The sequence below is a fragment of the Scyliorhinus torazame genome, chromosome 4 (assembly GCF_047496885.1).
Source record: "Scyliorhinus torazame isolate Kashiwa2021f chromosome 4, sScyTor2.1, whole genome shotgun sequence".
Lineage (NCBI taxonomy): Eukaryota > Metazoa > Chordata > Chondrichthyes > Carcharhiniformes > Scyliorhinidae > Scyliorhinus > Scyliorhinus torazame.
Genome location: NC_092710.1, coordinates 233,579,012 through 233,867,369, shown reverse-complemented (window position 1 = coordinate 233,867,369; position 288,358 = coordinate 233,579,012). Strand labels below are relative to the sequence as shown.

Here is a 288,358-nt window from a genome sequence, read left to right as displayed (position 1 = left end):
GCCCATCTGGGAGCCGTATATAAGGGGCCGCCTTGTGGGCGGCGTAGCTGTTAGCATACGTTTCGGCACCAGACTAGTTCTTAGTTTATTAAAGCCTTCTTTATCGTTTACACTCTAAACGTCGTACGAAGTCTTACAACACCAGGTTAAAGTCCAACAGGTTTGTTTCGATGTCACTAGCTTTCGGAGCGCTGCTCCTTCCTCAGGTGAATGAAGAGGTCTGTTCCAGAAACACATATATAGACAAATTCAAAGATGCCAGACAATGCTTGGAATGCGAGCATTAGCAGGTGATTAAATCTTTACAGATCCAGAGATGGGGTAACCCCAGGTTAAAGAGGTGTGAATTGTACCAAGCCAGGACAGTTGGTAGGATTTTGCAGGCCAGATGGTGGGGGATGAATGTAATGTGACATGAATCCCAGGTCCCGGTTGAGGCCGCACTCATGTGTGCGGAACTTGGCTATAAGTTTCTGCTCGGCGATTCTGCGTTGTCGCGGGTCCTGAAGGCCGCCTTGGAGAACGCTTACCCGGAGATCAGAGGCTGAATGCCCTTGACTGCTGAAGTGTTCCCCGACTGGAAGGGAACATTCCTGCCTGGTGATTGTTGCGCGATGTCCGTTCTAAACGTCGTTATTGAGGATACCACACCCCACATCCCAAACAATCTCCCTTGCTTCTGGATCACATTCAGTGCAGATCCGGGGGTACTGTGTCGTGAACCTCGCGATACAGGGTGCCGAGTACGCCGATTTTAAACTATATGTCCTCCCCCATCTTTGCGCTCCTCTCCTGTTAGGACTGCATTTCCAATGCAACCTCAGGAGCCTGACCCTGAAGTTTGGCGGTCCCCTAACCCCTCTCACCGTATGTAGCCTCACGACCCTTAAGGTCTCCCCTCCCCCTGCTCTTGGTGAACCTCACCTCCGACTGTAAACCCGTCGCCACCAGGAGCAGGCAGTACAGTGCCCAGGAAAGGACTTTTATCAAGTCAGAGGTCCAGCGGCTCTTGAGGGAGGGGATCATCGAGGCCAGTAATAGCCCCTGGAGAGCCCAAGTGGTGGTCGTCAGGACTGGGGAAAAGAACCGGATGGTTGTAGACTACAGCCAAACCATAAATCGGTACACGCAACTCCCCCTCCCCCCGGATAACGGACATGGTTAATCAGATTGCACACTACCGGGTTTTCCCCACGGTAGATATGAAGTCCGCATACCACCAGCTCCCAATCCGCCCGAGGAACCGCCACTACACGGCCTTCGAGGCAGACAGCCGCCTCTCCCACTTCCTCCGGGTCCCCTTTGGCGTCACCAACGAGGTCTCGGTCTTCCAAAGAACGATGGACCGAATGGTGGGCCAGTATGGGCTGTGGGCCACATTTCCGTACTTGGATAACGTCACCATCTGCGGCCATGATCAGCAGGACCACACGCCAACCTTCAGAAGTTCCTCCAAACCGCCCAAGCCCTTAATATCACCTACAACAAGGAGAAATGCGTTTTCCGCACAACCCGACTGGCCATCCTTGACTATGTTGTGGCAAACGGAGTCCTAGGGCCCTGGCCGGACCGCATGTGCCCCCTCCTGCAACTCCCCCTCCCCCACTGCCCCAAGGCCCTGAAGAGGTGCCTCGGGTTCTTTTCATATTGTGCACAGTGGGTCCCCAACTATGCGGACAAAGCCCGCCCACTAATCAAGGCCACCATCTACCCACTGGCAACTGAGGCCCACCAGGCCTTCAGCTGCATCAAGGCGGACATCGCCAAAGCCGCTCCATCGAAAAAGAAGCTCAAGCCATTGTGGAAGCTGTGCGGCATTGGAGGCACTACCTGGCGGTAGGAGGTTCTCCCTTGTCACTGACCAACGGTCGGTAGCCTTTATGTTCAGCAATACACAGCGGGGCAAGATCAAGAATGATAAAATCTTGAGGTGGATGATCGAACTCTCCACCTATAATTACGATATTGTGTATCTTCCGGGGAAGCTCAACGAGCCCCCAGATGCCCTGTCCCACGGCACATGCGCCAGCGCGCAAGATCACCGACTCCGGGCCATCCACAATGACCTCTGTCACCCGGGGGTCATCCGGCTTCTCCACTTCATCAAGGCCCGCAATCTGCCCTTCTCCACCGAGGAGGTCAGGGCCATGACCAGGGACTGCCAAGTCCGCGCGGAGTGCAAGCCGCACTTCTATCGACCAGACAAGGCCCACTTGGTGAAAGCATCCCGCCGCTTTGAGCGCCTCAGCATCGATTTCAAAGGGCCCCTCCCCTCCACTGACCGCAACTTGTATTTTCTTAACGTCGTTGACGAGTACTCCCGTTTCCCCTTTGCCATCCCATGCCCCGACATGACCTCAGCCACTGTCATTAAGGCCCTGCACAGTGACTGTCCACAGTGACTGGAGCTCCTCGTTTATGAGCAATGAACTGCGTCAGTATCTGCTCGGTAAGGGCATTGCCTCAAGCAGGACTACCAGCTACAACCCCTGGGGAAAAGGACAGGTGGAGAGGGAGAACGCTGGCAGGAAGTCCTCCCCGACGTGCTCCACTCCATTAGGTCACTCCTCTGCACAGCCACGAACGAGACCCCTCACGACCGCCTATTTGTCTTCCCCAGGAAATCAACCTCCGGGGTCTCGCTTCCGTCCTGGCTGACAACGCCGGGGCCTGTCCTCCTCCGAAAGCACGGGAGGAGCCATAGGTATGACCCCCTGGTCGAGAGGGTCCAGCTCCTTCACGCCAACCCTCAGTATGCCTACGTGGCGCACCGCGACGGTCGACAAGATACAGTCTCCCTCTGGGACCTGGCACCCGCCGATTCCCCTGCGACCATCACCTACCCCCCCCCCCCCCACCCTACACTGAACACCGTCCTTGCCCCTACATGCACTACAACCCCCCTACCCCCATAGCCGACCTACAGTCATGAAGCTCCAGAAGACACGCTCCCGGAGTCAACGAGCCCAACACCCGTGCCCGTAGTGACGAGTTCAACACCTGTGCCAGCAGCAAAGACAGAGCTCAGGCGATCGCAGCGAACGATCAAGGTGCCGGACAGACTCGATCTGTGAGCCCACTTCACCCCCGCTGGACTTCAATTTTTAACAGGTGGTGAATGTGGTGAATGTGTTACTGCTACCATTCACCATTGTATTGCATTACATTGTATTGTATTATGTTGATGCCCTTGTGGGCTCCGCCTATGGCTCCGCCCCCTCAGGGGTGGTATATAGATCTGCAGCCTGTAGGCGGCACTCAGTACAGAGCAGTCGCAGGCAGGCACAGTTCTAGCTGATTAAAACCACTGTTCACTTCAACTCTTCGTCTCGTATGAATTGATGGTCGCATCACCTACAAATCCAAGGACTTTTATTTTGGGACGGCAGAAACGACGGAGGAGTTTGCGAAGGCAGAAGGACTGTGGCAGAATTGAGAAATGGGACTGAGAGCGGGTCGTGTACCGATGTAGCCTCATGTAACTTTTATTTTTTCACTGCGTGTTGGTGTATATACTAAATGAGTTGACGCTGTATATATTTGGACAAGAGACGAGTTGGGACTTTCATTTGCAATGATGTTACTTTGGGGCTTGGGTGTGTATGCGGGGGTTGTGTGCTAAAGGGGATTTCTTGGTTTTCCTGGGAACGGGCAAGGTGGAAGGAGACCCGGGTGGGACCTCCACGCTGGCCGGCTTAAGCTGGCCAGTGAACGAGAGTGAGGTGGGGGAAGGGGCTGCGGCCATCGGAGCCTGGTAAGACAGGTTTCGGTGAGTCCAGCTGGGGTGAAAAGTTGGGGGAAGGAACCGAGGTTTGGGGGGAGGAGTTTTCAAGAGGAAGTGGAGGGGAGGAGTCTGGGATTGGGGTGGGGGGGGGGTGTCTACAATTCATGGGTGTCATTCACCGTACTCTTTCGGGGATTGGATGGCATTGAATATTAGAGGGGAGGTTTGGGGGTGGACTATATATGTCAATGGTGACCATAGGCGATTCCTGATTCCTTTTTCTTTTTCCTTTTTTTCCACCATGGGAGGGTTTGTTTTATTTGATGCTTATATTGTCAGGTGGGTAGTTGTTTGGGGGTGGTGGGAGGATGGGATTGTTGATAAGAGGATTGACATTATTCGTTACCGTTTACTGTTTGTTCGTGGGGTGTAAATTCTGAAGAAAATGTGAAAATGGAGAGTAAAAATATTTGTTTTAAAAATGAAAGCCCCACAGGCTTCACGCTGAAAATCATGGCTCGTCAGCTGATTAACCGGGACCGCGCTCTCCAACCGCCCGCTAGCAAGGTAGAGCAGCACTTATACTGCTCTTGCACAGCCAACCCCACTCAGCTCGCACCCATGACACCGAGATGACGGGCCCCAAGATTTGGATACGCAGACCTAGGGAGGCTCTTAGAGGTGGTTGAGGCCAGGAGGGATGTCCTTTTGCCCCGAGAGTCCCAGAGGGTGAGCCACAGGGCAGCCAGTGCCGCTTGGGATGAAGTGGCAGCGGCAGTCAGCTTGGGCAACGTGACGAGGAGGCCTGGCCTCCAGTGCCGAATGAAGGTCAACGACCTACACCGGGCTGCAGGGTGTTGTGTTCTGTGATCTGTCTTACAATGATTCTACCGAACTGCTGGTCACTTAGCCAGAATGCTGATTTATTGATGTACACGTGGTAAGGTAATAATTAGAATGCTTTACAGACCAAGTTATTATCGAGTTACATTAGAATCTCCTGGAACTACCCTTATGTGCGACTGTCCTCGTGTACGCCTTACAACCTTCTGCTGGTAGCCGGATGTCACCTGACTGATGTCTGACGCCTCCTGCTGGTGGGAGGTCACACTACTGAGTATGCAATATTATCTACAGGCATACTACCACATCCTCCTTCCTAGGAGATATTGATATTTATGAACAAACATAATTAACATCTTTACTTTACACATTTGGTTTATGTATAATTTAACTCATGTGTCCATAGACAAGATATGCCCCTTGCGTACAGCGCATTGTACCTCCCTCACGGGAAGGCCCTCACATCACTTGGGCTGTTGCCAGCCTTTTTAAAGACTGGTTTGGGTGCCGGTCGTTTGCTTCATATCCTTTCGACACAATGCTTTTTGAAGGCATGTATCCTTGTTGGCCACACCTGCATCACCAGTTTTTCTTTTTTGTTTGTTCCCACAACGATGTTTGCTGCTTTGTTGGATGTTCTCTGTCTCTGGCTTGTCAGTCACAATAGCACAGAATTCTAGAATTTACAGTGCAGAAGAAGGCCATTCGGCCCATCGGGTCTGCACCGGCCCTTGGAAAGAGCACCCTACTTAAGCCCCACACCTCCACCCTATCCCCGTAACCCAGTAGCCCCATCTAACCTTTTCAGACACTAAGGGCAATTTAGCATGGCCAATCCACCTAACCTGCATATCTTTGGACTGTGGGAGGAAATGGGAGCACCCGGAAGAAACGATTCCTGGCTTGGGCCACTGTCTGTGCAGAGTCTGCACGTTCTCCCCGTGTCTGCGTGGGTTTCCACCTGGTGCTCCGGTTTCCTCCCACAGTCCAAAGATGTGGTTAGGTGGATTGGCATTGATAAATTGCCCTTAGTGTCCAAAAAGGTTAAGTGGCGTTACTGGGTTACGGGGATAGGGTGGAGGTGTGGGCTTGGGTAGGGCGCTCTTTCCAGGGGCCGGTGCAGGCTCAATGGGCCGAGTGGCCTCCTTCAGCACTGTATATTCTAGTAACTCTATGAAACCCACGCAGACACGGGGAGAACGTGCAGTTTCCGCACAGACAGTGACCCAAGCTGGGAATCGAACCTGGGATCCTGGAGCTGTGAAGGAACGGTGCTAACCACTGTGCTACCATGCTGCCCAAACATCGACATCCTCTCTTTTGTTTCAACCAGTGCTAGCTCTCCCACTCTTCTCCTCTTCCTCTTTTCTGTTTTAATGATAATTTGGTGAGTGTTTTTCCTTTTGCGTTTGGGTTTGCAACCCCTGTCTTAGTAGTGGTCTGCAAAACGTGCACAGAAGTGTGCGGATCCTCAGTTGAGACATCTGGCGCCGACATGCTTCCGAGGGATTGTGTAGCCATACCCAATTCTGTGCCCTCAACTGGAGGTTGGAGAGCCTCACTCTCTGGGGCCTGCGTGGAAGTCACATCTATAACTCCAGGTACTGTTCCTCCTTGGCTTGGTGGAACATTGATTAATGGCTCCTCATCACTGGAGATTATGATACAAACGTTCTCTAGCACTGACGATGCAGGCGATGGGTCATCCTGGTCTTGCGCTGCTATGCATTTGTGATCCGTCGAGCTACATAGCGATATAGTCATCAGCTCCTCTAGCTCATCGTCCGCCGGAGGAATCTCGAGCAGCAGGGAGTCGATTACTGGAACCATTTCACAGGCCTGAGACGATTCGCCATGTGCCTCCGGAGCCAGCTTCTCTACCATTGGTTTAATGTATAGTGCTATCACTTCATCACACCCTCAAAACAATCTTATCAGCGTTTTATCATCACCCTCCGCTGACTCACTCTAGGAGTCATCATTTTCGTCATCACATTTGCATTCTTCGCATGTGTCCTCATAGTCCTCATCATCAGAGTTAATATCAGCGTACTCGTCATCAATCCTCGTCCTCATCATCACTATCGTCGCATTCATCATCAATATCCTCGTACTCATCATCATCTTGCGGGAAGTATGTGCTCATGCAGAAATAGACCTATTTTTAAATCAGCAGCGAGTCTTGCTGCAGAGCTTCCATCTAACACTCCATGCTTCGGAACCTCAGGGGAGTGAAGAAATTGAAAAAAGAGTTATTTAGTACAGTTTTTGTGACTGCTTGATGAGTAGGCCGACCCTCATGCGACTGGTTCTGTCCAATAGTTTTCATTTTGACATTCATTCCATTCTTCCAGTGGATGTGGCAGCTTGTGCACTCCGTAATTGTAAATACGAAGAAGCCTGTACCATCAGGCCTCAACTCCATCTGGTATGCGTTAACGAGTACTTCATTCGTGAAGTACTCATTGGACTCAAACTTTAACTCCAGAGTGAAGCCCATTGGCTATCCAGGATCCGAAAATGTTATTGCAACGTCCTGTAGATGCTTTAAAATGGACCCATCATGCTTCTATACCGTGCATTTGAGCATATCCTCATTCTTGAAGACGGATAACCAGAATTCTCCATTTCCGTTCCTGGCTGATCCTCCTCCACTTTCACTATCGCTCATATCCCATCGGATAATTTCACCACTGTATCTTGTTGTGAATCGCTGTGACGTTTTGTCGGCTCGCTGACTGGGACGGAAAGCCGCTCCACCAGGTTCAGGGTCGCGCATACATCTGCTCCTAGGACGGATTCATGTTTCATGTCCACAATGGAGAAAGGTACGGCATGTCTTCTATTGTGTACCCAAGCTTCTAGGACACATTCCCCCAACTTCTCTACTCATTCCCACTAGTCGACCAACGTTCTTGGCCGGGTTATGACTTTTGGCAGCACCCGCAAGCCTTTCAGATCACACAAACTGAGGAGGTTTGCCTTCACTCCCTTGCCAAATTTGAATTTTATCAGTGTGTTGTTTAACATCACTGGAATTGTCCATCTGCTTTCGACAGCATCAACTGGATTGGAACTGTCGTTCCAATTGGTCATCAAAACTTCTTCCTCTTTTGTTTGCAGACTCATCGTGTCCTTGGTTGAGATTAGACCCATGAAAAATAATTCATCAAGGGTCATCTCATTAACTGCATTGATCGATTCCATCTGGTCTGTAGGATGCAAAAAACACTGTTTCACAAAATGGTCAACATGGCCACACCTGGAACAGACTTTTCCAAAGGCCGGACATTGCTGTGGGCCATGTCGATTGCCACATTTCTGGCACAAGATGACGACTCCTGTCAGCCGCTTAAAGTGGCCGCCCAGGTTTCGTTATGACGTGCGTCACAGTCCTAATGGTACTGGCGTCTTCCTCCATGTTGGCGCCAAAATGTTTCAAGCTGAGTGTGCTGATTTGCTGTACAGCTAACTCACTCACATGGCAAATCTTTATTGCTTGTTCCAATATCAAATCTTCTTCCCGCAGCAACCTCTCATGGAGCTTGTAATTTGATAAACCAAACACAATTTGGTCGCGGATCACTGACGATTTCAGACGGCAATTCAGAAATTGCAGGACTGGGCCTTCAGCCTCCAGTCAGTGACAAAACTGGTGAAAGATTCACCAGGTTTCTGGGTATGCGTGCAAAAAATGTTTCATTCTTTTTGGGGAGCAATGCCGATCGAAGTATCCAATGACTTCATCGTATCTCTTGCTCTCCTCTTCACTATCAATAGCAAAAATATTATATATTTCAATTGCTTGTGCATCTGCCACCGTGAGCAGCAACACAATTCGTCTTTCATTAGGCTGTGCCTGGAGGCCAAGGGCTGAGACATAGAGTTTAAACTGCTGTTTGAAGACTCGCCAGTTTTCATCTATGTTACCCGCTACTTGTGACTGGTGGGTGCCGTTAAACCTTCCATCTCAAACTTCAATGTCTTTTACTGAGTCACCAATGGTCGCAGTTCACTAGGTCGGTTCTTCAGTCAGTTTAACTTCGCCTTTCCTGATATTACCCTCACATCTTCAGCACTTCTGGAACCTTGTTGTTAACTGTGATTTAGTCTTGCAATGATTCTACAGAACTGCTGGTGATTTAGCCAGAATAATGATGTATTGATGTACACGTGGTAAGGTAACGATCAGACCAAGTTATTACAGAGTTACATTACACACTTCTGGAACTACTCTTATGTGCGACCGTCCTCACAGACGACTTACAACCTTCTGCTGGTAGCCGTATGCCACCTGACTGATGTCTGGCGACACCTGCTGGTGGGAGGTCACGCTGTTGAGTACATGTAATATTATCTACAGGTATATCATCATGGTGAGTTGGCACAGGAACCCCCCCCCAAAAAAAATCTTCTGTTCTCCCCCCCCCCCCAAGCCCTCTCCCCAGACTCCTCCAAATGCTTCCTTCCTCTCCCCCCCCCCCCCCCCCCCCCCACCCTACGGTGAACCATGCTTGCAGCTAACGATGCCCTCTCTGTGTCTCTGCAGGAGAAGTTGTCCACAACCGTTGAGAGAGGTCCCAGACTCGTGGTGGCGTGCCGGTCATAAACATCCTCACCACCTTTGAGGAACGGGCCCTGGAGGTTATGGGGAGAGGCAGAGGACAGCGCGGCCACCAACGCGGGGAGGTCAGCGCACGCCGATGAGGTGAAGATCCACCGGTCCCACCCAGATGACCTGTCAAATGTTAGTTGTTAATGCCATACTGAATGACCCATCCCTCCCACTGACCACATGTTCATTCCTCCGCAGGACCTGCAGCCAACGGCGCCGGCACCGGCGCCAGCCCATCCGCCGGGCTTCCCTCCCATCCTCCACCAGCCTCCCATGAGGACACCTCAGAGGAGAGCTCTGAGGATGCAACCATTGATGCATCACAACTAGCATCCCCACCTGCCACCAGTGCAGAGACACTCACCTCAGTGGGCAACGTTAGTGGTGAGGCGTCCAGGGCACATTCTGGTGAGCACCACACACCTGCTGATGCACATGAGGTGGAGGCAAGAATGCCCAGATGATTCAGCAGTTGGAATTCTGCCAGATCCCAGAAAACAGCTGGGTCCCAGTCAGATGCTGATCTCTGAACCAGGTTTGCCTGGAGCTGATGCAGACGCTAGGGTGTGATGTGTTGGGTGTTCTGGATCACAAACCGGTCACCAACACTGGAAGTGGCCCATGATGTATTGGGTGTTCTGGATCACAAACAGGTCACCAACACTCTTTTATTATAAGGTTAACTATATTAACATACTTGAACTGTGGATAAATGCAATACCAGCTTTAACTGTTGACCCTTGCCTAGTCCTAACCAGGTGATGCACTCAGCACATGGTGAATGTCTGTGATGCAGGCTGTGAGCTCTGTGCTCCGAGCTGGCTGCTACTAAAATGAGCGGGAACTCTCCTGTCCCCTGTCTTTATAGTTCGTGTGCTCTCACTGGTGATTGGCTGCGGTGTTGTGTATGCTGATTGGTCCCACTGCATGTCCATCAGTGTGTGTGTGTGTCTGCACCATGATATTCTGGTGAATATTATGACAGGGTGCAGCCATGATATGCAGAGGGGGATGTCAGTGAGACTCCAGCAGGTCCTTAGCTGATTGGAGGAGTCCCAGAGGCTACTGGAGGAGGCACCGAGGCCAACACTGCTAGGATGGCGACCGTAGTGGGAGCCTGGTGCACGATGTAGGCAACATGAGTGGAGGTGTCCAATGCGTGGCGCAGTTGGTGACGGCCATGGCTGAGGGCCTTGGTAGACTGTCCGACTCACTGGGGGAACGTGACCCAGTACCAGGAGACCTTGATGAGGCACTACGGGACATGTCCCGGTCTCAGATGGGAACGGCCGAGGTGTTGCAGAGATTTTCCTTGTCGCAGGTGGGCATTACTGAGGCATTGCAGAGCATGGCCCAGTTACTGAGGAGCATCGCAGAGGGCGTTTGCACCAAGGCAAGGCATGGGGGCACAGTGGTTAGCACTGCTGCCTCATGGCGCCAGAGACAGGTTCAATTCCAAACTCAAGTGACTATCTGTGCGGAATCTGAATGTTCTCCCCATGTCTGCATGGGTTTACTCCGGGTGCTCCAGTTTCCTCCCACAGTCCAGAGATGTGCAGGTTAGGTGGATTGGCCATGCTAAATTGCCCTTAGTGTCCAAAAAGGTTAGGTGGGTTACTGGGTTACAGGGATAGGGTCAGACCGTGGGCCTAGATAGGGTGCTCTTTCCAAGGGTTTGTGCAGACTCGATGGGCTGAATGGCCTCCTTCTGCATTGTAGGGATTTTATAGTTCTAAAGTGCAGACATGGGGGAACCGCAAAAGCTGGCAGGGCCAGATGACACTGGGCAGCCGGGGCTTAATCCAGCTGCCCCTCCATCTGAAGTGAGCCCTAGGGCCCTATGGACACTGACCAGTTGGAGGGGGAGCTGGAGAACACCCAAACCCATCCTACGGAGTGGCGACAGCGACCAACAGCTCCCCTGAGTTCCACACTTCTGACGAGGCTGTATCTCACAGTCAGCACTCGGAACTGGTGGCATGGCTGTGCATATACCGCTGGCAAGTGCAGTGGGACCCGCCAGCCTCAGAGCCCCAGAGGACGCCCGCATCGAAGGCCATGGGATGTTGTAAGCAGCTGGCTGCCTCTACTTCTGATGTGCATCCTGGGGAAACACCGAAACACAGCGTTGGAGCAAGGAAGGCTCCATGTTTAGGATCACTGTGAGGGGGGAGGGACGGTGGGGAAAGTGGGAGAATGGGGCAGTGGTGTACACTAGTTAGCGCCAAATTAATAACCTTCACCACAACCAGTATGGCACCTCATAGAATCCCTACAGAGCAGAACGAGGCCATTCAGCCCATCGGGTTTGCATCAGCCATTGGAAATGGCACCCTACTTTAGCCCATGTCTCCACCCTATCCCCGTAACCTAGTAACCCCACCTAACTTCTTTGGACACTAAGGGGCAATTTAATATGGCCAATCTACCTAACCTGCACATCTTTGGACTGTAGGAGGAAACCGGAGCACCCGGAGGAAACTCATGCAGACATGGGAAGAAAGTGCAAATTCCACACAGACAGTCATCCGAGACCGGATTTGAACCCGGGTCCCTGGAGCTGTGAGGCAGCAGTGCTAACCACTGTGCCGCCGTGCCGTCCAGTCTTTGTTCCACGTTACAGGCCAACAACCAATCCCATGCCCCCCCCCCCCCCAGGCTTGGGGGTTCTGGCTCCCCCTTGAAGCTTCCCCCCCTCCACCTGGCACATCCTGCCCATGCACAACCAGCCGCAGCGGGGGGCCCTGCTCACCGGACCCCACATCCTGCATTCCAGACACCCGAACATAACATTGCCATCCTCCGGCTGCAGACTTGTGCCCGGGGCTGGGGCCCATCCCCTGGGTCTTCGGATGTTGGCTGTTGTGTCTATGGTGTTGCCTCCCGCAGTGTTCAAACAAAGAACAAAGAACAAAGAAATGTACAGCACAGGAACAGGCCCTTCGGCCCTCCAAGCCCGTGCCGACCATGCTGCCCGACTAAACTACAATCTTCTACACTTCCTGGGTCCGTATTCCTCTATTCTCATCCTATTCATGTATTTGTCAAGATGCCCTTAAATGTCACTATCGTCCCTGCTTCCACCACCTCCTCCGGTAGCGAGTTCCAGGCACCCACTACCCTCTGCGTAAAAAACTTGCCTCGTACATCTACTCTAAACCTTGCCCCTCTCACCTTAAACCTATGCCCCCTAGTAATTGACCCCTCTATCCTGGGGAAAAGCCTCTGACTATCCACTCTGTCTATGCCCCTCATAATTTTGTAGACCTCTATCAGGTCGCCCCTCAACCTCCGTCGTTCCAGTGAGAACAAACCGAGTTTATTCAACCGCTCCTCATAGCTAATGCCCTCCATACCAGGCAACATTCTGGTGAATCTCTTCTGCACCCTCTCTAAAGCCTCCACATCCTTCTGGTAGTGTGGCGACCAGAATTGAACACTGTGTTCAGTCACAGTGTCCAGGCATCACAGTCTAATTTGGACGGTAGGCAATAAGCCCCACATGCTTCATGGCATGCCTACCCAAGGGGATTTACTTGGGATGCGTGAAGTGCTCACTTAACTACAATTACCAATTCCCTGTTAGCAACAGCCTTCAGCTGTACAGCCAGAGGCATCCGCTGTCAGTGGGAGCTGTGGGTGCTTGGTGAGGAAGACAGGCAGGGATTAGGGTTGTCCTCAGAACAATCCAGGGATTTGCATGGAGGACCCGCGCACAGGTGACCCCCACTCTCCAGCAGGGACCCCGCTCTGATCCCCCCACCCCCCCATGGCCGTCCATCCCAAACGAGGCTGGACCCCCACGATTACCCCCCTCCCCGCCCTCCGGGCACAGGGGCAGTAAGCCCAGTTCCCCCGGGCTCTTTGCCTGTGAGCAAAGATGGGTATTCACCTCCTCAGGTCCCCAGAGCAACCCTTCCACCAGGTTCACGTTTTTCAAAAGGAGTACTAATCGACGCCAGCGAGACCACTTGATGTGGAGGTAATTTGATCATGGGAGGCCGTTGGATATGGGGTTGCTCCCGTTAATGCTCTGTAAATAGGGCTGAAGTGGTGATTATTGCTTTCTTGTCACATTATGGTGGGATCCTGATTTCGCCTATGGGAGTGGGTTGACGTGAACAGTTTAAACAAAGAACAAAGAACAAAGAAAAGTACAGCACAGGAACAGGCCCTTCGGCCCTCCAAGCCCGTGCCGACCATACTGCCCGACTAAACTACAATCTTCTACACTTCCTGGGTCCGTATCCTTCTATTCCCATCCTATTCATATATTTGTCAAGATGCCCCTTAAATGTCCCTATCGTCCCTGCCTCCACTACCTCCTCCGGTAGTGAGTTCCAGGCACCCACTACCCTCTGCTTAAAAAACTTGCCTCGTACATCTACTCTAAACTTTGCCCCTCTCACCTTAAACCTATGCCCCCTAGTAATTGACCCCTCTACCCTGGGGAAAAGCCTCTGACTATCCACTCTGTCTATGCCCCTCATAATTTTGTATACCTCTATCAGGTCGCCCCTCAACCTCCTTCGTTCCAGTGAGAACAAACCGAGTTTATTCAATCGCTCCTCATAGCTTATGCCCTCCATACCAGGCAACATTCTGGTAAATCTCTTCTGCACCCTCTCTAAAGCCTCCACATCCTTCTGGTAGTGTGGCGACCAGAATTGAACACTATACTCCAAGTGTGGCCTAACTAAGGTTCTATACAGCTGCAACATGACTTGCCAATTCTTATACTCAATGCCCCGGCCAATGAAGGCAAGCATGCCGTATGCCTTCTTGACTACCTTCTCCACCTGTGTAGCCCCTTTCAGTGATCTGTGGACCTGTACTCCTAGATCTCTTTGACTTTCAATACTCTTGAGGGTTCTACCATTCACTGTATATTCCCTACCTGCATTAGCCCTTCCAAAATGCATTACCTCACATTTGTCCAGGTTAAACTCCATCTGCCATCTCTCCGCCCAAGTCTCCAGACAATCTAAATCCTGCTGTATCCTCAGACAGTCCTCATCGCTATCCGCAATTCCACCAACCTTTGTGTCGTCTGCAAACTTACTAATCAGACCAGTTAAATTTTCCTCCAAATCATTTATATATACTACAAAGAGCAAAGGTCCCAGCACTGATCCCTGTGGAACACCACTGGTCACAGCCCTCCAATTAGAAAAGCATCCCTCCATTGCTACCCTCTGCCTTCTATGGCCTAGCCAGTTCTGTATCCACCTTGCCAGTTCACCCCTGATCCCGTGTGACTTCACCTTTTGTACTAGTCTACCATGAGGGACCTTGTCAAAGGCCTTACTGAAGTCCATATAGACAACATCTACTGCCCTACCTGCATCAATCATCTTAGTGACCTCCTCGAAAAACTCTATCAAGTTAGTGAGACACGACCTCCCCTTCACAAAACCGTGCTGCCTCTCACTAATACGTCCATTTGCTTCCAAATGGGAGTAGATCCTGTCTCGAAGAATTCTCTCCAGTAATTTCCCTACCACTGAAGTAAGGCTCACCGGCCTGTAGTTCCCGGGATTATCCCTGCCACCCTTCTTAAACAGAGGAACAACATTGGCTATTCTCCAGTCCTCCGGGACATCTCCTGAAGACAGCGAGGATCCAAAGATTTCTGTCAAGGCCTCAGCAATTTCCTCTCCAGCCTCCTTCAGTATTCTGGGGTAGATCCCATCCGGCCCTGGGGACTTATCTACCTTAATATTTTTTAAGACACCCAACACCTCGTCTTTTTGGATCACAATGTGACCCAGGCTATCTACACCCCCTTCTCCAGACTCAACATCTACCAATTCCTTCTCTTTGGTGAATACTGATACAAAGTATTCATTTAGTACCTCGCCCATTTCCTCTGGCTCCACACATAGATTCCCTTGCCTATCCTTCAGTGGGCCAACCCTTTCCCTGGCTACCCTCTTGCTTTTTATGTAAGTGTAAAAAGCCTTGGGATTTTCCTTAACCCTATTTGCCAATGACTTTTCATGACCCCTTCTAGCCCTCCTGACTCCTTGCTTAAGTTCCTTCCTACTTTCCTTATATGCCACACAGGCTTCGTCTGTTCCCAGCCTTTTAGCCCTGACAAATGCCTCCTTTTTCTTTTTGACGAGGCCTACAATATCACTCGTCATCCAAGGTTCCCGAAAATTGCCGTATTTATCTTTCTTCCTCACAGGAACATGCCTGTCCTGTATTCCTTTCAACTGACACTTGAAAGCCTCCCACATGTCAGATGTTGATTTGCCCTCAAACAACCGCCCCCAATCTATGTTCTTCAGTTCCCGCCTAATATTGTTATAATTAGCCTTCCCCCAATTTAGCACATTCATCCTCGGACCACTCTTATCCTTGTCCACCAGTACTTTAAAACTTACTGAATTGTGGTCACTGTTACTGAAATGCTCCCCTACTGAAACATCTACCACCTGGCCGGGCTCATTCCCCAATACCAGGTCCAGTACCGCCCCTTCCCTAGTTGGACTGTTTACATATTGTTTTAAGAAGCCCTCCTGGATGCTCCTTACAAACTCTGCCCCGTCTAAGCCCCTGGCACTAAGTGAGTCCCAGTCAATATTGGGGAAGTTGAAGTCTCCCATCACCACAACCCTGTTGTTTTTACTCTTTTCCAAAATCTGTCTACCTATCTGCTCCTCTATCTCCCGCTGGCTGTTGGGAGGCCTGTAGTATACCCCCAACATTGTGACTGCACCCTTCTTATTCCTGATCTCTACCCATATAGCCTCACTGCCCTCTGAGGTGTCCTCTCGCTGTATAGCTGTGATACTCTCCTGAACAAGTAGCGCAACTCCGCCTCCCCTTTTACATCCCCCTCTATCCCGCCTGAAACATCTAAATCCTGGAACGTTTAGCTGCCAATCCTGCCCTTCCCTCAACCAGGTCTCTGTAATGGCAACAACATCATAGTTCCAAGTAGTAATCCAAGCTCTAAGTTCATCTGCCTTACCCGTAATGCTCCTTGCATTAAAACATATGCACTTCAGGCCACCAGACCCGCTGTGTTCAGCAACTTCTCCCCGTCTGCTCTGCCTCAGAGCCATACTGTCCCTATTCCCTAGTTCACCCTCAATGCTCTCACCTTCTGACCTATTGCTCCCGTGCCCACCCCCCTGCCATACTAGTTTAAACCCTCCCGTGTGACACTAGCAAATCTCGCGGCCAGGATATTTATGCCTCTCTGGCTTAGATGCAACCCGTCCATCTTATACAGGTCACACCTGCCCCGGAAGAGCTCCCAGTGGTCCAGATAACAGAAACCCTCCCTCCTACACCAGCTGTTTAGCCACGTGTTTGTCTGCTCTATCTTCCTATTTCTAGCCTCACTGGCACGTGGCACAGGGAGTAATCCCGAGATTACAACCCTTGAGGTCCTGTCTTTTAACTTTCTGCCTAGCTCCCTGAACTCCTGCTGCAGGACCTCATGCCCCTTCCTGCCTATGTCGTTAGTACCAATATGTACAACGACCTCTGCCTGTTTGCCCTCCCCCTTCAGGATTCCCTCTACCCGTTCGGAGACATCCTGGACCCTGGCACCAGGGAGGCAACATACCATCCTGGAGTCTCTTTCACGTCCACAGAAGCGCCTATCTGTGCCCCTGACTATAGAGTCCCCTATAACTATTACTCTTCTGCGCTTTGACCCTCCCTTCTGAACATCAGAGCCAGCCGTGGTGCCACTGCTCTGGCTGCTGCTGTTTTCCCCAAGTTTGACGCTTGGTGCGGATCTGGGGCGAGATTCTCCGACCCCCCGCCGGGTCGGAGAATCGCCTGGGGCTGGCGTGAATCCCGCCCCCGCCGGTTGCCGAATTCTCCGGCACCTGAGATTCGGCGGGGGCGGGAATCGCGCCGTGCCGGTTGGCGGGCCCCCCCCCCCGCGATTCTCCGGCCCAGATGGGCCGAAGTCCCGCTGCTAGGATGCCTGTCCCGCCGGCGTGGATTGAACCACCTCTCTTACCGGCGGGACATGGCGGCGCGGGCGGGCTCCTGGCGGGGGCGCGGGGAGATCTGGCCCCGGGGGGTGCCCGCACAGTGGCCTGGCCCGCGATTGGGGCCCACCGATCCGCGGGCAGGCCTGTGCCGGGGGGGGGGGCACTCTTTTCCTTCCGCCTTCGCCACGGTCTCCACCATGGCGGAGGCAGAAGAGACTCCCTCCACAGCGCATGCATGGGGATGCCGTCAGCGGCCGCTAACGCTCCTGCGCATGCGCCACCCGGAGATGTTATTTCCGCGCCAGCTGGCGGGGCACCAAAGGCCTTTTCCACCAGCTGGCGGGGTGGAAATTAGTCCGGCGCGGGCCTAGCCCCTCAAGGTTGGGGCTCGGCCCCCCAAGTTGCGGAGGATTCCATACCTTCGGGGCGGCGCGATGCCCGATTGATTTGCGCCGTTTTTGGCGCCGGTCGGCGGACATCGCGCCAATACCGGAGAATTTCGCCCCTCATTTTTGGCCTCACCCACTATTCATTGGTCTCGTCTCGCTCAAGTGCAACGAGGCCACTGGATTGCACCCTTAGTCTCTAAAATGGATAATCCCGCCAATTATACCTGACTGAGGTGAAATAGCCAGCTTTGAGGTCAGCTGTTAATCTGCTATTAAATAGAAGTTGCAGCGTTAGGACATAAACAACCTTTGAATCAGTCTTGTAGCTCAAATATTTGAGTACTTAATTTAATCCAAAGGATTACAAATTTAGGTTTGAAGATTTATCTGTACTTTAAATATATGTGCCTAATTTCAGCCATCTCACCCAGCCACTAGAGAGCAGTATGGTTATTCTACTACAGAATAGAAGGGAAAATAAGTAAAATTAAATTACTCTTCAAATATTGCAAATTAATAGCATAGTGACATTGATTTACAATTAAGCAGAAAACTCAGACACGTGTTACCCTGATCTCTTGAGTGTAGGTTGCTAGAAGGCTAATCATAAACTGAAAAATGGGAAAATGTGATGCAACCTAAATTAACCCACTCAAAAACTGCTAAATTTAGCCTTTCATATTGTTATTAATATTTTGATTGAGCCTAAATTTACTACGACCAAATGGACAACCAAATTGTTTTATTAATATAAATGATTTGCATTTGTATAGACGGTAAACAAAAGAGTTGCCTTTATATAGTACCTTTCATGACCATTGGCACCTTAAAGTGCATTACAACCTAAGCATTGCCATGGGCATATTATAGGAAACACAGCAGTTATTTTGTGGAGAGCAACTTCCCACAAACAGCAATACAACAATGACCAGAAGATCTGTTTTGTGACATTATTGATTTTGGGAAAGAATGTGTATCCCAATGTTGATGGGGCTGAGGTTTAAACATTGGATACCATCTCCCAATGATGACAGTGTGTATTTTTAGGAAACGTGTCTCTAAGAAGTTATCTCAAATGATGATGATACCCTTCATTCTTCCTGTTTGTTTACCCGACAGTGAAACATCGGCAGCTCACCTGCCAATCCCAATGGACCAATGTTGACCTCTGAGGAGGAGGAAGAGGGAGCCTCAGAGGGTGGACTGCACATCCTTGCACAGCACCTAGCACAGGCATAAATACATTCACCTTGGTGGTGATGCATGAGTCGCTTCAATGGGATCCACACATTGGTGTTAGCACATCACAGTTACCAGACCAGCAATTGGAAACTGAGATAGTGCTTGGGGTTGCAATCTTGAAAGCAGGGAGGGTCAAAAGGATCTCATGGTAAGAGTGAGCAGATGCTCCATCATCAGAGGCGGGAGTGTTTTGGGGGGTGGGGGGGGGGGCACCTCTGCCATTGATGCAAATGCCTCAGAGTGCTGCAGAAATCCATGAGTCCCCTGTCACTGTGCTCCCACCATGCTGGGCCCTCGGGGCTTCAGGCATAACAGAGAATATTTGCCAAAGTCATCCCAGCCCAAGGGTCATAAGGGTCAACAGCCTGTCTCCAGCACAGCTGACAGGGAGGGGGAAGCACAAAGCTGCAGTATCTGTAAAGAATCTTAAAAACAACTTTGTTAGTCATCCATGGGTTTAGAAGGGTGATTGCTTAGTTTTGTTAGGTCTGAAATTTCTTGATATATGTTGTCAATAAATAATTGTTCTTTGCATTTGTATCTCCCCTGCATTAGTGTTTAATGGTTATTTTGATTCGGATTGACTACGTGGTCTTAAGGACATTTATGTCCATGTGGGCCCCTGTGATCAGTCTCATTTAGTGCGTCTTCATTGGCTCGCACACAGGTGGCCCTGCAGTTAATGACTGAGAAATACCAAGAGAAGATGAGGATGGCGAAAATGGATCATTAGGTCAAATCATATATTTCTGGTTAAAGCTTTCTATAATCAGCAAAACTTGTCACCCCCCCATCCCCGCACCCAAAGCATCCTGAGCACCAGCTTGCGCAGCTGGCTGGCTTGGCTCAAATTCTTCAGCATCATCCTCCATCCATAGACTCCTCATCGGAGGATGAACCTTGCTCCATTGGACTCTCCTGTTCCAAGACGTCCTCTCTGTGGAGCACAAGATTGTGCAGACCATAACCATGCGTGAGACTCGAGCAGGAGAGTATTGAAGAGTCCCATCTGACAGGTCCAAACATTAAAATCTAAGTTGAGCAGACAAATGGTATGTCCCTTCTCTTCAGCTCAGTGCACAGATTTTGGACTAGGGTCACGAGCAATCTCTTCAGGGGGTTTCCTTTGTCACACGGAAACCAGCCATCCAGGGGATTAAATGAACAGAACATCCCTGGTAGCTGAGAGTGTCTAAGCAAGTACACATCTGCAGGACAGCGTGGACACACCTGCATTATCCTGTGCATGTAGTCACATTGAAGCTGCACATTGATGGCTTGGAAGCCTTTTCTGAATACCCCTTAATGAGCGTCCCTCGCTAAATGAATGGTACCGGCCTCCCCGAACAGGCGCTGGAATGTGGAAACTAGGGGCTTTTCACAGTAACTTCATTGAGGCCTACTTGTGACAATAAGCAATTATTATTATTAATTGCCACATGTGTGTAATCTATCACCCTTGGAAATCCTGCAATGTTGGCAAAGCCTCTGGTTCTGTCTATCCGACTGGCATTGCCATCGCTTATTGTACCAAACTCATGGGTAGGCCTGAATATTGTATCTGTAAAAACCTGTAAAAGACCATTGGCTGAAAAATCCCATAAGGTTTTCCAGGTGATGCCCGGAAGGAGCCTGATGCAAAAAAATTCAGGGACACGATGACCATCAACTCCATCGGCAAAGGGTGTGTCTACGAACATAATTGAGCCAATCTGCCCAGCCGACATGCCACACAGTGATGTGACTGTCTCCCTGGAGAGATACCGCCTTCTCAGACACTGCTGCTCTGATATTTGGAGATATGTCATCTTTGTGTGGTGAATGTATTAAAGCAACCATTCATTGCATTGTACTATGCTGTTGCCCTTGTGGGCTCCACCTATGGACCATTGTATCACATCACATCGCATTGTATCATGTTGGTGCCCTTGTGTGCTCCGCCCCTGGCTCCGCCCCCTCGGGGGAGGTATATAGATCTGCTGCCCTGCAGGCGGCTCTCAGTGCAGAGCAGTCGCAGGCAGGCACAGTTCTAGCTGATTAAAACCACTGTTCACTTCAACTCTCCGTCTCGTGTGAATTGATGGCCGCATCACTTTGCCAGTTTACTCTGTTGGCAGGATAGTGCCTTCACCTACCTCTACATGCCCGATGCTATTATCTCTTCTCCACAGGCCCTTGTTCAGCAGCAGGTTCCACAATTTCCTGGACTAGAGTGCACCTGGGGTGGGATTCTCCGAAAACAGGCGCGATGTCCGGGATCCGGCACCCCCCAACTTCCCTGAGGCCCCAATGTATCTGCCTCCATCACTCCAGCGTCGGGCCACCCCAAACAACGCAAATTCTCCGGCCCCGAATGGGCTAGCAGCGGCGTGATGCCATTCGCGATGGCGTCACCCAACGTGGACAGTGACGGCTCAAAAGACGCGCCCCCCCACCCCAGAAGACCCAACAAAATGGCCGCCCGCCGCACAGCACCGAGGTTCCAGGACCGCGACATCGAGGCACTCCTGGGCGCAGTGGAGGAGAGGAGAGAGTCCGTGTACCCTGGACACAGCCGTAGGGTCGCCCCACGCCTCAGCTGGCGTCTGTGGAGGGAGGTGGCAGAGGTCGTCACCGCTGTGGCCCTGACACCACGGACAGGCACCCAGTGCCACAAGAAGGTGAATGACCTCATCACGGCAGCCAGGGTGAGTCCCCCCCCCCACTCCCTGCCCGATGTGCGGCACACCCCCAGGTGAAACCAACCCTAACCCTAACCTCTGCACTATACGCGCAACCGATGGCGTGCATTCATATACCTGTCTAACACTGTTGCCCTTTACCCCTGCCACCACCACCCCCCCCCCCCCCCCCCCACAGGAGAAGCGCGCACACAATAATAGGGAGCATGAGAGGACTGGAGGGGGCCCAGCTGATGAGAGGCCACTCACCGTACATGAGGAAAGGGCCCTGGAACTGGCTGGCGGACCTGAGGACCGGGAGGTTGCCGATGCAGAGGTCGGGGGCCCACCAGCAAGTGAGCCACCGATAGCCTGTCCCCATATCCCCCCTCCCCATATCCCTCCTCCCCCATATCCCCATATCGCCCCTCCTCCATATCCAACCTCCCCCATATCCCCCTCCCCCATATCCCCATATCGCCCCTCCTCCATATCCCTCCTCCCCCATATCCCCCTCCCCCATATCACCTGATCATCGCCTGCGTGTCTAACCATGCATGCTTCATTGTGTATCGCAGGAGCAAACGTCGAGGCACCCATCCCCGCAGACGCCGACCGTCCACAGGATGCCCCAGGGCAACCACGGGATATGGAGATACCTGGACCCTCTGGCACGCGATGCCCACAGGATGCCCCAGGGCGACCACGGGATATGGAGATACCTGGACCCTCTGGCACGCGATGCCCGCAGGATGCCCCAGGGCGACCACAGGAGATGAAGAGACCTGGAGCAATAGAGAGACGATGCCCCCGTCTCGTGCGGGTGCGGCAATGCAGGCGTGTGCCACCCAACGACGAGGGGGGCAGCCACAGGCCCCCGTCGCAGCCGAATCACGAACCCACTACCCAGGACAGCCCTACCCAGTACAGCCCTACCAACGACACCACTACCCAGGACACCCCTACCCAGGACACCCCTACCCAGGAGACCTCTACCCAGGACACCCCTACCCAGGAGACCCCTACCCAGGAAACGGAACATAGAACATAGAACATAGAAAATACAGCACAGAACAGGCCCTTCGGCCCACGATGTTGTGCCGAACCTTTGTCCGAGATTAATCATAGATTATCATTGAATTTACAGTGCAGAAGGAGGCCACTTGACCCCGAGCCCGCACCGGCCCCTGGAAAGAGAACCACACGCAAACCCAACACCTCCACCCAACACCAAGGGCAATTTGGACATTCAGGGCAATTTATCATTGGCCAGTTCACCTAACCCGCACATCTTTGGACTGTGGGAGGAAACCGGAGCACCCGGAGGAAACCCACGCAGACACGGGGAGGACGTGCAGACTCCGCACAGACAATGACCCAAGCCGGAATCGAACCTGGGACCATGGAGCTGTGAAGCAATTGTGCTAGCCACAATGCTACCGTGCTGCCCTTAAGAACAAATAAATCTACATTATATAATTTTACCGTCATCCATGTACCTATCCAATAGCTGCTTGAAGGTTGCTACTGTTTCCGACTCAACTACTTCCACAGGCAGTGCATTCCATGCCCCCACTACTCTCTGGGTAAAGAACCTACCTCTGATATCCCTCCTATATCTTCCACCTTTCATCTTAAATTTATGTCCCCTTGTAATGGTGTGTTCCACCCGGGGAAAAAGTCTCTGACTGTCTACTCTATCTATTCCCCTGATCATCTTATAAACCTCTATCAAGTCGCCCCTCATCCTTCTCCGCTCTAATGAGAAAAGGCCTAGCACCCTCAATCTTTCCTCGTAAGACCTACTCTCCATTCCAGGCAACATCCTGGTAAATCTTCTTTGCACCTTTTCCAGAGCTTCCACATCCTTCCTAAAATGAGGCGACCAGAACTGTACACAGTACTCCAAATGTGGCCTTACCAAAGTTTTGTACAGCTGCATCATCACCTCACGGCTCTTAAATTCAATCCCTCTGTTAATGTACGCGAGCACACCATAGGCCTTCTTCACAGCTCTATCCACTTGAGTGGCAACTTTCAAAGATGTATGAACATAGACCCCAAGATCTCTCTGCTCCTCCACATTGCCAAGAACTCTACCGTTAACCCTGTATTCCGCATTCATATTTGTCCTTCCAAAATGGACAACCTCACACTTTTCAGGGTTAAACTCCATCTGCCACTTCTCAGCCCAGCTCTGCATCCTATCTATGTCTCTTTGCAGCCGACAACAGCCCTCCTTACTATCCACAACTCCACCAATCTTTGTATCGTCTGCAAATTTACTGACCCACCCTTCAACTCCCTCATCCAAGTCATTAATGAAAATCACAAACAGCAGAGGACCCAGAACTGATCCCTGCGGTACGCCACTGGTAACTGGGATCCAGGCTGAATATTTGCCATCCACCACCACTCTCTGACTTCTATCGGTTAGCCAGTTCGTTATCCAACTGGCCAAATTTCCCACTATCCCATGCCTCCTTACCTACTGCATAAGCCTACCATGGGGAACTTTATCAAATGCCTTACTAAAATCCATGTACACTACATCCACTGCTTTACCTTCATCCACATGCTTGGTCACCTCCTCAAAGAATTCAATAAGATTTGTAAGGCAAGACCTACCCCTCACAAATCCGTGCTGACTATCCCTAATCAAGCAGTGCCTTTCCAGATGCTCAGAAATCCTATCCTTCAGTACCCTTTCCATTACTTTGCCTACCACCGCAGTAAGACTAACTGGCCTGTAATTCCCAGGGTTATCCCTAGTTCCTTTTTTGAACAGGGGCACGACATTCGCCACTCTCCAATCCCCTGGTACCACCCCTGTTGACAGTGAGGACGAAAAGATCATTGCCAATGGCTCTGCAATTTCATCTCTTGCTTCCCATAGAATCCTTGGATATATCCCGTCAGGCCTGGGGGACTTGTCTATCCTCAAGTTTTTCAAAATGCCCAACACATCTTCCTTCCTGACAAGTATTTCCTCGAGCTTACCAATCTGTTTCACACTGTCCTCTCCAACAATATCGCCCCTCTCATTTGTAAATACAGAAGAAAAATACTCATTCAAGACCTCTCCTATCTCTTCCGACTCAATACACAATCTCCCGCTACTGTCCTTGATCGGACCTACCCTCGCTCTAGTCATTCTCATATTTCTCACATATGTGTAAAAGGCCTTGGGGTTTTCCTTGATCCTACCCGCCAAAGATTGTTCATGCCCTCTCTTAGCTCTCCTAATCCCTTTCTTCAGTTCCCTCCTGGCTATCTTGTATCCCTCCAATGCCCTGTCTGAACCTTGTTTCCTCAGCCTTACATAAGTCACCTTTTTCCTCTTAACAAGACATTCAACCTCTATTGTCAACCATGGTTCCCTCACTCGACCATCTCTTCCCTGCCTGACAGGGACATACATATCAAGGACACGTAGCACCTGTTCCTTGAACAAGTTCCACATTTCACTTGTGTCCTTCCCTGCCAGCCTACGTTCCCAACTTATGCACTTCAATTCTTGTCTGACAACATCGTATTTACCCTTCCCCCAATTGTAAACCTTGCCCTGTTGCACGTACCTATCCCTCTCCATTACTAAAGTGAAAGTCACAGAATTGTGGTCACTATCTCCAAAATGCTCCCCCACTAACAAATCTATCACTTGCCCTGGTTCATTACCCAGTACTAAATCCAATATTGCCCCTCCTCTGGTCGGACAATCTACATACTGTGTTAGAAAAGCTTCCTGGACACACTGCACAAACACCACCCCATCCAAACTATTTGATCGAAAGAGTTTCCACTCAATATTTGGGAAGTTAAAGTCGCCCATGACTACTACCGTATGACTTCTGCACCTTTCCAAAATCTGTTTCCCAATCTGTTCCTCCACATCTCTGTTACTATTGGGGGGCCTATAGAAAACTCCTAACAAGGTGACTGCTCCTTTCCTACAGGACAGTGACACAGAGTGGATGGGTGGAGACGAACCGCCACCCCAAAGTACCATGGACTCCGAGTCGGACGATGCGCACGACACAACGCCACTGCTGTCTGCAAAACCCTCCACCATCGCAGAAACATTCACCTTGGTTGGGCACTTTAGTGATGAGGCGTCTGGTACACTCACTGGTGCGCACAACACAGCCGTCCCGGTACAGCAGGTGGAGGGAGGAGCAGCAGAGGGTTCGGGAGGTCGGAGGGCATCCTGGCGCAAACAAACATCTGCGGCCCAGAGGGATCCCGGGTTCCTGGAGTTACCACACCCACCCATAGCCCCGATGCAACCACCGAACCTGGGACGAGCGAAGAGGGTGACGGCCGGCATGCAGCGGGTGCAGTCGCAGGTGGAGGAGTCCAGCCGCGTGCAGGAGCTGGGAGTGGTGCCGATCATGCGTGCCACCCAGGCCGATACCGCACGGGTGGCGTCCGTGGTGGAGGCAATGGGTGCGACGGTGTCAGATATGGGGAGCAGTATGCGAGGCCTGGGGCTTTCCATGCAGGCGGCGTCTGTGGCCCAGGACATGGCTGCCCTCTCACAGGAGGCCATGAGCCAGTGCCAGTGCCAGATGGCAGAGGCGCTCAATGCCATGGCCCAGTCTCAGCAGTCCATAGCCCAGTCTCTGCAGGCCATGGCTCAGTCTCAGCAGGCAATGGCCCAATCCCTGCAGGCCATGGCCCAGTCTCTGCAGGCCATCGCTGAGGGCATCGGCGCCAGTGCCCATGTGCGAGCCGGCGTCGCACAGTCACAGACAGGGATTGCCAACTCCCTGAGCTCCATGGCTGCAAACCTGCAGACCTTGTCGATACCAGCACGGGCCTCCAGGACTGGCAGCGCCAGGTGTCGAAGGGGCGTCGGATGGCCGGTCCGTTCGCACCCCCGACCCATGTAGAGGCCTGGGGGCCATGGGGTACCCCGAGGGAGGAGGAGTTGCTGGCGCCCGTCCCTGGTCCCCCTGTAGGGGAGGTCCAGGAACACTGCAGCACCTCGGACTCCCCCCCTTCCGTCCCAGGTGCATCGAGTGGGCAACGGGCAGGACAGCCTGGCAGTTCGCCATCCCAGTTGCCCGGGCCGCAGCCTGGCCCATTTAGGCCAGGACGCCCCAGGAAACGGCAGCCAAAGGGATCCCGAGTCAGAGGGCAGGAATCACAGGAGTCCACCTCCAGTTCTGCTGTACCGTCTGGGGAAACACCTAGGCGTAGTCAAAGGGCCCGTAAGGCCAAACAATTAGACACTGAGTAAGTTGGCACGGGTGCAGGGCACAGATGAGTTTTAGGGGCTAGGACACGTGGATGCACTGTTTGTTATTAAAACCACTTTAACACCTACAGAATCTGCCTTTGTGCTCTGTCCGAAGCGTGCGGAGGTGTCATGTACGTTGAGCGCCAGTGTGTGTGTGAGGGGTGGTCTTACGTCGTCCCCAGGTGAGTCTGCCCCCTTCCCCCGGGCCTCCCTCACCATCCCCGCGGGCAGAGGACGGGACCGTGCGCTGCAGTGTCACAGCCGCATGCAGGGATGGTCCGGGTGGATGGTGGTACTGTGGCCTTGGGTCAGACATCGTTCAACGATGTGGAGCCAGGAGCTCATTGCAGAGCGGGTTGTCATCATCCTCCATGGCCTGCAATAGACACACTTCCACCGGCGCCCGTGAGTGCCCGGCTGTCGTGCCGCAGGTGGTTCTGCAATGGAGGGGTGGTGTGCATGCGGGTGGGGTGAGTGTGGTTGGGGGTGGGGAGGGTGCTCGGTGGGTGGATGGGGGGGGAGGGGGGGAGTGTTCGGGTGTTGCCATGGTGTGCGATATGTGGCCATACTCGCTGATTCGCAGCACACCACAATGATGCAGCCGACCCTATCTGACCGATACTGGAGGGCGCCCCCAGAGAGGTCCAGGCACCTGAAACGCATCTTCAGCACGCCAAAGCACCTCTCTATCACTCCCCTTGTCACTGCATGGGCATCATTGTAGCGGTTCTCCGCGTAATTCTGTGGCCTCCGTATAGGCGTCATCAGCCACGACCGCAATGGGTAACCCCTGTCACCCAGCAACTAGCCCCTCAGCCGGGGGTGGCGTCCCTCGTACATGCCGGGGATGTAAGACCGCGACAACACGTATGTGTCATGTACACTTCCCGGCTACCGGGCACAGACTTGCAGGATCATCATGCGGTGGTCGCAGACCCCCTGTATGTTCATCCAATAGGTCCCCTTCCTATTGGTGAACACGGCCCTGTTATCTGCAGCTGGCCGCACGGCGACGTGCATCCCATCGATCGCGCCCTGGACCATGGGAAACTGGGCCACGGCAGAGAAGCCCACAGCCCAGGCATCCTGGCTGGCCCGGTCCACAGGGAAGCGGATGCAGCGGTCCGCAATGGCATACAGGGCGTCTGTCACTGTCCGGATGCACCGGTGCACCGATGTCTGCGAGGTGCCAGACAGGTCCCCACCTGGCGTCTGGAATGACCCCGTGTCATAAAAGTTCAGGGCCACCGTAACTTTGACGGACACGGGGAGAGGGTGTCCCCCGCCAGTGCCACGCGGTGACAGGTGCGCCAGCAGGTGGCAGATGTGTGCCACAGTTTCCCGGCTCATCCGGAGTCTCCTCCTGCATTCCCGGTCCATGAGGTCCTGGTACAACAACCGGGGCGGGTACTCACGGGGACTCCTCGGGTGCCTCCGTTGCCATGGCGCCGCGACGTCCTCCTCCTCCTCGTGTTCCTCCTCCACTACGTGCTTCCCCTGCTCCTCCTCCTCGTCCTGTCGGGCGGGTGTCCCTCCAGCCTGGGCGGCTGCCGCCTGCCCCTCTGCGGCATGCTCCTCTGCGGCAGCCTGCACCGTCTCTCTGGCACGCTCCTCCTCCTCCTCCAGGGCAACATGGAGAATAGCGGCTGCTGCCGTGGCGGCCAACATCGCTGGCTGATCAGAAAACATGACGGCCTGCCGTTGGGGGGGGGGGGGGGAAATGACGACATGTCATCATTGACCGTACCCCCCAGCCAAGTGGCATGGGCTGCATGGGCGCGACTGTTGGAGGATGGCACCTGGCCAGGCGGACAAACTCCCTTGCCCTCGCAACCCCCTCCCCGGCAGTCACCCACCCCCTGTCCCCGGCACTCACCACCCCCATCCCCGGCACTCACCCCCCCGTCCCCGGCACTCATCCCCCCCGTCCCCGGCACTCACCCCCCCGTCCCCGGCACTCACACCCCCGTCCCCGGCACTCACCCCCCCGTCCCCGACACTCACTCCCCCATCCCCGACACTCACCCCCTCCATCCCCGACACTCACCCCCCCATCCCCGACACTCACCCCCCCATCCCCGACACTCACCCCCCCCCCCGTACCCGGTACTCATCCCCCCATACCTGGCACACAACCCCCCGTCCCCGGCACTCACCCCCCTTTACCAGGCACTCATCCCCACGTCCCCGGCACTCACCCCCCCCCCCATCCCCGGCACTCCCCCCCCCCGTCCCCGGCACTAGCCCCCCCCCCCCCGTCCCTGGCACTCATCCCCTTGTCCCCGGCATTCACCCCCCTCCATCCCCCTTGCCAGCATTCACCCCCCCTTCCCCGACTCTCCTCCGAAGCCCCCCACCCCCCTCCCCGCCGCACACACCTCTCCCCCACACACACAGACTGCGGCCACGCCATCACCTCTCCTGCGGCCACACCCCAGGCCGTGACCTACCTCCGCGCTAAACGGCGTCAACCATCAGCACTGGTTGACGCCGTTAAAAAGTTGTTTTGATTTACGCCGACGTGACCCTCACGTCGGCGGGACTTCGGCCCATCCCGCCGGGAGAATATGGGCAGTCCCGGAGTCCATTGTCTCACGCCCACCCCTGCCATTCTCCGAGGCGGGCGGCGCGATTGACGCCCCGCTGACTTTTCACCCTTCGGAGAATTCGGCGGGCGGCGGGGGCGGGATTTACGCCGCCCCCCCCAGCGATTCTCCGACCCGCGGAGAAAAGTCGGCGAGGCGTTAATGGCGCCGCTGACGTCGGAGAATGGCACGGGTCTGCGCAAGGCAGCCGATTTTGGGCCTGCCGATATTCTCCCTTCCGGATGGGCCGAAGTCCCGTCGACGTGATGACCGGTCACGTCGACGTAAATCAAACCTCCTTTTCATCGGCGTGACCCGGTGCTCCAGGTTCACGCCGACCAGCGTGGATGTGAGTGACGGCCTGGGGGGTTGGCTCTGGGCAGGCGATGGCGTGGCCGCAGTCTGAATGCGTGAGGAGAGGTGTGTCTCGGGTTGTGTGTGTGTGCGGCGGGGGGGGGGGTGGTTAGAGTGGGCTGGGCTCCGGGGGAGTGCCGGGAGGGGGATCCGTGCCGGGGAGGGGGATGGGGGCGGGGGGTCCGTGCCGGGGAGGGGGATGGGGGGGTCCGTGCCGGGGAGGGGGATGGGGGTTGGTCCATGCCGGGGAGGGGGATGGGGGGTCCGTGCCGGGGAGGGGGATGGGGGGTTGGGGTCCGTGCCGGGGATGGGGGGGGGTCCGTGCAGGGGAGGGGGATGGCGGGTCCGTGCCGGGGAGGGGGATGGGGGTTTGGGGTCCGTGCCGGGGAGGGGGATGGGGGGGTGGTCCTTGCCGGGGAGGGGGATGGGGGGGTCCGTGCCGGGGAGGGGGATGGGGGGTCTGTGCCAGTTAGGGCGATGGGGGGTCCGTGCCGGGGAGGGGGATGGGGGGGGGGGGGTCCGTGCCGGGGAGGGGGTTGGGGGGTCCGTGCCGGGGAGGGGGTTGGGGTCCGTGCCGGGGAGAAGGATGGGGGGGTCCGTTCCGGGGAGGGGGATGGGGTGGGGGGGGGTCCGTGCCGGGGAGGGGGATGGGGGGGGGGGTCCGTGCCGGGGAGGAGGATAGGGGGTCCGTGCCGGGGAGGGGGATGGGGGGTTGGGGTCCGTGCTGGGGAGGAGGATGGGGGGGCAAGTGAGTTGGTCCACCTGGCCAGGTGCCAGCCTCCAACAGTTGGACCCATGCGGTCCATGCCACCTGGCTGGGGGGAAGGAGGGGATATGGGCAATGATGACATGTCGTCGTTCCCCCCCCCCCCACCAGGCCGTCATGTTTTCCGATCATCCAGCGATGTTGGCCGCCGTGGCGGCAGCTGCTAATGTCCATGTTGCCCTGGATGAGGAGGAGGAGGAGGAGCGTGCCAGAGAGGCGGCGCAGCCTGCCGCAGAGGGGCAGGCGGCAGGCGCCCAGGCTGGAGGAATACCTGACCGACAGGACGAGGAGAGGGAGGAGGACGTCGCGGCCCCACGGCAACGGAGGCACCCGAGGGCGCCCCGTGTGTACCGGACCCGGCAGTCATACCAGGACCTCACGGACCGGGAATGCAGGAGGAGACTCTGGATGAGGCGGGAAACCGTGGCACACATCTGCCACCTGCTGGCACACCTGTCACCGCGTGGCACTGGCAGGGGACACCCTCTCCCCGTGTCCGTCAAGGTTACGGTTGCCCTGAACCTTTATGCAACGGGGTCATTCCAGGCACCGAGTGGGGACCTGTCCGGCATATCGCAGACTTCGGTGCACCGGTGCATCCGGGCAGTGACAGATGCCCTATATGCCATGGCGCACCGTTACATCTGCTTCCCTGTGGACCGGGCCAGCCAAGATGCCCGGGCCATGGGCTTCTCTGCCGTGGCCGGGTTCCCCATGGTCCAGGGCGCGATCGATGGGATGCACGTCGCCGTGCGGCCACCTGCAGATAACAGGGCCATGTTCACCAATAGGAAGGGGACCTATTCGATGAACACACAGGTGGTCTGCGACCACCGCATGATGATCCTGCACGTCTGCGCCCGTTACCCAGGCAGTGTACACGACTCATACGTGTTGTCGCGGTCATCCATCCCTGGCATGTACGAGGGACGCCATCCCCGGCTGAGGGGCTGGTTGCTGGGCGACAGGGGCTACCCATTGCGATCGTGGCTGATGACGCCTGTACGGAGGCCACGCAATGAGGCGGAGAACCGCTACAATGATGCCCATGTAGCGACAAGGGGAGTGATAGAGAGGTGCTTTGGCGTGCTGAAGATGCGTTTCAGGTGCCTGGACCTCTCTGGGGACGCCCTCCAGTATCGGTCAGATAGGGTCGGCCGCATCATTGTGGTGTGCTGCGTCCTGCACAACATAGCCCAGCAGAGGGGCGATGTGCCGCAGGCAGAGGAGGGCGGAGTGGAGGAGCAGCAGGAAGAGGCGCAGTCCTCCCCCGATGAGGGGGATGGGGGTAATGGTCAGGGCAGAAGGGCTAGACACAGGCGGGTGGCTGTCCACCGTTACCGGCTGGGCCAGCGGGCACGGGACAGACTGATAGTCGCCCACTTCACTGACTAGATGGGCCTGGGAATCGGGTAGTATGGCCACAGACCGCACACCATGGCAACAGTCGACCACCCACACCCCCCACCCATCCACCCACCCAGCACCCTCACCCCCCCTCCCCAAACCCACCCACCCCACCCGCATGCACACCACCCCCCCCATTGCCGATCCACCTGCGGCACAACAGGCCGGGCTCACACAGTTGCGGGTGGACGCGTGTCTATTGCAGGCCATGGAGGATGATGACAACCCGCCCTGCGGTGAGATCCTGGCTCCACATCGTTGGACTATGTCTGACCCATGGCCACAGTACCACCATCCACCCGGACCATCCCTGCATGCGGCTGTGACACTGCAGCGCACGGTCCCGTCCTCTGCCCGGGGGGATGTTGATGGCGGCCCAGGGGGAAGGGGGCAGACTCACCTGGGGCTGAGGTAAGACCACCCCTCACACACACACTTGCGCTCAACGTACATGACACCCCCGCACGCTTTGGACAGAGCACAAAGGCAGCTTCTGTAGGTGTAACATTGACTTTAATAACCAAACGAGTTCATGCACGTGCCCTAGCCCCTAAAACACATCTGTGCCCTGCACCCGTGCCAACTTACTCAGTGTCTAATTGTTTGACCTTACGGGCCCTTTGACTACGTCTACGTGGTTCCCCAGGCGGTACAGCAGAACTGGAGGTGGACTCCTGTGATTCCTGCCGTCTGACACTGGATCCCTTTGGCGGCTGTTTCCTGGGGCGTCCTGGCCTAGATGGGCCAGGCTGCGGCCCGGGCGACTGGGATGGCGAGCTGCCAGCCTGTCCTGCCCGTTGCCCACCCGATGCACCTGGGACGGAAGGGGGGGAGTCCGAGGTGTCGCGGTGTTCCCGGACCTCCCCTACAGGGGGACCCAGGACGGACCACACCACCACCTCCTCCCTCGGGGTGCCCGATGGCCCCCAAGCCTCTACATGGGTGGGGGATGCGAACGGACTGGCCATCCGATGCCCTGCCGGCATCTGGCGCTGCCAGTCCTGGAGGCCCGTGCTGGTATCGACAGGGGTCTGCAGGTTTGCAGCCATGGAGCCCAGGGGGTTGGCAAACCCTGTCTGTGACATGGCCACTGGCGCCGATGCCCTCAGTGATGGCCTGCTGAAACTGGGCCATGGCCTGCAGAGACTGGGCCATGGCCTGCAGAGACTGGGCCATGGCCTGCTGAGACTGGGCTATGGTGTTGAGTGCCTCTGCCATCTGGCGCTGGCACTGGCTCATGGCCTCCTATGAGAGGGCAGCCATGTCCTGGGCCACAGACGCCGCCTGCACGGAAAGCCCCAGGCCTCGCAAACCGTTCCCCATGTCTGACACCGTCGCACCCATTGCCTCCACCGCGGACGCCACCCGTGCGGTGTCAGCCTGGGTGGCACGCATGACCGGGACCACTTCCAGCTCCTGGACGCGGGTGGACTCCTCCACTTGCGACTGCAGCCGCCGCAAGCCGGCCGTCACCCTCTTCGCTCGTCTCCGGGTCGGTGGTTGCATCGGATTTATGTGTGGCTGTGGAAACTCCAGGAACCCGGGATCCATCTGGGCGGCAGATGTTCGCTTGGGCTGGGCTGCCCTCCGACCTACCGGCCCCTCTGCTGCTCCTACCTCCACCTGCTGTACCGGGACGGCTGTGTTGTGCGCACCAGTGAGTGTACCAGACGCCTCATCACTAAAGTGCCCAACCGAGGTGAGTGTTTCTGCGATGGTGGAGGGTGTTGGTGACAGCAGTGGCGTTGTGTCGTGCTCTTCGTCCCACTCTGAGTCCATGGCACTTTGGGGTGGGGGTTCGTCTCCACCCATCCACTCTGAGTCACTGTCCGGTATTTCGTCTACCTGGGTAGTGCTGTCCCGGGTAGGGGTGTCCTGGGTAGTGCTGTCCCGGGTAGGGGTGTCCTGGGTAGTGCTGTGCCGGGTAGTGGTGTCCTGGCTCGGATGTGACGGGGGCCTGTGGCTGGGTGGCACACGCCTGCGCCGTCGCTCCCGCACGTGACGGGGGTGTCGTCTCCCTGTTGCTCCAGGTCTCTCCGTCTCCCGTGGTGTGCGAGGGACATCCTGCGGGCGTCGCATGCCGGAGGGACCGGGTCTCTCCCAATCCCGTGGTGTGCGAGGGGCATCCTGCGGGCGTCGCATGGCGGAGGGTCCGGGTCTCTCCGTCTCCTGTGGCCTCCGAGGGTCATCCTGCAGACGGTCTGCATCTGCGGGGATGGGTGCCTCGACGTTTGCTCCTGCGATACACAATGAAGCATGCATGGTTAGACACGCAGGCAGTGATCAGGTGATATGGGGGAGGGGGGATATGGGGAGGGGGGATATGGGGACGGGCTGTCGGTGGCTCACTTGCTAGTACGCCCCCGAGCTCTGCATCAGCAACCTCCCGGTCGTCAGGTCCACCAGCCAGTTCCAGGGCACATTCCTCGTGTTCGGTCAGTGGCCTCTCATCAGCGGGGCCTCCTCCAGTCCTCACATGCTCCCTATTGTTGTGTGCAGCTTCTCCTGTGGCGGGGGTGGGTGGGTGGGGTTGGTGGCAGGGGTAAAAGGCAACAGTGTCAGGCAGGTATATGAATGCACGCCATCGGTTGCGCGTGGATTGCAGAGGTTAAGGTTAGGGCTGGATTCACTTGGGATATGGGGGAGGGGGGATATGGGGGAGGGGGGATATGGGGGATATGGGGGTGGGGGGGATATGGGGGATATGGGGAGGGGGGATATGGGGAGGGGGATATGGGGGAGGGGGGATATGGGGGAGGGGGGATATGGGGGAGGGGGGATATGGGGAGGGGGGATATGGGGGAGGGGGGATATGGGGAGGGGGATATGCGGGAGGGGGGATATAGGGGAGGGGGGATATGGGGAGGGGGGATATGGGGAGGGGGGGATATGGGGAGGGGGATATGGGGGAGGGGGGGATATGGGGGAGGGGGGATATGGGGAGAGGGGATATGGGGGAGGGGGGATATGGGGAGGGGGGATATGAGGGAGGGGATATGGGGGAGGGGATATGGGGAGGGGGATTTGGGTGAGGGGGATATGGGGGAGGGGGGATATGGGGAGGGGGGATATGTGGGATATGTGGGAGAGGGGGATATGGGGGAGGGGGGATATGGGGGAGGGGGGATATGGGGGAGGGGGGTTATGGGGGATATGGGGAGGGGGGATATGGGGGAGGGGTGATATGGGGAGGGGGGATATGGGGGGGGAGGGATATGGGGGAGGGGGGATATGGGGGATATGGGGGAGGGGGGATATGGGGGATATGGGGGAGGGGGGGAAATGGGGAGGGGGGATATGGGGGAGGGGGGATATGGGGGAGGAGGGATATGGGGAGGGGGATATGGGGAGGGGGATATAGGGGAGGGGGGATATGGGGGAGGGGGATATGGGGGAGGGGGCTATGGGGGAAGGGGGATATGGGGAGGGGGATATGTGGGAGGGGGATATGGGGTAGGGGGGATATGGGGGAGGGGGGGATATGGGGGATATGGGGAGGGGGATATGGGGGAGGGGGGATATGGGGGAGGGGGAGATATGGGGGAGGGGGTATATGGGGGAGGGGGATATGGGGAGGAGGATATGGGGGAGGGGGGATATGGGGAGGGGGATATGGGGAGGGGGGATATGGGGGAGGGGGGATATGGGGTAGGGGGGATATGGGGGAGCGGGGATATGGGGGAGGCGGGATATGGGGGAGGGGGGGATATGGGGGAGGGTCACCCTGCCTGCTCTGACGAGGTCGTTCACCTTCTTGTGGCACTGGGTGCCTGTCCTTGGTGTCAGGGCCTCAGCGGTGACGGCCTCTGCCACTTCGCTCCACAGACGCCGGCTGTGGCGTGGGGCAACTCTGCGGCCGTGCCCGGGATACAGGGCGTCCCTCCTCTGCTCCACCGCGTCCAGGAGCGCCTCCACATCCCGTGACTGGAACCTTGGGGCTGAGCGGCGGCCAGCCATCCAGTCGGGTGTTCCGGTCGGGTGGGGGGGACAGCGCGGCCTTATGAGCCGTCACGCCGTGCGGCGAGTATGGCGCTGCACGGCGTGAACCACGTGCGCAAGCGCGGATCCCGTCACGTTGCTGCTAGCCCATTTCGTGCCGGAGACTTTTGCACCATTTTTCCGGCGTGACGCAAATCAGATTTGCGCCGGTTTTTGCGCCGATCGGCGGACTTTGCGCCGAAAGCGGAGAATTTCGCCCAATATCTCATACTAAAGGCTCAAAATTATTATTAAAATAACTTATAATACCAGCAAATTCTCCCACCTTCTCCAGCTGACACTTCTGCTGAAGTCAGCCACAGTTTCGCTAGCAGCCTTTTATCGGCCTTTGGATTGCCTCCTCATACCCGGAGTAACTCGCTCAAAACGTTTTTCCCATGCACCCACCGGGAAATGGCATGTTAAATCTTACTTTATGGCCTATTAACAAGTTTAACAGTTTGTTAATTAGTATTATATTAATAGCAGGTAGGCTGCCGATATTAGTGCCCACCCAACTTCCTTATTATTGGAGATGGGTGTGATGATGTTGGGTTGGCATCATCATGCAAAATTCACCCCATGGTTACTTTTGTTATGTTGGCAAAGACAGTAGCCAGTTAGCACACAATGTTCATATGGATAACCGATTAATCTACTATTGTACTGGCTGACATTTTAAATGGTCCTTTTTTAAGGTTCTATTTCCCTCACTTTCAAAACCTCTGCCATCAAACCCTTGCACAAAAGCTCATTCTCAGCACCTCTGTCCTTGCAAATGGCTTCCCCACCTCCAATTTCCCTTTCTTCCCCAAGTCCTTGCATGTGCTGCCGCCTCCCAAATCAATGCCCATCCCTCCTCCTACTCCATTTATGAACCTCTCCCATCCGGTTTCTACATCTGCCAGCGCTTTAAGAAATCATCGGCTGGATTCTTCATTCCTGAAACTAAGTGCTGATGCTGGGGCAGGATTCATGGACTTCCACGACAGCAAAGCTGCCACTGCACCTGGACTGATTCAGCGACGGTGGAGGGGCTAGCACTGGCGCCACGTGGAACACCATCGATTCCAATGAGCGGGATTCGCCGGGTCCGTGATTGACATGATGGAGGCTGGCAAGCTTCAGCCGCATATACACACTGCACTTCCGACACACACTCATCCCAGCCAACAGGATGGCACTGGTAGTGCTGGAGCGTGCCCGTGCAGCTGATGGGTTGGCTGGAGCCAGAGGGCACCTAGGGGGGTGCCCTAGGGGGAGGCCCATGCGACCTGTGGCCCTAGGTTCACAGTGGGTAGTCAGCCACATGGCAGCCTTGCAGGCTGCGGCAATGGTGTTCCGTGCCCGTCCATCCAGACCCACAACCCACCTCCTGACCAGCACTCGCTACTCGCCCTGGCAGAAGCCCCGCAGCTAGTGACACGACTGTCAATGAACTATGGTAATGGACACTTTCCGTACTCCCCTCTCCCCCACAGCAGCCTGTTTCACGATTTTTAAAAGCACAAGTGAACCTCGCCGTCAGGAATTCGCCCCAGTGGAGGTGGAGAATCGCGGAGGCCTTGGAGAATTTCGGGTCGGGCCCGCTAATAATATGACAAGGGCGTTTACTGTACGTGCATTCTGGAACGCATTGACGCTGCTGTTGAGGCGACGGAGAATTGCGATTTGGCGTGAAACCGGCGCCCTCCACGAATTTGGCATCGGAACCAATTCTCCGTCCAATTGCCTTTCCGATTCCGGTGTTGGCCGACGGAGAAACCCGCCCCATGCATTCTTGCGATGATGGCCGTAGTTGCTCACCCTCCTGCTTGGCCTCTCTACGGCATTTGAGATGGTCGATTGCATCATCCTCCTCAAATTTCTCTCAATTGACTAACTGAATAGATTTTCTAAATAGGACCAATCTGTCCCATTCAGCCTGCTGCATTCAAATTTCCTGTTGCATTCAGTACATTGTAACAGTGATTACATTTCAAAATGACTGCATTGTCTGTGAATCCTTTTGGGGCATTCTGAAGTCATTAAAACTAGGCACTACATATGATTTATTTCTTTAGTTTAAAGCATTCTCCAACCCCCCAACCTGCAAAAACGACAAGGAGTGTTCTAGCGTGCACCAATACTAAAGTTGAAGTACTTAAACCCACATATGGAACAAGGCCATCACCTCATTAACACCTTGTGTAAAAATATAATAAATTAACGGATCAAAAAATTGGAGAGGACATTATCAGCGGGATTCTTCGTTCCTGCAAATAAGTGTTGACGCTGGTGCAGGAATCGTTGAGTTGCACGATAGCAAAACTGGCACCACACATGGACCGATTCAGCTACTGTAAAGGGGCTAGCACTGGTGCCACGTGGAACACAATCGAACATAATGATAAATGGTCCCCGATTCGCCAGATTCGCGATTGACACTCAGGAGGCTGACAAGCTGCAGCCGCATTTACACACTTCACTCCCCGCACACACCATCCCAGCCACCAAGATGCACCGAGGAGAGCGGTACCAAACTTCGCAGGCGCCAAGCCGAAGACCCTGCTGGATGCTGTGAAGGAGAGGCAGCTGGCCCTGTACCCCGGCCGGGGGAGGAGGCTGCAAACCGCCTCTATTCGCCGTGCCTGGGCGCGGGTGGCCAAGGCGGTGAGCACGCGAGCAACACTGTCCGGACTGGACTGCAGTGCTGGAAAAAACTGCACGACCTCCTCTGGGTGGCCAGGGTGAGTAGGCAGCACTGTGCCCCTGGCATTAACCCCTGTCCCACACACCAGTAACCCAACCACCCCCACAGCCCGGAAGTCGGCCGAACCCCACACTGCACCACATGCCGGGACCCAAACCGGCCATCATTGCCGCGTGCCCTGACCATTGAGGCCACCAGCTACCTACCGGGGCTCCATGTGTCAGACTGTCTAACACAGTCATTTTCTGTCCACCCCCCCCCCCCCCCCCCCCCGGCCCACCCCCAACGAGAAGGGCGCTCATAACCATGGAAGCAGGAGAGGACTGGAGGGGGACTGCTGGACCTGGGGCCCCTGGCCATGGCAGAGCATGGATGTGATCGGCAGTCCGGAGGAAAGGGTGGTCGCTGGGGTGGAGGACGGCTGCAGGCAAGGAAGTGAGACCCTGCTGAGTTGCGGATCCCTGTGACATGTGTGTAAACACCCCCCTCCGCACCTCCACGACACCCCCCCCCCTTCCCCCCCAGCCCTGGCAGGGCCTCCCCCACCACAGCCAGCCTAGCCAGTGTCTGGCCCGGCAGCCCACAGTCGTGCCTCTTCATGTCCCTACCTTCTCCTCTCTCCCTCATCAGCTACGATTTTTCATGATTCACGATTTTTAAACGCAGAGGTGAACTTTGCCGTTGGGAACTCGGCCCATCGGAGGCGGAGAATCGCAGAGGCTATGGAGAATACTGGGTCAGGCCTGCTAATGATATGCAAATAGTGTTATGGTACATGCGTTCGGGAATGTATTGACGCTTGGGCTGTCGAGATGACAGAGAATTGGAATTTGGCGGCAAACACAGCTAAAATGTCAGATATTGCGTTTGCTGCGATTTCGGGGTCGGAACCTGTTCTCCGCCCAATCGCATTTCGTGATGTCGGCATCAGCCATCAACGAATCCCGCCCTGTGTGTTATGAGCATCACAGTAGAAGACCAGATGATATGAACAAGTAGGCCCACCTTTAATATCACAGTAATAAAGAAATAGCATTTTTACAGTACAATGATGAGCTGCATAGTTCTGTCAGATTAGAGACTGAGAAGAAAAACTGCCCTGACATCAATACGGTGCTCCACTGTCGAGGAAATGATATCTGACATTTTAGCTGTGTTCGAATCAACAATGATCAGCAAAGTTCGACACATGGAAAGCATTTCAAAGAGCTTGCACTGTGTCCAGAAAGTGGTATTGGCTATCAGGTAGCTTCACAGTTGGTCCTGGCAAACCTTGGGATAAAATCAAGTTAAAAATGATATAAAGTTTGACACAGCGTATAGATGTTCATTGAACAATTAATCAGAATCAAAAGGTGTTCAAAGTAGCTCTTGAGTATTGTATATTATAACTTGGGTCATAGGTCATGAGTGTTTGGACTTTGATCTCAAGTCAGTGAAAATATTGAACAGTCCAGGTCACAGATCCACTCAATTTACCTTCTATATTGCAGTATTGATCATTATAAAATGACCTTGCTGCCTGTGGAGACACCTACACTGACAGCTCACCAAAGTCAAGTTTATGAGACCGGAGATCCAATTTCAGTCCAGCTTTCGGCTTCCCACTTGGGACACACCCTCCACATGTGATGCTCATTTCAGGAGCCCTGGAAACTGGCCTAAAGTGTGCGTGTGTTTTTTAAAAAATGAATTCCTTATTTTGTGTTTACCCTGCAGCTTCCTGCAATTATCTTGGCTGGGATTCTCCGATCCCGCGGCCAAGTTCCGATGCCGGCCGACAAAAGCGGCGCGAACAACTCCGGCGTTGAGGCCATCAAAAGTGCTCTAATTCTGCGCCACGGAAGGGGCCAGCACGGGCGTCACGGGAAGCGCGAGGGTGTGATCCGGAACGGGGTCACAGACGCGCGCGGCATAATTGACGCCGCGTGGCGTCGCTGTAAAATGGATGCCATCAGCAGAGAAGCAGTGCAATGTGGGAAGGTGGCCGGCCGCTGCACAGCGCCGAGGTTCCAGACCGGGACACCGAAGCGCCCCTGGATCCACCTGAATTGCGCCCCCTCACCGTTCATGAAGAGAGGGCCCTGGACCTCGCAGGCAGACCCGAGGACCGGGAGGTTGCGGATGCAGAGATCGGGGACGCACCACCAAGTGAGGACCCCCCTGCTTGCCCCCCCCCCACTCCTGCCCCCCTCCTCCCATCCCCCGTTCTCCTCCTCCCATCCCCCTTCCCTCCCTGCCAGCCCCTCCCACTCCTTCCCCCTCCTCTCATCCCTCCTTTCCCCCCTCCTTTCATCCCCTCTTCCCCCTCCTCTCATCCCCCTTCCCCCCCTCTTATCCCCCTTCACCCCTCCTCTCATCCCCCCTTCCACCCCTCCCATCCCCCCTTACCCCGTCCTCCCACCACCCCCTCAGTCCCGTCTGCATATCTAACCATGCATGCCGTATTGTATATTGCAGGACCACACGCCGATCCACCCATCCCTGCGGATGCAGACCATCCCCAGGCTGTGCCAGGGTGACCACAAGCCATGGATCGACCCGGGCCATCAGGCGTACGCTGTCCCTATCCAGTGCTGGGGCGACCACGATGTAGGGACTCATCCAGAGACGGGGAGGGCAGTAACACCGATGACACCGACACCCAGGACACACAAACCCAGGACACACAAACCCAGGACAGTCAGACACAGGGGATGGATGGCAGGACAGTCAGACACAGGGGACGGACGGACAGGACAGTCAGACAGAGGGGATGGACGGACAGGACAGTCAGACACAGGGGACGGACAGGACAGTCAGACACAGGGGACGGACGGACAGGACAGTCAGACACAGGGGATGGACAGACAGGACAGTCAGACAGAGGGGATGGACGGACAGGACAGTCAGACACAGGGGACGGACGGACAGGACAGTCAGACACAGGGGATGGACGGACAGGACAGTCAGACACAGGGGACGGATGGACAGGACAGTCAGATACAGGGGACGGATGGACAGGGCAGTCAGACACAGGGGACGGAAGGACATGACAGTCAGACACAGGGGACGGACGGACATGACTGTCAGATACAGGGGACAGACGGACATGACAGTCAGACACAGGGGATGGATGGACAGGACAGTCAGACACAGGGGATGGACGGACAGGACAGTCAGACACAGGGGATGGATGGACAGGACAGCCAGACACAGAGGATGGATGGACAGGACAGTCAGACACAGGGGACGGACAGACAGGAAAGTCAGACACGGGGAATGGACGGACAGGACAGTGAGACACAGGGGATGGATGGACAGGACAGTCAGACACAGGTGATGGACGGACAGGACAGTCAGACAGAGGGGATGGACGTACAGGACAGTCAGACACAGGGGACGGACGGACAGGACAGTCAGACACAGGGGATGGACGGACAGGACAGTCAGACACAGGGGACGGATGGACAGGACAGTCAGACACAGGGGATGGACGGACAGGACAGTCAGACACAGGGGATGGATGGACAGGACAGTCAGACTCAGGTGACGGACGGGACAGTCAGACACAGGGGACGGACGGACAGGACAGTCAGACACAGGGGATGGACAGACAGGACAGTCAGACAGAGGGGATGGATGGACAGGACAGTCAGACACAGGGGACGGACGGACAGGACAGTCAGACACAGGGGATGGATGGACAGGACCATCAGACACAGGGGACGTTCGGACAGGACAGTCAGACACAGGGGACGTTCGGACAGGACAGTCAGACACAGGGGATGGACGGACAGGACAGTCAGACACAGAGGATGGACGGACAGGACAGTCAGACACAGGGGACGTTCGGACAGGACAGTCAGACACAGGGGACGTTCGGACAGGACAGTCAGACACAGGGGATGGACAGACAGGACAGTCAGACACAAGGGACGGGCAGACAGGACAGTCAGACACAGGGGATGGATGGACAGGACAGTCAGACACAAGGGACGGGCGGACAGGACAGTCAGACACAGGGGATGGACGGACAGGACAGTCAGACACAGAGGATGGACGGACAGGACAGTCAGACACAGGGGACGTTCGGACAGGACAGTCAGACACAGGGGATGGATGGACAGGACAGTCAGACACAAGAGACGTGCGGACAGGACAGTCAGACACAGGGGATGGACGGACAGGACAGTCAGACACAAGGGACGGGCAGACAGGACAGTCAGACACAGGGGATGGATGGACAGGACAGTCAGACACAGGGGACGTTCGGACAGGACAGTCAGACACAGGGGATGGATGGACAGGACAGTCAGACACAAGAGACGTGCGGACAGGACAGTCAGACGCAGGGGATGGACGGACAGGACAGTCAGACACAGGGGATGGACGGACAGGAATGTCAGACACAGGGGATGGACGGACAGGACAGTCAGACACAGGGGATGGACGGACAGGACAGTCAGACACAGGGGACGGACGGACAGGACAGTCAGACACAGGGGATGGACGGACAGGACAGTCAGACACAGGGGATGGACGGACAGGACAGTCAGACACAGGGGACGTTCGGACAGGACAGTCAGACACAGGGGATGGACGGACAGGACAGTCAGACACAGGGGATGGACGGACAGGACAGTCAGACACAGGGGATGGACGGACAGGACAGTCAGACACAGGGGATGGACGGACAGGACAGTCAGACACAGGGGACGTTCGGACAGGACAGTCAGACACAGGGGATGGACGGACAGGACAGTCAGACACAGGGGATGGACGGACAGGACAGTCAGACACAGGGGATGGACGGACAGGACAGTCAGACACAGGGGATGGACGGACAGGACAGTCAGACACAGGGGATGGACGGACAGGACAGTCAGACACGGGGAATGGACGGACAGGTCAGTCAGACACAGGGGATGGACGGACAGGACAGTCAGACACAGGGGACGGATGGACAGGACAGTCAGATACAGGGGACGGATGGACAGGGCAGTCAGACACAGGGGATGGAAGGACATGATAGTCAGACACAGGGGACGGACGGACATGACAGTCAGATACAGGGGACAGACGGACATGACAATCAGACACAGGGGATGGATGGACAGGACAGTCAGACACAGGGGATGGACGGACAGGACAGTCAGACACAGGGGATGGATGGACAGGACCGTCAGACACAGGGGATGGATGGACAGGACAGTCAGACACAGGGGACGGACGGACAGGAAAGTCAGACACGGGGAATGGACGGACAGGACAGTGAGACACAGGGGATGGATGGACAGGACAGTCAGACACAGGTGATGGACGGACAGGACAGTCAGACAGATGGGATGGACGTACAGGACAGTCAGACACAGGGGACGGACGGACAGGACAGTCAGACACAGGGGATGGACGGACAGGACAGTCAGACACAGGGGACGGATGGACAGGACAGTCAGACACAGGGGACGGACGGACAGGACAGTCAGACACAGGGGATGGACGGACAGGACAGTCAGACACAGGGGACGGACGGACAGGACAGTCAGACACAGGGGATGGATGGACAGGACAGTCAGACACAGGGGATGGACGGACAGGACAGTCAGACACAAGGGATGGACGGACAGGACAGTCAGACACGGGGAATGGACGGACAGGACAGTTAGACACAGGGGACGGATGGACAGGACAGTCAGACACAGGGGATGGACGGACAGGACAATCAGACACAAGGGACGGGCGGACAGGACAGTCAGACACAGGGGATGGACGGACAGGACAGTCAGACACAGGGGACGGATGGACAGGACAGTTAGACACAGGGGATGGACGGACAGGACAGTCAGACACAGGGGATGGACGGACTGGACAGTCAGACACAAGGGATGGACGGACAGGACAGTCAGACACAGGGGATGGATGGACAGGACCATCAGACACAGGGGACGTTCGGACAGGACAGTCAGACACAGGGGACGTTCGGACAGGACAGTCAGACACAGGGGATGGACGGACAGGACAGTCAGACACAGAGGATGGACGGACAGGACAGTCAGACACAGGGGACGTTCGGACAGGACAGTCAGACACAGGGGACGTTCGGACAGGACAGTCAGACACAGGGGATGGACAGACAGGACAGTCAGACACAAGGGACGGGCAGACAGGACAGTCAGACACAGGGGATGGATGGACAGGACAGTCAGACACAAGGGACGGGCGGACAGGACAGTCAGACACAGGGGATGGACGGACAGGACAGTCAGACACAGAGGATGGACGGACAGGACAGTCAGACACAGGGGACGTTCGGACAGGACAGTCAGACACAGGGGATGGATGGACAGGACAGTCAGACACAAGAGACGTGCGGACAGGACAGTCAGACACAGGGGATGGACGGACAGGACAGTCAGACACAAGGGACGGGCAGACAGGACAGTCAGACACAGGGGATGGATGGACAGGACAGTCAGACACAGGGGACGTTCGGACAGGACAGTCAGACACAGGGGATGGATGGACAGGACAGTCAGACACAAGAGACGTGCGGACAGGACAGTCAGACGCAGGGGATGGACGGACAGGACAGTCAGACACAGGGGATGGACGGACAGGAATGTCAGACACAGGGGATGGACGGACAGGACAGTCAGACACAGGGGATGGACGGACAGGACAGTCAGACACAGGGGACGGACGGACAGGACAGTCAGACACAGGGGATGGACGGACAGGACAGTCAGACACAGGGGATGGACGGACAGGACAGTCAGACACAGGGGACGTTCGGACAGGACAGTCAGACACAGGGGATGGACGGACAGGACAGTCAGACACAGGGGATGGACGGACAGGACAGTCAGACACAGGGGATGGACGGACAGGACAGTCAGACACAGGGGATGGACGGACAGGACAGTCAGACACAGGGGACGTTCGGACAGGACAGTCAGACACAGGGGATGGACGGACAGGACAGTCAGACACAGGGGATGGACGGACAGGACAGTCAGACACAGGGGATGGACGGACAGGACAGTCAGACACAGGGGATGGACGGACAGGACAGTCAGACACAGGGGATGGACGGACAGGACAGTCAGACACGGGGAATGGACGGACAGGTCAGTCAGACACAGGGGATGGACGGACAGGACAGTCAGACACAGGGGACGGATGGACAGGACAGTCAGATACAGGGGACGGATGGACAGGGCAGTCAGACACAGGGGATGGAAGGACATGATAGTCAGACACAGGGGACGGACGGACATGACAGTCAGATACAGGGGACAGACGGACATGACAATCAGACACAGGGGATGGATGGACAGGACAGTCAGACACAGGGGATGGACGGACAGGACAGTCAGACACAGGGGATGGATGGACAGGACCGTCAGACACAGGGGATGGATGGACAGGACAGTCAGACACAGGGGACGGACGGACAGGAAAGTCAGACACGGGGAATGGACGGACAGGACAGTGAGACACAGGGGATGGATGGACAGGACAGTCAGACACAGGTGATGGACGGACAGGACAGTCAGACAGATGGGATGGACGTACAGGACAGTCAGACACAGGGGACGGACGGACAGGACAGTCAGACACAGGGGATGGACGGACAGGACAGTCAGACACAGGGGACGGATGGACAGGACAGTCAGACACAGGGGACGGACGGACAGGACAGTCAGACACAGGGGATGGACGGACAGGACAGTCAGACACAGGGGACGGACGGACAGGACAGTCAGACACAGGGGATGGATGGACAGGACAGTCAGACACAGGGGATGGACGGACAGGACAGTCAGACACAAGGGATGGACGGACAGGACAGTCAGACACGGGGAATGGACGGACAGGACAGTTAGACACAGGGGACGGATGGACAGGACAGTCAGACACAGGGGATGGACGGACAGGACAATCAGACACAAGGGACGGGCGGACAGGACAGTCAGACACAGGGGATGGACGGACAGGACAGTCAGACACAGGGGACGGATGGACAGGACAGTTAGACACAGGGGATGGACGGACAGGACAGTCAGACACAGGGGATGGACGGACTGGACAGTCAGACACAAGGGATGGACGGGCAGGACAGTCAGACAGAGGGGACGGACGGACAGGACAGTCAAACACAGGGGATGGACAGGCAGGACAGTCAGACACGGGGGACGGATGGACAGGACAGTCAGACACAGGGGACGGACGGACAGGACAGTCAAACACAGGGGACGTTCGGACAGGACAGTCAGACACAGGGGATGGACGGACAGGACAGTCAGACACAAGGGAAGGGCAGACAGGACAGTCAGACACAGGGGATGGATGGACAGGACAGTCAGACACAAGGGACGGGCGGACAGGACAGTCAGACACAGGGGATGGGAAGGACAGGACAGTCAGACACAGAGGATGGACGGACAGGACAGTCAGACACAGGGGACGTTCGGACAGGACAGTCAGACACAGGGGACGTTCGGACAGGACAGTCAGACACAGGGGATGGACAGACAGGACAGTCAGACACAAGGGACGGGCAGACAGGACAGTCAGACACAGGGGATGGATGGACAGGACAGTCAGACACAAGGGACGGGCAGACAGGACAGTCAGACACAGGGGATGGACGGACAGGACAGTCAGACACAGAGGATGGATGGACAGGACAGTCAGACACAGGAGACGTTCGGACAGAACAGTCAGACACAGGGGATGGATGGACAGGACAGTCAGACACAAGAGACGTGCGGACAGGACAGTCAGACACAGGGGATGGACGGACAGGACAGTCAGACACAAGGGACGGGCAGACAGGACAGTCAGACACAGGGGATGGATGGACAGGACAGTCAGACACAGGGGACGTTCGGACAGGACAGTCAGACACAGGGGATGGATGGACAGGACAGTCAGACACAAGAGACGTGCGGACAGGACAGTCAGACACAGGGGATGGACGGACAGGACAGTCAGACACAGGGGATGGACGGACAGGAATGTCAGACACAGGGGATGGACGGACAGGACAGTCAGACACAGGGGATGGACGGACAGGACAGTCAGACACAGGGGACGGACGGACAGGACAGTCAGACACAGGGGATGGACGGACAGGACAGTCAGACACAGGGGATGGACGGACAGGACAGTCAGACACAGGGGACGTTCGGACAGGACAGTCAGACACAGGGGGTGGACGGACAGGACAGTCAGACACAGGGGATGGACGGACAGGACAGTCAGACACAGGGGATGGACGGACAGGACAGTCAGACACAGGGGATGGACGGACAGGACAGTCAGACACAGGGGACGTTCGGACAGGACAGTCAGACACAGGGGATGGACGGACAGGACAGTCAGACACAGGGGATGGACGGACAGGACAGTCAGACACAGGGGATGGACGGACAGGACAGTCAGACACAGGGGATGGACGGACAGGACAGTCAGACACAGGGGATGGACGGACAGGACAGTCAGACACGGGGAATGGACGGACAGGTCAGTCAGACACAGGGGATGGACGGACAGGACAGTCAGACACAGGGGATGGACGGACACGACAGTCAGGCACAGGGGACGGACGGACAGGACAGTCAGACACAGGGGGTGGACGGACACGACAGTCAGACACAGGGGACGGACGGACAGGACAGTCAGACACAGGGGATGGAGGGACAGGACAGTCAGACACAAAGGATGGACGGACAGGTTAGTCAGACACAGGGGATGGATGGACAGGACAGTCAGACACAGGGGATGGACGGACAGGACAGTCAGACACAGGGGATGGACGGACAGGACAGTCAGACACAGGGGACGTTCGGACAGGACAGTCACACACAAGGGACGGACGGACAGGACAGTCAGACACAAGGGACGGGCAGACAGGACAGTCAGACACAGGGGATGGATGGACAGGACAGTCAGACACAGGGGACGTTCGGACAGGATAGTCAGACACAGGGGATGGACGGACTTGACAGTCAGACACAGGGGATGGACGGACAGGACAGTCAGGCACAGGGGATGGACGGACACGACAGTCAGACACAGGGGACGGGCAGACAGGACAGTCAGACACAGGGGATGGATGGACAGGACAGTCAGACACAGGGGATAGACGGACAGGACAGTCAGGCTCAGGGGACGGGCAGACAGGACAGTCAGACACAGGGGACGGGCAGACAGGACAGTCAGACACAGGGGATGGACGGACAGGACAGTCAGACACAGGGGATGGACGGACAGGACAGTCAGACACAGGGGACGTTCGGACAGGACAGTCAGACACAGGGGATGGACGGACAGGACAGTCAGACACAGGGGATGGACGGACAGGACAGTCAGACACAGGGGATGGACGGACAGGACAGTCAGACACAGGGGATGGACGGACAGGACAGTCAGACACAGGGGACGTTCGGAAAGGACAGTCAGACAGAGGGGATGGACGGACAGGACAGTCACACACAGGGGATGGACGGACAGGACAGTCAGACACAGGGGATGGACGGACAGGACAGTCAGACACAGGGGATGGACGGACAGGACAGTCAGACACAGGGGATGGACGGACAGGACAGTCAGGCACAGGGGACGTTCGGACAGGACAGTCAGACACAGGGGATGGACGGACAGGACAGTTAGACACAGGGGACGTTCGGACAGGACAGTCAGACACAGGGGATGGACGGACAGGACAGTCAGACACAGGGGATGGACGGACAGGACAGTCAGACACAGGGGATGGACGGACAGGACAGTCAGACACAGGGGACGTTCGGACAGGACAGTCCGACACAGGGGATGGACGGACAGGACAGTCAGACACAGGGGATGGACGGACAGGACAGTCAGACACAGGGGATGGACGGACAGGACAGTCAGACACAGGGGATGGACGGACAGGACAGTCAGACACAGGGGATGGACGGACAGGACAGTCAGACACAGGGGATGGATGGACAGGACAGTCAGACACAGGGGATGGACGGACAGGACAGTCAGACACAGGGGATGGACGGACAGGACAGTCAGACACAGGGGACGTTCGGACAGGACAGTCACACACAAGGGACGGACGGACAGGACAGTCAGACACAAGGGACGGGCAGACAGGACAGTCAGACACAGGGGATGGATGGACAGGACAGTCAGACACAGGGTACGTTCGGACAGGATAGTCAGACACAGGGGACGTTCGGACAGGATAGTCAGACACAGGGGATGGACGGACAGGACAGTCAGACACAGGGGATGGACGGACAGGACAGTCAGACACAGGGGATGGACGGACACGACAGTCAGACACAGGGGACGGGCAGACAGGACAGTCAGACACAGGGGATGGATGGACAGGACAGTCAGACACAGGGGATGGACGGACAGGACAGTCAGGCTCAGGGGACGGGCAGACAGGACAGTCAGACACAGGGGACGGGCAGACAGGACAGTCAGACACAGGGGATGGACGGACAGGACAGTCAGACACAGGGGATGGACGGACAGGACAGTCAGACACAGGGGACGTTCGGACAGGACAGTCAGACACAGGGGATGGACGGACAGGACAGTCAGACACAGGGGATGGACGGACAGGACAGTCAGACACAGGGGATGGACGGACAGGACAGTCAGACACAGGGGATGGACGGACAGGACAGTCAGACACAGGGGACGTTCGGAAAGGACAGTCAGACAGAGGGGATGGACGGACAGGACAGTCACACACAGGGGATGGACGGACAGGACAGACAGACACAGGGGATGGACGGACAGGACAGTCAGGCACAGGGGACGTTCGGACAGGACAGTCAGACACAGGGGATGGACGGACAGGACAGTTAGACACAGGGGACGTTCGGACAGGACAGTCAGACACAGGGGATGGACGGACAGGACAGTCAGACACAGGGGATGGACGGACAGGACAGTCAGACATAGGGGATGGACGGACAGGACAGTCAGACACAGGGGACGTTCGGACAGGACAGTCCGACACAGGGGATGGACGGACAGGACAGTCAGACACAGGGGATGGACGGGCAGGACAGTCAGACACAGGGGATGGACGGACAGGACAGTCAGACACAGGGGACGTTCGGACAGGACAGTCAGACACAGTGGATGGACGGACAGGACAGTCAGACACAGGGGACATTCGGACAGGACAGTCAGACACAGGGGATGGACGGACAGGACAGTCAGACACAGGGGACGGATGGACAGGACAGTCAGACACAGGGGACGTTCGGACAGGACAGTCAGACAGAGGGGACGTTCGGACAGGACAGTCAGACACAGGGGATGGACGGACAGGACAGTCAGACACAGGGGACGTTCGGACAGGACAGTCAGACACAGGGGACGGACGGACAGGACAGTCAGACACAGGGGATGGACGGACAGGACAGTGAGACACAGGGGATGGACGGACAGGTCAGTCAGACACAGGGGATGGACGGACAGGACAGTCAGACACAGGGGATGGACGGACAGGACAGTCAGACACAAGGGAACGGACGGACAGGACAGTCAGACACAGGGGACGTTCGGACAGGACAGTCAGACACAGGGGATGGATGGACAGGACAGTCAGACACAGGGGATGGACGGACAGGACAGTCAGACACAGGGGATGGACAGGCAGGACAGTCAGACACAGGGGACGTTCGGACAGGACAGTCAGACACAGGGGACGGACGGACAGGACAGTCAGACACAGGGGATGGACGGACAGGACAGTCAGACACAGGGGATGGGCGGACAGGACAGTCAGACACAGGGGATGGACGGACAGGACAGTCAGACACAGGGGATGGACGGACAGGACAGTCAGACACAGGGGACGTTCGGACAGGACAGTCAGACATAGGGGACAGATGGACAGGACAGTCAGACACAGGGGACGGATGGACAGGACAGTCAGACCCTGGGGACGTTCGGACAGGACACACCACCCGAGGTGTACCCGGACTTCGGGTCCGATGAGGACATCCACGGAACGCCACTGCTAACTCCAACACCCTCCACCGCCTCAGAGACTCTCACCTCGGTTGGGCACTTTAGTGATGAGGCATCTGGGACACTCATTAGTGAGCACTACTGTTAGATATACCATGCGGTTTTAGCAGCACTTTGCGATAACTAAAACTCAGTAGAAAATTAAGTTAAACTTTCTCAGGTGCAAATAAGAATCTGTTTTATTTGTCTCTATTGATTACAATCGAGTCATTTAAAGTCTTATTCTCTAATAAGTCCAGCCAGCATAGGACTCACAGAGAGGCAATTTGTAGACAACTGAACTTTCAAACAATCACAGAAATGATTTTGTTGTTTAGGCAAACAGCTCGCAGTAACTTCAAAAGTCAAAGTCAGAAAGTGAAATGTGAAAAACAGGGAGACAGCGATTAGTTAAGTCAAAGTATAAATTGATTCATGAAAGAGAGAGTGAGAAAAAGAAAGAGATAGATGGCCGAAAATCCCTCACGGAATCATATCAGACTTTAGCCATCTATCTACACCCCAATGCAATTCTAATTGGTTTGGATTAATATCAAATGAGTTTGATTTGAGGGTGAGTTGTCACTCATTAGTAGGCAACATTAACTGAAAATGTATTCTTGTATGAGCCATGGAATGCGATTCGGCTTCCTTATCGCAAGCTGCTTGAACTGGATTCTTGCTGAGGACAATAGTGCCTTTAGGTTACTGTGCCATTGCCATGGAGCCTGCCCTGTCCTTGGTCAGTTTATCTTGCAAATGTATTTGTTAGCTGAATAAGAATGCTGTTTTAATCTATCTGTTTCTGTGTTCTGTTGAAGCTATGTTTTGAAATGCTGAACGTGTGTTTTGAAATGACCTGAGGTTATGAGTGAGTTTTAAAATGGTATTTAATAGACTCGGAGCTTAATGCTAAATAGCTATCTTTTACCTATAGAAAATAGCTGGCTTCTACAACTACACAGCTATCCCGGTACAGCAGGTGGAGGTAGGAGCAGCCAAGGGGCTGGATGGTCGGAGGGCAGTCGGCCCCAGCAACCAGCTGCCGCCCAGACGGGCCCGGGTTCCTGGAGTTCCCCACCCATAGACCCGATGCAGTCAGAGACCCTGGGACAAGTGGAGGGGGTGATGGCCTGCTTGCAGCACCTGCAGAAGCAGGTGGAGTCCAGCCGCGTCCAAGAGCAGGGAGTGATGCCGGTCATGCGTGCCATCCAGGCCGACACTGCACGTGTGGCGTCCACGGTGGAGGCAATGGGGGCATTGGTGTCGGACATGGGTATGCAAGGCCTGGGGATTTCTGTGCAGGCGGAGTCCGCGGCCCACGACATGGCTGCCCTCTCACATGCAGCCAGGCGAGAGCCAACTGCAGATCGCAGAGGCACTCAATGCCTTGTCCCAGTCTCAGCAGGCCATGGCCCAGTCTCAGCAGGCCATGGCCCAGTCTCAGCAGGCCTTGTCCCAGTCTCAGCAGGCCATGGCCCAGTCTCAGCAGGCCATGGCCCAGTCTCAGCAGGCCATGGCCCAGTCTCTGCAGGCCATGGCCCAGTCTCAGCAGGCCATGGCCCAGTCTCAGCAGACCATGGCCCAGTCTCAGCAGGCCATGGCCCAGTCTCAGCAGGCCATGGCCCAGTCTCTGCAGGCCATGGCTGAGAGAACGGCGCCATTGGCCAGGTGCTGTCCGGCGTCGCCCAGGCACAGACAGGGATGACCAACTCCCTGAGATCCATGGTTGCAAACTTGCAGACCCTCGTCGATACCAGGGCGGGCCTCCAAGACTGGCAGCGCCAGGTGCTGAGGATCCGCTCGCACCCCCGTCCCATGGAGAGCCCCGGGGCCATCGGGCTCCCCGAGGAAGGAGGAGGGGCTGGGGCCCTTTCTGGGTCCCCCTGTAGGGGAGGTCCCGGAACACCGTGACACCTTGGGCTATCCCCCTTCCGTCCCAGATGCATCTGGTGGGCAACGGGCAGAACAGGCTGGCACCACGCCATCCCGGTCACCTGAGGCACAGCCAGGCCCATCCAGGCCAGGACGCCCCAGGAAACGGCCGCCAAAGGGGACCCTAGTCACATGGCAGGAATTACAGGAGTCCGCCTCCAGTTCTGCTGTACCATCTGGGAAACCACCTAGACATAGTCATAGGGCCCGTAAGGCCAGAAAATTAGACACTGAGTAAGTTGGCACGGGTGCAGGGCACAGACTAGTTATAGGGGCTAGGGCACGTTTATGAACCATCTGTCATTAAAAGCACTTTCACACCTACGGAAGCTGCCTTGTGCTCTGTCCGATGCGTGCGAGGGTGGGGTGGGAAGTGAGCACCGGTGTGTGAGGGGTGATAGGAGGTCAAGCTCAGGCGGGTGTGGTGTGCCCCCCACCCCCTGGGTCACCCTCGCCATCCTGCCCCAGGGCAGACGATGGGACCGTTCGCTGTAGTATCACGGCTGCATGCAGGGACGGTCCAGGTGGAGGGTGTTACTGTGGCCATGAGTCAGACATTGTCTAACAATGTGGAGCCTGGAGCTCATCGCAGAGCGGGTTGTCATCATCCTCCATGGCCTGCTATAGACACGCTTCCACCGGCGACCGTGTGAGCCCTGCCCCTTGTGCCGCAGGTGGATGTGTGATGGAGGGCTGGTGTGCATGTAGGTAGTTGGTGGTGGCGGGGTGAGTGTGGTGGGGTGGTGCAGTACTGTGCTGTCCGTGCCCATGCTCAGTGATCCACCCCCACTAGTCTGTGAACCGTGCGGCTATCAACTCGTCCCGTGCCCGCTGGCCCAGCCGGTATCGGTGGGCAGCTTCCTGTTCCTGTCCAGCCCGCATGTCCCGTGCATTCCCCCCCCTCCACATCCCCCTTGTCTGGGGAGGCATAATGTGGTAAACACCACTGGTCACACACTACGTGTATTACGGTACTGCCACTGTACTACAGTTAACACAGTAAATCCCAGCCTGCTGGCTCCTCCCAGCAGGTGCCGTATAAAAGTGTCTGCTCTCCTGCGCTGCTTCCATTCTGGTTCCAGCTGCAGGAGGCTCAACATCTTGTGCAATAAAGCCTCAATAGTTTCACCATTTCGCCTCGTGGTAATTGATGGTACATCAATTTATTGCACAAGATTTTATGAGATGAACGTCTTAATCAAGCCTGATCGCCAGGAGCCTGAACCCTCACGCAGCCGAAGTCACTGCCACCTTCGAGCACTGGCTAGCCTGCTTCGAAGGATACCTCGGAGCTTCCACAGAAGCACTCTCAGACTCGCAGAAGCTCCACATCCTCTACTCACGGGTGAGCCCACAAGTTTTCCCCCTCATTCGGGACGCGCCCACCTACACGGAAGCGATGGCGCTACTAAAAGGACAGTACATCAGGACTGTGAATCAAGTGTACGCCAGGCACCTCCTGGCCACGAGACGGCAACTCCCGGGGGAGTCTCAGGACGATTTCCTGCGTGCTCTGCGGATACTTGGTAGGAACTGTAATTGCCAGGCAGTGTCGGCAGTCCAACACACAGAACTGCTGATCAGAGACGCCTATGTCACGGGCATTAAGTCTAATTACATTCGCCAGCGGCTATTGGAAGGGGGTACGCTCGACCTTACAGAGACTGTGCAGCTCGCTAACTCCCTAGAAGTGGCCTCCCGCAATCTAGAGTCCTACACCTCCGACCGCGCGGCACCCTCGTGGGCATCGTGGGCCCCACCATCTTCCGACCCGGGTACACCGCAAGCCTGCACCGCGCCGTGGCCAGCCAACTCTGGAGGTCCCAAATGCTATTTTTGTGGCCAGAGCAAGCATCCCAGGCAGCGCTGCCCAGAGCGGAGCGCGACCTGCAACGGGTGTGGCAAGAAGGGCCACTTTGTCTCCGTTTGCCAGGCCCGGTTGGTCGTTGCCGTTTCCAGGCCCAGCATCGCTACACCCCCCACGTGCGATCCAGGGGCACTGCCATCTTCACCGCCGCCCGCCACGTGTGGCCCGTGGGCGCCGCCATCTTGGATGTTGTCCGCCATGGGTGCCGCCAGCTTCGGCGCCATCTTGGACCGCTCCTCCGGATCCCTGCTCGCCTGGCCGTTCGCGGGCCGCCGATACCTCCGCCACCGCTGATCAGCCCAACAACACCCACCATCTTCCGCAGCTCGCCTCCATCACCATCGATCAGTCTCGGCCCCGCAACCTCGCTACGACGATTGTAAGGATCAACGGGCATAAGATGACCTGCCTCTTCAACTCTGGGAGCACAGAGAGTTTCATCCACCCTTCTATGGTAAGGCGCTGCTCCCTCCCGGTACTCCCTGTCACCCAGAAAATCTCCCTGGCCTCCGGATCCCATTCCATACAAATCCGGGGGTACTGCGTCTCGACCCTCTCCGTACAGGGCGTAGAGTACAGCAACTTCAGACTCTATGTCCTCCCCCATCTCTGTGCTGCCCTGTGACGAGGCCTCGATTTTCAGTGCCACCTCCAAAGCCTTACTCTGAAATTCGGCGGACCCCTGCCCCCCCCCCCACCATCTATGGCCTCACGACCTTTAAGATCGATCCGTCCTCACTTTTCACAAACCTCACCCCGGACTGTAAACCTGTCGCCACGAGGAGCAGACAGGACCTTTATCAGGTCGGACGTCCAACGGCTTCTGTGGGAGGGGGTCATTGAGGCCAGTAACAGCCCCTGGAGAGCTCAAGTGGTGGTAGCTAAGACTGGGTAGAAACACCAGATGGTCATCGACTACAGTCAGACCATCAACCGGTACACGCAGCTCGATGCGTATCCCCTCCCACTCAGATCTGACATGGTCAATCAGATTGCGTATTATCGACTTCCGGGTCGCGGCGATGCGGAGCTAAGCCGCGCGAGTCGGCAGCTCCCGCAGAAACGGACTTTTGAGCCCGCTAACGGAGCCCCAACGGACCTTTAAAAAAAAAAAAACCCCGTGGGGAAGAACGGAGGAAGTCCCCTACAGACATGCATGAACCGGACCCGCAGTGAAACGGCGAGGAAAACGGCCCTGGAGCAGCGGGAGAAGAAAGAAGAAAAAAACAAAATGGTGGCACCCACGGACAGAGAGGAGATGAAAGAGTTCATCAAGGGCTGCTTCGAGGAGCTGCGTAAGGAGATAGTGGCATCTATACTGGCAATGGTGGAAAAACTTGGAGAAACCCAGAAAGCCCAAGAGGTGAAGATTCAGGAGATCCAGGAAAATGTGAGTGAGAACGACGACGAGCTCGTGGGCCTGGCGGAGAGAGTGGAGCGGCACGAGGCGCTGCACAGGACGTGGGCGGGAAGACTCGAAGACCTGGAGAACAGATCAAGGAGAAACAACTTGAGGATCCTGGGTCTCCCAGAAGGAATGGAGGAGGCCGATGCCGCGGCATATGCGGGCACGACGATTGGGGCGTTGATGGGCGCGGAGGCCCCCCCGGGGTTGCTGGAGCTGGATGGGGCGCACCGAGTGCTAGCGAGGAAGCCCAAGGCAAAAGAGCCGCCAAGGGCGATGGTGGTGAGATTTCACCGGTTTACGGACAGAGAGAGGGTCCTGAAATGGGCCAAGAAGGAACGGAGCAGCAAGTGGGACAATGCGGAGATCAGAATATACCCGGACTGGAGCGCGTAGGTCGCTAAGCGGAGAGCGGGTTTCAACCGGGCCAAAGCGGTGCTGCATCGGAAAGGAGTGAAATTTGGAATGTTGCAGCCAGCGCGACTGTGGGTTACACATAATGGCCAACACGACTACTTCGAAACGCCCGGAGAGGCGTGGACCTTTATACTAGCTGAAAAATTGGACTCTAATTGAGGGTTTGTGTGGGAGGGGGGTGTTTGAGGGTTGAAGTATGACGGTTGTTGTACATAGGGGGTCAACCACGCGCAGGAAAGGATATATGGGCTGGGGGAGAGGGACAAGGCCATGACAGGAGCTGTGCCATGGGAGGCGGGGCAGGCTTTGGGAAGCGCGGGGTTGTCTTTCCCGCGCGCGGTAAAAAAGGCGGGAAGGGGAACAAAGGAATGTACATTGATTGGGAGATTCCCACATGGGGGGGTTAAAGGGATGGCGGGGGAAGCCGGGGTCAGCAGGTGTCAGCTGACTTACGGGAGGGATATGGGGGGAGCAAAAAGGCTAGACGGGGATCTAGCGGGGGGGGGGAAGGGTTGCTGCTGCACTGGCCGAAAGAGAACGGGACACAGAAGAGGTGGCTGGGGCGGGGGTCCCCCAGCTGGGGGACTGGAGAGTGAGGGAGTCGCGGACAAGGGACTGGCCCAGAAAAGGAGATGGCTAGTCGGCGGGGGGTGTGGAGGGGGGCTGAGAGTCCCTCCAATCCGGCTGATAACGTGGAACGTGAGGGGCCTGAATGGGCCGATGAAGCGGGCTCGAGTGTTCGCGCACTTGAAGGGACTGAAGGCAGATGTGGCCATGCACCAAGAGACACACCTGAAGGTGGCGGACCAGGGCAGGTTAAGAAAGGGATGGGTAGGACAGGTATTTCACTCGGGATTGGACGCAAAAAATAGAGGGGTGGCAATTCTGGTGGGAAAGCATGTGTCATTTGAGGCCAAGACTATCGTAGCGGACAATGGAGGGAGATATGTAATGGTGAGTGGTAGGTTGCAAGGGACGTGGGTGGTGTTGGTAAATGTATACGCCCCGAACTGGGATGATGCAGGATTCATGAAGCACATGTTGGGGTGCATTCCGGACCTGGAGGTAGGAGGACTAATAATGGGAGGGGACTTCAATACGGTGCTGGACCCAGCACTGGACCGCTCCAGATCAAGGACGGGAAGGAGGCCGGCGGCGGCCAAGGTGCTCAGGGGTTTTATGGATCAGATGGGGGGAGTGGACCCATGGAGGTTTGCAAGACCGCAGGCCAGGGAATTTTCTTTTTTCTCCCACGTGCATAAGGCTTACTCCCGGATAGATTTCTTTGTTCTGGGCAGGGCGCTCACCCCGAGAGTGGGGGGGGACGGAGTATTCGGCCATAGCCGTTTCGGACCATGCCCCGCACTGGGTGGAACTGGAGCTGGGAGAGGAGAGGGACCAATGCCCGCTGTGGCGGCTGGATGTGGGACTGCTGGCCGATGAGGTGGTGTGTGGGAGGGTGAGGGGGTGTATTGAAAGGTACTTGGAGGCCAACGACAACGGGGAGGTGCGAGTGGGGGTGGTATGGGAGGCGTTGAAGGCGGTGATCAGGGGAGAGCTGATCTCCATCAGGGCTCATAGGGAGAAGATAGAGGGAATGGAAAGGGAGAGGCTAGTGGGGGAGATCTTGCGGGTGGACAGGAGATAAGCAGAGGCCCCGGAGGATAAATTACTTGGGGAAAGGCGACGGCTCCAGACGGAGTTTGACCTGCTGACCACGGGCAAGGCGGAGGCACAGTGGAGGAAGGTGCAAGGGGCGACTTACGAGTACGGGGAAAAGGCTAGTCGGATGCTGGCGCACCAGCTCCGTAAGAGGGCGGCAGCGAGGGAAATAGGGGGAAACAAAGATGGAAGGGGAGCCACGGTTCGAAGTGCAATGGAAATAAGTAAGGTATTTAAGGACTTCTATGAAGAGCTGTACAGATCCCAGCCCCCAGGGGGGGAAGGGGGGGATGAGGCGATTCCTGGACCAGCTGGGGTTCCCGAGGGTGGAGGAGCAGGAGGCGGTTGGTTTGGGGGCACCAATTGGGTTGGAGGAGTTGAGTAAGGGTTTGGGGAGCATGCAGGCGGGGAAGGCCCCGGGGCCGGACGGGTTCCCGGTGGAATTCTATAGAAAATATGTGGACCTGCTGGTCCCGCTACTAGTGAGGACCTTCAACGAGGCAAGAGAGGAGGGAACCCTGCTCCAGACAATGTCGGAGGCGACAATCTCCCTGATTCTAAAGCAAGACAAGGATCCACTGCAATGTGGATCGTACAGGCCGATTTCGCTCCTCAATGTGGATGCTAAGCTATTGGCGAAGGTACTGGCCACTAGGATTGAGGACTGTGTCCCGGGGGTGATTCACGAGGACCAAACGGGATTCATAAAGGGCAGGCAGTTAAATACCAATGTGCGGCGGCTCTTAAACGTGATAACGATGACATCGGAGGAGGGAGAGGCGGAGATAGTGGCAGCTATGGACGCGGAAAAAGCCTTTGACCGAGTAGAGTGGGAGTACCTCTGGGAGGTATTGCGCAGGTTTGGGTTCGGGGGAGGGTTTATTAGATGGGTTAAGCTCCTTTACAGCGCCCCGGTGGCGAGCGTAGTGACAAACCGGCGGAGGTCGGAGTACTTTCGGCTGTACCGAGGGACGAGACAGGGGTGCCCCCTGTCCCCCCTGTTGTTTGCATTGGCGATCGAACCCTTGGCCATATCACTTAGGGAGTCACAGAAATGGAGGGGGATAGTCCGCGGGGGAGAGGAGCATCGGGTATCGCTATATGCGGATGACCTGCTGCTATACGTGGCGGACCCAATGGAGGGGATGGTGGAGGTCATGCAGACTCTGAAGGAGTTTGGAGAGTTCTCGGGCTACAAGCTTAATGTCGAGAAGAGTGAGCTTTTTGTATTACAGGCAGGGGACCAAGAAAGAGGGATAGGGGACCTACCGCTGAGGAGGGCGGAGAGGAGTTTTCGGTATCTGGGGATCCAGATAGCCAGAAGTTGGGGGACCCTACATAAACTGAATTTGACGAGGGTGGTGGAGCAAATGGAGGAGGATTTTAAAAGATGGGACATGCTCCCGCTCTCGTTGGCGGGTAGGGTGCAGTCGGTCAAAATGGTGGTCCTTCCGAGGTTTTTGTTCATGTTTCAGTGCCTCCCCATCGTGATCACCAAGGGCTTTTTCAAGAGAGTAGGTAGGAGTATTATGGGGTATGTGTGGGCAAATAAGACCCCGAGGGTTAGGAGAGGGTTCTTGGAATGCAACAGGGACCGAGGAGGGTTGGCTTTGCCAAACCTAGAGAGTTACTACTGGGCAGCAAATGTGGCGATGATCCGCAAGTGGGTTATGGAGGGAGAGGGGGCAGCATGGAAGAGGATGGAGATGGCGTCCTGTAAAGGAACGAGCCTGGGGGCGTTGGTAACGGCACCGCTGCCGCTCTCGCCGACAAAATACACCACAAGCCCAGTGGTGGCGGCAACACTAAAGATCTGGGGCGAGTGGAGAAGACACAGGGGTGCAATGGGAGCATCGGTGTGGTCCCCGATCAGGGGTAACCACCGGTTTGTCCCGGGGAAGATGGACGGGGGGTTCCAAGGCTGGCATCGGGCGGGGATAAGAAGAATGGGGAACGTGTTCATTGACGGGACATTTGCGAGCCGAGGGGCACTGGAGGAGAAATTTGAGTTACCCCCGGGAAATGCATTTAGATATATGCAGGTGAGGGCTTTTGTGAGGCGACAGGTGAGGGAATTCCCGTTGCTCCCGGCACAAGAAGTTCAAGATAGGGTGATCTTGGGGGTATGGGTCGGGGAGGGCAAAGTGTCGGAAATATACCAAGAGATGAAAGAAGAGGGTGAAGCGCTAGTAGAAGAATTGAAAGGTAAATGGGAGGAGGAGCTGGGGGAGGAGATTGAGGAAGGGCTATGGGCCGACGCCCTGGGTAGGGTTAATACCTCCTCCTCGTGTGCCAGGCTCAGTCTGATACAATTTAAGGTGGTTCACAGAGCGCATTTGACGAGGGCGAGGTTGAGTAGGTTCTCTGGGGTAGAGGACAGATGTGGAAGGTGCTCAGGGAGCCCGGCGAACCATGTCCATATGTTTTGGTCATGCCCGGCACTGGAGGGGTTCTGGAGAGGTGTGGCGGGAGTAATATCCCAGGTGGTGAAAGTCCGGGTCAAGCCAAGCTGGGGGCTAGCAATATTTGGAGTAGTGGATGAGCCGGGAGTGCAGGAGGCGAAAGAGGCCGGAATTCTGGCCTTTGCGTCCCTAGTAGCCCGGCGAAGGGTCTTGCTATTGTGGAAGGAGGTGAAGCACCCTAGTCTGGAGGCCTGGATTAACGACATGGCGGGGTTCATAAAATTGGAGAGAATCAAGTTTGCTTTGAGAGGGTCTGCACAGGGGTTTTACAGGCGGTGGCAACCGTTCCTAGAATATCTCGCGGAGCTTTAGAAGAAGGTCGATCAGCAGCAGCAGCAACCCTGGGGGGGGGGGGGGGGGGGGGGGGAGTGAGAGACTGTTTGAGGGGATGGACGAGCGGGAGATAGCATGGAGGGTGGGGGGAAACAGAACGCCCGGCCAAGAGCCAGTGTATAAAGCTATGTAAATATACCATCTTGCTATGTATATATCTTGCTCAGGGAGAATTTGCGTTATTTTGTTACTGGGGGGGGGGGGGGGGAGGGATTTTTTGTAAGGGGAAAAAATTGTGTTGTTAAAAAACCTTAATAAAAATATTAAAAAAAAAAAATATTGCGCATTATCGAGTCTTCTCCACAGTTGACTTGAAGTCCGCCTACCACCAGCTCCCCACCCGCCCGGAGGACCGCCAATACACTGCATTCGAAGCAGATGGCCGCCTCTATCACTTCCTTAGAGTTCCCTTCGGCATCACCAATGGGGTCTCAGTCTTCCAGCGAGAGATGGACCGAATGGTTGACCAATACGGGCTGCGGGCCACGTTCCTGTACCTAGATAAAGTCACCATCTGTGGCCATGACCAGCAGGACTATAACGCAAATCTCCAGAAGTTCCTCCATACCGCCAAACCCCTTAACCTCACCTACAATAAGGAGAAATGCGTTTTCCGCACCACCCGCTTAGCCATTCTTGGCTACGTTGTGGAAAATGGAGTCCTAGGGCCCGACCGCATGCACCACCTCCTGGAACTCCCCCTCCCCCACTGTCCCAAGGCCCTGAAACGATGCCTGGGGTTCTTCTCATATTACACCCAGTGGGTCTCTAATTATGCGGACAAGGCCCGCCAACTCTTTCAGTCCACAGTTTTTCACCTGGCGGCTGAGGCCCGCCGGGCCTTCAACCACATCAAGACAGACATCGCCAAAGCCACAATGCACGTGGTCGACGAGACCCTCCCCTTTCAGATGGAGAGCGATGCATTGGACATGGCCCTGGCCGCCACCCTCAACCAGGTGGGCAGACCCGTGGCCTTCTTTTCCTGCACCCTTCATGCCTCCGAAATTCGACACTCCTCTGTCGAAAAGGAGGCCCAAGCCATTGTGGAAGCTGTGCGACATTGGCGGCATTACCTGGCCGGCAGGAGATTCACTCTCCTCACTGACTAACGGTCGTTGCCTTCATGTTTAGCAATACGCAGCGGGGCAAGATCAAGAATGACAAGATCTTGAGGTGGAGGATCGAGCTCTCCACCTATGACTACGAGATCTTGTCTCGCCCGGGAAGCTCAACGAGCCCCCTGACACCCTATCCCGCGGGTACATGTGCCAGCGCACAAGTGGACCGACTCCGGGCTCTCCACAATGACCCCTGCCACCCGGGGGGTCACCCGGTTCTTCCATTTTATCAAGTCCCGCAACCTGTCCTGCTCCATCGAGGAGGTCAGGACTGTGAACAGGGACTGCCCAGTCTGCGTGGAGTGCAAACCGCACTTCTACCGGCCGGACAGAACGTATCTGGTGAAGGCCTCCCGCCACTTTGAGCGCCTCAGCATGGACTTCAAAGGGTTCTTCCCCTCCACTGACCGCAACGTGTACTTTCTCAATATAATTGATGAGTACTCCTGCATTCCATTCGCCATCCCATGCCCCGACATGACGCCTGCCACGGTCGTCAAGGCCCGAAACAGCATCTTCACCTTGTTCGGTTTCCCCCCCTACATCCACAGTGATCGGGGCTTCTCGTTCATGAGCGAGGAGTGGCGTCAGTTCCTGCTCAGCAAAGGCATCGCCTCGAGCAGGACGACCAGCTACAACCCCCGGGGAAACGGGCAGGTAGAGAGTGAGAATGCGACGGTCTGGAAGGCCGTTCTGCTGGCCCTTCGGTCTAGGAATCTCCCTGTCTCCCGCTGGCAGGAGTTCCTCCCCGATGCGCTCCACTCCATCCGGTCGCTCCTGTGCACTGCTACTAATGAGACCCCTCACGAACGTGTGTTTGCCTTCCCTAGGACGTCCACCTAGCTGGACCCTCTCGACGGGTCTCGCTCCCAACCTGGCTGACAGGTCCTGGACCCGTCCTCCTCCGGAAGCATGCGAGGAGTCATAAATCGGATCCCCGTGTCGAAAAAGTCTACCTCCTCCATGCGAACCCACAATACGCCTACGTGGCTGATGTACCTTCAATCCACAGAGAGGCATCGAGAGCGAGTGAACATAAGGCTTTATTAGTCATGAACTTGTCTCGCCAGAGTCAGTATGAATGCCACCCACAAAAGGCAGGCCTATATATGCCCCGGTGTGGGCGGAGCCAGAGGCGGAGCCATACCGGGGTTACAGTACAGTACCTGGAAGCAGTTCATATCGCCACTTCCAGGCCATAGGTCGCAGGTTATGGTATCATGCATGCATTATGGTGAATGCATTCACCACATTCACCCCCTGTTAAAAAAATCAAGTCCGGCGGGGGTGACAAGGGTCATTACATATTCAGTCTATCTGCAGGCCGGATTGTTCTCTTCTACCTCCTCAGCTCTGGCGGTGCGGCGGGCACGGTTGTCGCAGGTGATGACTCCAGGGGCGTTGTGTCTGGAGCTTGAGTCTAAGTCCGGGGTGTCGGAGACGGTTGGGGTGCAGGGTTAGGGTGGGGGGTGATGGGTGGCGGAAGTGTCAGTGCGGGACAATACAGGTGACCCAGGGGGGCGTATGGGGCGCTGTGAGTGGCTGCGGGCAGCGCGAGGTGGGGGGATGTAGGCAGGGGGGGTCGCATTGGCGGGGGAACCAGCTGGCACCAGGTCCCGTAGGGAGACCGTATCTTGCCGTCCGTCCTGGTGCGCGATGTAAGCGCACTGGGGGTTAGCGTGGAGCAGCTGGACCCTCTCGACCAGGGGGTCGGTCTTATGGCTCCTCATGTGCCTCCGGAGAAGGACTGGTCCCGGAGTTTTCAGTCAAGATGGAAGCGAGACCCCGGAGATGGACTTCCTGGGGAAGACAAACAAACGATCGTGAGGGGTCTCGTTCGTGGCTGTGCAGAGGAGTGATCTGATGGAGTGGAGGGCGTCAGGGAGGACCTGCTGCCAGCGGGGAATTGGGAGACTTCTAGACCAAAGGGCCAGAAGTTTGGCCTTCCATACCATCGCGTTCTCCCTCTCCACCCGCCCGTTTCCATGCGGTTATAATTCATAGTCCTGCTCGAGGCGATACCTTTGTTGTGCAGGTACTGACGCAGCTCAAAACCGAACAGCATGAAGATGCTGTGCAGTGCCTTTATGACGGCGGCTGAGGTTATGTCGGGGCAGGGGATGGCGAAGGGGAAGCGGGAGTACTCATCCATGACGGTGAGAAAATATATATTCCGGTTGGTGGAGGGGAGGGGCCCTTTTTTTGCCCCGTTGTGCGTTGTCAAACATGGAGGCGACCGACCGCTGGTCGGTGACGAGGGTGAACCTCCTACCGGCTAGGTAGTGCCTCCAGTGCCGCACGGCTTCCACTGTGGCTTGTGCTTCCTTCTTGATCGAGGGGTGTCGAGTTTCGGAAGCGTGGAGGGTCCTAGAGAAAAATGATACTGGCCTGCCCGCCTGGTTGAGTGTGGCGGCCAGTGCGACGTCGGACGCATCGCTCTCTACCTGGAAAGGGACGGACTCGTCCACCGCGTGCATTGCGGCCTTGGTGATGTCGGCCTTGATGCGGCTGAAAGCTGAGCGGGCCTCATCTGTCAGGGGGAAACTGGTGGTTTGAATCAGTGGGCGGGCTTTGTCCGCATAGTTGGGGACTCACTGGGCATAGTATGAGAACAGCCCCAGGCATCGTTTTAGGGCCTTGAGGCTGTGGGGAGGGGGAGTTCTGCGAGGGGGCGCATGCGGTCGGGGTCGGGCCCTAGGACTTTGTTCTTCACAACGTAGCCGAGGATGGCCAGTCGGGTAGTACGGAAGACACACTTTTCTTTGTTGTATGTAAGGTTGAGGGATTGGGCGGCTTGGAGGAACCTCTGAAGGTCGGCATCATGGTCCTGCTGGTCATGGCCGCAGATGGTCACGTTGTCCAGGTACGGGTATGACGCTCGCAAGCCGTACTGGTCCACCATTCGGTCCATCGTTTTCTGAAAGACCGAGACCTCATTAGTGACGCCGAAAGGGACCCTGAGGAAGTGGAAGAGTCGACCGGCTGCTTCAAAAGCAGTGTAGTGGCGCTCTTCTCGCCGGATTGGGAGGTTGCCTTCAGATCGACCGTGGAGAACACACGGTACTGTGCGATCTGATTGACCATCTCCGCTATACGGGGGAGGGGATACGCATCCAGTTGCATGAACCGGTTAATTGTCTGGCTGTAGTCCACAACCATCCGATTCTTTTCCCGGATGACCACCACTTGCACTCTCCAGGGGCTGTTGCTGGCCTCTATGATCCCCTCACTCAGCAGTCGCTGGACTTCTGACTTGATAAATACCATGTCTAGTGAGCTGTACCGCCTGCTCCTGGTGGCAATGGGCTTACAGTCCTGAGTGAGGTTCGCAAAGAGTGAAGGGGGGAGACCCTGAGGGTCGCGAGGCTGCATACGGTGAGGGGGCAAGTGTCCACCGAACTGTAAGGTCAGGCTTCGGTGATTACACTGAAAATCCAATCCGCGCAGTAGGGGGGCGCAGAGGTGGGAGAGGATGTAGAGCTTGAAACGGGTATACTCTGCGCCCTCTATCGCGAGATTGGCGATACAGTAGCCCCGGACCTGGACCGAATGAGACCCGGAGGCAAGGGCGATTGTTTGTGAGGCGGGCTAGGTGTGGCGGGAGCTGCGCCTTACCGTGTCGGGGTGGACAAAGCTCTCCGTGCTCCCGGAGTCGAAGAGGCAGGGGGTCTCGTGCCCGTTGAACCGGACAGCCATCATGGAGTTCCTCAGTGGTTTCGGCTGCAACTGGTCGAGCGCCCAGCTGTGGGTAGCCTGCGTGGTCAGTGGAGTTGCAAGATGGCGGCCCCCATGTGTCGCACGTGTCGGACAGGGTTGAAGGTGGCGACCAAGATGGCCGCCCCCATCGGTTGCACGTGTTGGTCGGTGCTGGGGCCGGCGGCCAAGATGGCTGCCCCCATGAGTTGCATGTGTTGGTCGGTGTTGGGGCCGGCGGCTAAGCTGGCGGTCCCCACGATTTGCACGATGCCGATGACGCGTCTGGGGAGGGCGTTCCAGGTAGGCACGCAGCCACATTGCGGGGTCTGTGGGGCTGTGAGTCCATGGTTCGGGCCTGGTGCGCTTTCGATTTCTGGGCCTTGGATTGGCCCAGACAGACTCTCGCGTAGTGCCCCTTTTTCCCGCAGTCGCTGCATGTCACCGTGCGGGCTGGGCAGCGCTGCTGGGGGTGTTGGCCCTGGCCCAGACGCGCGGCGCAGGACTGCGGCGTAGGCGGGTCCGACGGGGCCGTGACGATAGTGTCCAGGAGAGGGTCGCCGGGCCCGGGCCCGTGGGGAATGCGCTGAGGTTCTGGTAGGCCACCTCTAGCGAGGTCGCTAGCTTTACCGTGTCCCGCAGGTCGGAGGTCCCCTTTTCCAGCAGACGCTGCCTGATATAGTTCGAGTGGACCCCCGCCACGTAGGTGTCCTGCATCTGTGAGTTCATATGCTCCTCCGCCGTCACATCTCGATAGCTGCAGTTCCTCGCGAGTAGAGTCAGGGTTTCCAGATACTCATCTAACGATTCGCCGGTGCGTTGATGGCGAGTAGTGAGGAGGTGTCTAGCGAACACCTCGTTCACAGGCTTCATGACGTGCGCCTTGAGGGTTGCGACCGCTTCCTCATAATTGCCGCTTTTTCAATCATTACTGAGATTCGATAGCTCACCCGAGCGTGGAGGAGTCGCAGTTTGAGGGTCTCCGAGGGAGCCGTTGCTGAGGAATCGATGTAGGCCTCGAAGTATCGAAGCCAATGTTCAAATATTTCCTTGGCTTCGGATGCACGGGCGTCGAGTTCGAGCCTGTCTGGCTTTAGGGCGGCTTCCATGACGCTGTCTATGACTAATAAATTGATGTACCTTCAATCCACAGAGAGGCTGCGAGAGCGAGTGAACATAAGGCTTTATTAGTCATGAACTTGCCTAGCCAGAGTCAGTAGTACAGATGAATGCCGCCCACAAGAGGCGCCTCCGTCACCGTGGCACCGCCTCCTCCTCCTCGTCCTGTCGGGCAGACGGCCGTCCGGCCTGGGTGGCCTATATATGCCCCGGTGTGGGCAGAGCCAGAGGCGGAGCTATACCAGGGTTACAGTACAGTACCTGGAAGCAGTTCATATCACCACTTCCAGGTCATAGGTCACAGGTTATGGTATCATGCATGCATTATGGTGAATACATTCACCACAGTGGCACACCATGACGGGCGACAGGACACAGTCTCCCTCCGGGACCTGGCACCCGTTGGGTCCCCACCCACCACCACCCCCAACCTGGTACCGTCCCCTCCCCCTCCGGTTGCCTCCCCCGCCCCTGCGCCGCTCACCCTCCCACCAGCGACCTTCACCGCAGCACCCACCCCAGCAGCATTCGTCCCCTCACCGGATCCACTACTGGGTGAAGAAGGAGAGGACAACATGCTCCCGGGACTGAGGCGATTGCGGCGGAGGGTCAAAGCCCCCGACAGACTCAATCTGTAACGTTGTTTTTTCACCCACGCTGAACTTTTTTTAGACAGGGGGTGAATGTGGTAAACACCACTGGTCACACACTATGTGTATTACGGTACTGCCACTGTACTACAGTTAACACAGTAAATCCCAGCCTGCTGGCTCCTCCCAGCAGGCACTGTACAAAAGTGTACGCTCTCCTGCGCTGCTTCCATTCTGGTTCCAGCTGCAGGGGGCTCAACATCTAGTGCAATAAAGCCTCAATACTTTCACCATTTTCGTCTCGTGGTCATTGATGGTAGATCACATGCCCTTTGTCGTGTTCCCCCTCCTCCTCCTCCTCTGCCTCCAGCACATCGCCTCTCTGCTGGGCTACATAGTGCAAAACGCAGCAGACCACAATACAACAATACCCTCTCCGATGGGTACTGGAGGGCATCTCCAGAGCGGTCCAGGCACATGAAGCGCATCCTCAGCAGCCCAAAGCACCTCTCGACCACACCCCTGGTCGCTGCATGGGCATCGTTGCAGCGGTTCTCCGCGTTGGTCTGTGGCCTCCGTATAGGCGTCGTCAACCACGAACGCAATGGGTAACCCCTGTCGCCAGCAACCAGCCCCTCAAACATGGTGGGGATGAACGTTTGTGCCAATATGAACTAGTCATGCACACTGCCAGGGTACCGGACGCAGACGTGCAGGATCTTCATCCGGTGGTCACAGACCACTTGAATGTTCATGGAGTAGGACCCCTTCCTATTCATGAATACGGCCCAGCTAGCCTATGGTGGCCGCATGGCGACGTGCACCCCATCGATCGCTCCCTGAACCATGGGAATCCTGGCGACGGCGGCAAAGACTGCTGCCCGAACATCCTGGTGGGCGCGATGCACAGGGAACTGGATGTACCGGTCCGGGATGTCATACAGGGCGTCGGTCACTGCGCGGATGCATCAGTGCACCAATGTCTGGGAGATGACGAACAGGCCCGCACTCGGCAACTGGAACGACCCCGTGCCATAGACGTTGAGGGCAACCGTCACCTTGACGGCCACCAGGAGAGGGTGTCCTCCCAGTCCCACGCGGTGCCACGTTTGCCATCAGGTGGCAGATATGGGTGACGATTTCCAGCCTCATCCGGTGTCTCCTTCTGCATGAACCGTCCGTGAGGTCCTGGTAGGACATGCGGCGCCAGCACACACGGGGCCTCATTGGGCGCCTCCGTCGCCGTGGCACCGCCTCCTCCTCCTCGTCCTGTCGGGCAGACGGCCGTCCGGCCTGGGTGGCTGCCACCTGCCCCTCTGCTCCTCTGCGGCAGCCTCCGCTGCCTCCCTGGCATGCCCTTGCTCAAGCTCCCATAGGGCTACATGCACGGCAGCGGCCCCCCCCACGGCAGCCATCATCGCTGGGTGATGGCCAAACATAATGATCTGCAGGGGGTGGGCGTAGACGACATTTCATAATTGCACATACCCACCTCCGCAACCTGTGCCATGGGTTGCATGGTCACCACTGTTGACAGGTGGCACCAGGCCATGCAAACCATGCCCCCCCCCCATCCCTGGCACTCCCCGCCCCACCCCCACTCTTCCCAGACACCAACCCCGACACTCCCCATCCCACCCCCACCTACCCCAGACACCAACGCCGACACTACCCGACACCCCCGACTCTGGGTGGCCTCTGCCCCCGCCAAACGCCCCCCCCCCACCCCCCCACAGCCACAGCCCAGCCGTCTCGACATGTGGCGGCCCCCCCACGCCAACCCCTACCTCCTTTGTCAGCGACAGCCAGCACGACTGGTTGACGGTCACATAGGCGGGACTTCGGCCCACCCGGACCGGGGACTTGCAGCAGGCCCAGGAACCAGCAATTCGCCCCAATTCTGGCGATTCTGCCGGCCACATGGCGCAATCTCCATTGGCGAGGTTTCCCCGGGTCGGTGCATCGCAGTCCCGGCGTTGAAGCGGCGCCCCCCCCCCCCCCCCCCCCCCCCCCCCCAGGGATTCTCCGATGCCATGCCGGCTCCTTCACCATCATATTTATCACCATCATCCATATTTCTCCAAGCCGGCGTGGCATCGGAGAATCCCGGCCCTTGTTTTTTAACAGTGAAAGAAATAGAGGACTATCAAAATGATTATCAAATTTTATTTTGCATAACCTGAGGTAAATTTTCAAGCAAATACTGTGCATTGTGGTAGAAAACAAGTTACAGACAGTGATACACAGGGACAACAGAGTACTTAGTTGTTAGAGCTGTCCAGGCACAAAAATCTGATTGAAGTATGAAAAAGGCATCAGAAATGAAAATTGATCCAAATCATCACAGTTAAACAGGTGTGACTTTCGTATAAAATATTACTTTGTGTCATGAAAAGGCTAATGGGGGATCTTTTGTAAAACGCTCCCAAGTTCTAAAACTTGATAGGCTGATGCTTTCACTATATTACTGAATTAATCTCGATGCTATTGTAAAAGATTTATAATAAATCCTCACCCTATCTCCCAAGGTAAAACAGGGAGAGGACATTTTACCTTTATGTGTAAAATAGTTCAATTCTAGTTAGCATTGATTTAAGATCTGCCGGAAATCTCAAGGGCAATTTTCATGTCACCTAATTTGCATATAAATTCACACTTATCGGTGACAAAGAATGCTTGCAAGTCAAAGTCAGAGGATTGAGACAATTGAATGGGAGGAAATGAAAGCAGGGGGAGATATTGAAATGCACCTCAATTCATCAGATACCTTTGCCATTGCAGAGAGGGCATGGAGTTTGTGCCATAAATTGATGAAAAGAGATCTGTAAGTTACTTGTACCCACAGGTAAGTATATATGGCACTTGGAATCTTCTTTAATTGCTGTTGAAGTCAAGATGATGCTGCTGTCAGGTGGAATTTTTTCTGACATTGCATATGAATAGTCTGGTATTTACAGAATAGATATTCTGTTGGATCATAAAGGGCTTTAATTGATTTCAGTGCTATTGCAAATAGGATTCTGAGCCAGCAATAATGAAGAAACAGGGATATATTTCCAAGTCAGGGTGGTGGTGGCTTGGAGGAGAATTTGTAGGTGGTGTTCCAATTGTGGTGAATGTATTGCTGTAACAATTCACCATGTGCATATCTGTATTACGCTGTTGCCCATGTGGGCTCCACCTATGGACCATTGTAAGGTATTACCTATGATGTAGCATGTTGGGGCCTGTGTGGGCTCCGCCCCGGGCCCCACCCCTTGAGGGGAGGTATAAAGAGCCCTGTAGGTGGCTCCCACTAACAGATCAGTCACAGGCAGGCACTGTTCTAGTTGATTAAAGCCACAGTTTACTTCTACTCCTGGTTTCATGTGAATTGATGGTCGCATCACCAAGCTGTCTGCTGCCTCTATGCTTCCAGGTGGTGGAGGTTGCAGATTTGAAAGGCGCTACTGAAGAAACCTTTGTGAGTTGCTGCAGTGCGTCATGTGTATGGTGCACATTGCCACCATTGTGTGATGGTGAAGGAGTGAATGTTTATGGTGATGGATGGGTGCCCAAATTTATGCTGCTTCCTTACTTGGCATTTGGAGCAGCAAACTCTCGGGAGTAGCATTGGTTGGTATATTCATGGGGATTAGGAGAATTTTTTTCTCACAGAGGGTCTTGAACATTCTTCCTTAGAGTGGGGCAGCATGGTGGCACAGTGGGTTAGTCCTGTTGCCTCACGGCGCCGAGGTCCCAGGTTCAATCCTGGCTCTGGGTCACTGTCCATGTGGAGTTTGCATATTCTCCCCATGTTTGTGGGGGTTTCGCCCCCACAACCCAAAGATGTGCAAGGTAGTTGGATTGAACACGCTAAATTGCCCCTTAATTGGTAAAAAAATGAATTGGGTACACTAAATTTATAAAACATTTTTAAAAAATTCTTCCTTAGAGGGTTGTTGAATATTTATTCTTGACGAACAAGGGTGTCAAAAGATATCGGGGACAAGCAGGAAAGTGGTGTTGAGGCCACAGTCAGATCAGCCATGATGTTATGAATTGGTGGAGCAGGCTGGAGAGGCTGAATGGCCTATTCCTGTTCCTAATTCATATGTACATACATGTGTATTTTGGAAGTTGCAGGGCCCCTTCAATATCCCACAGTGGTGAATGATGAATTCATCACCACGACTGACACAGTAAAATCTGGCGCATGATTAACAAAGATGAAGTTGTACGGAATTAGATTCAACAATGCTAGATAAATTGGTTTGGAGCTGGGAGACAAGTAGATATTTTTAAAGTTCATTCACAGGATACAGATATCACTGACGGGGTCAATATTACTCATTGATAATTACCCTTTCGAAAGGGATGGTGAACTAAATTTTTGACAGCTGAATGATTTACTAGGCCAGTTCAAAGGCAGTTAAGGCACTGCGTCATTTTTAGGAGGGTACCCTGAAGATGCACTGGGGGAGTACCCACCCACCCCTCCAGGAAGTCTCTTGGTAAGGATTGCATGGTGATTGGCCAGGAAGTGTAAAATTCTGATGGGTAATTGCCCTACACTGGGAACCATTCAAAAATGAGACTTAAATTGAAAACTTTGGTTCCGACTGTGTTACGTCAATAATTACCCAGGAGCAGTTAGAAGAATGAAAACCAATTGTAACTTCCGGGTAACTATTGTATCGGCCCACACCAACCCTCACGGGACTCCCCCGCAAACACCCAAACCCATGGAAGACTCCCCGCACCCCCATAATACGCCCCCACTATGGGGCTCCATGGGCCCCCGTGACTGGAGGAGGCACAGTGGCACAGTGGTTAGCGCTTCTCCCTCACAGCTCCAGTGTCCTGGGATCAATTCCAACCCCAGGTGACTGTCTGTGTGGAGTTTGTACTTTCTCCCCGTATCTGCGTAGAGTTTCCTCTGGGTGCTCCGGTTTCCTCCCACAGTCCAAAAATGTGCAGGTTAGGTGGTTTGGCCATGTTAAATTGCCCCTTAGTGTCCAAAGGTTAGGTGGGGTTACTGGGATACTGAGATAGGGTGGAGGAGCTTAAGTAGGGTGCGCTTTCCAAGGGCCAATGCAGACTCAACACCATCCTTCTCCCTGGCTTATCAAAGACCTTTAAACTTACCTGGTGTATGGCAGTTAATGCCGAAAACATGGCTGGGGTTTACTTAACTGCGGCACCTCAGCCCTTGAAGCTAGGCTTGGAGAAATGTTGCACTGCCCAGTTCTCGCCTGGCCTGAGTCGAAAGGTCAGGAAAAATAAAATTGAACTTTCGGTATAGAATAAGAGGTAGGGTTAGCGGAGTGGCAACCTGACTCAATTGCAACTCCATTGGAAGTTACGGTCCTCCGGCTTTAGTGGTTAGCACTATGGCTTCACAGCGCCAGAGACCCCGGTTTGATTCCCGCTTGGGCCACTGTCTGTGTGGAGTTTGCACGTTCTCCCGTGTCCACGCGGGTTTCCTCCGGGTGCTCCGGTTTCTTCCCACAAATCCCGAAGGACGTGCTGTTAGGTAATTTGTACATTCTGAATTCTCCCTGATCATGCGCCGGAATGTGGCGACTAGGGGCTTTTCACAGTAACTTCATTGCAGTGTTAATGTAAGCCTACTTGCGACAATAAAGATTATCAAAATTATTAATCTCCGTTCCCTTGCTGCCGATTCCATCCCTCAAATTTGAGCCCATGATGAACTTCCTACCACATATCTGCACTTTCACTATTTCTATGTGCAAAACAACACACAACTCATATCACATCATCATATCTACTGCAGAAACTCTAATCTATTTCTGTGTTACCTCTAGACTTAGTTATTCCAATGTATTCAAGACTTGTTTTCCACATTCTACCCTCATCAACTTGATATCATTGAAAATGCTGCTGTCCATGGGTAGAATTTAATGTAGCCACCTTGTCAATGTTCAGGAAAACCTGCTGCATTAAGTGCCAATCAGAACACAAGAAGTATGAGCAGGAAAAGGCCATTCTGCTGCTGGAGCCTGCTCAGCATTTTTATAAAATCATGGCTTGTCTGATTGTAGCCTCAACTTCACATTCCTGCCTGCTCCCTTAGGATATTTTATATTTCAATAAGATTCATATTCTTCGAAATTTCAATGGATATAGGCCCAACCTTTCCTTATTACATAACGCCTTCATCGTACATAGAAACATACATAGAAAATAGAAGCAGGAGGAGGCCGTTCAGCACTACAAGCCTGCTCCACCATTCACCTTTTTGGAAATATTTTTATTCAAATTTTTAAGAATTTTAATACAAAACCTACAAAATCACAGAATAACAATAAAACAGTAAGAGCCACCTCCCCCACCCTCCGCCATCCCTTACAACAGTAAAGCTTAGTTACTAAATGCCCCCTCCCATCCTGTTCACCCTTTGCGCTAACAGCTAACACTGACCAGCTCCTTAAAATACAATATAAATGGCTGCCATCTGCAGTAAAACCCTTCCACTAATCCTCTCACCGTAAATCTCACGGTAAATCCTCTCACACTTCATGAGGTGTAAAAACTCCATCAAGTCACCCAGCCACGACGAGAGACTTGATGGTGTAGTCGACTTCCAGCTCTTGAGGATCTATCTCTTTATGACCAGTGAGGCAAAGGCCAGGGTGTCAGCCGCCGCCCTCGTCCGGAGTTCCGGCACAACCAAAACCCCCAAAATCTCCAACCCAATGTTGAGGATTGCCGACATAGTCTCAAAAAAGGAGCTCCAAAGGTCCGCTAGCTTTGAGCATGGCCAGAACATGAGCATATGATCCACCAGCTCCCCTATCATCTATCATCCACTCCTTCAAAAAATCAATTCATTCTAGCCTTTGTGAGGTGAGCTTGGAGCACCTCTTTCAGCTGGATGAGACTCTGCCTCCCACAGGACGAGGTCGAGTTCACCCTCCTCAGTGCCTCACTCCAAACCTCCTCCTACAAGATTGGTCTCAGCTGCACTGTCCACTTTACTTTCATGCCCTCAACATGCCCGTTTCCTTCCCCATCATCCGCTGGTATATACCCGATGTGCTGGCCACCTCTGGAAAGGGGACAAGGCGGGGTCCTGGGGGGGTGCCCCCACGGTGGCCTGGCCCGCGATTGGGGCCCACCGATCCGCGGGCGGACCTGTGCTGTGGGGACTCTTTCCCTTCCGCCTTCGCCACGGTCTCCACCATGGCGGAGGCGGAAGAGACTCCCTCCACTGTGCATGCGCAGGAATGCCGTCAGCGTCCGCTGACGCTCCCGCGCATGCGCCGCCCGGAGATGTAATTTCCACGCCAGATAGCGGGGCACCAAAGGCCTTTTCCGCCAGCTGGCGGGGTGGAAATTCGTCCGCTGCCGGCCTAGCCCCTTAAGGTTGGGGCTCGGCCCCCAAAGATGCGGAGCATTCTGCACCTTTGGGGCGGCGCGATGCCCGACTGATTTGCGCCGTTTTGGGCGCCAGTCGGCGGACATCGCGCCGTTTCTGGAGAATTTCGCCCCTGGTCTCACCAATGCCCTGTATGGCTTCCCTACTTTCATACTTGAATTAACTTGTAATAAAATCCAACATTCCATTTGTCTTCCTAATCACTTGCAGCACCTGTGCAGAAACAGTTTGTGATTCCTGTACAGGACACCCAGATCCTTTTGTACTATAGAGTTCTGCAGTTTCTTTCCATTCAGATATTATGGTGTTTTTCTATTTTTCCTACCAATGTGGAAAAGTTCACATTTTCCCACATTATACTCTAGCTGTCCAAACCTTTACCCACTCAGTTAACCTATCTAAATCCTTGTGTAAAATGTTTGTGTCCTCTTGAAAACTTCCTCCCTACCTTTTTGTCATCAGCAAATTTGACTATCATACATTTGGTCTCTTCATCTAAATCATTGCTGTAGTTTGTAACCAGTAGAGGCCTCAGCGCTAATCCTTTCCCTTCCGCCTTTCCCGGCAGCCACTTTCGCTAACACGGAATTTATGGGTTTATCTTAGTCTATGTTTCCTGTTAGCCAACCAATCCTCTATCCATGCTAATATGTTACCCCTTTCACCATGAGTTCTTGTATTGTGAAGTAACCTTTGATATGTTACCTTGATGATAGCCTTTTGGAAATCCAAGTATACCACATCTACAGGTTCCCCTTTATCCACATTGCTTGTTACTTCCTGAAAGAATTGTAATCAATTAGACCAGCTCAATTTAGCTTTCACAAAACCATATTGACTCTTGACCAGGCATTTATGTGAGCAATGGTGGGTCAAAATTCCTGAAGTATGAAATCCACCCCCCTCCCCCCTTGATTTTCACTAAGTCCCATTCTCCAATCATCATGTGCTTGCTGATCTAAGTTGATTCCGTCAAGCAACCTCTTGATTTCAACATTTTTAATCCTTATTTTTAAATCTCTCCATCACCGTTCCCTTCCCTATTTGTGTAATGTCCTTCAGTCCTACAACCCTACCATCCTTCCCCCCATCCCACCATCCCCTGCTCACTGCACTTCAACATTCTGGCATGTTTTAATTCCCGATTGTAATGATTTTACAATTGGCACCTGCATGGGTGTTAAAGTCTGGAATTCCCTCCCTATATCCCCCCGCCTCTCTTTCTTTTGACACATTCCTTAAAACCTACCTTTGGCCAAAGGTAATCTGGCATAATATCTCTGTGTGTGGTTTGGTGTCATAATGTCTGTGCTGAGTCTGCACATCCTCCCAGTGTGTGCGTGGGTTTCCTCCGGGTACTCCGGTTTCCTCCCACAGTCCAAAGATGTGCAGGTTAGGTGGATGGCCATGATAAATTGCCCTTAGTGTCCAAAATTGCCCTTAGTGTTGGGTGGGGTTACTGGGTTATGGGGATAGGGTGGCGGTGTTGACCTTGGGTAGGGTGCTCTTTCCAAGAGCCGGTGCAGACTCGATGGGCCGAATGGCCTCCTTCTGCACTGTAAATTCTATGCTAATGCTCCTACAAAGCATCTAAGGATGCTTTAGCATTTTAAAGGTGTTATATAAATAAAATTTGTATCACTGTTCCTTCATCATTGCTGGATCAAAATCCTGTAACTCCCTACCTAAGAGCATTGTGGAAATACCCTTAACACATAGTTCAGGAACGCAGCACACCACCAGCTTCTCAAGCACATTTTGGGATATGCAATAAATGTTGACCTTTCCAGTGGCACCCAAACCCTGTGAATGGATTCCAAAAACTGAAATTGTGGAGGAACAAAGAGATTAAGCATCCATGTACACAAATCATAAAAGCTAGGGCAGACTCCGGGAAATTACTTTTGTGCTCACCTGCTTCCTTTTGGCGGATATATTCTGAGGGCCTTCTGGCCCTTTGTGGAAATATCATCCCTATCCTCTCAACCTCATGCATTGAGGCCTCCAGTCCCATACAGATAATCTTGGAGTTCTGACTCATCCCTATTGCTCTAACTTTCCTACATTCCCTCCCACAATTGCTGACACCATTCCAGCAGCTGCCGGAGCATGAATTCACCTTCCCTTTAAGAGGGGCAGGTTGCCTTTAAGAAGTGTAGGTTAATCGTACTAGGTGCTAGCTACACACGGTCATGAGCTCCTTGCTGAGCGTACAACCAGTCAGCAGCATGTCTTGGCTGGGCTGCAGGCCACAGTCATTGAGATGAGCTTGATTTTTATGTGCTGCCTGCCTCGACTCACCCAGAAATAGGATAATCACACATTATGATCACTGAACTCTAAAACGTGAAGAATCCAAATTTTATTCCAAACTATTTCCTCTGGTGGGAGAATTGAAAACAGGAGGGTATAATCTTAAAGTTGAAGTCGGACTATTCGGAAATGAAATCAGAGAAAACTTCAAAATGCAGCTTGAAGTACTCTGGAACAATCCACCCAAAAAGGCAATAGATATTGAGTCAATTAAAACTTTTAAAAATTGAGATGATTATAAATATAAAATCAAAAATTCTGATGATCACAAGAAAAATGGGGCTGGATTTTACACTCCCTGCTGGTGGGTGCAAAACATAAAATCCAATGAGTGGCCCTACCCCCACCACAATTTTACCAGTGGAGATGAGACATCAGGCAGCCTGCCACCAGTGGGTCATTTGAAGATTTTAAGTTGGCAATTAATTCCCACTTAAGGGCTCCATTCGGCCATTGCGTTGTGCAACTTGCAATGAGAGATGCTCATGCCAAGTGGCCAACCTGCAGGCTTCCCTGCATGGGCAAGTGGCAGGCAGTCGGCAAGTTCCATCGAAGGGCCCCCAAGGTATAACCGTAACCTCCCCCCTTACCCCCAGCCCCCAGATTCTCCTTCCTCTGTAGCCTTTCAAGCCCCAAACCCCACACCCCTCCCTGGTGTCAACGATGGTTACCCCATCATCACCCAAGTGCAGTATCGGCAGTGGCCACCACTCTCAGTCCTGGAGAGCTGCATCCCTCTGATAGGCTGGCAGCTTTCTGAGGCTGGATGTAGTTCCCTCATGGGTGAAAGTCCCATGTCCATTCTATTAAAACCCATTCTTCACCTGGGCTCCTCCTCTTACCTTTTAGCCAGATGAGAGGGGACAATGGCACCCCATAAAATCCAGCCATGGGGTAAAGGCAGGTAATCGTGATCGAGGTGCAGATCAACTATGATCTAATTGAATGGTGGAACAGGTTTGAGGGGTTGAATGGCCTAGTCCCTATTCTTATGTTCTAACATGTTAAGATCAGGAATTTGCCATCTGGAAAGCCATGGTACAATTCACCCCATTCCATTGCTGAACAGATATGTCCGAGGATCTGAATAGTGAACCACTGGACAGATAAATGTGGTTAATCTTTAAACAAAATTGTGCCATTATTCTCTGGGTGAGAAAATAATCACTCTTATTGAATGGACTACTTGAAGAAGCATCTTGGAAAAAATAAATTATTGGGACAACAAATTAATGAGATTTTGGACATTTGGGGTTCCAACCTAGCCGAGATCATCCGAGCATACACATTGTAATGCAACACCAATATACTATTTGGAACAAATTACAGTAGTAGCATTTTCTGCTATTGCTGCTTTTCAATATTATGCCAGCAAATGCATAATAAAATCAGGGCCCATATTCTTCAGTGCATAAAATGGTGGTTATCAAATTATGTAACTATATTTATAATAAAGGTCTTGTCTTTTTCACACATAATACTTTTTGAATATAATTGCTCTCCACAGATGTTGTGGCATAAAAATGATAAACTTAGGGCAAGTAAAGAATAAGTTTGCTTTTAGTAAGGTTTCAACAAAAGAAAAAAAGGAAAGCAGAAACAAATACCATTCAAAATGAACGATGCCCTTTAAATGCTGAATGGTTCCCTTTTTGAATCAGTCAGTCTTGCAGATAACCCCTGCATCCTCCGCATGCCCACAGTTAGTCTTTCCCCATCCTGAGAATTTGCATTGAAGAATTGTGTCCTCTGCTCCTGTACAGGCAACATCATCCATCCAGATACGGCCAGTACCTGCAAATAATCAATCCATTCCTTTTAGTGGAAAAATTACCTTTTAAAAAAAAATACTCAAAGTAAAAATTCTCTTTACAAAAGTAAAAGTCAATCAGAATAAACTGATACTTTGAGGTGAATGACGTTCATGATGAAAACATATTTTCCAAATTTGTCTTAAATTTAATGCCCGTGTTTAAGTATGTTACTTGCTAATCTTCCCACAATATTTAATGTTATTGTTCCTGATTTAAAGTGCTGATAGTTTCTGGGGGCAGGAAATATGGCTTTATATGCTAGATTTAAGACACTAACATAATTATCCTTATTATGATCAACAATGAAATGAAGCCATCCGGAATTGTCCAAAATGTGCCTCTTTCAGTCTTTTTAAGGATCACAAAATTTGTCCAGTTTCCATGATTTCAGTTTTGGGACAAGTTTTGGTTGCATTGTGAACATTCTTGTATATTTTTCTGTAATTAAAGTGGACTGAGAAGGAACTTTTTTAAATTAATTTTTACGGGGTGTGATCTTCACTGGCTAGGCCAGCATTTGTTTCCCATCCCCAATTGCCTTTGAGAAAGTGGTGGTAAGCTGCCTTCTTGAACCGCTGCAGTCCATGTGGTGTAGGTACACCCACTGTGCTATTAGGAAGGGCGTTCCAGGACTTTGACCCAGCAACAGTGAAGGAACAACGATATAGTTCCAAGTCAGGGTGGCGAGTGACTTGGAGGGGGACATCCAAGTAGCAGTGTTCTCATACATCTACTGCCCTTGCCAGTCTAGATGGTAGTGGTCGTGGATTTGGAAGATGCTGCCTAAGGAGTCTTGGTGAGTTCCTGCAGTACATCTTGTGTCAGTGATGGGATTAGTGAACGTTTGTGGAAGGGGTGCCAATCAAGTGGACTGCTTTGTCCTGGATGGTGTTGAGCTTCTTGAGTGTTGTTGGAGCTGCACTCATCCAGGCAAGTGGGGAGTATTCCATCACACTCCTGACTTGTGCCTTGTTGATGGTGGACAGGCTTTGGGGAAGTCAGAAGGTGAGTTACTCACCACATGATTTCTAATCTCTGACCTTGTAGCCACAGTATTTATATGGCGAATCCTGTTCAGTTTCTGGTCAATGGTTACCCCAGGATGTTGATCGTGGGGGATTCAGTGATGGTGATGCATTGAATGTCATGGTGCGATGGTTTGATTCTCATTGATTGGAGATGGTCATTGGTGCGTTAATTGCATATGAATGTTGAGCTCATTTTTAATTCTAAAAGGACTTGATCAATAGCAATTTTTATTTGTGATGACATTTAACCCTGAAGTATCAGAATAAGGAAAATTTAAAACCTTAATTTTGATAACTAAATGTTGTTGTTCATGATTCAATTTCTGGGAACAGTAAACATAACTTTGCATGTCAGATTTATGACACTAGTATATTTATACAACTAAAAATATAGAATGCTTTACTGGAAAAGGATGGCTTAGAAATCTCATCGCGCTGTGCTTGTTTTTCAGGCACTAAAGTGCAATATTATTTGTTTTAAATTTAGAGTACCCAATACATTTTTTCCAATTAAGGGGCAATTTAGCGTGGCCAATCCACCTAGCCTGCACATCTTTGGGTTGTAGGGGCGAAACCCACGCAAACACGGGGAGAATGTGAAAACTCCACACGGACAGTGATCCAGAGCCGGGATCGAACCTGGGACCTCGGTGCCGTGATGCAGCAGTGCTAACCACTGCACCACTGTGCTGCCCTAAAGGGCAGTATTAAAGGGAGATGGTGGCATAGTGGTAATGACACTGAAGTAGTAATCCAAAGACCCAAGCTAGTGCTCTGGGGGCATGGCCTTGAATCCCAGTATGGCAGCTGGTGGAATTTAAATTTGGTAAATGCAACCTGAAATATGGGGCATGAATCTAGATATGAATTATACTGTAAATGGCAGAGCCCTTAGGAACATTAACATACAGAGGAATCTGGGTGTGCAGGTCCACAGTTCCCTAAAAGTGGCAACACAGGTGAACAAGGCGATTAAGAAGGCATATGGCCTGCTTGCCTTCATCAGCCGGGGCATTGAGTACAAGAGTTGGGAAATCATGTTGCAGCTATACAAAACCTTGATTAGGCCGCATTTGGATTATTGCGTGCAGTTCTGGTCACCACATTGTCAGAAGGACGTGGAAGCTTTGGAGAGAAATGCTTCCCGATGCTGACCCGGCGAGACCACCACCGGTCTCTAATGCCGATTAGGGCCATTAATGATCCCACATTCACGTTGCCACCATTGAGGCATCGCAGCTGTCATCACACCTCCACAAGCACAGAGACACAAACCTCGTTGGGTGAAAGTAGCGGACAGGCTTCTGGGGTACAGTCTGGTGAGCACTACACAGTCACTGATGCACATCAGGTGGAGGCAGGAACATCCAGAGGGAACAGCAGCTGGAGGTCTACTGGATCCCTGGACCCAGCTGGGTCCCAGTCAGATGCACAGCCTCTGGACAAAGTTATTCCAGAGCTTATGCAGACATTAGGGTGAGGCCGTGAGATTCAGAGGGGGATGTCAGTGACACTCCAGTGGGTCCATAGCCGATTGGATGAGTTCCAAAGGCTACGGGCACAGGAGATGGTGCTGGTAATGCATAACACCGAGGCCAACACTGCTAGGCTGGCGACTACAGTGGAAAACCTGGAGCATGCATCAGCACCATGAGTGGTGGTGTCCAAGGCATTGCTCAGTCAGTGACAGCCTTAGCCGAGGGCCTCAACAGGTTGTCCCAGTTGCTTGGGGACGTGTCTCTGAGGCAGGTGGACTTTGCCGAGCTGCTGCTGATCATGTTCCAGTCTCAGGTGGCCAAGGCGCTCCAGAGTATGTCCCAATCGCTGACGGCCATGTCCCAGACACAGGTGGACATTGGCAAGGCACTGCAGAGCGTGGCCCAGTAACAGAGGGGCATCGGTGAGGCCGTCAACACCATGGTGTAGCCACCAGGGCTGGCAGAGACAGATGGCTTAGGGGCCTCTGGAGCTCAATCCAGCTGCCCTTCCCTCCATCCCAAGGTGAGCCCCTGGGCCCTACGGACACCGACTGGGAGGAGGGTGCACCGGACGCCAACCCGGAGCCTCCCTACAGCGAGACAACGGTGGTCACCAGCTCTCCCGAGTCCCTCCTTCCTGACAATGGCACATCTCGGGGTCAGCAGGCAGAACAGAATGGCATGGTGAGGCAAGTGTCACCAGCGAGGTGACCAGGACCCTCTGGCCCCAGGATCCCAGAGATGCCGACCAGGTGCAATAAAGGCTACAGGGCGTGGTAAGCAGCAGGCTGCCTCCACCTCTGATGTGCATCCGGGGGACCGAGATGTAGCGGCAGAGCACAGAGGACTAAGCAGCTTGAGGATCACTGAAAGGGCATTGGGGGTGAGGGAGGGTGACGGCACCACTGGTAACTAAGGACAGTTAGGGTCATGGTTGTTCACCACTAAAATAACCAAGACATATGAAACGTCTGTCACATTATTCTGCAATGCGGGCTGGCCTGCACCCCCCACCCCCGTTGGTGGTGATCCTAGATCTGTGCCCCCCGAGTCATACCATGCACAGGTGATGGGTGTGAGCGTGCTGTTGGCTGAAACACAGGAGTCAGACTACGGCATAGATTGAGAAGCACCGGAGCTCAACACACAGTGGGTTATCATCACCCACTGATATTTTGACCCACTGACAGTGCCAAGGCAGATCCATTACCCTGGAGTGATGTAACACAGAGCCTGTGAGGGTGGGACAGTGCGATCGAGTGGGCGGAGGGCAATGGGTGGGTGTAGGACTGGCTGGGTGGGGAGGAGAATTGAGAGGGGAGGAGGGGGCTGTGGGTGGGTAGGGGGAGGGGATGAGATAAGGGACAAAGCTACATCTTATGAGAAGTGGGTGAAGATGAGGGCCTCCCTGGTCCTCCGGGCATGCCGGACTCTCGCCGCCGCCGCCCGTCCTCCATCCACTGGCTACTCCCACGGGTCCTCCCGGGATCATCTTCCTGTCCCTCCTGGTCTGGCCCCTGCTCTTCTTCCTCACCCGAGGCCGCATGTTCCTCCTTCACCTCCAGCATGTCACCGCGCTGCTGTGCCAGGTTGTGGAGGGCACAGCAGACTATCACAAGGCGGGCGACCCTCCAAGGGGTGTACTGCAGTGCACCACCAGAGCAGCTGAGGCCTCAGAACCATGTTTTGAGCAGTCTGATGAACTGCTCAATGAGAGTCCGGATGGCCACATGGCCCTCGTTATATCGGGTCACCGCATCAGTCACAGGCCTCCATACTGGCGTCAATAGCCAGGTCCAAAGCGAGTGCCCCTTATCCCCCAAAAGCCTCTAGTCATCCTGGGGTATCTGTCGAAGATGCGGTGGATCTCCGACTGCACCAGGATGTAGCCGTCATGCACTCTCCCTGGGAAGCGGACACACATGTGCATGATCCGCAGGTGCTGAGCCCATCACCCCCCAGCCCAGGGACGACCCCCACCAATGGCGGCCAAACCCCCTGAACGGGCATGTTTCCGCACCCCCTCCACCCACCCCCACCCCCACCCCCACCCCAGAATTCTACCATCTGACCCAAGCACACACTTGTGTGTACACCTGGGCTGACCGCGTGATTTCGAAGATGGATACTCACCTCCTCCAATCCCCACAGCAGCCATTGCGCTAGCTTCACGTTTTAAAATAGATGTTCTAAAGGGCGCCCGCATGACTGCTCCCTGTGGAGCCAGTTAGATCACGGGGGCCGTTAGATAGGGAATCCGTCCCATTAACGATGTGGAGATTGTTCTGAATTGGTGATTATTGGTTACTCGCCATGTCTAGGTGGGTTCCGGACCCTGCCACTGGGTGAGGGCCGGTTAGGTTGGAAGCCGATTGGCACCCGATGCGGATCCTGATTTCTGCCTCACCCACGGTCTAACTGGCTCGTTCGGATCTGCGCCGGGTGCAATGCGATCCGTTGGATCATGCTCATAAACATAGTTTCAGTGATAGTGACCATTAAGCTATCATTAATTGTCCTAAAAATCCATCTGGTTCACTAATGTCGCTTCAGGGAAGGAAATCTGCTGTCCTTCGCTAGTCTGGTCTACATGTGATTTCAGATCACAAACTATGATTGACTTTTAACTGTCCTCTGAAATGGTCTAACAAACCACTCAATTCAAGGCCAATCAGGCCTGGGGGAAAAATGCTGGCCTTAAAGTGATACCTACATTCCCGGAATGAATAAATAAAGCTAAGCTTCCAATATGGTGGGTGGAAAACATGGGTCAGAATTTTACGTCCAATGTTTGGCCAGGTGCCTGACCTGGAAGCATGTGAAATTGCGTGAGAAGATGTCAGATGCACGTTCAACATCAGCATGCACTTGCACGATATTTCGCTTGGTGGGCGTGCGCAAGAGTCGGAAGTGCGTCTGCTGACAATCAAGAAGCTAATTTAAATTAATTAAACACCAATTGATCAGAATTTTATGTTGCTATTATGTCTGCCTTTAAGTTTGACGGGCATACAATTGGCAAGGCGGCCTTTACGTTTAAGCTGCAATCTCGAGCCAGGGTGGGATGAAAGGTCAGGGCTCAAATAAAATTAACAAGTGTATTATGGGTCTGACATGTGTGTATGACTCTGCTGTCAAGACACTCGTGGCATAGCTTTTCCGTCAATATTTCATAGAATCATAGAATCTACAGTGCAGAAGGAAGCCATTCGGCCAATCGAGTCTGCACCGGCCCTTCGAAAGAGCACCCCACTCAAGCCCACAACCTCCACCCTATCCCCGTAACCCCATAACCCAGTAACCCCACCCAACCTTTTTGGACACTAAGGGCAATTTAGCATGGCCAATCCACCTAACCTGCACATCGTTGGAATGTGGGAGGAAACCGGAGCACCCGGAGGAAATCCACGCAGACACGGGGAGAACGTGCAGACTCCGCACAGACAGTGACCCAAGCCGGGAATCGAACCTGGGACCCTGGAGCTGTGAAGCAACTGTGCTAACCACTGTGCTACTGTGCTACCGTGTTGTCACAGGTCAACAGCTGTCCCTCTGAGGGAGCACATTGGGAGCACCAGCCCATCCCCCCCCCCCCCCCCCATTTCCTGGAGCCAGCCCTCTTCCCGCCCTCCGCAGCAATACTTAGGCTTTTACAGTGCATGTTTCATGCTGGCTGGCTGTTAATTGGCCAACCCGCGTGAAATCATGCTCTGGCAATGACTGCAGCCTAGAGTGGGATTCGCATGCGCTTCTGGGCCCGCCGAGTGGGCAAAAAATTAAGGTCATGTACTTATTTAGAGCTGATAAATGCCACAATGATATAACCATAAAAATAGGTGTCCTGAAAGCGTTTGCATAGCAATTTATGCCTATCACTTACCTGATAATAGCTGAAATATTATCCAACAAATTGATTTTTGTCACTAACCTCTGCAATCTCAGAAGTGGGCTGGAGTGCCACACTGGCTCTACGTTGCCCAATATCAACAACACCTTGGGCCTCACTATTCAGGAAAAGAAATGGATGCTTCCAAAATTCTAGGTGCTCCTCGTTCCTAATACTTTCAGTTTATTCTGGCATTCATGTCCCTCATCTTCCCTTCCTACCTAGTTAAGCAGGCATGAACAAAATGGAAGCGATTTTTAACCAGTGAATATTACTTGAGAGACACCAACATCCACAATCTATTCCAGATCTGTAAGAGAAGGAAGTAAACACTGGGATTTGAATCCCCAGCTTTGTGACTCATAGGCAAGGGAACAACAACTGATCCACAGCTAACACAAGAATTGAATCACTGAGCACTGAGAGCAGGAATTTATATGGCTGATCGGCAGCCTAGCCTGCTGGTTGCACATTGCGGGAAATTGCTGGGAAAGATTAGGCAGTATGCCCACTACATTTTGCTGTGGGCTCCTTGGGCGTGAGACCCCCCCCCAACTCCCACCCCTCCATCAGCAGCATCGACAATCATTCTTAATATGTCATGGCAAAACTACGAAGATATTTATGTCAGATGGTTCATGGCGTTTGGAATCGTGTTCAAAGTCTCAATTAAATGCAGACATCTGTCTTTAATCACAATTTTCTTTAAAGTCTAACAGCCAACAAATATGTAACCTATCACCCTGACATAGCCATCTGTGTAACAAATGGGTGCCTTTTTTTCTAAGGTGAAGCAAATCGTTTTTGAAATTTAAAAAAAACTCACTTGTAATATTTCTTTGATTTTCTGTTTCAAATAATAAGGAAAATATTCGTAACAGTTCTGCTTAATATACATGAATAATACTCTTGCTTTCCTCGTTATTGCATATTCTAATTTTTTTCAAGCATAAAACCGTGGGCTGGATTCCCCATTTCTGAGACTAAGGGCAGGATTCTCCGTCCTGTCGCACCCGTTCTCTGGTGCGGCACCCCCCCGCCAGCAGAGGGATCCTCCGTTCCAGCTGCCGGCCAATGGGGTATCTCATTGTGGGTACCCCCATGCTGTCCGTAAACCTGTGGGCGTGAGAGCGTTGCCACTGAAGCAGAGGATCCTGGCCAAAGTGTTGACGCCGGAGCAGAATTCATGGAGTTCCACAATGTCATAATATACATCAGTACATTATGGTGCAATCACATACACACACTGATGGACATGCAGTAGGACCAACCAGCATACATAATACCGCAGCTAATCACCAGTGAGAGCACACGCACTATAAAGACAGGGGACAGGAGAGTTCCCGCTCATTCTAGCAGCAGCCAGCTCAGAGGACAGAGCTCACAGCCTGCAACACAGACATTCACCATGTGCTGAGTGCCTCACCATAGCTAGTGATAGGAAAGGGTCCACAGTTAAGCTGGTATTGCTTATACCCACGTTTACAGTATGTTAGCACAGTTGAACAGTTAATAAAATAGCGTTACACCACTTCCAGCATTGTTGGCTTGTTTGTGAACCAGAACACCCAACACGACATGGTACAAGGAGTGGCCGCAATCTAGCACTTGTGAGACCTACCTGCAACTTCTCAGCATTCCGGCATCCTACAGCATGGAGAACATCAACCCGCCGCCGCCGCTCCGCATCGTTGGCAATCGCGGGGTACATTGGAAGATATTTAAACAGCGCTTCCAGCTCTTCCTCGAGGCCACGGACAGGGAGAATGCATCGGACACCAGGAAGATAGCCCTTGTTCTCTCCACGGCTGGGCAACATGCCATCCACATCTTTAACTCCCTGACATTCGTGGACGACGAGGACAAGACCAAGTACAAGACGCTGCTCCTCAAATTCGACACACACTTCAGTGTTGAAGTCAATGAAAGCTTCGAAAGGTACCTGTTCCAGCAGCGCTTGCAGGGTAAGGACGAGCCTTTCCAATCCTATTTAACACACCACACCTCCGCATCCTCGCGAAATCCTGCGGCTACGGGCCCACCTCCGACTCCATGATACACGACCAGATTGTTTTTGGGGTCATGTCGGACACCTTGCGTCAGCAGCTCCTTAAAGCTAAGCAACTAACCATAGCGACTGCCATCGAGACATGTGTCCTGCATGAGAATGCCACCAGCCGGTACTCCTACATACAGGCAGCTGAAACGGCGCGGCAAGGGCCCCATGAGGCGGAACGGGTCCAAACGATTGAACAGCTCCCGGGCCGCAGTCTGGAGGAGGGCAGCCATTTTGCGCGCTTTCCGAGGCGCTTGTACGCGCCAAACGAGGGGACGGTGACGTGGAGGAAAGTGATGCGCAGGCCCGCACCACGCAAGACCATACTGCGCATGCGCAGTGGCGCAACGAACGCACTGATGTCACGACGTGCGGCACCTGTGGCTCCGCCCACTTAAAGCGGCAATGCCCTGCAAAATCGCGACAGTGCCTACGCTGTGGCAGGCTTGGCCATTATGCTGCCTGCTGTCGAGCAGCCCAGCCTGCCAACTCACAATGATTTAACCAGCCTCGCAGGAATGTTCGGGCAATCCAACCCACCTTTTTTTTTTACATAGATTACATAGATTACACAGTGCAGAAGGAGGCCATTCGGCCCATCGAGTCTGCACCGACCCACATTAATCCCTCACTTCCACCCTATCCCCGCAACCCAATAACCCCTCCCAACCCTTATGGACACTACGGGCAATTTTAGCATGGCCAATCCACCTAACCTGCACGTCTTTGGACTGTGGGAGGAAACCGGAGCACCCGGAGGAAACCCACGCACACACGGGGAGAACGTGCAAACTCCGCACAGACAGTGACCCAGCTGGGAATCGAACCTGGGACCCTGGCGCTGTGAAGCCACAGTGCTATCCACTTGTGCTACCGTGCTGCCCTAAACCGAGCACCTTTACCGAGTCCGATCCTGACTTCATGCAGACCAGTGACACCGAGGACAGGGAGCCTTTTTGAGTTGCTGTCATGACCAAGAACAGGCTGTCCCCGAATTGAAAGCACCAGCCCCTGTCAGTGCACAGCATTGATCCGGACGACGAGTGGTGTGCCACCCTGATGGTCAACCGATCCCAGATCAGATTCCGTCTGGACACTGGTGCTTCCGCCAATCTCCTTGCATGGTCAGCATTTCAAACCCTGGGGGTCAAACCAACAATTCTTCCATCCAATTGCCATCTGGTCGACTATAATGGTAACGTCATCCCCGCCACTGGGTCATGCCAACTCGAGGTGACGCACAACTCGCGAAAAATCACCCTACCCTTCGAGATCGTGGGCTCCTCAAAGGACTCCCTGCTAGGCGCACAGGCGTGCCAGCTCCTCAACCTCGTGCAGCGCATACATTCCCCCTCTCCAGAGGACACGTCTGACTTCCAAGATGCGGACTCCAGGGCGCAGCTAAGTGCCATCATCACTCAACACCGAGAGGTCTTCGAAGGCATGGGCACACTTCCCTGCACATACAAAATCCTGCTCAAACAGGACGCCACGCCTGTGGTTCATGCACCTCGCAGAGTCCCAGCACCCCTCAAGGACCGCCTCAAGCAGCAGCTGCAGGACCTCCAGGACCAAGGAGTGCTTTCCAGAGTGACGGAACCAACCGACTGGGTCAGTTCCATGGTGTGCGTCAAGAGCCTTCCGGCGAGCTCCGGATCTGTATCGACCCGAAGGATTTAAATCATAACATCATGCGGGAGCATTACCCTATCCCCAAGCGTGAGGAGATCACGTGCGAGATGGCTCGAGCCAACATATTCACCAAGCTGGAGGCATCAAAGGGCTTCTGGCAGATTCGATTGGGCAAGTCCAGCAGAAAGCTGTGTACTTTCAACACCCCATTTGGCAGGTACTGCTACAATAGAATGCCATTTGGAATCATATCAGCATCTGAAGTGTTCCACCGCATCATGGAGCAGATGATGGAGGGCATCGAGGGTGTGCGCGTCTATGTGGACAACATCATCATCTGGTCCACCACCCCGCAGGAGCATATCAGTCGCCTCCAAAACGTTTTTAAGCGAATACGGGACCAAAACCTGTGCCTCAACAGAGCCAAATGTTCTTTCGGCCAGACGGAACTCAAGTTTTTGGATGCGGATAAGGTGGCAGCCATCACGGCCATGCAGATGGTGGCGGATAAGAAGGCAGTGCTCCGGTTCTTAGGAATGGTCAACTTCCAAGGAAAGTTCATCCCTAACCTCGCTTCCCACACCACGGCTCTCCGCAACCTAGTTAGGAAGACGACAGACTTCCAGTGGCTTCCCGCCCACCAGCGTGAATGGGAGGAGCTCAAGGTCAAGCTGACCACCACCCCGGTATTGGCGTTTTTCGATCCTGCAAGGGAGACAAAAATATCATCGGACGCTAGCCAATCTGGCACAGGGGCGGTACTCCTGCAACAAGATGACGCCTCGTCATGGACCCCTGTTGCCTATGTGTCACGGTCCATGACCCCCACAGAGCAGCGCTATGCGCAAATCGGGAAGGAGTGCCTAGGCCTGTTGACCGGTGTCGACAAATTCCATGACTACGTGTATGGCCTTCCCCAGTTCACTGTGGAGACAGACCATCGCCCGCTGGTCAGCAGCATCCAAAAAGACCTCAATGACATGACCCCTCGCCTACAACGCATTCTGCTCAAGCTCCGGAGATACGATTTCCAGCTCGTGTACACACCGGGTAAGGACCTGATCATAGCCGACGCTCTGTCCAGGGCAGTCACCACTTCGTCCGACCCAGAGGGGTTCGTTTGCCAAGTCGACGCCCACGTGGCCTTCACGGCCGCCAATCTGCTGGCCACGGATGAACGCCTAACCCACATTCACCGTGAGACTGCGGCTGACGCCCTACTACAACGTGTGATGCGCCACATGACTGACGGATGGCTCAAGGGACAATGCCCGCAGTTCTATAATATTCGAGCCGATCTGGCAGTCGTTGATGGCGTCCTCCTGAAGCTGGGCCGCATCGTGATCCCACACAGCATGCATCACCTGGTTTTAGAGCAGCTGCACGAGGGCCATCTCTGCGTGCACAAGTGCCGACGGAGGGCTCGAGAGGCTGTCTACTGGCCTGGCATAAATGAGGACATTGCCAACATTGTGCTCAATTGCCCCACCTGTCAGCGGTTCCAGCCGGCCCAACCACGGGAGACCCTTCAGCCCCATGAGTTGGTCACGTCCCCTTGGTCTAAGGTAAGCGTGGACCTGTTCCATGCGCTCGGCAGGGACTATGTTCTCATAGTTGATTATTTTTCCAGCTATCCCGAGGTTGTACGCCTGCATGAAATCACGTCATCGGCTGTTATCCGTGCCTGCAAAGAGACTTTTGCTCGTCACGGCATCCCACTCACTGTGAAGTCGGACAATGGCCCCTTTTTCGCGAGCCAGGAATGGTCTAACTTCACCAGCAGGTACAACTTTGTACACGTGACGTCCAGTCCCCTGCACCCCCAGTCAAATGGCAAAGCAGAAAAGGGTGTGCACATCGTAAAGAGGCTCCTCTGCAAGGCTGCTGATGCAGGATCCGACTTCTGCCTCGCCTTGCTGGCCTATCGCTCGGCTCCACTGACCACGGGCCTGTCACCAGCCCAGCTGCTGATGGGTTGCACCCTCAGGACCACTGTACCGTCCATTCACGTCCCAGACCTCGACCATGCTCCGGTCCCTCAGTGGATGCAACAGTCTCGTGCGCAGCACAAGGCGGCGCATGACGCTCGAGCGACTGATCTTCCTGCTCTGGCGCCAGGTGACAGCGTCTGCATCCATCTTCCGGAGGGTGGCTGGTCTGCGACTGCTGTGGTTCTTCGGCTGGTGGCTCCCCGCTCATTCCTGGTTCGTCTGCCTGAATGCTCCATTCGCCGCCGCAATCGTCATGCCCTTCGTCTGGTTCCATGCTCGCTACGCGATCCTCCACCGGTGCCATGCCCTCCTGTTGTCCCTGACCAGGACTTTGTAGAGCTTCCGGATACTCTGCATCCTCCTCACTTGGCCGTGGCCCGGCCCGATCCTCATCCAGTGGCTCCTGACCCACCCTTGAGGCGGTCAACCCGAATTCGTCGCCCACCTCAGAGACTGGATTTATGAGCCTTACAATGTTGGACTCAATGCTTTGTTCTTTCATCCTGTTTCAGCATTTCACTAGTTTGTTTAGAGCATTCGTTATTAGTTTTGTTGCTGGTGTAACACCTTGTTTTTCTTTTCTCTGCACCAGGCACCTTCCCGTGTATATAGACTAGTCTCATGTACATAGTTATGTAAATACTGCACACACATGGTCAGATACACTCATTACACGTCATTTATTCTCACATTGGCACATGTTCTTTGTAAAAAAGGGGGATGTCATAATATACATCAGTACATTATGGTGCATCACATACACACACTGATGGACATGCAGGAGGACCAACCAGCATACATAATACCGCAGCCAATCACCAGTGAGAGCACAAGCACTATAAAGACTGGGGACAGAAGAGTTCCCGCTCATTCTAGCAGCAGCCAGCTCAGAGCACAGAGCTCACAGCCTGCATCACAGACATTCACCATGTGCTGAGTGCCTCACCATAGCTAGTGATAGGAAAGGGTCCACAGTTAAGCTGGTATTGCTTATACCCACGTTTACAGTCTGTTAGCATAGTTGAACAGTTAATAAAATAGCGTTACACCACTTCCAGCATTGTTGGCTTGTTTGTGAACCAGAACTCCCAACACGACACACGACAGCAAAACTGGCGCTGCACCTGGACCGATTCTGCTACTGTTGAGGGGCTAGCATCGGCGTCACATGGAACACAATCGATTCCAATGAGAAACGGTGCGGGATTCGCCGGTTCTGCGATTGACACTGAGGAGGTGGAATGCAGCTGCATATACAGACTGCACTCCCCACACACACCATCCTGGCCAACAAGATGGCAACAAGACGCGCGGAGCCACGCTTCAGGGATGCCGAGCTGGAGACCCTCCTGGAAGCGGTGGAGGAGAGGCGGATGACCCTATACCTGGCCCATGAAGGAGGCTGTCTGCCGTCGCCATCGCTGTGCCTGGGCGCAAGTGGCACAGCGGTGAGTACCGTGGGCAACATCATCCAGACCAGCCAGCAGTGCCGGAAAAGTCTGCATGACCTTTTCAGGGTGGCCAGGGTGAGTAGGCAGCTCTGTGCCCCTGGCTCCAACCCCGTCCCACATACCCGTAATCCGACTCCCCTCCAACCCGGAGGGTGGCCGAACCCCCTCCCTGCCCCACATGGCGGTACCCATACCCGCCACCATGGTCGGGTGCCCTGACCACTGAGGCCACCAGCTACCCAGCCCCTGGGCTGCATGCATCAGACTGTCTAACACTGTCATTGCCTGTTTTCCACCCCCAGGAGCATGCCGCCCACAACCACCGGAGTGGGAGAAGACTGGAGGTGGAATGCCAGACTTGCGTTCTGGACTTGGTCGGTGGCCTGGAGGAAAGGGTGTTCGCCGGGATGGAGGTCGGCTGTGGATGAGGAAGTGAGACCCTGCTGGTTTGTGGTTTCCCGTGACACATGTGTCAATCCCGCCCCCCGCAAAAACCACCCTCACTCCCACACCAGCCTCACCCCCACCCTCATCCCACCCCACCCCTATCCCCACACCACCCTCACCCCACCCTCTCCCGACAGCACACCCACCCTAACCACCCTTTCACACCTACCTACACGCTCACCACCCCCACTCCCCCCGCAGCCCGCAGTCTAATCAGGCGTCTTGTCTTGTGTCTTGCAGGACCTGCTGGAGGTGGGGAGGGTCCATCTGGTGATGCCCCGCCCCCAGCTAGTGCTACAATCGAAGCCCCCCTGTGAGCTGGGTACTGGCGCTCAGAACAGCTCGGACACCAGCCCTCCACCCTAGACACAGGACACCCCGGAGCTCGAGTCTGAGAATGGCAGTGATTTCCCGTCTCAGCTGTCTTCAACACCCTCCACCATTCCCGAGACTCTCACCTCGGTTGGGCACTTTAGTGAAGAGGTTCCTGGGACTATCTGGTGCGCACCACACAGCTGATCCGGCAGAGCAGGTGGCAGTAGGAACTTCCGAGGTCGCAGTTGCAGAGTCAGGGACCATATGAGGGGTTGTCAGTGAGCATCCAACACCTGCAGGTGCAGTTGAAGGAGTCCGGCTGCGTGCAGGAGCAGGAGGTGCTGCTGGCCATCCGTGCCACCCAGGCCAACACCACACGGGCGGCGTCTGCAGAGGAGGCATTGGGGGTGACGGTTTTGGTTACGGATCAGCATGCCCAAGGCCTGGAGCATTCTGTGCAGGTGCTGGCCAAGGCCCAGTACAGGGTTGCCGCCTCACAGGCAATCATGTGCGGGAGCCACTTGGAAATCGCAGTGGTACTTCTGATCGTGGCCCAGTCACAGCAGGCCATGGCTGGGAACTTCAGGGGCATTGCCCAAGCATAGGCCAACGTGGTGCAGACACAGAGCGAGGTGGCCCAGTCCCAGAGGGAGATGGCGGAGTCACTGGCTGGTGTGACACAGACCCACAGTCAATGCCTGATGTGGCGCAGTCGCAGATAGGGATGGTCCACTCCCTGAGCTCCATTGCCACGAGTGTGCAGACCGTAGTCAAGACCAGATCAGGACTCCAGGACTGACAGTGCCAGGTGGCGGGGGAGCCCCAGGGGATAGCTCCGCTCATACTCCCGTCCCATGGAGTAGCCCAGGGGCTATCGGGAACCCCGAGAGAGGAGGTGCTGGGGCCTGTGCCGGTGACGCCCGCTGGGGAGGTGCCTGAACACCGCAGCACCTTGGAGCCCTCCACCCCCCCCCCCCCCCCCCCACCCCCTCCAGTCCCTGGTGCAACTTGCGGGCAGCACAAGGAAGCACAAGGCAGCACCATAGCCCCTGGGACATCCAGCAGCAGCCCATCCAAGCCCGGGTGCCCCAGAAGATGGCCGCTAAAACGGAGATGCAGGTCGCAGGACGGGAATCACAACAGGCCACCTCCACTCCTGCTGTACCGGAAAGTTAGACACTAGTGCAGGGCACAGTTTAGCTATAGAGGCTAGGGCACAAATCTGTATATACGTTGGCACCTTGAACACCTGTTCACATTGTTACAACCTGCCTTGGTGCTCTGTCAGGTGGGTGTGAGGGGTAGGCTGGTCTGAGTTGGCCAGAGGGGGGGTGGAATGGGTGGCCTGAGTCCCCCCCCCCCCCCCCCCCCCCCCCACCATCCCCACCTCCATCACCCCAGCGATTTGATGGGACCGTGTGATGGAATGGCCAGCTTGCATGCAAGAATGACCCAAATGGACGGTGCAAAGTGGTCCCATGGGTAGGAGTCAGATGTCAAACGATGCAGAGCACCAGAGCTCATCGCAGACACCCCAGAGGATACTGGGTCAGGCCCTTGGCACTGCCACCCTGGTACCCTGCCAATGACACCTGTCCACCCTGCACACCCTGGCAGTGTCACCCTAGCTTGCCCAGGGGTGCCCTGCATTTATGAGGTGGGATAAGGGGGGGGAGTGTTGCGGACCCCCTAACAATTAAGTTGAGGTGCTGAGGGCATCCAGAGGCTGTGGTGGGAGGTTGAGAGATTGGGGTGCCATTTTAAATACATTTGCCCACATGTGCTACATCTACGAACAAACTGGAAACCTGAGATATGAACAGAATATCAGAACTGGGGAATAAGGTGCACGGTGGCGCAGTGGGTTAGCACTATAGCGCCGAGGTTCACCAAAGAGAAGGAATTGGTAGATGTTGAGTCTGGAGAAGGGGGTGTAGATAGCCTGGGTCACATTGTGATCCAAAAAGACGAGGTGTTGGGTGTCTTAAAAAATATTAAGGTAGATAAGTCCCCAGGGCCGGATGGGATCTACCCCAGAATACTGAAGGAGGCTGGAGAGGAAATTGCTGAGGCCTTGACAGAAATCTTTGGATCCTCGCTGTCTTCAGGGGATGTCCCGGAGGACTGGAGAATAGCCAATGTTGTTCCTCTGTTTAAGAAGGGTGGCAGGGATAATCCCGGGAACTACAGGCCGGTGAGCCTTACTTCAGTGGTAGGGAAATTACTGGAGAGAATTCTTCGAGACAGGATCTACTCCCATTTGGAAGCAAATGGACGTATTAGTGAGAGGCAGCACGGTTTTGTGAAGGGGAGGTCGTGTCTCACTAACTTGATAGAGTTTTTCGAGGAGGTCACTAAGATGATTGATGCAGGTAGGGCAGTAGATGTTGTCTATATGGACTTCAGTAAGGCCTTTGACAAGGTCCCTCATGGTAGACTAGTACAAAAGGTGAAGTCACACGGGATCAGGGGTGAACTGGCAAGGTGGATACAGAACTGGCTAGGCCATAGAAGGCAGAGGGTAGCAATGGAGGGATGCTTTTCTAATTGGAGGGCTGTGACCAGTGGTGTTCCACAGGGATCAGTGCTGGGACCTTTGCTCTTTGTAGTATATATAAATGATTTGGAGGAAAATGTAACTGGTCTGATTAGTAAGTTTGCAGACGACACAAAGGTTGGTGGAATTGCGGATAGCGATGAGGACTGTCTGAGGATACAGCAGGATTTAGATTGTCTGGAGACTTGGGCGGAGAGATGGCAGATGGAGTTTAACCTGGACAAATGTGAGGTAATGCATTTTGGAAGGGCTAATGCAGGTAGGGAATATACAGTGAATGGTAGAACCCTCAAGAGTATTGAAAGTCAAAGAGATCTAGGAGTACAGGTCCACAGATCACTGAAAGGGGCTACACAGGTGGAGAAGGTAGTCAAGAAGGCATACGGCATGCTTGCCTTCATTGGCCGGGGCATTGAGTATAAGAATTGGCAAGTCATGTTGCAGCTGTATAGAACCTTAGTTAGGCCACACTTGGAGTATAGTGTTCAATTCTGGTCGCCACACTACCAGAAGGATGTGGAGGCTTTAGAGAGGGTGCAGAAGAGATTTACCAGAATGTTGCCTGGTATGGAGGGCATAAGCTATGAGGAGCGATTGAATAAACTCGGTTTGTTCTCACTGGAACGAAGGAGGTTGAGGGGCGACCTGATAGAGGTATACAAAATTATGAGGGGCATAGACAGAGTGGATAGTCAGAGGCTTTTCCCCAGGGTAGAGGGGTCAATTACTAGGGGGCATAGGTTTAAGGTGAGAGGGGCAAAGTTTAGAGTAGATGTACGAGGCAAGTTTTTTACGCAGAGGGTAGTGGGTGCCTGGAACTCACTACCGGAGGAGGTAGTGGAGGCAGGGACGATAGGGACATTTAAGGGGCATCTTGACAAATATATGAATAGGATGGGAATAGAAGGATACGGACCCAGGAAGTGTAGAAGATTGTAGTTTAATCGGGCAGTATGGTCGGCACGGGCTTGGAGGGCCGAAGGGCCTGTTCCTGTGCTGTACATTTCTTTGTTCTTTGTTCTTTGAGGTGCCAAGTTCGATCCCAGCTCTCGGCCACTGTCCGTGTGGAGTTTGCACATTCTCCCAGTGTTTGCGTGGGTATCATCCCCCACAACCCTAAAGATGTGCAGGGTAGGTGGATTGGCAATGCTAAATTGCCCCTTAATTGGAAAAAAATGAATTGGGTACTCTAAATTTATTTTAAAAAAAGAGCTGGAGAAGAAGTGCTGAAAGCCAGACGATAGATCCTTCTACTTGTGTTAATAACGTGGACTGACTAAAATGGTCGTAAAAAAAACCTCTTCTCTTTGGCAAAGGATGAAAACATTAATGTATGGGGCTGGGGCATCTCTATGAATAATCCATGGAATCCATCTCCCTATATTGCAGAAGGAGGCCATTCAGCCCATCGAGTCGACAAAACAGCACCCTATCCAGGCTCACTCGCCTGCCCTATCCCTGTAACCCCACCAAACCTGCACATTTTGAACTGTAGGAGGAAACCGGAGCACCCAGGGGCATCCCACGTAGACACGGGGAAAACACACAAGCTCCTCACAGTCACCCAAGGCCGGAATTAAACCCGGGTCCCTGGTGCTGTGAGGCAGCAGTGCTAACAATATTACTTCAGTTTATTGGTATTCTCAATCTGGGAATGGTTAATGGTTAAAAGGTAAATATGAAATTGCACTCCCCCACCGACCAAAATCAAAAATGTGGGTGCAATTCATAATCGTACATTAATTAAAATACATGAATCAATTCCTGATATGCACCTGAAATGGAAATTCATTAATTAATTCAGGATTCATAAGACACATCTTCTGTAGCCCATTGCACATAATAATAATAATCTTTATTGTCACAAGTAGGCTTCCATTAACACTGCAATGAAGTTACTGCGATAATTCCTGGGTAATGGGATTATTTTTAGTTGGGATTCTTTATTGCCAAATGAATCATATAGCCAACTGAATTGATGCAGATGTTTAGTTACATTATTACAGAATGCCAAAGGTCAAAGTACATTTGGATCAGATTTTGCACTTGATCTGTAATTCTGGCAGAAATAATTGATACACCATAATCCCTCGCACATGTTGAATTCTGATGTTATTGTAGGTGAAAATTTCAAATGAAGTTTAACCCTAGCCTATATTGAATATCAGATAAAACATGGCAATAAGACCCAAAAGCTAAATTAATCTGATAAAACTAAGACTGGGTGATTAGCGGCCGGTGGTGGGGGGAGGGTGGGGAGGGGGCTCATGTTTGTGGTGGTGTGGTTCTCATCTTTGGGATGGAGACCTGGCAAACCAGGTCTTCCAACCACCCTGCTTCAGGCCTCAGTAGAGTTCTTCATTGAGAAAAAGATGCAGTGAGATTCATTCACTACAAGACTAATATTCCTTTGGCATCTCAGGGCATTTACTATTGCATCCCATGGCAGACCTGAAAATTTGTAGCAACACTAGAGGAAAGAAGGAAATGCCTTGGGATATAGGTTCCAGCCTGTTGCATGCGGTGAGCCGGAAGGGACAGACAGTCTCGGGGGGTTGGGGGGGGGGGGGGGGGGGAGGGGGGAATACCAGAGGTGGGGAACCTTGGTCAGGGTTGCAAGGTGTTGGTAGTCCTCATTGTCCCATTTTCCAGAAATTCTGGTCAAGATCTCAGCAGGTTTAGAGTGCAGTGAGGAGGAAAATCCCTCCAAAGTGTTTTATTCTAATAAAAAAGCCTAGTTCTAACAGATCGAAACAATCATGATTACGGCGAATGACTATTTGAAGATTCTAAATAATCTTTAGAATTCAGGAGCACTATCATTCCCACCTTTAGAAATTCAAAATAATCTGCGCCATATCCTGGGATGATCACCCTCCGCAAATGGGACACCCTCTCCCTTGGTGGATATTCTTGAAACATGTGCTGGCAAGCTGCACTGGGACACTGGTTTCGATTCCCCATAGTTTAAATCGGGCCGGACCTTAAAATGACAGGTACCGTTTCGTCAGAGTGAGGTTATCCAGAAGTCAAAATGGACCCCAATGAATTTTACAGGTCTTCCATGATGCAATATTGGCAGCAATGTAGGTGTGAACGAATATTGTTCAGTCTGTCAACTTTACATATAAGCCCACATCATGTAATCCAAGGAAGTGCTATCTGATTGACGATCTAATTCAAAAAGGTGGGAAAACAGTCACATAGTGACTGTGAAACCTCACAGCAGGTTTGCCAGCTGCGGGGGTGGATTCAATGGGAAATCCCAATGACAGTGATGGGACCCGAAGATCCCCCCATTGGCCAACAGCAGGTCGCTTCTCGCCGCCGAGAAACATGTTATTGGCAGTGTGCAAACCCTCCCCACAAAGGATTCAAATCCCATCAAGGCTTCTGGATTTAAGAATGTAAATTCAATTTAATTCATTCAATTTTTTAATTTAAAAAATCTGTAATTGAAAGCTAGTTTCAGGAATGATGCAATTAAACTTTATTGATAGTTGTAAAACCCCATTTGGCTCACTAATGCCATTTAGGGAAGGAAATATACTGACGAGGTGGTGGTAATGTCACTGGATTAGTAATCTTAAAGCTCAGGCTAATGCTCTGGGGTCATGGGTTCAAATCGCATCATGGTGATTAATAAATCTGGAATAAACCTGGAATATAAAGTTAGTCTCAGTGAAACAATTCATCAATTGTTGCAAAAACCCATCAGGTTCAATAATGCCCTTCAATAAGGAAATCTGCCATCTTTACAAGATTAGAGGCTGTTTAGCACAGGGCTAAATCACTGGCTTTGAAAGCAGACCAAGGCAGGCCAGCAGCATGGTTCAATTCCCGTACCAGCCTCCCCGAACAGGTGCCGGAATGTGGCGACTAGGGGCTTTTCACAGTAACTTCATTGAAGCCTACTTGTGACAATAAGCGATTTTCATTTCATTTCATCTGGCCTATATGTAACTCCAGACCTGCAATTGACTCTTAACTGTCTTCTGAAATGACTTAGCAAGCTACTCAGTTCAAGGGAAATTAGGAATGGACAACCAACACCTATATCCCATGAAATTATTTTTTTAAAGCGGCGGTGATTACACAGTTGGGAGGGAGTTGCGCTGGGAGTCCCCAACATTAATTGTGGTCCCCATGAAGTCTGATGTCATCAGGCAAAACACGGAAACCTGATTACTACCTACCGTTGGTTCAAATCGCACGATGGCAACTGTTGGAATTTAAATTCAATTAATAAATCCAGAATAAACCTGGAATATAAAGTTAGTCTCAGTAAAATAATTAATCGATTGTTGCAAAAACCATCTGGTTCAATAATGGGTTCAATAATACTACCTACCGTCCTCCCCCAGCTGATGAATCAGTACTCCTCCATGTTGAACACAACCCGAAGGAAGCACTGAGAGTGGCAAGGGCACAGAATGCACTCTGGGTGGGGGACTTCATCTATCACCAAGAATGGCTCAGTAGCACCACCACAGCACCACCCCAGAGTGAGCTTTATGAGTCCTAAAGGACATAGTTGCTTGACTGGGTCTGTAGCAGGTGATGAAGGAACCAACAAGATGAAAAAACCTACTAGACCTTGTCCTCACCAATCTGTCTGTCACAGATGCATGTCCATTACAGTATTGATACAAGTGACACCACACAGTCCTTGTGACGATTAACCTTTCTTCACAATGAACATACCCTTCATCATGTTGTGTGACACGGACACCGTACTAACTAAGAGAGATTCACAACAGATCAAGCAGCTCCGAACTTGGTATCAATGAGGCGCTGTGGGCCACCAGCAGCAGCGGAACTATATTCAACCATGGTTCATAACTCTAGCATTACCATCAATCCAGGGGATGAAGCCTGGCTCAATGGAAACTGCAGTACAGCATTCCAGGAACAGCACGAGGCATAAAAAGGAGGTGCCAATCTGGTGAAATGACTCCAAAGGTCCAGTTGCCTGCCAAACAATGGAAACAACATATGACAGCCAGAGCTAAGTGATCTCACAACCAACAGATCAGATCAAAACTTTGCAGTCTACTCACATCCAGTTTGACTGGTGGTGGACAATTAAACAACTAACTGGGGGAGGAGGCTCCACAAATGTTCCCATCCTTAATGATGGGAATCATCAGCCCAAAAAATAAGACAGAAGCATTTGCAACAATCTTCAGCCAGTGGGTAGCTGATACAACTTAGCCTTCTCCTGAGGTTTCCAACATCACAGGTGTCAGTCTTTACCCAATTTGATTTAAGAAATGGCAGAGAGCAGGGGATATAGGGTAGAGCGGGCGGCACAGTAGCACAGTAGTTAGCAGTGTTGTTTCACAGCACCAGGGACCTGGGTTCGATTTCTGGCTTCGGTCACGGTCTGTGCGGAGTCTGCACATTCTACCCGTGTCTGCGTGGGTTTCTTCCGGGTGCTCCAGTTTCCTCCCACAAAATCCTGAAAGATGTGCTTGTTAGGTGAATTGGACAGACTAAATTCTCCCTCAGTGTACCTGACTAGAGGATTTTCACAGTAACTTCATTGCAGTGTAAATGTAGACCTACTTGTGACACTACTAAAGATTATTATTACTGCAAAGGCTATGAGTCCTGACAATATCCTGGCTATAATACTGAACATTCACACTCCGTAACTAGCTGCGCCCCTAGCCAAGTTGTTCCAGTACAGCTACAACATTAGCATCTATCTTTTTAAAAATAAATTTAGAGTACCCAATTTTCTTTTCCAATTAAGGGCAATTTAGCGTGGTCAATCCACCTACCCTGCACATCTTTGGGTTGTGGGGGTGAGACCCACGCAGACATGGGGAGAATGTGCAAACTTCACTCGGACAGTGACCCAGGGCCGGGATCGAACCCGGGTCCTCAGCGGCGTGAGGCAGCAGTGCTAACCACTGCACCATTGTGCCACTCACATTGGTATCTACCTAACAAAGTAGAAAAACATCCAAGTATGGCCTGTCCGGAAAAAGCAGGGCAATTCCTCTGAAATTGCCTAGCAAGTCACTCAGTTGTATCAAACTGATTGGAGTGACGGTACATAATGTCACTAGACTAGTAATTGAGAGACCTGGCTAATGCTCTGGGGACACACGTCTAAAGCCCACCAAGGCAGCTAGTTCAACTTAATGTGTGTGTCAACTGTGGCTCAGATGGTAGAACTCTTGAATCTGAGTCAGAAGGCTGTGATTCAAGGCTCACGCCACGGATTGAGTACATGTGGTTCCGATCTGGAATGCACTGCCTGTGTGTGTGGTTGAGGCAGAATCAACTGAGGTTTTCAAATCAAAGTTGGATTGTTATCTGAAAAGGAGATTTTCAGAACTACAATGAAAAGCCATGGAGTGGCACTAGGTGAATTGCACCTTCAGAGGGCCAGCACAATGTGATGTGTTGAATATTCTCCTATGTAGTGCCATTCTATAAAATCCAATCTGGCCACTTATCACTCCATCAGCTATCTCCCATTATTAGCAAAGTGATGTAAGGTTTTGTCAATAGCACTAACACAGTAATAACCTACTGAAAGCAAGCAGGCAAGCACAAAGATAGCATCTTGAGATAGAATGTAGTCTTGGGCATTTAAACTGCAGCCAATATAAATATTAATGGTCTTGGTAAGGACACAGAGTAAGCAAAAGATAATAGGGGCTTGCAAGAAATGTATTGCAATAATCATGGGTGACTTTAATTTTCACATTGATGGATCAAATCAAATTTGCAAAGCTAGCCTGAAGGATGAGTTTGTAGATTCAGGACTGTTTCTTAGGCTATTTTGAATTTGGTAATTTATAATGAGACAGGATTAATTAAAGACCTCATAGTAAAGGATCCTCTAGACAAGAGTGATCATGTCATGAGAGAATTTTGCATTCAGTTTGAGAGTGCCAGCTCTAACCTGTGCCCTGAATTTGGGGAGTAGCGAATTGAAAGAAAGGAGCTTCCTGGTTTAAAAAGTTATCAAAATTCTGAAGAGGAATTGCCATTATTGGTTTTGTGTTTTTCTGCTTCTAGTACATAAAGCCAGGTACACTGACAGAAATAATCAACTACTGTCTGCATCTTTCATGCTAACAGCATCCTTGCAATTCTACCAATCTGCAGAATAAGACTCCTTGTTCTCTTTGCTTTACAGATCAATTTAAGAATGTAATTGAAAACTCAATTTAAGAGTGCATTAGTCACCACCCCTATCCAGTGGCAACTTGTACTATCTGATTTTTTAAAGAATGTAATCCGAGCCTGCCTAGAACAGCAGTTCCCAATCTGTGGGTCATGACCTCAATTGGAGATCACAAAAACAGCAAATGGGGGCACGAGAAATAAAATCACGGCAATCTCCCGCCCCCTTGTATTGTCCCAGCAGTGGTAATTAATCGATCACAAGATGAACACCCAGCGTTGTACACTTTGATTGGCTGTGCTGGCTCTCATCAGGATGCTGTAATGTAACTATGCGTCTATTTAAGTATGTCAGAGGTTGCCCCCAGCAACTTCCCGTAGCAGCAGTGATCGAAGAGGATGCAAATTTAGCAACCGGCCGCAACCTGGTCACTGAGGTCCCGGATTGCATCACAGATTTTCATATTTATACCATGTGTTATGTGCTGATTTATAATGTGCAAACTTTAAGAATTATATACTGAATGTTACTTTGCTGCTTGATTGTTGTTTTGTTTTTGGTAGTGAGCACCCTACCAAGGCCCATTTACCCACCCCATCCCTGTAACCCCACCTAACCTGTACATCCCTGAACACTAAGGGGCAACTTTATCATGGTCTATCCACCTAACCTGCACGTCTTTGGACTGGGAAATATTGGGAAATATTTTGGACAGCACTAACATAGAAAGACCCAATGGCAAAAATATTAAAGGAAGTGGATATATTCACTGCTACAAAATTACAGTCCTCATTGCAATGGGCTATAAGTCTGCATCCAGCAGCTGGCATAATTCCCCCATTAAACTCCAGAGAGAAACTCAACTCGGTGAGGCATTGATGGGCAGGAAAGTCACCACAAGAATTGTGGATGTGTAAATTCTATGAAATGAGTGTAATTGATTTGGAGACAAATGTCTTCTGTGATGCATTACTTGAAGTTTCTTTGATCAAGCCTATTTCATTTCTTCCTCTTCATTACACAGGAATAGAGGATTTCCCATTCGGAAATCCTTTTTCTCAATGCCAAATTTTAATTTTTCCAATACTCACTTTTATATCAGGAAAACTCTTCCAGTGATGTGGCACTGCACACAATTGCAAAAATAACCGTGCTGTGAAACTTCTTGAAAGATTCTGCTAAGTTCAAAAAAGCACCCTCCTGTATGTTTCATCCATTTCAAAGCTCCACTCTGTTGAGTTTATATTGCATTTACATTTTTGCAAGACTGGATTAGGGACATTTAATAGGAAAAATTGAAGGGAGAGTTTGACCATGCCCAAATATTACGCGCTCCCCCACTCCCGCAACTCCCAAACCTAGGGTAGGCAGTTATCAAGAAAGTTGGTTTTGGAGTGGAGACATGTGGCAATTTCTTCAGGGCATGATTGTAATCTAGAGTTTTACACCTTAACCCTCCCATAAAGGGTGATATTTCAAAGGTAAAATCCTGTCCAACATTTTTAAGGCCTACAATAACATTGAAAACTCAAAAAAGAATTCCTCGCCATGTGCAACAAACATACTGCACTCATTACAGTCAAAGTTAAAAGGAGCCCATATATCAGGAATCACAATGAGCTCCTGCTCTGAAATTAAATATTAGAATAACATTGTGCAGCTTTTTTCTGTTAGGAAAACATACTGTGACTATTTCCTTCAATGTGCAAAAGAAAATCTGGGAAAATTCTGAAATCCGTCCTGCCAACTGGTTTTTGGATACAAAAATAATAAACATCAAAAGTGAGACAGTGCTTAGCATGTAAACAATAATAAGTTAAATTAAATCCTCCCTCCACTATTTATTCAACACTTTCCATCAAGGTCCACTTTGTTCCAATTTATAGTTCACTTTTGAAGCTGACTTCTCACCTACATAGGAATCTGTCACGAAGCAGAATCTTTAAGACGTTTTTAAACTTCTAAAGCTGTATGCCTGGATCAAATTGATACAAAATTATTGCACATTTTTTGCAGATGCTTTGTCTGGTCCATTCATTTTTTAGTCACTCTACTTTTTTCAGCAATGTTAGCTTAGAGTCCTTGGAATAATTGTATAATATTCATTCTAATTTACAAAAGTGAATTAATCATATACTAACAATTATTGATTTGTTTCCATTTAAGTAAGTATGAAGTGAAGGTTGGCAGAGATTACAGGTTTAAAGCAGAACCCCAATTGTTGACACGCTCAATTAAACACACAAGGCCTTCTGTATGCTCCAAGGAAATGCCTAGTTTTCCATCAATTCTGCAAAGCATGCGGCAGAAAGGGCCATTGGCAGCAGAAGAGCAAAGGCTGATGCAGCTGAAAAGTGCCGTGCACTGATCAATATAGACCATACACAATGGGTACCTTCAAACAATAAGAATGACCATTCGGTATCCCATCAGAGACATACATGAGGCGAAGAGCAGGCGACACATGATTCATCAGTCTCATGGAAAACATAGATGCCACCACTCATTCACACATGCACATACATCAGATGAGAAGATGCACAAGAGAAACAGGCCGGAATTCTTCAGCCGTTCGCTAACAGCAGGGTTCTCTGGTTCTCTGGCAACACACCTACGCTCGAGGGTTTTCCAGCGGCATGGGGTGGCTTCAATGGGAATTCTCATTGACAGCGGCGAGAGCAGAGAATCCCGCCCCCAGCGAGTGGCGCGCCATCTCCTACTGCCGAGAAACATGATGCTGGAGAATCCTGCCCACAGCCTATTGACCGAGTATGAGAAATAGCATTAAAGTGATCGTCAAGAAGTGAGACATATGCCAAGTCAGCACAAAGAACCATTGGCTCCACATGAAGTTCTGACCCATCCTTGGTCCAGAATTGGATCTGATCTCTTTCATCTTCATGGCACAAACTTCATTGTCATTGTTGACTACTTTACCAAGTACCCATTATTCAACAGAGAGCACATTTTAAAACTGCAGGAGAAGATGACCACCATGTACAATAAAATTGTAGGTACAGAATTCTATGTTTACAGTTGGGACTAGTTCATATCCAGGATCCCACAGAAGGTAGAACATAGAATATGGAACATACAGTGCAGAAGGAGGCCATTCGGCCCATCGATTCTGCACCGACACACTTAAGCCCTCACTTCCATCCTATCCCCGTAACCTCTCCTAACCTTTTTGGTCACTAAGAGCAATTTATCATGGCCAATCTACCTAACTTGCACATCTTTGGACTGTGGGAGGAAACCGGGGCACCTGAAGGAAACCCACGCAGACACGGGAAGAATGTGCAGACTCCGCACAGACAGTGACCCAGCGGGGAATCAAAACTGGGACCCTGGAGCTGTGAAGCCACAGTGCTATCCACTTGTGCTAACGTGCTGTCCAGGTAGACAGCAACCAGCCGAGATGACAAGGATTTGTTCTGAACTAAGGTCCTATGAAGTAATTACACATGAAGGCACAACAGTGAGGTGCAACAGAGGGTGAATCAGTCCCATTCCAGATCTCAACCACCATCTAGTCCTTTTGCATCGAGGACAAAATCGCAAATGTAACCAGGAACAATATCCAAGAATACCAATCGTCACGGATCACTGTGAACAATTAAGAAAACCTCCAGACAAGATTGGCATGACAAGGTCTGAATGTACCAGTAGATAGATTACCTCTATGCTTTAGAGACTCATCGATTCACCAATCCTATACACTTATGTAATGGTGAATAAACATAAATATCTATTTTCAATTGTTATACTTTTGTGGAAGAAGGAAAAAGCATCTTTAAAAAGAAATAGGGGTGTTTGAATATGCCTTTAAGGTATAGGAGCATGACATCACTAGAAAGGTAGTGATCTATGTGATCCAGCTTAATTTTCAGTGTTGATTTTGAATAGAATACACAGCAGTCAGCTTTGCAGCAGGTGTTTTCATGCTTTATACCTTTGTAAAATGTTCCCATGTGCCTAGTCTCAATAAATGAACACCCAATGTGTTTACACAATTACTTATGAGCAATTTGTTTGTTAGTTATTTGCAACACAGAAGGAAGCCATTCAGCCCATTGTGACTGCACCGGCTCCTAAAAAAGCAACCTAGCTAGTCCCATTCCCCAGCCCTATCTCCGTGGCCCTCTAAATTCAGCACTTTCAAATATACATCTAGCTCTCTTTTGAATCCTCCTATGGAATTCTCCTCCACCACTCTCCCAGGCAGCACATTCCAAACCTCAACAACTCTCTCAGTAAAGATGTTTCTCCTCACTCCACACCTAACTCTCTTGAAATTGTGACCCCCTGTGGAAACAGAATATCCTTCTTTACCTGTCAATATTGTTCAGAATTTTGAACACCTGAATAAGGTCACCTCTTAACCTTCTCTGCTCCAATTTCTCTAATTGGTGCCTTTACACCATTAGAACACACTTGGCACAGAAGGATTATGAACCACATTAGCAGTGTTTATCTCTGGTCCCTCAGGATGGGATTTTACCAACCCCGATCAAATGGAAACTATAGCCACCTGAGTTGGCCACTTCCCGACTTAAAATGGAGAACAGCAAAGGCTGAAGGGAAATTCAGCCAACACAGGCAAAAACTAGCAGGTGCAAGTTTACTGTGTATTAGACTCCGTAAAAACCCAGACAGCATCGATACAAGCAGCCATCTGCATAGTAATGTAGCAGCCATCTACACAGCAATAAGCGATCCCTGGGAACAATCAAAACATTTGAGGTAAACAAGGCCAAGCCAGACTCCTCGGCGTCAGCAGGAGCCAACACAAAAGAGGTTAACGGACACTTAAAGACCGCCCAACGATCAGAGAACAGCTCCAGTATTGGAGAAATCGAACCAAGCGATTGGAACGAAGTCCAATCACTTGAAACCAGGTACGGGGTCCGCCCCGAAAGGCGGGAAGCCCCTGGGGACTATAAAGTAAAGCCCCCAAGTTCAAATTGTCCTTCTTGACAGGGTCACTCAGCAACGTGAAGCAACCCTTGACAGTGACCTGTCCGGCGGCCTCCAAGAACGTAAGTTTCAAGTCAACGCTCGCTGCGAGATAGGCGCTCCTAACTACCAGTCCATACCAGCTTTGAATCCCGTAGACTCAGAACCCGAACGAAAGGCCATTTGTTCCCCTAACCTGTTGGGCCAGTCCGAAGCTACGTATTGGCCTGTTAGTGATAGAAATAGCTTAGAAAGTAGAGTTTATGCATGAGTAGCGATTTACTGTGTATAATAAATGTGCTTTGATTTGAATCTTACTAATTGGTGCATTGAGTTATTGATCATTACTTGAACTTGAACCTCGTGGCGGTATCATAAAGATACCTGGCGACTCTAGACTAAAGGTTATAAAACAGAGCCAATTGAACCAACCAAAAATTAGCAACAAAACAGAGGTAGGCAATCAAGGGAAGGCCAAACTCTGTTTCTGCCCTGTACCAATTCCATATTGGTGGGGGAGAGAGCAGGCCACCGACAGTCCCCTCCCATTAATGCATCCATTTACATCATGGCAGGATAATTAAGAGCTCATCTAAGAAAACCGTTGTGATTTTTAGTAAGGTGACCAGTGTTCACCAGCTTCTTGGAGGCAAGAACAATGAGATGGAGGTGGGAACAATTTTAAAATATAAAAGTAAAATATTTTTTCTTATTTTACAGTCTTTAAAAGTAAAATGGTTTTGCCTTTTATGCAGTTTATCATAGAAATATGGGTAGTATAGCATGATTTTCATGTGTTCATTGAGGTGAGTCATGGCAGTGTTGTGAATGGGTGATTTAGCCTCTAATTTACCAAAAGAGAGTAGTGAGGCCGTGGAATGCCCTACCTGCTACAGTGGTGAACTCGCCAACATTGAGGGCATTTAAAAGTTTATTGGATAAACATATGGATGATAATGGCATAGTGTAGGTTGGATGGCTTTTGTTTCGGTGCAACATCGTGGGCCGAAGGGCCTGTACTGCGCTGTATTGTTCTATGTTCTATGTTCTATATTCTCCAATTTCTTACCTGTTATTGTCATACATTGTTGTAGGAATTACCAGCTTTCTGTGTGAAAAGGTGAACAATGAACTGCTAACAATGAACAGCAACCTTGGTTGCTCATTTTGGACAGTTGCAAGGTGATAATTTATTGGGCTCATTCTCTCTCTGATGGGAAATATGATTAGCAGTAGTCTAACCTCCAAAATGGGAGATGTTTTCTCATAAAAATGAAAATTAAACTAGATTACTGCTGTTAATTATTCTGCATTCTGCCAATTGGCCAGCCACCAAGTAAAAGATCAATCAAATGTGGATTGGGCATCTTACACAATTGACAAAATGACTACCCGTTCTAAGTAGCCTTCTATATTGCTTTTAGGGACAGGTTTAGTGCACGTGTCTATCTAATGAGTATTTTAACTGAGGTTTGTTGCCGGTGGTCTTGAGCATTAAATAAGCAGAATTCTTATATACAGAGCAGGAATGGAGCAATGTGTTTTAACTTGCCTGTTCTGGAGTCGTCCAGCCTCTGTTCCCACCTCACGTATGCTACTAAGGGCAGCAGACCTGTATGCAGGTTGTACTAAAGCCTTGACCTTGGGAACATCCTACTTCCTAGCAGGCTGAAAGTGGAGGCAGGATTGGCTCCAATTCCCGATTCATGCGCCCATTGTGATAATCAGCCAGCACAATGGGCTAAACAGCTGGCTTCTAATGCAGAACAACGCCAGCAGCGCGGGTTCAATTCCCATACCAGCCTCCCCAAACAGGTGCCGGAATGTGGCAACTAGGGGCTTGTCACAGTAACTTCATTGAAGCCTACTTGTGACAACGCATGATTATTATTATTATCATTATTAATAATCTGACCCTAGTATTATAATCCAGTACCGGACCCCAACAATGACTACGATACAGGACAGAAACCAGAATATTTTATTTTAAATTTCGTAAGACTGAGAGGAAAGGATACCTTGCTCCAGGAGTGATTTCACACAAAATAGGGATATGGTATATGAAAATTACTAAAACACTATTCACATCACACAATTACCCCTTAAACAATGCTAATCAATACACAATGACACAATAACCCTTAACTGCTATCTTTATTTCCACTCAACAACAAAACCATCTCAGGTTACAATCCACTTTTAAATAGAGTTAACACTCAGGAATACTTGCTATACAGAGATGACATGAATACTCCATTTTGAGAAAGAGAGATCTTTTGAGAATGCTTTAAAAAAAGAAACTTGACACCCCGTCAGAATAATACCGAATCTCTGGTTGTATTTCTTCAGAAACCTTTTCAGCTCACCCAAGTTTCTAACCTATACTGCACCAAATAAATATAATACAATCTACCTGAAATTCCTGCATTCATCAAACTAGGTATCTGTCTCAGTATAATTTATCATATGTGTTGCTTTGAAATGGGGCATTAGATACATAAGCTTATGAAGATGGTCAGACATAAGATGAACATTGATATCCTTGACTCATTGGGCATAGGACCATAGAAAAGTTACAGCACATTATGTCTGCTTTGGCTGAAAACACTAACTGCCCATTCCAATCCCACATTCCAACACCTGGTCCATAGCATTGCAAGTTACAGCGCTCCAGATGTAGATCCAGGTACCTTTTGAATGGGTTGAGGGTTTCTACCTCAACCACCAATCTGGGCAGCAAATTCCAGACACCTACCACCCTCTGAGTGAAAAAGCTTTAAAAATGTTTTTTTAGAGTATCCAATTCTTTTTTTTTCCAATTACGAGGCAATTTAGTGTTGCCAATTGACCTACTCTGCACATCGTTGGGTTGTAGGACTGAGACCCACGCAAAAAGGGGAGAATGTGCAAACTCCACGCGGACAAAGATACAGGTCTGGGATCAAACCCAGGACCTCAGTGCTGTGAGGCAGCAGTGCTATCCATTGCATTACCATACCACCCAGCCTTTCCTAATTTCTTCTCTAATCCTTTTACCAATCACCTTAAATCTATGTCCCTTAGTAATTGACATTTTTACTACGTGAAACAATACGTTGCTTGCTACTCTATTTAGGCCTCTCATAATTTTGTACACTTCAATCAAGTCACCACTCAGCCTCCTCTGTTCTAAGGAAATTAACCTACACTGCCTCATGCTTCCTCATAGCTGCAATTGTCCAACCCTGGCAACATTCTTTTAAATCACATCTGTACTCTGTCCAGAGCAATTACGTCCTTCTTGTAACCAAAAGTATACGCAAAACTCCAGCTGTGAGCTAACCAGCATTTTATATTGTACCTGAATTACATCCCTGCTTCTTTATTCTATACCTCGTGTAATAAAATAAATCATTCCATAGGCTACCTGTCCTGCCACCTTCAAGGACCTGTGGACATGCACTCCAAGGTCTCTCATTTCCTCAGCCCTTCTCAATATACTCCTGTTTATTGAGTATTCCCTTGCTTTGTTTGCCCTCCCCAAATGCATTACCTCACATTTTTCCAGATTGAATTCTATTTGCTACTTTGCTACCAAACCTTGGCTATCGTTCTGGAGTGCACACCTATCCTCTTCATTCTCAACTAAATGGCTGATGTTTGTGTCATTTACAAATTTCCCATTCATGCCATTTCACATTTAAGTTCAAATCCTTAATTTATACCACAAACAGCATTGAAAAAATGAAATGAAAAATGAAAATGAAAATCGCTTATTGTCACGAGTAGGCTTCAATGAAGTTACTGTGAAAAGCCCCTAGTCGCCACATTCCGGCGCCTGTTCGGGGAGGCTGGTACGGGAATGGCGCCAACACTGAGCCCTGTGGAACATCACTGGAAACTGCCTTCCATTCGCTAAAACACCCTTCGATCATTAACCTTTGTTTGCTATTACTGAGTCAATTTTGGGGCAAACCTACAACATTCCCCTGTATCCCATGGGATTTCACTTTTCTGACCAGTATGCCATGTGGTATCTTGTCAAATGCCTTACTGAAATTCGTGTAGTCCACTGCAGTACAGCAGTTGCAAACGTCAAGAAGAAGGTGGTGCTTCGTGCCATGCCTACTTCTGCTCTCTGGAATTTATTCATACCGTGCCTTTTGTCTATTTTTCTTAACAGGTTTGTCATTTTGAACAGTTTTACATGCTTAAACATTTCAATCTGTTAATATGATCATTTTAACAGTGCTGTATTATAACTTGCAGACCTGTGGGGAAAGAGCAGGACAGTGGGACTAATTTGTAGCTCTTTCAAGGAGTCAGGACATGCAATGGTTTCCATATTTGATGTATAATTCTATAATTAAAAGCTCCTATTCTATCTGAATTCTATCAATGTAAGTTTGACAGTCACAACACCACAATTTACATGTCACAATAAAATTAGATACCACACTGTCAGTCTTTCTCAATGGGATATTTCATCAATATCCCAAAACATTGAACTCGTTGAGCGAGAAATTTATCTGCGACAATTGCAGAGCACCCATAATCATATTGAGTGGGCAAGCTTCTGCTCCTATCTCTTAGGTTTTTTTGTGTCCACAGTTCTTTAAATGTAAAATGTACCGATGCCCAGCCAGCATAAAATTTGGTTGATGCAAACAGAAAACCGAACGCTCATTAACATTTTTGCTTTCTCAAAACCAGAATGTTACCTTGTCCAAATTTATTTGCTGTATGAATTTCAGAAGCTTCTTTGAAACCGAGCATTCTGCAAACCACTTCAGCATCTGGCTTGTCCCATTTATCATCGCAAACCGTTCCCCATAGCTGGTCATAGAAAACTTCCACCCTGCCTTCATGAGGTCCTGAGCCATTCACCAGTCTTATGACAGGTCCAATTTCTCCTAATGAAAACATTAACAAATTGATTAACATCAAACCAAAATACATAGGTTAAGTAAGTGGGCAAAAAGTTGGCAAATGGAGTGTATTGTGGGAAAAGGTGAAGTTGTTCATTTTGGAAGGGAGAACAAAAGAACAGAGCTTTATTTAAATGAAGAAAAAATGCAGAAAGCTGCAATCACTGAGTGTCTTTAAAACAGAGATAGATAGGTTTTTGATCAATAAGGAGATCAGGGATTATGGGGAGAAGGCTGGAGAATGGGGATGAGAAAAATATCAGCCATGATTCAATGGCGGAGCAGACTCGATGGGCCGAGTGGCCTAATTCTGCTCCTATATCTTATGGTCTTATGGTCTAACACAAAGGAACTTGGGGGTACCTGTGCACGAAACACAAAGCTAGCACACAGGTGCAGCAGGTAATCAGGAAGGCTAATGGAATGTTGGCCCTTATTTCAAGGGAGTTGGAGCAAAAGAGTAGGAAAGGCTTGTTGTAAATGTACAAGATACTGGTGAGACCACATCTGGAGTACTTTGAGCAGTTTTGGTCCCCTTATTAATGAAACATATTATTCCATTCGAGGCGGTTCAGAGAAGATTCACTAGGATGGAGCGATTGTCTTATGAGCAAAGGTTAAACAGGTTGGGACTCTACTCATTGGAATTTAGAAGAATGAGAGGCAATGTCATTGAAACATATTCTTAAAGAGCTTGACAGGGTAAATACTGAGAGGATGTTTCCCCTCATGGGAGCATCTTGGACCAGAGGGCTTAGTTTCAGAATGAAGGGGTACCAATTTAGGACTGAGATGAGAAGAAATTTCTTCTCTCAGAGGGTTGTGAGTCTTTGGAACATCTTGCCACAGAGAGCTGTGGGGCAGAGTACTTGTGTATATTTAAGGCTGAGATAGATGGACTCTTGACCAGTAAAGGAAAGACGGATTACAGGAAAAGGGCAGGAAAGTGGACCTGAGGAATGTCCATTCAGCCATGATCCTATTAAATGGCAGAGCTCGAGGGTCTGAATAGCCTCCTCCTGTTCCTATTTCTTATGGTCTTATGGTCTAAATACATCTTCTTTGTACTAAAAGAAATAGATCAGGTGGATAGAGTTTTTTGAATGATGGTGTTTCCCATCTTGCTACCCAAAGAGACAGCAGGAAATGCATCCCTGCCAGTCACAGTCATTTAACATTCCGAGGTGCATCAATTGGCTGTACGGGTCTTTCATTCCTCCCTTGGGAGGAAGCCCTGTTTCCGAGAGCTTACAGCCAATCTAATGTCCCAGCACTGTCAGTGGCAGCAGTGGCCAGGTAAGTTTGCGTGGCAGAGTGGGGAGGTGAGACCCGAGGGGCTGGGTGAAGGAGGTGGGACACTTGATGAAAAGGCCGGGATTGGGTGGAGGGGAAGGGTGCAACCACAGAGGCAGACCTTGATGTGGAAAGGGAGCCCTCGGGGAAGGCACTGTGTCCCCACTTCCTGACCAAGGCCCGAGCAGGTTGACCTTCCGGGCTTCTCTCCTGCTCCTGAACTCCCCTCACCAGCCTCAAAATGGAGCCCAGGCAGGAAGAGGCCCTTCACTGGATAATAATTGCTCACTTCAGGGCCCTAATTGGGGTGAGGGCCGGGAAGGCCGCCCTGGATCTCGCCTATCCCACATAAAATTGCAGACAGGTTGAAGGGGGTGGTGGGAGGGTGGTGAACAGGCTACCCGGGAAATCTTACAGTACCCACCGTCCCTCACCAAGTTGAGAATTCTGCCCTAGGAAATTGCAGATGTGTTAGTCAGGAATTGTGCCTTTGAATTGGAAAATTGGAGAACATAATCCATTATTTAAGAATGAATGTAAAGAATGAAGAAACTAAGTAACATTAAACCTGTGAATTTAACATCAGCTGTGGGAAAGGTAGTGGAATCTTTCCTTGGAGACAGGGTGGCTGAGCACTTGGAGGAGTCTGAGCTGATCAAGGAGGCAGCATGAATTTGTTGTCTGATTAATCTTGTTCAATTGTTGTGAAGAGATTACGAACAAAAATGAAAGGGGACAAAAGTGGAGGTCACCTTGTGATAGCTATTGTTTGAGAGATAGGAGATCAAGAGAAAATAAAACCATTGTAGTGATTTATACACAGTAGACTTGCGAGTAAATACTTTGGAGGATGAACAAAATATCACTGTACAGCACTGTTAGAAAAGTGTCAAAAGCAACTGTCAAACCCGTTGAAAGGAACCTTCAAAAGCAAATATCAAGCTGTCAACGCAATTAAATCTTTGAAAAACCTGCATGGAGTGTTCACTCTGGTGACATAAACCTGAGGCTTATCATTGCTGGATTAATGCTGCATTTCACAATCTTCCATTCACACAGTAGGCAGCCTGCATTTCACAGCCTGAGCGACAGCTACAAATGGTTATACTTTGAAATGGGACTGAATTACAATTTTTTTAAAATAAAGGATTGAGCACTTGAATTAATTGTTTCTATAGTGGATTATGTAGGTGAACAATATGTAGAAATAATAAACAGATTTTTATGAATGAAAGGTTTTTGTTAGAAAATAAAGTGTGCGATTTTCCCACCACGTTGCGTCCGCCACCGATCTGTTGTGCCGCGAGTATCGTGGAAGACACCCAAACGTGGCTTTACGCTGGGTGCTGGGCCAATGAGTCATGACACCTGCTGCAATCTTGAGCACATCAACATAATTATATTCAAATGGGCCATGAGGCTCCCAGGAGTCTTCGGTCACACCGGCGAGGCTTCACCCAGGCGCTGATTGATACTAATCTACACAAACGGAGACCAGAGATGATGGAACTCCGGGGAATTTCATATTGCAATGCCTCTGGCACCCGGAAAACCTTGCAGTGCCAACTACTAGGGTGCCAAGTTGGCACTGCCAGGGTGTCAGGGCAATACCCAGGTGGCAGGTTGGCAGGGCCAAAGAGCAGGGCCTGAGGGTGGCCATGCCCATGAAAGGGGGGGTCTGAAGGGGAGGACATGAAGAGGGGTGGGATGAAGGGGGGTATGAAGGGGCATTGTGAAGGTGGGGGGTTGAAATGGGATGGACTGAAGGGTGGGTTCCTAATGGTGTGACCCCATAGCAGGGCATGCCCACTTGGGGGGGTTGGGGTGATGACCCAATGTCCACAAGGATGAATGAGTGTGGATCGGGCCACCCTAATGCTTGGCTGGTAAAGGGGGCTCATGCTAACTTCTATTGATGAGGGGGAGGTTTCCCCTCAGGGGTCAAAGGGTGGAGGTGTTGCCCATGTCTGCAGAGGGTCACATTGTCCATGGATGGGGGATTTGAGATCTGGGCACCCTTCCAAATTCGTGCTCCAATCTCTGAGAAGCCGGTTTGGCCAGCGGGTTTAGTTCCCCACTGCAGAAAAGAAACGCTGGTGAGAAACTCCCCAAGCCCCGCGAAAATGACTCCGTGTGGGTGAATACGGATCTCACTCAAAAAGTCAGTGGGAAACACCCCGTCAAACCCACAAAAAATGACAGGACATGATTCAGAAATCAGGGGTGTCATTCTCCGACCCCCCGCCGGGTTGCCGGGGGCTGCCGTGAATCCCGCCCCCGCCGGTTGCCGAAGTCTCCGGTACCGGATATTCGGCGGGGGCGGGAATCGGGCCGCGCCGGTTGGCGGGCCCCCCCGCTCGGTTCTCCGGCCCGGATGGGCCGAAGTCCCGCCGATAAATTGCCTGTCCCGCCGGCGTAAATTAGAGTAACTATTTACCGGCGGGACAAGGCGGCGTGGGCGGGCTCCGGGGTCCTGGGGGGGGCGCGGGACGATCTGACCCCGGGGGGTGCCCCAAAGGTGGCCTGGCCCTCGATTGGGGCCCACCGATCCGCGGGCGGGCCTGTGCCGTGGCGGCACTCTTTCCCTTCCGCCTCCGCAACGGTTTCCACCATGGCGGAGGCGGAAGAGACTCTCCCCACTGCGCATGCGCGGGAAACTGTCAGCGGCCGCTGACGCTCCCGCGCATGCGCCACCCTGACATGTCATTTCCGCGCCAGCTGGCGGGGCAACAAAGGCCGTTTCCGCCAGCTGGCGGGGCAGAAATTCCTCCGGCGTCGGCCTAGCCCCTCAATATTTGGGCTCGGCCCCCAAAGATGCGGAGCATTCCGCACCTTTGGGGCGGCGCGATGCCCGTCTGATTGGCGCCATTTTGGGCGCCAGTCGGCGGACATCGCGCCGTTTGGGGAGAATCTCCCCTGAGGTTATTTTCCATTTTGCCAGCACCTGGGGGTTTCCCGACGGCGTGGGGCTGCCACACAATGGGAAACTCCATTCGCCCTCACTGAACAAAGAACAATACAGCACAGGAACAGGCCCTTCGGCACTCCAAACCTGTACCGGTCATGATACCACCCTTGGCCAAAATCCTCAGCACTCCCAGGCCATTGGAGATTACTGCGTGATCGCGGACAGGGACAGATATCACTCTGGCACACCTCCTGGCAATGTGCATCTGGCCCCCTTGGCATTGTCACGGTGCCTGGGTGGCACTGCCAGGGTGCAAGGTTGGCACTGCCAGGAATCAGGTTGGGGGGGCATTGCCAGATGAAAGGGGTGTTCCCGTGAGCCTCTCCAGGGCGGGAGGGCGTGGTGAGGGGGGGGGGTTAAAAGAGCATCGGGGAGCCTGTAAGGGTGTGTGGGGGGTGGGGAGAAGATCAGGACAGCCCTCTAAAGGGTGGCACGGTGACACAGTGGTTAGCACTGCTGTCTCACAGCTCCAAGGATCCCATGTTCAATTCTGACCTTGGGTGACTGTCTGTGTGGAGTTTGCACTTTCTCCCTTTGTCTGCGTGAATTTCCTCCAGGTGGTATGGTTTCTTCCCACAGTCCAAAGATGTGTAGGTTCGGTGGATTGACCATGCAAAATTGCCCCTTAGTGTCCAAGAAAAAAAGGGATAGGTCAAGTTTATGGCTCATGGGGATAGGGTAGAGGTGTGGTCTTAAGTAGGGTGCCATTTCCAAAGGCCGTTGCAGACTCGATGGGCCGAATGGCCTCCTTCTGCACTGTAAATTCTATGATAAAATGGCACCCTGATCTGCAAAGAGCCTTTCTTAAATCGCTCTAGGTGCTGCCTCAACGGGGAGAAACTCTGTTAGGACAAAAAAGATGCAAGCCTCCGTTGGATAGCGGGATGTTTCCTGGCACTCTAATTCTGCTGAATGGCACCCGGGATCATTTGTTGGCTGAATTGTGCCCAAAATCTGCAATAGACACCACTCTCTTATTAAGTCTCAGCATGGGGGCCCTGTGGCCTTCCCATGGTGAATACTGGGTGAGTTGGCATGGAGGGTGTAAGGGAAAATGTGATGGGTGGGAATGCATGGATTGGTATGAGTTGGCACTGATTTGGCATAGGAGTTATACATGGCCACGGGGGATGGGTAACAGCTGGCATGGAGGATATGAGGGGCCTGAGGGTGGGGTTAGAGGAACATAGGTTGTATGGAGGATAGGTGGGACCATGGTGGTTGTTTTGGACATAGGTTGTCATTGAGTATATGAGGGGCCACGAGTGTTGGGGAGAGGACGTCATTGGCACAAGGTGGCATGGATGGGCATGAGGAGACTGTAGGGAGATGAGGGATGAGGGCTGGAAGGAAGGTTGTTTTATGTTGTATTACTTAAAATAAAACTTGGACAAAGTGCTGGTGGCCTAGCCCACCTCCAAGCACAGCAGCCTCCGCACTGTTTTCGGGGTGGCCTGCCATGTCTCCCATTTTCACCTGCCCCTACCCTTGGACTGAACATCCAACCCGATGTTCCTACCTTCTGGGTCGTGTGTACGGAGCTGGGAATTATGCCGTTTCTGTGCTCCTGACCCAGGAGTGACGATTTCGGCACAAGTGAGAGGTAAACATTCCATATGTTTTTTCTGTAAAATACATTGGTGAGAGAAACAGCCCAGGTTCCATTACTAATAGGGCAAAATTTCAATCTGATTCCTTACATAGAGCTTAATGCTCTAATTATTACTGGGTGATCCCTATTCAATGTACAAACTGGAAGACCTAAGTTGTAAATGTGGATTATTCTGATTGTTTGGGAGATCCTAGCAGTGTTTTACAGCTTATGATTTATGGTTAACAGATGGTACGACTAGAAAAACTTTCATTTACAAACGCAGACCTACAGGGCCCCTTTACAAATTATCGTGATGGGAAAATCCACAAAATGTGTTACAAATCCATCTAAATTTTGCATTTTTTAAATTCTTTCACGGGATTTGTTGCCCTTTGCAAATTACCCATGAGAAGGTGGTGGTGAGCTGCCTTCTTGAACCACTGCAGTCAATGTTTTAAAAAATTAATTTACGGGTTGTGGGTGTCACTGGTTAAGTCAGCATTTATTGCCCATCCCTCATTGCCCTTCAGAAGGTGGTGGCGAGTTGCCTTCTTGAACCGCTGCAGTCCCTGAGGTGTAAGTACACCCATTGTGCTGTTAGAGAGGGAGGTTCAGGATTTTGACCCAACACCAGGGAAGTAATGGCGATATATTTCCAAGTCAAGGTGGTGAGTGACTTGGAGGGGAACCTCCAGGTGGTGGCGTTACCAGGTATCTGCTGCTCTTGTCCTTCGAGATGGTCTTGGGTTTGGAAGGTGCTGTCTAAGAAACCTTGGTGAGTTACTGCAGTGCATCTTGTAGTAACAGCAATGCAGGTGTAAAAGTTCAAAGAGATAACTGGACAGTTCCTATGATGATTAATAGAACATTAATCAATATCAAACTTGATACAGGAGCGAGAGCCAATTTAATCAGTCTATCCGATTTACAAGAAATGAAGATTAAGCCATTATTAAAAGATTATAACGGCAAAAGAATAAATACACTGGGAGTCTGTGAACTAGAGGTCCGTGTAAAGAACAAAGTGATCTCAGTAACGTTCTCAATCGTAGATGCTGAGCATGAATCTTTATTGGGAGTGGAAGCATGTGAAGCACTCGAGCTAGTGAAAAGAGTCTACACTGCAGACTGTAATATAACTACATAACAGACATCAATGGATGCAATCCTGAAAGAATTTCCTGAAATTTTTCAAGGATTCGGAATGTTATCATTCACCTACCACATGCAGTTAAAAGGCAATGCACGACCAGTCATACAAGCACCAAGACATGTACCAGCTCCACTGAAGGAATGTTTTAAGAATAAGCTGGAGAGAATGACAAAACTGGGAATGATAAAGCGCATCGAAGAACCAACGGATTGCGTGACTACATGCTTTGCATGAAGAAACATAATAATGATCTGTGTATCTGTATGGACCTGAAGGATCTCAATTTAAACATTAAAAGAAATCACTATCCTATTCCGAAGAGAGAAGATGTCAGGAGAGACTTGTTTTACAAACTGGATGCATCACAGGGTTTTTGGCAATTCACGTTAGATGAGGAGAGCACAAAGTTGTGCACTTTCAATACTCCATTTTGGTGATACTGTTTTCTCAGAATGCCATTTGGTATTTCAGCATCTGAAATTTTCCATTGGGCAATGGAATACATCATAGAAGGCATTCCAGACGTCAGAGTATACGTTGATGATATTATTGTATGGGGCTCGGGCACAACAGTGGCGCAGTGGTTAACACTGCTGCATCATGGCGCCGAGGTCCCAGGTTCTACCTTGGCTTTGGGTCACTGTCCGTGTGGAGTTTGCAAACCCGTGTTTGCGTGGGTTTCGTCCCCACAACCCAAAGATGTGCAGGATAGGTGGACTGGCTACGCTAAATTGCCCCTTAATTGGAAAAAATGAATTGGGTATTCTAAATTTACATTAAAAAAATTATTGTATGGGGCTCAACAAGAAAAGAGTACAGCGAAAGGCTTGTCAAAGTGCTGATAAGTATCAAAAAGCATGAATTGAAACTGAATAAAGCTAAAAGTCAGTTTGGTGACATACTTACAGTTAAAGGTATACAACCTGACCAAGAAAAAAATCAAGGCGATTTTAAACATGCCACGCCCACAGACAAAAAAAGGAGTCCTCAGGATGCTCGGCATGATAAATTTTGTAGGAACATTTATTCCGAATCTGTCAGTAAAAACAAAGGGCTGGATTCTCCGTCCCGCCGCGTCAGATTTTTGGTTCAGCACACCGTCGGAATTCTCCATTTCGCCGGCTGGTCAATGGGGTTTCCCATTGTGGGGCAGCCCCACGCCATCAGGAAACCCCCGGGCTGCTGGCAAAATGGAGCATCCCGCCGGCAGAGAATCCAGCCCGATGTGCCTGAGAGAATCAATAAAGAAGGACAATGTTTTCCAGCGGTCGGACAGACAGGAACATGAATGGCAAATGTTTCAGGAAGCATTGGCTACAACACCTGTGTAAACATGTTTGATCCTATGAAGAAGACAAAGATATCGACAGATGCATGGGAAGATGGGTTGGGAGCAGTGTTATTGCAGCAAGACAATGACGTGAATTGGCTTCCGAATACCTATGCTTCAAGGTCATTGACTGACACAGAGCGACGCTATGCTTAAAGAGAAAAAGAATGCTTGGGTTTGATAAATGGATTAAACAAATTCCATGACTAAGTGTATGCCCTATCTACATTCTAAGTGGAAAATGACCATTGACTACTTCTGGCAATAGTAAAAAAGAATCTAAATGAGATGTCACCCAGGATACAACGCATGGTGATGAAGTTACAAAGATATGGGGCGAAATTCCCTGGAAACGGCGCGATGTCCGCCGACTGGCGCCCCAAACGGCGCAAATCAGACGGGCATCGTGCCGCCCCAAAGGTGCGGAATGCTCCGCATCTTTGGATGCCGAGCCCCAACCTTGAGGGGCTAGGTCGGCGCCGGACGTATTTCCGCCCCGCCAGCTGGCGGGAAAGGCCTTTGGTGCCCCGCCAGCAAACGCGGAAATGACATCTCCAGACGGCGCATGCGCAGGAGCGTCAGCGGCCGCTGACGGCATTCCCGCGCATGCGCAGTGGAGGGTCTCATCCGCCTCCGCCATGGTGGAGACCGTGGCGGAGGCGGAAGGGAACGAGTGCCCCCACGGCACAGGCCCGCCCGCGGATCGGTGGGCCCCGATTGCGGGCCAGGCCACCGTGGGGGCACCCCCCGGGACCAGATCGCCCCGCGCCCCCCCCCCCCCCCCAGGACCCCGGAGCCCGCCCGCGCTGCCTTGTCCAGCCAGTAAGGTAGTTGGTTTAATTTACGCCGGCGGGACAGGCATTTTAGCGGCGGGACTTCGGCTCATCCGGGCCGGAGAATCGAGCGGGGGGGGGGGGGCCCGCCAACCGGCACGGCGCGATACCCGCCCCCACCGAATCTCCGGTACCGGAGACTTCGGCGGGGGCGGGATTCACGGCGGCCAACGGCCATTCTCCGACCCGGCGGGGGGGTCGGAGAATGACGCCCCAGGTAACCATCTCATTGTAGTGGATGCACTATCTAGTAGCACAGTGGGTAACAGCTCCAGGGTCCCAGGTTCGATTTCTGGCTTGGGTCACTGTCTGTGCGGAGTCTGCACATTCTCCCTGTGTCTACGTGGGTTTCCTCTGGGTGCTCCAGTTTCCTCCCACAAGTCCTGAAAGACATGGGGTGGGATTCTCCGCAATCGACGCGATGTCCGCCGACAAAAACGGCGCGAATCAGTCCGGCATCGCGCCGCCCCAAAGGTGCGGAATTCTCTGCATCTTGAGGGGCCGAGCCTTCACCTTGAGGGGCTAGGCCCGCGCCGGACTGATTTCCGCCCCGCCAGCTGGCGGGAAAGGCCTCTGGTGCCCCGCCAGCAGGCGCGGAAATGACTTTGCCGGGCGGCACATGCGCGGGAGCGTCAGCGACCACTCACGGCATCCCCGCGCATGCGCAGTGGAGGGGGTCTCTTCCGCCTCCGCCATAGTGAAGACCATAACGAAGGCAGAAGGAAAGGAGTGCCCCCACGGCACAGGCCGGCCCGCGGATCGGTGGGCCCCGATCGCGGGCCAGGCCACCGTGGGTGCACCCCCCGGGGCCAGATCGCCCCGCGCCCCCCCCAGGACCCTGGAGCCCGCCCGCGCCGCCTTGTCCCGCCGGTAAGGTAGGTGGTTTAATTTACGCCGGCGGGACAGGCATTTTAGCGGCGGGACTTCGGCCCATCCGGGCCGGAGAATCGCGGGGGGGGGGCCCGCCAACCGGCGCGGCTCAATTCCCATCCCTGCCGAATGTCCGGTGGTGGAGAATTCAGCAACCGGCGGGGGCGGGATTCACGCCAGCCCTCGGCGATTCTCCGACCCGGCGGGGTGGGAGAATCTCGCCCCAGAAGTCAAAACTAATAAGAGATGGTTAACTAACAGAAAGTAAAGAGTAGGGATAAATGGATGTTTTTCTGATTGGCGATCAGTGGCTAATGGTTTAGGGATCAGTGTTAGGACCACAGTTGTTTACAATTTACACAGATGATTTGGAATTGGGGTTTGAAGTATAATGTGTCAAAGTTCGCAGATGACATTAAGATGAGTGGTAGAGAAAAGTGTGTAGAGGACACTGAAAGTCTGCAGAGGGATATAGATAGTTCAAGTGAATGGGCAGATGGAGTACAATGTTGGTAAATGTGAGGTCATCCATTTTGGCAGGAATAAAAGCAAAATGGACAATAAAAAGTTGCAGCAAGGGTGTCCTTGTACATGAATCGCAAAAAGTTGGTTTGCAGCCACAGATGGTAATTAAAAAGGCAAATGGAATTTGATTGCCAGAGGGATGGAGTTTAAAATCAGGGAGGTTATGTTACAGCTGTATAGGGTGCTGGTGAGGCCACACCTGGAGTACAGTTTTGATCTCCTTACTTGAGAAAGGGGGCGAAATTCCCCGTTATCGGCGGAAAGTCCGCCGATCGGCGCAAAAAACGGCGCAAATCCGACTTGCGTCACGTCGGAAAAATGGTTCGAAAGTCTCCGGCCCGAAATGGGCTAGCAGCGACGTAACGGGATCCGCGCTTGTGCAGTGGTTCACGCCGTGCTGCGTCATACGCGCCGCACAGCGTGACGGCTCATAAGGCCGCGCTGCTCCCCCCCACCCGACCGGAACACCCGACCGGAACACCCGACTGAATGGCTGGCCGCCGCTCAGCCCCGAGGTTCGAGTCACGGGATGTGGAGGCGCTCCTGGACGCGGTGGAGCAGAGGACGGACGCCCTGTATCCCGGGCACGGCCGCAGAGTTGCCCCAAGCCACAGCCGGCGTCTGTGGAGGGAAGTGGCAGAGGCCGTCACCGCTGCGGCCCTGACACCACGGACAGGCACCCAGTGCCACAAGAAGGTGAATGACCTCGTCAGAGCAGGCAGGGTGAGCCTCCCCCATATCCCCCCTCCCCCATATCCCCCCTCCCCCATATCCCCCGCTCCCCCATATCCCCCCTCCCCATATCCCCCCTCCCCCATATCCCCCATATCCCCCCTCCCCCATATCCCCCCTCCCCCATATCCCCCCTCCACCATATCCCTCCTTCCCCCATATCCTCCCTCCCCCATATCCCCCATATCCCCCCTCCCCCACATCCCCCCTCCCCCATATCCCCCCTCCCCATATCCCCCCTCCCCCATATCCCCCCTCCCCCATATCCCCCCCTCCCCATATCCCCCCTCCCCCATATCCCCCCTCCCCCATATCCCCCCTCCCCCATATCCCCCCTTCACCCATATCCCCCCCTCCCCCATATCCCCCCTCCTCCATATCCCCATATCCTAACCTTAACCTCTGCAATGCACGCGCAACCGATGGCGTGCATTCATATACCTGCCTAACAGTGTTGCCTTTTACCCCTGCCACCCCCCCCCCCCACAGGATAAGCGCGCACACAACAATAGGGAGCATGTGAGGACTGGAGGAGGCCCCGCTGATGAGAGGCCACTGACCGAACACGAGGAAAGGGCCCTGGAACTGGCTGGCGGACCTGAGGACCGGGAGGTTGCTGATGCAGAGGTCGGGGGCGTAGTAGCAAGTGAGCCACCGACAGCCCGTCCCCATATCCCCCCTCCCCTATATCCCCCTCCCCCATATCACCTGATCACTGCCTGATGTCTAACCATGCATGCTTCATTGTGTATCGCAGGACCAAACGTCCAGGCACCCATCCCCGCAGATGCAGACCGCCCACAGGATGCCCCTCGGAGGCCACGGGAGATGGAGAGACACGGACCCTCCAGCATGCGACGCACGCAGGATGCCCCTCGGAGGCCACGGGAGACGGAGAGACCCGGACCCTCCAGCATGCGACGCCCGCTGGATGCCCCTCGGAGGCCACGGGAGACGGAGAGACCCGGACCCTCCAGCATGTGACGCCCACAGGATGCCCCTCGCACACCACGGGAGACGGAGAGACCTGGAGCAACAGGGAGATGACACCCTCGTCACGTGCGGGAGCGACCACCCAGCGACGAGGGCGGCAGCCACAGGCCCCCGTCACATCCGAGCCAGGACACCACTACCCAGGACACCACTACCCAGGACACCACTACCCAGGACACCACTACCTGGGACACCACTACCCGGGACACCACTACCCAGGACACCACTACCCGGGACACCACTACCCAGGACACCACTACCCGGGACACCACTACCCGGGACAGCACTACCCAGGAAGACGAAATACCGGACAGTGACTCCGAGTGGATGGGTGGAGACGAACCCCCACTCCAAAGTGCCAGGGACTCAGAGTGGGACGAAGAGCACGACACAACGCCACTGCTGTCACCAACACCCTCCACCATCGCAGAAACACTCACCTCGGTTGGGCACTTTAGTGATGAGGCGTCTGGTACACTCACTGGTGCGCACAACACAGCCGTCCCGGTACAGCAGGTGGAGGTAGGAGCAGCAGAGGGATCGGGCGGTCGGAGGGCAGCCCAGCCCAAGCGAACATCTGCCGCCCAGATGGATCCCGGGTTCCTGCAGTTACCACACCCACACATAGATCCGATGCAACCACCGACCCGGAGACGAGCGAAGAGGGTGACGGCCGGCTTGCGGCGGCTGCAGTCGCAGGTGGAGGAGTCCACCCGCGTCCAGGGGCTGGGAGTGGTCCTGGTCATGCGTGCCACCCAGGCCGACACCGCATGGGTGGCGTCCGCGGTGGAGGCAATGGGTGCAACGGTGTCAGACATGGGGAACGGTTTGCGAGGCCTGGGGTGTTCCGTGCAGGCGGCGTCTGTGGCCCAGGAAATGGCTGCCCTCTCACAGGAGGCCATGAGCCAGTGCCAGCGCCAGATGGCAGAGGCGCTCAACGCCATAGCCGAGTCTCTGCAGGCCATGGCCCAGTCTCAGCAGGCCATGGCCCAGTCTCTGCAGGCCATCGCTGAGGGCATCGACGCCAGTGGCCATGTGCGAGCCGGCGTCGCACTGTCACAGACAGGGTTTGCCAACCCCCTGCGCTCCATGGCTGCAAACCTGCAGACCCCTGTCGATACCAGCACGGGCCTCCAGGACTGGCAGCGCCAGATGTTGGGGGGGAGTCGGATGGCCAGTCCGTTCGCATCCCCCACCCATGTAGAGGCCTGGGGGCCATCGGGCACCCCGAGGGAGGAGGAGGTGGTGTGGTCCGTCCCGGCTCCCTCTGTAGGGGAGGTCCCGGTACACCGCGACACCTCGGACTTCCCCCCCTTCCGTCCCAGATGCATCGGGTGGGCAACGGACAGGACAGGCTGGCAGCTCGCCATCCCAGTCGCCAGGGCCGCAGCCTGGCCCATCTAGGCCAGGACGCCCCAGGAAACGGCCGCCAAAGGGATCCAGTGTCAGAGGGCAGGAATCACAGGAGTCCACCTCCAGTTCTGCTGTACCGTCTGGGGAACCACGTAGACGTAGTCAAAGGGCCCGTAAGGCCAAACAATTAGACACTGAGTAAGTTGGCACGGGTGCAGGGCACAGATGATTTTTAGGGGCTAGGGCACGTGCATGAACTCCTTTGGTTATTAAAGTCAATGTTACACCTACAGAAGCTGCATTTGTGCTCTGTCCAAAGCGTGCGGGGGTGTCATGTACGTTGAGCGCAAGTGTGTGTGTGAGGGGTGGTCTTACCTCAGCCCCAGGTGAGTCTGCCCCCTTCCCCCTGGGCCGCCATCAACATCCCCCGGGCAGAGGACGGGACCGTGCGCTGCAGTGTCACAGCCGGCTGCAGGGATGGTCCGGGTGGATGGTGGTACTGTGGCCATGGGTCAGACATCGTCCAACGATGTAGAGTCAGGAGCTCACCGCAGGACGGGTTGTCATCATCCTCCATGGCCTGCAATAGACACGCGTCCACCCGCAACTGTGTGAGCCCGGCCCGTTATGCCGCAGGTGGATCGGCAATGGGGGGGGGGTGGTGTGCATGCGGGTGGGGTGGGTGGGGTTGGGGAGGGGGGTGAGGGTGCTGGGTGGGTGGATGGGTGGTGTGGGTGGTCGGCTGTTGCCATGGTGTGCAGTCTGTGGCCATACTACCCGATTCCCACGGCCATCTAGTCAGTGAAGCGGGTGGCTATCAGTCTGTCCCGTGCCCGCTGGGCCAGCCGGTAACGGTGGACAGCCACCCGCCTGTGTCTACCCCGTCTGCCCTGACCATTACCCCCATACCCCTCATCTGGGAGGACTGCGCCTCTTCCTGCTGCTCCTCCACTCCGCCCTCCTCTGCCTGCGGCACATCGCCCCTCTGCTGGGCTATGTTGTGCAGGACGCAGCACACCACAATGATGCGGCCGACCCTATCTGACCGATACTGGAGGGCGCCCCCAGAGAGGTCCAGGCACCTGAAACGCATCTTCAGCACGCCAAAGCACCGCTCTATCACTCCCCTTGTCGCTACATGGGCATCATTGCAGCGGTTCTCCGCCTCATTGCGTGGCCTCCGTATAGGCGTCATCAGCCACGATCGCAATGGGTAGCCCCTGTCGCCCAGCAACCAGCCCCTCAGCCGGGGATGGCGTCCCTCGTACATGCCGGGGATGGATGACCGCGACAACACGTATGAGTCGTGTACACTGCCTGGGTAACGGGCGCAGACGTGCAGGATCATCATGCGGTGGTCGCAGACCACCTGTATGTTCATCGAATAGGTCCCCTTCCTATTGGTGAACACGGCCCTGTTATCTGCAGGTGGCCGCACGGCGACGTGCATCCCATCGATCGCGCCCTGGACCATGGGGAACCCGGCCACGGCAGAGAAGCCAACGGCCCGGGCATCTTGGCTGGCCCAGTCCACGGGGAAGCGGATGTAGCGGTGCGCCATGGCATATAGGGCATCTGTCACTGCCCGGATGCACCGATGCACCGATGTCTGCGATATGCCGGACAGGTCCCCACTCGGTGCCTGGAATGACCCCGTTGCATAAAAGTTCAGGGCCATCGTAACCTTGACGGACAGGGGGAGAGGGTGTTCCCCGCCAGTGCCACGCGGTGACAGGTGTGCCAGCAGGTGGCAGATGTGTGCCACGGTTTCCCGCCTCGTCCGGAGTCTCCTCCTGCATTCCCGGTCCGTGAGGTCCTGGTATGACTGCTGGGGCCGGTACACACGGGACGCCCTCGGGTGCCTCCGTTGCCGTGGGGCCGCGACGTCCTCCTCCCCCTCCTCGTCCTGTCGGTCAGGTGTCCCTCCAGCCTGGGCGGCTGCCGCCTGACCCTCTGCGGCAGCCTGCGCCGCCTCTCTGGAACGCTCCTCCTCCTCATCCTCCTCCTCCTCCTCATCCAGGGCAACATAGACATTAGCGGCTGCCGCCACGGCAGCCAACATCGCTGGATGATCGGAAAACATGACGGCCTGGTGGGGGGAGGGGAACGACGACATGTCATTATTGCCCATATCCCCTCCTCCCCCCAGCCAGGTAGCATGGACCGCATGGGTCCAACTGTTGGAGGCTGGCACCTGGTCAGGTGGACCAACTCACTTGCCCTCGCATCCCCCTCCCCGGCACAGACCCCCCCCCAACCTCCACCCTGGCATGGACCCCCCCCCAACCTCCACCCGGGCACGGACACCCCATCCCCCTCCCCGGCACGGACCCCCCCCAAGCCCCTCCCCGGCACGGACCCCCCCCCAACCTCCACCCCGGCACGGACCCCCCCCAACCTCCACCCCGGCATGGGCCCCAACCTCCACCCTGGCATGGACCCCCCATCCCCCTCCCCGGCACGGACCCCCCCCAACCTCCACCCCGGCACGGACCCCCCCCATCCCCCTCCCCGGCACAGACCCCCCCCCAACCTCCACCCCGGCACGGACCCCCCCCCCAACCTCCACCCCGGCACGGACCCCCCATCCCCCTCCCCGGCACGGACCCCCCCCAACCTCCACCCCGGCATGGACCCCTCATCCCCCACCCTGGCACGGAGCCCCCCTATCCCCCTCCCCGGCACAGACACCCCCCCAACCTCCACCCCGGCACGGAACCCCCCAACCTCCACCCCGGCATGGACCCCCCATCACCCTCCCCGTCACGGACCCCCCCCAACCTCCACCCCGGCACAGACCCCCCCCCCATCCCCCTCCCCGGCACGGGCCCCCCCCAACCTCCACCCCGGCACGGACCCCAACCTCCACCCCGGCATGGACCCCCCATCCCCTTCCCCGGCACGGACCCCCCCCAACCTCCACCCTGGCACGGACCCCCCCCCATTCCCCTCCCCGGCACGGACCCCCCCAACCTCCACCCCGGCACGGACCCCCCCAACCTCCACCCCGGCACGGACCCCCCATCCCTCTCCCCGGCACGGACGCCCCCAACCTCCACCCCAGCACGGACGCCCCCATCCCCCTCCCCGGCACGGACCCCCCCCCAACCTCCGACCCAGCACAGACCCCCCCACAACCTCCACCCCGGCACGGACCCCAACCTCCACCCCGGCATGGACCCCTCATCCCCCTCCCCGGCACGGACCCCCCCCAACCTCCACCCCGGCATGGACCCCCCATCCCCCTCCCCGGCACGGACCCCCCCAACCTCCACCCCGGCACGGACCCCCCCCCAACCTTCACCCCGGCATGGACCCCCCATCCCCCTCCCCGGCACGGACCCCCCCCAACCTCCACCCCGGCATGGACCCCTCATCCCCCACCCTGGCACGGAGCCCCCCTATCCCCCTCCCCGGCACAGACACCCCCCCAACCTCCACCCCGGCACGGACCCCCCCCAACCTCCACCCCGGCATGGACCCCCCATCACCCTCCCCGGCACGGACCCCCCCCAACCTCCACCCCGGCACGGACCCCCCCCCATCCCCCTCCCCGGCACGGACCCCCCCCAACCTCCACCCCGGCACGGACCCCAACCTCCACCCCGGCATGGACCCCCCATCCCCTTCCCCGGCACGGACCCCCCCCAACCTCCACCCTGGCACGGACCCCCCCCCATTCCCCTCCCCGGCACGGACCCCCCCAACCTCCACCCCGGCACGGACCCCCCCAACCTCCACCCCGGCACGGACCCCCCATCCCTCTCCCCGGCACGGACCCCCCCAACCTCCACCCCAGCACGGACCCCCCCATCCCCCTCCCCGGCACGGACCCCCCCCCAACCTCCGACCCAGCACAGACCCCCCCACAACCTCCACCCCGGCACGGACCCCAACCTCCACCCCGGCATGGATCCCTCATCCCCCTCCCCGGCACGGACCCCCCCCAACCTCCACCCCGGCATGGACCCCCCATCCCCCTCCCCGGCACGGACCCCCCCAACCTCCACCCCGGCACGGACCCCCCCCCAACCTCCACCGTGGCACGGACCCCAACCTCCACCCCGGCTCGGACCCCCCCCATCCCCCTCCCCGGCACGGACCCCCCCCCAACCTCCACCCCGGCACGGACCCCAACCTCCACCCCGGCATGGACCCCCCATCCCCTTCCCCGGCACGGACCCCCCCCAACCTCCACCCTGGCACGGACCCCCCCCCATTCCCCTCCCCGGCACGGACCCCCCCAACCTCCACCCCGGCACGGACCCCCCCAACCTCCACCCCGGCACGGACCCCCCATCCCTCTCCCCGGCACGGACCCCCCCAACCTCCACCCCAGCACGGACCCCCCCATCCCCCTCCCCGGCACGGACCCCCCCCCAACCTCCGACCCAGCACAGACCCCCCCACAACCTCCACCCCGGCACGGACCCCAACCTCCACCCCGGCATGGACCCCTCATCCCCCTCCCCGGCACGGACCCCCCCCAACCTCCACCCCGGCATGGACCCCCCATCCCCCTCCCCGGCACGGACCCCCCCAACCTCCACCCCGGCACGGACCCCCCCCCAACCTCCACCGTGGCACGGACCCCAACCTCCACCCCGGCACGGACCCCCCCATCCCCCTCCCCGGCACGGACCCCCCCCCCCAACCTCCACCCCGGCACGGACCCCAACCTCCACCCCGGCACGGCACCCCATCCCCCTCCCCGGCACGGACCCCCCCCCAACCTCCACCCCGGCACGGACCCCCCCCCCAACCTCCACCCCGGCCGGACCCCAACCTCCACCCCGGCATGGACCCCCCATCCCCCTCCCCGGCACGGACCCCCTCCTGGCACTCCCCTGGAGCCCAGCCCACTCTAATCACCCCCCCCCCCCCGCCGCACACACACACACACAACCCGAGACACACCTCTCCTCACGCATTCAGACTGCGGCCACGCCATCGCCTGCCCAGAGCCAACCCCCCAGGCCGTCACTCACCTCCACGCTGGTCGGCGTGAACCTGGAGCACCGGGTCACGCCGATGAAAAGGAGGTTTAATTTACGTCGACGTGAACGGTCATCACGTCGACGGGACTTCGGCCCATCCGGAAGGGAGAATATCGGCAGGCCGAAAATCGGCTGCCTTGCGCAGACCCGTGACATTCTCCGACGGCAGCGGCGCCATTATCGCCCCGCCGACTTTTCTCCCTTCAGAGACTTCGGCAACCGGCGGGGGCGGGATTCACGGCGGCCAACGGCCATTCTCCGACCCTCTGGAGGGTCGGAGAATGACGCCCAGGATGTGGCACTGGAGGGGGTGGAGGAGATTCACGAGGTTGATTCCGGAGTTGAGAGGATTAGCTTAGAGGAGAGACTGAGTACACTGGGAATATACTCAATGGACTTTAGAAGAATGAATAGAAACATTTAAAATTATGAAGGGAATAGTTAAGATAGAAGCAGGGAGGTTGTTTCCACTGGTGGGTGAAACTAGAACTAGGGGACATAGCCTCAAATAAGGGGGAGCAGATGCAGGACTGAGTTGAGGAGGAACTTCTTCACCCAAAGGGTTGTGAATCTGTGGAATTCTCTGCCAGTGAAACAGTTCAGGCTACCCCGTTGAATGTTTTTAAGGCAAAGAAAGATAGATTTTTGAACATTAAAGGAATTAAGGGTTATTGTAAGTGGGCGGGTGTGGAGCTGAGTGCTAAAAAGATCTGCCATGATCTTATTACCGAATGGTGGAGCAGGCTCCAGGGGCCAGATGGCCGACTCCTGCTCCTAGTTGTTACGTTCTAATGTTCTTATATTCTTATCGTGTTCGTCTGTGCCTGATACCCGAGCAGTGTGCACGACGCCTGCATCCTGGCATACTTGACGGTTCCTGGCACCTTTGAGGTGCACCCCTGGGTGAGGGGTTGGCTCCTGGATGACAGAGCTTATCTGCTGTGGTCGTGGCTGAAGCCCCTATCCGGAGGCCACAGACCGACATGGAGACCCGCTACAATGATGCCCATGACACAACCAGGGACGTGATCGAGCGGTGCTTCGGCATCCTGAAGATGCGGTTCTGGTGCCTGGACTGCTCTGGAAGGCTCCTGGAGAGGAGAGTCTCCCACATCATGGAGGCTGCGTCCTCCACAACATCGTGCAGTAGAGGGTGACGTGCTGGAGGAGGGGGATGAACAGCATGCCTCGACCAACAAGGAGGATGCAGAGGAGAGCTAGGATGTGCAGGGCTTGGGGCCCAGGCAGGCACAGGAGGCTGCACAACATGTGGGCCAGAGCTGTTGCGCACAGAATGCTCTAATCGCCTCCAGGTTCACCGATTAGGAGGCATGGCCGGCGGCACACCGTCGCTTCCCCTGCCACAACCACCCCCTGCCATGACCCCCCATCCTGCACAACCCTTTTCCCCGCAGCACCCCCCCCAGCCCATAACCGCCTCCATGATTCCCAGCTGCCTCACTATGAGATGGGTGCCCTGGGTTGGCAGTAACAGCGGGTCTGCTCCATGGGACAAAGGATGACGACGACCAGCTCTACGATGAGATCTGGGGCTGGAATCTCCAAAAATTTGGCTATGACCCCAAGCCAGTATTAAAACGCTGGAGTTTCACTCTGGAGATTCCCTAAAAATATTAGCAGCTATTCACCTCCTGCAGGGGGCTGCCATTCTGCAGCCAGCCCAGCCCAGTCCATCCCTCACACCCTTTTGACAGAGCACGAGGCAGGTTGGAACTTTTGTGCACAGGTGTTTATATTGAAAATAACATGTGAACATCACTATAAAGATTTATGCCCTAGCCGTAACACTATCTCATGCGCTGCACCCGTGCCAAATTAACCAGCGTCTACCTTTCTGGCCTTACGGGCCCTATTGCTACGTCTTGGTGGATCCCCAGGCAGTACATCAGGAGTGGCGAAGGGCTGCTGCGATTCCCGCCCTGTGACATGGGTCCTCTTTGGCGGCCGTCCTCTGAAGCGACCGGCCCTGGATGGGCAAAGCAGTCTCTTGGCTGTCCCAGGTGGCGTGGTGTTCACTGTTCTGCTCACTGCCCATCGGATGCACCAGGGACTGGAGGGGGCGGGGGGAGTCTGAGGTGCTTCAGTGTTCCCGCACCTCCCCTGCTGGAGACACCGGCACGAGCCCCATCACGTCCTCCTCCCTCAAGGTGCCCAACAGGGTGAGGGTGATGCGGGGGTGAGGGTGGTGTTGAGAGCAATGTTGAGGGGCGTGTTGACACACATGTCATGGGGAACCGCAACAAGCGGGTTCTCACTTCCTCGCCTGCGGCCAAACACCACCTCGACGACCTCCCTTTCCTCCGGTCTGCCATCCAGATCCAGGGCCCTCTGCTCTGCCATGGTGAGGGGCCGCAGGTCCAGCGGTCCCCATCCTGTCTTCTCTTGCTCCTGGCGGTTGTGCGCTGCCTTCGCCTGGCGATGGGGGGGAAACAAAAGGTGACAGTGTTAGACATTCTGACTCATGCAGCCCAGAGGGTGGGCAGCTGGTGGCCTCAGTGGCCAGGGCTACCGGCCATGGCGGCCGGTATGGGCACCGACATGTGGGGCAGGGCAGGGGTTCGGTCGCCCTATGGGTTGGGGGGGCGTAGGGATATGGGTGTGTGGGACGGAGGTTGGTGCCAGGGGCACAGTGCTGCCTACTCACCCTTGCTGCCCTGAGGGGTCATTCAGTTTCTTCTGGCACTGCAGGCTAGTCTGGACTATGTTGCCCATGGCGCTGACTGCCTCTGTCACCTGCACCCAGGCATGATGAACGGCACTTCCTGTTCTCCACTAATACCTCTGCAGACTTGCTCCCCTTATACTTGTTAAAAGCCTCTCATCCGCTTTTTATTGTATCCTGAATATCTCTGGTGATCCATGGTTCTCTGGGTTTGTTACACCTTCCTATTACCCTAGAGGGAACATATTGGGCGTGTATCCTCCCCATTTCATCTTTGAACCTCCCCCACTGCTCTTCTGTAGGTTTCCCCAAAAGTAACTCTTTCCAATCTACCTTGTTCAGATCCTGCTTTATTTTGTTAAAATCTACTCTCCCCCAATCCAAAACCTTTTTTTGCAACTTGTCTATTTCTTTGTCCATAACAAATTTAAATTGAACCATGTTGTGCTCGCTATCACTAAAATGCTCCCCCACCAACAACATCAACCACCTGTCCGGCTTCTTGCCCCAGAATTAGGACCAGCGCTGCACAGTTCCTTGCTAGATACTCTACATATTGAACTACAAAGTTCTCCTGTATACATTTTAAGAACTCTACCTCATCTAAGCTCTTAACATGATAGCTACCCCAATGAATTTTGGGAAAGTTGAAATCATCTAATAAAAGTACCCTAATTATTTTTACACCCCTCCACAAATTGCGCATATATTTGCTCCTCAATTTCCTGTTGACTATCTGAGGGTCTATAATAAACACTTAACAATGCAGCTGTCCCTTTTTTATTCCTAAGCTTTACCGACAAAGCTTCAATTGATGACCCCTCCAAGGTAATAATAATCATCTTTATTGTCACAAGTAGGCATGCATTAACACTGCAATGAAGTTACTGTGAAAAGCTCCTAGTCGCCACATTCCGGTGCCTGTTTAGGTACACAGAGGGAGAATTCAGAATGTCCAATTCACCTGACAGCACGTCTTTTGGGAGGAAACCGGAGCACCCGGAGGAAACCCATGCAGACACAGGGAGAATGTGCAGACTCCACACAGACAATGACCCAAGCCAGGAATCGAACCTGGGATCCTGGAGTTGTGAAGCAACAGTGCCATCCACTAAGCTACCTGCTGGAGAGAGGCACCTTTCCTTATTGCAGTAACTGCCTCCTTAGCTAATAATGCAAGCCTCCTCCTCTTCTACCCCCTCCTCTGTCTTGCTTGAAGATTCTATATTCTGGAATGTTGAGCTGCCAGCCTGTCCCTCACTCAACCAGGTCTCCGTGATAGCTACTACATCATAATTACACGTCCTTACATCACCCTTACCTCATCCGTTTTATCTTCAATACTAGTGGCATTAAAGTAGAGGCCATCCAGCTTTGTTTTACTCCTTTGAAACTCACTACCGCTGTATTCCGTCTGACCTGATTGCTTTTCTATGTTATGCTGTGTCCCTATTCTGCTATCATCTGCGTCCCCTCCCCTGCCAAACTATTTTAAACTCTTCCCAATAGCACTTGCAAACTCGACAGCAAGGATGTTAGTCCAGCTCTGGTTTAGATGTAGACCGTCATGCTAGTACAGGTCTCAGCTTCCCAAAAAACGGTCCCAATGGTCCAGGAATCTATAACCCTCCATCCTGCACCAGCAGTTAAGCCACACGTTCATCTGTGCTATTCTCCTATTCCTATACTCGCGAGCTTGTGGCACTGGGAGTAATCCAGAGCTTACAATCTGAGAGGTCCTGCTCTTTAGTATATTGCATAACTCCCTGAATTCTTGATGCAAGCTCTCACCCCTCTTTCTACCTATGTCATTGGTACCAAAATGTACCATGACCTCTGCCTTATCACCCTTCCCCTTCAGGATTTCCTGCAGCTGTTCAGTGACATCCCAGACCCTGGCACCAGGGAGGAAACACACCATTCTGGAATCTTTTTCACAACCACAGAAGCGCCTATCTGTGCCCCTGACTATGGAGTCACTATGACTATTGGTCTTTTGCGCTTTGACCCTCCCTGCTGAACAATAGAGTCAGCTGTGGTGCCACCGCTCTGGCTGCCGCTGTTGTTTTCCCCGATAGGCCATCCCCCCCAATAGTGTTCAAAATGGTATACTTGTTAGAGAGGGGGATAGTCACAGGAGATTCCTGCACTGACTGCCTGCCCCTTCAAGTGGTCACCCATCTGTCTGCCTGTACCTTGGGTGTGACCATATCTCTTTAACTCCTGTCTATGACGCTTTCGCCATCCGCATGCTCTTAAGTGTATCCAAAACCTGCTCCAACCAAACCATGCTGTCTGTGAGGAGCTGCCATTGGGTACTCTTCCTGCATATGAAATCACCCGAAATGCTGGAAGCGTCAAGGACCTCCCACATCACTTAATTAGAACACTGTACCCCTCTGATTGACATTTCTAACACTAATTCATTTAACAAGTTTCAGGCAACAGATTAAGGTGAAGCCTTAATTGGTAAATGCAATTATTTCATAATTACTTCATTATATAATTGCCACTCAAGTGCTCAAAAATAGAGCACTTTCCTCCCCATGATGTCTCCTGGCAAAGGGGCAGAAGAAATATGTCATGGAAACTCTATCACTTCCAAATTCTCCTCCAAGCCATGCACTTGTCTAGATTTGATCAAATATCACTGTTCCTTCACCACTGCTTGGTCAACATTCAGGAATTCCCTGTGGAATGTCATCATGGCAGTGCCATCACCACAAGGGCTGCAGAGATTTAAGATGAAGGCCCAACATCACATCAGGGTAACAAGGGATGAAAATTAAATGGTCTTCCAGTGTTCTGAAAAAGTATTTTTAAAAATCTAACTTGCCAATTTAGAAAAAAACATATTAATTTTTCTTGTTGAACTAATGAAGTAACGGAAAATACTGCTTCATGACAGACAGAAAAAGATAAGTGCAAGTTTTGTTCGTGATTTTTTGGGGTTGGGAGCAGAATTCATGTTTTTTGGCACCTACAAAAAATATTTCACGTCACTGCCAGCCCATCTGCCATTGGTAAACAAATGAGACTCATGTGAGAAAATTAAGAGTGCAGAGTTGATAGTCTAAGTGGACTGATTCTGTGCTCTAACATTCTCCAATTACACAATCAATCATACATCCTTTTGAATTGATCAGCAGCAGGGCCTTCCGGGTGCAGATCAGTCTTTGCAGTCATCTACATAGTCATCAGAACCTACCAGAACCAAGCACCCCAGAAGATGAACATGGTCATCTTCACCTCGAAGGACAAACAAGGAGCTATCACAGCACATATGGGCATTAACTATCGCTTTTAAAAAAAAAATCTGCTCAGACACTCACCGTTATCACCCTTCTCCCCTTTTTCTCCTTTTCTTCCTCTCTCACCTCTGCGACCTTTGAAAGAAATCACAAAAAACACATATGTTAACATATGACAATTTTCATCCTTTAAGTGAATTTGAACTTTTGCTTCCTATGTTGAACATGTAAATGAAGGAAGGAAGATTTGGAAATTGCCATGATGATAAAGGATGTTTGTTCATGGCTTTTTACCTTGTTGCTTATTGTTTCGGCATAAAGTGAGGCTTAGTTGTAAATTATTATTGATTTATAAAGTTAGACTCCAATATGTTCACAACATTTGTTGAATATTGCCAGGAGTTGAGTCGTTTTAAAAGAAGTCAATGATAAAAATGGATAAACCATTACATGTAAAAAGTAACACTTAGTTGCACCAGTAGAATAAGCAAGGTTATTAATATTTTTCAAATGAGTATTCTGAGCATTGAATGAGAGATATAATGTTACAATTATGAGGTTTATAATATTGTTATGTTTTTGGACCGTGTCTTTAGTTTCGGATAAAATGAATGCAGTCATGTGACCTGCTCTGAAGCCTGCCTAGCAACAACCCTGGGTGAGTGGGCTGTTAAAAATTAAAGGAAGAGACAGATTGTTTTGCTGGGAAGAATGTGTAAGGGGTTGACACTCAGAGACAATAACAGCAACATCTGTGTTTACAGTGGTAAGATTGGTATTTCAAAAGTCCCAGGAAGGTGTTGAGAATATCAGGTTATGCTCTAAATTGTCTATTTAATTCCAAGATAGAATAGACTAGAATGTGGTCGAAAGTATCTTTGATCAGCATTTCTACCTGAATATAAGGTCCATGATGTTCATGTTACCATGGACATGGGCAATGAAGGGGGAATGGTTTCTAAGGTATCACTGAAACTCAGAGACAAGTTAGTCTGTGTGGATCTGGGAGAGAGGGAGCAGCTAGAGGCCCAAAATCTCTGTGGTTCACTGTGCAGGAACGTGCGTGGGAGCTGTGTGCAGACTGAAAAGGCCAAATTTGTGAGGATTTCGAAAGAGTCTCGAAGAGTTGCCTAACTTGCTTTGGGGGGAGAATCACCATGAAAATCCTCACTGTGAAAGGTAGATTAAAAGACTCACTTTGGACTGGGTCAGGAAAGTTAATGACCAGTAAACTGACATGATAAGATGGGGCAACACGGTAGCCTTGTGGATAGCACAATTGCTTCACAGCTCCAGGGTCTCAGGTTCGATTCTGGCTTGGGTCACTGTCTGTGCGGAGTCTGCACATCCTCCCCGTGTGTGCGTGGGTTTCCTCCGGGTGCTCCGGTTTCCTCCCACAGTCCAAAGGTGTGCGGGTTACATGGATTGGCCATGATAAATTGCCCTTAGTGTCCAAAATTGCCCTTAGTGTTGGGTGGGGTTACTGGGTTATGGGGATAGGGTGGCGGTGTTGACCTTGGGTAGGGTGCTCTTTCCAAGAGCCGGTGCAGACTCGATGGGCTGAATGGCCTCCTTCTGCACTGTAAATTCTATAAACTAAAGCATACCTGTGAAGTGGATTTATCGATTGTGTTAAAAGTAAAAGACAAAAGTTTTGTTTTGAAGGTTAAAGTATAGGTTGGGTACAAAAATTAAATTCAGATAGTGGGCTGGATTCTCTGCTCCGTGATTCCGGCAATGCGGATCTTGATCAGCTGGAGAATTGGGCATCCGTCCAAAATCGAAGTTTGTGCCGGGTGCAGAACTGACCGCTATTCTCCAGCCCCCTCTGGTGGCGGGATTGGGTTTTGTGCCCACGCGCCAGCAGGAGGATGTTAATGGATTCAAATGGATCCTAATGATCCATTTAACATCCACTTAGTGGGCCTGGCACTCCTGGTCCTCCTGGTCACACTCCCCGAGCTGACGGCTGCTGCACTGGCTGATCTGTGGCTGACCCTCCGACCCCTTGGGATAGCACGGTATCCCTCCAAGACTCCACCGCGTCTATCAGTCTGGCCAGATCGGCATCCTCGAATTACGGAGTTGGTCTGCGTGGTGGTATGGCTGTGTGTCATCTGGGGTTTGCCCTGCAGGATCGGTTTTAAGTGCTGCTCCGCACTCGCTAGCGGGGAGCTGCCAGGGATGGTACCGGCAAATCAGCTGGCGAGACAGTCATTTGCAGTGTAAAGCCTGTGAGGCTTTATTAAGTGGCCTAATTAACGTCCCGGGCCGGCCTTCAGGAAACACCCGGTGGTTCCTGCTCGCTACCACACTTCGAACAAATTTGGCAAAGCATACGCCATGTAAATACTGCAGAAACACTGTGATCTTGATAAATTTAAACTAATACATAAGGCCAATCCTGTGGTATGGTGTGCAGTTGTGGTCACCACAACCTAAAAGGGTATCGATGCCACAGAAATGGTTTTGAGATTTGGCAGGATGACAAAATGTCTCAGATAATAGTTGCTGGAGAAAAAAGGACAGTGGGCAAACTGAATACAGATCTTCAAAATAACAAATGGTTCAGAGCAATTCCTCTTTTAATATCATAGTTGCATTCTTGAAAAGTGTGACTTTAAGCGAAACAATGTTAAGTAAATGAGGTGTTGCCTAAGGCTCAATGTATAAACTGAAGTTAGTTTATTTTCAGAGAAACCCCATGGATCTGCATTTGCACGTTCTCTCCGTGTCTGTGTGGGGTTCCTCCAGGTGCTCTGGGTTCCTCCCACAGTCCAAAGATGTGCAGGCCAGGTGGATTGGCCATGCTAAATTGCCCCTTAGTGTCAAAAAGGTTAGGTGCGGTTACAGGGTTAAGGGGAGGGCCTAGGTAGGGTACTCTTTCCCAGACTCGATGGGCCGAATGGCCTCTTCTGCACTGTAGGGACCCAATGATTCTATGATTTGTGAAAAAGCCAGTTAGTGCCAGAGGGGAATCAGAGATTGAGATTTCCAATGGTGGATTGATCTGTTTCTGATCTGATAACTTTCTGAAGAGCTTCACAGCTGATGAATGAAATTAATAACAAAATGTTTATTGTGTTGTTCTTGGGAGATCTGGGCACTGTTCACAGAACAAAGTAAGCATGGGAAGGAAGAGGCCAATCTCAGGCTAATCTATTTATTCCACAGTGTTCCCAGAGGACAGAATTGTGCACACACAAGTCCTGAGTCTATTGCATCGTTTTCAGAGAAGCTCCCCTGCGACCCTTCCGTTCTCCGAATGCAGAGCTGCCTGTTACACTGGTGGCATAGAGTTGAGGATTCTCTCTCTATAAGGGTCTGCAGCTTGGGGAACTTAATTTGAATATGAGCATGCTCATTGACAATGTTTGTAATGTTTCTAATTATAAACCCATTATATTGCATTTTTTACGACATATCCTTCCTATATTTCTATTTTATTATTGTTAATGTAATAAATGTTACTCGAAAGTTGGAACAATCAGCACAAACGTAAAGTAAATGACTTTAACAGTGCACATCAGGACATTGAAAGTATGTATGGTCCCTATTGTAACATCAATGTTATAATGAAATAGTGTTGACTGAATCAGTGTGAAGTGACGATTCACTGTATATCATTGACAAAGCCAACCATTCAATGAACAGTAAGCACAGCACTAAATTACGTATGCAAAATCCACAAGTCTTGCGAAGATTTATAGGTCAATAAAAAAAGTTTCTTCCCCAAAAGGACCCTGGAAATGTGGAATGAGGTTCCAGAGAAGGTAATTGGGTTAGTTTGCTCTTTGAAGAAGTGGTACCTGAATATTTGCCGAGGAGAGGAATGGGATTAGAAATATATTTCCAGGTTCTGAAGGATTCTGAAATAGATAGTTGAGGAGATTCTGGAGGCAATGGGGGTGATCTTTCAGGAATCACTGGAGGCAGGAAGGGTCACAGATGATTGAAAATGGCTAATGTAACACCACTGTTTAAGAAGGCAGGGAGACAGGAAATTATAGGCCGGTTATCCTAACTTTGGTTGTTGGTAAGATTTTAGAGTCTATTATGTATCTAAGGAAGGATGTGCTGGCCTTGGAGAGGGCCCAGAGGAGGTTCTCAAGAATGATCCCTGGAATGAAGAGCTTGTGATATGAGGAGCGGCTGAGGACTCTGGTTCTGTACTCGATGGAGTTCAGAAGGATGAGGGGGATCCCATTGTAACTTACAGGATACTGAGAGGCCTAGATAGAATGAAAATGAAGAAGATGTTTCCACCCGTAGGAGAAACTAGAAGCAGAGGGCACAGCCTCAGACTGAAGGGACGATCCTTTAAAACAGAGATGAGGTGGGATTTTTCAGCCTGAGGATGGTGTATCTGTGGAACTCATTGCCGCAGAAGGCTGTGGAGGCCAAGTCAGTGAGTGTCTTTAAAACAGACATAGATAGATTTTTGATCAATAAGGGGATCAGGGGGGCAGCACGGTGGCGCAGTGGGTTAGCCGTGCTGCCTCAGGGCGCTGAGGTCCCAGGTTCGATCATGGCTCTGGGTCACTGTCCATGTGGAGTTTACACATTCTCCCCGTGTTTGCGTGGGTTTGGCCCCTACAACCCAAAGATGTGCAGGGTAGGTGGATTGGCCACGTTAAATTGCCCCTTAATTGGAAAAAAATTAATTGGGTACTCTAAATTTATTTTAAAAAAATAAGGGGATCACGGGTTATGGGGAGAAGGCAGGAGAATGGGGATGAGAAACATATCAGCCATGATTGAATGGCCTAATTCTGTTCCTGTGTCATATGGTCTTATGGTCTTGTATTACTAGCAATGTTTGATCATTTTTTCAAAGTAGATGGAGGAAGGAACTTCTGTTTCCTTCAAGTGGATGATCAAAAGTGGTAAGGTGATGGGAGGGGTATGTCTATCAGAATGATAGAATAGTTCTACACAAACTCTTATTGGAATGAAACTTGACTATTTTCTCACTCTTGCTTTTCCTAAGTATAGTGCCTGATTTCAGTTTGCATCCTTTTAGAAAGCCAGCTGAAGTTGGAAATTCATAATTTAGTGAGTACTTGAAGAGAACTACAACAACATAGTGAATTGAATCACAGCAGTAACGTGTTAAGTACTAATTCTTCTATGGGTATGGAAATCTGATAACATACCCCATGATCCTTTTTGTCCCTTGACAGAAATTCCAGGTAATCCACGCTCTCCGGGATCTCCTTTGAGGCCTATTGTTCCAGGTTCTCCTGTCAGACCTGATATACCTAAAAAGGAAAATTACAAAGCCGTATAAATATCTGGGTTTTTAGCAATACTATTAATCGTGGAGAAATGTACAAAGAGGAACATAGAAGTTTTATTTTGAATGCTGTAATAAAGAAACTACAAACATTGCACACAATAAGTAAGTACAAATTTATTTTCCCCTCCCTCCCCAGCCGTCTTGCCTATCCCTCCAACCCCCAATTGTGCCTGTTCAAGTTAGATGGTGCATATCTGAAGTGTGCTTTGCTTAGCCTAATCTGGATCTGCCCATATTTGCTCTAGACCCAATCTGGCCTGATGCACAAGTCCCTTCATTGCAATATTTCATCTCCATTTACTCTGTAAAAATATATATTCACCAGACTACAATAAATATGGAAATATACACGGAAATTAGACACAATCATTTAAAATCATGGGCGTCATTCTCCGCCGGCGGGAGTCTCCGTTTTGCCGGCGCCCGGGGGTTTCCCGACGGCGTGGGGCTGCCCCACAATGGGAAACCCCATTGACCGGCCGGTGTAACGGAGCATCCCGCCGGCGGGTCGGGGCAGAAATGTGGCGGGGCGGGTAGGAGAATTTCGCCCCAGGTTTGTGGAACAACCCTCATTTAACAGTTTTAGTATCATATTATTTATTTGGCATTACTTAAATATGGACTGTTTAATACTTCTTATTTGTGAAGACTTTTGTTCCCAGCATTTCCTTTGGAAGTACATCTATTAATTGTGACAGACAATCCTCCTCCCTGAATCTATGTTATGATATCAGTTGTGGATTTGGTTTTGGAACTTCAGTGATCTTATTCAGCTGAAGGTTTTTGCCAATTCGTCTAAAAAAGATTCGCTATTCAATATCCTAATTTTATTTCCTGCACTCTTTATTCAACTCACCTCTTTTTCCAGTAGCGCCAATGGGTCCAGGAAATCCATCCAAACCTTCATCACCTTTATCACCTTTTGGCCCAGGAGGCCCTAAAATGTTGAATAGTTAGTAAACCAAATGAATTGTAGTTAGTCGACCTATTCTTTTTATTTATTTTAAATCATTAGAAAATGCAAGAGGTTTCGACCTGATCAGTTGTTTCAAAGATTGCCGTTTCTCGACCTTTTGTTACTTATTGAGTTCTCAGATTCTACATATATATTGTAAATTACTGTAAATTTATGTCTTGGTAAATGAAAATACCTATCAAATGCATTTTGCAGGTCTCTGCAGCACCAGCGATGCCAGATTTAGAAATAAAATGCAGCATATTTTTTCTGCAACTTTGTTTTCATCATTTTTATGGTCTTATCCAAACAGTGAATATTGATGGTAGCATTGAGGAACATGTGATGTTGCACAAGGGCCTATAGGCGTCTATTATTGTCTTCAGTCATTTCATTTGTCTCACCATCGAACCATTATATAATTCTCTCTACATACAAATCTTTCTCTGCATCATCTGGTGTTGAAGCTTTTAGCAATGTAATTGAATACTTTCCTTCCCAGAACCAACACATAAGCCAGCAGCTAATCTACTCATTCATGCTTTATTACAGATATTATTTATGGCATCCATGGTGGAATCCTGTAGAGATACACTTTGGATTTCAAATGAACTGCTTCCAGTTGCAGAGATCGTTTTACTATTTAACTTTGGCATTCTCCTTAATCGTTTCAAAGTTTGTTTTATTGCCATGTTCGTGGTTTCCAGAGAATGGTGAGCTTTCAGACCTCAATGTCAGAAAATGTAACTCTACTACAAGTAGAGCACTTGTGCTTGGCTGTGTTTGTGACTAACAAGACACAGAGGAACAATGTATGAAGCAGTAACTACAATATATGGAAACAAGCATGGTTTGGTTAAGGTCATGTGATATACAAACACATAACCACAAACCAAAGAACAACATTCTTTCTACTTATTAAAGACTTCAAAACTTGTTTTTATTTTTATGTTGCTCTGAACAGTACAATGTCGAGGAGGGTATATAATGGCCAAAGAGTTCAGTTTAAGGATTACATATAAAGTATTATTCTTGCTCACTGAGCAGCTGATTTTAAAATTGTGTTGAAGGAAGTCACACAGTAGACTGCTTGCCCACTTCCCTGATCAGCTTTGGTGAATGATTGAGGAGATCCTAGGTGGAAGAAGGGTTAAAGACATCTTAACATAAAAGATAGCAATGCATTGAACAGCAACATAACGATAAATGCATGTACTATAAAGTAAATCAAAATATGATGCAACTTTAAAATGTTTGGCCCATTTAGAATGCTTAGTAGTGACCTTTGATGAAATCATTCAAAGGCCCTAACATTGGTTGAATCTACACCCATTTCATAGCCATAAACATGAGCACTAAAATGGCCAGTATGGCACATTAGAAGTGCAATGTTCTCTACATTGGTTAAGGAAGAATAAGAGTTGCCCTTTCCCTGAAAAAAGCATTAGGCCATTTAAAAATAAGGGATCTAATGCTTGTTTCCGAACCCCACTGAACAGAATTAAAGAAATATGGGACTGCGTTTTACTGGGTCCCATATTCTCCACCTCGCACTGACTAAACAGTCAGTAGGGAGCCTGCCTACCAAAAAACAGCCTCAGTCATTTTATGTTGGAAGCAGCATTAATTGCCTCAGGATGAGCCGCATGCTTTGAAGAGCATGTCCTGCCTTAAAGAGCTACTAATCTGATTGGCTGGCAGCTCTTTAGTTCCAGCAACACCAGGCTTGAGCAGAGGCCACTGCTGGGACTCCAGGGCAGTACTTGAAGAAGAAAGAGGAGGTTATAGCAGTGTTCTTCAAACTCGGGGGCGCAACCCGCGGGTAGGTCGCGGGCGGGCGTTGGGAGGGTCGCGGAGCCGTCCTTCGCGGCGTTCCCGATCGCGCAAATCCCCGCGCAGCAGCTGGCTTTTAATAACGCCGGCTGCAAGCGGCCTTTAAAATGGCCGCGAACATGTAAAACAAATTCGGCCGGATGATCGTGCGTGCATGCGCAGTGCTGCCGCTATTTTTTGAAACGGTCGCAGCTTTTTACAGAACATACAGTGCAGAAGGAGGCTAGTCGGCCCATCGAGTATGCACTGACCCACTTGAGCCCTCACTTCCACCCTAACCCCGTCACCCAATAACCCCTCCTAACCTTTTTGGTCACCAAGGGCAATTTAGGAATGGCCAATCCAACTAACCTGCACGTCTTTGGACTGTGGGAGGAAAGCAGAGCACCCGGAGGAAACCCACGCAGACACGGGGAGAATGTGCAGACTCCGCACAGACAGTGACCCAGTGGGGAATCGAACCTGGGACCCTGGCGCTGTAAAGCCACAAAGCTATCCACTTGTGCTACCGTGCTACCCTTTTTGTTTCAAGTTCGGGGGGGGATTTATTCATTTAATTTTTATTTTTTTCATTTATTTTATTCATTTTATTTATTTATTTTTTTAACAAGTTCGGTGGGGTTTTATTTGATAAAATTTTACAGGAAAAAAATGCAGAACTTTGGACAGATGGAGACTCCATACTTTCCGACACCAGAAGGCTTCACCTTCACCCAACAGGTTCCATTGGAGGAGCGTGTACGAGGGCCAAAGGGACCCAAAACCATTTCCTCCATTTTTATCAGCAGCAAACGAGGTAAGAGAAAATGGTGGGTCGCTCAGGTCGGCCGGCGTGGGTCGCTCAGGACGGCCGCGTTGGGTCCCGAAGGTTGGCTGGTTGGTAAAAATGGGTCCCCGGAAAAAAAGTTTGAAGAACACTGGGTTATAGAGATAGACTAAGATATAAAATAAATAAAAATAAGGTATTGGCAGGGCCTGCCTGGTAGACCTCAGCGAGGAGGTGAGGGGCCAGTTCTGACAGGCTAGGGGGCAGGGTTAAATGGGGTATAACCTTGGCCGGGGTGCTTCTGGTGAAACAGGTGACCCTCTAGGAGTGAGGCTGGGTGAACTAAAATCCAGCCCGAGGTCTACATGTGGCTTGACTAGCAATTTATAAAGGGAGGAAATTGTCAAAATGATAGGCTTTTTGAAAATGTTAACCTGAGTGCTTCTCCAAACTCCACTGTAATACTGAACACTGTTGGCAAGATTCACGTGACCGCTCCTGACTGCCTTACCCCTTCCACTTGCTTAGCACTCTGCCAATTGCCTACCACCTCAATTAGCCCCCTTCCTCCTGATTGCTGTCCCCCCACCAACTGCTTTTATGCTCCAATTGTTTCACCTCTCCTGGTCATCTCCCACCCTCCTTTTGCCCCCTGATTGTTGATCATCTCCTCTCCTTTCCAATCAACTCCCTGGTTGCTGAGACTAATGACCCTGCAGCTGAAAAGCAATCCCACTTCCGACAAGTTGCCTGAGGATACCCGATCTTGGGTGACTGTGTGGAATTTGCACATTCTCCCCATGCCCGAGTAGGTTTCCTCCAGGTGCTCCAGTTTCCTCCCACAGTCCAAAGACGTGTAGGTTAGGTGGAGTTATGGGATTACAGGAATAGGGTGTCGGAGTGGGCCTAGGTAGGATGCTCTTTCGGAGGGTTGGTGAAGACCCGATGGGCCAAATGGCCTCCTTCTGCACTGTAGGGATTCTATGGTTCTATGGACACTTCTCTGTGTCCAAGGCTCCAGAGTCTCATAAGGAGTACTTTGAACCTACCCATTACGGTGCAGATATTGTTCATTGCACCAGTTCACACCAACCTGCCAGCACAAACCAATTTATTCGCCAATATTTGCTTTGGACAATTTGATCTCCTTACAAGACAGGCCTGTGCCTGTCTCTGGTAATTGGTCACTGTCAAGCTGTGCGTAGCATCATATCCATAAAGCTCTTCCTCAAAGTGATACAATACGTGCTTTTAAAGGTACTAATATTCAGTCAAAAAGTTATCTTCCTTACACAAAATAAATTAGGAGAAAGCAACATTTTTTTAAAGTGCTTCAGGGAAAACATAAGGAAGATAAATTGAAATTATCCTTCAGATTATTCTGTGATCTTTCATCCTATCGATAACTTACCTTCCATTAGGGGTATTATTAAAATGGATGCATAAAAGGGTAAAAAAAACATCAAAGTTGCTTAAATGAAAAACTTTTCATACCCTGTACTAAGGTAAGATTTTTCAGAGTAATTGAATGTTCCCAGTCTTTCAGTTTCAGGTCCTCTGTGACATTGTTGAGTACGGCTACCTCTTCCTTCAGTTGTTTCTCCATGTTTTGCTGAATAGCTTTCAAGATCTTTGCATCTTCTGACACATTTGCTAATTGTATTTGAAGACGCAGTAGACTTGTGTGGTGGATGCTAATGTCCTCCGTGATGGTGCTATTGACTGCATTTAGTGTCCAATGTGCCTCCTTTATCTGCCTACTCAGATTTCCTACATTTGATGTTATTTGTTTCAAGTTTGCTTGCTGGTGTTGGAGTGTACCCTGTGCACTGTTTAAACTTGTAGACAAATTGTATATCTCTTGTCTGTTTGTTGAACTAAACTGTTGTAAATCATCTTCTAAATCATTCACAGATGCATTAATGTCATCCATGCGTGCCTCGAAGCTCTGTAACTTGTTTTCCAGTTTCTGAACAGACTGACTCAGTTGAAAAAATAAGACTGAGTGATTCCGGAAAAGCTCATGTAGTTTCAAAATATTATCCGTGACATCGTCCTTGGGTGCCTTCTGCTCCATTGTTTGACGCATGTCTTTGAAGCCTTCGCCTAAGTTTGTGACATTGTCTGACAATATTTTCCAATCAGCAGATGGCCGTTGATATCTGGGAACTGAAAAATATTAAAACAAGTGTCATGTAAAAACATCCTGCTGCCACTTGGTCTTACATTTCTTGGACAAAGTTTTCTTTAAACTCCCAACAAAAGTATCAATTCATTTCTTCCTCAAGTCAGAATTTAAAATATGTATATTTTACATAAAATAGTTAGGACGTGTTACGGTCTCCAAAAGATTCACTATTTATTGTGCTGATCTTTGAAAACTAAACAATTGGTGGACCTATTATGCTTGGCTGGGGAATTTAATATGATTGTTCAATAGATTGATTATTTGGACACATGCACCCACATATACCTTTAGTTGCTTCTCATTGGAGACAGGTTTTTTACCTTTCTGCAAACCACCTGCAGTGACCAATTTAAAGGAAGAATTTTTTCTTCTGCCAAGCAATTTACTGCGTTTTGATGCCATCCCTTTTAAAGTGATAATTTATACTGCAATACAGCATGCAGCCATGCCACCCTGCAGACCAGCCCCACAGTTTGGGGATGCCGGCCTGGCCAGAATGTTTTCCAGGGAATCCCTCGCAATCTTCGCCATGCAAAAATGTGCATGGCAAAGGACTGGGAATCGCTTCCTGCTTTGCATTCCCAGGTGAGCACAAATCAGGTGCAATTCAGCTCCGGTCAGAGAACATAAGACACAATTCAACAATCCCATCGTGCCCGATTTGGTATCAGGATGAGGCCATTGAACCTCGCGAGATTCATAACATTCGAAATATCTCAGGAGATTCAATGGATTCTTGCGAGACCTCCCGATTTGGACTTTGTTCTCTCTGGGCAAGATCATATGCATATTTAAATGACCAAATAGGCTGAATTCACTCTGGCCCGGGATTCACGTGTCGTGCCTCGGAGACCTCTCCAGGATGCCGTTTAGTACTGCTCCACACAAACTTGGATCCGTTGTAATGCACCTGGGGTGTCTCCCAGGCCATTGGAGACCCCTTGGTGTCAGGCATTGGGAAGGGAGGCACCCTGGCACTCTCACTGGCACCTGGGAACCTTGGTACTGCCAGCCTGGCACCTTGACTCTGCCACCTGACAGTGCCACCATGACCCTGCCACAGTGCCTGGGTAGCACTGCAAGGTACCAGGATGGCAGTGCCATTGTGCCCTAGTGCCAGGTTTCCCGTGCCAGGGATTGAGCCCAGGTATGCCGGAGGTGGGGTTGGGGGTGGGGGGGGGGGGGGGGGGGTCTAAAGGACCCTGGAAGAGATAAGTTGGGTAAAGTGGGGGGGTCAAGAGGCTGTGGTTGTGTCGCTGATGGAGGTCCAATGATCAGGGCTGTCTTTAAAAATGGCGTCCTGACCTGTGAGTAGTCTTCCTGCACTGGCGATCTGAGCCTATCAGCACAGGAAATGTCTTAAAGTGTGGCCCTGATGGACAGTTCCTCGCCAAGGCCAAAAGAATGCCGTTAAATAGTGTGGCAGCGCTGAGAAGCACCCTGCTAAATGCGCCCCAAACTGCACATAGATGTTTTTGGTTGAATCGCACCCATAGGTTCCCAAACAGAATCCTGCCCTTAGTTCTTCAATGGTATGCTTTAAACTGTGCCCATTGATTTTATTATTCGTGGCAAAGGACAATTTTACCCCCCAGTACAGACTGAAATTATCTAACTGAACATAAAATCATTATTGGACCTTTTGTGCTTCAGTATTTTTCTGCACTGCATCACAAGAAAAGCCCCATTCCTAATTTAAAACACTTGTCTTTCAAATGATGTTCCTACAAATGATAGTTATTTTCTGTACAGAGAAAGGCCATTCAGCCATTGGACAGAATCTTAAGGGAACAGAGCCGTATGCAGTGGCCGGGCCCAGTAATAGGTCAGAAACTCAATTGTAACTGAACTAGGCTTTGCTTTGTAACTTAGCCACAACAATAGCACCCCTCATCCCGATTCCCTGACCTATCACAGTGTGCAGGAGTGATAATCGGCTGCATGTATGTAATATGTGTTATCATGTATGTAACTATGGCTGGGATTCTCCGATCCTGCGCCGGGTCGGAGAATCGGCGAGGGGGGTGAGGGTGGGGGGGGATGCATGCGTGAATCCCACCAAGCCAGTCCAACGCCAGGCCGCCGATTCTCCGGTGACCGGAGAATCGGCGGCAATCGCGCTGGCATGGTCGCCGAGGCGCCGGTCGGGGGCCGTTGAAAGCAGCCCCCCCCCCGGCGATTCTGCACGCTCGAGTTCCACCGAGTCCCGCCGGCGTCGTTTACGTATGGTCCTACCCGGCGGGAACTCAGCGTTCTGGCTGCGGGGGCCGTCCTGGTAGGGGAGTGGGGGGAGGGTTTCATTGCGGAGGGGGGGGGGGCCTATGTTCCTCCGTGCCGGGCCCCTGTAGAGCTCCGCCATATTGCCCAGGGGCTGGCGCGGAGACGACCGTGACCCGCGCCGGTCGTGGTGCGCATGCGTGGACTTTGCGTCAGCCGTGGCGCGCGCATGCCGGCCGTGGCGCACCGGCGTTTGGCGCCGGAGCAGCGGACAGCACTCTAGCGCTGTTCTAGCCCCCGAGGAAGGGGTAAATGCCTGGGCTTGGAGGCCCGTCGACGCCGGCGTCACTCATGCCTGTTTTGACGCCGGCGTCAACACTTGGCCGGGATTTCAGAGAATCCCGGCCTATCTGCCTGGACTTTACCCAGAACAATACTTTTCATTGTACCTCGGTACACGTGACAATAAATCAAATCAATTAATCAGCCAATTGTCAAAGGAAGGATTTCTAATTGAAGGGACTCTGGTATCTGTCAAATTGGCTGAACTCTACATTACTAGGACTTCACAGTACATAGTTATGACCTAACTAGTGTTTGATGGAATTCAAGCATAACCACCCTGCTCTTACATTTTATGCCTCAACTAATAAAGGAAACTCTCCTGAATGCCTTCTTAAGTAGTCTATTGCTTTCTTCCTCACTATCAACAACATGGTCAATTTTGTATCATTTGCAAATCTCTTAACTATACCCCGACATCTAAGTTTAAAAATTGATATGTACAACAAAAGCAAGGGACCCAACACTGAGCCCTTCAGAACCCCACTGGAAACAGCTATCCAGACACAAAAACACCAGGGTGACTTCTCCACCGGTGGGACTCTCCGTTCTGCTGGCAGAACAACCCCACTTGTGGGTTTCCTGGCAGCATGGGGTGGCTACAATGAGAAATGGAAGATGCACTGCAGTAACTCACCAAGGTTCCTTCGACAGCACCTTCCAAACCCACAACCCCAACCATCTAGAAGGACAAGAGCAGCAGATACCTGGTAACCCCACCACCTGGAGGTTCCCCTCCAAGTCACTCACCACCTCGACTTGGAAATATATCACTGTTCCTTCACTGTCGCTGGGGCAACATCCTGGAACACCCTCCCTAACAGCATAATGGATGTACCTACACCTCAAGGAACGCAGCGTTCAAGAAGGCAACTCACCAGCACTTTCTGAAGGGCAACTAGGGATGGGCAATAAATGCTGCCCTAACCAGCGATGCCCGCAGCCCATAAATGAATTTTTAAAAAAATCCGATTGCCCAGTGGCGGGAATGGAGAATCTCGCTGTCTGGGAAGGTGGAGATTTCACCCCAACCTTTGCTGTCTGTCTCTCAGCCAATTTCGAATCCAACATGCCAAAGTTCCTTGGCTCCTCTGGGATTTTAAGTGGAACTTTGTCAAAAACATTACTAAAAAACATATAGATTACATCAAATGTGCTGCCCTCTTTTCCCTTCCTCAAAATGTTCAATCGATCAAAAATTTAATCAGGCACAAAATCCGATGATGAAACTATGAAAATCATCATCCTGAAATCTTGGGCTGGGTTTAGGTTCTGGTGGTGATAGGGTCATGTGGTTAGCTGGATGTGAATTGGTTGTGACTAATTAGCGGTGACTAATTAGCGGCACAGTAGCCCACTGTTTAGCACTGTTGCTTCACAGTGCCAGGGACCTGGGTTCGATTCCTGGCTTGGGTCACTGTCTGTGCGGAGTCTGCACGCTCTCCCCGTGCCTGTGTGGGTTTCCTCTGGGAGCTTCGGTTGCCTCCCACAAGTCCCGAAAGACGTGCTTGTTAGGTGAATCGGACATTCTGAATTCTCCCTCTGTGTACCCGAACAGGCACCGGAATGTGGCGACTAGGGGATTTTCACAGTAATTTCATTGCAGTGTTAATGTAAGTCTACTTGTGACACTAATAAAGATAATTTTTTTAACCTGAAGACTCTGGGCCCATCCAATTAACGGGTTGGGGCAGGAAATATTTTTTTCTTTTTATTTATCTTCTAACTAATTTCACAAAAATCTATCTGAAGCACGGTAGCATTGTGGATAGCATAATTGCTTCGCAGCTCCAGGGCCCCAGGTTCGATTCCGGCTTGGGTCACTGTCTGTGCGGAGTCTGCACATCCTCCCCGTGTGTGTGTGTGTGGGTTTCCTCCGGGTGCTCCGGTTTCCTCCCACAGTCCAAAGATGTGCAGGTTAGGTGGATTGGCCATGATAAATTGCCCTTAGTGTCCAAAATTGCCCTTCGTGTTGGGTGGGGTTACTGGGTTATGGGGATAGGGTGGAGGTGTGTACCTTGGGTAGGGTGCTCTTTCCAAGAGCCGGTGCAGACTCGATGGACCGAATGGCCTCCTTCTGCACTGTAAATTCTATGATAAATTCTATGAATATTATTACGTTTTCTTCTTTTTATATGTCTCCGAAAGCATTGGCATTTGCAAACTTAGAAAAGTTCATATAAAGTTTTTAGAATGGAAAATTCTGGAAATACTCACCATGCCAAGTCACTATCTTTGGAGAATGAACAGAGTTACCACTTCAGGTTGCCAGATCGTGACCTGAAATGTTAACTCTGTTTTGCTCTCCGCAGATGCTGGTCCATCTGCTGTGCATTTCCAGAATTTTCTGCTTTAATTTCCGATTTCCAGCAACCACAGTATTATGCTTTTGCATGAGAAAATATATTATTATGCTGCACAAAGATCTATTACAGTAAGGACGTATAAAACTAAATGGGGGCAATGTTCTTAACCTGGGGAATGCCTATATATACCTGGGCCGGGATTCTCCCCTACCCGACGGGGCGGGGGGCCCCGGCGGGATGGAGTGGCGTGGGCCACTCCGGCATCGGGCCGCACCAAAGGTGCAGATTTCTCCGCACTTTTAGGGGCCAAGCCATCACCTTGAGGGGCTAGGCCCGCGCCGGAGTGGTTGGCGCGCCGCCAGCCGGCGGGAAAGGCCTTTGGCGCCACGCCAGCCGGGGCCGAAGGGACTTCGCCGGCCGGCGGACGTCCGCACATGCGCGGGAGCGTCAGCGGCTGCTGACGTCATCCACGCGCAAGCGCGGGGGGGGGGTCACTTCCGCCTCGGCCATCGCGGAGGCTATGGCCGAGGCGGAAGGAAAAGAGTGCCCACACGGCACAGGCCCACCTGCAGATCGGTGGGCCTCGTTCGCGGACCAGTCCACCGTGGGGGCACCCCCCGGGGCCGGATCGCCCCGCACCCCCCCCCAGGATCCCAGAGCCCGCCTGCGCCGCCTGTCCCGCCGGTAAGGTAGGTGGTTTGATTCATGCCGGCGGGACCGGCATTACAGCAGCGGGACTTCGGCCCATCGCAAGCCGGAGACTCACCGGGGGGGCCCGCCGACCGGCGCGGCGCGATTCCCGCCCCCGCCGAATTTTCGGTGCCGGAGAATTCGGCAGCCAGCAGGGGCGGGATTCACGCCGCCTCCCGGCGATTCTCCGATCCGGTGTGGGGTCGGAGAATCCCACCCCTGGGGCGCAATTCTCCAGTATCGGCGCGATGTCCGCCGACCGGCGCCAAAAACGGCGCAAATCAGTCGGGCATTGCGCCGCCCCAAAGGTGCGGAATCCTCCGCATCTTTGGGGGCCGAGCCCCAACCTTGAGGGAATAGTCCCGCGCCGGACTAATTTCTGCCCCGCCAGCTGGCGGGAAAGGCCTTTGGTGCCCCGCCAGCTGGCGCGGAAATGACATCTCCGGGCGGCGCATGCGCGGGAGCGTTAGCGGCCGCTCACGGCATCCCCGCGCATACGCTGTAGAGGGAGACTCTGCCGCCTCCGCCATGGTGGAGACCGTGGCGAAGGCGGAAGGGAAAGAGTGCCCCCACGGCACAAGCCCGCCCGCGGATTGGTGGGCCCCGATCGCGGGCCAGACCACCGTGGGGGCACCCCCCAGGGCCAGATCGCCCCGCGCCCCCGCCAGGACCCCGGAGCCCGCCCCGCCGCCTTGTCCCGCCGGTAAGAGAGGTGGTTTAATCCACGCCGGCAGGACAGGCATTCCGGCAGCGGGACTTCGGCCCATCCGGGCCGGAGAATCGCGGGGGGTGGGGGGGGGCGCCAACCGGCGCGCCGCGATTCCTGCCCCTGCCGAATCTCTGGTGCTGGAGAATTCGGCAACCGGCGGGGGCGGGATTCACGCCAGCCCCCAGCGATTCTCCGACCCGGCGGGGGATCGGAGAATCTCGCCCAAGGTCTCTACACCTTTTACGTTGTCCTGGCATTATCACAACTTTGAGATGGGATGGGTATGGTTGGGTCTGCAGACCTCATGACTTTGCATAAATGAGAAGTAGTTGGTGTTCCCGACCTAATGCCCCTATTCCTGCTTCTCATGTTTATTGGACACTTATTTTTAGCAAGTCTCTAACAAAAAGAGGCATTGAGGATATTGCTAGGGCTCCTTGGAATATTTGGTTTGCAAAGACCCTAGGGGCAACCTGAAGAAAAAAGGATATTGCAGCCAGAAGCACAACCGTAATTATCTCAATGGCGGCGAGTTCGAGGTTCGTGTCCGTGCGCCAGCAGGATGATGGAAATGAATGCAAATGTGTCTTAATGACCGATTTGCATTCATTTAGCGGGCTCGACACCCTATTCTCTGGCCCTCCATGATTCTCCGGTTCCTTGGGCCGGGAATCACACGGGCAGGGATCACTACAGGTCTTACCAAACCTGAGCCTGACGTGGTGGCCCTTGCAGTGGGCCAAAGGGGTTATTCCTGAAGGGATTTGTCCCCAAAGTCCATCCGAAGGCTACCCTCCCCCCCCACACAATGCACTACCTTCCTACCCCTCCGCTACCAAAACCCCCCCCACCAAGCACCCCCCCCCCCAAGAGACCCCAAAGTTGGGAGAACCCCCCCAAGAGACGACCTTAATAGGGAGACCCCCATGGGACCCGCTAACTGACAGAATCCCCTAACTAGAGGGGCCCCCTGACAAAATAACTCCCCCCAGCAGGGTCCCGCTAACTGAAGGAGCCCTCTAACTAGTGAGACCCACACAGAGACCCCCTAACTAAACCCTCCCCCCCGCCCACAGGGTTCCCCTAACTAATGGAACTCCCACCGCAGGAAACCCCTAACTAAAGGGACCCTCCATGGGGACCCCCTGACATGCCCCCCACAACCCCACAGACCCACCGCCCAGAAAAGAGACCCCTGGTGGGAAGCTGGAGAGCAGTCCAGACAAAACAGTGAAAAGAATTAAAGCTGTAACACTTAACTGGAAGCTCCAGATGTCCATTCCTGGAGCAAGAACAGCTGTGACCTGTGTTTCAACCTCTCAGATCCATTAGTTGCAAGCCATTCATTCATTTCTAATTGTGGGCTGTGATTGACAGCTTCCACAAAACAACTACAGCTTTGATTCATTTATCCCGTGGTCATCCCCCTCTCTAACAGGCATACCATTTTGGATGCTGTTGTTGGGGGGGGGGGGGGGGGGGGGTGCGGTGCAGCCTATCAAGGGAAAACAACAGCAGCCAGAACAGTGGCACCACAACTGACTCTGTTGCTCAGCAGGGGAGGGTAAAGTGCAGGAGAGCGATAGCTATAGCGGAGGCTATAGTAAGGGGCACAGATAGGTGCTTCTGCGGATGTGAAAGAGACTCTAGGATGTATGTTGCCTCCCTGGTGCCAGGGTCAAGGATGTCTCTGAACGAATACAGGACATCCTGATGGGGGAGGGTGAACAGCTCGACTTGACCCGGGCTTTCACCACCTTGGACATAGTCCTCGCAAAACCCCTCCAAAACCCATCCAGTGCCGGGCACGACCCACATCTGTCCTCCACCCCATAGAACCTACACAACCTCGCCCCTGTCATATACGCTCTGTGAGTAACTTTGAACTGTATTAGGCTGAGCCTGGCGCAAGAGGAGGAAGAATAAACCCTACTCAGGGCATCAGCCCACAGACCCTCATCTATCTCCTCCCCCAGCTCCATCTCCTTTAACTCCTCCACCGAGGCCTCCTCCTCATTCTTCAGCTCCTGGTAAATCGCCAAAACTTTGCCTTCTCCAACCCATACACCCGAAATCACCCTGTCCTGAATCCCCTGTGCCGGGAGCAGCGGGAATTCCTTCACCTGCCGCCTCACAAACGCCCTCACTTGCATGTACCTGAAAGCGTTTCCCAGGGGTAGCCCAAACGTCTCCTCCAGTGCCCCTAGGCTCGCAAACATCCCATCGATGAACAGGTCCCCCATCCTTCTGATCCCTGTCCGATGCCAGCTCTGAAACCCCCCATCCATCCTTCCCGGGACAAACCGATGATTCTCCTGAATCGGGGACCAGACCGAGGCTCCCACCTTGCCCCCGTGTCGCCTCCACTGCCCCCAGATCTTCAGCGTTGCCGCCACCACCGGACACGTGGTGTACCTTGTTGGCGAGAGCGGCAGTGGTGCCGTCACCAGCGCCCTCAGGCTCGTGCCCACACAGGACGCCATCTCTAACCTCTTCCACGCTGCGCCCTCTCCCTCCATTACCCACTTACGGATCATCGCCACATTGGCTGCCCAATAATAGCTGCACAAATTCGGCAGCGCCAGCCCTCCCATCCTTGCTACGCTCCAGAAACACTCTCTTCATCCTCGGGGTTATATTCGCCCACACAAAACCCATGAAACTCCTACTTACCCATTTGAAAAAGGCCTTGGGGATCATAATGGGAAGGCACTGGAACACAAAGAGAAACCTCGGGAGGACCGTCATTTTGACCGACTGCATCCTACCCGCTAGCGAGAGTGGCAGCACATCCCATCTTTTAAAATCCTCCTCCATCTGCTCCACCAACCGCGTCAAATTGAGCCTGTGCAGGGCCCCCCAACTCCTAGCTACTTCGATCCCTAGATACCGAAAGCTCCTTTCCACTGACTTCAGCGGTAGCTCATCTATCCCCCGTCCCTGGTCTCCGGAATGCACCACAAAGAGCTCACTCTTCCCCACGTTGAGTTTATACCCCGAAAAGTCCCCAAACTCCCTTAGGATCCGCATGACCTCCACCATCCCCTCCACTGGATCTGCCACATACAGCAACAGGTCGTCAGCATACAACGACACCCAGTGTTCCTCTGCCCCCCGGACCAGTCCCCTCCATTTCCGGGACTCCCTCAGTGCCATGGCCAAAGGCTCGATTGCCAGTGCAAACAACAAGGGGGATAGGGGGCACCCCTGCCTCGTCCCCCGGTACAGCCGAAAGTACTCCGACCTCCGCCGATTTGTAGCCACACTCGCCACCGGGGCTCTATATAGCAGCCTGACCCAGCTGATGAACCCCTCCCCGAACCCAAACCTCCGCAACACTTCCCAAAGATACTCCCACTCCACCCAGTCAAAAGCCTTCTCCGTGTCCATAGCTGCCACTACCTCCGCTTCCCCCTCCACCGGGGGCATCATAATCACATTGAGGAGCCTCCGCACATTTGTATTTAATTGCCTACCCTTCACAAATCCCGCCTGGTCCTCATGAATCACCCCGGGACACAGTCTTCAATTCTCGTAGCCAGCACCTTCGCCAGCAACTTAGCCTCAACATTGAGGAGCGAGATCGGTCTATACGACCCACAATGCAGTGGGTCCTTGTCCCGCTTCAGGATCAAAGAAATCAGTGCCCTAGACATTGCTGGGGGCACATCCCCCCCTCCCTCGCCTTATTGAAAGTCCTCACTAGCAACGGGCCCAGCAGGTCCAAGTATTTCCTGTAGAATTCAACCGGGAACCCATCCGGCCCCGGGGCCTTCCCGGCCTGCATGCTCCCCAATCCTTTAACCAGCTCCTCCAGCCCAATTGGCGCCCCCAAACCAGCCAACTCCTCCTCCTCCACACTCAGGAACCTCAGCTGATCCAAGAATCGTCGCATCCCCTCCTCCCCCGCTGGGGGCTCAGACCTGTACAGATCCCCATAGAAGTCCCTAAATACCTTGTTTATTCTCACCGCACTCCGCACCGTATTCGCCCCTCTAACCTTAACTCCACCAATCTCCCTCGCTGCCTCCCTCTTACGAAGCTGATGTGCCAGCATCCGACTCGCCTTCTCCCCATACTCATACGTGCCTCCACAGTGCCTCTGCTTTCCCCCTGGTCAACAGGTCGAACTCCGTCTGGAGGTTCCGTCGCTCCCTGAGTAGCCCTTCCTCGGGGGCCTTTGCATACCTCCTGTCCACCCTTAAAATCTCCCCCACCAACACCATCTCCCTCCCCTCCCTCTTCTCCCTGTGGGCCCTAATGGAGATTAGCTCTCCCCTGACCACCGCCTTCAGCGCCTCCCAGACTACCGCCACCTGCACCTCCCCGTTGTCGTTGGCATCCAAATATCTTTCAATGCACCCCTGCACCCGCCCGCACGCCCCCTCATCCGCCAATAGTCCCACATCAAGGCGCCACAGTGGGCGCTGGTCCCTCGCCTCCCCCAACTCCAGCTCCACCCAATGCGGGGCGTGGTCCGAGATGGCAATGGCCGAATATTCCGTTCCCTCCACTTTCGGGATTAGCGCCCTACTCAAAATGAAAAAATCTATCCGGGAGTAGGCTCTATGGACGTGGGAAAAGAAGGAAAACTCCCTGGCCAGCGGCCTGAGAAACCTCCATGGAGCCATTCCCCCCATCTGGTCCATAAACCCCCTGAGCACCTTGGCCGCAGCTGGCCTCTTACCCGTCTTGGACCTAGAGCGATCCAGTGCTGGGTCGAACACCGTGTTGAAGTGTCCCCCCCCCCCCCCCCCCCCCCCCCCCATTATCAAGCTTCCTACCTCCAGATCCGGAATCCGACCCAGCATGCGTTTCATAAATCCGGCATCATCCCAGTTCGGGGTATATACGTTTATCAGTACCACCCGCACCCCCTGCAACCTACCGCTCACCATCACATATCGACCTCCATTATCCACTACAATATTCATTGCCTCAAACGATACCCGCTTCCCCCCCCCAGTATTGCAACCCCTCTGTTTTTCGCATCCAGCCCTGAATGGAATGCCTGCCCTACCCATCCCTTTCTCAGCCTAATCTGATCTGCCACCTTCAAATGTGTCTCCTGGAGCATAACCACGTCTGCCTTCAGTCCCTTTAAGTGAGTGAACACCCGGGCCCTCTTGACCGGCCCGTTCAGGCCTCTCACATTCCAAGTTATAGAACATAGAACAATACAGCGCAGTACAGGCCCTTCGGCCCACGATGTTGCACCGAAACAAAAGCCATCTAACCTACACTATGCCATTATCATCCATATGTTTATCCAATAAACCTTTAAATGCCCTCAATGTTGGCGAGTTCACTACTGTAGCAGGTAGGGCATTCCACGGCCTCACTACTCTTTGAACCTACCTCTGACCTCTATCAGCCGGATTGGGGGGCTACTCGCGTGTGTGTGTGTGTGTGTGTCCCCCGCCGACTAGCCATCTCCTTTTCTAGGCCAGCCATGTGCCCGCGCCTCCCGCACCCTCCAGTCCCCCAGGCGGCGGACCCCCGCCCCGACCACCTCTCCTACTTCCAGCTCCCCTTTGGCCAATGCAGCAGCAACCCTGTTCCCCCCCTCCCCCCTCCAGATCCACATCTAGCCATTTTGCTCCCCCCATGACAGTCCCGTAAGTCAGCTGACTCCTGCTGACCACGGCCTCTCCCGCCATTCCATCGACCCCCCAGTGTGAGAATCCCCCCTCCCCTTGGCAGACAATGCGCGCTCCTCTCCAGCACCGCTCTTCCACCCCCCCGGCCCCACCCCCATCCTTCCCTAACGCGGGAAAAAGCCCGCGCTTTCCTGAGCCGGCCTCGCCCCCTCTGGCGCAGCTCCTTTTTGCGGCCTTACCCCAACTCCCCATCCCCGGGCCTCCACTTCCCCTCTTCCTCCGTGGGGGTATGCCCCTCCAACACCGACGCCCACACTCTTCCACAGCCCCCACATCAAATCCATTCACCCATCCCCATCCAGCACTCAAACGAAAAGAACATTCCCCAAACGTAATAAACAGAGTGAACACAGTAAACATCCCCCACAACAAACCCTCAATTTGAGTCCAACTTTTCAGTCTGTATAAAGCTCCAAGCCTCATCGGGCGTTTCAAAATAGTGGTGCCGATCTTGGAACATGACCCACAATCGCGCTGGCTGCAGCACACCGGACTTCACCCCCTTCCGATGGAGCACCGCCTTAGCCCGATTTAAACCAGCTCTCCTCTTAGCCACCTCCGCACTCCAGTCCTGGTAAATTCGGATCTCCGTGTTCTCCCACCTGCTGCTCCACTCTTTTTTGGCCCATCCCAGGACACACTCTCTGTCCATAAAGTGGTGAAACCTCACCACTACAGCCCTTGGCGGCTCGTTGGCCTTGGGTCTCCTTGCCAGGACCCGATGAGCCCCATCCAACTCCAGGGGCCTCGGGAAAGCTCCCGCGCCCATCAGCGAATTGAGCATCGTGCTCATATATGCCCCGGCATCAGGCCCCTCCACTCCTTCAGGGAGACCCAGAATCCGAAGATTCTTCCTCATCGACCTATTCTCCAGGTCCTCGAATATTTCCGCCCACCTCTTGTGCAGCACCTTGTGCGCCTCCACCTTCACCGCCAGGCCCAAGATCTCATCCTCGTTCGCCGAGGCTTTTTGCCGCACCTCCCGGATCGCCGCCCCTTGGGCCTTCTGGGTCGCCACAAGCTTCTCAATCGCCGCCTTCATTGGCGCCAGCATTTCTGTCTTCAGCTCCTCAAAGCAGCGTTTAAGAAACTCCTGCTGCTCTTGTGACCACTGCGCCCATCCTGCTTGGTCTCCACCCGCCGCCATCTTGCTTTTCCTCCCTCGCACTTTTCGCTGCCCCAGGATCACTTTTTAAACTGCTCCACTCCTGGTCCAATCCATATAATGTCAGGGGGACCTTGCTGTCACCTTCCCACACTGGAAGCCGTCGAACAATTGCCGTTGGGGCCCCTCTGGAGAGCCCAAAAGTCCGTTCCCGGCGGGAGATGCCGAACGTGCGACCTACCTAGGCATAGCCGCAACCGCCTGGGGTTGTAATCTCAGGATTACTCCCTGTGCCACGTGCCAGTGAGGCTAGAAATAGGAGGATACTGCAGCTAAACAAGTTGGCTAAACTGGTGGTGTAGGAGGGAGGGTTTCAGATTTTTGGACCATTGGGATCTCTTCATGGACAGGTGGGACCTGTACAAGAAGGACGGGTTACAAGAAACTCGAGGGACACCAATATCCTGGCTGGGAGCTTTGGTAAATTCACTCGGAAGGATTTAAATTGGTATGGTAGGGGGGTGGGAACCAGAATGTGAGCTGAGAAGGTGTAATAATTGAAGGGGAAATAGAAAACCAAAATAAAAGAACAACACCACCTTCAGGCAGAGCATAAAAGGTGACAAGTGTGAAAGGGGAGGTGGTCAATGTAAGATTGAGGATGTTGTACCTAAATGCACGCAGTATACGGAACAAGGTAAATGAGCTTGTTGTGCCCATTGAAATTGACCAGTACGATGTTGTGGGCATCACAGAGACGTGGCTGCAAGCGGATCAGGGCTGGGATCTAAACATACATGGATACGTGTCTTATCGAAAGAACAGGCAGATGGGCAAAGGGGGTGGGGTTGCATTGTGAGTAAGGAATTAAGTTAAATCGATAGCAAGGAGCAATATAGGATCAGAAGGCATAGAATCTCTGTGGGTAGAGTTGAGGAATAGCAAAGGTAAAAAGACCCTGGGCGCGATTCTCCACTCCCACGCCTGGGCCGCCAAGGGCGACAAGGCCTGGTGCGGGTAGATGACGCGGCCCCGATACTGGCCCATTGTCAGGGCCTGAATCGGTCGGGACCGGGGCCGTTCCGCGCCGTCGTGAACCTCGACACCGTTCACGACGGCGCGGCCACTTCGGCGTGGGAGTGGAGAATCGCGCCCCCTGATGGGAGTTATGTACAGGCCCCCTAGCAGTAGTCAGGATGTGGGGCAGAAAATAAGTCAGGAGATTGAAAAGGCATGTAAAAAAGGCAATATTATCAATGATCACGGGGGTCTTCAATATGCAGGTGGACTGGGAAAATCAGGTTGGTAGTGGATACCAAGAAAAGGAATTTGTGGAATGTCTAAGAGATGTTTTTTGAGCAGCTTGTGACACAGCCTACTAGGGAACAGGCAATTCTGGATTTGGTGATGTGTCATGAGTGAGACTAGATTAGGGATCTTAAGGTGAAGGTACCCTTAGGGAGCAGTGACCACAATATGATGGAATTTACCCTGCAGTTTGAGAGGGAGAATCTGCAATCAGATGTAACAGTGTTATAATTAAATAAGAGTAACTACAAAGACTAGAGGAAGGAGCTGGCCAGAGTTGATTGGAGAAAGAGCCTAGCAGGGAAGATAGTGGAACAGCAATGGCAGGAGTTTTTGGGGGTTATTCGGAAGGCACAACAGAAATTCATCCCAAGGAGGAAGAAACATGGTAAGGCGAGGACAAGGCATCCATGGCTGATGAGGGAAGTCAAGGACAACATAAAAGCTCAAGAAAAGCATACAGGCGCATGCTCCGAGCCCCGCGCCGTGCCGGAGAATCGCCGCATCCGCGCCATGCCACCCCAATGCCTACGCGCGATTCTCCGAGGTGTGGAGAATCGCCGCCATTTGCGCCGGCGCGTTTGACGCGGCGCCGGTCGCGCGGTGCTGCACGCGGCGGGGCCGCCGATTCTCTGGCCCGGATGGGCTGAGCGGTCGCGTGGAAACGGCAGAGTCCCACCGGCGCCGTCCACACCTGGTCGCTGCCGGCAGGAACTCTGCGCAAAGGGTCGGGGGCGGCCTGTGGGGGGGGTAGGGGGGCTCCCTCCCCGGGGGGGGGGGGCCTCCGATGGGGTCTAGCCCGCAATCGGGGCCCACCGATCGGCGGGCCGGCCTCTCCCCCCCCGGACCTACTTTGTTGCACGGCTGGCCCCTGAATCCCCACGCCATGTTGCGTCGGGGCCGGCGCACTGAAGAAGTCCCCCACGCATGCGCGGGTTAGCGCGGCGCCCAGTTGGCACCGGGAAGAGAGGCTGGAGCGGAGTGAACCAGTCCAGTGCCGTGCTGGCCCCCTATGGGGGCCAGAATTGGTAGTCACTGTGCCCGTTTCGCACCGTCGTGAAATGCGATGGCGTTCACGACGGCACGGACACTCTGTCTCCATTTCGGGGAATCGTGTCCACAAAGTGGTGAGGATTAGTGGGAAGCCAGAGGATTGGAAAGCCTTTAAAAGTGGACAACTTAAAAAGCAATAAGGGGGGAGAAGATGAAGTACGAGTGCAAGCTAGCTAGTAAAATAAAGGAAGATAGGAAGAGTTTTTGTCAATATATAAAAGGTAAGAGAGAGGCAAAAATAGACATTGGAACACTAGAAAATGTGGCTGGAGAAGTAATAATAGGAAACAAAGAAATGGCAGACGAACTTAATAGTTACTTTGCATCAGTCTTCACAGTGGTAGACACCAGTGGGATGCCAGAGCTCCAGGAGAACCAGGGGGCAGAGGTGAGTGCAGTGGCCATTACTAAGGAAAAGTCCTGGGAAACTGAAAGGTCTGAAGGTGGATAAATCACCTGGACCGGTTGGACTACACCCCAGGGTTGTAAAAGAGATAGCTGAGGAAATTGTGGAGGCATTGGTGATGATCTTTCAGGAATCACTGGAGTCAGGAAGGGTCCCAGAGGACTGGAAAGTGGCTAATGTAACACCACTGTTTCAGAAGGGAGAGAGGCAGAAGGCGGGAAACTATAGGCCGGTTAGCCTGACTTGGTAAGATTTTAGAGTCCATTATTAAAGATGAGATTGCGGAGTACTTGGAAGTGCAAGATAAAATAGGACTGAGTCAGCACGGCTTTGTCAAAGGGAGGTCATGTCTGACAAATCTGTTAAGAGTTCTTTGAGGAAGTAACAAGGAAGTTAGACAAAGGAGAACCAGTGGACGTGATTTATTTAGATTGCCAGAAGGTCTTTGACAAGGTGTCGCAAAGGAGACTGTTAAATAAGTTAAAAGCCCATGGAGGTCAGGGTCCAATCCTGGCATGGATAGATGATTGGCAGACTGGCAGAATGCAGAGAGTGGGGATAAAGGGGTCTTTTTCAGGAAGGCAGCCGGTGACTAGTAGTGTGCCTCAGGTGTCTGTGCTGGAACCACAACTTGTCATATGAGGAACGGTTGAGAACTCTGGGTCTGTACTTGTTGGAGTTTAGAAGGATGAGGGGGGATTTATTGAAACTTACAGGATACTGTTTGGCCTGGATAAAGTGGACGTGGAGAAAATGTTTCCACTTGTCGGAAAAACTAGAAGCAGAGGACACAATTTCAGACTAAAGGGACGATCCTTTAAAACAGAGAAGAGGAGGAATTTCTTCAGCCAGAGGGTGGTGTATCTGTGGAATTCTTTGCCGCAGAAGGCTGTGGAGGCCAAATCACTGAGTGTCTTTAAGACAGAGATAGATAGGTTATTGATCAATAAGGGGATCAAGGGTTACGAGGAGGAGGCAGGAGAATGGGGATGAGAAAAATATCAGCCATGATTGAATGGCGGAGCGGACTCAATGGCTTAATTCTGCTCCTATGTCTTATGGTCTTATGATCTTATGTCCCTTCATGATGAGTGACTCTAAGTGCTGAAACCCCAATGTTTACAAACATCAACCATATCAAAGAACAGTAAGTGCACTGCAATCGCACAAAAAGGTGAATGCAGTGGAATGTTTCAAGCGGAGACACACACTATGCCAATCAGTGCAAGTTCAGAGACGTAGTGTGTCACAATTGCAACAAAAAAGGAGCTTTGGCTAAAAAGTGCAGGAATGTTCAGAGCGTATCAAAAGCTGGTAAGGGAATTTCAAATTTAAATTCAAAGAGGCCTCAGTCTGCTGCACATCATCTGGAAAGCGCAGAGTAGGAAGAGGAATGCTCCTATAACGTGTTCAATGTGATTGAGGTGCACGTGGAGCCTACCTATGCCAAAGTGGAGGTCAATGGTCAAAGGTTTAAGATGAACGTGGATACAGAAGCATTGTCATCAGTGAAGAGATCTTCAGGAGGATTTGGGGTTCTGAATAGGCATCAGCTCTCACTCAGGCAGGGATCAACCCTTTGAATGTGCACTGGTGAGACTATACCATTACTTGGAGTGTTTGAGATGGACATTGTGCATAACAGCTAAGAAACAAGGGGCGAAATTCTCCCCCAACGGCGGGATGCCCGCCGACTGGCGCCAAAGCCGGCGCAAATCAGACGGGCATCGCGCCGGCAAAAAGGTGCGGAAGTCTCCGCATCTTTGGCGGCCTAGCCCCAACATTGAGGGGCTAGGCCGACGCCGGAGGGATTTCCGCCCCGCCAGCTGGCGGAAATGGCGTTTGTTGCCCCGCCAGCTGGCGCGGAAATGCGGCGCATGCGCGGGAGCGTCAGCGGCCGCTGTCAGTTTCCCGCGCATGCGCAGTGGGGAGAGTCACTTCCGCCTCCGCCATGGTGGAGGCCGTGGCGGAGGCGGAAGGGAAAGAGTGCCCCCACGGCACAGGCCCGCCCGCGGATCGGTGGGCCCCGATCGCGGGCCAGGCCACCGTGGGGGCACCCCCCGGGGTCAGATCGCCCCGCGCCCCCCCCCCCAGGACCCCGGAGCCCGCCCACGCCGCCTGGTCCCGACGGTAAATACCAGGTTTGATTTACGCCGGCGGGACAGGCAATTCCTGGGCGGGTCTTCGGCCCATCCGGGCCGGAGAATCCTGCGGGGGGTCCCGCCAACCGGCGTGGCCGGATTCCCGCCCCCGCCCAATCTCCGGGAGCGGAGACTTCGGCGGGGGCGGGGGCGGGATTCACGGCAGCCAACGGCCATTCTCCGACCCGGCGGGGGGTCGGAGAATGACGCCCCAGAGCACTACAGCACCCAGGAGTAAAAGGGCATGGACCTCGTCTACTTGGGGTGACTGGCTGAGGAAAATTCAGTTGAATTGTGGAGAGATATAGCACACAGCCAAGGCGTCATTTGAAAAAGACATGGGGCGAGATTCTCCAACCCCCCGCCGGGTCGGAGAATCGCCGGGGTCTGGCGTGAATCCCGCCCCCGCCGGTTGCCGAATTCTCCGGCACCGGATATTCGGTGGGGGTGGGAATCGCGCTGCGCCTGTTGGCGCCCCCCCCCCCCCCCCCCGCGATTCTCCGACGCCGAAGTCCCGCCGCTAAAATGCCTGTCCCGCCGGAGTAGATTAAACCACCTACCTTACCGGCGGGACAAGGCGGCGCTGGCGGGCTCCGGGGTCCTGGGGGGGGGGGGGGCGCGGGGCGATCTGGCCCCGGGGGGTGCCTCCACGGTGGCCTGGCCCGCGATCGGGGCCCACCGATCCGCGGGTGGGCCTGTGCCGTGGGGGCACTCTTTTCCTTCCGCCTTCGTCACGGTCTCCACCATGGGGGAGGCGGAAGAGACTCCCTCCACTGCACATGCGCGGGAATGCCGTCAGAGGCCGCTAACGCTCCCGCGCATGCGCTGCCCGGAGATGTCATTTCCGCGCCAGCTGGAGGGGCACCAAAGGCCCTTTCCGCCAGCTGGCGGGGCGGAAATTTGTCCGGCGCCGGCCTAGCCCCTTAAGATTGGGGCTCGGCCCCCCAAGATGCAGAGCATTCCGCACCTTTGGGGCGGCGCGATGCCCGACTAATTTGCGCCGTTTTGGGTGCCAGTCGGCGGACATCGCGCCGATACCGGAGAATTTCGCCCATGGTATTTTCAAAGGTGAACTGGGTACATTGCGTGGTACTAAATTGAAGTTGTTCGTGGGTCCTCATACCCAGGGCAGTGCCCGACACCATGAAAGACAAAGTGGAAGAGGAATTGCAGCGGCGGCATAGGTCAGGAATCATTGAGCCCATTCAGTTCTCACGCTGGGCAGCTCCAATTGTACCGGCTCTTAAAAGTGATGGTACTGTGCGTATATGTGGGAATTACAAACTTACTATTTAACCAAGTTTCCAAGCTGCATGTTTGTCCGTTGCCAAGGTTAGATCTGTTTTCAACTCTGGCAGGAGGCAAGACATTCTTTAAACTTGACATGAGCCAAGCCTACCAGCAGCTCTTGTTAGAGGAGGATTCATAGAACATAGAACATAGAACATAGAACAATACAGCGCAGTACAGGCCCTTCGGCCCACGATGTTGCACCGAAACAAAAGCCATCTAACCTACACTATGCCATTATCATCCATATGTTTATCCAATAAACTTTTAAATGCCCTCAATGTTGGCGAGTTCACTACTGTAGCAGGTAGGGCATTCCACGGCCTCACTACTCTTTGCGTAAAGAACCTACCTCTGACCTCTGTCCTATATCTATTACCCCTCAGTTTAAAGTTATGTCCCCTCGTGCCAGCCATATCCATCCGCGGGAGAAGGCTCTCACTGTCCACCCTATCCAACCCCCTGATCATTTTGTATGCCTCTATTAAGTCTCCTCTGAACCTTCTTCTCTCCAACGAAAACAACCTCAAGTCCGTCAGCCTTTCCTCATAAGATTTTCCCTCCATACCAGGCAACATCCTGGTAAATCTCCTCTGCACCCGCTCCAAAGCCTCCACGTCCTTCCTATAATGCGGTGACCAGAACTGTACGCAATACTCCAAATGCGGCCGGACCAGAGTTCTGTACAGCTGCAACATGACCTCCCGACTCCGGAACTCAATCCCTCTACCAATAAAGGCCAACACTCCATAGGCCTTCTTCACAACCCTATCAACCTGGGTGGCAACTTTCAGGGATCTATGTACATGGACACCTAGATCCCTCTGCTCAGCCACACTTTCAAGAACTTTACCATTAGCCAAATATTCCGCATTCCTGTTATTCCTTCCAAAGTGAATCACCTCACACTTCTCTACATTAAACTCCATTTGCCACCTCTCAGCCCAGCTCTGCAGCTTATCTATATCCCTCTGTAACCTGCTACATCCTTCCACACTATCGACAACACCACCGACTTTAGTATCATCTGCAAATTTACTCACCCACCCTTCTGTGCCTTCCTCTAGGTCATTGATAAAAATGACAAACAGCAACGGCCCCAGAACAGATCCTTGTGGTACTCCACTTGTGACTGTACTCCATTCTGAACATTTCCCATCAACCACCACCCTCTGTCTTCTTTCAGCTAGCCAATTTCTGATCCACATCTCTAAATCACCCTTAATCCCCAGCCTCCGTATTTTTTGCAATAGCCTACCGTGGGGAACCTTATCAAACGCTTTGCTGAAATCCATATACACCACATCAACTGCTCTACCCTCGTCTACCTGTTCAGTCACCTTCTCAAAGAACTCAATAAGGTTTGTGAGGCATGGCCTACCCTTCACAAAGCCATGCTGACTATCCCTGATCATATCATTCCTATCTAGATGATTATAAATCTTGTCCCTTATAATCCCCTCCAAGACTTTACCCACTACAGACGTGAGGCTCACCGGTCTATAGTTGCCGGGGTTGTCTCTGCTCCCCTTTTTGAACAAAGGGACCACATTTGCTGTCCTCCAGTCCTCTGGCACTATTCCTGTAGCCAATGATGACATAAAAATCAAAGCCAAAGGTCCAGCAATCTCTTCCCTGGCCTCCCATAGAATCCTAGGATAAATCCCATCAGGTCCCGGGGACTTATCTATTTTCAGCCTGTCCAGAATTGCCAACACCTCTTCCCTACGTACCTCAATGCCATCTATTCTATTAGCCTGGGGCTCAGCATTCTCCTCCACAACATTATCTTTTTCCTGAGTGAATACTGACGAAAAATATTCATTTAGTATCTCGCCTATCTCTTCAGACTCCACACACAATTTCCCATCCCTGTCCTTGACTGGTCCTACTCTTTCCCTAGTCATTCGCTTATTCCTGACATACCTATAGAAAGCTTTTGGGTTTTCCTTGATCCTTCCTGCCAAATACTTCTCATGTCCCCTCCTTGCTCGTCTTAGCTCTCTCTTTAGATCCTTCCTCGCTACCTTGTAACTATCCATCGCCCCAACCGAAACTTCACACTTCATCTTCACATAGGCCTCCTTCTTCCTCTTAACAAGAGATTCCACTTCCCTGGTAAACCACGGTTCCCTCGCTCGACGCCTTCCTCCCTGTCTGACCGGTACATACTTATCAAGAACACGCAGTAGCTGATCCTTGAACAAGCCCCACTTATCCAGTGTGCCCAACACTTGCAGCCTACTTCTCCACCTTATCCCCCCCCAAGTCACGTCTAATGGCATCATAATTGCCCTTCCCCCAGCTATAACTCTTGCCCTGCGGTGTATACTTATCCCTTTCCATCATTAACGTAAACGTCACCGAATTGTGGTCACTGTCCCCAAAGTGCTCTCCTACCTCCAAATCCAACACCTGGCCTGGTTCATTACCCAAAACCAAATCCAACGTGGCCTCGCCTCTTGTTGGCCTGTCAACATATTGTTTCAGGAAACCCTCCTGCACACACTGTACAAAAAACGACCCATCTATTGTACTCGAACTATATCTTTTCCAGTCAATATTTGGAAAGTTAAAGTCTCCCATAATAACTACCCTGTTACTTTCGCTCATATCCAGAATCATCTTCGCCATCCTTTCCTCCACATCCCTAGAACTATTAGGAGGCCTATAAAAAACTCCCAACAGGGTGACCTCTCCTTTCCTGTTTCTAACTTCAGCCAATACTACCTCGGAAGAAGAGTCCCCATCTAGCATCCTCTCCGCCACCGTAATACTGCTCTTGACTAGCAGCGCCACACCTCCCCCTCTTTTGCCTCCTTCTCTGAGCTTACTAAAACACCTAAACCCCGGAACCTGCAACATCCATTCCTGTCCCTGCTCTATCCATGTCTCCGAAATGGCCACAACATCGAAGTCCCAGGTACCAACCCACGCTGCCAGTTCCCCTACCTTGTTTCGTATACTCCTGGCATTGAAGTAGACACACTTCAAACCACCTACCTGAACGCTGGCCCCCTCCTGCGACGTCAAATCTGTGCTCCTGACCTCTATACTCTCATTCGCCCTTACCCTAAAACTACAATCCAGGTTCCCATGCCCCTGCTGCATTAGTTTAAACCCCCCCAAAGAGCACTAACAAATCTCCCCCCCAGGATATTTGTGCCCCTCAGGTTCAGATGTAGACCATCCTGTCTGTAGAGGTCCCACCTTCCCCAGAAAGAGCCCCAGTTATCCAAAAATCTGAAACCCTCCCGCCTGCACCATCCCTGTAGCCACGTGTTTAAATGCTCTCTCTCCCTATTCCTCATCTCACTATCACGTGGCACGGGCAACAACCCAGAGATAACAACTCTGTTTGTTCTAGTTCTGAGCTTCCATCCTAGCTCCCCGAAAGCCTGCCTGACATCCTTGTCCCCTTTCCTACCTATGTCGTTGGTGCCAATGTGGACCACGACTTGGGGCTGCTCCCCCTCCCCCCTAAGGACCCGGAAAACACGATCCGAGACATCACGTACCCTTGCACCTGGGAGGCAACATACCAAACGTGAGTCTCTCACGCTCCCACAAAATCTCCTATCTGTGCCCCTGACTATAGAGTCCCCAATTACTAATGCTCTGCTCCTCTCCCCCCTTCCCTTCTGAGCAACAGGGACAGACTCCGTGCCAGAGGCCCGTACCCCATGGCTTACCCCTGGTAAGTCGTCCCCCCCACAAGTAGCCAAAGCGGTATACTTGTTTCTCAGGGGAACGACCGCAGGGGATCCCTGCACTGACTGTTTTTTCCCAGTCCCTCTTACAGTTACCCACCTATCTCCAATCTTTGGTGTAACTAATTCCCTGAAGCTGCTATCTATGACCCCTTCTGCCTCCCGAATGATCCGAAGTTCTTCCAACTCCAGCTCCAGTTCCCTAACTCGGCCTTGGAGGAGCTGGAGATGGCAGCACTTCCTGCAGGTAAAATCAGCAGGGACACTAACTGCATCCCTCACCTCAAACATCCTGCAGGAGGAACATTGTACTCCCTTCCCTGCCATTCCTCTAACTTTCTACCAAGATCTAGCTAACAACTAAATTAAATTTTTATAAAAAATAATAATAATATAATAAAAATATGGTACTTACCTCAGACCAATGGGTTTTATTATTAGGTTAGAGGAGGAGGGCGGGTGGGAGACACTACACGTGTAGTGTCTCGGGTTTCCTCTCCACCAGAATTTATTGGTGAGGGTCTTCCCAGACGTCCGCGGGTCGACTTCCTGATCCCGCCTAAAAAACTAATTTAAAGAAAAGAGAAAAAGTCTCAGCTCCTGCTGAAACTGACTCACCACTCACCAGCTGCTCTCACGCCGCCGAAATCGACTGGCCTGCCCCTGCAAAGAGAAGTGCTTTTAAAGGTTGACTTACCTCCCAGCACCCTCCTTCCGCAATGCTCCCGCTGAAACTGACTAACCAGCTGCTCTCACGCCGCCGAAATCGACTGGCCTGCCCCTGCAAAGAGAAGTGCTTTTAAAGGTTGACTTACCTCCCAGCACCCTCCTTCCGCAATGCTCCCGCTGAAACTGACTAACCAGCTGCTCTCACGCCGCCGAAATCGACTGGCCTGCCCCTGCAAAGAGAAGTGCTTTTAAAGGTTGACTTACCTCCCAGCACCCTCCTTCCGCAATGCTCCCGCTGAAACTGACTAACCAGCTGCTCTCACGCCGCCGAAATCGACTGGCCTGCCCCTGCAAAGAGAAGTGCTTTTAAAGGTTGACTTACCTCCCAGCACCCTCCTTCCGCAATGCTCCCGCTGAAACTGACTAACCAGCTGCTCTCACGCCGCCGAAATCGACTGGCCTGCCCCTGCAAAGAGAAGTGCTTTTAAAGGTTGACTTACCTCCCAGCACCCTCCTTCCGCAATGCTCCCGCTGAAACTGACTAACCAGCTGCTCTCACGCCGCCGAAATCGACGGATTCAAAACAGTATGTCACCATCAATACCACAGGGTTTGTTCAAATACAACTGTCTGTTTTTTGGGGTGTCTTCCAGTCTGGAGATTTTTCAAAGGACGTTGGACAATCTGGTCCATGGGATTCCCCGTGTTTACTTGAGCGCAGCAAATGCATCTTCCACAGAGTGTGGAATATCTGGGTCATAGAATTACAGTGGAGGGTCTGTCCCTGTGGAAGAAACAGTTTGCGCTATCTAGGAAGCTCCAAATGCCAAGGATGTGTCTGAACCCAGATCATTTCTGGGTTTAGTGAACTACTACGGGATGTTTCTGCCGGACCTTTCATAGAAACCTTACAGTACAGAATGAGGCATTTCGGCCCATTGAGTTTGCACAGAACCTCTGAAAGAGCACCATACCTAGACTAACTCTCCCAAGCTTTCCCCTAACCCAACCTAGCCTGCACATCTTTGGACTGTGGGAGGAAACCGGAGCATCCAGAGCAAACCCACTCAGGCACGGGGAGAATGTACAAACTCCACACAAACAGTCACCCAAGGTCGGAATCAAACCTGGGTCCCTGGTGCTGTGAGGCAGCAGTGCTAACCACTGTGCCACCGTGCCTGCCAACAATGTTGCTGCCGCTGTATCTGTTGCTCCACAAGGAGACCAAATGGAAGAGGGGCCAGCACAAGAGAAAACTTTCAAGATGTGAAAGCTCTGCTAATCTGGTGGTTCACTTTGATCAGGGCAGAGAGTTCATTGTCATGTGACGCCTCGCCTTATCGCATCAGGGCAGTGCTCTCTCATCTGATGGAGGACGGGTCAGAATAACCTATTGGATTTGCATTTTGTATGTTGACAACAGCTGAGAAGGGACATTTGCAGCTGGGAAAGGATGGTCTAGCCAACGTTTTCACTGTGAAACAATTTAATCAGTCCCTTTATAGGTGTTAATTTGCCATAAGTACAGACCACAAGCCGTTGATGAGCTTTTTTAGTGAGTCCAGATGCATTCCTCTCATGGCCTGGGTGAGATTACAGTGCTGGACTCTCACATTGTTAGTCTACCAGTACAATATTGTGTACAGGGCAGAGAAGGACAATGCAAATGAACATGCGTTGAGTCATCTTCCCTTACCAGACATGCCAACCATGCCAGTATTTCCTCCAGAGTCAATGTTCTTGCTTGAGCATCTTAAACAGTGGGTGGACAGGGTTCCTGCTTTTCCCTGGGTGAGAAGATTCTTTACACAGGATTGGCCTCCTGTTATGGATGATGGGTAACTGAAACCATATGCAAAACGCCAAGGTGAGCTGAGTGTGCAGGATGGTTATCTTCTTTGGGGGTCTGGAGCGCATGCACCACCACCTGGTCAATCACAAGTCATAGATGAAGTCCGTGAGGCTCATTCGGGTGTTTCCCAAATGAAAAGTTTAGCAAAGTTGTGCATTTGGTGGCCAAAAATGGATAAGGACATGGAAAACAAAGTGAAATCTTGTTCTGTGTGTCAAAAGTTGGTGCCCCAGTACCACTCCATCTGTGGGAGTGGCCGGATCGTCCTTGGTCTGGATTTCACATGGACTTTTCAGTTCCTTTTATGGGTCATATATTTCTATTCATTATGGATGCACATGCTAAGTAGTTAGAAGTGCACATCATGAGCAACATTACAGCTTCCATTACAATAGAGAAGTTACTCCACGATTTTGTGACTCACGGCTTATCAGATTCTCTGGTTTCTGATAATGGGACAGCGTTTACAAGGGATTTGTTCAAGGGGTTTATGCAAAAAAAGGAATATGCCATGCAGGTACTGCTCCTTTTCATTCAGTGTCAAATACTTTAGCAGAGTGAGCTGTTCAGACACGGAAAGGACTGAAGAGAATGGGAACTAGAGAGTGAGGAACAGCGTGGAGAGAGGCCGCCAATTAACACCGTGGAGGGGGACCTCACCATAAACAGTCGGAAAAGCAAAGAGTGACCAGAGAAAGGCAGGTCATCCGTTCTGGTGGTGCCGAAATGCTGAGCGGATGCACATCAGGTGGCTCTCCTCCGAAACAAACCTAGCAGAGGCAATTTATTGGGAATTTGGGCTTAAAAGGCCCACCAAAACCCAACCAAAGGCTAAAGGCTTTGAATACTTCCAGCTACAGTGAGGAACAAGACAGGGCTGCCCCAGCGCAGTCTGTCCCAGTGCAGTCTGAGCCAGTGCAGTCTGAGCCAGTGAAATCTCTCCCCAGTGCAATCTGTCCCCAGCCCAGTCTATCCCAATACAATCTGTCCCCAGTGCAGTTTGTCCCCAGCACAGTCGGTCCCCAGTACAATCTGTCCCCAGTCCAGTCTGTCCCAGTGCAATCTGTCCCCAGCACAGTCTATCCCAATACAATCTGTCCCCAGTGCAGTTTGTTCCCAGCGCAGTCTGTCCCCAGTACAATCTGTCTCCAGTACAATCTGTCCCAGTGCAATCTGTCCCCAGCGCAGTTTGTCCCCAGCGCAGTCGGTCCCCAGTACAATCTGTCCCCAGTACAATCTGTCCCAGTGCAATCTGTCTCCAGCCCAGTCTATCCCAATACAATCTGTCCCCAGTGCAGTTTGTCCCCAGCGCAGTCTGCCCCCAGTACAATCTGTCCCCAGTGTGGTAGTATGCATTAAGGGTCATGTGGGACTGGAAGCCCTAATGTCATTGGCTGACAGATCCCGGGTCCTGGTTGGCCGTGGACCTCTAGCTCCGCCCTGAAGGCGGAGTATAAGAAGCAGGAGTCTTCCCCCGCAGGCCAGTCTACTACTGAATTGCGGGGGAACAGACACGCTTAATAAAGCCTCATCGACTTCACTCTATTCGTCTCTCGGAGTCTTTGTGCGCTACAATTTATTAAGCATGACTAAAAAGGACTATGGAGCTCAGGATCATCCCGGAATGCCTGAGGATCAGCCCCCACGCAGTGAACGCGGCAGCAGCTTTCAAGCACTGGCAGACTTGTTTTGAAGCCTACCTCAGAACGGCCACCGTCCGGGTATCAGAAGACCAAAAACTACAGGTCCTGCACTCGAGGTTAAGCACGGAGATTTTCTCTTTCATCGAAGACGCAGAGGATTTCCAGACGGCGTTCGCAGCACTAAAAAGTCTCTATGTCCGCCCAGTAAACCAGATCTACGCTCGCTATCAACTCGCAACGAGACGGCAAAGTCCCGGAGAATCGATACATGAATTCTACGCCGCGCTACTAATTTTGGGACGAGCCTGCAGCTGCCCGTCGGTGAACGCAAATGAACACACGGACATGTTAATGCGCGATGCTTTTGTGGCAGGTATGAACTCCTCCCAAATCCGCCAAAGACTTCTAGAAAAAGAGTCGCTAGGACTCTCAGAGGCACGGGCCCTAGCAGCCGCCCTAGACGTGGCCGCGCGAAATACCCGCGCCTACGGCCCCGACCGCGCGGCAGCCCATTGGGCTCCGTACGTACCCGTCGCGACAAACCCCCCCCCCCCCGGACACCCCACAGGCTTGCGCGGTCCAAACACCAAGTCGCACCGGTGGCGCCCGCTGCTATTTCTGCGGCCAGGCGAAACACCCCCGGCAGCGCTGCCCGGCCCGCGCAGCGATCTGCAAGAGCTGCGGGAAAAAGGGCCATTTCGCGGTTGTGTGCCGGTCCCGCGAGGTCGCCGCTGTCCCGGGAGAACAGGGAGCCCTGCACGCTGCTTACGCTCCCCAACCCCCCCTGCGCCCATGTATGACCCGCAGGCGCAGCCACTCTGGGTCCCGACCACCGCGGTCCCGGGAGAACAGGGAGCCCTGCACGCCGCTTACGCTCCCCAACCCCCCCCCCGCGCCCCATGTATGACCCGCCGGCGCTACCACTTTGGGTCCCGACCACCGCTCTCCCCGGAGAAGAGGGAGTTCTGCGCGGCTCTAACGCCCCCCAAACCCCTCCCCCGCGCCCCACGTATGACCCGCCGGCGCTACCAATTTGGGTCCCAACCACCGCTGTCCCCAGAGATGAGGGAGCCCCGCGCGTTCCTAACGCACCCCAACCCCCCCCAGCGCCCCATGTGCGACACGCAGGCGCAGCCATTTTGGGTCCCGGCCACCACGAGGGGAGGAAGGGCACCGCCATCTTGGACCACCCCAGACCTGTACGACGCTTGGGGGTGGCCATTTTGTCCACCCCCGCCGCCATCTTGTGACCCCCCAGCCATGTGCGATGTATGGGGGCAGCCATTTTGTTCAACCCCGATGCCATCTTGGACGGCAACAACGGACCCCAGTGTCGACGGCTCCACGGGGTTCGAAGAAGACGCTCAACTACTACAACCACGTCTCGCTTCAATAACGCTGGACCAAGCTCGGCCCCGGACACTCCAGACAACGACGACAACGGTGCTGATAAACGGGCACGAGACACCATGCCTAGTCGACTCCGGGAGCACGGAGAGCTTTATCCACCCCGACACGGTAAGACGCTGTTCTTTGACCACCTATCCCAGCGCACAAAAGATTTCCCTAGCTGCAGGATCCCACTCCGTACAGATCAAAGGCTTCCGCATAGTTACCCTAACGGTGCAGGGGAGGGAGTTCAAAAACTACAGGCTCTCCGTCCTTCCCCAACTCTGCGCCCCCACATTACTGGGATTAGACTTCCAGTGCAATCTACAGAGCCTTACCTTCAAATTCGGCGGCCCAATACCCCCACTCACTATCTGTGGCCTCGCAACCCTCAAGGTGCAACCCCCGTCCTTGTTTGCAAACCTCACCCCGGATTGCAAACCCGTCGCCACTAGGAGCAGACGGTACAGCGCCCAGGTCCGGACCTTCATTCGGTCCGAAGTCCAGCGGCTACTAAAGGAAGGCATAATCTAGGCCAGCAATAGTCCCTGGAGAGCACAGGTGGTAGTAGTAAAGACAGGGGAGAAACAAAGGATGGTCATAGACTATAGCCAGACCATCAACGGGTACACACAACTAGACGCGTACCCTCTCCCCCGCATATCCGACATGGTCAATCGGATTGCCCAATATAAAGTCTTCTCTACCGTGGACCTCAAGTCCGCCTACCATCAGCTCCCCATCCGCCCAAGTGACCGCAAGTACACAGCCTTCGAGGCAGACGGGTGATTATACCATTTCCTAAGGGTCCCATTTGGCGTCACAAACGGGGTCTCGGTCTTCCAACGAGAGATGGACCGAATGGTTGATCAACACGGGTTGCAGGCCACGTTCCCGTATCTCGACAATGTAACCATCTGCGGCCACGATCAGCAGGAACACGGCGCCAACCCCCAAAAATTCCTCCAGACCGCTAAAGCCTTGAACCTCACGTACAACGAGGACAAGTGCGTTTTTAGCACCAACCGGCTAGCCATCCTGGGCTACGTAGTGCGCAATGGGATAATAGGCCCCGACCCCGAACGTATGCGCGCCCTCATGGAATTTCCCCTCCCGCACTGCTCAAAAGCCCTAAAACGCTGCCTGGGGTTCTTTTCATACTACGCCCAGTGGGTTCCCCAGTACGCAGACAAGGCCCGCCCCCTAATACAGACCACGACCTTCCCTCTGTCGACAGAGGCTTGCCAGGCCTTCAGCCGCATCAAAGCGGATATCGCAAAGGCCACGATGCGCGCCATCGACGAGTCCCTCCCCTTCCAGGTCGAGAGCGACGCCTCCGACGTAGCTCTAGCGGCCACCCTTAACCAAGCGGGCAGACCAGTGGCCTTTTTCTCCCGAACCCTCCATGCTTCAGAAATCCGCCACTCCTCAGTGGAAAAGGAAGCCCAAGCCATAGTGGAAGCTGTGCGACATTGGAGGCATTACCTGGCCGGTAGGAGGTTCACTCTCCTCACGGACCAACGGTCGGTAGCCTTCATGTTCGATAATGCACAGCGGGGCAAAATCAAAAACGACAAGATCTTAAGGTGGAGGATCGAGCTCTCCACCTTCAACTACGAGATCTTGTATCGTCCCGGAAAGCTGAACGAGCCATCCGATGCCCTATCCCGCGGCACATGTGCCAACGCACAAATTAACTGCCTCCAAACCCTCCACGAGGACCTCTGCCACCCGGGGGTCACTCGGTTTTACCATTTTATCAAGTCCCGCAACCTCCCATACTCTTTAGAGGAGGTCCGTACAGTCAGAAGGAACTTCCACATCTGCGCAGAGTGCAAACCGCATTTTTTCAGGCCGGATGGTGCGCACCTGATTAAGGCTTCCCGCCCCTTTGAACGCCTTAGACTGGATTTCAAAGGGCCCCTCCCCTCCACCGACCGCAACACATACTTCCTTAATGTGGTGGACGAGTACTCTCGCTTCCCATTCGCCACCCCCTGTTCTGACATGACCGCGGCCACAGTCATTAAAGCCCTGAACACCATATTCACACTGTTCGGTTGCCCCGCATACGTCCACAGCGACAGGGGGTCCTCCTTCATGAGTGACGAGCTGCGCCAGTTCCTGCTCAGCAACGGTATAGCCTCGAGCAGGACGACCAGCTACAACCCCCGGGGGAACGGGCAAGTAGAGAGGGAGAACGGCACGGTCTGGAAGACCGTCCTACTGGCCCTACGGTCCAGGGACCTCCCAGTTTCACGGTGGCAGGAGGTCCTCCCGGACGCTCTCCACTCCATCCGGTCGCTACTGTGTACTAGCACTAATCAAACGCCGCATGAGCGCCTCCTTGTCTTCCCCAGGAAGTCCTCCTCTGGAATGTCGCTGCCGACCTGGCTGGCGGCCCCAGGACCCATCTTGTTCCGAAAGCATGTGCGGGCGCACAAGTCGGACCCGTTGGTCGAAAGGGTTCACCTCCTCCACACGAACCCGCAGTACGCCGACGTGGAGTACCCCGACGGCCGGCAACACACGGTCTCCCTACGAGATCTGGCGCCCGCCGGCAACACACACCCCCCCCCCGATACCAGTCACCCAACCCCCCCCTTCCTGCCACCGCCGCACCCCGCATCCGCCCCCTTCCCAGGAGGATCGGTCCTCCTCCCAGGCCCGACCAGGAATGAAGCCCAAGCTGAAACCGTAAGGCTCCCGGAGACGACAACACCGGAACAAGCACCACCACCACCACCGGGGCCGAGGCGATCAACACGGACGACCAGACCGCCCGACCGACTCGTGGCGTCGATCTAACACAATATGTGGACTTTTCACGAGAACATTTTTCCTTTTTTTCTCTCCTGACAATTCCTGTAAATAGTTCGAAACAGAACAAAATTGTACATACTGTATTGATATGTGAATGTTTTCCTCCCAGGACCAGCCTTGTAAACCCTTACCACCATGCGAAGCATCACCCCGCCGGGTTCATTTTTAACAAGGGGTGAATGTGGTAGTATGCATTAGGGGTCATGTGGGACTGGAAGCCCTAATGTCATTGGCTGACAGATCCCGGGTCCTGGTTGGCCGTGGACCTCTAGCTCCGCCCTGATGGCGGAGTATAAGAAGCAGGAGTCTTCCCCCGCAGGCCAGTCTACTACTGAACTGCGGGGGAACAGACACGCTTAATAAAGCCTCATCGACTTCACTCTATTCGTCTCTCGGAGTCTTTGTGCGCTCCACCCAGTACAATCTGTCCCAGTGCAATCTGTCTCCAGCCCAGTCTATCCCAATACAATCTGTCCCCAGTGCAGTTTGTTCCCAGCGCAGTCTGCCCCCAGTACAATCTGTCCCCAGTACAATCTGTCCCAGTGCAATCTGTCTCCAGCCCAGTCTATCCCAATACAATCTGTCCCCAGTTCATGTTTGTCCCCAGCGCAGTCTGCCCCCAGTACAATCTGTCCCCAGTACAATCTGTCCCAGTGCAATCTGTCTTCAGCTCAGTCTATCCCAATACAATCTGTCCCCAGTGCAGTTTGTCCCCAGCGCAGTCTGTCCCCAGTACAATCTGTCTCCAGTACAATCTGTCCCAGTGCAGTCTGCCCCCAGTGCAATCTGTCCCAGTGCAATCTGTCCCAGTGCAATCTGTCCCCAGTGCAGTTTGTCCCCAGTACAATCTGTCCCAGTACAATCTGTCCCCAGTCCAATCTGTCCCCAGTACAATCTGTCCCCAGTCCAGTGTCCCAGTACAATCTGTCCCAGTACAATCTGTCCCCAGTACAATCTGTCTCCAGTACAATCTGTCCCCAGTCCAGTGTCCCAGTACAATCTGTCTCCAGTACAATCTGTCCCAGTGCAGTCTGCCCCCAGTACAATCTGTCCCAGTGCAATCTGTCCCCAGTCCAGTGTCCCAGTACAATCTGTCCCCAGTACAATCTGTCCCCAGTCCAGTGTCCCAGTACAATCTGTCCCCAGTACAATCTGTCCCCAGTCCAGTCTGTCCCCAGTGCAGTTTGTCCCCAGTACAATCTGTCCCCAGTCCAGTGTCCCAGTACAATCTGTCCCCAGTCCAGTCTGTCCCCAGTGCAGTTTGTCCCCAGTACAATCGGTCCCCAGTACAATCTGTCCCCAGTCCAGTGTGTCCCAGTACAATCTGTCCCCAGTACAATCTGTCCCAGTGCAATCTGTCCCCAGTCCAGTCTGTTCCCAGTGCAGTCTGTCCCAATGTGGTAAACCACTGTGTTCCTATATTAAGGGTTGTACGGTAGAACCTGCACTACAGGTTCACGTGGGCCCCTGCATGCTAGCTCTGCCCAGGAGCCGGGTTATAAATATGCGTGGCCTTCAGCGAGCAGCCATTTCGTCAGCTGCTGTAGGAGGCCACACTTCAGATACTAATAAAGTCTCAGTTTGAATTCAACTTTGTCTCCAGCCAAGTTGATCATGCCTCAATTTATTAGTCTCTGATTCAGAAGATGGACCTCCGGATTAAACCAGATCGACTGCAGCTGGATCAACACGCAAGCGACGCCAGAAAGGACTTTCAGCACTGGCTAGCTTGTTTTGAAGCGTATGTCAACGCGGCGCCGACCCCTGTTCCAGAGGCTCAGAAGATTCAAATATTGTACTCCAGACTCAACTCCAAAATCTTCCTGCTGATCCAGGACGCGCCCAATTACGCTGACGCTATGACTCGACTCAAAGAGAGTTATGAGCAGAAGTCGAACACGCTCTTCGCCAGACACGTGCTCGCAACGCGTACTCAACTACCTGGTGAGTCAATCGAGGACTTCTGGAGGGCCCTGATCCCACTAGTTCAGGACTGTGACTGCCAGGACGTTACAGCTAAGGAGCACTCAGATCTTCTTATGAGAGACGCTTTTGTAACTGGGATTGGGTCTGATGTTATCAGGCAGCGGCTCCTAGAAGGGGCCACGCGCGACCTCGCAGAGACTAAAACACTAGCGCTTTCCATGACGGTCGCCCTGCGCAATGTCCAGTGGGCCCCCAACCGTGCGGCCCACTCCTCCTACGCTTCATGGGCCCCACAGGCAGCCGCCCCAGCAGGTGCGCTACCCACCCAGTACGCATGCGCTACGCGCCAGCCAGTTATCTCCGGGGGGCCCCGATGCTATTTCTGCGGCCAACAAAGACATCCCCGCCAACGCTGCCTGGCCCGCGCTGCCCTTAGTAAGGCCTGCGGGAAGAAGGGCCACCACGCAGCGGTGTGCCAGGCCCGCTCAGTGGCAGCGGTCGCCCCCCCCCCCCCCACCCTGGTCACGGACAATGGGCGCCGCTATCCTCCCCAGGCCATGTGCGAGCAATGGGCACCGCCATCTTCTCCCCCGCACAATGCATGGGTGTGCCAGGCCTGCTCAGCGGCAGCGGCCGCCCCCGCGCCCCCCCGGTCACGGACAATGGGTGCCGCTATCCTCCCCTCCTCCCCAGGCCATGTGCGAGCAATGGGCGCCGCCATCTTCTCCCCCGCACAACACGTGCGTTTCATGGGCGCCGCCATCTTGCTCCACCCCCGCAACGTGCGTTCCATGGGTGCCACCATTTTGTGACCCCTAGGACATCCGGGCGCCGCCATCTGGTCCACCCCACAGCACATGGAGACCAACGGCGTTTCAGGACCCCGACGCGGCGGCCGCCTCACTACCCGACGATCAACCACAACTCGCATCCATGGCAATCGACCAGTCCAGACCACACACTCTGACCAGCGCATCCACCAGCGTGAAAGTAATCAGCCATGTGACCTCCTGCCTACTGGACTCCGGGAGCACCAAGAGCTTTGTACATCCAAATACGGTAAGGCGCTGCTCCCTTAAGGTACACCCTACCAATCAAAGTATCTCCCTGGCCACCGGATCCCATCGCGTAGCGATCCGGGGGTACTGCACGGTCACGCTCACAATCCAAAGCCTAGAGTTCGTGGTTTTCGCTTCTACGTCCTCCCTAACCTCTGCACTGCACTTATCCATGGCCTGGATTTTCAGTGCAACCTCCAGAGCCTGACCCTTAAATTCGGCGGACCCTTACCACCCCTCACTGTGTGCGGCCTCATGACCCTAAAGGTCGATCCTCCTTCCCTCTTTGCCAATCTAACTCCAAATTGCAAACCCGTCGCCACCAGGAGCAGACGGTACAGCACCCAGGATAAGGCCTTCATCAGGTCCGAGGTCCAGCGGTTGCTTCGGGAGGGAGTCATCGAGGCCAGCAACAGCCCCTGGAGAGCTCAAGTGGTAGTGGTTAGGTCTGGGGAGAAAAATTGAATGGTCGTGGACTACAGCCAGACCATCAACAAGTACACGCAGCTCGACGCGTACCCCCTCCCACGCATATCTGACATGGTTAACCAGATTGCACAGTACCGGGTCTTCTCAACGGTGGACCTCAAATCCGCCCACCACCAGCTCCCCATCCGTAAATCGGACCGGCCATACACCGCCTTCGAGGCAGACGGCCGGCTATATCACTTCCTTAGGGACCACTTCGGCGTCACCAATGGGGTTTCGGTCTTCCAATGGGAGATAGACCGAATGGTCGACCGGTACAGCTTGCGGGCCACGTTTCCGTACCTAGACAATGTGACCATCTGCGGCCATGATCAGCAGGAGCACAACGCCAACCTGGCTAAATTTCTCCGCACCGCCACTCTCCTCAACCTCACGTATAACAAGGAGAAGTGTATGTTCCGTACAAACCGCTTAGCCATCCTCGGCTACGTGGTCTAGAACGGAGTTCTGAGCTCTGATCCCGATCGCATGCACCCCCTCATGGAGCTTCCCCTCCCCCACTGCCCCAAGGCCCTCAAACGCTGCCTGGGGTTCTTCTCGTATTACGCTCAGTGGGTCCCAAACTATGCGGACAAGGCCCGCCCACTCATACAGTCCACTCATTTCCCCCTGACGGCCGAGGCCCAATAGGCTTTCGCCCGGATCAGAGCTGATATTGCCAAAGCTGGAATGCACGCTGTAGACGGGATACTAATAAAGCCTCAGTTTGAATTCAACTTCGTCTCCAGCCAAATTGATCGTGCCTCTGTAGCGCACAAAGACTCCATGAGACGAATAGAGTGAAGTCGATGAGGCTTTATTAAGTGTGTCTGTTCCCCCGCAGCTCAATAGTAGACTGGCCTGCGGGGGAGGACTCCGGCTTCTTATACTCTGCCTTCAGGGCGGAGCTAGAGGTCAACGGCCAACCAGGACCCGGGATCTGTCAGCCAATGACATTAGGGCTTCCAGTCCCACATGACCCCCAATACATACTACCACAGCCTCACCCAGTGCAATCTGTCCCCAGCGCAGTCTGTCCCCAGTGCAGTCTGTCGCAGTGCAGTCCGTCTCCAGCGTAGTCTGTGCCCAGCGCAGTCTGTCCGCAGTCCAGTCTGTCCGCAACGCAGTCTGTCCCAGCGCAGTCTGTCCCCAGCACTGTCTGTCCCCAGTGCAGTCTGTCGCAGTGCAGTCCGTCTCCAGCGTAGTCGGTTCCCAGCGCAGTCTGTCCCCAGTGCAGACTGTCCCCAGTACAGACTGTCCCCAGTGAAGTCTCTCCTAATGCAGTCCGACCCTGGGACGCGAAAAGCTGGAAGGGAATCCGGAGAGGAGACAGAGAGCACAGAGTCTCACTCTATACAGATGACCTGCTCCTCTATGTCTCGAAGCCAAGGGAGGGACTGAAGGCAATACTGCAAATGCTGAAAGAGTTTGGAACCTTTTCGGGCTACAAACTTAACCTGGGCAAAAGCGAGGCTTCCCAGTGAACCCAAACGGGGGAGGGAGAGAGCTGGAGGGGCTCCCGTTCAAAACAGCCCAGAACAGATTCCGCTACCTGGGGATCTAGATAGCCAGAGACTGGACACAGATCCACAAGTGGAACCTGACCAGCCTGGTGGAGGAAGTAAAAAAGGACCTTCAAAGGTGGGGCTCATTCCCACTCTCCCTGGCGGGGAGAGTGCAGACGATCAAGATGAACGTACTGCCAAGGTTCCTCTTCCTGTTTAGATCCATTCCGATCTTCATCCCCAAGGCTTTTTTCCAAAACGTCGACAGTATAATCATAGCGTTTGTGTGGGGGGGTAAGAAAGCGAGAATTCCCAAACCGCCACTGCAAAGAAGGAAAATCAAATGGGGCTTGGCTTTAGTAAACCTACAATACTACCACTGGGCAGCAACGGCAGAAAGAATGAGGGGATGGTTACAAGAACCCGGATACAAATGGAGGAGGCATCCTGTAAAGGAACGACCCTCCGGGCCCTGGCTACAGCAGCACTCCCTGTGGTGAACCGCTGTATTAGGGGATGTAAGGTAGGACCTGCACTCCAGGTTCGCCGGTAGCCCCTGCCGGCTGGCTCCGCCCACTAAGAACTGTATAAATATACATGACCTCCATTGCCCTGCCATTTCGCCAGCTGCAGCAGGAGGCCACGCATCTGACTGTAATAAAGCCACAGTTGTACCCAATCTGCGTCTTTGTGCAATTGATTGCGCATCACTCCCATCCTCCTCAGCAATATACACAATGAGCCCAGTGGTAGTGACCACGCTGAGAACGTGGACCCAGGTGAAACAACACTTCGGGATAACTAAAATGTTCCCCATGGCCCCCATTTGCAGCAATCACAAATTCCCCCCAGCCATGCTAGATACCACCTTCAAAAGATGGAGGCGGGATGGGGGCACATTGACGGTCGGGGACTTCTACGTAGGGCACAGACTGGCGACACTAGACGAACTGACGAGGAAGTGGAGGCTAGCAAAAGGACAGGAAATGAGACACCTCCAAATAAAACACTTCCTCCGCAAAGAGACAGTGGGGTACCCTGGGGGCCCAGAAAGCACACTACCAAAGGACCTGATAAGCACAAGCAGCAAGAAAGGGGGGGCTATGTGGGAAAATGTACGGACAGTTACTGGAAAGCGCTCAAACACCACTGGACGAGATCAGACAAAAATGGGAGGACGAGCTGGGGACAGAGGTAGGATGGGGACTCTGGAGCGAAGCACTGAGCAGGACGAACCCCACCTCCTCCTGCGCAATGCTAAGCCTAATGCAGCTCAAAGTGGTGCACAGAGCGCACCTGACCAGAACCCGAATGAGAAGGTTCTTCCCGGAGGTGGAGGACAAATGTGGGCGGTGCCAGAGGGGCCCGGCCAACCACACCCACATGTTCTGGGCTTGTCCCAAACTTGCTGGGTTCTGGACAGCCTTCTCCGAGGCAATGTCCAAGGTTGTGGGGGTGAGGGTGAAGCCATGCACGATATTGGTAATCTTCAGGGTATCGGAGCAGCCAGAGTTACACATGGGGACGGGGCTAACGCCCTTGCTTTCGTTTCCCTAATCGCACGCCGGAGAATCCTGCTCGGCTGGCGATTGGCAGCACCACCCACAGCTGCAGACTGGCTCGCTGACCTCTCGGAATTTCTCCACCTGGAGAAGATTAAGTACGCCACCCGAGGGTCAGAGGAAGGCTGCCTGGGGGCAGTTTTTTGGCCTGTTCCAAACCTGTTTGAGGCCAGCAACGAGGAGTAAAGTAGGAATAAAAAAACAAGATAGATGAGGGAACCAAAGGACTGCGCAACCCGGGGGGTGGGGGGCGGTGTGTGTGTGTGTGTGTGTGGGGGGAGGGGGGGGGTGGGTAGGAACTATAGACCGATGCAGAGGGCGACAAAATGTATATAGGGTCAATTAAATGAAAGAAGAAATAAACCTTTCTGTACAATAAAGTAAATTTACACGGGTAAGAAAAATGTGATATATATATACAATTGTTTATAAATATGAGAAATGCCAATAAAAAGATTTTTTAAAAAAGAGAATGGGAACTAAGCTCTAGTTTCAGTGCTGCATCGCGCCAGGAACAACAAGACTTTCACTGGCTGAAATGCTGCTGGGTAGAAAGCCAGTGTCTCAGCTGGATCTGCTACATCCAGATGTCAAAGTGAGAGAGGAGACAGGAAATGTAGGAGAGGCATGACTGCAATGCGTACATAAGAACATAAGAACTAGGAGCAGGAGTAGGCCATCTGGCCCCTCGAGCCTGCTCCGCCATTCAATGAGATCATGGCTGATCTTTTGTGGACTCAGCTCCACTTTCTGGCCCGAACACCATAACCCTTAATCCCTTTATTCTTCAAAAAACTATCTATCTTTATCTTAAAAACATTTAATAAAGGAGCCTCTACTGCTTCACTGGGCAAGGAATTCCATAGATTCACAACCCTTTGGGTGAAGACGTTCCTCTAAAACTCAGTCCTAAATCTACTTCCCCTTATTTTGAGGCTATGCCCCCTAGTTCTGCTTTCACCCGCCAGTGGAAACAACCTGCCCGCATCTATCCTATCTATTCCCTTCATAATCTTATATGTTTCTATAAGATCCCCCCTTATCCTTCTAAATTCCAACGAGTATAGTCCCAGTCTACTCAACCTCTCCTCGTAATCCAACCCCTTCAGCTCTGGGATTAACCTAGTGAATCTCCTCTGCACACCCTCCAGTGCCAGTACGTCCTTCCTCAAGTAAGGAGACCAAAACTGAACACAATACTCCAGGTGTGGCCTCACTAACACCTTATACAATTGCAGCATAACCTCCCTAGTCTTAAACTCCATCCCTCTAGCAATGAAGGACAAAATTCCATTTGCCTTCTTAATCACCTGTTGCACCTGTAAACCAACTTTTTGCGACTCATGCACTAGCACACCCAGGTCTCTCTGCACAGCAGCATGTTTTAATATTTAATCATTTAAATAATAATCCTTTTGCTGTTATTCCTACCAAAATGGATAACCACACATTTGTCAACATTGTATTCCATCTGCCAGACACTAGCCCATTCACTTAGCCTATCCAAATCCCTCTGCAGACTTCCAGTATCCTCTGCACTTTTGCTTTAAGGAGAGCATTTCAATCCGGACGACTGTGTCCAGGTCAGTAAGTAACGATGGCTGCCTAGAGTTAGCAATGAAACTGATGAATGGAAAGGTTATCCGCAGATATCAAGATCACATTTGTCTGTGCGATGATTCTGAGACAGCTGAGTTACCGAATCACATGGCAGAAGTAAATGCTGCTGTGGAAAGAGGTTCCAGTGGACGCCATTCCGGGAGAGATTGAAGGACTTCCTCTCATTAACAACCAACCTACTTTTGCGCCCTCAAGTACTGCTCAACTGAGCCAAGATTCACCAGTGTCTATTGAGTCACCAGTGGTCCCACACAGATCACAACGTAGTTGCAAATTTCCTGAAGACTGATGTATTAGTTGTGACTTGTATGTTATGGTTGTTGCTGTCTTTCCTTAAGGGGATTTGAAATTTATGGGGGGAGGGAGAAGTTTTATGGAGTGTTTATGTCTTAATAAGCATCTCCCTATTTGCTTATGTGCACAGGTGTCTTTAACAAAAGTGCAGATGCGTGTGTGAAGTCATCGGGAGCGCAGGCTTGCATGGGTTTTTAGATTAGCAATGAGGAGCTTATGTATAGCTTTATTTAGCTGTACCTGGCATCTAACGCTAAACTATAAGTACCTCAACATTTTCTGAAATAAAGAAGCTTTAACTTTTACAACACGTTCAACTACCTTTCTTGTAGTCAAGTTACCAAGAACATGGGCTACTTCAGTCTCTGAATTGTGAATGCGACTGAACATTATGCAATTATCAGCTAACATCCCTCTTCTGAACTAATGATGGAGGGAATGTCAATGATGAATAGATATTTGGGAGCACAGAACTTGAATATTGCTGAAACAAGAGACATGTCAAACTTTTTCATCTTTTATTCATAGGACACTGATATAAGGGGAAAATAACAATTTACACTGTCTGTGAAGTGAGAACTGATTTGTTGGCAAGTGGACTCTGATTGGTAGAGGCATTTCCCAGGGAAATGCACCAGTTGATGGTCACTGACCATTAACTGCCAAGCATAGTTTGAAATTTAAATCAGGCAGCTTGACCCTGATTGGTCAAGGCGTTGCCCTGAGGAATGATTCAGCGAATGGCTGTCACTTATTACAACTAATTACGGGCTCTCAATCAAAGACTGGCTGGACTGCTAAACTACCGTGCAAATCCTTTGCAAAATGTAATCCACTATGATGGCAGTAATGTGAGCTTGCATGCCACCAAAACGACCTGGCATGACAGTATTCTGAGCTTCCACTGAAGCACTCATACATTGGATGGCTGTTGCTTTCACTGTAATGGATCCCACAAGATCAGCCATCAGACGCCGCACTGTGGTCAGTTCTGCAAGTGAACAAACTTTTTTTTTCTTTGTTCGTTCATGGGATGTGGGCGCCGCTGGCTGGGTCAGCATTTGTTGTCCATCCCTGAGGGCATTTAAGTCTCGACGACATTGCTATGGGTCTGGAGTCACATGTAGGCCAGACCAGGTAAGGATGACAGATTTCCTTCCCTGAAGGACAATATCCATGATGTGGAGATGCTGGCGTTGGACTGGTGTGAGCACAGTAAGAAGTCTTACAACACCAGGTTAAAGTCCAACAGGTTTGTTTCAAATCACTAGCTTTTGGAGCACTGATCCTGCTCCGAAGGCTAGTGTTTGAAACAAACCTGTTGGACTTTAACCTGGTGTTGTAAGACGTCTTCCTGTAAAGACAATAGTGAACCAGTTGGGGTTTTACAACAATCGACAATGGTTTCATGGTCGTTATTAGACTTTTAATTCCAGATTTTTATTGAATTCAAATTCCACTATCTGCCCTGGTGAGATTCAAACCCATGTCCCCAGAGCATTACCTTGGGTATCTGGATTACTAGTCCAGTGACAATACCACTTCGTCACTGCCTTCCTGTTCAGTTGGCTACCACTTCTGTGCTCGCCAGGATGCTTGCACAAAGCCATGTGACAAGTTGGCGTGAGATTGCTCCATGCACCTTACAATTGTTTGAACTCTTTCTGGCAGGCTTCCCAATACACCAGGCATTTCATTGTACATACCCATCTGGTTCCTGTGCTATCACTGTTCTCGATCCTGGCTGCAGGTCACTCATGTCTGGTACTTCAAGATCTGCAGATCCCACCTCTAATTGATCCACTATATGTGCAATGTCTGTATCTGAGTAGATGGCTCTGAGTATGAGATCTTGAGCCGAGTCCTTAACATCAATCTCTTCCTGGTGTCTCTCCCTGTCTGGCCAGGCTGCACATTTTTGACATCCGAAAGAGTCCAGGCTAATTTTAAAAAGTTTTTGTTCATAGGATGCAGAAATTGCTTGCAACATTTATTCCCAACCCCTAATTGCCCCCAAGAAGATGGCTATGAATACAAGAACAGGAGGTTTTGGAAAAGGGAGCAAAGAAGTGAGAGTTGCATGGCTTATACCATCCACAGCTTGTATAACAGAAGTGAATGTGGGACAATGGGTTGTGGGATGTAAGAATCAGAATACCCATCATTTTCAATGATTTCAGCCCATCCATTGGCCAGGGCTTCCCAACAATGATCAACCCATCTCCACAGAGTTTAGGGCATACAACCTCACCTGTCCCGACTAGTTATCTCCTGCTGCCTCCAATTGGATGCCACCTTGTCCTGCAAGAGACCGGGAAATGTGCCAGTAAGAGTCAGGTAATCTGTCTGCCTTAAATGACTGTCATGGTGCAATAGCTGACACTGTGTGTAAGCTGTGAGGTGTAGCTGTGAGTATTTCAGCAGTGCTGTATGTGAGGGTGAGGTAAATAAATGTTATATAGAGTCCTAATTGATAAAGATTGTTGGCAAGTGCATATTGCGCAGTGTCTGAGATTAGTGGTGTACTTGGTAGGATCTGACATTTGAAGGTGCTTTCACTGACCCTGAACACTCATTAAAATTCTTAAGACACCGCACCCTGGCCATCCGGGCTCAAATCCTGGCATTGGTCTCCATGGTTACCTGCTCCTAATATTTCTGAATGGATGTCTGGAGGTCCTCCTATCCCCCAGTGGATACAGGACACCTCTCCTCCTTTCTACTTCCTCTACCCAGGCCTCCAGTGCAGTGTCTGAAAACCTTGAAACCCACTCTTCTCTCTTTTTGAGCCATTCCTCTCTGTGGTCCAGACCAGATTTACTTCCTGTATGACTGGATATTTACCAGCACCTGCTGCAGCCACAGCGTACCTCCCCTTTAAACAGGTGTAGACCTGTTTAAGAATTGCACGTTAGGTTTAGTTAGTGCTAACAAGTTATGATTTGCTGATTAAATGTGGGGTTCGTCTGGTTAGTGCAGAAATCATTCAAATCAGCATAACTGTGGCGTGCTGCCTGGGCGCAGGCTAATCACTCATCCCCATCCCTGGGCGATCCAATTCCAGTCCCAAAGACTTTTAGAGTGCAAAAGCAGGTTAATATATTGCCTATCATGCTTCTGCAGTTTTCTGAAAGGCATCTCCATTTGGTCTTGCTCCTTGCCATTTCTTGATACCATGGCTTCAGTCACTTGTGACACATTCCCACCTAATTGCCAAATTTATGAGTTCATTCATGTCGGGCGGAATTCTCCACATCTACGTGCCATGGCAGGGGGGGTGGGCCAGGAAGTGTTTCCCGCTACAGAAACCACGCCATATCTTCTGATCCTGACCTTATTAATTGTGCATCCCGGGGTTTAGCTCTGTATTCCTTTGTCCGGCAGGCTTGATTGCACACTTCCCACCCTCACTTGTGGGTACCATATTGAAAAGGCTCCTAACATCTCTAATCCACCGTTAAGAAAGAAGATGGATCTCCTGAAGAAATAAAATGGATTTCCAGGGACACTCTTAGGTTGGTAGATGGATCTCTTCAATGACACTGAAGCTGGAAGATCCACCTGATTGATGCTGCCCCCTGATACACGATCAATAGCACAAAGACTAAGGTTGGGTACAACTGTGGCTTTATTGCAGTCAGATGCATGGCCTCCTGCTGCAGCTGGCGAAATGGCAGCTAAATGGAGGACACACATATTTATACTCCTCCTACTGGGCGGAGCCAGCCAGCAGGGGTTACCGGCGAACCTGTAGTACAGGTCCTACCTTACATCCCTTAATACAGGTGTACAGTGGTTCACCACATTCACCCCTGTTAAAAATGAGTCCGGCGGGGGTGGTCTGGAACTATATACAGTGTTGAACATTATTTACAGTGTCGTAGAAACACCATGAAGGGAGAGAAAAAAATTGTCCATTTTGAAGGTCCAGTTAAAGGTTCAATCTGTCTGGAGCCTTGACGTTCCGCTGGGAGCGGCGTAACGGTGGCGGCGATGGCGGTGCTGACCTGCTGTTAGATGACTCCTGGAGCGTGCCAAAATCTTCGTCGTCCTCTTGCGTGGGCAGGGGAAGAAGGGATGGGCCTGGTGGAGACAATGATGGAAGCGCCAGGGAAGGGGAGGATGGTGCCGGGGCGGGGGAGTGTGTTCGGTTGGAACCTGACAATGCCAGATCCCTAAGGGAGACAGTATCTTAGCGGCCGTCAGAGTACGCAACGTAGGCATACTAGGGGTTGGCGTGGAGCAAGAGTACCCTATCCACCAACGGGTCCGCCTTGTGGAGTCGGACGTGCCTACGGAGCAGGACCGGACCTGAAGCTGCGAGCCAAGTCAGGGGCGACATCCCGGATGTGGACTTCCAGGAGAAGGTAAAAAGACGTTCGTGGGGTGTGTTATTCGTAGCGGTGCACAGCAGTGACCGAATGGAGTGTAGTGCATCAGGGTGGACCTCCTGCCAGTGAGAGGCTGGAAGGCTCCTGGACCGTAGGGCCAGCTGGACGGCCCTCCAAACTGTCCTGCTTTCCCTTTCTACCTGACCGTTTCCCCGGGGGTTGTAGCTGGTCGTCCTGCTGGAGGCGATACCCCTGCTGAGCAGGAACTGACACAGCTCATCACTCATGAATGAGGATCCCCTGTCACTGTGGATGTAGGCGGGGAAACCGAACAGAGCGAAGACCGTGTTGAGGGACTTGATGACGATGGCGGACGTCATATCCGGGCATGGGATGGCGAAGGGGAACCTGGAGTACTCATCGACCACACTGAGAATATACGTGTTATGGTCGGTGGAGGGGAGGGGCCCTTTGAAATCCACACTGAGGCGCTCAAAGGAACGGGAGGCCTTCAGCAGGCGCGCACGGTCCGACCGGTGGAAGTGCGGCTTGCACTCCGCACAGACCTGGCAGTCCCTGGTGACTGTCCGTACCTCCTCGACGGAGTAGGGCAGGTTGCGAGCCTTGATGAGATGGTACAGTCGTGTGACCCCAGGGTGACAAAGGCTGTCGTGTAGGGCCCGGAGTTGGTCTACTTGTGCGCTGGCACATGTATCTCGGGAGAGAGCGTCTGGGGGCTCGTTGAGCTTGCCAGGGCGATACAAAATCTCGTAATTATAGGTGGAGAGCTCGATTCTCCACCGCAAGATTTTATCATTTTTGATCTTGCCCCGCTGCATGTTGTTGAACATGAAGGCTACCGACCATTGGTCAGTGAGGAGAGTGAATCTCCTGTCGGCCAGGTAATGCCTCCAATGCCGCACAGCTTCAAAGATAGTCTGGGCCTCTTTTTCGACGGATGAGTGACGAATTTCAGAGGCATGAAGGGTGCGGGAAACGAACGCCTCGGGTCTACCTGCCTGATTGAGGGTGGGGCAAAGGGCGACATCTGATGCGTCGCTTTCTACTTGAAAGGGCAGTGTCTCGCCTACTGCATGCATGAGGAGATTAGAATGTTCGGCGGCCGTAACGGCCTGACAGTCACAGTCCCAGACGAGTGGGATTAGGGCCCGCCAAAAGTCTTCAATGGACTCACCCGGCAGTTGAGAGCGAGTGGCGAGTACGTGCCTGGCGAAGAGTGTGTTCGCTTTCTGCGCGTAGTTCTCTTTGAGGAGTGCCATAGCTTCCGCGTAAGTAAGGGCGTCATGGATCAGCGGGAACACGCTTGAGCTCAACCTGGAATACAGCACCTGTATCTTCTGAGCCTCCGTCGGTGGGGTGGTTGCTGAGTTAATGTAGGCCTCGAAGCAAGCTAGCCAGTGATTAAAGACTTTTCTGGCGTTGTCGATTGCGGATCCAGCTTCAGGCAATCTGGTTTGATACGGATGTCTATCCTGTTGAAAATCTGACTGCAATAAATTGATGCACGATCAATTGCACAAAGACTAAGGTTGGGTACAACTGTGGCTTTATTGCAGTCAGATGCGTGGCCTCCTGCTGCAGCTGGCAAAATGGCAGCTAAATGGAGGACACGCATATTTATACTCCTCCTACTGGGCGGAGCCAGCCGGCAGGGGCTACTGGCGAACCTGTAGTACAGGTCCTACCTTACATCCCCTAATACAGGTGTACAGTGGTTCACCACACCCCCACCACACCCCCACCCACTGCCGTGGTGTTCCAGGGGGTCCAGTGTCATTGGTGACTTCCATCCTAAACTCCAGAGGCAGCGTCAGGCATGGTTCAGGTGAGTTCTTACTTCTTACAGTAAGTGTTTAAATTGAGCGTGGGGCGGATTTCGGGCCTAGTGTCGCTCGGGAACTTACCTTTACAGGAACCCCAGGAGCAGCCGGGAATCGCGAGAGCAGTGTCCAGAGGGCAGAGCCTTGCGACTGGTCCACTGGTCAGAATCTCAGCTACATTCTGTAAGGTATTTTTCTTTAGGGGGCAGCAAAGTATATTTGTATCATTCAACAGAATCACCAATTTTAGAGGGTTCACTTGAGAGAGTAGCAGCAGTAATTTTTTTTAAGGGCCTAGCGGGTGTTTAATCTTTAATTTTATTTTTCCTTTTAAATCTCTTTGGGAATTTAGATCAGAGGGGATGGAAGTTAAGGCAGTTGCATGCTCCTCCTGTAGAATTTGGGAGTTAAGGGACACCACAAGTTTCCCCACTGACTATACCTGCGGGAAATGCACCCAAATCCAGTTCCTCGGAGACCGCTTTAGGGAACTGGAGCTGGATGAACTTCGGATCATCCAGGAGGCAGAGGGATTGATAGAGTGGAGTTACAGGGAGGTAGCCACACCCAAGGTGCAGGAAAAGAGTAGCTGATTTACTGTCAGGGGAAGGAAAGGGAACGGGCAGACAATGCAGGGATCCCTCATGGCCGTTCCCTTCAAAACAAATATACCATTTTGGATGCGGTTGGGGGGGACCTACCAGGGGAGGGCCATAACGGCCAGGTCTCTGGCACTGAACCTGGTTCTATGGCTCAGAAGGGAAGGGGGAGAATAGTGATAGGAGACTCAATGGTTAGGATAGCAGCAGAGAGATAGAGGAACAGATTGGGTGGCAGATCTTGGAAAAGTGCAGAAGTAACAGAGTTATTGTCATGGGTGACTTCAACTTCCCTAATATTGACTGGAACCTGCTTAGCGGAAATGGTTTGGATGGAGCAGATGTCAGGTGTGACCAGGAAGGATTCCTGACTCAATCTGTAGATAGGCCGACTTGGGGGGAGGCAATATTAGATTTGGTGCTTGGCAACGAACCAGGCACATGTCAGATGTCTCGGTGGGAAAGCATTTCGGTGACAGTGGCCACAACTTCGTGACCTTTACCATAGTCATGGAGATTGATAGGAACAGACAGTATGGGAAGATATTTAATTGGGATGGGCAAATTATACTGCAATTAGACAGGAGCTGAGGAGCATAAATTGGGAACAGATGTGCTCAGGGAAATGCACAACAGTAATGTGGGGGTTGTTTAAGGAGCACTTGCTGCGAGTGCTGGATCGTTTTGTCCCACTGAGACGAGGAAAGAATGGCAAGGTGAAGGAGCTTTGAATGACAAGAGAAGTGGAGCTTCTAGTCAAGACGAAGAAGGAAGCTTATGTAAGGTTGAGGAAGCAAGGATCTGGCACGACTCTAGAGGGTTACAGGGTAGCCAGGAAGGAACACAAAAATGGACATAGGAGCGCTAGAAGGGGCCCCCGGGAAATGCCTTTAGATATATGCAAGTGAGGGCTTTTGTGAGGCGACAGGTGAGGGAATTCCCATTGCTCCCGGCACACGAAGTTCAAGATAGGGTGATCTCGGGTGTATGGGTCGGGGAGGGCAAGGTGTCGGAAATACACCAGGAGTTGAAAGAAGAGGGGGAAGCGCTGGTAGAAGAGTTGAAGGGTAAATGGGAGGAGGAGCTGGGGGAGGAGATCGAGGAAGGTCTGTGGGCTGATGCCCTAGGTAGGGTTAATTCCTCCTCCTCGTGTGCCAGGCTCAGCCTGATACAATTTAAGGTGGTCCACAGAGCGCACTTGACGGGGGCGAGGTTGAGTAGGTTCTTTGGGGTAGAGGTCAGATGCGGAAGGTGCTCAGGGAGCCCGGCGAACCATGTCTATATGTTTTGGTCATGCCCGGCACTGGAGGGGTTCTGGAGAGGAGTGGCGGGAGCAATATCTCAGGTGGTGAAAGTCCGGGTCAAGCCAAGCTGGGGGGCTAGCAATATTTGGAGTAGTGGACGAACCGGGAGTGCTTGAGGCGAAAGAGGCCGACATTCTGGCCTTTGCGTCCCTAGTAGCCCGGCGAAGGATCTTGCTAATGTGGAAGGAGGCGAAGCCCCCCAGCCTGGAGGCCTGGATAAATGATATGGCTGGGTTCATAATGTTGGAGAGGATTAAGTTCGCCTTGAGAGGGTCTGCGCAGGGGTTCTACAGGCGGTGGCAACCGTTCCTAGACTATCTCGCGGAGTGTTAGAGGAAGGTCGGTCAGCAGCAGCAGTAACCTTGGGGGCGGTGGAGGGGACGGCCTGGGAGGGGGGGGGGGGGGGAAGGGGGGACTGCCTGGGAGGGTGGATGAGCAAGAGATAACATGAAGGGTTGGGAAAACTGGCACGTACGGGTGAGGGCCAGTGTACAAAGCTGTGTAAATATATCATTTTGCCATGTAATATCTTGCTCTGCGCGATTTCTCATTTTTTTTGTTACGAGGGGGTGGGGGTGGTTATTGTTTGTAAGGGAGAAAAATTGTGTTAAAAAACTTTAATAAATATATATTTTTTTAAAAAGGAGCGCTAGAAGGGGGCATGAAAAAGCCCTGCGGGAAGGATTAGGGAAAACCCAAAGGCATTCTACACTTATGTGAGAAATAAGAGGGTGATCAGAGTGAGAGTAGGGCTGATCATGGATAGTGGAGAGACCTTGTACCTAGAGTCTGAGGAGGTAGGGGAGACCCAAAATGAATATTTTGCTTCTTTATCCACGAGAGAGAGGGACCTTGTTGCTTGTGAGAACAGCGTGAACCAGGTTAATAGGCTTCAACAGATATTAAAAAGGAGGATGTGCTGGAAATTTTGAAAAGCATCAGGATAGATAAATCAGCTGGGCCAGACGGAATATACCCAAGGTTACTACGGGAAGTGAGGGAGGAATTTACTGCGCCGTTGGCGATGATCTTTGCGCCTCCCTCTCCACTGGAGTAGTACTGGATGATTGGAGGGAGGCGAATGTTGTTCCCTTGTTCAAGAAAAGGAATAGGGAAATCCATGGGGATTACAGACCAGTCAGACTTACGTCTGTGTTGAGCAAAATACTGGAAAGGATTCTGAGAGATAGGATTTATGATTATTTAGAAAAACATAGTTTGATTAAAGATAGTCAGCATGGCTTTGTGAGAGGCAGATTTTGCCTCACAAGCTTCATTGAATTTTTTGAGGATGTGACAAGACACATTGAAGAAGGTCGGTCAGTGGATGTGGTGTATCTGGATTTCAGTAAGACATTTGATAAGGTTCCCCATGGTAGGCTCATTCAGAAAGTTAGGGGGCATGGGATACAGGGAGATTTCGCTGTCTGCTTACAGAATTGGCTGGCCAAAAGAAGACAGCGAGTGGTAGTGGATGGAAAGTATTCCGCCTGGAGTCAGTGACCAGTGGTGTCCTGCAGGGATCTGTTCTGGGACCTCTGCTCTTTGTGTTTTTTATACATGACTTGGATGAGGAAGTGGGATGGTGGGTTAGCAAATTTGCCAAATTCACGAAGGTTGATGGAGTTGTAGATATTGTCGAGGGCTGTTGCAGGTTACAACAGGACATTGGCAGGATGCAGAGCTGGGCTGAGAAGTGGCAGATGGAGTTTCATTTCATTTCATTTCAGATGGAGCTCAACCTAGATAACCTAGATAAATGTGAAGTGATTCATTTTGGAAGGTTGAATTTGAATGCTGAATACAGGGTTGAGGGCAGGATTCTTGGAAGTGTGGAGGTACAGAGGTCCACGTACATAGATCCCTCAAAGTTGCCACCCAGGTTGATAGGGTTGTTAAGAAGGCGTATGGTGCATTGGCTTTCATTAACAGCGGGATTGAGTTTAAGAGCCTCGAGGTTTTGCTGCAGCTTTATAAAACCCTGGTTAGACCACACTTGGAATATTGTACCCAGTTCTGGTCGCCTCATTATAGGAAGGATGTGGATACTCTGAAGAGGGTGCAGAGGAGATTTACCAGGATGCTGCCTCGACTGGAAGAAAATTTGAGGGAGATAGGGTTTTTCTCACTGGAGCGAAGAAGGAAGAGAGGTGACTTGATAGAGGTATACAAGGTGATGAGAGGCATGGATAGAGTGGATAGCCAGAGACCTTTCCCCAGGGCGGAAATGGCTGTCATGAGGGGACATAATTTTAAGGTGATTGGAGGAAGGTGTAGGGGAGATGTCAGAGGTACGTTCATTATACAGAGAGTGGTGGGTGTGTGGAATGCACTGCCAGCGAAGGCGGTGGAGTCCGAGTCATTAGGGACATTTAAGTGACCCCTGTGCAGGCACATGGACAGCAGTAAATTGAAGGGATGTAGGTTAGGTTGATCTTAGATTAGGATAAATGGTCGGCACAACATTGTGGGCTGTACTGTACTGTTCTATGTTCTATATTCTGCATGCCACATTGCTCCAGACATGTTCCGGACTGGCGTGTTTTCCCATTGGCGTCACGGAAATCAGGCGTGGGGGGAAGATTCTGGTCGGGCCTTCATCGGCTTCCCATTAGCGGGATACAATAGGAAAGTCACACCGGTGTCAATCCAATTGTTTTGCTCCTGCTGAATTCTCCCCCCACCCATCATTAAACCCGCCGGTGGGTGCTTGAGAGCATTCCACCAATAGGTTATTTTTGAGTTAGCTAGTTAGAATTTTCAATTTTGCATGGAATAATATTTTCAGTTGGTTACAAGGGTTACAGAATCTAAGTTCTTCAATTTCCCATTGAATGCTGGTTTAACCACTCGGGACCAGTTCATGTCAGCTAGCACTGATCTCGTTTATGATTCAAGAAAGCTATGACTCATTTCTCATAGTTGAGCCAGATGCAGCCAATTTTCCATCACTGAAAAATATTGCTTGGTAGAGAAAAACAGCAAATTGCATGTCACAAGTGACATGAGTGTAATATTTTTGGGGATTCAAGAAACTTGTTTTATTAACTTCATATGTGAAGGCATCACAAAGAATGCAGAAAAGATTCACAAGAATGGTCTCATTGTTGAGGAACGTCAGTTATGTAGCCAGAGTGGAGAAGATGAGACTGTTTACCTTGGAGAAAAGAGGGTTGAGAGGAGATTTGATAGAGGTTTGAAAATCATGAGGGTTCTGGACAGAATAGATAAAGAAAAGGTATTTACATTGGTGGAAAGTTCAAAGTCACCAGAGGGCACAGATTTATAAGGTACTGTTATTGGCAAAAGTAGTATGGCACGATTTAATGGAAAGGTTTCTAAGTGTGGTAGCGAGCGGGAACTGCCACGAGCCTCCTGACGCTCGGCCATCACCGGTATCCAACGTTAAATGGACCATTTAACGAGACCCCATGGTCTTCATGCCGCAAATGACTGTCCTGCTGGCTGATTCGCTAAAAATGCCCTGCTAAAAAGAGACAGCAGCGCTTAAACCATTCCTGCACGGCCAATCCCACGCAGCACGCAGCCAGTCGGCATCCACGATTCGGGAATGCCGATCTAGCCAGACTGTTGGATGTAGTTGAAAACAGATGGGATACTCTGTTCCCCCGAGAGTCTTGGAGGGTCAGCCACAGGGCAGCCGATGCGGCATGGGAGGAAGTGGCAGCAGCCGTCAGCTCAGGGAGCGTCACCAGGAGGACTTGAACCCTGTGCCGTATGAAAGTCAACAACCTCCACCGGGCTGCACAGATGGGTTCGCACCGGTCCCTGGCACCAGCCCTGCCCGCCACCCCCGAAGGCCCCTCCCTGACGAGCATGTGCCTGCCACCGCCCCCGCCCAGCACCATTCCGTGCCCTGGCCCATCTATGTCCAGCAGTGCTGCCCATGCTGAACCCCCCCCCCCAATACTCCCATCCCCCTATACTCCCCATCCCCCCCCCATACAACACATCCCCTCCCTCAGAGGCCCCACCTCCCCCCCCAACTGAAACCCTCGCACTGCCCCTGCGATGAAGGACACATGCAGCTCCGTCTGTGTCCCCGCAAGGGAAGTTGGCCCACAACAAACGGGAGAGGGCCCAGACAGGTGCGGGGGTGCCGGACATCAGAGTCCTCCCCCCCCCTATGAGGAACGGGCCCCAGTCTCGGGTGTGACCAAGGACAGATCTGTCACCGACGTAGAGGTTGACGTATGGGACAGAGGTGAGGTTCCACCGGCCCCCATCCAGATGACCAGTCACACGTTAGTTGTTAATACCATGTAGAATGACCCATTCGTCCCACTGACCACATGTCCATTCTCCCGCAGGATCCTCATCCAGGATAGTCCATCCCACTGACTCCCGTGAGAACACTTCAGAGGGGAACTCAGAAGAGACCACCGTATTCGCGGCACAGCTGTCTTCCCCACCCTCCACTAATGCAAGGTCACACACCTCGGTGGGCGTCAGTAGTGGACAGGCTTCTGGGGCACATTCTGGTGAGCACCACACAGTTGCAGTTCACATCTGGTGGGGGCAGGAATGCCCTGGCGAGACAGCAGTCGGAGGTCTGCTGGATCTCAGGACCCAGTTGGGTCCCAACCAGAAGCTGAATCTCTGGACAATTTTGCCCGGAGCTGATGCAGATGAATAGGACAGTGTGACATTCAGAAGGGAGTGTCAGCTACACTCCAGTGACTGCAAGGCTGATTGGAGGAGTCCCAAAGCCTTGACGTGCAGGTGATGGTTCCAACAATGTGTGGCACTGAGGCCAACACTGCTAGGGTAGCGACTGTAGTGGAAAACTTGGAGCATGACGTCCATGTCTTGAGTGGTGATGTCCAAGACATGGCTCAGTCTTGGATAACCATGGCTGAGGGCCTCGACATTGTGTCCCAGTTGCTGAGGGACATGCCCCAGGTGCCGAGGCATTCCAGAGCATGGCCCAGTCACTGAGGACCATCGCTGAGGGCTTGTTGACACCATGGTGCAGACAATGGGGAGCCTCGAACACTGTCACAGTAAAATGTTTACTATTAAAACATGTAACACCTGATATATGTGATCCTTCTGTCACGTTAATCTTCCCTTTGTTTGCACTGAGTGCTGAATTTGGTGCTTTTTGAGTGCTATAGTAAGAGTTTGGTGACCGAGGGAGTATAAGGCTTCATTTTTATCTAAAGTTTAGTCTTTCTTTTATTTAGTTAATTAACTTAAAAGTTGCTGTTTGGTTTAGAAGAAGGTGAATTTTCAATAAGCTTTAAACAGGCTTCTACTTGTAGGCACTTGCAGCTGGAGCTTGTTAATTAGTTAATTGGATTAGGCCAGTTTTTCAGAGGCTAGATTCACAGTATAAAAGTGATCCCCTACAGTGCAGACTTTGTTTGCACTGAGTGCTGAATTTGGTGCTTTTTGAGTGCTATAGTAAGAGTTTGGTGACCGAGGGAGTGCTGAATTTGGTGCATTTGAGTGCTGTAGTGAGAGTTTGGTGACCGAGGGAGTGCTGAATTTGGTGCATTTGAGTGCTGTAGTGAGAGTTTGGTGACCGAGGGAGTTAGGTGAGGAGGGAGTAAGGTGCTCCTTTCATTTTGTTTCCGACATTTCCGCAAAGAGTGCGAAGAGAGCCAGGAGTTTACAGAAAGTGTAGCTGACTGGGAGCAGAGTCGGAGGGCGGAGATCTAGTTAGTCCACAGGGCAGCTATATTCTGTCAGGTAAGAAGGGATGGAGGCTAGGCCAGTTGCATGCTCCTCCTGTAGGATGTGGGTGGTGAGGGATACCACCGGTGTCCCCGCTGACTATACCTGCGGGAAGTGCACCCAACTTCAGCTCCTCAAAGACCATGTTAGGGAACTGGAGCTGAAGCTGGATGAACTTCGGATCATCCGGGAGGCAGAGGGGGTGATTGAGAAGAGTTACAAGGAGGTAACCACACCCAAGGTACAGGACAAGAATAGCTGGGTTACAGTCAGGGGAAAAAAAACAAACAGGCAGAAAGTGCAGGGATCCCTCGTGGCAGTTCCCCTTCAAAACAAGTATACCGTTTTGGATGCTGTTGGGGGGGATGACCTACCGGGGGAAGGCCCTAGCGGCCAGGTCTCTGGCACTGAGTCTGGCTCTGGGGCTCAGAAGGGAAGGGGGGAGAATAGAAAAGCAATAGTTGTAGGAGATTCAATGGTTAGGGGAATAGATAGGAGATTCTGTGGTCGCGAGCGAGACTCCCGGAAGGTATGTTGCCTCCCGGGTGCCAGGGCCAGGGATGTCTCGGATCGTGTCGTCAGGATCCTTAAGGGGGAGGGTGAGCAGCCAGAAGTCGTGGTGCACATTGGTACCAACGACATAGGTAGGAAAAGGGGTGTGGAGGTAATAAACAAGTTTAGGGAGTTAGGCTGGAAGTTAAAAGCCAGGACAGACAGAGTTGTCATCTCTGGTTTGTTGCCGGTGCCACGTGATAGCGAGGCTAGGAATAGGGAGAGAGTGCAGTTGAACACGTGGCTGCAGGAATGGTGTAGGAGGGAGGGCTTCAGGTATTTGGATAATTGGAGCGCATTCTGGGGAAGGTGGGACCTGTACAAGCAGGACGGGTTGCATCTGAACCAGAGGGGCACCAATATCCTGGGAGGGAGGTTTTCTAGTACTCTTCGGGAGGGTTTAAACTAATTTGGCAGGGGAATGGGAACCGGATTTGTAGTCCAGCAACTAAGGTAGCCGATATTCAGGACGCCAAAGCATGTAGTGAGGCAGTGGGGAAGGGAACACTGACAAAGGAGAGTACTTGCAGGCACGGAGATGGGTTGAAGTGTGTATACTTCAACGCAAGAAGCATCAGGAATAAGGTGGGTGAACTTAAGGCATGGATCGGTACTTGGGACTACGATGTGGTGGCCATCACGGAAACTTGGATAGAAGAGGGGCAGAAATGGTTGTTGGAGGTCCCTGGTTATAGATGTTTCAATAAGATTAGGGAGGGTGGTAAAAGAGGTGGGGGGGGTGGCATTATTAATTAGAGATAGTATAACAGCTGCAGAAAGGCAGTTCGAGGAGTATCACCCTATTGAGGTAGTATGGGTTGAAGTCAGAAATAGGAAAGGAGCAGTCACCTTGTTAGGAGTTTTCTATAGGCCCCCCAATAGTAGCAGAGATGTGGAGGAACAGATTGGGAAACAGATTTTGGAAAGGTGCAGAAGTCATAGGGTAGTAGTCATGGGCGACTTTAACTTCCCAAATATTGAGTGGAAACTCTTTAGATCAAATAGTTTGGATGGGGTGGTGTTTGTGCAGTGTGTCCAGGAAGCTTTTCTAACACAGTATGTAGATTGTCCGACCAGAGGAGGGGCAATATTGGATTTAGTACTGGGTAATGAACCAGGGCAAGTGATAGATTTGTTAGTGGGGGAGCATTTTGGAGACAGTGACCACAATTCTGTGACTTTCACTTTAGTAATGGAGAGGGATAGGTACGTGCAAAAGGGCAAGGTTTACAATTGGGGGAAGGGTAAATACGATGTTGTCAGACAAGAATTGAAGTGCATAAGTTGGGAACATAGGCTGTCAGGGAAGGACACAAGTGAAATGTGGAACTTGTTCAAGGAACAGGTGCTACGTGTCCTTGATATGTATGTCCCTGTCAGGCAGGGAAGAGATGGTCGAGTGAGGGAACCATGGTTGACAAGAGAGGTTGAATGTCTTGTTAAGAGGAAAAAGGAGACTTATGTAAGGCTGAGGAAACAAGGTTCAGACAGGGCATTGGAGGGATACAAGATAGCCAGGAGGGAACTGAAGAAAGGGATTCGGAGAGCTAAGAGAGGGCATGAACAATCTTTGGCGGGTAGGATCAAGGAAAACTCCAAGGCCTTTTACACATATGTGAGAAATATGAGAATGACTAGAGCGAGGGTAGGTCCGATCAAGGACAGTAGCGGGAGATTGTGTATTGAGTCTGAAGAGATAGGAGAGGTCTTGAACGAGTACTTTTCTTCTGTATTTACAAATGACAGGGGCGATATTGTTGGAGAGGACAGTGTGAAACAGATTGGTAAGCTCGAGGAAATACTTGTTAGGAAGGAAGATGTGTTGGGCATTTTGAAAAACTTGAGGATAGACAAGTCCCCCGGGCCTGACGGGATATATCCAAGGATTCTATGGGAAGCAAGAGATGAAATTGCAGAGCCGTTGGCAATGATCTTTTCGTCCTCACTGTCAACAGGGGTGGTACCAGGGGATTGGAGAGTGGCGAATGTCGTGCCCCTGTTCAAAAAAGGGACTAGGGATAACCCTGCGAATTACAGGCCAGTTAGTCTTACTTCGGTGGTAGGCAAAGTAATGGAAAGGGTACTGAAGGATAGGATTTCTGAGCATTTGGAAAGACACTGCTTGATTAGGGATGGTCAGCACGGATTTATGAGGGGTAGGTCTTGCCTTACAAGTCTTATTGAATTCTTTGAGGAGGTGACCAAGCATGTGGATGAAGGTAAAGCAGTGGATGTAGTGTACATGGATTTTAGTAAGGCATTTGATAAGGTTCCCCATGGTAGGCTTATGCAGAAAGTAAGGAGGCATGGGATAGTGGGAAATTTGACCAGTTGGATAACAAACTGGCTAACCGATAGAAGTCAGAGAGTGGTGGTGGATGGTAAATATTCAGCCTGGATCCCAGTTACCAGTGGCGTACCACAGGGATCAGTTCTGGGTCCTCTGCTGTCTGTAATTTTCATTAATGACTTGGATGAGGGAGTTGAAGGGTGGGTCAGTAAATTTGCAGACGATACGAAGATTGGTGGAGTTGTGGATAGTGAGGAGGGCTGTTGTCGGCTGCAAAGAGACATAGATAGGATGCAGAGCTGGGCTGAGAAGTGGCAGATGGAGTTTAACCCTGAAAAGTGTGAGGTTGTCCATTTTGGAAGGACAAATATGAATGCGGAATACAGGGATAACGGTAGAGTTCTTGGCAATGTGGAGGAGCAGAGAGATCTTGGGGTCTATGTTCATACATCTTTGAAAGTTGCCACTCAAGTGGATAGAGCTGTGAAGAAGGCCTATGGTGTGCTCGCGTTCATTAACAGAGGGATTGAATTTAAGAGCCGTGAGGTGATGATGCAGCTTTACAAAACTTTGGTAAGGCCACATTTGGAGTACTGTGTACAGTTCTGGTCGCCTCATTTTAGGAAGGATGTGGAAGCTTTGGAAAAGGTGCAAAGAAGATTTACCAGGATGTTGCCTGGAATGGAGAGTAGGTCTTACGAGGAAAGGTTGAGGGTGCTAGGCCTTTTCTCATTAGAACGGAGAAGGATGAGAGGCGACTTGATAGAGGTTTATAAGATAATCAGGGGAATCGATCGAGTAGACAGTCAGAGACTTTTTCCCCGGATGGAACAAACCATTACAAGGGGACATAAATTTAAGGTGAAAGGTGGAAGATATAGGAGGGATATCAGAGGTAGGTTCTTTACCCAGAGAGTAGTGGGGGCATGGAATGCACTGCCTGTGGAAGTAGTTGAGTCGGAAACATTAGGGACCTTCAAGCAGCTATTGGATAGGTACATGGATTACGGTAAAATGATATAGTGTAGATTTATTTGTTCTTAAGGGCAGCACGGTAGCATTGTGGATAGCACAATTGCTTCACAGCTCCAGGGTCCCAGGTTCGATTCCGGCTTGGGTCACTGTCTGTGCGGAGTCTGCACGTCCTCCCCGTGTTTGCGTGGGTTTCCTCCGGGTGCTCCGGTTTCCTCCCACAGTCCAAAGATGTGCAGGTTAGGTGAATTGGCCAATGATAAATTGCCCTTAATGTCCAAAATTGCCCTTGGTGTTGGGTGGAGGTGTTGAGTTTGGGTAGGGTGCTCTTTCCAGGAGCCGGTGCAGACTCAAAGGGCCGAATGGCCTCCTTCTGCACTGTAAATTCAATGATAATCTATGATTGATCTCGGACAAAGGTTCGGCACAACATCGTGGGCCGAAGGGCCTGTTCTGTGCTGTATTTTCTATTTTCTATGTTCTAAAACGGGCCTGCCGGCACCCCAGCCCCTGTTGCCCTTTGCCTACCTCACCCCCACCCCATGGGCACAGTGGTCCAAGATCAAAATCTCCTGCTGTCAGCAGAAAGACAGGAGTCAGACTTTTGCAGAAACTGAGGAGTACCAGAGCTTTCCTTATATCGAGTTATCATCATTCTCCTGCCTTGTATGGTGACGTGCTATCAATGCCAACACAGGCCTGTCACCCTGGAGTGATGCTACACAGACCATTGGAGGGTGAACAGGGTGGTAGATGAGGGGGCAGTGTGATGGGGGGCAGGGAATGGAGTGGGAGATGGGGGGGTCTCTGATGGGTGTCTCTGTTGGATGTCTCGGTTGAGTTTCCTGATGAGTGTCTCTGTCGGGCGTCTCTGTCGGGCGTCTCTGTTTGGGTGGGCTGATGGGGTGGTCTGATGGGGTGGTCTGCTGGGGTGGTCTGATGGAGGTACATCGGTGAGGTGGGTGCCGGGTGACCCTCGTGCATGTTATTCCCGTGATGCGGGAGGATGTCCCTACTTGTCAGTGGGGGGGGGGGGGCAGGATTGAATAGTGGAGGTAGGGGGGCCTCCCGATGGACTTTGGGGTGCACCTCCATTAATAATATAAAATAATCGCTTATTGTCACAAGTAGGCTTCAATGAAGTTCCTGTGAAAAGCCCCTAGTCGCTACATTCCAGCGCCTGTTCGGGGAGGCCGGTACGGGAATTGAACCCACGCTGCTGGTCTTGATCTGCATTACAAGCCAGCTGTTTAGCCCACTGTGCTAAACCACCCCCTTACTGGTTATGCACTGACCCACCTCGGGGTCTAGTGTGTCAGGACCACACTTGGATAAACTTGTTGCAAGGTCCGCCCAGAGGAATTTCCACTGTCGGTGAATAGGGGGGAGGTGATGAATTGGGCTTCCTGCCCATTAACCAAATGGAAATTGATGCATATTGGGGCAGGTAGCACACTGAGGTCGCCAGCAGGGTTTTGGAGCATTGTGGTGGGTTTGGCGCCATTTTCTCCTCGGCACTCCATTCTCCGCCTGATTGGGAATCCTGAAACCAGCATCGGGCCATGGAGCTCTACCCCCAGATATGGCCTACATAGGTTATGCATTGGAGGCACTAGCCTTCGGGAAAATGTTGGGAGTTTAACAGGCTGATCATCCTTCTCATAGTACCATACCATATCACACCAGTGTGAAGTGTTCTGATGATGAAAATTGTATCCAATTCTCTGCATAAAGGCCTATTCCAGTGACCATACCATTACACCATTGCCTGTCACTAGACTAGTAATCCAGGTGTGAAGATGCCGGCGTTGGACTGGGGTGGGCACAGCAAGGCGTCTTGCAACACCAGGTTGAATCCAACAGGTTTGTTTCGAATCACTAGCTTTCAGAGCACAGTTTCTTCATCAGTGAGCTGTGCTCCGAAAGCTACTGATTCAAAACAAACCTGTTACTAATCCAGAGGCCCAGGTAATTCTCTGACAAGGTGGTGAACTTTGAATTCAATATAAATTTGGAATTAAAAGTCTAACGACGACCATGAAACCATTGTCAATTGTCATAAAAATCCATCTGGTTCTCGAATGTCCTTTCGGGAAGGAAATCTGTGATTTCAGATCCATCGCAATGTACATTTAGAGAGTGGTTAGCTGTATAAACTTCTAAATTTCAACAGCAGGAAAGTGGGGGGGTCACCCACGCAATAGGGGGGGGGGGGTCACCCACGCAATGGGGGGGGGGTCACCCAGGCAATAGGGGGTCTCTGGATGGTCAGCCTCTGGACAGGTTGGTACCCTGGCCTCCCTGATGCCACCCAGGCACCGTGCAAGTGCCACCCAGGCACCCTGCAGTGCCAGGGTGCCCAGATGACACTTCCAGGTTGGCAGTGCCAAGGTTCCCAGGTGGAATCATGCCTGTGTCTTGCACATATAAGGTGGGTTGCGTGAGGCTTAATGACCCCTTTATTGGGGTGTTAGGGGGTCCAGCGGCTGCGGTGGGGGGGGTTCTAGAGATTTTTAAATGGCGCCCGGTGACTTTGGTGGGGCATTCCTCACCGAAGCCCAGAAATGAAGCAGAATCCCGTTTAATAGAAGTATCATTCTTTGCACTGCCAGCATCGAGAAACACCAGACTAAACGCGCTCAAAACAGGACTCTGTTTCATTTCTGTTAAATTGTGTTCTGTTTTTCTGGCACTTCAAACCGTAACAGAACAAGAGTTAAAGTTAGTGTAACCCGTTAAAACTAATAAAAGTAAATGAGAACTTCGGGCAGCTTGGCTGGAGATGATTATGCTTATTGGCCTCTGTGTTCATGTTGCTGTTAGTGAACCTAAGTTGCACTACAAATTGAAGGTTCTCACCAGTGGGAGGGTGGAACTTCAAATGCATACAGCCACACTATAAAAATGCAACTCTCTACTATAAACATAGTGTGGGATGACACACAAATAAACACCAGCTGTTTCCTCACCAAGATAGCTCGTCTTGCTTTTAAACCTCCCCTTTTGTCAGCACAGTAGCTCAGTGGTTAGCACTGTTGCTTCACAGCTTCAGAGTCCCAGGTTCGATTCCCGGCTTGGGTCACTGTTTGTGCGGAGTCTGCACATTCTCCCCGTGTCTGCGTGGATTTCTTCCGGGAGCTCCGGTTTCTGGTACTGAAAGACGTGCTGTTAGGTGAATTGAATTGGACATTCTGAATTCTCCCTCAGTGTTACCCGAACAGGCGCCGTAGTGTGGCGACTAGGGGATTTTCACAGTAATTTCATTGCAGTGTTAATGTAAGCCTACTTGTGACACTAATAAAGATTATTAATAATGGCATTATGCTACAGATAACAATCTCAAACTTGTAAGGTACAATGCAAAATTGGCAGACCAGAATTACACTACTGGTTATTGCTTCTCCTCTGGATTTCAGTGGTGAAGCAGTATGCCTTTGCATAGGTTTATGCTATTACCTTAGCAACTAATCCTTAGTTGTAGCATTGCTTCTTTCTTTTAAAAAGAAATAATCTTTATTGTCACAATATGCTTACATTAACACTGCAATGAAGTTACTGTGAAAATCCCCTAATCGCCACACTCCGGTGACCCAATCCGGGAATCGAACCTGGGACACTGGAGCTGTGAAAAAACAGTGCTACCCACTGTGCTACCATGCTGCCCAAGAGTCAAAAATAAGTGTATGAAGTTCTAAGTATGCCCAATGGATTCCTAAGAATTTTAAAATGGGGTTTTGTACTGGGCTGTAGTTAAACTATACCAAGTGTGTACCACTAATGACATGAGACTACCACAATTCTTATTTCAGTGTGTTTGGGAGATAGATTCCCAATCTGATTCCTTTATTATGCTGCCAGCTTATTTTATCATGCATTCAAGACTATTGCACAACAGTGACCATACACAGCAGTCTTAGTTCATTTATAAGACACACAATGCCAGATGTAAGGCGTTTTGTGAAATTTATGGTTAAAGACAGAGTTTATACACTCCTAATTAGCATTTATTTATATTTATACATTATAAATATTCCAAAATGGCATTCTTGCTTCAATAAAGCAATCCATGTTCTGTTAAAAAGTGGAAGAAAATCTGATCGACTGGCTGAGTTTGGTCACTGAGATTTTTAAGAACTATTCAATGTCTGTTTAAAGAATCTGCCACATGAAAATGGGATGTGTTACCTGCAACAATGGCAATTCCAACACAAATGAGGAAAACAAAAAGATATAGGACTGCTATCGCACACTTGATCCCTGCCATTGAATTCCAGTGATGACAAAAATTGCTTGCTGTCCTTCGCCTTCCGGCTGGCCCTTAAGAAAATGAAATAAACAGTTAGTGGTTGTCCCTTTTCCCCCTTGCCACAATTAACTTCTGTTAGCTGGTGACACATTCCCATAAATACTGCACACATCCAGTGCAGTAGACGTTGTCTACATGGACTTTAGCAAAGCCTTTGACAAGGTGCCGCATGGTAGGTTGTTGCAGAAGGTTAAAGCTCACGGGATCCAGGGTGAGGTTGCCAATTGGATTCAAAATTGGCTGGACGACAGAAGACAGAGGGTGGTTGTAGAGGGTTGTTTTTCAAACTGGAGGCCTGTGACCAGTGGTGTGCCTCAGGGATCGGTGCTGGGTCCACTGTTATTTGTGATTTATATTAATGATTTGGATGAGAATTTAGGAGGCATGGTTAGTAAGTTTGCAGATGACACCAAGATTGGTGGCACAGTGGATAGTGAAGAAGGTTATCTAGGATTGCAACGGGATCTTGATCAATTAGGCCAGTGGGCCGACGAATGGCAGATGGAGTTTAATTTAGATAAATGTGAGGTGATGCATTTTGGCAGATCGAATCAGGCCAGGACCTACTCAGTTAATGGTATGGCGTTGGGGAGAGTTATAGAACAAAGAGATCTAGGAGTACAGGTTCATAGCTCCTTGAAGGTAGAGTTGCAGGTGGACAGGGTGGTGAAGAAGGCATTCGGCATGCTTGGTTTCATTGGTCAGAACATTGAATACAGGAGTTGGGACGTCTTGTTGAAGTTGTACAGGACATTGGTACGGCCACACTTGGAATACTGTGTGCAGTTCTGGTCACCCTATTATAGAAAGGATATTATTAAACTAGAAAGAGTGCAGAAAAGATTTACTAGGATGTTACCGGGACTTGATGGTTTGAGTTATAAGGAGAGGCTGGATAGACTGGGACTTTTTTCCCTGGAGCGTAGGAGGCTTAGGGGTGATCTTATAGAGGTCTATAAAATAATGAGGGGCATAGATAAGGTAGATAGTCAACATCTTTTCCCAAAGGTAGGGGAGTCTAAAACTAGAGGGCATAGGTTTAAGGTGAGAGGGGAGAGATTCAGAAGGGCCCAGAGGGGCAATTTCTTCACTCAGAGGGTAGTGAGTGTCTGGAATGTGCTGCCAGAGGTAGTAGTAGAGGCGGGTACAATTGTGTCTTTTAAAAAGCATTTAGATAGTTACATGGGTAAGATGGGTATAGAGGGTTATGGGCCAAGTGCGGGCAACTGGGACTAGCTTAGTGGTAAAAACTGGGCGGCATGGACTGGTTGGGCCAAAGGGCCTGTTTCCATGCTGTAAACTTCTATGATTCTATGATTCTATCCTGTTAACAGTGTGAAATTATCTACCCTGTGGGGGCCAGAATCGGTCGTACCAGGGCCCGGTTCGTGCCGGCATTCGCGACGGCGCGAACACTTGGGCTCCATATCAGAGAATCGCCCCGAGGTGTTGGGCGTCTTGTAAAATATTAAGGTGGATAAGTCCCAGGGCCTGATGGGATCTACCCCAGAATACTGAAAGAAGCAAGAGAGGAAATTGCTGAGGCCTTGACAGAAATCTTTGGATCCTCACTGTCTTCAGGTGATGCCCCAGAGGACTGGAGAATAGCCAATGTTGTTCCTCTTTTTAAGAAGGGTAGCAAGGATAATCCAGGGAACTACAGGCCTTACGTCAGTGGTAGGGAAATTACTGGAGAGAATTCTTCGAGACAGGATCTACTCCCATTTGGAAGCAAATGGACGTATTAGCGAGAGGCAGCATGGTTTTGCGAAGGGGAGGTCGTGTCTCACTAACTTGATAGAGTTTTTCGAGAAGGTCACAAAGATGATTGATGTAGGTAGGGCAGGGGATGTTGTCTATGTGGACTTCAGTAAGGCCTTTGACAAGGTCCCACATGGCAGACTGGTACAAAAGGTGAAGTCACATGGGATCAGGGGTGAGCTGGCAAGATGGATACAGAACTGGCTAGGTCATAGAAAGCAGAGAGTAGCAATAGAAGGGTGCTTTTCTGATTGGAGGGCTGTGGCTAGTGGTGTTCCACAGGGATCAGTGCTGGGACCTTTGCTGTTCGTAGCATATATAAATGATTTGGAGGAAAATGTAACTGGTCTGATGAGTAAGTTTGCAGATGACACAAAGGTTGGTGGAATTGCAGATAGCAATGAGGACTGTCAGAGGATACAGCAGGATTTAGATCGTTTGGAGACTTGGGCGGAGAGATGGCAGATGGAGTTTAATCCGGACAAATGTGAGGTAATGCATTTTGGAAGGTCTAACGCAGGTAGGGAATATACAGTGAATGGTAGAACCCTCAAGAGAATTAAGAGTCGAGGGCTGCACGGTGGCGCAGTGGGTTAGCAGGTTCAACTCCGGCTCTGGGTCACTGTCCGTGTGGAGTTTGCACATTCTCCCGGTGTTTGAGTGGGTTTCGCCCCTACAACCCAAAAATGTGCAAGCTAGGTGGATTGGCCACGCTAAATTGCCCCTTAATTGGAAAAAATGAATTGGGTACTCTAAATTTAAAAAAAAGAGTATTGAGAGTCAGAGAGATCTAGGTGTACAGGCCCATACATCACTAAAAGGGGCAACACAGGTGGAGAAGGTAATCAAGAAGGCATAGGGTGCAGAAGGAATTTACCAGGATGTTGCCTGGTATGGAGGGCATTAGCTATGAGGAGAGGTTGAATAAACTTGGTTTGTTCTCACTGGAACGATGGAAGCGGAGGGGCGATCTGATAGAGGTCTACAAAATTATGAGGGGCATAAACAGTGGATAGTCAGAGGCTTTTTCCCAGGGTAGAGGGGTCAATTACTAGGGGGCATAGGTTTAAGGTGCGAGGGGCAAGTTTTAGAGGATATGTACGAGGCAAGTTTTTTTGACAGAGGGTAGTGGGTGCCTGGAACTCGCTGCCGGAGGAGGTGGTGGAAGCAGGGACGATAGTGATGTTTAAGGGGCATCTTGACAAATACATGAATAGGATGGGAATAGAGGGATACGGACCCCGGAAGTGCAGAAGATTTTAGTTTAGACGGCAGCATGGTCGGCAAAGGCTTGGAGGGCCGAAGGGCCTGTTCCTGTGCTGTACTTTCCTTTGTTCTTTGTAATTGGCAAGGAGGGAGATAATGCATAATGCGTACCTCTTTGGGCAGCATCATCACCCTCCCCTCCAATTCCACATTCTAACCACTCTCCGGATAAAGAGGTTTCCCCCAATCCCTCATAAGATTTATTGATGTCCAATGAATATTTGTAATTCCTGACATCCATGATCTTGTTTTGCCAGTGTGCATGTTTTGCAGAAATAGATGCCTATTTAATGTTGTGACGTTTGGTACACTTTTTAAGACATTTATAGGCATAATTATTTCTTTTGGGAGAATTCGAATAGGTACATTTGAAATGAAATGAAAATCGCTTATTGTCACGAGTAGGCTTCAATGAAGTTACTGTGAAAAGCCCCTAGTCGCCACATTCCGGCGCCTGTTCGGGGAGACTGGTACGGGAATTGAACCGTGCTGCTGGCCTGCCTGGGTCTGCTTTAAAAGCCAGTGATTAGCCCAGTGAGCTAAAAAAGTGCTGCTAGAAACTAAAAAGATGCCTTTATTTGTTCAACAAAAAAGCAGTACGCTGAAGTGGTTTATGAATGGCACATTTCATGACTTTTATAAACAGGAGTTCCAAATCACCAAATAAACTTGTCAGCCAGAACACTTCAACATCAAATCAAAATAAAGTTTCTTCATTTAGCATATTGACAAACTGAAATTCACCAGGAGAGGAAAAGCTACTAAATTCATTTTATTTGCTTGATCTTTAGCTTCATAGACGCCAAGGAAATTTATTTTAAAAATGGAATCTTTCACCTCCAAAGGCTGTTAACTCTTTGCTTAAATTCAGTTCCATAGGTTTGGCATATCACTCAAAGAGCTATTATTCATGGCTGGGATTTTACCATGACCTTGACATGATCAAACCTGAAAGGTTACAGATGTTACAACAGCTAAGCCTGACTGTGTCCTAGCCTGCTGGTCTCTGTATAAAGGTTGCTGGATCAACATTGTAGTTACGGACCGAAGTACAGCCACCTAGCCTGACAAAACCCTTGCCGAGAGATAACTATAGAGCAGTTCTATCAAAAGTAAAGCACAATTGTAGGTAACTTTGAAGGTCACAAAGACCCTGCCAATGTTTGTCAACATGACTACAGCCCTGAATGTTAATGAGTGGGCATCAGCAGCTACATTCAGTTTACAGTCTCGATACAGCAAACAGAAACCTGTGCTTTAGTTCGTGGAAACAATCCCTTTCATTCCTTTCCCGCTGAACAGCAACTGCCACATGGCAAGCCTTCCCAGGTGTTATCCAACTGCTGGATTTTGGAATGTACATAGATTGATCGCAGTCTATGTTCTTCTGTTCAAAGTGTTCCTAATTACTTTCATTGGCAGGCTTCTGAGGTAGGGTTCAACATCAATTTTCTTCAACAAAGAATAACCACATCTAAAATGAAGCTTCATTCTTGCCACGAGGCTGCAAGAGAGAACTTAATAACAATGGGCATGTGATTTTACATCACTTCCCCAAGGTAATGTGAATGGTCTCCTTTACATAGACACATTAACAATTTGTTCGGCATCACCCCTGTAATAATCCACAGGAGGCAGGGGTACCGTCACTACACCAGTATTTATTTGCAATAACTATATACAAGAGCAGCTCCAAACAGTGCTGCTAGCATTCCAGTCAACTTAAGACTGCCTCACAAAGCCTACACAGGTGCTTATATGGGCCCCCTCAATGAGCTATCATTGAGGGAGCTCATACTCCAATTGGCCAACCAATAATGCCAATTGGAGGTCATTACACCCCTCCCCCGCCCCCCAAGGTCAGAGGAATTCCTGCCAGCTGGCATTCCTCTGAGCTTCTTCCTGCTCCTCCTGTCCGGGTCTGTCACCTCTGTGTCGTCCGCTGGGTCGTTCTCGGACGTGGGAGGGGTGTACCTTATAGGTGCCCGTCTTTTCCTTGACGACCTCCTTGGAAGTTGTACTTCCTCCTCCTCGGGGAGAGGTGGCGCGGCGGCCTCGTCGAATGTGTCCATCTCCGACTCTGACGACTGGATGACGGAGTCTGGAGAAATTGCTCGGGGCTGGGTATCTTTCCCGTCTGAGCTATCCCAGCTTGAGGCGATCCTGCTTCGCCTGCCTCCAGGTGTGGTTCCGCTGCCCTTATTTGGTCTAGGTGTTTCTTCGGCACCTTACCTCCTATCGAAACTTCATATGATATGGGCCCTATTTGGGACTCTACCGTGCCTTTGACCCACGTTGGTCCATTCCCATAATTCTTGACCCTAACTGGTGCCCCCACCTGGAAATGTCTCTGCTGCCGACTATTATCATGCCCCCTGCATTGGACCTCCAGTTGTTTCTCCACTTGCCCCATTAAATTTGGGAAAAGGAGACTCAGCCTCATTCGCAGCCGCCTTCCCATTAAGAGTTCAGCTGGCAGTATGCCCGTTGTGGAATGCGGTGTGGTCCTGTAATCAAACAGCCAGCGGGAAAGCTTTCTGTCCATTGATGCTGTCGGTTGCTTCTTGAGTCCCGCTTTTAGTGTCTTGACCGCTCTCTCTGCCAGGCCGTTGGATGCTGGATAGTAAGGGGCCGTTTTGATGTGGCGGACTCCGTTTCCCTTTAGGAATTTTCCAAATTCCCCACTTGTGAATGCCATTCCGTTGTCCGACACCAATGCCTCCGGAAGTCCATGTGTTGCAAACGAGGCCCTGAGCTTTTCAATTGTCGATGCTGTGCTTGCCGCGTTTACCCGGTGGACGTCCAACCATTTGGAGTGGGCGTCCACTATCACCAAAAACATTGAGCCCATGAAAGGGCTGGCATGGTCAATATGCAGGAGGGTCCACGGTCTGCCTGCCCATTCCCACGGGTGCAATGGCGCTGCTGGTGGCAATCTTTGCCCCGGTTGGCACTCCTGGCACCGACGTACCAAGGCTGCTATGTCTGTGTCCAATCCTGGCCACCAAACGTAGCTTCGAGCTAGCATCTTCATTTTAGACACCCCTGGGTGTCCGTGATGTAACTCGGTTAAGATTGCCCGAAGGCCCTGAGCTGGGACATTACCCGGGCTCCCCATAATAGGATACCGTCTTCTACGGTTATTTGGTCCCTTCTGCTCCAGTATGGGTGCATCTGGGGCTCCACTGGTCTCTCCGGTTCCCCTGTTAGCAGTAAATGCTTCACCTTGGCTAAAACTGAATAGGTTGTGCGTCCACTGGTAGGGTGTCCAAATAATTTAGAGTCATTACTGTCTCCTCTACTTTCGGTATTAGCGGCGGGGTGTCTGGGAGGGGAAGTCTGCTCAAGGCATCTGCATTTGCTACTCGCGTTCCCGGTCTGTGCTCCAGAACGTATCTATACGCCGCCAGTAGCAACGCCCAGCGTTGGATTGTAGCTGATGCAATCGGGGGTATTGACTGGTCTTCTTTTAATAACCCTAATAATGGCTTATGGTCCGTCACTATGGTGAATTTCCGCCCATACTGATACTAATGAAATTTTTTCACTGCAAATATCACCGCCAGTCCTTCCTTCTCGATTTGGGTGTACTTTCTCTCAGCCATCGCCAAGGTCCTCGAAGCATAGGCTATTGGCCGTTCTTCCCCATTCCTTCCTCTATGGGCTAAGACAGCTCCTACCCCGTAAGATGATGCGTCACATGTGACCACCAACTCCTTCCATGGGTCATAATGCTCTAGGACATTTTCGGATGACAGCTGTTCCTTAATGTACCTAAATGCTTGGTTTTGGCGGGAGGAGAATTTCCATTCTTGTCCCTTTTTTAGTAGCTGGTGGAGGGGTTCTAGGATGGACGCCCTATTTTCAATAAATTTACCATAATAGGTTACCAACCCTAGAAATAATCGCAGCTCCTGGACCATGGTGGGAGCTGGGGCTTCTTTTATTGCCCTTCCTCTGTCTTCCAATGGGTGTAAGCCGGACTCATCTCCTTTATATTCCTGGTACGTCACTTGTGGGGCTAGAAAAACACATTTTTCTCTTTTCAGCCGTACGCCTGCCTTTGCGAAACGCCTGAGCACTTCCTCTAGGTTCCTTAAGTGTTCCCTGTTTGTCCTACCCGTGATTAAGACATCGTCCAAATAAATTGCCACCTGCGGTAGTCCCTGCAGAATATTTGCCATCGTACGCTGGAATATAGCGCAGGCTGATGACACTCCGAAGGGTAGCCTAGTATAACGAAAAAGTCCCTTCAGGGTGTTGATCGTAGCGAACTTCTGGGAGTCCTTGTCCAGTTTGAACTGCAGGTAGGCGTGGCTCATGTCCAGTTTTGTGAACAAAAGTCCACCTGCCAATTTGGCATATAGGTCGTCTATTTTCGGGATCGGGTATTTGTCCAGCAGTGTATATTTGTTTACCGTCTGTTTGAAATCTCCACAGAGATGTATCAAGCCGTCTGGCTTCAAAATTGGTACCACCGGCGCTGCCCATTCCGAGAACTGTACTGGTCTGATAATGCCGTCGCGCCGTAACCTTTCTATTTCGACATTTACTTTCTTCCTTAATGCAAAAGGTACCGGCCTGGCCTTACAGAATTTTGGAAGGGCTTCTGGGTCCACGTGCAAAGTTGCTTTGGCGCCTATAATTTCCCCCAAACCTTCTTGGAAGACCTCCAGGTATTTTTGGAGTACTCCACTCAACTGCCCGCTTCCACTCTGGAAAATGTTCATCCAATCTAAGTTTAGGGGCGGGATTCTCCGAAATGGAGGCAGAGTGTTCGCGCTGTCAAGGTTCATGACGGCGCAAAACGGCCCCTATCCCGACCGATTCAGGGCCCGATAATGGGCTAGGAGTGGCGCCGCGTCATTTACACGCGCCAGGCATTGGCGCCGCGTAAAGGCGGGGCCGCATACATGACACGGCCGGCGCCGCATAACTGGCGTCACCCGCGCATGCGTGGTTGCCGTCCTCTCCGAGCCCACCCCGCAAGATGATGTCAGACGGATCTTGCGGGGCTGCGGAAGAAAGGAGGTCCTCCTTCAGAGAGGACGGCCCGACGATCGGTAGGCACCGATTACGGGCCAGACCCCATTTCAGGCCCCCCCCCCCCCAGTGCAGGATCCACCCCCCCCCCCCACAGGCCGCCCCCCCCTCCCGCGCTGTTCCCGCCGGCAGCGACCAGGGGCGTCATTCTCTGACCCCCCGCTGGGCACCGGATATTCGGCGGGGGCGGGAATCGCGCCGTGCCGGTTGGCGGGCCCCCCCGCTCGATTCTCTGGCCCGGATGGGCCGAAGTCCCGCCGATAAATTGCCTGTCCCGCCGGCGTGGATTAAACCACCTTTTGAACGGCGTGGGCGGGCTCCGGGGTCCTGGGGGGGCGCGGGGCGATCTGGCCCCAGGGGGTGCCCCCACGGTGGCCTGGCCCGTGATCGGGGCCCACCGATCCGCGGGCGGGCCTGTGCCGTAGGGGCACTCTTTCCCTTCCGCCTCCGCCATGGTGGAGACCGTGGCGGAGGCGGAAGAGACTCCCTCCACTGCGCATGCGTGGGAAACTGTCAGCAGCCGCTGACGCTCCCGCGCATGCGCCGCCCGGGATGTAATTTCCGCGCCAGCTGGCAGGGCAACAAAGGCCGTTTCCGCCAGCTGGCGGGGCGGAAATTCCTCCGCGCCGGCCTAGCCCCTCAATGTTGGGGTTCGGCCCCCAAAGATGCGGAGCATTCCGCACCTTTGGGGCGGCGCGATGCCAGTCTGATTGGCGCCGTTTTGGGTGCCAGTCGGCGGATATCGCGCCATTTCGGGAGAATTTCGCCCCAGGTGTGGACGGCGCCGGGGGGAACCCGCCGTTTCGGGCTGGCCGCTCGGCCCAGCCGAGCCTGAGAATAGCAGGGGTCCCGGAGAATCGCCATTTTGGGTGTCTCGGGCGATTCTCCGGCCTGCGCTGCGCGGAACTCGACGGGGCCGTTCTCGCCGCTTGGGAGAATCGCGGGAGGGCATCGGACCGGCGTCACGGGAAAATTTGGCGACCCAGGCGATTCTGCCAACCGGCGCGGGAGCGGAGAATCGCGCCCTAGGTCTTTCAGCCAGTTCCGTCCTATTAAGTTCGGTCCGGAGCCCTCTACTATCGTCAATGGTAATCTGAGCAATTGTTTGTCATATTCCACGGGTACATGAGTCGTGCCTAGAACTTCCAGGGGTTCCCCCGTGTAGGTTTTAAGTTTTGTTGATGTTTTTGTTACGGTTAGTGGCTGGAGTTCATCTTTGATTTTTTAAAAATGTTGCTACTCCCATTACTGATACGGCCGCACCCGTGTCTATTTCCATTATTGTCGGCCGACCGTTCACCCGTGGGGTGATCTTAATAGGTTCTGCTTTCTTCGTCGCAATATCATATAACTGTTCCCCTTCGGAGGAGGATGGGGCATCTAGGTTGTGTACTTCCCTGCGTCCCAACCTGCTATTCCTCTTTTGCCACTTCCTTCTAGGGTTTCTGTCGCTGTTACCCCATTCTGTCTGGTGCCAGAAACGGTCCTTCTCTGTTTGGGGAGCCTCAGCCGGTAGTTCCCTCTGTCTCCAGTTAGTCCTAGCAGACTTGGGGGCAGTTCTGGGGTTTTCCTTTGGCCCTCTATTCCACAGGCTTTTCCTGAGGGCGGCTATCTGGTAGCTGGACCTATTGTGGTAGTCCCTCTTTCAGGTATCTACCTCCATTGGCGTGCCCTGTAATTCCTGCACCCCACTTGCTGCCTTTTCTAGGGACAGTGCGAGCTGTAACGCCCGCCTGCAGTCTAGCTGCGTTTCCGCCAACATGCGCTTCTGTATTGTCAGGTCGTTTATGCCACACACTAACCAATCCCGAAGCATTTCATTTAGCGTCGGGCCAAACTCACATTTTTCCGCCAGCCTTCTCAAGCGGGTCAAGAAATTTGTGACTGACTCTCTGTCTTCCCGCTTCGTTGTGTAGAATCTGTACCTACGCAAAATGAGGGGTGGTCATACTGCTCTTCCACCAATTTTGTTAATTCTTGGAAAGGTATCGTGTCCGGCGTATCGGGATAAGTTAGACTATGTATAATGGCGAAAGCTGATGGTCCGCACGCCGACAGCAGTATAACTCATTTCCTTCCGTCCTCCATCATCTCATTGGCCTGGAAGAAGTAACACATTCTCTCCACATACTGGGACCAGTCCTCAATAGTCGGGTCGAATGCATCTAACTTCCCAAGAAGCAGCATTTTTGAAAGAGCAAGGCTTACCCTCCGAGTGCGGCAGCTGGTCTCCGCAAGGTTCTTTGTTTACCTCGTCGCCACTGTAATAATCCACAGGAGGCAGGGGTACCGTCACTACACCAGTATTTATTTGCAATAACTATATCCAAGAGAAGCTCCAAACAGTGCTGCTAGCATTCCAGTCAACTTAAGACTGTCGCACAAAGCCTACACAGGTGCTTATATGGGCCCTCTCAATGAGCTATCATTGAGGGAGCTCATACTCCAATTGGCCAACCAATAATGCCAATTGGAGGTCATTACAACCCCAAGTCTCTGAATTCATCTCTGGTTCAGAGAGTCTACCCATTTGTGTCCTCAGCTCTCTTCGAGGAGATTGAGAATTCAAGCTCTCCATGCAATCTCTCAAACTGTGTTGGGTAGAATAAGAATTGTCAGAGGATAGCAATTTAACATCCAGGCCATCTTCTAGGTCTCCTGAAGAACTGGTCAGCTCTGTAGAAGGTCTCTTCCTTGAAGAAACTAGTGCAGTCCTGTTCCTTCACATTACATTGCTTTCTGTCTCCACAAGGTGGGATCATGGATGTGATATTTTCTCAATAACTCGGCCTTGACAACATTGATCATGAATCCACGCTTATCCTTGAGGGTGGTCCATTGGTAGTTTGTGTACTCTGTGGCATTGATTGGAGCATTACTGATCCTCCTTTTCCCTCACCTCATTCAAAGCTGTTGCTCTCAGACATGGCACGTCCAGGCGGAAGAGGAGGACGTTGAGTCCTCAAACTCCTTCCCATTAAAAGCACACTTGGAGCCAGACTGTTCCGAACTGATAAAGAACGATGACATTAATCCAGCACTGCTAAGTTATCTTTCATTCCTAATAAAGTCTTTACCATCTGCGCTCCCCTTCAGCCTTACCATTAGCCTACAAGTATCACAGCGAGTTAGTCGTATGGGCAAACCTGGAAGATTCAGTGACCTCCCTGAAGTATCTGTTAGCGAACTGAGCACAGTTGTTCAAAATGATGAGGTGCGGAAATGTGTGGCATGGATGTTTTACTCTTTGTGCCTGTGCACGCTCAATGGATCTGGATTCATGTGTGAAAAGTGTTCCCAGCTGAGGTTGGTCCAGAGCACAATTTCACACTGTCTGGCTAATTAATGACATCCAGAGTGAAACATACTCCGCAAAAGGCTGAGTGTTTCTGGGTGGGGGGTGGCAGGAAGAAGGTGGGGGTGCGCTGAGGAAACAGAGGGTGTGGACTGACATTTCTGCTGTGCTCCCTCCGGGGGACAGCTGCTGTGGAGCTATCCCAGGAAACTGTTGACCGATTAAAAATAAATATCGATGTCAAAGCTATGCCATGATAATAATGATCTTTATTATTGTCACAAGTAGGCTTACATTAACACTGCAATGAAGTTAAGTATCTGGACAACACAATTACACACAGACCTCAGCCCCAGTCTCATTAGTTAACATTATTTGACCCTTGACCTTTCATCCCACCCAGGATCGAGGTTGCAGCTTAAACATTAAGGCCGCCATGGGTTAGGATATTGGACCAGGCAAGGATACTTCAACCCAGGATGACTCTGATAAAACGGTATCTTTTATGCTCAAACAAACTTAAACTTAAACACATAATTAACCACATTAACATCAAACTATTAGCTTTACAATGAACAGGTAAACAGTTCATAGCTAAAAAGAAAAACTATAACTCACTATCTACACCGGTCACTATATATATTCCAACAAAGCAACAAGAGCAGCACGGTGGCGCAGTGAGTTAGCCCTGCTGCTTCACGGCGCCGAGGTTCCAGGTTCGATCCCGGCTCTGGGTCACTGTCCGTGTGGAGTTTGCACATTCTCCCCGTGTTTGTGTGGCTTTTGCCCCCACAACTCAAAGATGTGCTGGCTAGGTGGATTGGCCACGCTAAATTGCCCCATAATTGGAAAAATGAATTGGGTACTCTAAATTTAAAAAAAAAGGAATCCAATACAGTTCAAAATCCTCTCATAAATAAAGTTAGCAATCAGGGTTCCTTGCTGTTCTCTGTACACAGCTTTGGAGAGAGATGCCTTCAGGAGCAACTTGAAAATCTGTATGTCACACTCAAATTCTATAGCCAAATGTCAAAACCACAGACAGACCTGGCTCCTCCCATTAATTACATCACCTGTATCCCACTAAGATGTTCCATGACCTGCTTAGCTAGGACTAAACACCACTCGCTCATTAATTATCTACACCCGATGAACCTCCAAAAACATAAACGATATTTCATTAGCCATCTCTTTGTAAGCAAATAAATGGTTAATATCAATTATTACCTCACCTTTGCGACTCCTTAATCACAGGTTTAGCAAACATGCTGCCTGTATGTATTTTAAATTAGGGCTTTTAATAACATTACTACAACAAAATACAAAATATAATATATAACACTTTCCTACATACACCTCCCCCTTAAAAAATAGAACCAACAAAATGAAATGATGGCTTCCTTTTCCAAAGCCTTTTCAACTTTTCCAGAAACCTCAATGGTCTGTATAAACAATTGTCTCTGATGAATTATTAGCATATCAATGTCAAAATGTTACAATGCCAATACCAAACCCAATGGACCTGATTCAAGGGAAAAACTTCAGTGTGATATCGGGCACATTTGGCGGGGTATTTCGTGATGGCTAGAATGTTGAGATGGAGACCAATATTCAACGGCACTTAGCTGCTTTTTTGGGCTTGGGGAGTTTCTTCCTGTTCAAGGCCAAACGTTGAAATTTTTCCGACTGGGGAACTGAACTTGCCAGCAAGACCGGCTCCTCAGAGCTCAGGGCACCATTTTAAAAGGCTACCACGATCTCTATGTGAGATTGAGGATCCCCCACACACACCCTTTCAGAACTCCCCCCTTTCAGGAAGCCCCTTCTTCCCTACCAACCTTTCTGCAGCCCCTTCATAACACCCTCACCCCCATTTTCAATTGAATGGGCCCCTCAGGCCGCAAACCTCGGCACCTGAGCGCTGCCAGCCTGGCACTCTGGCAGTGCCCCAGGAAATCTCAACCAGATACCCTGACAGTACCAGGTTGGCACTGCCAGGGTGCCCAGTTGGCACTTCTAGGATGCCTGGGTGCCATGGGGAGTGCCAGGGTACTTCCCGGCCCTGTTCCTGACGACGCGGGAGGTTCTATTGGCCTCTGCCAGTTCCATTAATCAGCACCAGTTGAGTCCTGGGTGCCAGGCAAATGCGGCGTTGGGATATTTAAATGAGTCTAATGGCTCAATTAAATGTCATTATCTGGACCACACCCAGCGAGGGCATGATCCAGATTACACGGCTGCCACACGGTGCTGAGGAACCGGGTTTGATCCCGGCCCCGGGTCACTGTCTGTGTGGAGTTTGCACATTCTCCTCCTGCCTGTACCCCCACAGCCTAAAGATGTGCAGGGTAGGTGGATTGGCAATGCCAAATTGCCCCTTAAATGAAAAAAAAAAGAATTGGGCACTTTAAATTTAGTTTTAAAAAGATCGCGTCGGGCGAAGCAACTCGGGTGACTCAAGAACAGCCCGTTGTGAAGCCCGATTTGGGGCTCTCCTGGGATTCAGGTGTCATTCCCAGGTCTGTGCCGGGAGCAATGTCATTTCTAAATCATGCCCAATGCCTCCTTCTAGTTGGTCAATTACTCTGTTTGATGAATATTTAGTTAAGGTTTTTCTAGACCTTCATCGCCTTCATGTAACAGTACAGCACCAACGTTCACATCACTCCCATCAATGGCCACTTTATTTTACATGTCACAGTTTGGTGTTGCCAAACCTGGTGTGGTGGTTTACACGCTTTCAGATTGCCAAGTGCCTCCTGACATTCTGATGTCCAATGAAAGTGCCGTTTTTTTTTTTAAAGTTCAGTCACTGGACCAACCACTCATGCCCAGAAATCTCAGAACTTCTCTTCTCGATTATGGTATTGGGAACTCCCCAGTAGTTTCTGTTTTCATGTTCTGTGGGGCCATCTGACCATGTCCAACATTATAGCCGAAGAATATAACTTGGGCATTTGCAAACTCTGTTTTAGTCAGGTTTACCACCAAGCCAATCTCTTGTAGTCGATTGAACACTTCCTTTAAATGTTCCAAATGCTCCTTCCCCATTTTTCTGAGCATCACCAAATCATCTCTGAACACTGCACACTTCTTTAGTCCAGAAATGACCTTGTTGGTCAGTCTTTGGAATGTTGCTGGTGCATTCTTCGTTCCAAGTGGCATAACTTCAAACTAATGTGGACCATTTAGTATCACAAAAGCTGGGACTTTGTTCACCTTGCCAGTAAAGGTACTTGCCAGTATCTTTTTAGTTAACCAAGATTGGTAATAAAATTTGCTTTTCCCACCTTTTCAATACAGTCTTCCAAACGAGTAATAGGATACGAATCTGACTCCGCTACTACATTGACTTCCCTATGGTACACACACAATCATACCATTCCATCTGGTTTTTGTACCATCATAATAGGTGAGCTCCAATCACTGCAACTCACTTCAATGGTATCATTCTCAAGCATGCTTTCTTTTAAAAAAATAATTTTTTATTCAAATATTCACAAAATATCAACAACAAAATACAGCAAGAAAAGACCCCCCCCCCCCCCCCCCCGTACACATAAATAATAAATTAACACCCATCATCAACACAAAAGCAAATATACATGCCCACTCAAGAAAAACCAACCCCCCCCACCCCCCCCCGGGCCGCTGCTGCTGCTGACCATCTTCTAATGCTCTGCCAGGAAGTCTAGGAACGGTTGCCACCGCCTGAAGTACCCTTGCACCGATCTCCTTAAGGCAAATTTCACCCTCTCCAATTTAATAAACCCCGCCATATCATTGATCCAGGATTCCACGCTTGGGGGCCTCGAATCCTTCCACTGAAGAAGAATCCTTCGCCAGGCTACCAGGGACACAAAGGCCAGAATTCCGGCCTCTTTCGCCTCCTGCACTCCTGGCTCCTCTGCCACCCCAAATATTGCGAGCCCCCAGCCCGGCTTGACCCTGGAACCTACCATCCTTGACCCCGTCCTCGCTACACCCTACCAAAAGTCCTCCAGCGCTGGGCTCGCCCAGAACATATGGGTGTGGTTTGCTGGGCTCCCTGAGCACCTAGCACACCTGTCCTCGCACCCAAAGAACCGGCTCATCCTTGCCCCGGTCATGTGAGCCCTATGCAGCACCTTAAATTGTATAGGCTGAGCCTCGTGCAAGAGGAGGAAGAGCTCACTCCCCCCAGGGCATCCGCCCACTTCCCCGCGTCAATCTCCACACCCAACTCCTCCTCCCACTTACCCTTTAGCTCCTCCACCGAGGCCTCCTCCTCCTCCTGCATCACCTGATACGTTGCCAAGATCCTTCCCTCTCCAACCCACACACCCGACAGCACCCTGTCCTGGACCCCGCGTGGCGGCAACAGTGGGAACTCCACCACCTGCCGCCGAACAAATGCCCTGCCCTGCGTATATCTGAAGGTGTTCCCCGGGGGGAGCCCGAACTTCTCCTCCAGCTCACCCAGGCTTGCAAACTTCCCGTCCACAAACAGGTTCCCCATCCTTCTAATACCAACCCTGTGCCAGCTCAGGAACCCTCCGTCCATCCTCCCCGGGACAAACCGGTTGTTCACCCATATTGAGGACCACACCGAGGCCCCCACCTCCCCCCTGTGACGTCTCCATTGCCCCCAAATTCTGAGAGCAGCCACCACCACCGGGCTCGTGGTATACCTCATTGGAGGAAGCGGCAGTGGCTCCGTTACCAGCGTCTCCAGGCTTGTGCCTACACAGGACGGCATCTCCAGCCTTTTCCATGCCGCCCCCTCCCCCTCCATCACCCACTTACGCACCATCACCACGTTGGCAGCCCAATAATACCCACAGAGGTTAGGCAGCGCCAACCCCCCCTATCCCTGCATTGCTCCAGGAACACCCTTCTCACCCTCGGGGTCTTCTGCGCCCACACAAACCCCATAATGTTCCTATTAACCCACCTGAAGAAGGCCTTAGGGATCAGGATGGGGAGGCACTGGAACAGGAACAAAAATCTCAGAAGCACCGTCATTTTAACTGACTGCACCCTACCCGCCAAGGTGAGTGGCAGCACGTCCCACCTTTTAAACTCCTCCTCCATTTGCTCCACCAGTCTCGTGAAGTTAAATTTATGCAGCGCCCCCCAACTCCTAGCCCCCTGGACCCCCTGGTACCTGAAACTTCTCTCCGCCCTTTTTAGTGGGAGCTCACCAATCCCCCTCTCCTGGTCCCCTGGGTGAATAACGAACAACTCTCTCTTCCCCATATTGAGCTGATACCCGGAGAAATCCCCAAACTCCCTGAGAATCCTCATCACCTCCAGGATTCCCCCCACCGGGTCCGCCACATATAGTAGCAAATCGTCCGCATAGACCAACACCCGATGTTCCTCCCCACCCCACACCAGCCCCCTCCAATTCCTCGACTCCCTCAATGCCATGGCAAGGGGCTCAATCGCCAGCGCAAAGTGCAGGGGGACAGGGGACACCCCTGCCTCGGCGCCCAGTGTAACCAAAAATACTCTGACCTCCTTCTTCACCACCAAGGCCTCATACAGCAACTTAACCCACCTTTTCAGCACCTCCCACAGGTACCCCCACTCTACCCTATCAAAGGCCTTCTCCACATCCATCGCCGCCACTATCTCCGCCTCCCTTTCCACCGCCGGCATCATTATAACATTCAAGAGCCTCCGTACATTCGTATTCAGCTGTCTCCCTTTCACGAACCCCGTCTGATTCTCGTGAATGACGTGCGGAACACAGTCCTCTATCCTCGTGGCTAAAATTTTCGCCAACAACTTTGCATCTACATTTAGGAGTGAGATCGGCCTTTATGACCCACATTGTAGGGGATCTTTGTCCCGCTTCAGGATCAAGGAGATCAGCGCCCGAGACATTGTCGGGGGCAAAGCCCCTTCTTCCCTTGCCTCGTTAAAGGTCCTGACTAACAAAGGGCCCAGCAGGTCCGCATACTTCTTTTAAAATTCGACCGGGAACCCATCAGGCCCCGGTGCCTTCCCCGCCTGCATGCTTCCTATCCCTTTGACCAACTCCTCCAACCCAACCAATGCCCCCAGCCCCGTCACCTGCCCCTCCTCTACCCTCGGAAATCTCAGACAGTCCAGGAAGCGACCCATCCCTCCCTCCTCCAGTGGGGGCTCGGACCGATACAGTTCCTCGTAGAAGTCCCTGAAAACCCCATTGATACCCACCCCACTTCGCACCATGCTCCCTCCACCATCCTTAACTCCCCCGATCTCCCTAGCTGCCTCTCGCCTCCGAAGCTGGTGCACCAGCATCCGGCTCGTCTTTTCTCCATATTCATATAGCGCCCCCTGCGCCTTCCTCCACTGCGCCTTCGCCTTCCTGGTGGTCAACAGATCAAATTTGGCCTGGAGGCTGCGCCGCTCCCTTAGCTATCCATCCTCCGGGACCTCCGCGTACCTCCTGTCCACCCTCACCATCTCCCCCACCAACCTCTCCCTCTCTCTCTTCTCCCTCCTCTCCTTGTGGGCCCTAATGGAGATCAGCTCTCCCCTGACCACTGCCTTCAGCGCCTCCCAGACCACCCCCACTTGGACCTCCCCATTGTCATTAGCCTCCAGGTACCTCTCTATGCACCCTCGGACCCGCCCGCTCACCTCCTCATCCACCAGCAACCCCACCTCTAAGCGCCACAGCGGGCACTGGTCCCTCTCCTCCCCCAGCTCGAGGTCTACCCAATGCGGAGCGTGATCGGAAATGGCTATCGCCGAGTACTCAATATCTTCCACTCTTGGAATCAGCGCCCTGCTCATAACAAAGAAGTCAATCCGGGAATAGGCCTTGTGGACATGGGATAAGAATGAGAATTCCCTGGCCCCTGGCCTCGCAAACCTCCATGGGTCCACCCCTCCCATCTGGTCTATGAACCCCCTCAGCACCTTGGCCGCCGCCGGCCTCCTACCCGTCCTAGACCTGGAACGATCTAGTCCAGCACCGTATTGAAATCCCCCCCCCGCCATTATCAGGCCCCTTCTCCAGGTCCGGAATCCGGCCCAACATACGCCACATGAAGCCCGCATCGTCCCAATTCGGGGAGTATACATTGACCAACACCACCCGCTCCCCCTACAGCATGCCACTTACCATCACATTCCTACCGCCATTGTCTGCCACGAGGCTCGACGCCTCGAACGACACTCTCTTCTCCACCAAGATCGCCACCACCCGATTTTTTGCATCTAACCCCGAATGAAACACCTGGCCTACCCACCCCTTTCTCAACCTTACCTGATCCGCCACTCTCAGGTGCGTCTCCTGAAGCATGGCCACATCCGCCTTCAGCCCCTTCAGGTGCGCGAACACCCGGGCCCGTTTGACCGGCCCATTCAGTCCCCTTACGTTCCAGGTTATCAGCCGGATCAGGGGGCTACACGCCCCCCTCCCACACCGACTAGCCCTATCCCCTCCTAGACCAGCCACATGCCCGCGCCGCCCGCACGGCCCGTTCCCCACAGGGCAGACCCCTACCCCAACCTCCTCTACCGACTCCAGCTCCCCCTTGGCCACTCCAGCAGCAACCCGGTTCCCCCCCGCCCCACCCCCCCAGTTAGGTCCCCCTCTAGCTGCATTGCTCCCCCATTGCACCCCCGTAAGTCAGGCGACCCAGCCACTCCTGCCACTCCCTCGACCCCTCCCAGTGTGGAACTTCCCCTCCCTCCCCCATTGCCCACCAGCAGGCTCTCCCCCTCCCCTTCCACTTCTAGCGCGGGAAAAAGCCCGCGCTTCTCAGCTCCGGCCCCGCCCCCTTCAGCCCTAACCACGCTTTCCACTCGCCCGGCCCCCCCTCCTCTGGTGCAGCTCCCATTTCAGGCCCGGTCCCCTTGCCCCCATCCCCCCTGCCGGCCATCAACCCTCAAAGCCGTTTACCTGCCCCCCTCCACGAGCCCACCCGGCGGACCCAACCGAAACAGTGCCCAACCAACCCCCGAAAAACAAAGAACCAACAATGAACAAAGAACCCCCCTTCAAAATACAACACAACAATCCCCAAACATCCCTTCATCGCGGCTCCCCGCCCCTGACCCTCAGTCCGAGTTCAATCTTTTGGCTTGGACAAAGGCCCCTGCCTCCTCCGGGGACTCAAAATAATGATGTCGGTCCTTATAGGTGACCCACAGATGAGCTGGCTGCAGCATGCCGAACTTCACCCCCCCTCGTGTGCAGCACCGCCTTCGCCCGATTGTACCCGGCCCTCTTCTTCGCCACCTCCATACTCCATTCTTGGTAGATCCGCGTTCTCCCACCTGCTGCTCCTCTCATCCTTGGCCCACCTTAGCACGCACTCCCGATCAGCAAACCGGTGAAACTGCACCAGCACCGCCCGTGGCGGCTCGTTGGGCTTGGCCCTCCTCACCAGCATTCGGTGGGCCCCCTCCAGCTCCAGGGGCCCCTGGAAGGCCCCCGCTCCCATCAGTGAATTCAGCATGGTGACCACGTAGGCCCCCACATCCGAGCCCTCCAATCCCTCTGGGAGGACCAGGATCTGCAGATTCTTCCACTTCGACCGGTTCTCCATCTCCTCAAACCTCTCCTGCCATTTTTTATGGTGCGCCTCGTGCGCCTCCACCTTCATCGCTAGGCCTAGGATCTCATCTTCGTTCTCAGATACCTTTTGCCGGACCTCCCGGATCGCCGCCCCTTGGGCCGTCTGGGTCTCCAGCAGCTTATCGATTGACGCCTTCATCGGCTCCAGCAGATCCGCTTTCAGCTCCTTAAAACAGCGCTGAAGAAACTCCTGCTGCTCCTGCACCCACTGCATCCACACTGCCTGGTCTCCACCCGCCGCCATCTTGGTCTTCCTCCCTCGCACCTTCTTTTGCTTCATTGCCATTTTTTTGATCACCCCACTCCTGGTCCAAGCCATACACTATTGGGGGAATGTTGCTCTCTCCTTCCCACACCGGGAAAAGTTGAGCAAGCGCCGTTACGGGCTCTAAAAAGAGCCCAAAAGTCCATTTCTAGCGGGAGCTGCCGAACATGCGACTTAGCTCTGCATAGCCGCAACCAGAAGTCCCAGCCGCAACCGGAATTCCCTCAAGCATGCTTTCAATCTCCTTTTGTACAAGTTTCAATTTTAGTGGATTCAGTCTATCTGGATGTGGCTTAATTGGTGTAGAATTTCCTGCATCTACATCATGTCTAATTACCTTTGTACGTCCTAGTTTGTTCCCACATATAGCTCTATGTGACTGTAATAACTCTTTCAGGTCACTCTGATTTTCCTCCAGAACGTAACTTATTCAAATTTCTTATTACTTCCTCATTGTCCAATCTAATTTGAGGAATGTCAAATTCAGAATCATCTGGATTTATCTCTTCTCTCTGAGTTATAACGACTAACATATCTTCCTTCTTGCCTTACCTACCTTCTGAGCATATTACCATGACACATATTGTGAGTTTTCCTTCTATCTGGTATTCTTATCAAATAATTTGCCTCACTCAATCTCCTTTTGATTGGATAAAGCCCACTAAATCTTGCTTTTAATGGTTCATCTACCATTGGTAACAATACTAATACTTTCTCCCCACTTACAAAACTACAAATTTTTGATTTTTTTTATCCACTTCGTTTTTCATCACATGCTGTGACAATTTTAAATGTTTTCTAGCCACCTCGCCAGCCCTATTTACTCCATCCCTAATGTTTGACACGTAGTCCAACAAGGTAGTCTCAGAATGCTAACTCGCCAATTTCTCCTTCATCAATTTAAGTGGTCCTCTCTGACCTCATGACCTAAAATCAATTTGAATGTACTGAATTTAGTTAATTCATTAGGTGCACCCCTAAGTGCAAATAGTACAAATGAAATGAAAAAAAGATGAAATGAAAATCGCTTATTGTCACAAGTAGGCTTCAAATTAAGTTACTGTGAAAAGCCCCTAGTCGCCACATTCCGGCACCTGTTTGGAGAGGCTGGTATGGGAATTGAACCGTGCTGCTGGCCTGCCTTGGTCTGCTTTCAAAGCCAGCGATTTAGCCCTGTGCTAAACAGCCCAAATGTTTAAAAAGTCCCAAATGGACTTTTTGAGCACAATCCTCTGGATAATCCTGAGTATAGATCGTCAACGTGGTCTTTAAAGTTTTGTACTACCTTTCTAACCCTCCTTGTGATTCTGGATAATACGCAGTTGATTCAAATTGCTTTACTCCGAAGCTATCCATATCTTCCCTGAATATCTGTGACAAGAAATTGGACCCTTGATCTGATTGAATTTCTTTTGGTAACTTGTATCTGGTTAAAAAAAATGTAATTGTAAAATTTTGCAATGGAATGGTCTCCAGGAACCGAGTAGGCACATCCATTATAGTCAACAAATACTGATTCCCACTTTTCAACTTAGGAAGGGGCCCCACATAATCAATTAGTACCCTAGTAAAATCCTCAAATGCTGGAATAAATATTCAGGGCGCTGATTTGATTACTGCTTGAGATTTTCCTATTACCTGACATGTGTGACATATACAGCAAAATGCAATTGTATCCTTATGCAGCCAATAAAAATGTTTTTTTTTTGCTTGAGTTTTCCTTACTCCTAAATGACCCCCTACTAGAACCTCTTTCCGCCAGACTTGCCTCAATATCTTCATTTAACGCCAACATGTTAAGTTGATAATCGCTTTGCAGTTCAAATTCTCTCTTTTTTTTGTTGCTTCTGCCATTGCCACACTCTCTGTTTCCTTTTCTTCTCCCATTGCTGCTCTCTCTATATCTTTTCCTTTGGTGATGAATGTAGGAATTTCCTGTGCAGTAATGGTTAAAGCCCTGGGTTAGTGTGTGTAGGTTTCTACTGAAAATAAGAATGATTAAAAACCCAAGTTTAATGATCAGGCAGATACTATGGCGCAGAAGGGGTATTTAAAGCATTGTAAAAGTATTATCATTCATTCTAACCATGTATAGTGTTTACCTAAATAGAGCTAATGGAATTTTGTTTCTAGAAAGCAGGTTCCCTGGAGTTAAAGTAATTGAGGAGTTGTGATTTGTCAGTTAGTGGGTTGGGATAATGTACTTAATGGAAGCAGCCAGGGTCTGAAGCAATTAGGTGTTGAATTTCAGTTTTGATTTTGCTGTGAAAGGAACAGCAACTTTTTGTTAAATGCCATGTTAAACAGTAGTTTTTTGACACAGGCAAGTATCCGCAGGCTGTTTCCTGATGAATCTATCTCTCACCTAAAGCAGTTACTCTAAGACATTTCGATACAGCAACTGTTCCTCTGTTTGGTCTCTCTATTTAAAAGTGAATTTTGAGCTGAGATGAGTTTTGCTTCATTGGAGATAAAAAAAGATAGCTGTTAGGAGCTAAAGTGTTTAATTTTATTGTTAAGCATTGTTTAACTGGTAATTGTAAGTGATGTTAAAGTTAGTTTAATACTGTGATAATAAAACATTTGTTTTAATATACCATATCCCTATTTGTGCGTGGAGTCACTCCTGCACAAATTCAGCGCCCTGAATATTTATTCCAGCATTTGAGGATTTTACTAGGGTACTAATTGATTATGTGGGGCCCCTTCCTAAGTTGAAAAGTGGGAATCAGTATTTGTTGACTATAATGGATGTGCCTACTCGGTTCCTGGAGACCATTCCATTGCAAAATTTTACAATTACATTTTTTTTAACCAGATACAAGTTACCAAAAGAAATTCAATCAGTACCCTTTCCTCACAGTCTTACAAATTAAATAAACTATTGTGGTTTGAGTCAGTATCCTAGCACATGTTGGGTTCTGGTCTGGGACCATAATACTTTTAATTCCAATTCAAGCTGTTGCATTTCTTTATTATGTGCCAACTGTTTCATTTATAGTTGAATCTTAGCTAATTCCAATTATTCAGGCTGTGTCTTGGGCAAATTTAAGCGCTGAGCTATCACTTGAATTGTAGGATCACTGCAGTGCAGAAGGAGGCCATTTGGCCTATTGAGTTTGCACTGACGCTCCGAAGGAGCACACTGCCCCAGCCCACTCCCCTGCCGTTTCCCCATACCCCCACATAACCTGCACATCTTTGGACACTAACAAGCAATTTTAGCATGGCCAGTCTACCTGACCTGCACATCTTTGGACTGTAGGAGGAAACTGGGGCACTGGAAGGAAACCCTCGCAGACACAGAGAGAACGTGCAAACTCCACACAGTCACCGAAGGCCGGAATTGAGTCCATGTCCCTGGCGCTGTGAGGCAGCAGTGCTAACCAACCTGCCATCAGCCTCCCTCTCCACTTTGGTCACCTCTTCAGGTGAAGTCAACTGCAGCATGTCTGCCAAATCCAAAAACATTGTTTTAACCGCCCTTTGCAAACCACCCAGAGTGACCTCTTCAGCACCTAGGAAACTCTTACTACTGAAATATCTATTTTACAAGTCACTCCCTATTTAAACTGACAAGAGTATCATCACCCGAAACAAAACACCAGCCCCTAACATTAGCTGTCTTTAAATTCAATAATCTCACGCCACTCTAGGAATTATACTTTATAATACTGGATAATCCCCCAATTTTTGTTAGGATATTGGACCAGACCCCAATTTTTATTGGGGTACCAAATGAGAACCCCCCAAAAATTTGCAATTTGTAAAACTGTGGGGAAAGGATACTTCACCCCAGGAGTGATGACTGGGACCTATCGGCACCTTTTATGTTAAAACAAACTTCAATTTAAACACAGAATTAATCACAAGAACATAAAAGAAATAGCTTTACAATGAACAGTTAAATAGTTCGTAAATAAAACAGAAAACTTTAACTCACTATCTACACCTGACACTATATTTGTTCCAACAATGCAACCCAGTATAGTTCAAAATCCACTCATAAACAAAGTTAGCAATCAGGGTTACTTGCTGTTCTTTGTGCAGACCTTTGGGGAGAGACACTTTCAGGAACAACTTGAAAATCCTCTGTCTTGTCAGATTCAAATCCTATAACCAAACTGCCAAAACAAGAGACAGACCTGGCTCCTCCCATTAATTAAGTCATCTATATCCCACTAAGATATCCCATGCACTGCTTATCTAGGACTAAACACCATCCCTCATGAATTATCTACATCCCAGTGAACCTCCAAAAACAGCCATGATATGGAGATGCCGGTGTTGGACTGGGGTGGGCACAATAAGAGGTCTCACAACACTAGGTTAAAGTCCAACAGGTTTATTTGGAATCACTAGCTTTCGGAGAACAGCTCCTTCATCAGGTGAGTGAAAAAACAGGAACAACATTCCATTAGCCATCACACTTTAAACAAGTAAATACTAAAATCAATGGTTACCTCACCTTTATGACTCTTTAGTCATAGTTTTAGCAGACGTACTCCTGTACATATTTTAAAGTACAAAAATATAAAATATAATAAACTTTCCTATATTCACCACACTTGCCATTTGGCCTCCCTGCCAACTATAAATGCAGACAGGCAATGGAAGATCCTGGCAATCCTGGTGTTTAATTAAATTAAATTGGCTTCTTGATTATCAACAGGCGTGCTTCAGGCTCATGTGCCTGATGACAGAAATATCACACGTAGGTACGTGAGGCTGGTGTATGCGCCTGATGTCTTCCCTCAAAGTTTTATACACTTCCGGTCCAGGCACATGCCTGAACTTTATACCTAAAATTCTGGCCCATGTGTGGCAAACTGTCTTTCAATGATGCAGATAAACCAGGCGAGTCTATCCCGTGACCGATGCGCAGATTGTGGCCTTCTATATGGCTCCAATCGCCACTGTTCAAAATGTCCATAAGACAGGTAATTGAAATGGAAGATTCTGCAAGGACCTGCTCCTCCAATTACAGGACACTCCCTCTGAATCACCCCAATCTCTGACCCCTTCAACCTCATCTCACCGCAGAGGAAGCAGCTGACCCACCGCAGGAAAGCCAAGAGTCCACAATGGAGTTCTGGGGCCCGACCCCGATCACATGCGCCCCCTCATGGAACTCCCCCTCACCCACTGCCCCAAGGCCCTCAAACGATGCCTGGGGTTCTTTTCGTAATACGCCAAGTGGGTCCCAAACTATGCGGACAAGGCCCGCCCACTCATTCAATCCACTATTTTTCCTCTGATGGCCGAGGCCCACCAGGCCTTTAACCGTATCAAGGCCGACATCGCCAAGGCAGCGATGCACGCGGTCGACGAGACACTCCTCTTCCAAGTCGAGAGCGATGCATCAGACGTCGCTCTGGCCGCCACCCTCAACCAAGCAGGCCCGTGACATTCTTTTCCCGCACCCTCCATGCCTCCAAAATTCAGAACTCCTCCGTCGAAAAAGAGGCCCAAGCCATCGTTGAAGCTGTGCGGCATTGGAGGCATTACCTGGTCAGCAGGAGATTCACTCTCCTCACTGACCAACGGTCGGTTGCCTTCACGTTCAATAATACACAGCGGGGCAAGATCAAAAACAATAATATCTTGAGGTGGAGGATCGAGCTCTCCACCTACAATTACGAGATTTTGTATCGCCCCGGTAAGCTCAACGAGCCCCCCGATGCCCTATCCCGATGTACATGTGCCAGCGCACAAGTGGACTGACTCCGGACCCTGCACGACAACCTCTGTCACCCAGGGGTCGCACGTTTTTACCATTTCATCAAGGTCCACAATCTGCCCTACTCCATTGAGGAGGTCAGGGCGATCACCAGAGACTGCCAGGTCTGCGCTGAGTGTAAACCGCACTTCTACCGGCCAGACCGAGCGTACCTGGTGAAGGCCTCCCGCCCCTTTGAACGCCTCAGCGTGGACTTCAAAGGGCCCCTCCCCTCCACCGACCGCAACACGTGCTGTCCCATGCCCCGACATGACGTCTGCCACCGTCATCAAAGCCCTCAACACCATCTTCGCACTGTTCGGCTCCCCGCCTAGGTCCACAGCGACCGGGGATCCTCATTCATGAGCGATGAGCTGCGCCAGTACCTGCACAACAGGGGCATTGCCTCGAGCAGGACGAACAGCTACAACCCCAGGGGAAACGGGCAGGTGGAGAGGGAGAATGGGACGGTCTGGAGGGCCGGCCAGCTGGCCCTACGGTCCAGAAATCTCCCAGCCTCCCGCTGGCAGGAGGTCCTCCCCGACGCACATCACTCCATTTGGTCACTCCTGTGCACCGCGACCAACGAAACCCCCCATGAACGTCTCTTTGCCTTCCCTAGGAAGTCCACCTCCGGGGTTTCGCTCCCGCCATGGCTGGCAGCTCCAGGACCTGTTCTCCTCCGTAGACACGTTTGACTCCACAAGGCAGACCCGTTGGTTGAGAGGGTACAGCTACTTCACGCTCACCCGCAGTACACCTACGTAGCGTACCCCGACGGCCGCCAAGACACAGTCTCCCTCAGGGACCTGGCACAGCTGGTTCCACCCCCCCCCCCCCCCCCCTCTGCCCCGGCACCACCCTCCCTTCCCCCTGACGCATCCCACTGCAGCCCCCGCTCCGCGACAATCCGTCCTCCCCTTGCTCACAGCCGGGGATGAAGAGGATTTCGGCATGCTCCCTGAGTCACCGAAGACCAAGCCGGAGTCGCCACCAGCACTGCGGAGCTCTCAACGACAGATCAAGGCACCGGACCGCCGGAATTTGTAATATTATCTGTACTTTTAAAACACAACTTTCTGTATATAGTTCTCCACCACCCCCGCCAGACTCATTATTTAAACCGGGGGTGAATGTGTAAGTCACCACTGATGTATATATTGTATATATAGGATGTTGATATAGGTGCTTTACGGTAAGGCCCCTGTACTACAGGTACGGGGGTAGATCCCTGCCTGCTGGCCATGCGGCGTCATGCACGCTGCACGGCGTGACGGCTCAAAAGACGCGCTGCTCCCCCCACCCAACGAGAAGACCCGACCGGATGGCCGCCCGCTGCTCAGCCCCAAGGTTCCAGTCCCGCGACATTGAGGCGCTCTGGACGCAGTGGAGCAGAGGACGGACGCCCTGTATCCCGGGCACGGCCGCAGAGTTGCCCCACGCCACAGCCGGCGTCTGTGGAGGGAAGTGGCAGAGGCCGTCACCGCTGTGGCCCTGACACCACGGACAGGCACCCAGTGCCACAAGAAGGTGAACGACCTTGTCAGAGCAGGCAGGGTGAGCCCCCCCCGCCCGATATCCATATCCCCATATCCCCCCTCCCCATATTCCCCATATCCCCCTCCCCCATATCCCCCCTCCCCCATATCCCCCCTCCCCCATATCCCCCATATCCCCCCTCCCCATATCCCCCTCCCCATTATCCCCCCTCCCCCATATCCCCCCTCCCCCATATCCCCCATATCCCCCCTCCCCCATATCCCCCCTCCCCATATCCCCCCTCCCCCATATCCACCTCCCCATATCCTCCCTCCCCCATATCCCCCCTCCCCATATCCTCCCTCCCCCATATACCCCCTCCCCATATCCCCCTCCCCATATCCCCCCTCCCCCATATCCCACCTCCCCATATCCCCCCCCATATCCCTCCTCCCCATATCCCCCCTCCCCATATCCCCCCTCCCCATATCCCCATATCCCCCTCCCCCATATCCACCCTCCCCATATCCCTCCTCCCCCAGATCCCCCATATCCCCCCTCCCCCATATCCTCCGTCCCTCATATCACCCCTCCCCATATACCCCCTCCCCCATATCCCCCCTCCCCATATCCCCCCTCCCCATATCCGCCCTCCCCCATATCCCCCTCCCCATACCCATATCCCCCATATCCCCCCTCCCCCATATCCCCTCTCCCCATATCCCCCATATCCCCCCTCCCCATATCCCCCTCCACCATATCCCCCATAACCCCCCTCCCCATATCCCCCCTCCCCATATCCCCCTCCCCATATCCCCCATATCCCCCATATCCCCCATATCCGCCTTCCCCCATTTCCCCAAGTGAATCCAGCCCTAACCTTAACCTCTGCAATACACGTGCAACCGATGGCGTGCATTCATATACCTGTCTAACACTGTTGCCTTTTACCCCTGCCACCACCCCCCACAGGAGAAGCGCGCACACAACACCAGGGAGCATGTGAGGACTGGAGGAGCCCCAGCTGATGAGAGGCCACTGACCGAACATGAGGGAAGGGCCCTGGAACTGGCTGGCGGACCTGAGGACCGGGAGGTTGCTGATGCAGAGGTCGGGGGCCCACCAGCAAGTGAGCCACTGACAGCCCGTCCCCATATCCCCCCACCTCCATATCCCCCCTCCCCCATATCCCCCCTTCCCCATATCACCTGATATCTGTCTGCGTGTCTAACCATGCATGCTTCATTGTGTATCGCAGGAGCAAACGTCAAGGCACCCATTCCGCAGATGCAGACCGCCCGCATGATGCCCCTCGGAGACCATGGGAGACGGAGAGACCCGGACCCTCTGGCATGCGACGCCTGCACGATGCCCCTCGGAGACGGAGAGACCCGGACCCTCTGGCCTGCGACGCCTGCACGATGCCCCTCGGAGACCACTGGAGACGGAGAGACCCGGACCCTCTGGCATGCGACGCCCGCACGATGCCCTTCGGAGACCACGGGAGACGGTGAGATCCGGACCCTCTGGCATGCGACGCCCGCACGATGCCCCTCGGAGACCATGGGAGACGGAGAGTCCTGGAGCAACAGGGAGACGGCGCCCCCGTCTCATGCGGGTGCGGCGACGCAGGCGTGTGTCATCCAGCGACGAGAGGGGCAGCCACAGGCCCCCGTCACAGCCGAGCCACAAAACCACAATCCTACCCAGGACACCCCTACACAAGAAACTGAAATACAGGACGGTGACACAGAGTGGATGGGTGGAGACGAACCCCCACCCCAAAGTGCCATGGACTCAGAGTCGGACGATGCGCACGACACAACGCCACTGCTGTCACCAACACCCTCAACCATCGCAGAAACACTCACCCCGGTTGGGCACTTTAGTGATGAGGCGTCTGGTACACTCACTGGTGCGCACAACACAACCGTCCCGGTACAGCAGGTGGAGGTAGGAGCAGCAGAGGGGCCGGGCGGTCGGGGGGCAGCCCGGCGCAAGCGAACATCTGCCGCCCAGATGGATCCCGGGTTCCTGGAGTTACCACACCCACCCATAGGTCCGATGCAACAACCGAACCTGAGACGAGTGAAGAGGGTGACGGCCAGATTGTGGCGGCTGCAGTCGCAGGTGGAGGAGTCCACCCGTGTCCAGGAGCTGGCAGTGGTGCCGGTCATGCGTGCCACCCAGGCCGACACTGCACGGGTGGCGTCCGCGGTGGAGGTAATGGGTGCGACGGTGTCAGACATGGGGAGCGGTTTGCGAGGCCTGGGGCTTTCCATGCAGGCGGCGTCTGTGGCCCTGGACATGGCTGCCCTCTCACAGGAGGCCATGAGCCAGCGCCAGCGGCAGATGGCAGAGTGGCTCAACTCCGTGGCACAGTCTCTGCAGGCCATGGCCCAGTCTCTGCAGGCCATCGCTGAGGGCATCGGCGCCATTGCCCATGTGCTAGCCAGCGTCGCACAGTCACAGACAGGGATTGCCAACTCCCTGAGCTCCATGGCTGCAAACCTGCAGACCCTTGTCGATACCAGCACGGGCCTCCAGGACTGGCAGCGCCAAATGTCGGGGGGGCGTCGGATGGCCAGTCCGTTCGCATCCCCCACCCATGTAGAGGCCTGGGGGCCATCGGGCACCCCGAGGGAGGAGGAGGTGCTGGGGCCTGTTCCGGGTCCCATTGTAGGGGAGGTCCCGGAACACCTCAACACCTCGGGCTCCCCCCCTTCCGTCCCAGGTGCATCGGGTGGGCAACGGGCAGGACAGGCTGGCAGCTCGCCATCCCAGTCACCCGGGCCGCAGCCTGGCCCATCTAGGCCAGGACGCCCCAGGAAACGGCCACCAAAGGGATACCGTGTCAGAGGGCAGGAATCACAGGAGTCCACCTCCAGTTCTGCTGTACCGTCTGGGGAACCACCTAGGCGTAGTCAAAGGGCTCGTAAGGCCAAACAATTAGACACTGAGTAAGTTGGCACGGGTGCAGGGCACAGATGAGTTTTAGGGGCTAGGGCACGTGCATGAACTCCTTTCGTCTTGACGAGGGCGAGTTTGAGTAGGTTCTCTGGGGTAGAAGACAGATGTGGAAGGTGCTCAGGGAGCCCGGCGAACCATGTCCATATGTTTTGGTCATGCCCGGCACTGGAGGGGTTCTGGAGAGGAGTGGCGGGAGCAATATCTCAGGTGGTGAAAGTCCGGGTCAAGCCAAGCTGGGGGCTAGTAATATTTGGAGTAGTGGACGAACCGGGAGTGCTTGAGGCGAAAGAGGCCGGCATTCTGGCCTTTGCGTCCCTAGTAGCCTGGCGAAGGATCTTGCTAATGTGGAAGGAGGCGAAGCCCCCCAGCCTGGAGGCCTGGATAAATGATATGGCTGGGTTCAAAAAGTTGGAGAGGATTAAGTTCGCCTTGAGAGGGTCTGCGCAGGGGTTCTACAGGCGGTGGCAACCGTTCCTAGACTATCTCGCGGAGCGTTAGAGGAAGGTCGGTCAGCAGCAGCAACCTTGGGGGGGGGGGACGTCATGGGAGGGGGGCGGGAGAGGGGGGACTGCCTGGGAGGGTGGATGAGCAAGAGATAACATGAAGGGTTGGGGAAACTGGCACGTACGGGTGAGGGCCAGTGTACAAAGCTGTGTAAATATATCATTTTGCCATGTATATATCTTGCTCTGCGCGATTTCTCGTTTTTTTTTGTTACGGGGGGGGGGGTGGGGGGTTATTGTTTGTAAGGGAGAAAAATTGTGTTAAAAAACTTTAATAAATATATATATTTTTTAAATGAACTCCTTTCGTTAGTAAAGTCAATGTTACACCTACAGAAGCTGCCTTTGTGCTCTGTCCGAAGCGTGCGGGGGTGTCATGTACGTTGAGCGCAAGCGTGTGTGTGAGGGGTGGTCTTACCTCAGCCCCAGGTGAGTCTGCCCCCTTCCCCCTGGGCCGCCATCAACATCCCCCCGGGCAGAGGACGGGACCGTGCGCTGCAGTGTCACAGCCGCATGCAGGGATGGTCCGGGTGGATGGTGGTACTGTGGCCATGGGTCAGACATAGTCCAACGATGTGGAGCCAGGAGCTCATCGCAGGGCGGGTTGTCATTATCATCCATGGCCTGCAATAGACACGCGTCAACCGGCAACTGTGTGAGCCCGGTCGTTGAGCCGCAGGTGGATCGGCAGTGGGTGGGGGGTGGTGTGCATGCGGGTGGGGTGGGTGGGGGGTGAGGGTGCTGGGTGGGTGGATGGGTGGGGGTGTGTGGGTGGTCGGGTGTTGCCATGGTGTGCGGTCTGTGGCCATACTACCCGATTCCCAGGCCCATCTAGTCAGTGAAGCGGGCGGCTATCAGTCTGTCCCGTGCCCGCTGGGCCAGCCGGTAACGGTGAACAGCCACCCACCCGTGTCTAGCCCGTCTGCCCTGACCATCCCCCTCATCTGGGGAGGACTGTGCCTCTTCCAGCTGCTCCTCCACTCCGCCGTCCTCTGCCTGCGGCACATCGCCCCTCTGCTGGGCTATATTGTGCAGGACGCAGCACACCACAATGATGCGGCCGACCCTATCTGACCGATACTGGAGGGCGCCCCCAGAGAGGTCCAGGCACCTGAAACGCATCTTCAGCACGCCAAAGCACCTCTCTATCACTTGCCTTGTCGCTACATGGGCATCATTGTAGCGGTTCTCCGCCTCATTGCGTGGCATCCGTATAGGCGTCATCGGCCACGATCGCAATGGGTAGCCCCTGTCACCCAGCAACCAGCCCCTCAGCCGGGGATGGCGTCCCTCGTACATGCCGGGGATGTATGACCGCGACAACACGTATGAGTCGTGTACACTGCCCGGGTAACGGGCGCAGACGTGCAGGATCATACAGGTCGCAGACCACCTGTATGTTCATCGAATAGGTCCCCTTCCTATTGGTGAACATAGATTATCATAGAATTTACAGTGCAGAAGGAGGCCATTCGGCCCATCGAGTCTGCACCGGCTCTTGGAAAGAGCACCCAACCAAAGGTCAACACCTCCACCCTATCCCCATAACCCAGTTACCCCACCCAACACTAAGGGCAATTTTGGACACTAAGGGCAATTTATCATGGCCAATCCACCTAACCTGCACATCTTTGGACTGTGGGGGAACCGGAGCACCCGGAGGAAACCCACGCACACACGGGGAGGATGTGCAGACTCCGCACAGACAGTGACCCAAGCCGGAATCGAACCTGGGACCCTGGAGCTGTGAAGCAATTGTGCTATCCACAAGGCTACCGTGCTGCCCTGTTACCTGTAGGTGGCCGCATGGCGACGTGCATCCCATCAATCGCGCCCTGGACCCGGCCACGGCAGAGAAGCCCACGGCCCGGGCATCTTGGCTGGCCCGGTCCACAGGGAAGTGGATGTTGCGGTGCGCAATGGCATATAGGGCGTCTGTCACTGCCCGGATGCACCGGTGCACCAATGTCTGCGATATGCCGGACAGATCCCCACTCGGTGCCTGGAATGACCCCGTTGCATAAAAGTTCAGGGCCACCGTAACCTTGATGGACACGGGGAGAGGGTGTCCCCCGCCAATGCCACGCGGTGACAGGTACGCCAGCAGGTGGCAGATGTGTGCCACGGTTTCCCGGCTCATCCGGAGTCTCCTCCTGCATTCCCGGTCCGTGAGGTCCTGGTATGACAGCCAGGGCCGGTACACACGGGGCATCCTCGGGTGACCCCGTTGCCGTGGGGCCGCGACGTCCTCCTCCCCCTCCTCCCCCTGTCGGTCAGGTGTCCCTCCAGCCTGGTCGGCTGCCGCCTGATCCCTTTGCGGCATCCTGCGCCGCCTCTCTGGCACGCTCCTCATCCTCCTCCTCATCCAGGGCAACATGGACATTAGCGGCTGCCGCCACGGCGGCCAACATCGCTGGCTGACCGGAAAACATGACGGCCGGTGCGGGACGGCGGGACGGCGGGGGGGGGGGGGGGGGGGAAACGACGACATGTCATCATTGCCCATACCCCCTCCTCCCCCCCAGCCAGGCGGCATGGACCGCATGGGTCCGACTGTTGGAGGCTGGCACTTGGCCAGGTGGACCAACACACTTGCCCTCGCACCCCCCCTCCCTGGCACGGACCCCCCCCCCCCCATATCCCTCCCCGGCATGGACCCACCCCCCATCCCCGGCACGGACCCCCCCCCCTCCCCGGCACGGACCCGTCTCCCCCCCCCCCCCCCCCCACCCACGTCCCTCCCCGGCACGGACCCCCCGTCCCCCGTCCCCCTCCCCGGCACGGACCCCCCTCCTCCCCGGCATGGACCCCGTCCCCGTCCCCCTTCCCGGCACGGACCCCGTCCCCCGTCCCCCTGCCCGGCACGGACCCCCCCCCATGTCCCTCCCCGGCACAGACACCCCCCCTCCCCGGCACGGACCCCCGTCCCCCTCCCCGGCACGGACCCCCCCCCCGTCCTCCTCCCCGGCACGGACCCCGTCCCCCTCCCCGGCACGGACCCCCCCCCCATGTCCCTCCCCGGCACAGACCCCCCCCCTCCCCGGCACGGACCCCCGTCCCCCGTCCCCCTCCCCGGCACGGACCCCCCCCCCCCGTCCTCCTCCCTGGCACGGACCCCGTCCCCCTCCCCGGCATGGACACCCCCCCGTCTCCCTCCCCGGCACGGACCCCCCGTCCCCCTCCTTGGCTGTCATCCTCCCATCCCCGGCACTCACCCCCCCTCCCGGCACTCCCCCGGAGCCCAGCCCACTCTAACCACCACCCCTGCCACATACACACACACACAACCCGACACACACCTCTTCCCCACACATACAGACTGCGGCCACGCCATCGCCTCTCCAGCGGCCAACCCCCCAGGCCGTCACCCACCTCCACGCTGGTCGGCATCAACCATGAGCACTGGTTGACACCAATTAATAGGTGTTTTGATTTACGCCGACGTGACCCGTGATCACGTCGGCGGGACTTCGGCCCATCCGGGCGGGAGAATATCGGCAGCCCCGAAATCCATTGCCTTGCGCCCACCCGTGCCATTCTCCGAGGTGTGCGGTGCGATTGACGCCCCGCCAACTTTTCTCCCTTCGGAGAATTCGGCGGGCGGCGGGGGCGGGATTCACGACGGCCCACGGCGATTCTCCGACCCGGTGGGGGGGTCGGAGAATCTCGCCCCACAACTCCATAAGATGTAGGAATAGGAGTAGGCCATTCACCCCGCTGAGGCTGCTCCGCCATCCTTTGAGATCATGGGTGATCTGATATAATCCTCAACCCCACTTTCCCACCCTATCTCTCATAACTCTTGAATCCCTTACTGATTAAAAATCGGTCTCTCTCAGCCTTGAACAGATTTAACGACCCAACTTCTACAGCTCCCTGAGGTAAAGAATTCCACAGATTCATTACCCTCTGGAGAGAAGAAATTCCTCTTCTCCTCTGTCTTAAATGAATGATCCCTTCGACTGATTACAGTGTTTGGCTTCACTTAAATCGCAGAAATTTCCACTTAAGTGCTTTAAACTCTTCTGTGACAGAAACCTCACTACTTATGACAGTCACTCTGTTTGTTGAACTCAACTGCCCACTGTGTATCAGAATGAAATTCCAGGAAAGTTGCAGCTGCTATACTGCTGGCTCTCACTATACCAATGCAAATAAGACCAGTAGGAATCAGCAGCTAGCCCCACACCAATGTGGTTGCCTCATAACTACTTGATTAAGTGTCTATAGGAGTGGACAATAAAGGCAATAAATACTGACAGTAACGTCCCCAAACGGCGAATGGATATTTAAAATGAACTGCTGCCTTGGCCTTGAGAGGAGCAACCTAACAATGAATATACTGAAGCTTCATTCATTAGTAACAGGACATGCACAGTTCTCAGGCAGCACTGGAAGAGTAGGAATTGGTGAACTTGGAAACTCTTTTAATCAATCGCATTTATGAAAATACTTAGGGCTCCTTAAAGTCGTAGTCAAATAATAGTCAGAATAACAGCAAATAGAGAATAGAAAATGGTTAATCTTTCTATGAAAACAATGATACTTTGCTACAAATATCCAAATCTCTTCATAAGTAAGTATACTTACTTTCTTCACAGAGGTTCAGCTTTGAGAGATTCCTTCCATCAAATTCAAGTGACTCTTCACACATTGACCCATTCTCTTGAAACTCATTTGAGATGAGAGGCAGATCTTTGGTCTCCATTTATTCTGAGTACTGAAGGCTTCACCTAACAAATGCATATTTAATTACTGAGATGTAGGAATAAAGATTTTGCTTCAAATACTAATCAGTAATTTTTTTGCTGTCTTAATTTAATAAGAAATAATTTTAATAAATCAGATTCTGTTCATGCTGCCATGATGTTTTCTTAAAGAATAGTTCCATCCTTTGCATGTGCAACATATTACGTATTACAACATTAACGTAGAGGAGTATCCTCCAGCATTTTTAAATGTGTGCTTAAAATAAGTGGAAAAATTGACCTGATATTGGGACAAAGAAGTGAATTTTAAAGAATCAGCCAACAAAGTGACCCACCGGCTTACAGTGAGAAATCCATCTAAGTGGCCGAAGGCACAGCCACCAATTGTGAGGCAAAGGGAGAAATGAGATTGGGAATGAGACGGGGTTGGTCACAAGGCCAGAGTCAGAGGAATAGAGATTTTGAGGGAAGATAGGTTCATCAGATTTCAAGAGGTTAGAGATATAAAGCGGGCCAAAGCCAAGAAGAGTTTTAAGCACAAGGAAGAGAATTTTAAATTTAACATATCAAGCGATTGATGGTCAGGGCAGATCAGCGAGGATTGATGTATTGAGAGAGTGGAGCTTGCTGCGGGATATGATAATGGTAGTAAGGGCAGCACGGTGGTGCAGTGGTTAGCACTGCTGCCTCATGGCGCTGAGGTCCCAGGTTCGATCCCGGCTCTGGGTCACTGTCCGTGTGGAGTTTGCACATTCTCCCCGTGTTTGCGTGAGTTTCACCCCCACAACCCAAAGATGTGCAGGTGGATTGGCCACGCTAAATTGCCCCTTATTTGGGAAAAATGAATTGGGTACTCTAAATTTATTTTTAAAAAAGAGCTGTGCATTATATGGTTTTACAGAGGTTCGGAGCCCACCCAAGTGATTGGAAAATTCAACTCTGGAGGTTTAGACCATAAGACCATAAGACATAGGAGCAGAATTAGGCCACTCGGCCCATCGAGTCTGCTCCGCTATTCAATCATGGCTGATATTTTCTCATCCCCATTCTCCTGCCTTCTCCTCATAACCCCTGATCCCCTTATTAATCAACAACCTATCTATCTCTGTCTTAAAGATACTCAGTGATTTGGCCTCCACAGCCTTCTGCAGTAAAGAGTTCCCCAGATTCACCACCCTCTGGCTGAAGAAATTCTTCCTCATCTCTGTTTTAAAGGATCGTCCCTCTAGTCTGAGATGGTGTCTTCTGCTTCTAGTTTTCCTCTCCACGTCCGCTCTATCCAGGCCTCGCAGTATCCTGTAAGTTTCAGTAAGATGCCCCCTCATCCTTCTAAACTCCAACGAGTACAGACCCAGAGTCCTCAACTGTTCCTCATACAACAAGTTCTTCATTCCAAGAGGATGAATTAAGAGTTCAACTGCAGATTGCATTAAGTAGGGACAGACAAGGAAAATGGTATGGAGCTACCAGTAAGTCAATTTTGTGACAGTGAGTGGTTGGGTCCAGCCAACATGCAGTTCCTCCTTAAGAGCTGTGGCTGGCTTTATGTACTGCAGGCTAGCTGGAATTCATTCTGATCTCTGGCAACTTTGTTCTACCTATTCAGGTGAGCAGCCATTCACGTTTTACTGGCTCCACATTACAAGCATGTGAACCAGCACCAAGCCTGCCTTTTTCGAAATTAATTGTGCATTGCGATCCCCACGCCCTTTTTCCAGACTATCAATCTTTGCAACCATGATGTTTCGATATGTTTGCCAAACATATAAAAAGCTTTTTCTGCTTATTTAAAAAGCAGGATGCAACACATATAACTTATTTGCTGGTGAGAGCTTTGTTTTACACTCTCATTTTCTCATGGACCATTCTTTAGCTGAAAAAACTGTCCCAATACACCAACAAATTGAGTTCCACATGAATTGAGGCAGTGCCTTGCCACACTGCACAGCTGGAGTAGAATGTTTCTCATTCCTTGGAAACACCATCGCTAAGGGCGCCATGGTGGCGCAGTGTTAGCACTGCTGCCTCACGGCACCAAGAACACAGGTTCGAACCCGGCCCCGTATCACTGTCCGTGTAGAATTTGCACATTCTCCCCCTATCTGCATGGATCTCACCCCCACAACCCAATGATGTGCACGGTAGGTGGATTGACCAACTAAATTGCCCCTTAATTGGGAAAAAAAGAATTGGGTAGTCTAAATTTATAAAGTCATTGTTGCAAACAAATTGGAACTCTGCAGAGGAACAGTAAAGTAAATAAATAAAGAAAAGAGGTGCTTAAGTGTGCTAGAGCATAGGAATTTTTGAGCAAGAAATATTTGCAGTATTTTAAACATAGGTTTATGTGATGGTGTCACAGTTTACCATTATTCATTATTCATTTTGAAGCTGGTATGTAAGTGGTATAACAATGGGAAATGTGTGAAAGTAACTCCCTGCCTAACAGCACTGTGGGTGTACCCACGCCAAATGGTCCACAGCGATTCAGGCAGCTCAACACCACTTTCTCAAGGGCAATTAAGGATGGACAACAAAAACTAGCCAAAGCAGCAAACACCCACATCCCATGAAAGGATAAATAAAACTGGCCCACACGAATGCCATGAACAAAGAGTGCAGAAGATTATGTATTCTTGCTCAGGCATGCAGCCCTTCTCCAAATCCTGCCTTGGGTTCTCTAATGTCCTGGTGATCATACAGTAACTGTATGAGGGAAATAAAAGATGATTTCCCTTTTATTTGTGAAAATGTATGTGTAGGTTAGGAGGATTGGCCACACTAAATTCCCCTTAATTAGAAAAAAATAATTGGGTACTCTAAATTTTTTTTTAAATTGTGAAAAAGTGAATTGGCTCTTGGAGGTCTAATAATAATAATAATCTTCATTAGTGTCACAAGTAGGCTTACATTAACATTGCAATGAGGTTACTGTGAAAATCCCCTAGACGCGCCACTCCGGCACCAGTTCGGGTACACTGAGGGAGAATTCAGAATGTCCAATTCACCTAACAAGCACGTCTTTCGGGACTTATGGGAGGAAACCAGAGCATCCGGAAGAAATCCACGCAGACACGGGGAGAACATGCAGACTCCGCACAGGCAGTGACCCAAGCTGGGAATCGAATCCGAGCCCCTGGCGCTGTGAAGCAACAGTGATAACCACTGTGCATCTACGGACTTGAGTGCATTATTTTTTACAATCAAATGTTTTCTTGTCAGTTTTGATGGTAGAGATGTTTTCAGTTTCCGAAGCAACACATTGAGTGGATAGCATATGCTTTCCCTAAAGGTTTAAAGATTTTGTGTGCTTAAGGGCGGGATTATGGTTGGATTTTGGACACTGACTCAGAAATACCACTTCTTCTTGGCTCTCAAAGCCACTTCCACTTCTTTCCCACACTCAAAAAATAATTCCCAAATGGAAGAGCCTCCACGGTCATCATAATATTGCCAATTTAATAAATTTGTTTAAAGCTTTATGTATCATGAAGTTCAAAGAATTAAAGAAATCTGTGCATTAATTATGGTTGAACAAAAGAATACTTTCTCTTGACCAATATTCTGTTACAATATTCTCTTACATTCGTTAACTTTTTACAACCAGTGACATGAGGGAAAACATTACACAACAAATGAGGAGGATCTGGAATGTACTGCCTGAGAGTGCGGCGGAGGCAGAATCAATCCTGGCTTTCAAATGGAACTGGATAATTATCTGAAGAGGAAAGAATTGTTGGGTTACAGGGAAAATGTTGGAGAGTGGGATTAGGCAAATTGTTTTTGTAGAGTTAGCATGGTCACAACACCACAAATGGCCTCTATTGCTGTAAGGTATCCATTCCATGATATAATAGGCTAGTGCTTAGAATAATGCTCCCCTGTTGGTCTTTAGCCATCTGCAACAACTTGCAATTGTATAGCTATCGGGTAGTTATAAACATTCCTAAGTGCTTCACAGCAACATTATCAGTCAAGATTTGAGACCAAGAGTCAAAGTTAAAGTAATATAATACATATAACCAAAAACTGGGGAAAAGAGGTAAGTATTCAGGAGTAACTTAAAGGGAGGGACAGGTAGAGAGATGGAGAGTTTTAGGGAACAGGAAATGTATGGCCTAAACAGTAGAAGCCATCGCCAGCACTAGTGGAGTGATGGAAATCAGAGATTATGCAAGGTGCTAGAATTGGATGAATATGGAATTCATGGAGAGATGTAGGGTGTGAAGAAGTTAGAGATAGAGAGTGGCAGTCCTGCCTTTCTTACACAACATTCTTGGACCAGGGAATCATCTTATTTTGCCAGATTTTTATGTCCCTAAAGTTGCTCATTATCACCTTTTAGGCATATACAATCACCACATTGGTCATTTAACCATCTGCTGCTTCTGCTCAATCACAAACCTCTTCCTTTTTTTTCGATGCAGCCCCTTTTGTACCTGATAATCTGTCATATCTTCCAATTGTAATGATCCGTGGTTGGCCGCAAACATTAACCTTACATTCCTCTTTCCACTTGCTAATTGTTGCCAGCATTTCAGGTTTTATATTTTGCAAGTGTGTTTTCCTAGCTCAGGAGAAAATACAGCTACTGTCAACCAACTGACATCAAAAAGCAGGATCACACCTTAAACATTCCTGGTTGGGGGGTTGGGGGGTGAGAATTCCTCTGGTCACATGTTGCAGTGTCATTTTAAACATGTTTGTGAAGACTTTCCATGCTTAATATTTGTAGTGAATGTGTAACTATTCCCTTTTCAAACATGTTCCTTATTTTGGCACTTCTAGCAGAGAAAACTTCACAGACATTTTTAAAATGTTGCTACACAGTAACATCCAAAGGAATTCTTACCTCTGGTTCGAATGGCTCACTGCCACCACATGTGGTGCATTACCCACTAGAGTGATTCCAAGATTCTGTGCTTCCAGCAGGGAGCCACATTCACAGTAACTGCAAGCTGCAAGGCAGCAGCCTAAACCCCAAAGCTTGATCCCTACGAGTGCGATTTCCCTGTTGGGAAGCACAAGATTATGGAAGAATCTCATTAGAGAAACCGGTATTTTAATTGCTATAAGTGTGCAATTTTTTTATTGTACTTTATAATTATATTATTGAATCTTTTGAACAGTAAGAAGCTTTTTTCATGTCTTGTGTATACATACTTTTAGAGCAATAACCAAAGTTTAAACACTGATTTTGTTTTTTTATCAAATTTATATAAAGGCACAACAAATCATTTATGGTAAAGTTAAAATGACTTACCTTTGTGTTAAAGGATCTTTTGTGTTTTCTCCTTGTAGTTATAGTTAAAGCAATGTTGCGTCATTTAAACTGAAGTATAGTATATGTTTAAATCATTAGGATGATTCACATTCTTTGAACTTTGAACATTTTTGTCTTTCTTTAAAGTGACACATGAACATGGTCTATCATTAAACACAGTACACGATCCTACAACAACATTGTATCAATGTTGTCACTAGAATGGTCCTGTTCTTAATCCAAAAAACTTTTCCCGGAAAGGAAATTGTGAAATAATGGGAGGTGGAAAAGGTTTAAGGGAGGAGACGGAATCTGCATCAGGCCTGTGTTCCAAGAGTTCTGTAACTCAAGAAGTTGTTATTACTTCAAATGTTAAAACGTCCGTTATTTTGATGGGGAAGTGTATTGGTGCTCCCTGCTGATGCTGTTTGTCATTGATGTTTTGTAATCATTTTAAATGTCAATTAAAATACTGTTTAGTTCATGCATGTTCATAATAAAACACTGCTGCATTTTTCTGTTGCTGCAATGCTGGCATCAATGAGCATTGATGGCAAAAACAGAGCAAAGTATTAATACAGACTGCAATGTTAACTTCACATCGTGTGCTTATAAAATCACTTAACATGTGGCTGTTTTATTTTTTTGTGAGAATTATAAGGGATTTCTTCTGTGATACAATGTTCTCAAGTAGCCGGAGTAGTTTCAATTGTGTATAATTTTTTTCCTTCTGTACCTCAGGCTGGTTGGCTTTCATAGAATCACTACAGTGCAGAAGGAGGCCATTCAGCCCATCGAGTCTGCACCGACTCTCTGAAAGAGTTCCCCACCTAGGCCCACGCCTCCTAACCCCACCTAAACATTTGGACACTAAGGGGCAATTTAGCATGGCCAATCTACTTGACATGCACGTCTTTGGACTGTGAGAGGAAACCAGAGCACCCGGAGGAAACTCACACAAACATGGGGAGAACATACAAACTCTACACCGTCTCCCAAGGCTGGAATTGAACCTGGGTCCCTGGTGCTGTGAGGCAGAAATGCTAACCACTGTGCCACCACGCTGCCCTTTAACACCTCTGTCTTTATCATCTGTTATTCATTATTTTTCGTTCTTAACACTTCACAGTCAGGAATTATGAAATGGATTGCTAATAACTTTGAAAACAGCAGTCAATCACAAAGCATAATTCTATCAAGTGAGATTAAAACCATTGCTATCAGTTGGGAGAAGATAAGCACATATTTTTTACATTTAATATCACTATGATTTGTATAGTATGTTTCAGAAACCGGTTCACAGATGGTGATTGCAACCAAGTGTGTAATCAGACATGTACAATTCAGCATCCAGATGGATTAGCGCACTTATTTACTGTAAAGAATCATCTGCTCTGTTCGCAGAGCAAGGCAAACAGAATCACCCTCCAGCTGAATCCATGCAGCATAGCTCACTGGAACATCAACTATTATCACTTATCAGGAAATAGTCACAGCACTAACACAGACACTTTGATGGAAGGAAATAGAGGAATTCAGGAATCATGGAATAAGGCACTGTACCTCAGGCTGGTTGAAAAGCTATGAAAGCAATTGATGATGCTGGGGCAGTAATATCAGTGACATCTTCAGTAAAGATCTCTCAAAAATAGACCATAATCACAGAAGAAGCATCTAAGGAGAATTTTAAACTCCGAGTTGTTGTCATAGCTGGCTTCAACTCATTTAAGACCAAGTGGCAAGAATTCCAAGATGCCTACTGCTCGTTGCTGGGGCAAATTAATGGGTAACTGAAGGAAATATATAAGATTCTCATGGGGCTTGACAGAGTAGATGCTGATAGGCCATTTCCCCTTTTGGGAGAGTCCAAGACCAGAGGGCATAATCTCAGGGTAAGGGGCCACCCATTTAAAACAGAGATGAGGAGGAATTTCTTCTCTCAGAGAGTAGAAAATCTGTGGAATTCTTTACCACAGAGAGCTGTGGAGGCTGGGCCATTTGGTATGTTCAAGGCTGAGATAGACACATTTTTCAAGGGGTATGGGGACAAGGTGGAAAAGTGGAGATGAGGGCCGGAATTCTCCGAACTCCCGGCTAAGTGTTGACACTGGCGTAAACACCGGAGTGGTGTATACCGGCTTCAACGGGCCTCCTGGCCCAGCAATTCACTGGTGTTCAGGGGACTAGCACGGCGCTGGAGCTGCTCCGGTGCCGAAAGGCGGCCCTGCACAGCCGGCGCGGGTCCGTGCACGCGCGCGACGGCTGTCTCTGTGCCGGCGCATGCGCGTGGTTGCCGTCTCCGTGCCAGTGCATGCGCATGGTTGCCGTTTCCGCGCCGGCGCGGAGCAACATGTCAGGGACCTTACAGCGAGCCGTGTGGAAGGAGGTAGGCCCCCTCCAGATCGCTGCCGCCCGCCGATTGGAAGCCCCCGATCGTAGGACTGGATCCCGTGGAGGCCCCCTCCGGAGTCAGATCCCCCCGCCCCCCCCCCCCACCAGGACGTCCACCGCGGCCGCGGGTCCGCCCTCCCGCCAGGTGGTACCAGGTTGGAGCCACGCCAATGGGACTCGGCGGGAGTTCAGCCGGTTGCCCGCAGAGAATCGCTGCGGGGGCCTATTTCAGCGGCCACCGACAGGCGCCGCGGTGACCCCGCAGTCGCGATTGGCGTCGATTCTCCGGTCGCCGGAGAATCGGCGGCCCGGCACCGGAGCGGCGTGGTGGGAATTTCCCGCGCCCCCGGCAATTCGGCGCGGGCTCAGAGAATCCCGTCCGAGGATTATCATATCAGGTCAGTCATGATCTCATTGAATGGCTGAGCAATTTTGATGGGCTGAATGGCCTACTTCTGCTCCTCCGTCTCATGTTCTTAAGTTATGTTCAATGCCCTCCAGCAGTACTGAGCAGAAAGTAGGCACTCATAGCAGCAGGTGAAAGTTCTGAAAGCAATGAGCCCACAGCAATTTCAGCAAATAAGATTTTCACCATTCATGCAGATGTTTCAGGGGTTAGTTGCAGGTTCAAGTTGTTAACCTTTTGCACCCCCATGCAATACAACAATTTTGTACTCACACCAGCACACCAGTTATGTAAGTAACCTATTATTAACGATTGAAACTTTTAGTGGAAGAGTCCATGTACAGCGAGCAGTGGGAGGTTTATCCACACAAGAAGCAAATGCAGCAACAAAGCAGATTAACCTCAAAGCCTGTTACCATTGTATAACTTCATAAAATTAATTAACTTTTATTACATCCTACAGTCTGTCATTCTTTTATTGGGTAGCAAACAAATGACCAGTTGCACAAAGGCATACAAGGTGGTTGACTCCTGTAATGTTATCTGAAAAGTTCCTGGAAGATTCCTACGTTACTAAAATGGATGCAGATGGCACCCTCTTTGATACTGTTGATGCGCTACAAACAATTAACTGGCAATAAAGGGCTTTGGAGGATACATGGTCAATCTCAGTCATAGTCTGTCTCCTCATGCTCAGCCTTCCGTAATGTGCAGAGCCTGGTCCTTTTAGATAGATTTGCTACCTAGATTAACATCACTTCAGGAGCCCACTGTACTCTTCCTCCTGTTTTAGTGTGACTTATCCACTGAGGGTTGCTGCATCTATGTTCCCTCATTGTAAAAAATCCCATACATTATTTATGCACAGACACCGCTGTAGTGATATTTTACATGCTCAACATTGTTACGAGAACCAATGACCAAGTCTAAACTGGAGTAGAATAATATTTACTTCGTGCATCAGTGAAATACTGCTCAAGTTTCTCACTAATAACTTGAACTTAATTTGGGTGAGCTCACTGTTCGCCAATGTTTGGCAATATTTAAGGAGCAGAAATACTTAAAGTGACGCTAAACATGCAAAAATAGCCTGTTAATCTTTTCTACCTGCATTCCAGCACTTTTAAATCCCAACCTACCTTTTCTGTTAAAATTAACATAGTCAGGAATTTTGACCCCTTTGTGACTTAACAATAGAGCTCAAAAGAATAGCAGGTAGCACCTGAACATTTGTACCAGTGAACATTTTCTAAATTCAGTCCAGTACACAACAGGATTTTCACTTATAACTGAGTTAATCCATCCCATGCGCATACCAATATAATGGTGGTAGTTTAAATGCACTTTAATTGATTCAGTATGTGTGTGGTTAGGGAGAAAGGCAGCAGCTGGTTTATGTACTGAAAAGAGGAACGACAGGCCAAGTCTTGCAGTTACTGATTTTATTTAACTCTTTTGTTGCTTTAACACATTTTGTTTTCACTCCAATTCGAGAACGACAACTCCATATTTGTTTCACCAGTTTTTCTTTTTAATCAGTCTCACTGAAGGCTCTTACCTCAGTTTTGATGCTGTATTCTGGAGGATCCTTCAGCACAACAGTTGTTGAATTGCTGTTCAGTTGCAGTCTCAGCTTCAAACACCTATGCCTATCTTCTTTACAAAATCACACGAGTGCATGGGATGACAGTCGAGAAGAGGCCTACTTACTGTGGACACCTCCTTTCAGATGAACTCCCTTTCTGCACAGAGCGGTAAAGTTGTTGTCAATTGTACCACATCTAATTGAAGACAGGCTTGGTAAACTACATCTGGAAAATCTAATGCTGATTCAATCTATAATCTGAATGCTTGCCCTTTGGCCACGGGATGAATGAATTTCACCATGTTATCATCTCATAGGCAGCAGGTATTAAGACTCCTGGTGTGAAGCAAAAGCAAACTTTTGTGGCCTGGGTTGATTTTAATTCAAATTCACTTGGTTGAGGCTTCGTTCTTGAAAGGAGTCCACACGTGTTCAAAAGAGCCGCACTGTGATTAACCAAAAAATAACACTGCTGGCCCAAACACCAGCCCCTTTGATTCCTTCCCAAAAGACAGAAGATTCTTCAGCTTCTGTTATGAACAAGTATGCACATCTGAGGGAAAAAAAGGAAATGACATCTTCACCTTCTTCATCTGGACTGTTGAATCGAAGCCTCTAACTCAAGATGGGAAGAGGGTAAAATGGCAATGGAAACAAAAGAGACCAAAGTGGGTCATAACACAATCTCTTAGAAGATGTATCCCTCAGAGACAAGAAAATAGCAAGCAGACAACAAAAATATAACACCATATGCACTTGTCTTTTGGCTCACACTGTGATCAACTCTGAGATTCAAGGACTAATGTGTTATATGTCCATCTAATAAGCTCTCTGGTGTTGTTTTGCTATGTAGTCTGGATTGCTGAAGTGTCTTACCTCAGTTTTGATATTGTCAGGAAATTTTACTGCTACGTTTCTGCTGAAGATGGTCTGCTCCTGTTCCAGAACATTTCCACTTTTGCTCAGCATCACCACTTGGCAAGGTTAGAGTGAATTGGGAACAGCCCCGAGAACATTTATCTGGCTTAGTGTGTCTTATCACGCCCATGAAATGTCGCAGAGGGTTGCACATCCAAAATAATTTTATTTTAAACTGTAGTTGCTATTATCCTTGAACAAACAGAGTAGCCAATTGTAGCCTGAGTAGCAGAGCAAGGTCGGCAGCAAATGATTTGAATGAGAGTTTTCCCTGCTCTTGGCTGAGTGGCGCTGCGGTCTTTTATACCCATCCGAGCCATTACAACGGGGAAGGAATTGGCTTAATGCCTCACCGAGAAGGTAACGCTCCCAACAATGGAGCACTGACTCATTAGTATACTGGAATGTCTTCCTAAAAACATGCCAGGCAGCATCTCTTGAGAGGGAATTTCAGGTCAAAGACCTTTTTTTTCAGAAAATCCTAAATTACACACTTATGTGGGTTTTAAACCAATAATACTTTAGCTCAGAGTTCAGGGTGCTACTAACCTAGCCAAACAAACAGGCTATTTAGTCGATCAGGTCTGCATCAGTGTTTCGTTCTGTGTAATCCAACTCTCCTATGCTCTTCTTATGTCCTTTAATATTTTCCTTTTACAATGGTTATTTATTATCCTTGAATTAGTTTGTAGACTCTCAAGCATAGTTATTAGCAGAGAATTTAATATTCGAACCGTACTGTCTATAAACACATTTTTCCAACCTCCCCTTTATGCTCCTATGTGAATGATTTAGGATTTCTAACTGGATGATTTAATCTTATTAGACTGCTTAAGACTAAGGGCTGGATTCTCCGTTTGAGAGACTAAGGGCTGGATTCTTCCTTCCTGTCCGCCGCAAGAATGCCACGGGAAAGAGGCGGATAATGGTGAAATCCATTAACCTCGGGTGGGATTCTCCGGTTGCCGGGCGGCCGTGGCCGGAAAATCGCGCCCTAAGTGCTGATGACAGGACTGAATGGCGGGTGTTCCACGCACCCGATGGGGGTGTGACTGCCGGAGCCATTCCGGACATGCTAATGGACCAACACCCGCGCCACGTGGAACTAGTGCAATTCCAATGTACGCCGGCAGGTGATTCGCCTGACAAGCTGGAGATGCATATTACACCCCACTCCCTACACACTCTCATTCCAGCCAAGAAGATGGCACCCCAGAGAGCATCCCCGAGGTTCGCTGGCAATTTAGCAGCCATGACGGGATTTGCACCCATGGCTAACACGGCTGCTAAATCCCACACATTGAGTAAGGACGAGATTCTCGCCTGCGCTAACAACTATATTTTCCCTGCCATGCTGGTGATTGAATAACATAGAACATAGAACATAGAAAATACAGCACATAACAGGCCCTTCGGCCCACGATGTTGTGCCGAACCTTTGTCCTAGATTAATCATAGATTATCATTGAATTTACAGTGCAGAAGGAGGCCATTCGGCCCTTTGAGTCTGCACCGGCTCTTGGAAAGAGCACCCTACCCAAACTCAACACCTCCACCCAACACCAAGGGCAATTTGGACATTAAGGGCAATTTATCATTGGCCAATTCACCTAACCCGCACATCTTTGGATTGTGGGAGGAAACCGGAGCACCCGGATGGAAACCCACGCAGACACGGGGAGGACGTGCAGACTCCGCACAGACAGTGACCCAAGCCGGAATCGAACCTGGGACCCTGGAGCTGTGAAGCAATTGTGCTATCCACAATGCTACCGTGCTGCCCTTGAGAACAAATAAATCTACACTACATCATTTTACCGTAATCCATGTACCTATCCAATAGCTGCTTGAAGGTCGCTAATGTTTCCGACTCAACTACTTCCACAGGCAGTGCATTCCATGCCCCCACTACTCTCTGGGTAAAGAACCTACCTCTGATATCCCTCCTATATCTTCCACCTTTCACCTTAAATTTATGTCCCCTTGTAATGGTTTGTTCCACCCGGGGAAAAAGTCTCTGACTGTCTACTCTATCTATTCCCCTGATCATCTTCTTAACCTCTATCAAGTCGCCCCTCATCCTTCTCCGTTCTAATGAGAAAAGGCCTAACACCCTCAACCTTTCCTCGTAAGACCTACTCTCCATTCCAGGCAACATCCTGGTAAATCTTCTTTGCACCTTTTCCAAAGCTTCCACATCCTTCCTAAAATGAGGCGACCAGAACTGTACACAGTACTCCAAATGTGGCCTTACCAAAGTTTTGTACAGCTGCATCATCACCTCACGGCTCTTAAATTCAATCCCTCTGTTAATGAACGCGAGCACACCATAGGCCTTCTTCACAGCTCTATCCACTTGAGTGGCAACTTTCAAAGATGTATGAACATAGACCCCAAGATCTCTCTGCTCCTCCACATTGCCAAGAACTCTACCGTTAACCCTGTATTCCGCATTCATATTTGTCCTTCCAAAATGGACAACCTCACACTTTTCAGGGTTAAACTCCATCTGCCACTTCCCAGCCCAGCTCTGCATCCTATCTATGTCTCTTTGCAGCCGACAACAGCCCTCCTTACTATCCACAACTCCACCAATCTTCGTATCGTCTGCAAATTTACTGACCCACCCTTCAACTCCCTCATCCAAGTCATTAATGAAAATCACAAACAGCAGAGGACCCAGAACTGATCCCTGCGGTACGCCACTGGTAACTGGGATCCAGGCTGAATATTTGCCATTCACTACCACTCTCTGACTTCTATCGGTTAGCCAGTTCGTTATCCAACTGGCCAAATTTCCCACTATCCCATGCCTCCTTACTTTCTGCATAAGCCTACCATGGGGAACTTTATCAAATGCCTTACTAAAATCCATGTACACTACATCCACTGCTTTACCTTCATCCACATGCTTGGTCACCTCCTCAAAGAATTCAATAAGATTTGTAAGGCAAGACCTACCCCTCACAAATCCGTGCTGACTATCCCTAATCAAACAGTGTCTTTCCAGATGCTCAGAAATCCTATCCTTCAGTAACCTTTCCATTACTTTGCCTACCACCGAAGTAAGACTAACTGGCCTGTAATTCCCAGGGTTATCCCTAGTCCCTTTTTTGAACAGGGGCACGACATTCGCCACTCTCCAATCCCCTGGTACCACCCCTGTTGACAGTGAGGACGAAAAGATCATTGCCAACGGCTCTGCAATTTCATCTCTTGCTTCCCATAGAATCCTTGGATATATCCCGTCAGGCCCGGGGGACTTGTCTATCCTCAAGTTTTTCAAAATGCCCAACACATCTTCCTTCCTAACAAGTATTTCCTCGAGCTTACCAATCTGTTTCACACTGTCCTATCCAACAATATCGCCCCTCTCATTTGTAAATACAGAAGAAAAGTACTCGTTCAAGACCTCTCCTATCTCTTCAGACTCAATACACAATCTCCCGCTACTGTCCTTGATCGGACCTACCCTCGCTCTAGTCATTCTCATATTTCTCACATATGTGTAAAAGGCCTTGGGGTTTTCCTTGATCCTACCCACCAAAGATTGTTCATGCCCTCCCTTAGCTCTCCTAATCCCTTTCTTCAGTTCCCTCCTGGCTATCTTGTATCCCTCCAATGCCCTGTCTGAACCTTGTTTCCTCAGCCTTACATAAGTCTCCTTTTTCCTCTTAACAAGACATTCAACCTCTCTTGTCAACCATGGTTCCCTCACTCGACCATCTCTTCCCTGCCTGACAGGGACATACATATCAAGGACACATAGCACCTGTTCCTTGAACAAGTTCCACATTTCACTTGTGTCCTTCCCTGCCAGCCTATGTTCCCAACTTATGCACTTCAATTCTTGTCTGACAACATCGTATTTACCCTTCCCCCAATTGTAAACCTTTCCCTGTTGCACGTACCTATCCCTCTCCATTACTAAAGTGAAAGTCACAGAATTGTGGTCACTATCTCCAAAATGCTCCCCCACTAACAAATCTATCACTTGCCCTGGCTCATTACCCAGTACTAAATCCAATATTGCCCCTCCTCTGGTCGGACAATCTACATACTGTGTTAGAAAAGCTTCCTGGACACACTGCACAAACACCACCCCATCGAAACTATTTGATCTAAAGAGTTTCCACTCAATATTTGGGAAGTTAAAGTCGCCCATGACTACTACCCTATGACTTCTGCACCTTTCCAAAATCTGTTTCCCAATCTGTTCCTCCACATCTCTGCTACTATTGGGGGGCCTATAGAAAACTCCTAACAAGGTGACTGCTCCTTTCCTATTTCTGACTTCAACCCATACTACCTCAGTAGGCTGATACTCCTCGAACTGCCTTTCTGCAGCTGTTATACTATCTCTAATTAATAATGCCACCCCTCCACCTCTTTTACCACCCTCCCTAATCTTATTGAAACATCTATAACCAGGGACCTCCAACAACCATTTCTGCCCCTCTTCTATCCAAGTTTCCGTGATGGCCACCACATCGTAGTCCCAAGTACCGATCCATGCCTTAAGTTCACCCACCTTATTCCTGATGCTTCTTGCGTTGAAGTATACACACTTCAACCCATCTCCGTGCCTGCAAGTACTCTCCTTTGTCAGTGTTCCCTTCCCCACTGCCTCATTACACGCTTTGGCGTCCTGAATATCGGCTACCTTAGTTGCTGGACTACAAATCCGGTTCCCATTCCCTAACTCCCTAAACTTGTTTATTACCTCCACACCCCTTTTCCTACCTATGTCGTTGGTACCAATGTGCACCACGACTTCTGGCTGCTCCCCCTCCCCTTAAGGATCCTGAAGACACGATCCGAGACATCCCTGGCCCTGGCACCCGGGAGGCAACATACCTTCCGGGAGTCTCGCTCGCGACCACAGAATCTCCTATCTATTCCCCTAACCATTGAATCTCCTACAACTATTTCTTTTCTTTTCTCCCCCCTTCCCTTCTGAGCCCCAGAGCCAGACTCAGTGCCAGAGACCTGGCCGCTAGGGCCTTCCCCCGGTAGGTCATCCCCCCCAACAGCATCCAAAACGGTATACTTGTTTTGAAGGGGAATGGCCACGAGGGATCCCTGCACTTTCTGCCTGTTTGTTTTTTTCCCCCTGACTGTAACCCAGCTATTCTTGTCCTGTACCTTGGGTGTGGTTACCTCCTTGTAACTCTTCTCAATCACCCCCTCTGCCTCCCGGATGATCCGAAGTTCATCCAGCTTCAGCTCCAGTTCCCTAACACGGTCTTTGAGGAGCTGAAGTTGGGTGCACTTCCCGCAGGTATAGTCAGCGGGGACACCGGTGGTATCCCTCACCACCCACATCCTACAGGAGGAGCATGTAACTGGCCTAGCCTCCATCCCCTCTTACCTGACAGAATATAGCTGCCCTGTGGACTAACTAGATCTCCGCCCTCCGACCCTGCTCCCAGTCAGCTACACTTTCTGTAAACTCCTGGCTCTCTTCGCACTCTTTGTGGAAATGTCGGAAACAAAATGAAAGGACGCACACACTCTCACGCACACACTCTCACGCACACGCACTCTCTCACGCACACACACGCGCATTCACTCTCTCACATACACACATTCACTCTCTCTCACACACAGACGCATTCACTCTCTCACACACATTCACTCACACACACATTCATTCACACAACCATTCTCTCACACACACAGATTCACTCACACACGCATTCACTCACACACACATTCACACACACACATATGTTCACGCATACACACACATTCACTCTCTCTCTCTCTCACACATTCACATTCACTCTCTCTCACACACACACATTCACTCACACACACACATTCACACGCATACACATTCACTCACACACACATTCACACACACACGCACACGTTCACTCACGCACACACACACATTCACTCTCTCACACGCACACATTCACTTACACACACATTTACACTCTCACACAGAAATTCACTCTCTCTCACACACACATTCTTTTTCTCACACACACATTCACTCTCACACACACACATACACTCTCTCTCACACACAATAGAATAGATGGCATTGAGGTACGTAGGGAAGAGGTGTTGGCAATTCTGGACAGGCTGAAAATAGATAAGTCCCCGGGACCTGATGGGATTTATCCTAGGATTCTATGGGAGGCCAGGGAAGAGATTGCTGGACCTTTGGCTTTGATTTTTATGTCATCATTGGCTATAGGAATAGTGCCAGAGGACTGGAGGACAGCAAATGTGGTCCCTTTGTTCAAAAAGGGGAGCAGAGACAACCCCGGCAACTATAGACCGGTGAGCCTCACGTCTGTAGTGGGTAAAGTCTTGGAGGGGATTATAAGGGACAAGATTTATAATCATCTAGATAGGAATAATATGATCAGGGATAGTCAGCATGGCTTTGTGAAGGGTAGGTCATGCCTCACAAACCTTATTGAGTTCTTTGAGAAGGTGACTGAACAGGTAGACGAGGGTAGAGCAGTTGATGTGGTGTATATGGATTTCAGCAAAGCGTTTGATAAGGTTCCCCACGGTAGGCTATTGCAAAAAATACGGAGGCTGGGGATTGAGGGTGATTTAGAGATGTGGATCAGAAATTGGCTAGCTGAAAGAAGACAGAGGGTGGTGGTTGATGGGAAATGTTCAGAATGGAGTACAGTCACAAGTGGAGTACCACAAGGATCTGTTCTGGGGCCGTTGCTGTTTGTCATTTTTATCAATGACCTAGAGGAAGGCGCAGAAGGGTGGGTGAGTAAATTTGCAGACGATACTAAAGTCGGTGGTGTTGTCGATAGTGTGGAAGGATGTAGCAGGTTACAGAGGGATATAGATAAGCTGCAGAGCTGGGCTGAGAGGTGGCAAATGGAGTTTAATGTAGAGAAGTGTGAGGTGATTCACTTTGGAAGGAATAACAGGAATGCGGAATATTTGGCTAATGGTAAAGTTCTTGAAAGTGTGGATGAGCAGAGGGATCTAGGTGTCCATGTACATAGATCCCTGAAAGTTGCCATCCAGGTTGATAGGGTTGTGAAGAAGGCCTATGGAGTGTTGGCCTTTATTGGTAGAGGGATTGAGTTCCGGAGTCGGGAGGTCATGTTGCAGCTGTACAGAACTCTGGTACGGCCGCATTTGGAGTATTGCGTACAGTTCTGGTCACCGCATTATAGGAAGGACGTGGAGGCTTTGGAGCGGGTGCAGAGGAGATTTACCAGGATGTTGCCTGGTATGGAGGGAAAATCTTATGAGGAAAGGCTGACGGACTTGAGGTTGTTTTCGTTGGAGAGAAGAAGGTTAAGAGGAGACTTAATAGAGGCATACAAAATGATCAGGGGGTTGGATAGGGTGGACAGTGAGAGCCTTCTCCCGCGGATGGATATGGCTGGCACGAGGGGACATAACTTTAAACTGAGGGGTAATAGATATAGGACAGAGGTCAGAGGTAGGTTCTTTACGCAAAGAGTAGTGAGGCCGTGGAATGCCCTACCTGCTACAGTAGTGAACTCGCCAACATTGAGGGCATTTAAAAGTTTATTGGATAAACATATGGATGATAATGGCATAGTGTAGGTTAGATGGCTTTTGTTTCGGTGCAACATCGTGGGCCGAAGGGCCTGTACTGCGCTGTATTGTTCTAACATTCTAACATTCTAACATTCTTTCTCACACACACACATTCACTAGCTCACACACATTCACTCACACACACATTCACTCTCTCACACACACACTCATTCACTCTCTCTCACGCACACACACACACACATTCACTCTCACACACACATTCACTTACACACACATTCACTCTCTCACACACGCACATCTCTCTCACACACACACATTCACTCTCTCACACACGCCCACCTTCACTCTTTCTCACACACATTAACTCTCTCTCACACGCACACATTCAATCTCTCTCACACACACACATTCACTTACACCTACATTCACACACACACACATTCACACACACACATGTTCACTCACACACATTCAGACACACACATATTCACACTCTCCCACTCTCACACACACACACTCACTCTCTCTCACACACACATTCACTCACACACACATTCACTCGCTCACACACATTCACTCACACACACATTCACTCTCTCACACACACACATTCACTCACACACACATTCACTCTCTCTCACGCGCACAAACACACACACATTCACTGTCTCACACACACACTCATTCGCTCTCTCTCACGCACACACACACACACACATTCACTCTCTCACACACACACATTCACTCTCTCTCACACATACACATTCACTCTATCTCATGCACACACACTCTCTCACGCACACACACTCACAAGCATTCACTCTCTCACATACACCCATTCACTCTCTCTCACACAAACACGCATTCACTCTCTCTCACACACATTCACAGACACACACACATTCACACTCTCCCTCTCTCACACACTCACATTCACTCTCTCTCTCATACACACATTCACTCACATTCACTAGCTCACACACATTCACTCACACACACATTCACTCTCTCACACACACACATTCATTCACACATTCACTCTCTCACGCGCACGCACACACAAATTCACTCTCTCACACACACACTCATTCACTCTCTCTCACGCACACATTCACTTACACACACATTCACTCTCTCTCACACACACACATCTCTCTCACACACACACATTCACTCTCACACACACACATTCACTTACACACACATTCACACTCTCTCACACATACACATTCACTTACACACATTCACTCTCACACACACACATACACTCTCTCTCACACACATTCTTTCTCACACACACACACATTCACTAGCTCACACACATTCACTCACACACACATTCACTCTCTCACACACACACTCATTCACTCTCTCTCACGCACACACACACACACACATTCACTCTCACACACACATTCACTTACACACACATTCACTCTCTCTCACACACGCACATCTCTCTCACACACACACATTCACTCTCTCACACACGCCCACCTTCACTCTTTCTCACACACATTAACTCTCTCTCACACGCACACATTCAATCTCTCTCACACACACACATTCACTTACACCTACATTCACACACACACACATTCACACACACACATGTTCACTCACACACATTCAGACACACACATATTCACACTCTCCCACTCTCACACACACACACTCACTCTCTCTCACACACACATTCACTCACACACACATTCACTCGCTCACACACATTCACTCACACACACATTCACTCTCTCACACACACACATTCACTCACACACACATTCACTCTCTCTCACGCGCACAAACACACACCCATTCACTGTCTCACACACACACTCATTCACTCTCTCTCACGCACACACACACACACATTCACTCTCTCACACACACACATTCACTCTCTCTCACACATACACATTCACTCTATCTCATGCACACACACTCTCTCACGCACACACACTCACAAGCATTCACTCTCTCACATACACCCATTCACTCTCTCTCACACAAACACGCATTCACTCTCTCTCACACACATTCACAGACACACACACATTCACACTCTCCCTCTCTCACACACTCACATTCACTCTCTCTCTCATACACACATTCACTCACATTCACTAGCTCACACACATTCACTCACACACACATTCACTCTCTCACACACACACATTCATTCACACATTCACTCTCTCACGCGCACGCACACACAAATTCACTCTCTCACACACACACTCATTCACTCTCTCTCACGCACACATTCACTTACACACACATTCACTCTCTCTCACACACACACATCTCTCTCACACACACACATTCACTCTCACACACACACATTCACTTACACACACATTCACTCTCTCTCACACATACACATTCACTTACACACATTTACTCTCTCTCACACATACACATTCACTCTCTCTCACACACACATTCACTCTCTCACACACTTACACACACACATTCAAACTTTCACACACACATTCACTCACACACACATTCATACATACACACACATTCACTCTCTCTCACACACACATTCACTCACGCACACAGCCAAGCACACACACATTCACACACACACACACACATTCACTCACACACACATTCATACACACACACATCAACTCGCACACACACACACAATCACTCTCTCTCACACACACACACATTCACTCACACACACATTCGCTTACACATACATTCACACACACATTCACACACACACATGTTCACTCACAGGCACACACACATTCACACTCCCTCTCTCACACACACACATTCACTCTCTCTCACACACACATTCACTCACACACACATTAACTCGCTCACACACATTCACTCACACACACATTCACACACACACACATTCACTGTCACAGACACATTCACTCACACACACATTCACTCACTCTCATTCACTCACACACTGTCTCTCACGCACACACATTCACTCACACACACATGCATACACACACAAACATTCACTCTCTCTCATGCCCAAACACACACATTCACTCTCTCACACCCACATTCACTTACACACACATTCACCCTCTCTCACACACACTCATTCACTCTCTCTCACGCACACACACACATTCACTCTCTCTCAGACACACACATTCACTCTCTCTCACACACAAACATTCACTCTCACACACACACATTCACTCTCTCACACACGCATTCACTTACACGCATTCACTCTCTCTCACACATACACATTCACTTACACACATTTACTCTCTCTCACACATACACATTCACTCTCTCTCACACATACATTCACTCTCTCTCTCTCTCACACACACACACACACATTCAAACTCTCACACACACATTCACTCGCCCACACATTCATGCACACACACACATTCACTCTCTCTCACACACACATTCACTCACGCACACATCCACTCACACACACACATTCACACACATTCACTCACACACACATTCATACACACACACACATTCACTCTCACACACATTCACTCACTCTCACGCACATACACATACAGTCTCTCACACACACACATTCACAGACACACACACACATTCACACTCTACCTCTCTCACACACACATTCATTCTCTCACACACACACACATTCACTCACACACACATTCACTTACACATACATTCACACACATACATACACTCACACACACATTCACTCTCTCTCACGCACACACACACACATTCACTCTCTCACACACACACATTCACTCTCTCATACACACACATTCACTTACACACATTTACTCTCTCTCACACGCACACATTCACTCTCTCACACACACATTCACTCTCTCATACACACACATTCACTTACATACATTTACTCTCTCTCAAACACACACATTCACTCTCACAGACACATTCACTCACTCACACATTCACTCACTCTCACGCACACACGCATTCAGTCTCTCACACACACACATTCACTTGCACACACATTCACTCTCTCACACACATTCACTCACACACACATTCACACACACACATTCACTGTCTCACGCACACACACAATTTAATCTCTCACACACAAATTCACTTACACACACATTGACTCTCTCACACACACACATTCACTCTCACTCACACACACACATTCACTCTCACATACACACACATTCACTCACACACACATGCATACACACACAAACATTCACTCTCTCTCATGCCCAAACACACACATTTACTCTCTCACACACACATTCACTTACACACACATTCACCCTCTCTCACACACACTCATTCACTCTCTCTCACGCAAACAGGCACACAAATTCATTCTCTCATGCACACATTCACTTACACACACATTCACTCTCTCACACACACTCATTCACTCTCCCTCATGCACACACACACATTCACTCTCTCACACACACACATTCACTCTCTCTCACACACACACATTCACTCTCACACACACACACATTCACTCACACACACATGCATACACACACAAACATTCACTCTCTCTCACGCCCAAACACACACTTTTACTCTCTCACACACACACATTCACTCTCACACACACATTCACTCTCTCACACACACATTCACTTACACACATTCACTCTCTCTCACACATACACATTCACTTACACACATTTACTCTCTCTCACACAAACACATTCACTCTCACACATACATTCACTCTCTCTCTCAGACACACTCACACATTCAAACTCTCACACACACATTCACTCGCTCACACATTCATGCACACACACACATTCACTCTCTCTCACACACATATTCACTCACGCACACATCCACTCACACACACACACATTCACAAACACACACATTCACTCACACACACATTCATACACACACACATCAACTCACAGACACACACATTCACTCTCTCTCACACACACACCTTCACTCACACACACATTCACTCACACACACATTCACTCTCTCTCATGCACACACACACACATTCACTCTCTCACACACACACATTCACTCTCTCACACACACACATTCACTCTCTCACACACACACATTCACTTACACACATTTACTCTCTCTCACACACACACATTCACTTACACACATTTACTCTCTCACACACACACATTCACTCTCACACACACACACATTCACTACCTCACACACACATACATTCACACACACACATTCACTCACGCACACATCCACTCACACACTCACATTCACACACACACATTCACTAACACACAGATTCATACACACACACACACATTAACTCACAGGCACACACACATTCACTCTCTCACACACACACACATTCACTCACACACACATTCACTGACACATACAGTCACACACACACACATTCACACACACACATGTTCACTCACACACATTCACAGACACACACACACATTCACACTCTACCTCTCTCACACACACATTCATTCTCTCTCACACACACACATTCACTCACACACACATTCACTCTCTCTCACGCACACACACATTCACTTTCTCACACACACACATTCACTTGCACACACATTCATTCTCTCTCACACATTCACTCACACACACATTCACAAACACACACATTAACTCTCACACACACTCATTCACTCACACACACATTCATGTCTCTCAGGCACACACACACATTTACTCTCTCACACACACACATTCACTCTCTCTCAGACACACACATTCACTCTCACACACACACACACATTCACACACACACACATTCACTCTCACACACACACACATTCACTTACACACACATTCACTCTCTCACACACACACATTCACTCTTTCTCGGACACACACATTCACTCTCACACACACATTCACTCACAGACACATACAGATACACACATACATTCACTCTCACACACACACACACATTCACTCTCTCACACACACATTCACTTAAACACACATTTACTCTCTCTCAGACACACACATTCACTTACATACATTTACTCCCTCTCACACACACACATTCACTCTCTCACACACACATTCACTTATACACATTTACTCTCTCTCACACACACACATTCACTTACACACATTCACTCTCTCTCACACACTCACATTCACTCTCTCACACACACACATTCGCTTACACACATTCACTCTCTCTCACACACACACATTCAAACTCTCACACACACATTCACTCACACACTCATTCATACACACACACACAGTCACTCTCTCACACACACACACATTCACTCACGCACACATTCACTCACACACACATTCACACACACATTCACTCACACACACATTCATAAACACACACATCAACTCACACGCACACACACACACATTCACTCTCTCTCACACACACACACATTCACCCACACACACATTCACTTGCACACACATTCACTCTCTCACACACATTCACTCTCACACACATTCACACACACACACATTCACTGTCTCGCACGCACACACACATTCACTCTCTCACACACATTCACTTACACACATTTACTCTCTCTCACACACACACATTCACTTACATACATTTACTCCCTCTCACACACACACATTCACTCTCTCATACACACACATTCACTCACACACTCATTCATACACACACACACAGTCACTCTCTCACACACACACACATTCACTCACGCACACATTCACTCACACACACATTCACACACACATTCACTCACACACACATTCATAAACACACACATCAACTCACACGCACACACACACACATTCACTCTCTCTCACACACACACACATTCACTCACACACACATTCACTTGCACACACATTCACTCTCTCACACACATTCACTCTCACACACATTCACACACACACACATTCACTGTCTCGCACGCACACACACATTCACTCTCTCACACACATTCACTTACACACATTTACTCTCTCTCACACACACACATTCACTTACATACATTTACTCCCTCGCACACACACTCATTCACTCTCACAGACACATTCACTCACTCACACATTCACTCACTCTCACGCACACACGCATTCTGTCTCTCACACACACATTCACTTGCACACACATTCACTCTCTCACACACATTCACTCACACACACACACATTCACTGTCTCTCACGCACACACACACATTTACTCTCTCACACACACATTCACTTACACACACATTGACTCTCTCACACACACACATTCACTCTCTCTCACACACACACATTCACTCTCACATACACACACATTCACTCACACACACATGCATACACACACAAACATTCACTCTCTCTCATGCCCAAACACACATATTTACTCTCTCACACACACATTCACTTACACGCACATTCACCCTCTCTCACACACACTCATTCACTCTCTCTCACGCAAACAGGCACACAAATTCATTCTCTCATGCACTCATTCACTTACACACACATTCACTCCCTCACTCACACTCATTCACTCTCTCTCATGCACACACACATTCACTCTCTCACACACACACATTCACTCTCTCTCACACACACACATTCACTCTCACACACACACACATTCACTCACACACACATGCATACACACACAAACATTCACTCTCTCTCACGCCCAAACACACACTTTTACTCTCTCACACACACACATTCACTTACACACACATTCACCCTCTCTCATACACACTCATTCACTCTCTCTCACGCACACACACATTCACTCTCTCTCAGACACACACATTCACTCTCTCTCACACACACACATTCACTCTCACACACACACACATTCACTCTCACACACACACACATTCACTCTCTCACACACACATTCACTTACACACATTCACTCTCTCTCACACATACACATTCACTTACACACATTTACTCTCTCTCACACAAACACATTCAACCTCTCTCACACATACATTCACTCTCTCTCTCACACACACACACACATTCAAACTCTCACACACACATTCACTCGCACACACATTCATGCACACACACACATTCACTCTCTCTCACACACACATTCACTCACGCACACATCCACTCACACACACACATTCACACACACACACATTCACTCACACACACACATTCATTCACACACACACACACACACATTCACTCTCACACACATTCACTCACTCTCACGCACACACACATTCACTCACACACACATTCACTCACACACACATTCACTCTCTCTCATGCACACACACACACATTCACTCTCTCACACACACACATTCACTGTCTCGCACGCACACACACATTCACTCTCTCACACACACACATTCACTTACACACATTTACTCTCTCTCTCACACACACATTCACTTACATACATTTACTCCCTCTCACACACACACATTCACTCTCTCACACACACATTCACTTACACACATTTACTCTCTCTCACACACACATTCACTTACACACATTCACTCTCTCTCACACACTCACATTCACTCTCTCACACACATTCACTCACACACACATTCACACACACACACATTCACTGTCTCGCACGCACACACACATTCACTCTCACACACACACATTCACTTACACACACATTGACTCTCTCACACACATACATTCACCCTCTCTCATACACACTAATTCAAGCTCTCTCACGCACACAGGCACACACACATTCACTCTCTCACACAAGCACATTCACTTACACACACACACACATTCACACACACACACATTCACTCTCACACACACACATTCACTTACACACACATTCACTCTCTCACACACACACATTCACTCTTTCTCGTACACACACATTCACTCTCACACACACATTCACTCACAGACACATACAGACACACACATACATTCACTCTCACACACACACACACATTCACTCTCTCACACACACATTCACTTACACACATTTACTCTCTCTCAGACACACACATTCACTTACATACATTTACTCCCTCTCACACACACACATTCACTCTCTCACACACACACATTCACTTACACACATTCACTCTCTCTCACACACTCACATTCACTCTCTCACACACACACATTCACTTACACACATTCACTCTCTCTCACACACACACATTCAAACTCTCACACACACATTCACTCACACACTCATTCATACACACACAGTCACTCTCTCTCACACACACACATTCACTCATGCACACATTCACTCACACACACTTTCACACACACATTCACTCACACACACATTCATAAACACACACATCAACTCACACCACACACACACACATTCACTCTCTCTCACACACACACACATTCACTCACACACACATACAGACACACACATACATTCACTCTCTCACACACACACACATTCACTCTCTCACACACACATTCACTTACACACATTTACTCTCTCTCACACACACACATTCACTTACACACATTCACTCTCTCTCACACACACACATTCAAACTCTCACACACACATTCACTCACACACTCATTCATACACACACAGTCACTCTCTCTCACACACACACATTCACTCACACACACATTCACTCACACACACATTCACACACACATTCACTCACACACACATTCATAAACACACACATCAACTCACACGCACACACACACACATTCACTCTCTCTCACACACACACACACATTCACTCACACACACATACAGACACACACATACATTCACTCTCTCACACACACACACATTCACTCTCTCACACACACATTCACTTACACACATTTACTCTCTCTCACACACACACATTCACTTACACACATTCACTCTCTCTCACACACTCACATTCACTCTCTCACACACACACATTCAAACTCTCACACACACATTCACTCACACACTCATTCATACGCACACACACAGTCACTCTCTCACGCACACACACATTCACTCACGCACACATTCACTCACACACATTCATAAACACACACATCAACTCACACGCACACACACACACATTCACTCTCTCTCACACACACACACATTCACTCACACACACATTCACTTGCACACACATTCACTCTCTCACACACATTCACTCACACACACATTCACACACACACTCATTCACTGTCTCGCACGCACACACACATTCACTCTCTCACACACACACATTCACTTACACACATTTACTCTCTCTCACACACACACATTCACTTACATACATTTACTCCCTGTCACACACACACATTCACTCTCTCACACACACATTCACTTACACACATTTACTCTCTCTCACACACACATTCACTTACACACATTCACTCTCTCTCACACACTCACATTCACTCACTCACACACATTCACTCACACACACATTCACACACACACACATTCACTGTCTCGCACGCACACACACATTGACTCTCTCACACACACACATTCACTTACACACACATTGACTCTCTCACACACATACATTCACCCTCTCTCATACACACTAATTCAAACTCTCTCACGCACACAGGCACACACACATTCACTCTCTCACACACGCACATTCACTTACAAACACATTCACTCTCTCACACACACACATTCACTCTCACACACACACACATTCACTCACACACACATGCATACACACACAAACATTCACTCTCTCTCACGCCCAAACACACACATTCACTTACACACACATTCACCCTCTCTCACACACACTCATTCACTCTCTATCACGCACACACATACATTCACTCTCTCTCAGACACACACATTCACTCTCTCTCACACAAACACATTCACTCTCACACACACACATTCACTCACACACACACATTCACTCTCTCACACACACATTCACTTACACACATTCACTCTCTCTCACACATACACATTCACTTACACACATTTACTCTCTCTCACACATACACATTCACTCTCTCTCACACATACATTCACTCTCTCTCTCTCACACACACACACACACATTCAAACTCTCACACACACATTCACTCGCACACACATTCATGCACACACACACATTCACTCTCTCTCACACACACATTCACTCACGCACACATCCACTCACACACACACATTCACACACACACACATTCACTCACACACACACATTCATTCACACACACACACACACATTCACTCTCACACACATTCACTCACTCTCACGCACACACACATTCAGTCTCTCACACACACACATTCACTTGCACACACATTCACTCTCTCACACACATTCACTCACACACACATTCACACACACACACATTCACTGTCTCTCACGCACACACACACATTTACTCTCTCACACACACATTCACTTACCCACACATTCACTCTCTCACACACACACAGTCACTCTCTCTCACACACACACATTCACTCTCACACACACACACACATTCACTCACACACACATGCATACACACACAAACATTCACTCTCTCTCACGCCCAAACACACACATTCACTCTCTCACACACACACATTCACTTACACACACATTCACCCTCTCTCACACACACTCATTCACTCTCTCTCACGCACACACACACATTCACTCTCTCTCAGACACACACATTCACTCTCTCTCACAGACACACATTCACTCTCACACACACACACATTCACTCTCACACACACACATTCACTCTCTCACTCACACATTCACTTACACACATTCACTCTCTCTCACACATACATTCACTCTCTCTCTCACACACACACACACATTCAAACTCTCACACACACATTCACTCGCACACACATTCATGCACACACACACATTCACTCTCTCTCACACACATTCACTCACGCACACATCCACTCACACACACACATTCACACACATACACACACATTCACTCACACACACATTCTTACACACACACATCAACTCACAGACACACACATTCACTCTCGCTCATGCACACACACTCTCTCACGCACACACTCTCACAAGCATTCACTCTCTCACATACACACATTCACTCTCTCTCACACAAACAAGCATTCACTCTCTCTCACACACATTCACAGACACACACACATTCACACTCTCCCTCTCTCACACACTCACATTCACTCTCTCTCTCATACACACATTCACTCACATTCACTAGCTCACACACATTCACTCACACACACATTCACTCTCTCACACACACACATTCATTCACACACATTCATACTCTCACGCGCACACACACACACATTCACTCTCTCGCTCACACACATTCACTCTCTCACACACACATTCACTCTCTCACACACACACATTCACTTACACACACATTCACTCTCTCTCACACATACACATTCACTTACTCACATTTACTCTCTCTCACACATACACATTCACTCTCTCTCACACACATTCACTCTCTCACACACATACACACACACATTCAAACTTTCACACACACATTCACTCACACACACATTCATACATACACACACATTCACTCTCTCTCACACACACATTCACTCACGCACACATCCACTCACACACACACATTCACACACACACACATTCACTCACACACACATTCATACACGCACACATCAACTCACACCCACACATTCACTCTCTCTCACACACACACATTCACTCACACACACATTCACTTACACATACATTCACACACACATTCACACACACACATGTTCACTCACAGTCACACACACATTCACTCTCTCCCTCTCTCACACACACACATTCACTCACACACACATTAACTCGCTCACACATTCACTCACACGCACATTCACACACACACACACATTCGCTCTCACAGACACATTCACTCACACACACATTTACTCACTCTCACGCACACACACATTCAGTCTCTCACACACACATTCACTTGCACCCACATTCACTCTCACACACATTCACTCACACACATTCACACACACACACATTCACTGTCTCTCACGCACACCCACACATTCACTCTCTCTCACACACACACATTCACTCTCACACACACACACATTCACTCACACACACATGCATACACACACAAACATTCACTCTCTCTCATTCCCAAACACACACATTCACTCTCTCACACACACACATTCACTTACACACACATTCACCCTCTCTCACACACACTCATTCACTCTCTCACACACACACACATTCACTCTCTCTCAGACACACACATTCACTCTCTCTCACACACACACATTCACTCTCACACACACACATTCACTCTCTCACACACACATTCACTTACACATATTCACTCTCTTTCACACACACACATTCACTTACACACATTTACTCTCTCTCACACAAACACATTCACCCTCTCTCACACACAGACATTCACTCTCTCACGCACACACACACATTCACTCTCTCACACACACAGACATTCACACACACACATTCACTCTCTCTCACACATACACATTCACTTACACACATTTACTCTCTCTCACACATACACATTCACTCTCTCTCACACATACATTCACTTACACACACATTCACCCACTCTCATACACACTCATTCATTCTCTCTCATAGGCACACAAATTCACTCTCTCACGCACACATTCACTTACAAACACATTCACTCTCTCACACACACTCATTCACTCTCTCTCACGCACACATTCACTCTCTCTCACACACACACATTGACTCTCTCTCACACACACACATTCACTCTCTCACACACACATATTCACTCTCTCTCACACATACATTCACTCTCTCACACACACATTCACTTACACACATTTACTCTCTCTCACACACTCACATTCACTTACACACATTTACTCTCTCACACATACACATTCACTCTCTCTCACACACTCACATTCACGCTCTCTCACACACACACATTCAAACTCTCACACACACATTCACATACAGATATTCACTCACACACACATTCATACACACACACAACAACTCACACACCCACACATTCACTCTCTCTCACACACACACACATTCACTCACACACCCATTCACACACACACACATTCACTCTCTCTCACACACACACATTCACTCTCACACACATGCATACACACACATACATTCACTCTCTCTCACGCCCAAACACACACATTCACTCTCTCACACACACACATTCACTTACACACACATTCACCCTCTCTCATACACACTCATTCACTCTCTCTCACGCACACAGGCACACACACATTCACTCTCTCACACACACACATTCACTTACACACACATTCACCCTCTCTCACACACACAATCACTCACACGCACATGCATTCACACAAATACATTCACTCTCTCACGCCCAAACACACACATTCACTCTCTCACACACACACATTCACTTACACACTCATTCACTCTCTCTCACGCACACAGGCACACACACATTCACTCTCTCACACACACACATTCACTTACACACACATTCACTCTCTCTCAGACACACAAATTCACTCTCTCTCACACACACATTCTCTCTCACACACACACACATTCACTCTCACACACACACATTCACTCTCTCACACACACGTTCACTTACACATATTCAGTCTCTCTCACACATACACATTCACGAACACATTTACTCTCTCTCACACATACACATTCACTCTCTCTCACACACACATTCACTCACACACACACACACACACACATTCACTCACGCACACATCCACTCACACACACATTCACACACACACACACACATTCATACACACACACACAACTCTCAGACACACAAATTCACTCTCTCTCACACACACACATTCACTCTCACACACACACACATTCACTCTCACACACGCACATTCACTCTCTCACACACACATTCACTTACACACATTCACTTTCTCTCACACACACACATTCACTCACACACACATTAACTCGCTCACACACATTCACTCACACACACATTCACTCTCACACACACACATTCACTCACACACACATTCACTCTCTCTCACGCACACACACACATTCACTCTCTCACACACACACACATTCACTTACACACACATTCACCCTCTCTCATACACACTCATTCACTCTCTCTCACGCACACACACATTCACTCTCTCACACACACACATTCACTTACACACACATTCACCCTCTCTCACACACACTCATTCACTCTCACGCATACACACACATTCACTCTCTCTCACACACACACATTCACTCTCTCAGACACACACAGATTCAAACTCTCACACACACACATTCACTCACACACACATTCATAAACACACACATTCATACACACATCAATTCACAGACACACACACACATTCACTCTCTCACACACATTCACTCACACACATTCACTTCCAGATACATTCACACACATACACATTCACTCACACACATTCACACACACACATGTTCACTCACACTCATTCACAGACACACACACATTCACACTCTCCCTCTCTCTCACACACACACATTCACTTTCTCTCACACACACACATTCAGTCACACACACATTAACTCGCTCACTTACATTCACTCACACACACATTCACTCTCACACACACACATTCACTCACACACACATTCACTCTCTCTCACGCACACACACACATTCACTCTCTCACACACACACATTCACTTACACACAGATTCACCCTCTCACACACACACATTCACTCTCTCTCACACACACACTCAATCACTCTCACACACACAGATCCACTCACACACATGCACACACACACACATTAACTCTCACACACAAATTCACTCTCTCTCACACACAAACACACACATTCACTCTCTCACACACACACATTCACTTACACACACATTCACCCTCTCTCATACACACTCATTCACTCTCTCTCGCGCATCACACATTCACTCTCTCACACACACACATTCACTCTTTCTCATGCACAAACAGACACATTCACTCTCTCACACACACACATTCACTTACACACACATTCACTCTCTCACACACACACATTCACTCTCTCTCACACACACACACATTCACTCTCACACACACACACATTCACTCTCACACAGACGCACATTCACTCTCTCTCATGCATAAACACACACTCTCTCTCATGCACACACATTCACTCTCACACACACACATTCACTCTCGCACACACACATATTCACTCTCTCACACACACACATTCACTTACACACATTTACCCTCTCTCACACATACACATTCACTCTCTCTCACACACACACATTCACCCTCTCACACACACACATTCTAACTCTCACACACACATTCACTCACACACACATTCATACACACACACATTCACTCTCTCACACACACACATTCACTTACACACATTCACTCACACAAACATTCACTCACACAAACATTCACTCTCTCTCACACACACATTCACCCTCTCTCACACACACACATTCACTCTCACACACACACACATTCACTCACACACACATTCATACACACACACATTCACTCTCTCACACACACATTCACTCTCTCTCACGCACAAACACACACATTCACTCTCTCACACACACACACACATTCACTTACACACACATTCACCCTCTCTCACACACACTCATTCACTCTCTCACGCACACACACACACACATTCACTCTCTCACACACACACATTCACTTACACACACATTCACTCTCTCTCAGACGAGCACATTCACTCTCTCTCACACACACATTCACACTCTCACACATACACATTCACTCTCCCTCACACAGACACATTCACTCTGTCACGCACACACATTCACACGCATTCACTCTCTCTCACACACAGAAATTCAATCTCTCACAGACACATCCACTCCCATACGCACATTCACTATCTCTCACACACACGTTCACTCTCTCTCACACACACGCATTCACTCTCTCTCACACACATTCACTCACACACACATTCAATCACACAACCATTCACTCACAGACACACAGATTCACTCACACACGCATTCACACACAGACATACGTTCACTCACACACACATTCACACATTCGCTCTCTCACACACAATCACTCACGCACACATTCACACACACATAGGTTCACGCAAACAGAGACACACAAATTCACTCTCACACACACACATTCACTCTCTCTCACACACTCATTCACTCTCACACACATACATTCACACACACCCACACACACACACATTCACACTCTCCCTCTCTCACACACACACATTCACTCTCTCTCACACACACACACACACACACACACACACACACATTCACTCTCTCACACACACATTCCCTCTCTCACACACACACATTCACTCTCTCACACACACACATTCACTCTCACACACACACATTCACTCTCTCACACACACATTCACTCTCTCTCACAAACACTTTCACTCACACACACACATTCACTCACACACACACACATTCACTCACACACACACATTCACTCACACACACATATTCACTCTCTCATACACACTCATTCACTCTCTCACAAACACACATTCACTTACACACACATTCACTCTCTCTCACACACTCATTCACTCTCTCACACACACACATTCATTCTATCTCACATACACACATTCACTCACACACACATTCATGCACACACACACATTCACTCTCTCACACACACACAGATTCACAAACACACATTCACTCACACACACATCCACTCACACACATCCACTCACACACACACATTCACACACACACATTCTCTCTCACACACACACATTCATTCTCTCTCACGCACGCACATTCATCCTCTCTCACACACACATTCACTCTCCGACACATACATTCACACATACCCACACACACATTCACACTGTCCCTCTCTCACACACACATATTCACTATCTCTCTCACACACACACATTCACTCACTCACACACATTCATTTACACACACGTTCACACACATACACATTCGCTCACACGCACTTTCACACACACACACACACGTTCACTCACACATTCACTCTCTCACACACACATTCACTTACACACACATTCACTCTCTCTCATACACTCACATTCACTCTCTCTCACACACACATTCATTCTCTCTCACACACACATTCACTCTCTCTCACACACACACACACGTTCACTCTTTCACACACACACATTCACTCACACACACACATTCACTCACTCACACACATTCACTTACACACACGTTCACACACATACACATTCGCTCACACGCACATTCACACATTCACTCACACACACACACATTCACTCTCTCACACACACATTCTCTTACACACACATTCACTCTCTCTCATACTCTCACATTCACTCTTTCACACACACACTTTCACTCACACACACACATTCACTCACTCACACACACATTCTCTTACACACACATTCACTCTCTCTCATACTCTCACATTCACTCTTTCACACACACACTTTCACTCACACACACACATTCACTCACTCACACACATTCAGTTACACACACGTTCACACACATACACATTCGCTCACACACACATTCACACACACACGGTCACTCACACACACACATTCACTCTCTCACACACACATTCACTTACACACACATTCACTCTCTCTCATACTCTCACATTCACTCTCTCTCACACACACATTCACTCTCTCTCACACACACCCATTCACTTTCACACACAGACACATTCATTCTCTCTCACACACACACACATTCACTCACACACACATTCATACACACACACATCCTCTCACGCACACACACATTCACTCACACACACATTCACACAGACACATACATTCACTCTCTCGCACACATTCATTCTCTGACATACACATTCACTCTCTCACACACACATTCACTCACACACACATTTACTGTCTCACACACACACACACGCATGCTCTCTCTCACACACACACACACATTCACTCTCTCGTACACATTCACTCTCTCGCACACATTCATTCTCTGACATACACATTCACTCTCTCGCACACATTCATTCTCTGACATACACATTCACTCTCTCACACACACATTCACTCTCACACACACATTCATTCTCTCTCACACACACATTCACTCACACACACATTTACTGTCTCACACACACACACACGCATGCTCTCTCTCACACACACACACACACATTCACTCTCTCGCACACATTCACTCTCTCACACACACATTCATTCTCTCTCACACACACACATTCACTCACACACACATTCATACACACACACATCCACTCACACACACACACATTCATTCTCTCTCACACACATACACGTTCACTCCCTCACACACATTCACTCTCTCACACACATTCACTCTCTCACACAGATAAAAAGCAATCATCCAGGGCGGCACGGTGGCACAGTGGTTGGCACTGTTGGTGGTGCCAGCGGCACGGTGCTGGTGACTCAGCCGGGTCACTCGAAGGAGGTCATGCAACTTCTTAATGCACTGCTGTCCTGTCCCTGTGGTGGGGCCCAAGGAGCTCATAGTTGAGGTGTGAGTAGAGTCAAGGACCCGGGCCTAAAGCGCTAGTTGGTTAAGACCCTGAAAGTAAAGGCAACACCTGCCAACCTGGAGGGCGAGTTCTCAATCTCTGAAGCAGCTGTACAAGAGGCTAAAGAATTGAGGCATGACAGCAATGAGATCTCTGAATGATGCAGCCTGAGTAAGAAGGCTGCCCATTAGCTATGCCCATCCCTGAAGTGGAAAGCGGTTGTGCACTCAAACGTTCTTGTGACTCATGCTCGTCAGACTAATTGGTTATCAAGAGTTAACACTTAATAATGTTAGCTGCCCACAGCCTCAAAATCAAAATCAAGGAATGAGATGAACAATCAGGATTTAGGGCTCAGGCGCTTGGTTGCACGGTTTCAAGAGGCACTGGGCTCGCGTCTCTGCCAGGGCCCCCCAATGCCTGCCAGGTAGGATCCAGTAGCCGACTAAGGTGGACATCACCATCCAGTTAACCCTGGCCATTTGGGATGAGCGAGCATATAACACCCCGCCCCCCCCCCCCGCTCCCAGTGTCAGAGAACCAAAGGGAGGGGAGAACCAGATGCGAGGCTAAAAGCGAGTGTAAGTGGGTAGGGGCATAGCTTGGGGCCTGGTCTGTAATGGAAATGGGAGGGCAGCTGAGTTGTGAGTAAGTGGTTGCCACTGGATAAGGCCTGGGGCTGCCTGCTTCCAAGTCCGGGAGGCCAATAGGTCGGGGGAGGCAGTAATGGTCAGCAGCTGTGACACCAACCTGGCCCTCTCTCTCCCTCACCCGTCCCTCACATGACTCCGATCAATATCGGAATGCAGTCAGTGGAGCTGGCCATCCTACTTCTAACTGCACTGGACGAGCACAGACTCCAGCAGCACTGCAGAAAAAGATCAGGGCCACAGCACAGGCTCAGGGGCCAGAGGCCGCACCAGCAGTGCAGGGGGCATGAAGGTGCCAAAGGAGACCAAGGGAGTACAGAATTGTGAGTCCTTCTTGGAGTTGTCGAACGACATGTACTGTTGAATATTTCACTTCAAGAGGGAAACTGTGCGGCACCTGTGCCACATCCTTGCGGACCTGGCAGAGGATACCCACTCCCTGTGGCAGTGAAGATCATGGCAGCCCTAAACTCAGGCACTGGGATCCTTCCAAGTCTCCATGGGTGATCTTTGTTAAGTGGACAGCACAGTGGCACAGTGGTTAGCACTGCTGCCTCACAATGCCAGGGACCCAGATTCAATTCTGGCTTTGGGTGACTGTCTGTGTGGAGTTTGTACATTCTTCCTGTGTCTGCGTGGGTTTTCTCCGGGTGCTCCGGTTTCCTCCCACAGTCCAAAGATGTGCAGGTTAGGTGGATTGGCCATGATAAATTGCTCTTAGTGTTCAGGGATGTGTGGGTGGGAACCTGGGTAGGGTTGCTGCAGACTCGATGGGCCGAATGGCCTTCTTCTGCACTCTAGGGTTTCTATAGACCATAAGACCAGAAGACATTGGAGCAGAATTAGGCCACTCGGCCCATCGAGTCTGCTCTGCCATTCAAACATGGCTGATATTTTCTCATCCCCATTCTCCTGCCTTCTCCCCATAAGCCCTGATCCCCTTATTAATCAAGAATCTATCTATCTCTGTCTTAAAGAAACTCAGTGATTTGGCCTCCACAGCCTTCTGCGGCAAAGGGTTTCACAGATTCACCACCCTCTGGCTGAAGAAATTCCTCCTCATCTCTGTTTTAAAGGATTGTCCCTTTAGTCTGAGATTGTGCCCTGTGCTTCTAGTTTCTCCTACAAGTGGAAACTTCCTCTCCACATCCACTCTATCCAGGCCTCGCAGTATCCTGTAAATTTCAATAAGATCCCCCCCTCATCATTCTAAACTCAGAGTATAGATCCAGAGTCCTCAACTGTTCCTCATATGACAAGCTCTTCATTCCAGAGATCATTCTTGTGAACCTCCTCTGGTCCCTTTCCAAGGCCAGCACATCCTTCCTTAGATACAGGGCCCAAGACTGCTCACAATACTCCAAATGGAGTTTGACCAGAGCCTTATACAGCCTCAGAAGTACCTTCCTGGTCTTGTGTTCTAGCCTTATTGACATGAATGCTAACACTGCATTTGCTTTCTTAACTGCTGACTGAACCTGCACGTTAACCTTAAGAGAATCGTGAACAAGGACTCCCAAGTCCCTTTGTGCTTCTGATTTCCTCAGCATTCCCCATTTAGAAAATAGTCTATGCCTAAATTCCTCCTTCCAAAGTGCATAACCTCACACTTTTCCACATTGTATTTCATTTGCCACTTCACTGCCCATTTTCCTAGCCTGTCCAAATCTTTCTGCAGCCCCCTTGCTTCCTCAATACTACCTGTCCCTCTACAGATCTTTGTATCATCTGCAAAGTTAGCAACAATGCCTTCAGTTCCTTCTTCCAGATCATTAATGTATATTGTGAAAAGCTGTGGTCCCAGCACCGACCCCTGAGGCACACCACCTAGTCACTGGCTGCCATCCTGAAAAAGACCCCTTTATCCCCACACTCTGCCTTCTGCCAGTCAGCCAATCCTCTATCTATGCCAGGATCTTACCCTTAACACCATGGGCTTTTAAATTATTTAACAATCTCCTATGCGGTACCTTGACAAAAGCCTTCTGGAAATCTAAATAAATCATGTCCACTGGTTCTCCTTTGTCTAACTTCCTTGTTACCTCCTCACAGAACTCTAATAGACACAACCTCCCTTTGACCAAGCCGTGCTGACTCAGTCCTATTTTATCTTGCACTTTCAAGTACTTTGCAATCTTGTCTTTAATAACAGACTCTAAAACCTTACCAATGACCAAAGTCAGGCTAACTGGCCTATAATTTCCTGTCTTCTGCCTCCCCCCTTCTTAAACAGGGGTGTTACATTAGCCGCTTTCCAGTCCTCTGGGACGCTTCCTGTCTACAGTGATTCCCAAAAGATCACCACCAATGCCTCCACAATGTCTTCAGCTATCTCTTTTAGGGTCCTAGGGTGTAGACCATCCGCTCCAGGTGACTTATCCACCTCCAGACCTTTCAGTTTCCCCAGAACCTTCTCCTTAGTAATGGTCACGGCACTCACCTCTGCCCCCTGGTTCTCCTGGAGCTCTGGCATCCCACTGGTGTCTACCACTGTGAAGACTGATGTAAAGTAACTATTCAGTTCCTCTGCCATTTCTTTGTTTCCTATTATTACTTCTCCAGCCACATTTTCTAATGGTCCAATGTCTATTTTGCCTCTCTCTTACCTTTTATATATTGAAAAAAAACTCTTCCTATCTTCCTTAATATTACTAGCTAGCTTGCACTCATATTTCATCTTCTCTCCCCTTAATGCTTTTTTGGTTGTCCTCTGCTTGCTTTTGAAGGCTTCCCAATCCTCTGGCTTCCCACTAATCCTCGCCACTTTGTATGCTTTTTCTTTAGCTTTTATGCTGTCCCTGATATCCCTCGTCAGCCATGGATGCCGTGTCCTCCCCTTAGCATGTTTCCTCCTCCTTGGGATGAATTTCTGTTGTGCCTCCCTAATAACTCCCCAAAACTCCTACCATTGCGGTTCCACTGTCTTCCCTGCTAGGCTCCTTTTCCAATCAACTCTTTTTTTTAAAAAAACGTATTTTTATTAAGGTTTTGCAGAATTTTTCATAATAAAACAGTAGTAACAATAATAAAAAAACAAACTAGAGTGAACATTAACATAGTGCAAAAAGAGAATATACAAAAACATATAATAGACATTACCCCACGCGACTCAGTCTTCCCATACCACCCCAATGAAGCACCCCCACCACCCCCCCCCCAACCCCCTACGGATTGCTGCTGCTGACATTTTAATTTTCCCCGAGAATGTCGATGAACGGCTGCCACCTCCGAGAGAACCCTAGCGTAGACCCTCTTAAGACAAACTTTATTTTCTCGAGGCTGAGAAACCCAGCCATGTCGTAACCCAAGTCTCTACACTCGGGGGCTTCGAGTCCCTCCACATTAATAAAATCCATCTCCGGGCTACTAGGGAGGCAACGGCCAAGACGTCGGCCTCTTTCGCCCCCTGAACTCCCGAGTCTTCTGACACTCCAAAGATCGCTATCTCTGGACTAGGCACCACCCGTGTGTTAAGCACCTTGGACATTGCCCTCGCAAACAATTGCCAGAACTCCCTAAGCTCCGGGCATGCCCAAAACATGAGGACATGGTTTGCAGGGCTGCCCTTGCACCTCATACAACTGTCTTCTACCCCAAAAAACTTGCTCATTCTCACTGCCATCATGTGTACCCGGTGGACCACCTTAAATTGAATTAGACTGAGCCTGGCACATGCGTGTTTAGCACCGACCGTCTAGCCATTCTCGGCTACGTAGTGCAAAATGGAGTTATAGGCCCCGACCCTGAACGCATGCGCCCCCTTATGGAGTTCCCCCTCCCTCACTGCTCTAAGGCCCTGAAACGCTGCCTAGGGTTTTTTAGCTTCTACGCCCAGTGGGTCCCCAACTATGCGGCCAAGGCCGTCCCCTGATCCAATCCACAGCTTTTCCCCTGTCGATAGAGG

At 51.2% G+C, this 288,358-nt stretch overlaps 1 protein-coding gene across 6 annotated transcripts; it reads right to left on the bottom strand.

Annotated features, from left to right (window-relative positions):
• Window positions 1-79,315: 79,315 nt before the first annotated feature.
• On the bottom strand, window positions 79,316-256,053 carry LOC140410818 (scavenger receptor class A member 5-like). 6 transcript variants are annotated; one of them, XM_072499467.1, is made up of 10 exons: window positions 255,887-256,053; window positions 251,121-251,279; window positions 246,150-246,292; window positions 210,575-210,706; window positions 148,361-149,035; window positions 144,169-144,249; window positions 143,170-143,274; window positions 138,095-138,148; window positions 113,232-113,423; window positions 79,316-79,567 (listed from the first exon to the last, which is right to left on the bottom strand). In XM_072499467.1, exons 3-10 carry the CDS (start codon window positions 246,265-246,267, stop codon window positions 79,431-79,433), a joined length of 1,494 nt encoding a protein of 497 aa, XP_072355568.1. In that variant the 5' UTR covers window positions 246,268-246,292; window positions 251,121-251,279; window positions 255,887-256,053; the 3' UTR covers window positions 79,316-79,430. The 6 variants fall into 6 exon arrangements, with proteins under 6 accessions (XP_072355568.1, XP_072355565.1, XP_072355566.1 ...); XM_072499464.1 differs by lacking the exon at window positions 255,887-256,053 and adding an exon at window positions 251,532-251,728; XM_072499465.1 differs by lacking the exon at window positions 255,887-256,053 and adding an exon at window positions 251,532-251,728 and having other exon boundaries at window positions 251,164-251,279.
• Window positions 256,054-288,358: the final 32,305 nt, after the last annotated feature.

Bases quoted from the DNA above. Each gene is read 5' to 3' on its own strand.
- LOC140410818 (XM_072499467.1), bottom strand. From the start codon at position 246,267: ATGGAGACCAAAGATCTGCCTCTCATCTCAAATGAGTTTCAAGAGAAT. The intron at 210,707-246,149 runs GTAAGTATACTT...CATTTTCTTAAG, and splicing joins GCTGAACCTCTGTGAAGAAA to GGCCAGCCGGAAGGCGAAGG. The intron at 138,149-143,169 runs GTATGTTATCAG...TTTCTTTCAAAG, and splicing joins GGGACAAAAAGGATCATGGG to GTCGCAGAGGTGAGAGAGGA.